This window comes from Cibotium barometz, chromosome 41 (genome assembly GCF_041138505.1).
Source record: "Cibotium barometz isolate CiBa-2024 chromosome 41, ASM4113850v1, whole genome shotgun sequence".
Classification (NCBI taxonomy): Eukaryota; Viridiplantae; Streptophyta; class Polypodiopsida; order Cyatheales; family Cibotiaceae; genus Cibotium; species Cibotium barometz.
In genome coordinates this window covers 26,999,908-27,288,265 of record NC_141086.1, presented here as the reverse complement: position 1 = coordinate 27,288,265, position 288,358 = coordinate 26,999,908, and the positions used below count along the sequence as shown (strand labels likewise).

Genomic DNA, 288,358 nt, shown 5'->3' with positions numbered 1-288,358 from the left:
ATTGGATTACTGCAGAGACAGTATGGCTTGGACATGTTGTCCAAGTATGGTATGACAGGCTGTAAGCCTATTTCTGTGCCATTGGATCAGAATGGCAAGTTGAGTGCAGATTCAGGAGAGATCTTGGAGGATCCTACTATGTACAGGAGCATAGTAGGAAGTTTGATCTACATGACGATCACCAGACCAGATTTGAGCTATGCTATTGGGTTGGTGAGTCAGTTTATGCAGGTTCCACGAAAACCGCATTTGGATGCAGTAAGACGCATACTGAGGTATGTGAAGTCTACTTTGCATTGTGGACTATTCTATGAGACTGGGACAGAGATATGTGTACATGGGTACACAGATGCTGATTGGGCTGGTAGTATCTCAGACAGAAGATCTACCAGTGGATTCATGTTTTCTTTGGGCAGTGCTGCTGTTACTTGGAGCAGCAAGAAGCAGCCTACGGTTGCTCTATCCAGTACAGAGGCCGAGTATAGAGGAGCTGCTATGGCAGCATGTGAGGTAGCTTGGTTGAGAAAGCTACTTGCAGATTTGGGTCTATCAGTGGATAGACAAGTTGTCATTTTCTGTGACAACATTAGCAGTATACAGTTGGCCAGGAACCCAGTTTTTCATGCTCGTACGAAGCACATAGAGGTCCACTACCACTTCGTCAGAGAGAAGGTCTTGGCAGGAGACCTTGACCTTGTTTATGTCAGCACAGAGGATCAGGTAGCTGACATCTTCACCAAAGCATTGGATACAGAGAAGCTCCGCAGATTCAGGGCTTCGCTTGGTGTACATGAGATGGAGTTGAGCTCGAGGGGGAGTGTTGAGATATCGAGCTCTAGTGAGGCGGTGGACACTGATGACCCGCCTGGGGGATAGGCCCCGCACTTACACCACTGGCATGGTTGGTGAGATCTTGGGTGATATGCGGCCAGTGGGATGACAGGCTGTGTGACAGCCACTCTAGAGACTGGCATAGTTATAGCGCCAGCTCATTTAGTCGGGTTCACACTATAGAGAACCCGTGTATGTATTTGGTTGAGTACCTTTCATATTGTGTGTACTCTTATTCTTGTATATGGTGTGTTGAGTGTTGATTAGAGAAGAAGAAGATTTCAGCCTCTCACCTTGTGTGTTCTCTATTAGGGTTTTGTGAGTGTGTGTGTGTGCTTGCAAGAGCTCAAGCTCTCTTCCCCCCTGCATCTTTTCAGCAAAATGCCACCGCTGGTTGAATACTCCGTTGAGGTTGCTCTTCACTACTAGCTACATTTGCCACCATCAGCAATGCGAAGTCTATTTTTTTCTACCTGCCCACCATCTCTAGCAACACCATGTCCAAGCTATAGATGTCACATTTCTTTCTCACATAAGTGCCATGCACCAGAACATCTCTAGTGCTATGTCGCCACCAGGAGTTCCCCTTAGGGCAATCACCATGTGAGAGGCATCCCTAGCCATGAGTGTTGCCAAGTCAAAATCTACTAGTTTGGGCTCAAAGTAGTCCTCATCTAGGAGGATGTTTTGGGGTTTGATGTGAGGTGCATGATGGTTTGTGAGTAACCTTCATGTAGATGGGCTAGGCCCTTTGTAAGAGAGAACTTGAGGGAAAGAGTTTGATTCTCAATGTCGAGAAGAGAGATTGTACTTTATCATCAGCCTTGCAACTCCAAAATTTCAAGCTCGTCACCAACATAACCCTTCACCTCTCCATCATCATCACCACTACTTTACCAACAGAAAGAACTCAGCACTTCATGCCTAGTAACTGGGCTTTCCAACTTCATAGACAGCCACATGCCTTCTCTAAGTACATAACTCTTGGTGCCACCGTGATAACCCGAAGGGTCCAACCGCTTCACCAACATGAACCGATCCACCTTCCACACTTTTCCCATCCTCCTGCAAAACATCATCATCGACGGCCTCACCAAGCTAACCAACCTCCATTGGCATACCAACACAACACCGCCGACCACACCACGCCACCCTTAGCTTCTCCAACAGCCACCTGGCACTTCCAATCAAGCAATTGGCAACCCAGCCACGTCATTGGTGTGCTTGCAAGGCACATGACCTCACCAAGAAATCCTACTAATGACTTTAAGGCACCAAGAGAGAGAGAGAGAGAGAGAGAGAGAGAGAGAGAGAGAGAGAGAGAGAGATGTATTTATTCGAGAGTGAGTACACCTCACTCTCAAATAAATGTAAGATGCGTGGTGAGCACACCTTACCATACATCTTCACCCTTTAATATTTAATCTAACTTAAAATTTGATTTATTGAAATTATATATGTATGTGTGCATATTTATATATGTGTTGTTGAGATATCGAGCTCAACTAGTGCTACAATGGACATTGATAACCCACCTGGGTGATAGCTTCCGCATATATCGGCTCCTCTTAGACAAGAGAATATTAGATAAGAGGATTCCAGCTGGCAAAGGCACCCGAGAATGGACAATCGGATAGCGTATCCTTTGACCACTGGTTTGGTTGTGACTACTTGTCTCCAAGAAGACGGATTCTCGAGCGCTGACTTTGCCTCTAGACCCAGATGGAGTTTCGATTCGATTGTGACTACCCTTCTCCACGAAGATGGGTTCTTGAGTGCTGACTTTTCCTGGGCCCAGATGGAGTTTTGCTAATCAACAAGGTTGCTAACACCTGTTTGGATTTCACCTTCCACTCCATCATGACAACTGTCTGTTGTTGGTTGTATTTCTATCATCGTTAGTCTGCTTTAATTAGCTCTTAGCAACGTAATTGATCTCACCAGGTGCGTTTGTCTCAAGACCCTTGTGGTCAACCCTACTAATGGTCGGCACACACGACGGCCCAGCTTGTGTGTTGGCTTCCACCAACACACTATGCATCTAGTACATTTTCCATTAAAAACAATGCTGCACCATCATACTAGAGAATAACACCATCAAATCTAATGGGAGATTGGAATCTTCACCAGTTTGCACATAGATCAGCATATGGGTAAGAGAGTCTAGAACTCTAAGATCGCGATCTCCAAATGTTGAAGGTAAAACTGCCATTAAAAAATTGAGAGACAGAGAGAGATTCATTCATTCCATTCATTAGTTGTACGTATCGAATACAGAGATAAATGGTGGTTATAAATCCTATGCACGTGAACTAGATGAAGGGATCAAGCCATGAGAATCCAAAAGGCACATAACCCTCCAACTACCCTACTACATACATACATTTACATATACATATACATGTACATATACATATATATATATATATATATATATATATATATATATATATATATATATATATATATATATATATATGTATACATATACATATATACATATATACATATACATAACTCTCGTGAGAGTACATCTTTGTGCCTTGTGAATTTCTCTTGTGTTTTGCTTAAGCAAAATTTGTATACTTATTATTTAGGAATAAATATATAACACTATTTATTTTTTAATAGACATCTAACTATACTCCACCCTTTAATTTGCACTCTTGAAAGTACGTCTTTGTGCTTCATAGATTTCTCTTGTGTTTCATCTTAAGCAATTTTATATACTTAGTTTTTGGATAATTATCACACTATGCTTCATTCTTTAATTTTCTCTCGTGAAAGTAAGTCTTTGTCTTATGGATTCTCTTCTATTTCACTTAAGCTAAAATTTAGTTATTTTTGGGATAATTATTTAACTACACTCAATCCTTTAGTTTACACTCTTGAAAGTACGTCTTTGTTCTTTATGGATTTCTCTTGTGTTCCACTTAAGAAAAATTTTGTATACTTATTTTTTTGGGCTCTATCAAACTATCTTACAACATAGGTCAATGACCCACCTTGCATGCATTACAACATGCCACCTTACCTCAGTATTATGGTCATCCCCAACAAGGACTAGATGCTCAACTACATCCCCAACAAGGACTAGATGCTCAACTACATCCCCACATGCTAAACCTAGGTATATTTGACATGATCAAGGATGGTCCCCAATTCATGCATACACAATCCGTGCCCTGGATTCTCTCAGCATGCTAGAAATATGCCCAACGATCTCCTACAGTCTCAATCTCTATGGATCCGAGATCGGATGATTCTCATTCCGCCTGTGGATCCGAGTGTTATGGGTGATCTCTGGATTCCCCACACCACCCTTGTCAGATCTGACCTGTGAGTGTGATAGTAGGAGTCGGAAGGTCGGATCCTTGAGTTCGAAGGTCTGATCTGGGATCTGACATTCGTGTGGCCTCTCTCCGAGGACCCTGTCCAGCATGTCTAATCCCCGGTGTTTCGTGTCGTGCACGAGGAAGGGGCCAAAGCAGCTGAAACTGCTCCGTGCCGAGCTAGGTTTTGCATCATGGTAATTCTCCTGCTCCAGCGATGCCATCCGGGTTCATTTGCTGTCCCTCAGATTGGGGAGGGAGGTCTTGCCCTTAATCTATCTGCAGCAACATCATGGCAGAGAAGAAAAAGAAGAAATGTGCAATATGTTTGCACAGAGATCATCGGATAGATGACTGTGCTGTCCTTATGTGTGTGAACCCTGCAGCAAAGGGGATAAATGCACAGTTTGGTGCATGGTAGATCTTACAACTGAACTCTCTCGGATCACCAAAGCGGATCCTCATCTAGGAAGCTAGAGAGGCCAAGAGAAAAACTTTCTAATTTTTCTCACACATTAGTGGAAGCATGTGATTGGCATGAGGAACATGAGAAGGGAAGACATAAGTCTTGCTCAAGCATCAGGTGGATAGACATCTTGCAGGAAGCTGTCGAGGGACTTGAGAGGAGAAATATCAACATGATTTAGAGTCAGACAGCGATTTTAGCCATGATGATGAGATGTATGTGGGTTCTCATGTTCGAGGGTTTTCGTTGGTTGCGGTTGAGCTTGCAAGGGAGACAGAGGAAGTCCAGGAGAGCCAAGTATTGCCCTCAGTTGCCTTTCAATGGATGTTCCCATGGGTGGTGGTATGGAGATTGATCAAAGTTCTAGTGGCTATAGAAAAGTTCTTCTCTCTATCCTTGCAGAGAGGAAGGCTCTATGTGATGTGTACTCAATAGAGTCATGGTCAATAGATGCTTCTCTCCCTGCCCACAAGGAAGAGCTAAGTGTTGTTGTTCTAGATATGCATGTGTACTGGTTCATACTGATGATGCATGGCTAGAAGAAGCAAAGGCACATGCGTATGTTGAGCAGCCTCCTACAGAAGATCTGTTTGTGCAAGATGTGGATAACAATTTAACCGTTATTACGCTTGATAAGGAGGAACCGATGCTACTAATTTACAAGGCTTCTATGCAAGTGTGGAAGCTAGGGTGGTAGATTATGATGAGCACAATATGGATGAGGTTTGGCCAGGATAGTTTATGCTACAGTTGATTTCCAGCAGCATGCAATGGATTGCAATGATGAATCAAAAATGTCAGGATCGAGAAGCCTTACATGTGTACCACTGAATGTAAGGATGCTGAAAGTGATGCCTAATGTAGCTGGGATGATACGGGTGGCAGAGAGGACCCCAAGCCGACCTCAGATATGCCTAGTAAAGGGGCAAGGAGCTCTGCTAGTCTTGAGAAGCTGCGGGTCCTTGTTCCATGCTTGGGGAGCATGAAAGATCATGATGCCAATATGGATGTACATGCAATGTTCAATGATGATGATATGGCTACTGTTGAGACCTTATGCCTGAAGAGCTATGCTGCTAAATATGTGTTTCATGTGGATGACGGCTATATGCAGTGTGCACAAGCGATGGGAAATGACAAATGTGGCAAATGTAGAGAATCTGTTAGATGACGATCTTGCGGCGGAAGAGGGGAGTCTGGCTGGACAACTAGGTGACTGGTGGTCTCCTTGTTTTGTAGCACAGGCTATGAATGAGGGCTTCAAGTGCCATTACTGTGGACATTCATGTGAAATACATGTGCTTGGTCTTCACACTAAGTGCACTACAATAATGACACTAACTGCACTACAAAGAGCTCTGCTAGTCTTGAGAAGCTGCGGGTGCTTGTTCCATGCTTGGGGAGCGATCCTGATGCCAGTACAACGGACGTACATGCAATGTTCAATGATGATGATATGGCTACTGCCGAGACCTTGTGCCTGAAGAGCTATGCTGCTGAATATGTGTTTCATGTGGATGACGGCTATATGCACAAGCAATGGGAAATGGCTGAAGTGGCAAATGCAGAGAATCTGTTTGATGACGATCTTGCGGCGGAAGAAGGGAGTTTGGCTGGACATCTAGGTGACTGGTGGTTTCCTTGTTTTGTAGCACAGCTATGAATGAGGCCTTGAAGTGCCATTACTGTGGACATCCATGTGAAATACATGTGCTTGGTCTCCACACTAACTGCACTACAATAATGGCACTTGAACGCCTCTCAGCCCCTCCTGTGCACCCTGAAGCATACATAGCCAGATCCGCTCCATTATCATGGAAACCATAAGCATTATTATCCGGATCAGCATCAAAGCTACTCTCTGAGTTGCTCTTTGAACTATTGTCCTTATCCCCCAGCTCCTCAATCTTGTGCTTCACATCGGATAAGAGTTGTCCAACTACAAATGCTGCCCAGCGAATGTCCTCCTGCAATAAATGCCCGCCTCATGGTCTTCACACTGATTGCACACATGATACACAAATCCTTTTTTCTCATGGTCGGCTAGTAGGCCACAGTGCTGGAAGTTCACAGAGTTGATCCGAGTGGTGCTTCGTACTGCTGGCACTGTCTCCGACCCATCATGCAAACCCTCCCGACATAGACGCGTAGAGTTGAACTCGGATCTCGGAATCGGCTCGGACTCCTGACTGTCAGCATAGAACGCAGATTCTCAACTGAAAAAAGGAACAGGCTCTGCTCAGCTCGGGCTTCAAGAACCTCGACGCGGACCTCAGAACAACAGACAATCGGATAGGGCAAAATTTATTTAGAAATAAATATATAACTATATATATATATATATAATTTAAAGATAGACATCTAACTATACTTATTATTTAGGAATAAATATATAACTATATATATGTATATATATATTTTTAAAGATAGACATGTTAGATTTCTCGTGTTTGACTTAAGCAATTTTATATACTTAGTTTTATATACACTGCGCTTCATTCTTTAATTTTCCCTCGTGAAAGTAAGTTATTTCTCTTCTCATAAATATGGATTTAATTCTTATATGGATTTCTCTTATATGGATTTCTCTTCTCTTTCATTTTCTTCTCGTGAAAGTAAGTTATTTTTTGGGATTAATTATTTAACTACACTCAATCCTTTAGTTTACACTTATGAAAGTATGTCTTTGTTCTTTATGGATTTCTCTTGTATTGCACTTTAGTTTACTCTTATGAAAGTATGTCTTTGTGCATTATGCATTTCTCTTGTATCTTACTTAATAAAATTTTGTTTACTCATTTTTTCGGATTATAAAAAAATGCTTTAAATCTCTCTCTCTCTCTCTCTCTCTCTCTCTCAAAGTTAGAATGCGTGTCTTTAGATATCTACATAATAGTACAATATTCTCTAGTGTATATAGAAATCATTATAGAATAATAACACTTCGTAAAATAAAAAACCAAATTTTTACTGTATTTATCTTAATAATCATTATTCTATAGTGGTTTTTTACACATTGATTTGTTATATAGCAATAATATACTATATATAGTAATATTTTACTATACACATTACTAATTTATTGATTATTAATTACTATATAGCAATATTTTACTATATAGATTGTTGTCTAGGAAAAGTTACCTAGATCAATTACTATATAATGAATGCTTTCATGACGTTTGATATATATAGCAACTTTTTACTACATAGTTTACTATATAGTGATTTATGGCTAGTTTATTTCGTATATAGTAAGTGTTTTCTTAGAATGAAGAATTCGGAAGTGTTCCACTTTTACTAGATCTGAAAAATGTCAATAAAACTACAGTTCCACCTATAGTACTTACGCTCTTCCATAAGTAAAGATCCAAAAGTGTACTCGAGAAGAGCCAAAAGCTTGACTCTCGAGTCCTCACAAAAGTCCCCACAAAACTACAGTTCCATCTATAGTTCTGTTGGATTGACTGAACCAAAAGCTTGACTCTCGAGTCTCCACAAAGTCCTCCAAGACTAAGAAAAAACCCACCTCCACAAGTGGGTTTTAGCAGCAAAGTCTTCCACCTACACTGGTGTACCTTTACATCAAAGAGGGAATATCTGTATTAAACCCCAATACTTACTCTAAAGCCATTTATTTCTTCTTTTTCTTAAAAAAGTTAAAAATTTATACTAAAAGGTAAAAATTTTACAAGGCATTTTTTTACCTTGAATTTAGTTATTTATTTCAAAGTATACGATGGGCAACCCAATTTAGCAACACCTTTGATCAATTTTTCTTTTTAGCTTTTCTTGTATTTCTTTTGGACAATATTACCTTTTCATTTTCCACCCATATAAATCAAAGCTTGAAACGGGTTGTGAGAGGAACATCTCTAACCCATTAGTAACCTGGGAAATGTCCATAAAACTACACTTTCCCATATAGTACTTACGTTCCATCACAAGTGTACGCTCATCATTAAAGATCCATAGTAAAAGCAATACCCACAAAATCAAGGATCTCATATTTATTTCAAAAAAACAAAGAAATAATTGGATTGATTGAACCAAAAGCTTGAGTCCTCACAAAGTCCTCCAAGACCAAGAAAAAACCCACCTACCCGCATAGTTGCACATTTACATTAAAGATGAAATATTGGCATTAGACTCCAAGTAAACAATACTTACTCTAAGGACATTGCTTAGTCGATGTTCTTCCTTTTCACACACTCCATAGATAGGCAGGGGATACGCCCTCTAGTAGTGCCTAGTCACATGGCAAAGTTTCATCAAAAAGTCGACCACCAGCATGTAAGTGCTATGAGCAGTTAATTCATGGATTTTTATATTCTATAATGAAGAGAATCCATGGCTCTAATACCAATGCAATGAAGAGAATCCTTAGCTCTGATACCAATGCAATGAAGAGAATCCATGCTTCTAATACTAATGCAATGAAGGGACCTAGGGGTTTGTACTTATTAGCATGGAGTACACATATCCCACTCAACTTAGGGAGTAGCACCTAGACATGAAAAGATTGCCATGAAAGATTGGGCATAAGCTCCAATAAGACAAAATATCCATCATATCAAATGATGGTAAAAGGCTACAATAGCCTAGGCCAAGGTCACTTATATAGTGTCTGGCCATTTCACATTGGTCAATCAATATGCCAATGCCCCAAATATATGCTCAAGGGACCCAAGGTCCATGCGCCTCGGTCCATACCCATACATGTGTATGTTCATATATAATTGCTTCATTACATATTTCCATGTTTTCCATTATTTATGAATCCTCTTATATGGGTTTAGATTGGGAAATCCGGGTGATCATAGCTTACTTTACATGTTATTTGTATTTTTAATCAATTAATTTATTAATTGATTGGTATAGTTGATATAAGTGTAGATCCTTGGATTGAATAATGGAGGCGAGGTCGTAGTGTGGTCAAGACTATTTTGAGACACTCGATTTTGGGTGTTGACAAATATTATTTAATTTTGTGACAGTGCACAACATCATTATCTCATTTTGGATATTAACCATATTTATTATCAATGTATATATTTATTGGAACGTATGAAACCTCCCATGTACATATTTGATTTTATAAGAGATAAACATATTTATAAAGTTCAAGATTTCCACCTATTTTAAGTAGATTAGCTTGCACGTCCAATAAAGCAAGCTATTTTTGAAGAAGACGACTTATTTGTAAAAGTGGACACTATTTTGAGCCCATAAGTTATTTCAAGCAATATAACTTAAATACACCAAGACTTAGATGTGAGCTCTGTGTGGAAGCAAATTGGACCTAATTTTGTGTTATGTGTAATTTTTATTTTATGCTTTGTGATTTATACTTTGCAATTATTCTAGTGAGTTCTTTTCACCCTCCAACATTAGTATCAGAGCCAAGATTGATAGCAAAGTTTGAAGGTGGTGAAGAACTAGAAGATAAAGAAGCTTTGAAATTTAAGAGAAGGTAGTTTTTCACTCATAAATTGCCAATGAAAGGCGAAGGTTCATTTAAGAAGTCTTGTTTTTGTCTATTGGATAACCAAAATCCATGTTTCTTTTATCCACAAGTCAAAGAAAGGTAGAAAAGCACTTTCTAAAACCATCAAAAATCTAAAAGTGGTTTATTTGTTTTCTTTCTATTTGACACCACAGTTTTGTTTACCTTCATCTACAATCTCCAAAAACATTGTTATTACAGTTTTTAGTCCAATATCATCTTCCAAAGGTGCATAGTGCAAATTGCATCCTAAAGCATTCTGTTGATTTCTCTGCACACAATTATCAATCAAATTTTTAATTATTTTTGAAGCCTTAGACTATTAAAGCTTTTAAGCTTTAATAGCTCAAAGCTTTAGAGCTTTTTTAAGAAACTTAAAACTTTACAAAACTTCTCTTAAAGCATTTGAAAAGCTTTCAAGCCTCTATTTTTTAAAATTTGTATTCCATAATCCAACCGTAGCCTTGCAAATTATTTTTTCTCTTTAATTTTTTAAATAAAATTAAAGAGCTTCATTTTGGCCTAAAAATCCCTACTTTACCTAAAACTGCTATTTTGAGCCTAAAAATTTGTTAATAATTACCAAAAAATTCTTCAAAAAGTTAGAAAGTTTTTCAGAGCTTTTGCAAGAAATTGGGTACATTTTCGACCACTTATACATGCCAATTTCAATGGAGCCATCAACTAGTAAATTATTTATTGTTTCTTTTTAAAACTAGAACACTTGAGATTTTTTATTTGCTGGAATATCTTGTATGCATTAGAATGACTCGCCCTTCACCTCACATTCCTTATTAACTATCCAAACTTCTTCGACGTCTGGTGGAATGTCTTTGACTCTTATATATTTGAACGTAATTCTAACTTATTTGATGCATTACTATGCATCTTCAATGACAAACCTGAAGATAAATGGTCAAAGTCCCGGACACACAATCATGAAGCATGTCATGTCATGATCCCTATTGGCAACACTCACATATTTCCTTCCAATATTCAGTTTTATCAACTCATGGAACAACATGATATTATTTGAGGATACAAAATTGATGATGATACCACCGTCACGTGAACACTATCTTACTCACTTACATTATCTTTAATCTCACTTATACCCTATAAAAATATTTGTCATGGTGTATATACATGTTATTAGAGGATTATAAAATAACAATTTTATTTTCTAGCACATAAACCACCCATTGAAGATGACAATCTTTTACTCCAATTTCTTATTCACATATCATTCCAACATAAAATCAATTCATAATAAATAAATACTCCTTTCTTGAATATATTCTTATACTATTAATCCTTTTTGCTAGGAATTGCAATAACCACAAGAAAATGTAATATTTATTACATATATTTAGTAAAGTATAAAGGAGTTAAAGCATGCATAGATGGTACCACTTTTCTCCTTTTTTTGAAAGGTGTAATCATTTAGGATGTAAAAAGGACATTTTTTAAATGTGAGAAGACTCATGTGTCTAACCACAGGAGGTGTGGGCTTTCTACATTTGTGCTCCTTTATCAACGCTGTTGGGAGCAACACAACCTATTTTAACAAAGGAAAGAATACATACGATTCTCATTATGAATGAAAGGGAAAACCAAAAAGAAATAAGGAATGTAGAACAAACGACAACTACACCTATGGGAACCTGAGGAGGTGCAGAAAATAAAAATAGCACTCTGTGTGTGTGTGTGTGTGTGTGTGTGTGTGTGTGTGTAACATGCCTATTTTCCTTAAATTATTTGTGTGGAATGAAAACTCCTCTGAGAAAGTGTGCTAATAAAAACCTTCCATATTCCTTTGATGATGTTGGAACAAGAAAGTCATCATCAAAAGCTCCTTCTCCCAAGGTAAGGTGTTTCTTTAATATTAGTTTAAATGGCTAATTCTTTTATGTTTTCATGATGATTCTCATTGAGGAAATCAATCTTGATTCTTTGTCATGTTCTATGGTTTTCTATGCAAGGAATTATGAGCAGTCCGCTAACTTCGAATACCCTTGCCTCACATGATTTTGATATACGGCCGACGAGTTGAACGCTGAGTATGGACTAAGCTTGATAGGCAAGCTCCCAATACATCTCACTGACAAGGATATTCTAGAACGTGGTATTGATGAATGATATTCACGTTAGAAGCATTCATCGATTTAAAATCTTATGGAAATGAGAGGGGAACGGTGAGCTAGAGACAGACGAGAGAGGGTTAAGGTGCTCCACAAAACACACAACCCCTTAACTAAAATTGCATGTATTTAAAAAAATCCAATATATACTTGCTCTTTCTAAAAAATTATAAAAGATGCCTTTATTATTATGGTGTAGAAATTTGAGAAAAGATTCCTTTATTATTAACATTAAAAAAGATAAAATTTATTATTTATTTTGTTTGTTGCAAAAGTAGAGTACACCTCTCCCACTACTATAAATATAGAGATAAGCTCCAAAGCACTTTAGTAATCGCCATTGCCTCCAAGCCTGGTTAGTAAAGTACACCACCCTCTAAACCCATCCGTCATATTGTCCCACCAGTCCTAGCTTCCTCCCCTCTTTGCACTTCTTGGTGGCCCAGCTTGCAAAATGCCACCACTGGTCAAATACTCCCATGAGGTTGCTCGTCACTACTAGCTACATTTTCCGCCATCAACAATGCCAAGTCTATGTTTTTTCACCTGCCCACCATCTCTAGCAACACCGTGCCCAAGCTATAGATGTCACATTTCTTTCTCACACAGGTTCCATGCACAAGAACATCTCTGGTGCTATGTAGCCAGGAGTTCCCCTTAGAGCAGTCACCATGTGAGAGGCATCCCTAGCCATGAGCACCGCCAAGCCAAAATCTACCATCTTTGGCTCAAAATCCTCATCTAGGAGGATGTTTTGGGGTTTGGGGTGAGGTACAGGATGGTCTGAGAGCAACCTTCATGTAGACCCTTTGGCTAGGAGAGACAACTTAAGGGCAAGAGAGATTAATTCTCAATGCCGAGAAGAGAGACCATACTTTATCATCAGCATCACAACTCCAAAATTTTGGCCTCTTCACCAACATAACCCTCGGCCTCTCTGTCATCATCACCACCACTTCACCAAAAGAAAGAACTCATCACTTCATGCCTAGCAACTAGCCTTCCAACTTCATAGTAGCCGGCCACACAAGCCACACCTTCTCCAACTACATAACTCTCGGTCTCACCGTGATAACCCCAAGGGTCCAACCGCTTTACTAACACGAACTAACCCACCTTCAATACTTTTCCCATCCTCCTACAAAACATTATCACCGGCCTCACCAAGCTAACCAAGCTCCATTGGCATACCAACACAACACCACCAACCACGCCATGCCACCCCTAGCTTCTCCAACAACCACCCGGCACTTCTAGTCAAGCAATTGGCAATTCAACCACGTCATTGGTGTGCTTGCAATGCACCTGACCACACCAAGACATCCCCCAATTACTTTAAGGCATCAACACACTTTAGAGTGAGAGAGAGAGAGAGAGAGAGAGAGAGAGAGAGAGAGAGATGTGTGTATGTGTGTGTGTGTGTGTGCATGCGTGTGTGCATGTGTGTGTGTGTGTGTGTGTGTGAGAGAGAGAGAGAGAGAGAGAGAGAGAGATTACATGTAAGATGCATTTTTTTGAGAGTGAGCACACCTCACTCTCAAAATAAATGTAAGATGTGTGGTGAGCACACCGCACCATGCATCCCCACCCTTTAATATTTAACCTAAATTAAAATTTGACTTATTGAAATTATATATGTATGTGTGCGTGTGTGTGTATATATATATATGTACGATGTATGTATGTATGTATGGATGGGTATATGTGTCTTAGAAATATAATAAAATCTATGATTTGTATCTACATGTATGTTTGTTTGTTTGTTTGTGTGTGTGTGTGTGTGTGTGTGTGTGTGTGTGTGAGAGAGAGAGAGAGAGAGAGAGAGAGAGAGAGAGAGAATAAAAGTACATTTTAACAAAATATAAATACAAATACAAATAAAATATGAACTTCATAAGGTAAAATATAAATATATAATAAATAAATACAAATCTATAAAATAAAAAAAGTAAATATATAATAATGATATATGAATCAATATACATATAGTAAATATATAATAATACTATTATATATAAACACATTCATACACACACACGTATACGTTGTGATGATGATTCTGAGAGATGGCCTCTATAACACCTCCAACAAATCTATTAGAAAAAGAACCAAGGAGCAATATTCACAATAACTTCAATCAAATCCTTTAAGAGAAGCTATAGATGGATGAATATAAGATAGAAGCAAGTATTATTGAGAGACTGGATACAAAGCTTCATAGGCAAGAATAATATATCACACAAGTGCAGATAGATGTCTATAAGAAATAAGATTATGAGAGAGGGTAGAAAAAAAGAGAGCTTAGATCAGCTTCAACCAACAATTGATTCTCCACAGACCAAAAAAACTCCAAAAATTACAACATCATTGCTGTGAAGAAAGCTCCACCTCTAGAAACTACATCAGAGGGTTCTCCACTCCTCAAGTTCCAACAACAATATTGTAATGGATCAAATCACCAAACAAAATCCTGATCCAAAGACTCTTTCCTTTTCCACAAATCCACTCAAACATGTTCTTTTGCAAACCAACATAATCTGGCCAAAGCTATCTTTGTAAATCTGCCATCTTCTATGTAGAAAGAGATTCGTGGTTGCTGTAGGAAAAAAAACTAGACCTGAACTCAAAAAATTGACTACACCATCGCGTCCAGAGCGTGCCAAAACCCTAAGATTGACTTTTGGTTCACCTGACACCGGATGAGAAATCTAAGAGCAAAACTGTGTTTTCCTGTGATTTCATGTAGTAGCGGCGCCCTCTCCTTCACTTCCACAACTTCTTCTCCCTTTCTTTGAGCTTTTTTCCTTTAATTTTAGCCCCACAAAGCTTTTTCTTTACTTGCTCTCTACTCTTTTACTATGCATGCTATAAAAACCACTCAAAATTGCCTTAAAAAACTGCTAAATACATAAAATAGTAACTACCTGCTTTCCAAATATGAAAACCATATTATTTCCATAACTAAAGACCTCTAAATACATCACCCTTGTCTATTATTCTTTCTAGAGCAAAACACAAACGACCACGGCAATTGCCATCACTGCAGTGTGTTATGCGTTCCTCTGACAACCAAAACTATTTTTCTTGCATGGGGTTTTGTCCAAAACCCCATCTCATGAGGCACAAAAAACTCCTCACATATTTTCCCCAACCCCATTGTGAAACACTTTCAAGTGTTTCACTCCATCTTATTTGATTTACATAATTCGGATGTGATATGGCCTCAACCTTAGGCCATTGACATAATTCGGATGTGATATGGCCTCAACCTTAGGCCATTGACTTTGCTTGGATGTGATATGGGCTCAACCTTAGGCCATTGACTTTGCTTGGATGCATCCTGCCATCAAGATCCTTCAACTGGTAGCTTCCATTAGAGAAAGCTTCATGAATAACATATGGACCTTCCCATCTTACCCTAAATTTTGTCTGAAAAGTGGTGTCAAGAGAACTATTGTACCTTAGCACAAGCATACCTTTCTTCAACTCCTTATTGCTCACCTTTTCATTAAATGCTTCAATCCTCTTGTTGCTCATCTTCTCATACCATTTGATGGCTTCATCCCTATCCAAAAGAAGAGAGTGAAGGCTAGCCCTTGTCTTCTTCTCTTGCGCTTCCTGTACCAAATCATGCTGCAAAATAAAATCAAGTGATGGAAGCATAATATTTATAGGTAGCACACATTCTTCACCATACACTGAATGATAGGGGGTGAATCCTGTAGCATTCTTCTCTGACACCCTGTATGCCCATAATACTCTATCCAAATACATGTCCCAATCTTTTAGATGCTCCTCTACAAGCTTGAATAGAAGTTTTTGCAACACACCATTAAAACTTTCAACGAGCCCATTGCATTGCGGATGGTAAGGAGTTGCAAACCTATGCTTTATGTTCAACATCTCTGTGAGGTTCTTCATCAAAAAATCAGCTCTAAACTCCTTCCCTTTATCAGAAACCAACTCCAAAGGAACCCCAAAACGACAACAAATTATTTCATATATGAACTTACATACCTGTTTTGCTGTAGCACTGCTTGTTGCTCTTGCTTCTGGCCATCTAGTCAAATAGTCTACTGCAGTGATAATATAATGTTTCTGATTTCTTACCTGGAAGAGGGCCTATCACATCCACACCCCACGTTTCAAAAGCTCCATAGCTTAAAATATGATGCATAGGTTCCGAAAGTAACACCTTCTTTTGAAAAGCTTGGCACTCATGACAGCTCCTGCACTAATGAATAATATCCCTATTCATGCTCGGCCACATATAAGCTCAGCTGCCAAAATTTTTCTCTTTGTAATTTCAACTCCATAATGACCTCCACATCCCTCCTCATGGAAAGCGTTCAAGCATTCCTAAATTTCATCATGACACAAAACTCTACGCAAAATGCCATCTATCCCCTTGTGATAAAGATAATCACCAATCAAGACATACCTCATTGCTCTTTTGACAAGAGCTTTTCTTTCCGAGACCTTTAAAGTCTTCCTTGCAAAACCTGTAAGAAGTGCATACTCCTCTTCATGAAGAGACTCTCTACCTTTAAAGTCTTCCTTGCAAAACCTGTAAGAAGTGCATACTCCTCTTCATGAAGAGACTCTCTACCTTGATACAAAGGCTCTTAAATCATCATAGCATGCACATCTTTGATGAATACTTGTTTTGCCAACTCATGTGCTCTCTTGTTTTCATCCCTCGATACATGCCATATTTGGAAAGCTTGAAAACTATTAAGAAGCCTCCTTACCTTAATGAAGAACCAGCCCTTCATCTCATCCTTGTTGACCTTCCAAGTGCCATGTACTTGCCTTATAATGAGCATAGCATCACCATTTACAATCAGCCTCCGAACTCCTCTTCTTTTACATTCTTCATCAAGACTCAACCATAGGCTGAAATATTCGGCCTCATTGTTGTTCTTCACCACTATCTCTTGGCATCCATACCAAAGCTCTTTTCCCTGCTTATCCATAAAAACAAAACCAGCTCCTCCTTTGCCAATACTCCTCTTGAAAGCTCCATCAAAAAACAAAATACCATCTATGTCCTGTAACTCTTCATGCATTGTAGAATTGGGAATAATCTGCTTCTCAACATCCTTTATGGGCTTGGATTTTATCTGTATCTCCTTATAGGTGAGCATATCAGCCATATGTGCCCTCACACTATCCTCCTTGATGAAGCTCATATCAAATTCTTGAAGAGACATAACCCATTTTTGCACCTTTGGATTGTCAACTGGAAATCTCAACACATGAGGCAACAAGCTACAAGAGGTAAGTACCACAAAAGGCCTATAAATCAAATATTATTTAAGCCTCTTAGTAGCATAAACAAGAGTTCAAATCAACAACTCAATCTCATGCCATGACCTCTCCACTTCACCCATCGTTTTGCTAATGTAGTAGACAGGCCTCATGTATGACTGTTTCCTCCCCTTCTGCATAAGCACCGCTCCTATTGCATGCTTCTCAACACTGAGACTCCACTTCATGACGGGGAATCGACTCTGGCTGCACATGGGGATGGTGCTCTCAACACCGGATAATATAAGGACGGCCTTGGTTCGGGTGACTTATCTTCTCACTAGCCTCTGTGTGTATTACGGGTTGTGTTGTGTGTAAATATGTCACTTTACTTCTTCGGGACCTCCTTCTACTCAGGTGCATGATTCATAAGAAGTAATTTACCTGTGGGTTATGAAATGATGTTCTTGGTAAATACCAAGGGTTGGATATCAACCAGTCTAATTGTTTTTGTTTGATATTTGTGATATAAGAATGTGATTGCGTCATATAATTGTTTTTAATAAATAAAGTAATGTAATGGTATGCCCATCGTATATGCATTATCTCACGAAATCGGAGACCTGTTTTATGTCAAAAGGTATCTTGTATAAATGGATTAATTTTCCTTTTTTCATAATCACTATAGGAGTTGGGGGCAATACTAAAAAAACTGTTATGGTTCAGCTGATGGGGATAGATATGCTAAATCTAAATATCATCCTTGAGATATTATCCTTGAGGCTTTCTATGTGCATAAATCATATGAAGTACTTTCGGTTGTCAATTTTGAAAAGCTGTTTCTGATCTTGGGTTGAATTTCAACCAGTATGACTGTTTTTGAAAAGCTGTTTTTGATCTTGGGTTGAATTTCAACCAGTATGACTATTTTTGTGTAACCTTTATGATATAAAAAGGTGACTGTCATTCTATAAATGATTCGGGTACTCTATGAAGGCAAGGGTATGCCCATCATGCATACATACTTTCATGAAATCTTAGATATGATGAATATTAGAAGATAATTTATATATCAGTGGGTTACTCTCCCATTACTCATAATAATCAATCAGTCTCCAACCCAATTGATTTCTTTTCGATTGGACGAATTATCCGAGGAAGAACGTTTAACGGTAACTAGAGCTTGAAAAATAGAACATTTCGAGGGGCACATCTAAGTTTATTTTGCTAAAACTTCATAATGCGTGCTTTCGGTAGGACATACCTTCGAAAAATAGAACGTTTCGGGGGCACATCGAAGTCAAAACCTGATACAATTTAGTTGAATGATAGATATGCTAAATGACTAAAGATAATCATCATTTGTGAAGTTTGCTAAAACTTCAGAATGCATACTTTTGGTAGGACATACCTTCTAGCTAGGTATGGCTCTGGTCTTGTTTTTAGAAGCTGTGGATTGTTCATACCTAGTCACTAGCTTGTATTGGTGGTATTCTATTGGGTTTTTGTCTTATGGTGTACCCTTTTATATATCTGGGCCACCATAAAGGGTGAAATATAATAGTTGGTGGCATAGCTAATAAAAAAACTATTACAGTTCAACTGTGGGTTCGATATGCTAACTCCTAAACCTAAACATCGTCTTTGAAGCTGGCTATGTGCATAAATCATAGGAAGTATTTTTGGTTGTCGATTTTGAAAAATGGTTCCTGGTCATGGGTTGGATTTCAACCAATCTGACTGTTTTTGTTTCACCTTCGGGATATAAAAAGCTGAATGTCATCATATAATTGATCTACATATAGCCAAGACATCAGCCAGGTATAGCCCCATTAGCATACTCAACCAAGGGATCCAAATCACATCACTTGGCCTGAGGTGTCATACATCATAGTATTTTTAATGATATAATGTATTGTATTGTAATATATAATATAGATTATGGGAAACCTATAGTTAATTGCAAGAAACAATGGAGGCGATGATAACCTTGCAAATTATGGCTAAGGCGACGATGACTAGCTGAGGAGACAATGATGGTCATTCCAGGACTGTGGCTGAGGCGATGATGGCTGGTTGAGGAGGCAATGATGGTCATTTAAGATGATGTGGCTAAGGCAATGAAAGCCCTTGCCCATGAGTCAAGCATCTTCATCTAGCACTAGAAGGTGGTGGGCTGAGGTAATGAGTGCCCTTACATCATCATACGATGTGGTTATCGATGACACTAGCTGCATAAGTGGTACAATGTGGTTATGGGCGATAATTCCGACACACTCTGATCATAAACCCATTAAACTGTGGACAAAATGAAATTAAGGAGCTTCTAAAATGAAAGAAAGGAGCTTCTAAAATGAAAGAAAGAAAGAAAGAAGAGAAAGCATTGCTTACTTGCCCCAATGATGCTTACTTCTGGAAGTTGTTGAAGTGCCTCTAGATATGTGCATGGGAGAAGATCTATTCTTATACTCAATGCTTGGCCAACCTACTCAAATCCAAGAATGCCTCTTTTTGATTGAAAATTGCAAGCAGGGAGCACATAATGTTCATGTTTGGTCCTTATTAGCTTAAAAAATTAATTGGTCAGGACAAACCTTGCAATCAAATCCACAATCAGAGAAGCCCTTAAGTCTCACTCATTCTCCTTAGCTTTGCCTAAAGAGAGGTCCATAAGAATGTTGAGCATACTATAAAGGAAACCCATCTTGGTAAGGTATGAATTTGATTGTCTGGTTGGAAAGATTACCTTCTAGAGTTGAGGCGTTGGACTGGACAAATTCTACAAAATGGTATGAACAAGGGCATGAGATGTCTCCTTCTTCCTCTGCCTTCACACTAGCCAAATACTCCACATAACAAAGCTTAGCTGCCCAAATCTTGCAGAGCCTTCTCATCCACCCACTGAAAAAGACCTTGCAAGGCATTGCCACTCTTTTGTGATGCAAAATTAGTAATGAATCGCTTAACACCGCAAAATTAGTAATGAATCGCTTAACACCGCAAAATTAGTGATGAATCCTACCTTGAATCGCCCTTGAGTAGCTGCAACATCTTTCATTTTCCCTCATCACTGGGATGATTTCAAGCAGCACCATTTTCCCTCCAAAACTCAGAGGTTATTTTATTTTTCTTTGTCTCTATCTCTAATTTGATGTATCCTTTCACCCTCCCATTACTTTCATCCTCCCATTATTTCTCAATCTCTCTCATCTTATGTCTTATAGAGTCTCATAGACGTATTCATGCACACACCCTCACATGCACGCTTCCCCACTCCCCTAAGGCTCTCTACCTCCATGTCTCATTTCTTCTATCCCTTTCCCTTAATCGTTTTTTTCTAGGATCATGCACGCTTCCCCACTCCCCTAAGGCTCTCTACCTCCATGTCTCATTTCTTCTATCCCTTTCCCTTCATCGTTTTTTTATAGGATCATGCATTGAATCTCATGTCCAATGTGTGTGCACACATGCACGCATGAGTGTGTGTGTGTGTGTGTGTGTGTGTGTGTGTGTGTGTGTGTGTGAGAGAGAGAGAGAGAGAGAGAGAGAGAGAGAGAGAGAGAGTATCTAAATATATATGTGGGTGTGTTTGTGTGTGAGTGAGATAAATAAATTAATAGAGTAAGCTAATAAAAGCAAATGTGTGTGTGTGTGTGTGTGTGTGTGTGTCTGATATATATATATATATATATATATATATATATATATATATATATATAGAGAGAGAGAGAGAGAGAGAGAGAGAGAGAAGCATTTTCAATATTATATATGGGATGACCCTCTTTGAGGATCGAGAGAGTTCACCAATTTATCATTAATTTGAAGAGATATCATACATTCATGCCCACGAATTATTATCTCAATTTTAAACTATTTACTTATGTAAGTGTTAGAACATGTCATTAGCCTTGGTTCACCAATTTATCATTAATTTGAAGAGATATCATACATTCATGCCCACGAATTATTATCTCAAATTTTAGCTATTTACTTACGTAAGTGCTAGAACATGTCATTAGCCTTGGTACCATCATACCTTTTTCAAGTTGAGGATTTTTAGTAATCCTCATTCTTAAAGTCTTTGAGATGGCTTAATTTCTTTGAGATGTCTCTCTCTCTCTCTCAACCCTCACTCTTTCCCTTCACACTCTCTCTATATTCTATACCTCCATATCTCTCAATCTCTCTGTTTATGTGTTCTCACACACACACACACCCTCTCTACTTCTCACTATCTTTCTATCCTCTGGAGAGAAAAATACTCTTTGACTTGTGGGTAAAAGAAACATGGATGTGATAAACCACTTTTGGGTTTTTGATGGTTTTGAAAAGTAGTTTTCTGCCTTTCTTTGACTTGTGGGTAAAAGAAACATGGATTTTGGTTAGCCAATGACAAAAACATATAAACCACTTTTGGGTTTCTGATGGTTTTGTAAAGTGGTTTTTTGCCTTTCTCTGACTTGTGGGTAAAAGAAACATGGATTTTGGTTATCCAATAATAGACAAAAATAGATAAACCACTTTTGGGTTTCTGATGTTTTTGGAAAGTGGTTTTCTACCTTTCTTTGACTTGTGGTTGGTAAAGAAACATGGATTTTGGTTATCCAATAGATAAAAACAGTCGTTCCTTTGAACCTTAGCCTTTCATTGCAATTTATGAGTGGAAAACTTCTCTTAAATTTCAAAGCTTCTTTGTCTTTTGGTTATTCATTGCCTTCAAACTTTGCTATCAATCTTAGCTCTAATACGAATGTTAGAGGGTGGAAAGAACCCACTAGAATAATTGCAAAGTATTAGTCACAAAGCATAAAATATAAATTGTACATAACACAAAATTGGGTCCAATTTGCTCCCACACAAAGCCCACACCTCCGCTTGAGGTATTTAAATTATATTGCTTGAAATAATTTGTGGGGCTCAAAATAGTGTCCACTTTTACAAATATATCAACTTCTTCAAAAATAGCTTGCTTTATTGGACGTGCAAGCCAATTTACTTCAAAATAGGTGGAAACCTTGAACCTTATAAATATGTACATCTCTTGTAAAATCAAATATGTACATGGGAGGTTTCACATGTCCCAATAAATATATACATTGATAATAAATACAGATAATATACAAAATGAAATAATGATATCTTGCATTGTCACAAAATCAAATAATATTGGTCAACACCCAAAATTGAGTGTCTCAAAATATTCCTGACCACACCACTAGCTCGCCTCCATTATTCAATCCAAGGATCTGCACTTACATTAACTATGCCAATCAATTAATAAATTAATTGATTAAAAATACAAATAACCATACAAAAATCATAATATTAAGATGATACAACTAATACTCCCATGCATGTATAGAGTCACCCGTGTACACGTAAAGTAAGCTATGATCATCCGGATTTAGAAAGGTGTCCCAATCTAAATCCATCTAGGAGAATTCATAAATAATGAAAAACATGGGAATATGTAATGAAGTAATTATATATGCCTAGGCACATGGAGCTTGGGTCCCATGAGCAGAGATTTGGGACATGGGCATATTGATTAGCCTATGTGAAATGACCGGGAATTATATAAGTGACCTTGGTCTAGGCTATTTTACCCTTTTGCCATCATTTGATATGATAGACATCTTATCTTCTTGAAGCTTATGCCCAAGCTTTCATGGTTGATTCATGCCAATCTGTAAGATTCCTCCCCAGCCTCTCAAAATGTCCAACATCTTCCCCCTGTAATCAATCCCCTCTTCAGAAATATAAAAGATCTTGTCTCTGCTTATTTTGACATAGAGAGAGAAAATATTCTAGAGAGAGAATATTCAAATTTTGAATATTTTTAGATAGAAAAATTTCTCATAATATTAAAATAAATTCCCCTGAAACAGAAATTCAAAAAAGAACTTTCCAATGTACAATTGGAATTAATTGGAAATGGGTATAAAGGACCTTAGCCTTAGGGTCTAGATTTTCAGAAATTTTTGGATTATGGTCCAATTAAGGTTCCTATGGGCCAATAAGATCAATCCATGTGTGGGGAGGAGATAAATCCAATTTATAAAAGAAATTATCCAAAAATGAGTAAATGCTCACATAAGATGAAGAGTTGACTATGTACAAGGTTTATTAGTAAGAAACTATGAGTAAATGCTCACATAAGATGAAGAGTTGACTATGTACAAGGTTTATTAGTAAGAAACTATGAGTAATATAAAAAATATGAGATATTTTGGGTATAATGATTCCATTTTGACACATATGTAAGGAAGGGGAGTCCCTTCAATGCTCACATAAGATGAAGAGTTGACTATGTACAAGGTTTATTAGTAAGAAACTATAAATAATATCAAAAATATGAGATATTTTGGGTATAATGATTCCATTTTTGACACCTATGTAAGGAAGGGGAGTTCCTTCAATGAGGCGCCTAATTCACATGCTTGAATGAGTTTTAAACTAAAAAATAATGTGATATTTTTATCTCTCCTCTCTCTTGAACCAAACCAAATCAAAATGGAACCAAACCGAATCAAAAAGGAACCAAACTAGGTCCAAATCTAGTCCAAATTCAACCAAACTGAAATTGAAAAATTCTAGAAATCAGTTAGCTTTGGTTAGAGCCTCCCTCTCCTATAAATAGAACATGATTCCTTTGAAAAAAAATAGGAGAATTTTACTATACTAGAATTATGCTGAAATAATGCTAATTTTTACTATTCTATAAAATTCTCTCCAAATTGAAGAAATTGGAGCTTCCCTCTTTCTTCAATCCCCATTGGTGGCTCCATCAACATACTTAACCAATTGATTGGTTGGGGGCCTCTATCGTGAACGCCTCATTGAAGGGACTCCCCTTCCTTACATAGGTGTCAAAAATGGAATCATTATATCCAAAATATCTCATATTTTTTATATTACTCATAGTACTCATAGTTTTATATATTTTTTATATTACTCATAGTTTCTTACTAATAAACCTTGTACATAGTCAACTCTTCATCTTATGTGAGCATTGAAGGGACTCCCCTTCCTTACATATGTGTCAAAATGGAATCATTATACCCAAAATATCTCATATTTTTGATATTACTCATAGTTTCTTACTAATAAACCTTATACATAGTCAACTCTTCATCTTATGTGAGCATTTACTCATTTTTGGATAATTTCTTTTACAAATTGGATTTATCTCCTCCCCACACATGGATTGATCTTATTGGCCCATAGGAACCTTAATTGGACCATAATCCAAAAATTTCTGAAAATCTAGACCCTAAGGCTAAGGTCCTTTATACCCATTTCCAATTAATTCCAATTGCACATTGAAAAGTTCTTTTTTGAATTTCTGTTTCAGGGAAATTCATTTTAATATTATGAGAAATTTTTCTATCTAAAAATATTCAAAATTTGAATATTCTCTCTCTAGAATATTTTCTCTCTCTATGTCAAAACAGGCAGAGACAAGATCTTTTATATTTCTGAAGAGGGGATTGATTAAAGGGAGAAGATGCTGGACATTTTGAGAGGCTGGGGAGGAATCTTACATTCTCTCCCACTTGAAAAACGCGAGATGCCCTCATCTCGCAATTTGGGGTTAATTCCGCAAGATGCACAAATATGAGACTAAGAGAAAATTTATTTAAGAGTAACCACCAAGAAAAGTCTCAAAGAGAGCAAGACTCAAGACAAGAACAAAGATTTCAACTTTATTCACTCTTGGAACATATACAGCAAGATAGAAGAACTTTTTATAATTCCATAAGCCCGTCCATCATATGGTCACAAAAGCAGCACTCACAAGCTGCACACGTATAAGGTAACTCATCTATGGGAATAATTCGGCCGGTTATTGCAGCACCTACCTCATTGGTATGAGGTGACCTAATAAAAGGACCTCTAAGAGGCAAGCCGAAAATGGGGTAAAGGCATATCTTCTGGTGAGGAAGAAAACACACAAGTAAGAAGACCCGCTCAAAAAATCCACCATGCCTTGATCTCATCACGCAATAGTATCGGGGACCCAAAACCAAAGCTTCAATAACCATAGCCAAGCGGACATTGTTATACGAAAGTGATGCGCCGACCTCACGGTGTTACCCTAGTTATGTCTCGATAGGTCTGCCATTTGGTCTGAGCTACAGAAGTTCCCAAGTGAGGGAAAAGTGAGCGCTCATACAGTTCTATAAAATCCTTCTTCACAGACTCGCTTGCGTCTTGAAGGTGAGAAATCATCATGGATAAAACCAAGTCCTGCTGCGCCAAGCCATAAAGGAGATTAAGAAGTAAGATATCTTGAAGGTGAGAAATCATCATGGATAAAACCAAGTCCTGCTGCCAAGCCATAAAGTAGATTAAGAAAGAAAGGAGATCGATGGAAGTAAGATTACTGCGAGTGACAAGTAAGAGTTATAACATATAAAAAGGAACTAGCGTAACCTAGAAGCCAACGGGGTATCTTGCCACTGAAGTTTTATCGTCTTTCCATGATTTGGGTTTGGCACATATTTCTATAGAAGGCTTACATGAAATACATTATGAACTTTGAGATGAGGAGGTAAAAGAAGCTCGTAGGCTAAGTCACCTACTTTCTTTGAATTCAGATATGGCCCACAATATCTGGGGGATAACTTCTTATACTTCTCAAGAGATAAAGAACTTCTTTTGGGCCGTACTCGAATGAAGACCAAAACCTTGGTATCCAAAACACCGGTTCTCATTTCTGAACTCATCGTTCTGAATCCTTAAAACAGGTGGGGCTCCTGAGAAGTATTCTGGGGAAAGGGTCTTCCTTTTTAAACAAAATTTTTCTTTTATTTTAGAGAGGGAATAATTATAAGATCAGAAAAGGGAGGTTCTTATTCTTGTATACCTCAAAGGCTGGGGGAAGAATCTTACATTCTATCCCACTTAAAAAAATGCGAGATGTCCTCATCTCACAAAGTAGAGGACAACTCTTTTTCTTAAGATCCAATTTATTCTGGGGTTCCTTATATTCTGGTCAACCCAACAGAATACTGGGATAAATATCCCTTATATAGAACTCATCATTAAATAACAATTCATTCAGATCATATCATTCACATCTTTAACACGATAATGGTCCATTGACCGAAAAATTTCTTTCTGAACATTCTTCCACGGGAATTTCAGTCAAGCAAGTTCTCAATTTGTCATCCCTTAACTTGATCTACCGTGTCAAGTGTTAACAGTAGCAATTTGACAACACAATCCACTAATCTCATAGTGATTTGCTGAAATCATTATCATCATTCTAGATATGAATATCATCACAGGGACTCGTCGCATTCATCCTCATTGTGGTTTCGCTCAGTTTATTACATTTCAACCTATTTTCAGGGATCATCATTTTTCAATTCAGAATCCAAATCAACTCAAAAACAGAATTAAAAATCATATCAACCACATTCGAAATCATCATCTGGATAGCATTAATGCTTATAATTTCAAGTCTTAGATTTACTCGTATATACTGCCGATAAAGAGCTATAGTTATACCCTCGGTATATACGGGTAGTCATGATACTTGTAACTATAAGGTAAATACCATCATGTCTAGGCCTCAAGCAAGTCAGGGTTCCATACAATTGCGGTACTTCCATCTGAAGACCCAATTACTAATTTACGAATTTTCAGTTTGAATATCAAATTGTATGAATTATATCACACAATTACAACCTTTTTGTGCTTCTTGATAAATTTTTGACATATTTGGCTTCTCAGTTGATCTTCATTAGCCAATTCGCTCTGATACCAACTGTGAGATCCCTGTCCCCACTGTGCATCGGATTCGGGGGTGCTAGCAGTGAAAGTAGCACTTCTTGTGCGGGGTAGGGTCCCACACTCGGGGCCTCGCCCACGGATATCCAGACTAGAGACTAATCCATCGATTTTTCCAAAACCGAACCCGGAAAACTTCCTTTGCCCGGAAAGCACAGGCGATTCCACCAGGATAACTTTTTCCTAACGTAGTCAAAAGCCTTAACTAACTGAACTGATCTGACCGAACTCGTAAGTTCCATAGTCAGATCAAGGGACAGATTGCACTTGGATCATAGAGACCAGTGCTTTTTTCCTCATCGTCGAGAGGCTTAGCTGCCGTTGATCCTTTTTCCATAGAACAATTTTTGTCCAAGATTTACTTCATCTATCGAACTAAACAGAAATTGAGTCTCGATTTAAGGATCCATCAGTCCAGCCTATCCAGTCCCATGGGTTAGCTAACCACCCAACCACTGTAGTGATGGGATCCAATTAGGAATTTGGTTAGGTTTTGTCCCAGGTACCAAGGAAAAGAGTTCTCAGGCCCCCTAGCCGGAAGTTCATGCAAACATAAAACTAGTCACACCACTTACACAACATACACACCCAATATGAAATTGCCTTTTTCTCAGCATCAACTAACTTTAAAACAATCCTTTAATGTTACCATTATGTCACTGATGACAATCCTCAAAATCTCTGGTTGAATCCATGTTTCCAATCGTACATTCATCGGTGCACTTATGGCATCATTGGCAACTAGAACGCTCACCACCTGTTCACTCAGGGGCCTTTTCAATAGTTCCTAGCTCATAGTAATCGGCAATATATTCACATAACAAAATAGAATCTCCGTGGAAGATCAGCAAGATCAACCAACAGATCTATATAAAAGAGCCATGGACTCGTCCGTTGAGGACGAGCAAGGTCAATCAACCAGATCCATGCTCGGTTTCAGAAAACAACTCTTACTCCTTATTCCAATATCTTCCACGACGCACGTGTGGGTATCTTCGACGACCCAGAGCCCGAGCATTGTATGGTCAAAAATTATCCAAAAATGAGTAAATGATCACATAAGATGAAGAATTGACTATGTACAAGGTTTATTAGTAAGAAACTATGAGTAATATCAAAAATATGAGATATTTTGGGTATAATGATTCCATTTTGACACATATGTAAGGAAGGGGAGTCCCTTCAATGCTCACATAAGATGAAGAGTTGACTATGTACAAGGTTTATTAGTAAGAAACTATGAGTAATATAAAAAATATGAGATATTTTGGGTATAATGATTCCATTTTTGACACCTATGTAAGGATGTAATAAAGTAGGAACTTTATTCAATAGGGTTAATAATGGGACAAGTCCATGTATAAAAGAGGGGACTTGGACCATGGTTGTAACTTTTGATGATCATTTTTAGAAATGGAAACTTATGTTTCTTGGAGCTCATGGCTTCTCTCTTGGCTTGTGGAAGGCTATTTCCATTCTCTTGGTGAGAGACTAAACACACTTAGGCATCATGTTTACATGGTGATTACTCATATTTTCATGCATTACATCCCTTCATTCCAATTGGTATCAGAGCTCTTGATTTTGATCATGGGCATGCATGGGTTGTTGGGAAAATTTGCTTGAAAATTTGAGTTTCTTTCATTTTTTTTCTCATTTTCTTGTAATCCTTGAGTGATTCTTGACAAATCTTCTCTAATCTTTCTTAATCTCATGGATATGGTGAGCATTTCATGGAAATTGCTTGAATTTTGAGTGATTTTGGCTAATTTTGCCATTTTTGGACCAAATTTTGGGCCTCTGGATCAAAAATTTGGGACAGTCGGGCCAAAACTTAGGGCAAGTGACTAATTGCAATTAACTTTTCTGCTAATCACATTTAGTAATCATCTTCTTCTTCCTCAAGCTTTCCATAGCCATGGGATGCTCTTCCTTTACCCGTTTTGATGCCAAACCTTAGGGTTTTTGTAGAGCTTCTTGAGATCTTTCATTTGAGCCTCTTTCTTGCAAATTTTTTCTCAAGATTTGGGAGCTTGTGAACCTTTCTCCATGGCTGAAAGTTGAGCTTTCATTGCCAAGTTCTACTCAACATAGATGGCTGCAAGCATCATATTATGGTGATTTCTTCTCTCAATGAGCATGGAGACTAGCAATGGGGCTGAATTTTCACTTCCACGTTGAATTTTGGGGCTGATTTTCGCTGATTTTCGTCGCCTCTTCCATGCCTCCTCCAAGCTATGAAGCTTAGCCACAAGCTTCATGAAGGATTGCTAAGTGTTTTAGCCCTTTTTGGTGAGATTTTGGGGAGCATTTCATGGCCAATGGAGAGGGAGAAATGGTGTTCTTTGGCTGCAAATCAGGGAGCAAAAAGAGGCTACGTTTTTCTTCAACAAGAGGCTTCTTCAACATTTTCTACCATTGAAGCTTTCCGGATGACATTGGTGAGTGGTTTGATCAATTTCTTGCAAGTTTGAAGCATTTGGTGGAGCTTGGGAATGGATTAGGGTTGGACACATTCAAACTCCCCTAATTTTCAAAAATTAACGATTAAAGCTTGACCATTCACATGCCAATATTGCTTCTCCATGCATTATTGATGGCAATGGTGAAAGGAATTGATTCCACATGAGCTTGGCCAATTCATAGATCACATTTTGGGGGATTTTCTTCATTATGTCTCATTTGGCATGCCATTGATGGAATAGCAAGCTTATGCAATGTTTTTGGAGTCCCTCATGCTCATCTTGATGCCATATGGACACTATGGATGCTATACATAGCCATGCCAATGCTATGTTTTACACATGGGCATAAGAGAGCATAAGTTTTGGAAGCATGCATTTGTCAATATGATGTGAAAGGGATTGTTGGAATGCAATTGCAAATGCCTTGATTGTGGTTAACAAATGCTTATGCAAATGCCATGGTGAGGGCATTGTGAATTGTTGGTTTGTGTTGGAGCTTTTGGATGATGGATTGAGGCATGAGTCCATGCTTTATTGGTGAGTTCTAAATTGTAAAAGGGGCATGAGTCATGCTCAATACTTGTAAGCCAACAAACTTGTTTTATCATTTGATATTATCCACATCATTTTGTACCTACACTCACCATTGCTACCACTTCAAGTTCTATAGAATCTAGCAATGTGTGAGGGTACCTTGGCATTGGTTGGAGAGGCCAAGGGGAGAATGGCTTGAACTCTTTGTGCCGTGATTGCCTTGGAAAAGCGGTACAAAGGGGGATTAGGTACACCGGTGTGAAGACATGGCCTCAACCTTCACCTTGGAGGAAAACTTGGTGAAGGGGTGAGAAGAGCTTGGCCGGGAGATCGGCAAGCTTCAACGCGCGTCCTCAACAATCCTCACCATCGACTTTGTGGATGCATTTGGGCAATGGGGCCCCTTTTTCCGTCATATTGTGTGGATATTGCAAATGCTTTGATGGACAAAGAGTGCATATGATCTTTCATGACATTGTGGGATACAAAGAGTATTGCATTGTGATTTGAGAAGTTGCATTTTCATTTGAGATTTGGTTCCAATTACAAAGGAGACTATGGCGGAATTTTTCCAACAAGGGAGCCAAACAAGCTTATTAATTGGAGATTTACCCCATGGATACACTTGAAGAGTTATTCACAACTACCAAGGGGAGAAACACCAATCATTTGTAGCCGGATTGAGCTTTGGGACCAAATTTTGGAAATTTCTGGGATTTTACAAAACCCTAATTCAATCCTAGGGTTTTTGGGATTAGGTCCGAGTGATTACACGACTCTATTCTACTCCTTGAGAGTTTTCAAATGAGCCATAGAACCCCTTAATTGGATATCACAATCTCGGTCAAAGTAGTCATGTTGACTTTCTGGTCAAAGTCAAACAGAATATACTTCCACTTTGACTGAATCAAAATGCTTTTAGGGGTAGGTTCTATCTTCCGTTAGCTTTCTATAGAGCCGTCAAAATCCTAATTCCGACATATATTTTGCATTTTAGAGCCAAATTACTACTTTCAGCTGTCCCGCACAAACCCTAAAACAGAGAGTACTTGCCCACACCTAATTCTTACTGTGTTCATTTGGGAGGATAGTAGACACCATTACCTACCCATAGAACCTTCTTTTGTCCAATTCCGACATCATTTGGGGATTCTACCAACATCTTGCATTTTCTTCACTATGCCGAAGGGAAGACCACGCAAGGGTGGGGATGTTGTGCAAGAAATGATCATTGGTGATGAGGACATGGAAGGTAATATGGATGCAAGGGATGCATTCATCAATGAAGACAATGGGGGCAATGTACATAATTAAATTCCTCAAGGGACACAAGCGGCGGTTAACCATGACACCCTCATGCAAATGCTTGTACAACGGTTGGAGACCTTAGACTCCAAGCTTGATTCTCATTTTGAAACATTATCCTCACGGATTGGTGTGATGGAGGACAAGTTTGGGAAGTCTCAAGCACAAGAAAAGCATGGGAATTATGGTGACTATGAGCAAAGAAAAGGCAAGGGCATCTTGAATGAGGATTCCATGAAGGCCGTACAAGAGGATCCATTGGGAGCATCCACTCGGGGATTCATGGCGGATGCACGGAGACCTCTTGTCGAGGAGATGTTTCCTCCTTCTTTTCATTCGGGTTTGTCTCACCTCAATGCATCAAAGGGTCCTACCTCTTCTAGGGCAATGCATTCAAGGGAAGAGGATGAGGTGTTTGTGAATGATGAGGAGATTGCACTCGATTGGAATCAAATGTCCTTTGCCCAAAGACAAAGGGATGCTCACGAGAAGTGGATGGAATTGTCGAATATCATCAAGAGGGATTACAAAGACTTTGCACAATTTATGGAGTCATACTCGAAGATGCAAAGATTCAAGCCCTCTACCCAACATGATAACCCATCCCACATATCTTCCAAGGATGTCAAAGACAAAATCTCACTATCAAAGTTCAAAGGTGACGGGTCATCTCCGCAAGAGTTGGAGGAGTGGGCTACCAAGCTTGACACCTATTTCCAACTTTACCCAAAAAGTGAGCGTGATATGGTACAATTTTCCTCCTTACATCTTGAAGATTATGCTCATCAATGGTGGAGGCACTTGGTCAAACAAGAGAACACGCCATCAACTTGGGAAGGATTGAAGCGGGAGATGAACTTGGCCTTCATTTCACCCTTAGTGCTTGACCGATACCATGAAGAATGGTATGAGCTTTCTCAAAAGGGGATGATGGTGAGAGGTTACATCAAGAGATTTTTGAAGCTTTCAATGTACGTGGAAGGCTTGAGTGAAGACATGAAGATGAAAAAGTTTGTGCATGGGCTTGAACACTTCATCAAGGCGGATGTGTCGGCTCAAAGGCCTAGCTCTCTCAAAGAAGCTATGAGGTTAGCCGAACTCTATGAGCCAAAGTACAAGAGGTCTCAGCCCATGACCTTCACCAAAGACACACTCAAACCAACCACTACTTCTTACAATTTTGGGAAAGGTCCTACCTCTACATTACCATCCTCTAATCCAAGAACTCCTACATCATGTGGGGGTGGACAGCCAAAGAATGGGATACATCAATTTGATGCCAAAAAGAGTAGTGACTTCATGAAGAAGAAGCCCTTTCAACCCTTCAAGAAGACTCAAAGAATGGATGATCCAAAGATTGAGGAGTTGAGAAGCAAAGGGCTATGTTTCAAGTGCAAAGAGAGGTGGTCACCCGGGCATGTGTGCAAATCAAAGAAGATTGTGGCCACTATGATCCTCATGGATGAGGAAGAGAACAAGGATGACTCTCATGACATTGAGGAATGGGAGGATTGCAATGAAGAAGCACATGAGGAGTCACTTGAAGACCATTCTTTCATCACGGAGGATGGTGAGTTTCCGTTTGATCCGGGAGGTGGAGTTAAGGAAAGCCTTGTGGACGGAGACATGCCTACCAATGCAGAAATTTCAGCTTGCATATGCTCTATCTCACAAGAGTTGTTGGCGGGTTGCAAGAACCCAAGCACACTAAGGTTGGTGGGGACCATCAATGGGAGGGTTGCACATATTCTGGTGGATTCCGGGAGCACTCATAGCTTCATCAAATCTAAATCCATCAACTCTCTCAAACTCAACACAAAGAAGTATACATGCTGTAATTTCTGGACAGCTTTGGGAAGGTCTACTATTGGGCCTATTTTTCTACTCCAACAAGCTTCATGGCGTATCCTAATGAAAGATTATGATGTGGGCTACATATGGCTGAGTGTACATATCATTTTCAGCCCAATATATGGAGTCTAAATGAAGGATTTTCAAGGGTCTTCATCGACTAGAAGGGCTGTCATAACAGTCCCACTCATACACTTTGGGCTTGAAGCTTTGTGGACTTGTATACATCCGGATTTTCATTGTATATGTGCTTTGGATGTACTTGAGAACTCTTAACCACTTCCCATTGATTACATTAGAGTCTCATACTTTGAGATTGTACATGTTATTGATTTTGAGGACAAAATCTTTGGGAAGGGATGGTTTGTAATAAAGTAGGAACTTTATTCAATAGGGTTAATAATGGGACAAGTCCATGTATAAAAGAGGGGACTTGGACCATGGTTGTAACTTTTGATGATCATTTTTAGAAATGGAAACTTATGTTTCTTGGAGCTCATGGCTTCTCTCTTGGCTTGTGGAAGGCTATTTCCATTCTCTTGGTGAGAGACTAAACACACTTAGGCATCATGTTTACATGGTGATTACTCATATTTTCATGCATTACATCCCTTCATTCCAAAGGAAGGGGAGTCCCTTCAATGAGGCACCTAATTCACATGCTTGAATGAGTTTTAAACTCTCTCCTCTCTCTTGAACCAAACCAAATCAAAATGGAACCAAACCGAATAAAAAAGGAACCAAACTAGGTCCAAATCTAGTCCAAATTTAACCAAACTGAAATTGGAAAATTCTAGAAATCAGTTAGCTTTGGTTAGAGCCTCCCTCTCCTATAAATAGAACATGAGTCCTTTGAAAAAAATAGGAGAATTTTACTATACTAGAATTATGCTGAAATAATGCTAATTTTTACTATTCTCTAAAATTCTCTCCAAATTGAAGAAATTGGAGCTTTCCTCTTTCTTCAATCCCCATTGGTGGCTCCACCAACATACTTAACCAATTGATTGGTTGGGGGCCTCTACTGTGAACAAAGAATCAAGCAATTTGTAAGATAAATGGTGAATTTTGGTCTTTTCTATAATTTCTCAACGTTTCTCTCTTCTCAACCCCTCTCAAGCTTGAGAAGCTTAATTGGAATGGTTTTATGAATGCTATTGAAGTTAATTGATGAATGATAGTAGAGAATTACATAAATTTTCATTTATGCTTAATTCTAATGGTTTTTATGTAATTTCTCTCTCTCACTCAAGAAATGGTCATACTCATGACCTATTCTCAATCCAAATGAAGCTTTTCATAAAGCTTTTCCTTAATCCAAGATTAATCTATGCTTGAGGCTAAATTAATGGTTTTTTTAATGCTTTATGTCTTCTCTAAAAATGTTATGCCTCATTACAAAAAGGCATTCCCCTCTCTTCTCTAGGAAAACCAACCATTCTCTATCCTAGGTGAATGGTTAATGATTAAATGTCAAGTTTTTATAATGTCATCTTAATTAAGTAGAAAAATGTTTACTTTAAGATAATTTCAATGCTTTTGGTGCACTTTTAATAAGCCTTAAAGACAAAATTTTAAAAAATGGTCAGCCATACAAAGGAGGTTATGGCGAAATTTTTAGAAATTAGTGAAATAAAATTCATCTTTTATTATTCTAAAAGAGTAATCCTTATGGTTTCTATATTCTAAAGTATCATTTTCATGCATAGAAGATGCATTTTGATTATGTGTATAAAAGATTAATTTTTTTATTATTATAAAAGTGATACTTTTATCATAATTGATTTTCATGCATAGAAGTATGCATAAAAGATAAATTTTTATTATAAAAGTGTTACTTTTATCATAATTGGATTTCATGCATAGAGGTATGCATAAAAGATTATTATTTTAATGTAAAAGTGTTACTTTTATCATAATTGGATTTCATGCATAGAGGTATGCATAAAAGATTATTATTTTAATGTAAAAGTGTTACTTTTATCATAATTGGATTTCATGCATAGAGGTATGCATAAAAGATTATTATTTTAATGTAAAAGTGTTACTTTTATCATATTTGGATTTCATGCATAGAGGTATGCATAAAAGATTATTATTTTAATGTAAAAGTGTTACTTTTATCATATTTGGATTTCATGCATAGAGGTATGCATAAAAGATTATTATTTTAATGTAAAAGTGTTACTTTTATCATATTTGGATTTCATGCATAGAGGTATGCATAAAAGATTATTATTTTAATGTAAAAATGTTACTTTCATCATATTTGGATTTCATGCATAGAGGTATGCATAAAAGATATTTTTTTATACTAAAAGTGTAATTCCTACTAAATTGAATTTATGCATAGGAAGATGCATAAAAGATTGATTTTTAATTCAAAAGTGTCATTCTCATCTAAATTGAATTTATGCATAGGAAGATGCATAAAAGATTGATTTTTAATTCAAAAGTGTCATTCTCATCTAAATTGAATTTATGCATAAGAAGATGCATAAAAGATTGATTTTTAATTCAAAAGTGTCATTCTCATCTAAATTGAATTTATGCATAAGAAGATGCATAAAAGATTGATTTTTAATTCAAAAGTGTCATTCTTATTTAAAATAAATTTATGCATAGGAAGATGCATAAAAGATTGATTTTTATTTCAAAAGTGTTATTCTCTTTAAAATAGAATTTATGCATAAATAGATGCATAAAGAAATCTTATATCAAATATAAGAATTCTTTTGTATTCTATAAATAGATATTAGGATGTGATAAGAGGTGTATGAGATGTGATAAGATGTGATAAGATGCGTATGGGAAGTGATAGGATGTGATAAGAGGTGTATGAGTGTGATAAGATGTGATAAGATGCGTATGGAAAGTGATAGGATGTGATAAGAGGTGTATGAGATGTGATAAGATGTGATATGATGCGTATGGAAAGTGATAGGATGTGATAAGAGATGTATGAATGTAGATATGGATGTGAATGTGAATGTGGATGTGTATGTATGGATATATGGATGTGGATGTGGATGTGGATGTATGTATGTATGTGGATGTGGATGTATGAATGAGGATGTGAAAATGGATGTATGCATGTACATGTGGATGTATGGATGTGAATGTGAATGTGGATGTGGATGTGGATGTATGGATGTAGATACGGAGGTGGATGTATGTATGTGAATGTGGATGTATGAATGAGGATGTGAAAATGGATGTATGCATGTAGATGTGGATGTATGGATGTGGATGTGGATGTATGGATGTGGATATGGATGTGTATGTATGAATGCGGATATGGGATTGGATGTATGATGTGGATGTACGAACATGGATATGTATGTAGAATAATGAATGTGAATGTGTATGTGAAATAATGTGTCGTCGCGATATGAGTGAATGGATGAGAATGAGTACACATATGAATGGAATGTGGAATAAGTAATGTGGACTGAGGAGTGTGGACTGAGGAGGGATAATGTGGAAAGACGAGAGTTCGATATAGAAACTGTATTTTGTGACTATTTGTAAATAACTGTTTTATGTCAAGAATGCTGGGGAAGCATTTTGACCATCTTATGGATTAAGGTCATGGAGACCTAACTGATAAAGTTGCAATTGCTGAGACGGAGAGTCAATGGAGGACGTCTCGCGTAGCAAGGTCGACCGAGGTCTTGACCAGCCTCGGCTCGATTTAAATGGTGAGCTTCCGGTACGGTGGATGAGGGACCAAGGAAGCAGCCTATGAGTGAAGTGCTAGGTCACCTGCGAAGGATCCTAGAGGGTGCTGACCATACGGTGCTCGGGCTCTGGGTCACCAAAGATACCCACACGTGCATCGTGGAAGATATTGGAATAAGGAGTAAGAGTTGTTTTCTGAAACCGGGCATGGATCTGGTTGATTGACCTTGCTGGTCCTCAACGGATGAGTCCATGGCTCTTTTATATGGATCTGTTGGTTGATCTTGCTGATCTTCCACAGAGATTCCATTTTGTTATGTGAATATATTGCCGGTTACTATGAGCTAGGAACTATTGAAAAGGCCCCTAAGTGAACAGGTGGTGAGCGTTCTGGTTGCCAATGATGCCATAAGTGCACCGATGAATGTATGATTGGAAATATGGATTCAACCAGAGATTTTGAGGATTGTCATCAGTGACATAATGGTTTCATTAAAGGATTGTTTTAAAGTTAGCTGATGCTGAGAAAAAGGCAATTTCATATTGGGGGTATAAGTGGTGTGACTAGTTTTATGTGACTAGTTTTATGTTTGCATGAACTTCCGGCTAGGGGGCCTGGGAACTCTTTTCCCTGGTACCTGGGACAAAACCTAACCAAATTCCTAATTGGATCCCATCACTACAGTGGTTGGCCCATGGGACTGGATGGGGTTAGGCTGGACTGATGGATCCTTAAATCGAGACTCAATTTCTGTTTAGTTCGATAGATGAAGTAAATCTCGGACAAAAATTATTCTATGGAGGAAAAAGGATCAACGGCTGTGCCTCTCGATGAGGAAAAAAGCGCTGGTCTCTATGATCCAAGTGCAATCTGTCCCTTGATCTGAATATGGAACTTACAAGTTTGGTCAGATCAGTTCAGTTAGTTAAGGCTTTTGACTACGTTAGGAAAAAGTTATCCTGGTGGAATCGCCTATGCTTTCTGGGCAAAAGAAGTTTTCCGGGTTCAGTTTTGGAAAAACCGATGGATTAGTCTCTAGTCCGAATATCCATGGGCGAGGCCCCGAGTGTGGGACCCTACCCCGCGCAAGAAGTGCTACTTCCGCTGCTAGCACCCCCGAATCCGATGCACGGTGGGGACAGGGATCTCACACAATCTTTCCATATCTAGGTGCTACTCCCTAGGATGAGTGGGACATGTGTGTACTCCATGTTAATGAGTGCAAACCCCTAGGCCCTTTCATTGCATTAGGATTAGAACCATGGATTCTCTTTATTGCATTCTTATCAGAGCCATGGATTCTCTTCATTGCATTGGTATTAGAGCCATGGATTCTCTTCATTGCAAAATATAAAATTCCATGAATTAACTCCTCATAACACTTACATGTTGGCCGACTTTTTGATGAAACTTCGCCATGTGACTAGACACTACTGGTGGGCCTATCCCCTGCCAATTTGTGGAGTGTGTGAAAAGGAAGAACATCCACCAACCAATGTCCTTAGAGTAAGTATTGTTTACTTGGAGTATAATGCCAATATTTCATCTTTAATGTAAATGTGCATCTATGGTGGTAGGTGGATTTTTTCTTGGTCTTGGAGGACTTTGTGGGGAGTGGAGCTTTTGGTTCAGTCTATCCAATGGGTTTTTTTTTTAAATAAATATGGGATCCTTGATTTTGTGGGTATTGCTTTTACTACTATGGATCTTTAATGATGAACGTGCACTTGTGGTGGGGCATAAGTATAATATGGGAAAGTGTAGCTTTGTTGACATTTTTCCCACACATTTCATTTCAAGCTTCAATTTATGTGGGTGGAAAATGAAAAGGTAATAAGACAAGAAAAGCTAAAAATAAAAGATTGAAGGTGCTACCAAATTTTTGTTACTCATTCTTTACTTTGAAATAAATGACTAAATTCGAGGTAAAAAAGCACCTAGTAAATTTTTTTCCTTTTAATATAAATTTCCCAACTTTTCCAAGAAAAAGAAAGAATAAATGGCTTCTGTGGTGACGTAACTGAGCTTTACCGTGACTAAACACTAGTGGTGGGCCTTTCCCCCTCTCCCATCCGTGGAGTGTGTGAAAAAGAAGAACACCGAGACTAACCAATGCCAAATGCCTTTACCAACACCATGACTAGAACGATTGGTACTGTACATGCCCTTGCCATCTCAATGGAGAGTTGTAAGCACATGTTCTTGTCTGCTTGCAATTGCAGTGCTGTAATCTTCAACCACAACCAATCCTTGTGCTTCCCTATTACAGATAATCGGCTGAGCCTTCTCAATGTCTCTAGAAGGACTAGTGACGACTTGTCCTACACGGATTTTTTAAAGGTTGCACATCTGACTTCTCACTCCCATTCATAACGTCAAAACCGGACTGGTGCGCTAGCTTCCTCCCATTCACATCATCAGAGCCCCGGACTATAATTGTACGCCTAGCTTACACCTCTTCAATTTCAGTTGCCTGTGCAGCAGCTCTAGCTTTGTATGGCTGCAGGAGATCCATTAGAAGAGGTATGGGCATCAAGTTCAATAGTAGTAACCTTGGTGGGGATGAAGAGTACTTAACGCTCATTTTTCCCACATTACCCACTAGGTTTTCTTTTAAACAACTGCACAAGGCAATGCACGAGTTCAACAGATTGTTGGGTGTGTAGGTGGTGGGATGGGTTTAGTGTATGTTGGTGCTCTTCTCGGTGGTAAGAAACTAGCAATGAAGAAGCTCGACATCACCCTCCAAGGTGACATGTCCAAGGGATTTTTGACAGAGGTTGCCACTATGGGTAGAACCAGCCACTTCAACATTGTGCAGCTTTTGAGCTTCTGTTTGGAGACATCCCATCAAATGCTGGTCTATGAGTACATAGACAGGGGCTCCCTTGATCGCTGGCTCTTCGAGGCTGATCAATTTCTCGATTGGTCTAGCCACTTCAAAGTGGTGCTAGGCATAGCCAAGGGCCTGGCCTATCTACACAAAGGCTGCTCACATACCATCTTGCACCTCGACATCAAACCCTAGAACATCCTCCTAGATGAGGACTTTGAGCCCAAGATGGCAGATTTTGGCTTGGCCAAGCTCATGGCTAGGGATGCCTCATGGTGACTGCCCTAAGGGGAACTCCTGGCTACATAGCTCTAGAGATGTTCTGGTGCATGGCACTTGTGAGCAAGAGATGTGACATATATAGCTTGGGAATGGTGTAGCTAGGATGGTGGGTGGGTGGAAAAACATAGAATTGGCATTGCTCATGGTAAAAAATGCAACTAGTACTGAAGACCAACCTTTGGGTGGTATTCAACCAGTGATGGAAGAAGACAAGGAACAATAGAATTTTGCGAGTTGGGCCTCCAAGAAGTACGAGGAGGGGAGGAAGCTAGATCTAGTGAATAAGCGGCTGCTGGGGGCCTTTTGCGCTGAACAAGCTGGCAGGATGATAGAGGTGGCATTGTGGTGCATCAAGGAGAAACCCAGCTTGAGGCCTTCAGCTAGAACAATGGTGCAATGGCTGGAGGGATCAAGCATCCCACTAGAGGACGCCCCCTTCTCCACCGTAGCCTACCCCCAGTCTCGTGTTTCAAATCTAGCATCTCCTAGTACCTTCAAGGCTCCCACACGTCCTCAACAAGTGTCACAATAATTAAGAAGCAGGTAGCCCCAGACTAGCTAAATTTCATATCACATATTTGTGTATATATATGTATATGTATATGTATATGTGTGTGTGTATATGTGTGTGTGTGTGTGTGTGTGTGTGTGTGTGTTTTGAAACATTTATATATAGTACTATAACTACTTTTACAGATATGTCATACTACTGCCTTACAAACTTTTAAGGGCACCCTCAATGTCTGCATCTCATCATCTGCTCTAAAGGATGATTGGTTCCATGTCCACTGATACCCAGTTTCATGCCAGAGTGCAAGAGGGTAAAGACAAGAGCCCCTTTTGAGGATTCACCAACCAACTCATCTCCTTTAGCCCACACTTTGATATCAGGTATTCCTCCAGTGGGGAACTCCACAATAACAAAAAAAGTTTTTCTTATTTGTTCTTATACTAGCTTAGAGTTTTAGGTCAAGCTTTACAAATCACCCCTTTGGAGCACACTTGCTCTTGACTAAAACCTGCTGAATTGGAGGTCCTCTAGGGAGGGCCTGAGTCTCATAGTAAGTCTCTGAAAAAAAGAAAACTTGGTACAATATGAGCATTGCCCAATTGTAATCCTTGTGAAATTTACATCACATATATTATTTTACATCACATCTCCTAATGCATGTGCCTCACAAATTGTATATTTTTTTTCCATAGCAAGAAAGATTATGTGAATAATGCGATGGATCTATCTGACTTTGTAAATTAGAATTGGTAGTGTAAGGCCTTGAGGTTGCACAAGGGTATGAAATTCAGCTTTTTTTGAGGGGTGTATATAAATGATATTTAGTATGACATTCATGGCTTGGTATAGATGGCATGCTTAATTTATCTGGCATGAGCTCAAAAAAAAGATAAAAGAAAAAATAACATGAAATGGTATGGAGTTCATTTGGGTAATGTGGCCACATTAGGTCATAAAAGTGCACCAATTTACAGCATGCAAAAATAGTGAGTACATCATTAAACATTTGAATTAGGTTACTTAGTGAAACCAAGATTTGCCACAATAAGGAGAGGGCTAGTTTGGCACTCTTCGACCAGGCTTGCAACTAATTAGCTTTGGCCATTTCATAGGTCGACTCCCTACATTGAATGTACGATAGTATCCAAGGTTGGAAAATCATTTACTTTCTCATAGATAGACTATTGTTTACCAAAATTCAACAACTTATATACCTCTCTTTTTTCCTTTGGTGAAAATCTATTCTACAAAAAATTTAAAAATATGCAAAACTGATTTTTATAATTGTCACCTTATATTTTTCATGATATGGAAATGTTTTAAGTTAATCGTGTACAAAGTGCCAAAAAAAAATCATAGTTTACAATGTGGAGGTCAATGTATTCATTTATATTCATGGTGTAGTGACATAAAGAAAAGGCAATGGTGTTTTACAATGTGGAGTTCAATATATTCAATTATATCCATTGTAAAGTGACATAAAGAAAAAACAATGATGGTATAAATGATGGTTTTAAATGTGGAGTTTAATGTATTCCATGGAGAGTTGGTGTATAGTGTGTCAACAATGATGAGCCCTTGGAGTCATTCAAATTGTTTGCATTCACTACAATGTGATCTTTGTGAAAAAGACAAAGTAGGTGACCCGCTCTTTGCTACGGCATGAAGCATTTGCTTACATATGTATGTGTGTATGCAAATGTGCAATTGCATATGTGTATCCATCTATGCATGTGTATTTGTGTGCAAGCATTTGTGAGCAAGTGACTATGGACATGTGTGTGTGGTTTTTTTTTGACATATCTACATAACTATACACATATGAACAAAGTTCATAAAATCCACACATCGACAAGTAAGGGGGCAAACTAGTTTCAATACATTGTAAAAAAAACTAGTTTGTACATGTAAGAGAATCTCTCTTTGAGTCAGTGTATCAATGAGTCATACAATGATCCTTGAAGATTACAATAATTTTTAAAAAACAGAGATAAAAACCACAAAATAAAATCCATTTTTGAGAAGGCGAGTCCTAGTAGTACCTACATCCATCCAAACAGACAAACAGACGTATTAGCCTGAATGTGTATTACAAGTATCAACAAACCCAACCACTTGTTATTGATGTCACCCACCAAAAAGAAATTTTAGCTTTGTTTCCATCCATTAATCGTATTGACCTTTTATCGAACTCAACAATTTTACAAACATTTCATCAAAACCATAAATGCAGGTCAAATTTCAACCCTGCTTCAAAGATCATTATCATGTTACGTGAGTTTAGAAAACATATTGGAACCACTATTTGAGAAGAGTATTTTGAATTTATCAAATCAGCCCTATTACTCCCCCAAGGTTGTATGAAAACGTAGTGTAAAAGACAGCCATGGAGGACCCATAGTTGCCATGAAAACTTCAAAATAACCTTTGAGAAAAAATTGGCCAAAAAATTGCTCGGGCTATGTGCCCAAAAATGTGACTTTTTTTCATGCAGGACATCAAGACAAACCTTTCAGTGGGGGCAGATATCAAAAATGGTTTCAAAAGACCATATCATCTAAGGTTGTACAAAAACATATTGTGAAAAACAACCATGGAAAGCATGTAGTTGCCTTACCAATCAACTATCTTACAACATAGGTCAAACCCACCTTGCATGCATGCCAGGCTACTACAATATGCCACCTTACCACGTATTATGGTCATCCCCAAGGACAAGATGGTCAACTACATCCCCACATGCTAAACCCATGTATATTTGACATGATCAAAGATGGTCCCCAATCCATGCATACACAATCACAGTGCCCCGGATTCTCTTAGCCACCTAGAAATACAGGTATATATGCCCAACTTTGGAGATATCCTATAGTCTCAATCTCTTTGCTTATACGCATATCCCCACGTGTTGGTCACTTAGCTAGGCCATCTCAGATGTGCCACCTCGTCATCTCTACTACATCCAGGTCATCTCATTCCATCATGCTATTTGCAGAAGTAGAAAAAAAAGAGCGGAAATTCTCTAGGACTGTAGCTCTCAAAAATCTATTCTATTAAATACATATACCTTGCTACATCTAAGGTGATTTCTAAGTAATTCAGTCCATTCTTTCTTTAGTGTAGATTTCGTGATCTTGTGGAGACTAATTACATCATCTGGGAGAGAGAGAGAGATTTGGTGTCATGTGAGCCATATATATATAGGCAAGTTTAACACAGTAAATGTTATGTATTAGTGGAGGTCCACTGCCATGGCTGTGAAACCTTTTAAGTTTATACCTATGCATACATACATGTCTAACACATCACTAGGTAGGATTGGATATGGTGGGCTCCAGAGCGGCTTCATCTCACAAATTGTCGTGGGTGACGAGATTAGATGCTTCTCATTTTGCCTGTGGACCTGAGTGTTATGGGTGATCTCTAGACTCCCTACACCACCCGTGTCATATCTGAGTTGTGAGTGTGATAGTAGGAGTGGGAAGGTCAGATCCTTGAGTTCAAAGGTCCAAATTGGGATCTTACATTCGTGTGGCCTCTCTCCAAGGACCCTATCCAGGATGTCTGAGCCTCGGTGTTTCGTGTTGTGCAAGGAAGGGGCCAAAGCAGTTGAAGCTGCATCATGGTAATTCTCCTACATCTAGTGATGCCCTTCGGGTTCATTTATTCTCCTACATCATGCTTCACATCGGATAAGAGCTGTCACACTGCAAATGCTACCCACCAAATGTCCTGTGAGCGCCCATGTTACATGCACTGAGGTTGATCGTGATAACACACAACAAGGCCTTCTTTATACCTTTATGTGGTGAGAATCTATAGCATTAACTTTAAAGAGTAGGGAGAGAGAAGAGAATGTAGAAGAGGACATAGTATTGGGTCCCAATACCCACTGAAGGGCCCCCCTACAAGCAGGAGTATTTGCTTATATTATTCTTTGGAGAAATGTTGTACAATGCTGAGTACAAATGATATGAATGCCCAACGCAAGGACGAGGAGGCCCATACATCGGAAGAGTATCTAGCTATCCGAGGCTCTGCTGAAGACTCTCCTTGGTCATTAATGCAAGTTGAGATGATTGAAGAATTGCACATATGCTGGCTGAGATGTAAGAGTATCTTCCTTGTTGCCTAGAGATGAGAAGGACTACTGAGTGCTGAATACTTGAATGTTCTTTATTGAATATTTGAATTGAGTTTACGTGGGCTGAGGAGAGGGTTTTTTCACCTCATTAGGTCAGCACACTCGGCTGGCTGAAGAGGATGTCAATTGATGCAAACATGTCCCACGACCTCATAAATGCTGGTCGGCTGAAGCAAAACCCTGTCATCACAGCTGCCCCAGAAGATCCTAGTTGGGTCGTAGCGCACCTGTCGGCTATTGGCCAACTGCTTTGGCAAAGCTCTTGGAAGCCTTTGCAAGGCTTAGCCCAAGTATGGGCTGCCTTTGGGGCTGGCCCCTCTTCTATGTAAATGCACTTACAGTGTATTACATGCATCTAATGCTAAGGTTGACACATACATGCTCCTGAATGATGCTTTCTCCAAGTCGGTTAAGAGGACTGACATAACTGATTGACCACTAAGCTCAGAGACTGACCTACATAACTCGTGCCTGGTTGTCCCTGGATTGAGGGCTCACAATGGGGTCAGGACGTACAATAAATAATCCTAAAAAGGTTTCTACTTCTGTACAGATGCTGCACTGATGATCATGCCCTGTGTACTCGAGTGTAAGGTGCACATGACATCCCGCCTTTTGAGTGCTTGAGATTCTAGTTCTCTACCTGCTCGACATGCTTGAGAAAATACTTCAGCTCTTACTTGCACTTCTATAGCCGGTCAACATCCCTAGCTTTCCCCACTATTGTAACCTTCTTTGGACATCATCAAAGTTTGCCTAGAATCGTCGTGGTGGACACATCCGAGAATGATTCCCTTGGTCTTCACACTGATTGCACACATGATACACAATCTTTTTTCTCATGGATGGGTAGGCCACAATGCTAGAAGATCACACAATCGCTGGCGCTTTGTACTGCCATAGTGTTGACACTATCTCCGACCCATGATGCAACATTGGACGGAAGCCCTCCCGCATCGTAGGAGTCAAAAATGTACCTACATGTTCCGAGTCCCGACATAAACGCATAGAGTTGGACTTGGATCTCAAAATTGGCATGGACTCCTGACTCTCAGCACAGAACGTAAATTCCCAACTCAAACAAGGAATAGGCTTTGCTCAGCTCGGACTTCAGGAGCCTCGACGACTCTGCCAACTTGGACCTGGCTATGTGGCTTGATCTCCGACTCAGAACTATGAAGGTCTCTGACTCGGATCTCAGAACTTAGACCCACGCTCGAACTTTGAATGTTAGACTGAGCTCAATTCGTTGCCTGGTGTTCCACATCACAGCTAGAAGACTTTTCCATATGTATCGATCAGTTTTCGAATGCCAGAAGAACCACCACCACTAGATTGCAATTGCCTTCGGATGTTTCTATGTCCATGGCCGGATCATCTGCCAGCCTGATTGCTTGATATCGTGCTATTGAAATATTAACTCCTTAGATAAGAGAATATTAGATAAGAGGATTCCACTTGGCAAAGGCACCCGAGAACGGACAATCGGATAGCGGATCCTTTGACCACTGGTTCGATTGTGACTACCTTTCTCCAAGAAGAGGGATTCTCGAGCGCGGACTTTGCCTGGGCACAGATGGAGTTTCGGTACGATTGTGACTACCCGTCTCCAAGAAGATGGGTTCTTGAATATTGACTTTGCCTGGTCCTAGACAGAGTTTCGCTGATCGATAGGGTTGCTAACACCGGTTTGGATTCCACCTCCCTCTCCATCACGACAAGTGTCTATTGGTTGTATTTCTATCATTGTTGATCTGCTTTGATTAGCTCTTGGCAACGTAACTGATCTTGTTAGATGTGTCCATCAAGATCCTTGTGGTCAACCCTGCTGATGGTTGGCACACATGGTGGCCCACCTTGCGTGTTGGCTTTCATCAAGCGGCCAACACACTATGCATCTAGTACATTTTCCATTAAGAACGATGATGCACCATCATACTAAAGAATAACGCCATCAAATGCGATAGAAGATTGGAACCTTCACCAGTTTGCATAGAGATCAGCATATGGGTAAGAGAGTTTAGAACTCTAAGATCGTGATTGCCAAATGTTTAAGGCAAAACTACCCATGTAAAAGTTCTGTGACTTTGATTGTGAGTGAATCCGATCAACTCTAAGACACGTGTGATGCATATGAGAATATGTGGGAGTGAATCCACTAAAATACTTAATGACATTGTGAGTGAATCCAATGTGAGAACGATTAATGTGTTTAATCACTTGTGTGTGCTGATAGTTACAATCGAGGACGGTTGTCTTCTCAAATGGGAGGACTATCACGAGAGTGAGATTTTTCAGAATATTTTATCATGGGAGTGAATCCAAATAATTATGTGTGATGCATGGTTCATGTGTGAAGCATGATAGTGAATGATTTCCATTTGTTAGAATTATTTTTATCAGTGATTCCAAAGTAATAGTGATCTAACATTGTGGACTATGTTGAGTATAGATCATGTGTTCGGGGAGACAGCCAAGATGGACATTGGACAAGATTATCTAACCAAGCACATGTGTGCTAAATATTTAATTTTGTATGGTTTGGCCCATTGTACATATTGTACATATGTTGGGCAAGGTTTATTTTTGATGAGATGCTTTAAAAGCATTGGACTAAGGTTCAATTTTATAAAAAGCCCAATTTTGAAGAAAGCTATGCTCTTTATGGCTCCAAGGGCTAAATTTATTAATATGATTTAAATACCGTGTGTGGGAGTGGAGCCACACACGTTGGGGGAGAGATTGCACCCAATCTTGTGTTCTTTGATTTTTATGTTTTTTTATATGCTATGATGATGATGGTTTATTTCTTCTATTATCAATTTGTGAAAGATTGTAACATGATCTTTAATGAGCGTGCACTTCTGATGGAACGTAAGTACTATATGAGAAAGTATAGTTTTGTTGACATTTTCCAGGTTACTAATGGGTTAGAGATGCCCCTCACATAACCCATATCAAGCTTCTATTTATATGGGTGGAAAATGAATAGGTAGTACTGTCCAAAGAAAAGACAAGAAAAGCTAAAAAGAAAAATTGATCGAAGGTGCCGCTAAATTTCGCTGCCCATCCTTTAGTTTGAAATAAATGACTAAATTTGAGGTAAAATGCTCATTGTAGATTTTTTTTACGTTTCAATATAACTTTTCCAATGTTTCAATGCTGACTTTCTCTTTAGCTTCTCTACCAAGCACCCTTCATTCAATGGCCTGATTTCATCTCCAAGCGCCCTTCATTCAACGAAACACAAGAGAAATTCAGAAGGTACAAAGATGTACTCTCATGAGAGTTATGTATATGTATGTATGTATATATGTATATAGGTATATGCATATGTATGTATATATGTATATGTATGTATGTAGTAGGGTAGTTGGAGGGTCATGTGCCTTTTGGGTTCTCATGGCTTGATCCCCTCATCTAGTTCACATGCATAGGAGTTATAACCACTATCTATCTTTTTATTCGATATGTACAACCAATGAATGGAATGAATGAATCTCTCTCTGTCTCTCAATCTGCTAGCAAGTGAAGAGAGTTAGAATATAATATCCGTCATAGATAGAATCTCTCTCAATACTACATTGTAAATATCACTTAGATTATCTGTACTACGAACATCAAAAGAGTATCTTTCACAAACACCAATATGAGTATCTTTCATAGACTCTAACACAAGTATCTCTCACAGACACCTGGTTAACCTTATTTGAAATAGAAAAGAGAATAATTTGAAGAAAGTGTATTAAGTTTAAAGGTTGAATGTGAAACAACAATAAGTTACATACATTCTTCGGTGTGATCAGTCGAAAAACATATGTGCATCATTGTTAGTTCACTCAAGTCATGATAGTGAATGGTCTAATATGTATTTTCTTTTGTGTATAGAAAGTACATATCAATCATTGAACTATCTTGACCAATATATTAAAATTGAACTATAGTTTTTTTTAATAAATTTTATATTGAAAAATACATAAGTATGAGTTTTAGGCTTACCTCTCTAGTGGTAGAAATCATCATTGGGAGTACCCTCTTGCTTAGGTTGGTCTTCTTTGTCTTTGTCTTTGTCTTTGTCTTCAATCACATTCACGACCACAACTTGATTCTTTTTCTTTTCTGGACACTCATATGCATAATGTCCTTCTTTGTCGCATCGGTAATATGTAATCACATGAGATTTTTGATCTCCATTGTTAGTTTTCTTTGTAGCTTCAATTTTCTTCTCATTCACTTGTGGACCATTGTGCTTCTCTACTTTATGTTTGTGCTAAAACTTCTCAAAATGTGTAGATCAAGAAAACTGAGGAATATGAGAATCTATCACTGTAGTATCCCTTGAAAATCCATTTTTTTTCTTGTAGTTTGTTGCTAGAGAGATTGCATTGCTAAGAGAACAAGGATGAAACATGTTCACTTCTGCTCTAATAACTGGCTTGAGACCTACTACGAACTTTATCCTTTTCTTTTTTTCACGCACTTTCTCTATAGCTTGAAGTTGCAATAAAGTTTGCCAAAATCTATCAACATATGCTGATATGTTCTCCTTTTTGAGCTGTCTAAAAATATCCCATTGCTATCTGGCTTTACTCTTATACGATGGAGATAAGAAATACTTTTTGATCAGCTTTTGGAATTCTTTCCATGACTTTGGTTTACATTTTCCTTATCTAATAACATTCCACCAAAGAGCTGCACTACCTCTACCAAATGATTAGTAGCACATTTAACCTTATCCTTCTCAGAAAATTTTTCTCTAGAAAAATAATCATCAAGCAGGCTCAACCATGCAAATATTACGTGTGCATCATTTTTGCCATCATAATCCTGAAAAGTAAAAGCCTTTCTTGTGTCCCTCTCAAGACTCTTGAGCTTTAAGAGTAGCTCACACAGTCTTTTGAATAGGGTCCTCCTCAGAATCCAAAGAATCTCATTCTGAATATGCACGCCTTTGCTTCTTAACGACGAGTAAATTTTTGCTCAAAATCTTCTCTTTGCCTCTTCTCGCTCAACAACTGAGCTTGAAGTGCATTTACTTGATCTTGGATAGTAGGTGGTTGTGGATAGATTGCCATTGCAAAAGAAACAAGTAAAATATTATGGAAATGTACAAATAAAATAGAAAAGGTAGCAAACTTATCTGACTCCCATGTATTTCGAAAGAAGGGTCATTGAAGTGCTCGTTATTATTGATGTTTCCCACGAAGAATAAAAATAATAATCCAATAATGTGTTGATGTCGGCAATAAACCCAAATAATAAGTCGTTGAAGAAATCTTTCAATGACTAGAAAATTTGTTGAAGAAGAGATTCCCTTGTCCACTTGCTTTTGCTTTTAAAAAACTTTCTTTCTTCTTTGATTTGTGAAGAGAAAAGGGATTTAGGATTGTATGAATATAAGATTCTTCTTTTTTTTGAATAAATAAATAAAAAGAAAAGCTTATGAAAGGTAAGTCATAGCTAAAAGATAAGCTTATGGAAGTTTTAAGCTATAAAGCTTACAAAAGATAAGGTTTAAAGAAATCTTCTCCAACGATTACCTAAAAGGGTGCAATATCCAGTTTCTTTTATATATATATATATAAAGCTTATGTTATATTAAGCTTATCTAAAATCTTGTTAAAGCTTTGAAAAAAAAAACTTTAAGCCATGAACGTGCCACGCGTATAAGAGAAACAAAAAGGGATCGTTGTTGTGTCAACGTCGTGGAGAGGAAGAGGAGAGAATTAAAAAGCACTCTCGCAGACCAAATCAGAGAAAGAGGGTGGAAAGGAAAAAAATTAATTGGAAAAAATATATATTATTTAAAAAAAAGAAAATTTCTTGGCTCTTTAAAAATTAACCCACCAGTGCACTGATATTTTTGGAGAAGAGAAGAAGAGAAAAATTTTAAAAGCCCTCCAGTATGCAAATTGACCATGAAGCAAGGTTAGCAATTTTGAGCTGAGACCCATAATCTCCTAAGAGAGCTGATTTCATCCATAAGGATAGATTATGGAGAGAATTTGAATTGAGGAAGGTGGTTTTGATCCATGGATGGTTTTCTTCAAAAGGGTGGCTTTCTTCCTAGCCCTTGATCTAAATGTTGATCTAATGGTCCACAAAATTCACATAATAATACCTTCTTTTGCCTAAAGGTCTTCCACACCTTCTCTTATTTATCTCTTGGATTTTTGAATGAATTATGTCCTTGTCCAAAGCCTTTGTACCCTTGTTGCAGATTCTACTCTTCCCGTGCAAGTATTTTGAATTTGTTAAAAAGTCTTCAAATTTGCTCCAAGCCAATAACCTTTGAGTAAAAATCAATTTCTTGATTTTTCTTCAACACTCCATGATCCAAATTCAATACTTGAACTTGCCGTGCTCTGATACCACTATTTTAGGACCATGGTACATCGAGATTAGAATCTTTCACAAATTGAATAATAGAAGAAATTAACCGTCATCATCATAGCATAAAACAAAAACATAAAAATTAAAGAACATAAGATTGGGTGCAATCTCCCCCCCCCGATGTGTGTGGCTCCACTCCCACACGCGGTATTTAAATCATATTAATAAATTTAGCCCTTAGAGCCATAAATAGCATAGCTTTTTCCAAAATTGGGCTTTTTACAAAATTGAACCTTAGTCTAATGCTTTTAAAGGATCTCATAAAAAATAAACCTTTCTCAACATATGTACAATGGGCCAAACCATACAAAATTAAATATTTAGCACACATATGCTTGGTTAGATAATCTCGTCCAATGTTCACCTTGGTTGTCTTGAACTCATGATCTATACTCAACATATTCCACAATGTTAGATCACAATTACTTTGGAATCACTCACAAAAATAATTCTAACAAATGGAAATCATTCACTACCATGCTTCACACATAATTATTTGGATTCACTCCCATGATAAAATATTCTAAAAAACATCACTCTCACGATAGTCCTCCAGTTTGAGAAGACAACCGTCCTCGGTTGTAACTATCAGCACACACGAGTGATCGAACATGTTAATCGTTCCCACATTGGATTCACTCACAATGTCATCATGTATTTAAGTGGATTCACTTCCACATATCCTCACATGCATCACAAGTGTCTTAGAGTTGATCTGATTCACTCACGATCAAATTCACAGAAGCTTCACACGTGTCTTAGAGTTGATTGTACTCACTCACAACAATCAAACTTCTACATTGGATTCACTCATAATGTTTTCATACGTGTCACACGTATTCACAGAGTACACCACATGTTTCACACGTGTCAGTTGGTTGGATTCACTCATAACCAACTAGGGTCACCCTCATTAAGAATTAATTCAAAAGAGTTGATTAGATTCACTCATAATCAAACTCACACATTTCTTACATGCATCACACATGTCACAATTGGTTGGATTCACTCACAGCCAAACTAATCGCACTTGGGTCACCCAAGATATTTTTTTACTTATTGGTTTACCCAATAATAAATTAATTACCATAATAGATCTTGGGTCACCCAAGATATTTTTTTACTTATTGGTTTACCCAATAATAAATTAATTACCATAATAGATCCATGGAAAAAGTAATACCAACAGAATCAAGGATCTCATATTTATTTCAAAAAAACAAAGAAACCATTGGATTGACTGAACCAAAAGCTTAATTCCTCACAAAGTCCTCCAAGACAAAGAAAAAACCCACCTACCAACATAGGTACACATTTACATTAAAGATGAAATATTGGCATTAGACTCCAAGTAAATAATACTTACTCTAAGGACATTGGTTAGTTGATGTTCTTCTTGTTACACACTCCACAGATGGGCAGGGATAGGCCCACCAGTAGTGCCTAGTCACATGGTGAAGTTTCATCAAAACAGTTGACCACCAGCATGTAAGTGCTATGAACAGTTAAATCTTGGAATTTTGTATTTTGTAATGGAGAAAATCCATGGCTTTGATACCAATGCAATGAAGAGAATCCACGGTTCAATAGTCTCATATGAATAATGGGCCCAAAGCCAATTGACCATGCCCATGGATAACACTTATGATAGTGTGAAAGGGGGGTCATGTATACAGGTCACATACACCATATTTTTGGAACCTTTTGATAATCAAGATTATATAAGTCTCTTACTTTCTCTTCTTGCTCTAAACCTAGGCTAATCATCTTAATCTAGGCTAGTCCAAGGCTAATTAGGCTAAATCTAGGTTAATCTAGTTGCCACTTTCTTTCATTGGTATCAGAGTCCATGTCTTTGATCCAATTTTTATATATTTTTATATTTTTTATATTTTCTTGGACTTTCTTGATTTCTTGATCAAGAAATGGGCATGGTGATTGTGGGATGATGAAAATATATTTGATTTTTGGTTTGTTCTAACCTTTTAGGGGCTATGGATCACAGTGGATCAAAATCTGGGATAGCTGCTCCAAATTTTGAAAAGTTTGGATCAAATTTGGGGAAACTTTTGTTAATCATGATTAACTTTCTTAATCTAAAATATTTTACCATGTTTTTCCCTTTGTGTGCTTGATTTGGATGGCTTTGGAGCTTTATTTGTGTGGGAAATCTTAGCCATCGTTTAGTTTGGAAGATTGGCCATGTTACAAGCTTTGATTTGAGCTCTTCCTTGCTACAAATCGTCACCATTTTCTGCTCGTGGGACTACTATGGCTGCATGCAAATCCGCCTTTTTCTTGGTGTTTTGAAGCTTGGAAGCCAAGCTTAAGCTAGCTTAAGCTTCACCGAAGCTTAGGCAAGCTTAAAAGCTAGACATTAGGCATCGTGGATCAATGGTGTTCTTTTGCTATGTTTTCTCGCACATGCGGGCGACCTGGCTACGTTGAATGATCACCACTGAAGCTTCTCCACATACTAATTGAAGCCTCCAATGCTACAACAAGAAGTGAGTAGTGTATTGCAATGATAGAATGATTTGTCTTAATCTCCAATTTTAGTACCTTGAAAGCTTCCATTGCCACCATTTGAAGCTTTCGTAGCTACATCAAGAGTATGAGGCATTGCAATGTTGGATAGCCCTTCAGGATCTTCTCTTTTCCCTCATTTCCATGGTGTTTTGATCCTGATGGTGAGTGCTTGGAATCCACGGGGATGATTTTCATGTATCTTTTCCATGCTTTTGCATCAAGAAAGCAAGATATTGGTTATCTCCTTCACCATTAGTTTGATATTTCATCACAAGGGCAAGGTTGAATACACTTTGGATTCTTATTGATCAAAGATTCACCTCATTGATGCTTCAATGGTGTTTCTTGATTGATTAAGGGCTTTGTTATAACCTTAGATGCCTTGCACATGCGTATGAAGTTTATGGATGATTACACTTGCATCTACATGATTTCATGAGACCATTCCATTGAATCTACTCAAGATTCATGCCATTTGATGGGATTATATGCTCCAATCAATGGAATGGAAGAGATTGAATGCATTAGGTGGTGTCCTTGAAGACTATGATGCAATGAGGACATAGCCTATGATGCAATGAGGATGATGCAATGAGGACATAGCCTATGATGCAATGAGGACATAGCCTATGGTTGTTTTCCTTGAATACTAACCACTTGGAGTGAAACCTTGTGAGCCTCTTTATTACCAGAATTAAACTCTTGTTGAGAATGGTTGAGGCATGCAACTATAAGTGCCAATTCTTAAGTGAATACATATACACTTTCAAGTTCATGCTATACAAATCACATACACTTATATTCACATTTCAATTCTTATTAAACAAGTGATGTGTGAGGGTACCTTGGCAAGGAGAGGCCGAGGGGAGTATGTCTTGAATCCACCTTACCGTGAGTTCCAGTTGGAAAAGCAATAAGGTGAAGGATTAGATACCGGTGGTGAATACATGGTCCCAACTTGCGCCTAGTTTTGACCTAGGTACAAGGGTGGTAAGAGCTTGGTTGGGAGATCAACAAGCTTCAACGCTCTACATCCACTTCCAAGTGCTTATAAAGGATGCATTTTGTTGGGCAAAGATTTTCAAGCAAGCATGGAATATAGTGTTGTAATTGATTTTCAATCGAGTTTACATTAAGATTTGGTTGCAAAAACAAACGAGGTGCTATCAAAATTTTTGCAAGAAGCACTTATACAAGACACTTGAGGTTACATTTGGATAACAAGTTACAAATTGATGAGGTTCATGCCTTTAAATGGGTTTGAGACATTACCAATGCAAAGGTGAAGTGCGGATAGAAATTGGAGAGAATCTTGATGATTTTCTGCTCTAAACCCTAATTTAGTCTGAGAGGGTTAGGACTGCTTTCAAGGTGTTTGCATAGTTTCATTCTAGTCTCCAAGGGCTACGTTTAGACTCCATTTACTTCTCCAATTGGTAAATTTATCCACAAGACAAAAGGGGTGCCTAATCAAAAACAGAGAATGAAGTGGGACATTTGAGCATGTTGGGACATTACACACACCATTAGCTCCCCAATAAACAAAGGGCTCTTGATTTTGGCACCGTTGACTTGGTCAAAACAATCATAGTTGACTAGTCAAAGAGGTCAAAGCAAAGGATAGTTGTAGGTCAAATGTGGTCAAGGCATTGACATGGATGCGCAAGACTTGTTGAGAGAATTCCATCAAGCTAAAGACTTCCAAAATTGGCCTCCATTTGATTGAGATTTGGTCACTTGGGTGTGATAAAGTTGAAACAGAGAGTACTGGTGCACTGACCTTAGTCAAAGTGATTATACACGGAGATTCTACACATCATTGCCTATCTATAAAGCTAAAGATCTTGTAAATCGGAGTTTGGGAACATATCCAACTTGAATTTGGTCGTTTTCCAATGGCATCTAAGTTAAAGACCAAGGCTACTTTAGTAGTTGAGAATGAGGGTGGTGTTTAGGAAACGAGGCAAGATGCTTAAAAGCATGTGCAAAGTAATGTTGACTTGCATCAAGGGTCACACATTCTACAAGGTTCCATTGAGAATCTAGGGATTGTGTAATTGATGGAGAAGATGTATCTTAATCAACAAAGTACTATGAGCAAATTGCTAAAGCTTATGGAGAGCTTAGATCAAAAATCTCAAGATGATGCAAGTGAGGAAAATTTCTTTAACCGCTTGGATCAAAGATTTGTAGCCATGAATCAACAATTCCAAAGAGTTTTAGTGACACTTTGCATGATGGGTTTGTTGAGATTAAGGAAGGGTTCACTAGCTTAAAGCAAGAATTGGGCAAGGGAAAAGAAGTTCTCAATGATCCAATGGTATTTCGAGCATTAGGAACCCGGCCTCTTGGATCTACTGTGGGCACTTCGAATTGCAAATCCTACACATCTACCTCAAGTTAGTCTTCATCAACTTGAATCAAGTCACGAGCCTCCTAAGATGTACCAAGGTGGAATAAGCACATTTGGAAAGCTGATGCAATAAGGTGGTTATGGGATGCCTATGCAATCAACTTGGAAAAAATGTTCCAAACATGCCTATGCATCAAGGGAATGCTACTATGGCAACTACATCGGTGCATGGGTTATTTCCAATGCAAGGGAGAAGTTTGAAAAGAGGAAAAGGTACTCCATTAGGTGAACCACCTCCATTTGGCAATTGGAATGCTTCTCCAAGTTTGCAAGATCGTCATTACAATGACTTGGGTGGCCGTTTCATCAATGATTCGGGAGAAGATCATGCTTATGATTCTCATGGATATTGGGATGGTGTGAATTTTGGTGGCAATGCATATGCCTATGATGACCATGTCTATGCCTATGATGACCGTGATGCCTATGACTATGATATTCACGGTAGTCATGATTCTTTTTATGAAGGCATGTATGACAATGAGGATTTGGCAAATGTATTTGGTATGCCAATGCATCAAGTTGATGCATATGTATTAAGTATGCCAATGTATGGTTCTTCTTCAATACATATGTGCAATCAAAGAGGCCCTTTACCCTTGTCTATCAATGAGCCACATTGTCAAACACTCTTCTCTTCAAAGGAGTGGTTGGAGAAAGGCAATGCACAATGTTTAATGGTGAAGCTACTAAAGTGAAGCCAAGATAAGAAGAATCAATGTATGTGAATTATTGGTGCCAACTCTTGGTTTCCCTATTGCTTTGAGAGTGGGGATAGAAGACCTCTTATACACTCAATGTTGCTAGATTTGGGCTTTGCCAAAAGCAATGGTGGATCTCCGATGACTTTTACATTTGACCAATGTATGGAGTGTGACTGTGGGCCTTTATGCACACTTTAAGGGTGTTGAATTGGAGGGGATGTTTGCTGTAATTTCTGGACAGCAAGAAGATGAAGATATTTTGTTGCTGAATCTTTCTCGACAAGTCACCAATGTATTCGTGGGATCAAAGAGGATATGCAAGTTGAAAATGGTTATGATTGGATGGCTTTCACAAGTGCTTTGATTAAGGAATTTTCAGCTCATTACATGATGCCACGAGATTGTGAGAACGTGGTCATTGATGACATTTTGGATGAGTTCTTGTTTGTTGGTGACAAATGGAATGATGACTCATTTTGTGGTGATACTTACAGGTGATGACCATGCTTTGGATAATGATGCATTGGGTGATGTGCTGAGTGTCTCATGGAAGGTTCATGAAAATGCATTGTATGATCCATTCTTGAGTCCGGTTTTGAAGACATATGATTGTCAATTATTTGACTATGAAGGCTTAGAGGATGTGGATCATGATGCAAATAAAGAAGAATCTTCTCATGATGAGATTGTTCACACATGTATTGATGATATTTTGGTGGTTGATGTTGATGATTATGGTAATACCATTTATCATGAGATGAGGATGTCTATAAAGATGCGGATGATGGTAGCCTTGACAATGAAGATATTCATTATGAGGATGTATGTTCTATGCTCTGTAGTGGAGATTTTCAAGGGGATTTTCATAATGACAATAAAGTTCATACACGGACATGGAGTTTGAGGTGTGCATTTTTAAATTTTGTGAATGCTAAAGTGATTCTATGGTTTATGGGATTGGGGCATTCACTTTCCGATGCATTCCTTGTCATATGAGATGTATGGTGCAAGACTATGTGGCACGCTATGGTTTTGGTGTATTGCCTTTGGACGCAGGAAATACTCTTGCACATGGTATATTATATTTATGTTTTGGATGGATGGATATACCGGTATGCTTTCCTTTTGACCCTGGTATATTTGGTAGCCAAGTTGTGTGGGTTGGAAAATATAGTAGTTATCCTTTTGATCTAGGTGGCTACTTGTGCTTGAGGAGGCTTGATCGTTGGTCTCTTGGTTTGCCTTTTGATCCGGGAGATCAAAGATTTTGATAGGTCATCCTTTGGCTACCTTTGAGGAATCAATTGGTATATAAAAACAGTGATTATGGCTTGTTGGAATTTCTGAAAATCACTGTTTGGACAGCTCTATACCTTTTGGTTTTGGGATGCAAAATGCATGGAAGCTTCATGAAGTGTATATGCCATTATGGAGTACATGATATGGCTTGTTTTGAGGGCTCATTGAGCAACCTATAGCCATGTACATGTGATTTTGATCTCCCATATATGGTGTGAGCATGAGTTTCAAGTTAACATGAGTCCATTAATATATACTCCATCCATGAGAATTGTAATTGTACATATCAATGGTTTTGAGGATGAAACCTTTTGGGTGGGGATGGTTTGTAACAAAGTGGAATGGTCTCATATGAATAATGGGCCCAAGGCGGCCAATTGACCATGCCCATGAACAACACTTATGATAGTGTGAAAGGGGGTCATGTATATAGGTCACATACACCATATTTTTGGAACCTTTTGATAATCAAGAATACACAAGTCTCTTGCTTTCTCTTCTTGCTCTAAACTTAGGTTAATTATCTTAATCTAGGTTAATCCAAGGCTAATTAGGGTAAATCTAGGTTAATCTAGTTGTTGCCACTTTCTTTCACTAATGGAATGAAGGACCTAGGGGTTTGCCCTCGTTAGCATGGAGTACACATATGTTCCACTCATCTTAGGAAGTAGCACCTAGACATGGAAAGACTGCCATGAATTAGCCATGAAAGCTTGGGCAAAAGCTCAAGGAAGACAAGATATCCATCATATCAAAGATGGTAAAAGGCTATAATAGCTTAGACCAAGCTTACTTATATAATGTCTGGCCATTTCACTTTGGTTAATCAATATGCCCATGCTCCAAATCTATGCTCAAGGGACCCAAGTTCGATGTGCCTAGGTCCATACCCATACATGTGTATGTGCATATATAATTGCTTCATTACATATTCCCATGTTTTCCATTATTTATGAATTCTCTTAGATGGGTTTAAATTGGGACACCTTTCTAAATCCGAGTGATCATAGCTTACTTTACGTGTACATGAGTGACTCTATACACGCATGGGAGTATTAGTTGCATCATCTTAAAATTATGATTCTTGTATGGTTATTTATATTTTTAATCAATTAAGTTATTAATTGATTGATATAGTTGATATAAGTGTAGATCCTTGGATTGAATAATGGAGGTGAGCTGGTAGTGTGGTCAAGAATATTTTGAGACACTCGATTTTAGATGTTAATGAATATTATTTGATTTGTGACAATCCAAAACATCATTATTTCATTTTGGATATTATCCATATTTATTATCAATGTATATATTTATTGAGACATGTGAAACCTCCCATGTACATATTTGATTTTACAAGAGATACACATATTTATAAAGTTCAAGGTTTCCACCTATTTTTAAGTAGATTAGCTTGCACGTCCAATAAAGCAAGCTATTTTTGAAGAAGTTGACCTATTTGTAAAAGTGGACACTATTTTGAGCCCCACAAGTTATTTCAAGCAATATAATTTAAATACACCAAGAGGAGACGAGAGCTCTGTATGGGAGCAAATTGGACCCAATTTTGTGTTATGCGTAATTTTTATTTTATGCTTTGTGATTAATACTTTGGAATTATTCTAGTGGGTTCTTTTCACTCTCCAACATTGGTATCAGAGCCAAGGTTGATAGCAAAGTTTGAAGATGGTGAAGAACCAGAAGATAAAGAAGCTTTAAAATGGGAGAGAAGGTAGTTCTTCACTCATAAATTACCAATGAAAGGCGAAGGTTCATTTAATAAGTCTTGTTTAAAATGGGAGAGAAGGTAGTTCTTCACTCATAAATTACCAATGAAAGGCGAAGGTTCATTTAATAAGTCTTGTTTTTGTTTATTGGATAACCAAAATGCATGTTTCTTTTATCCACAAGTCAAAGAAAGGTAGAAAACCACTTTCCAAAACCATCAAAAACCTAAAAGTGGTTTATCTGTTTTCTTTCTATCCGTCACCAAAAATTTGTTTGCTTTCATCTACAAGCTCCAAAACCATTGTTATTACAGTTTTTAGTCGAATTTCACCTTCCTCCATCTTCCAACATTGCACAATGCAAATTCCATCCTAAAGTATTTTATTGATTTCTCCGCACACAATCGCCAGTCTTTTTTTATTATTATTTTTCAAGCCTTGGACTATTAAAGCTTTTAAGCTTTAATAGCTCAAAGCTTTAGAGCTATTTAAAACATTTAGAGCTTTTTTAAAAAACTTAATTCAAAACTTCTCTTAAAGCTTTTAAACAAATTTCAAGCCTCTATTTTTTAAAATCTCTAGTCCATAATCCAACCGCAACCTTGCAAATTATTTTTTTGCTTTAATTTTTTTTCATAAAATTATAGAGCTTCATTTTGGCCTAAAAATCCCTACTTTACCTAAAATTGCTATTTTTTAGTCCAAAAATTTCTTAAAAATTACCAAAGATTTTTTGGATAAAGTTGAAAAGTCTTTCAGAGCTTTTGCAAGAAATTTGGTACATTTTTTACCACTTATACATGCCAATTTCAATGGAGCCACCAACTGGTAAATTATTTATTGTTTTCTTTTAAAACTAGCACACTTGAGATTTTCTTTTTGCCGAAATATCTTGTATGCATTAGAATGACTCACCCATCACCTCACAATCCTTATTAACTATCCAAACTTCTGGACTTTTGGTGGAATGTCTTTGACTCTTATATATTTGAACGTAATTCTAACTTATTTGATGTATTACTATGCATCTTCAATGACAAACCTGAAGATGAATGGTAAAAGACCCGGAAACACAATCATGAAGCAAGTCATGTCATGATCCCTATCGGCAACACTCACACATTATCTTTCAATATTCAATTTTATCAACTCATGGAATAACACGATATTATTCGAGGATACATAATTGATGATGATACCACCATCGCTCGTGAGCATTGTCTTACTCACTTACATCATCTTTAATCTCACTTTCACCCTATAAAGATATTTGTCATGGTGCATACACATGTTTTTAGAGGATTTTAAAATAACACTTTTATTTTGTAGCACGTAAATCACCCATCGAAGATGACAATCTTTTACTCCAATTTCTTATTCACATATCATTCCAACATAAAATCAATTCATAATAAATAGATATTCCTTTCTTGAATATATTCTTGCACTATTATTCCTTTTTGCTACGAATTTCAACAACCACAAGAAAGGTCAAAATCTACTAGCTTGGGCTCAAAGTAGTCCTCATCTAGGAGGATGTTTTGGGGTTTGATGGAGAGGTGAAGGATGGTCTATGAGAAACCTTCATGTCGATAGGCTAGGTCCTTGGCTAGGAGATACAAATTGAGGGCAAGAGAGATTGATTCTCAATGCCGAGAAGAGAGACTGTACTTTATTGTCAGCATCACAACTCCAAAATTTCGGCCTCTTCACCAAAATAACTCTCTATCATCATCACCACCACTTCACCAATAGAAAGAACTCAGCACTTCATGCCTAGCGAGTGGCCTTTCCAACTTCATAGCCGACCACACAAGCAACACGCCTTCTCCAACTACATAACTCTCTGTCCCACCGAGATAACCCCAAGGGTCCAACTACTTCACCAACAACACGAACCGGCCCACCTTCAACACTTTTCCCATTTTCCTGCAAAACAACATCATCACCGGCCTCACCAAGCTAACCAACCTCCATTGGCATACCAACACAACACCACCGACCACACCACGCCACCCCTAGCTTCTCCAATAGCCACCTGGCACTTCTAGTCAAGCAATTGGCAACCGACCACACCACGCCACCCCTAGCTTCTCCAATAGCCACCTGGCACTTCTAGTCAAGCAATTGGCAACCTAGCCAATGCACTGGTGTGCTTGCAAGGCACCTGACCACACCAAGCCAATATAATAATGATATATAGATCAATATACATATAGTAAATATATAATAATACTATTATATATAAACACATTCACACACACATACGTACATGTACACACAGTCACACACAGGTGAATGTGGAAGGGGTGGGGTGTGTGTGTGTGTGTGTGTGAGAGAGAGAGAGAGAGAGAGAGAGAGAGAGAGAGAGAGAGAGAGAGATTATATGTATGTGCGAGAGTGTATACGAGAAGAGTGTGAGAAGAGAGTGCATGTGCATGTGTATGTGTGTAAGAGAGGGTTATGTCTATGCATGTGACAGACATAGAGAGAATGCATGTGAGAGAAACACATGCATACATGCATCTATTTTAGTCATACATTTATACATCTATGTGAGAGAGTCACACATAGACAAGTGCACACACATGCACATATGCATACACACATGGGCAGTACACACACACACATACATAGTCACTCACTCACACATGCATACACACACACACATACATAGTCACTCACTCACACATGCTTACACACACATACACATGCATAGATGGATACACACACATGTAATCGCACACTTGCATACGCACATACATATGTAAGCAAAAAACTTCATGTCACAGCAAAGTGCAGGTCACCTGCCTTGTTTTTTTCACAAAGCTTAACTAAACACATCATATTGTAGGGAATGCAAACAATTTGAATGACTCCAAGAGCTCATCATTGTTGACACACTATATAGCAACTCTCCATGGAATACATTAAACTCCACATTTTAAACCATCATTGTCTTTTCTTTATGTTACTTTACAATGGATATGATTCAATTTATCGAACTCCACATTGTAAAACACCACTGCTTTTTCTTTATGTCACTACACCATGAATATAAATGAATTCATTGACCTCCACATTGTAAACCATGATTGTTTTTTTTAACACTTTGTACACGATCTATGAGAATAGTAAATAAGTTGTTGAATTTTGGTAAAGAATAGTATGTCCAATAAAAAGTAAATGATTTTCCAACCTTGGATGCTATCGTACATTCAATGTAGGGAGTTGACCTATCCAATGGCCAAAGCTAATTAGTTGCAAGCCTGGTCGAAGGGTGCCAAACTAGCCCTCTCCTTATTGTGGCAAATCTTGGTTTCACTAAGCAACCTAACTCAAATGTTTAATGTACTCACTATTTTTGCATGGTGTAAATTGGTGCACTTTTATGACCTAATGTGGCCACATTACCCAAATGAACTCCATACCATTTCATGTTGTTTTATCTTTTATGTTTTTGAGCTCACTAGTGTTGCGACCCATCTCCAATGGATAGGAAGCATTTTACATTTTCAAGGAAGCATTTTCCATGTAGTTACAGGCAAAAGAAATATGTGTAAAATCACCCTTCCTTTCCTTTTAGAAGACAAACACGCATAATGATGTATGTATGTATGTACATATGTGTACGTGTACGTGTAATCCATTGAAACCATACATGATACAATTGGAAGATATGTGTATGTGTGTGCGTCTATGAACGAATGTGTGCATGTCACATACGCACATGTAAATATGTATCTATGTAGGTGCACACACCCATAATATCCATAGATATTGTTCACACTCATACATATATGTATACATCGTCCTCAACTTGCCAACCTTCTATATAAACACATCATGATTGCCATATATATCCATATAGAAGCTTCTAAAGCACCAAACTTGGCATATAAATATACATCTAGCATTACAAATCGATAAAATGATGACAATCTTAACACACCTGAACACGACTTTAAAATAATCTTCGGGGACAACTGGATTATCTCTTTTTGGTAGCCTATACCTCGCGCCTCCATCTAGCAAAATGTATGCCACAAAAAACATTAGCATTGAAGTGTATTTCTCGTTGGAAAAAAGCAAGATAAGGATAAAAGCTTATAGAACTCATTTGGTGGATCAATATTTGAGGCAAACGGCATTTGAAAAGGTTTGTAAACAACAAATCAAAAAATTATGTATTGTCCAGTGCCAATGCATCGAAAATCTACCTTGTCAAGATTTTCATAATCCATAAACATTACACGTACATGAAGTTGATCTGCAACCTTCCGCAATCTTAGATTGTAAATTCCTATGAGCCCTAAACTCTCATGTAACTATCTCGACCATACAAACCCAATAATAATCTGGGTTCTAAACAGTAAAGATATTCCCTATTGCAAAAAGAATGTTTCAATAAATATATAAATTAATCAAACAAAACACAAAAGCTACATAAAAAGGAAGTTTCTATATATACCGTAAAACACTAGTGCTCTCTAATAGTTCAATAATTAGAGATGTTGTTGCTTGTCCTTCCCAAAATGGAGGGTCTACAATTCTATAAGATCCCTGTCCCCACCGCGCAACGGATTCGGGGTGCTAGTAGTGGAAGTAGCACATCTTGCGTGGGGCAGGGTCCCACACTCGGGGGCTCACCCACGGATATCCGAACACGTGACTAATTCCTCGATTCTTCCAAACCGAACTTGGAAAAACTTCTCTTGCCCGGAAAGCATGGGCGATTCCACCAGGATAGCTTTTCCCTAATGTAGTCAAAAGCCTTACTTAACTGAACTGATCCGAACTCATAAGTTCCATAGTCAGATTCAAGGGACAGATTGCACTTGGATCATAGAGACCAACGCTTTTTTCCTCACCGGAGAGGCACAGCCGTTGATCCTTTTTTCCATATCTACTTCCATATCCACATTCACACATCCACATTCACATTCACATAATCCACATTCACATTCACATTCTCATTCATACATCCATATCCACATTCCACATCTACATCATTTCTTTCACATACATATAACTACATCTATTCTTTCACATACATACATCTCCATCTATTCCTCGTTCATTTTCATCTAATTGATTCGTTTCACATCCTCATATCTATTTATAGAATACAAGAGAATTCTTAATTTTGATATAAGATTTCTTTACGCATTTATTTATGCATAAATTTCATTTTAAGGAGACTAACACTTTCGAAATAAAAATCAATCTTTTATGCATCTTTCTATGCATAAATTCATTTTAAATGAGAATGACAGTTTTGAATAGAAAATCAATTCTTTAATGCATCTTCCTATGCATAAAATCAAAATTGACAAAAATAACTCTTTTGAACTAAAAATAGATCTCTTTATGCATCTTTCTATGCATAAATCCAATTTAGTAGGAATTACACTTTTAGAATAAAAGAATTTTTCTTATGCATCCTATTTATGCATAAAATCATTTATGATGAAAATCACTCTTTTAATATAAAAAAATATCTTTTATACATCTAATTTATGCCTAAAATCATTTATGATGAAAATCACTCTTTTAATATAAAAGAATTTCTTTTATGCATAAAATCATTTATGATGAAAGTAACACTTTTATAAAAAAATAATCTTTATGCATACCTCTATGCATGAAATACAAATATGATAAAAGTAACACTTTTATAATAAAATAATAATCTTTCATGCATACCTTTATGCATGAAAATCAAATATGATAAAAGTAACACTTTTACAATAAAATAATAATCTTTTATGCATGCCTCTATGCATGAAAATCAATTATGATAAAAGTAACACTTTTACAATAAAATAATAATCTTTTATGCATGCCTCTATGCATGAAAATCAATTATGATAAAAGTAACACTTTTACAATAAAATAATAATCTTTTATGCATACCTCTATGCATGAAAATCAAATATGATAAAAGTAACATTTTTATAATAAAATAATAATCTTTTATGATAAGATAATAATCTTTTATGCATACCTCTATGCATGAAAATCAATTATGATAAACGTAACACTTTTATAATAAAATAATAATCTTTTATGCATACCTCTATGCATGAAGTTCAATTATGATAAAAGTAACACTTTTATAATAAAAACATAATTTTTTATGTCTAAAAATCCATTTTGATGAAAGTAACACTTTCATAATAAAAGAAAGTTATTCCTTTATGTATAAAGATCTATTTTGATGAAAGTAACACTTTCATAATAAAAAAAATTATTCCTTTATGCATAAAAATCCATTTTGATGAAAGTAACACTTTCATAATAAAAGAAAATTATTCCTTTATGCATAAAAATCCATTTTGATGAAAGTAACACTTTCATAATAAAAGAAAATTATTCCTTTATGCATAAAAATCTATTTTGATGAAAGTAACACTTTTATAATAAAAGAAAATTATTCCTTTATGCATAAAAATCTATTTTGATGAAAGTAACACTTTCATAATAAAAGAAAATTATTCCTTTATATGCATAAGAATAATAATAATCAATATGCATCTTCTATGCATGAAAATGACACTTTTAGAGTATAGAATTGATAGAAATTACTCTTTTAGCATAATAAAAGATAATTCTTATTTCCAAAAATTTTGCCATAACCTCCTTTGTATGGCTAACCATTTTTTAAATTTTCTTACTTAATTTTGTCTTAAAAATTAACTCTAATTGATTTAAAGTAATCTATACTAATCAAAATTCACTTATAAAAGAGAAAACATTATAAAAAGTTTAATTCCATCAATTTTCACTTAACTAGGATAAAGAAGGGTTGATTCTAAGAAGAGAGAGGGGAAAAGCCTTTCGATCAAGGCATAACATCCATTTATCACTTCAAACAATCATAAACATTAGAAAAACATAAAATCAATAAAGAAAAATACAAGAATCTCTACTTACGTAATTTCTTGGAGCTTTCCTTTGGCTTGATGGTTTGAGGGTTCAACTCTTGTTTGTAACAAGAGTGGCCACCAATCTTTGGAAGAGGGAAATGTCAAAAACTAGTGAATTATTAATAAATTCACAGTTCTTGGCTTGGGAGGAGCAGAGTAACAGTGCATAAAACACTATTAAGTTTTATTTATAGAGGAAAAAGTGAGCCTCTAACCAAGCCAGCTGATTCTAGAATTTTCCAGATCAGTTTGGTCAATTTTTGACCATTTTTGGGTCAGTTTTGGTCACTTTTTGGATCTAGTTGAAACAGGAGAGAGGAGAGATGAAAATATCTCATTATTTGGGAGTTTAAAACTCATTAAAGCATGTGAAATAGGCACCCTCTTCATGAGGGGAATTCCCCCATGCAAAGGTGTCAAAAATGCATCATTTCGCCTAAATATCTCTCTTTTTTAACTATTAACCTTGTCCTTAGTCAACTCTTCATCTTATGTGATTATTTACTCATTTTTGGGGGATTTTCCTTTTATTTCTTCATTTATCTCCTCCCTACATTTGGATGAATCTTATTGGTCCATAGGAACTTTAATTTAAAATTTTGAAAAAATCTTCACCCCTAGGATAATGCCTCTTGAACAGATTATACTTAATTTCTAATGCACCTTCTGAAAAATCATTTTTTTTAACTTCTGTTTCAGGGGAACTTATTTTAATAAGATGAGGTATTTTTCTATCCAAAAATATTTAAAATCTGAATATTATCTCTCTAGAATATTTTCTCTCTCTAGGCCAAAACAGGTAGAAACAAGATCTTTTATATTTCTGAAGAGGGGAATGAATTACAGAAGAAGATACTGGACATCATGAGGGCTGGGGGGAGGAATCTTACATTCTACCCCACTTAAAAAACGCGAGATGTCCTTATCTCGCAGGTGGAGTATGATCTTTTTCATCTTCTTCTTCTTCTTCAATCACTTCCAGCGTTACTGCTTTGGAAGTGGACGGCCGATTTGGGAACAACTCTCTTTCACTTCCCCTATTCTGAGGTGGAGGTCTTGCATTACTTTGGGTTGAAACTGCAGGTTGGATAGAGGGTCTACCTCTGGGACCCTGCCCCACGCAAGATGTGCTACTTCCGCTGCTAGCACCCCAAATCCGTTGCGCGGTGGGGACAGGGATCTTACAGTTGGTATCAGAGCCATTTGGCTAATGAGGATCAACCGAGAAGCCAAATAATATGTCAAAAATTTATCAAGAAGCACAAAAAGGTTGTAATTGTGTGATACAAAATTCATACAATTTGATATTCAAACTGAAATTTGTAATTTGGTAATTCGGTCTTCACGTTGTCGTGACATGGACAGTGTCGCTGGGAAAGTACGAGACTTCTAGCTGTGAGAGTAGGTACCAAATTTCACAAGGAAACTCACACAAAATTCTCCAAGAAGCATAGGACAAGTCCATCTTTAATGACATATACATGTGTCAATTCATCTCAATACATCCTTGAATTCGTGTACCAAGTGCTTGTCCCTTTCCAAGCATAGATTCACTGGCTCCTTTTTCCAAAACCTTCCAGCCAATCACATGTAGGCATAACATAACCTTTAAGTATTTCCAACATACATGTGACCTTTTTCATTCCATACATCCAGTGTCACCATTCCATCATCTCATAATGTTCTTTATCACCTGAAAATCTGCCTTAAAATTCCAACAACTCACAAACACAAGACAATATATTGCATAACTATAACATGTTCACATGATTTTAAGAAATTCCATGGCTTGCATTCCAGATCCACTAGGATAAAAACAAAATCAATTTTTACCAGAATCCTTGCTGCATTTTCTGATACTTTGATTCCACGTTTCTTGATGCAATAATATCACAACTCTTCATATCAAGTCCCTTTTTATTTACAAAACCTTTAAAGGTTTATAGATTCCACGATTTTTCAAACGTGGGTAGGTAGGATAGTAAAACAAAATTAAATCAAATTAACACTTATCTGAAAGTGGAAAAGCGAATTTCACATGATTTTTTTTTATATAAATTTTCAAACAACGCTTCGCTGCAGATGGCGCATAGCTGAATTCATGTTTATGATGAAAGCATATCACTGGGTAGCAATCACTTTGCTCTTCAATTCAAACCCCTACATGCCATGGACAGTCGCCGCTAGCCTGGAATTAAGCTCTCTGGTCGAAGGCGCTTCTGGTCCCTGGTTTTTTCTGCAGATGGCTCTCTGATATCCACCGCGCCCCTCACCTCTGGTTTTTTTCCTCCTTTTCCCGCAAGGAAAGCGGCGCCTCACCACCTTTTGCAGCCCAAGATTTGGGATTTTCCATTTTAAAAGGCTGCGCTTGCTTATATTTTGCATAATATCCAGAAATTTCCAATAAAAATATTCTTTACCACGCAGGCTGCCACCCGCCACCTTGCATAAACAATTCCAGCTGGCGCTTTCTTGTTTTCCATTCTCATTACCTCAACCTTGCACTGCATGGACCCGCATCTTGTTTATCATCAATACCGCTTCCTCTAGTTGGCCAGCACGGCCAAGGAGATCAATAATGCAAGCATGGTGCTCAAGAGTTGGGGTAATGCCATAATCTTCGCTCATGGACTCAAAGTATGCCTGGCCCTCATCCACTAAACCTGTGTGATTGCATGCATTAAGTACACTAATGAAGGTGACCAAATTTGGCTTTATATCTTCTCCTATCATTTTGTCAAAGGGATGGAAAACATTTTCACTTTCTCCAAGCTTAAAGTCTTCTGGCATCAAACCTTCCAGCATCATCAGTTGAAAAAAAAATCCAAAGTATTCCGATTATATCGATTCTGAGCAAGCACAGAAATCATGGCATTCCAAAACACGATATCTCAAAAGGGCATTCTTTCAAAATCAAACCTCACATCTTACATACCTTTGCATTTCTATACATGTTAAGAAGGGTGTTCCCTACTACAAGGTCCACCATATGCATAAAACTCCATAATTCACACCACACTCATGTACAGAGGCTTCGAGACCTGGCTCAGCCTCAGCTCATCTTATTGAACCTCATTTACAATATGAACATATGTACTCAGGCATCATATAATGACTCATCATGGCACTTAACCCCATGCATCTGGATTTGCATTTAATGGTCTCATATGCATGGTTTCACACCTTAGACGTGCCATGGCAGGACATCCACCCCCTCTAAACCTGCACATCCTCTGGTATGTGCCAAATCATCATCAAGATCCACATATAACTGGATGTCGTCTTTATCTTCTACATTACCAGGAAGATCATCCTCTTCCTCTTCAACCATATCCATACTACCACTATTAAGCCTCTCATCCTAAGTCTCCTGTGAATCAAAAGGATCACTATCATGCCTTCTTTTAAACATCTTGATTCTTTTGCCTGCCACAAGATTCTTTATCTCTGTTCCATCAAGCTCACACAGAGTATACGTGGCATTTCCATGCACATGCTTGACAATGTAAGGGCCAAACCATCTTTTTGCAAACTTCCTTTGAACAGTGAACTGGTTATCAAGACTACTATCATACATCAGGACCCAATCACCTTCTTCAATGGGTTTTGGCCGGAGTCTATGTCTTCTATCAAATCTTTCTTTATTTTTCAACCTTGCATCTTTCAGGCGAGCTTTAGCAAGCTCTACATCTTCAGGCCTCCTCTCCAACTGCCTTATTCGCAATGCAAGGAGGTCTTCCCTACTCAATCCTTCCATCCACGGCAATACATTCCAAGTTGGAACTACTTCTTCAACTGGCATTACTGGCTTTTGACCATACATTAATTCTGCATGCATGTATCCTGTCACTGAGCTATGAGTTGTACGGTCAGCCCACAAGGCATATGGTAGCAGCCTTGGCCACTCTCGCATTCTTTCTCTGCATGCCTTAGCCAAAGCTTTAATGATTGGAGGATGTCCTCGCTCACTTTTACCATTGCCCTCAGGATTGTAAGCACATGTTAGGGACAGTTTAATGCAGAGAAGAATTCTCTTGCTTCTTCAACATCTAGCTCACCCCTATCAGCTGTTATTTTCCCAACACAACCATACCGACAAATCACATCTTCCAAGAGAAATTTGCATACTGTTTCCGTACTCTTTGTTCTAAGAGCACGCCCTTCTACCTAATTTGTCAAATCTTCTCTTGCAAGTGCTATGTACCGCATCTGCCAAATTCCAAAAGGCATTGTAACTAGATCCACTACCCATTTGTAGTGCATGGCAGGTGGGTAGGTTGGTTGCAAGCCATCACGATGCCGCACATTTGAGTACATTTGACATACCATGCATGTTTCCACATATTGGGAAATATCCTTGTACATTCCTTTCCACCAATATTTTTCCTTTATTTTGGTAAAGGTGGCCCACACACTTCGATGTCCAGCCCAGAGACTCTCATGGAATTCTTTCACAAGCTTCCCTTGAGTCTCTTTATCACATACGACTCTCTGCGGCATAGCATTCCTCTGCTTAGGATGCTTCCAGAGGTACCCATCCTTTAGGAAATAACCATATGCTTTTCTGCGGATCCTCTTAAATTCTGAGTCAGACCAATTTCCCTGTCTTGTCAGAGTACTCAAGTATTGACCAATAAGCAACCAATCTCCTTTATACATTTCCTCAGTAAAAGACTCAAGTACATTTGATAGGCAAATATGATCCCCCTTTGCATATGCAGCAGTGTAGAACTTTGTACCCACATCATCAATGTCACTAATCATCTCTTTCTCATCTTCATACCTGGCTCTTGATAGTATCTGCAACAACTGGATTATCTTTTCCCGCACTATGCTCAAACTCAGGATTTAGTGACTTGATATAGGCGATCCACCTAAGCATAGCAATATCTGGAGTGGTACAACTTGCTGTCATCCCAAGAAGTGGCAAGCAATCAGTTTCCACAAGTACAGATGCCCCAATAAGATATTCTTTTTCACATTTTAGAGCAGTGACTATTCCCCATAACTCTCTCTTGATCTGTGGATATTTTCGTTGTCGAAAGCTTAATACTTTTGCTCCAAATCTGATTACATACCTGTGATCATCCTCATCATCTTGCCCTACTGCTCATCCTATCCCAGTAGGACTAGTATCAACTGTAACAATCACAGGCCTACCACACTCATAATCTGCCTTCCTTAGAGTAGGTGATGATTGAAGCAGATATTTCAGCTTCTGCATAGCTTTAGTATGAGCTACATTCCACAAAAATTTTTGATTTTTCCTCAAGAGTTGATAAAGAGGATCTGCTACATGCGCATAATGTGGGATCCAGATAACATAAAAGACACATGCTCCAAGAAATCTCCTCAGCTCTGTAACATTAATGCATGTCTCTTTCATTCTTTGTATTGCATCTATCTTGGCTGGACAAGGTCGGCGTCCACTAGTACTACAAAGATGTCCCACTATTAGCACTTCACCAACCCCAAATACTGATTTCAGCCCAGATAAAGTAAGATTCACTTCTTCAAGTCTGGATAGAATCATATCACAATCCTTTATATGATCTGCCAGAAACTTACGGCACCCCTTTGAATCCAAATCCTCATCTTTGTCTTTCTCATCACAGCCTTTTATTGGCACATCATCCAGAAATGGCATAGTTATTTGTGGTATGAAGTCTCGTAAGACTTTATTCATTCCATTCATCATATGTGCCACCAAGTTGGTGGCTCCCTGTGGTAAGGTACACATCCTTACTAATCCCAAAGGAGTTCTCATTGTGGTCAAGTCCCTGCTTTGTATATCCAGCTGGAACTGATCATATCCCGAATACAGATCACCCATAGAGTATATAGCTTTCCCTGCAAATGCTTCTGCAAACTCATCCACAATCGGACCTGCTCCCACATTCCTGATTGTGACTTTGTTTACAGGTTGCATGTCTTGAATAAAGCGCAATGTCCCATTTTTCTTTGGCACAGTAAACCATCTGTTGGAATATGGAGCACATGATGGCTCCAAAATTCCCATCCTGATCTTTTCTTTCAGTAATTCCATCAACTTTGGCAAGAGAGCCTTTGGCACTGGAATTGGCCGCAGGTTCCAAGGCACATATGGAACAGTAAAGATCACCATTGGTGCTGTTACACTTGGGTTAACACAGCCTATCTCATGCGGCTGAAAAGCAAAGGCTTTCCCATGTTTCACAAGCATTTCCTCAAAGCATTTCTTTTCAACTGGCAACAGAAAATCCTTCTCACCAATCTTCAGCTCTTTTAGAGTTTCCTGTGTAAACTTATGCCCAATTTTCTTCGGATCTCTAAGATTTGGTTGCATAGAAGCTTCATCTATTTTCTCCTTGCTTCCTGGTGGCAAAGGCAAGGCAACTGGTTTCACCTTCTTTGCAACTGTTTTGTACTTTGTATCAACATGAGCATCCATCTCGCAATTCATGTTTTTACATTCCACCCCCTCAAATTCCTGGATTATATCATACATCTCCATAGATGACACCTCTATCATCTCATTTCCACCCTGTAAGCATGCTCTTCCCATATCAAAAAGCACATCCATAGTATCTACAAATGACACCTCATCAAGCACCCCTGAAATAAACTCATTCTTCTCCAAAAGACCACACTGCTCAAGACTTTTTTGTTCATTTTGTAGATGTCTATGCATACCACGCTTCAAATCCTTGCTTTCTACAAAGACCAGTGACCCATAGCTAGAGAATCCCTGAAAATTTGCTGAAAAGTTATTTACATTGATTGAGTCCTGTGAGAACTAATTTTTCCTTCTACCATTGGAATCCCGCTTTACAATGGCACCTGGCCAAAATCCCTCATCTCCCTGTAATTCATGAATTCTCTATTTATCTTTGGGAGTGACTGTGCTCGAAGAGACTCACGATTCCTTTCATGGTTAATGCAAACTGTCAAGAACTGAACAGCTTTCTTGCCATCTTTACTCCTTATTCTTGCATATGCCGAGCCATCGTCCAAAACCTTTGTTTCCATCCTCACAGCTGTAATGTAGGGTTGCCCAAGGATGAGGGGATACGATGACATCTCCTGAACAAAAAAGTTCTGATCATCTTTCACATCCCCTATAGTTACCCTTACATTTGGACATGCTGCATAAAGCTCTCCAGATGAGTTATTAGCTGCTTTAATCATCCACCCATGATCTACATCCATTGGCCACTTACATTTATTATAGAGATTTTTAGCCATAAGATTTATTTTAGACCCATGATCAATTAGAGCGACATATGGCTCTTCCAAATCACCTATCTTGACAAGGGTTTCAGTAGTTGCTCTTGCCCAATGGCTCCTGGAGTAATGACTCTTTGTAAGAACTTCTTTTTCATCATTCTCTTCCACAAAGCGCACTTGTCGTGCCCCATCAGTAGAGTGATTACATTCCACCACATTTTCTCTCTCTTCCTTTTGCTGTACCTGTACTCCATGAGTCTTGGAAGTGCTTGCCTCCCCTTGTGATGGAATAGATTCAATTATGGACTGCCTTTTTCTTTGTATAATATCAATTATCTCATCATGAAATTCTTTCTTTGCAATCCCCAAGACTTCCCCTAGTGTAAATTTCACCCTGCTGTTTAGAATCCTCTCTTCAAGCACCTTTTTGAGATCTGTTGCAGCTTCAATATCAGATTGAAGCTTGTAGAGTGGACTTTTCCCTTTACCCTTCTCCTTCTCATGCTTCATTTTTGCTGGCACTTCTTCCATTAATACTTCCTGTGGAGGTCTGCTATGCAGTGGAGGCATATGTGATGGCCCAGGATCCTTCTTTTCACTTCCACGTGTAACTCTTTTTGATGGCCCTCCTTCCTCATTTTCCCTTTTACGCTTCTCCTCTACATGTGCCTCATTATTCTGGCATTTAGCAATGTAGGCATGAACAGATAAAGAATCCACAGGCTCCTCCCAGCCAGTCTCAAGACGTATACAGTCACCTGCCTCATGCAAAGCTTACTTAGACACCTTCTTTGATGCAATTAATTCCATTGTTGATGGCCAAAAGTCTTCATTCTCATAATCTTCATCAATCTCAAATCCCTGCTTTGATTGACCAGCCTTTAATCCATAGGTTGCTGCCTCAACCATAGAGATGGCATGACTAGCAGCCATATCCTCAACCAGCTTTTTCATCCCTCCTTTCCCAAAGTTTGTACTCAATAGAAGACCAGTCTCTGTAAGATGGATTTTCCCATCTTTGAAAAACACAAGTTTATTTTTAAGAGCTTCTTTATAGCTAGCACAATCTTTCTTTGCATGTTCTGGGTCATCACACCATATGCATCTGTATGTAAACCCTTCTTTGCTTTGAGGCCTTTGCATAGAAGCCTGCCCTAATGGTAGCCCCTTTTCTTCAATCCTGGACATCTTCAATTTTAGGTCACGCATACCCTTAATAAGCTCATCCATCGGCCCTTCTACCTTTGGGATTGTAGCAGCTGGTTTTGGTAGATTCTCAGGGGTAACAGCAGTTATAGGGGTTGCGAAGCTCATCACCATTTTATCCCTCCTTCGCTGCCGCTTTGCTAACATGGTGACCGCATCCTCAACATCATTCCAATCACTCTTTAATCCCTGCTCTGTATCCTTATCCTCAAGGAGGATTTCCAATTTCTCTTGGAGATCTTTCCCAGCTGCTTGTAAGAAGAGCTCTGTTTTTTCTCTGTCCAAAGTTGTGCGCTCTATCCTTGACAGCTGGGCATAGCACTTCTCAAACTCTCTTAGCAATTCTGTGGCAGAAATTCCCATTTTAGGTTTTGTGACCCATTCCAAGAAAGTTCGTTTGGTCACTCGCTCAGAATCCTCCATGAAATATTCGTCCTTTAAAGCAAGCTTGAACTCCTCCCAATTTCTGCCACCATGTGCTGTCTGCAATCCTCTTATGCGCTCTCTTATTTCAGGAACACATACCAGCTCAAAACTTCGAACCATATCCTCCTCAGTCACCCTGTTTAGCTCCATTTGTTTTATGTAATTGCGCAGGTACTTTGTGATATCCTTTCCATCAAATTGATCCACCTTTTTCACAATTGATTGTAGTGCTTTGGTCGTGGAAATTTGTCCCCTCTCAGCAGCTTGCTGCTGTTGCATGTACATAGTAAACATCTGAAACATCTGCATAACTCCGGGGTCAAAATGAACCCCCTGACCCTCAGAATTCTCAGCCATAGCTTCCCTGTATATTTCACCACACTCTCACCCCAGCAGTCTCACGTCGGGTTCACCAAAGAGCTGTCGTGACGTGGACGGTGTCGCTGGGAAAGTACGAGACTTCTAGCTGTGAGAGTAGGTACCAAATTTCACAAGGAAACTCACACACAAAATTCTCCAAGAAGCATAGGACAAGTCCATCTTTAATGACATATACATGTGTCAATTCATCTCAATACATCCTTGAATTCGTGTACCAAGTGCTTGTCCCTTTCCAAGCATAGATTCACTGGCTCCTTTTTCCAAAACCTTCCAGCCAATCACATGTAGGCATAACATAACCTTTAAGTATTTCCAACATACATGTGACCTTTTTCATTCCATACATCTAGTGTCACCATTCCATCATCTCATAATGTTCTTTATCACCTGAAAATCTGCCTTAAAATTCCAACAACTCACAAACACAAGACGATAAATGGCATAACTATAACATGTTCACATGATTTTAAGAAATTCCATGGCTTGCATTCCAGATCCACTAGGATAAAAACAAAATCAATTTTTACCAGAATCCTTGCTGCATTTTCTGATACTTTGATTCCACGTTTCTTGATGCAATAATATCACAACTCTTCATATCAAGTCCCTTTTTATTTACAAAACCTTTAAAGGTTTATAGATTCCACGATTTTTCAAACGTGGGTAGGTAGGATAGTAAAACAAAATTAAATCAAATTAACACTTATCTGAAAGTGGAAAAGCGAATTTCACATGATTTTTTTTATATAAATTTTCAAACGACGCTTCGCTGCAGACGGCGCATAGCTGAATTCATGTTTATGATGAAAGCATATCACTGGGTAGCAATCACTTTGCTCTTCAATTCAAACCCCTACATGCCATGGACAGTCGCCGCTAGCCTGGAATTAAGCTCTCTGGTCGAAGGCGCTTCTGGTCCCTGGTTTTTTCTGCAGATGGCCATCTGATATCCACCGCGCCCCTCACCTCTGGTTTTTTTCCTCCTTTTCCCGCAAGGAAAGCGGCGCCTCACCACCTTTTGCAGCCCAAGATTCGGGATTTTCCATTTTAAAAGGCTGCGCTTGCTTATATTTTGCATAATATCCAGAAATTTCCAATAAAAATATTCTTTACCACGCAGGCTGCCACCCGCCACCTTGCATAAACAATTCCAGCTGGCGCTTGCTTGTTTTCCATTCTCATTACCTCAACCTTGCACTGCATGGACCCGCATCTTGTTTATCATCAATACCGCTTCCTCTAGTTGGCCAGCACGGCCAAGGAGATCAATAATGCAAGCATGGTGCTCAAGAGTTGGGGTAATGCCATAATCTTCGCTCATGGACTCAAAGTATGCCTGGCCCTCATCCACTAAACCTGTGTGATTGCATGCATTAAGTACACTAATGAAGGTGACCAAATTTGGCTTTATATCTTCTCCTATCATTTTGTCATCAAAGGGATGGAAAACATTTTCACTTTCTCCAAGCTTAAAGTCTTCTGGCATCAAACCTCCTAGCATCATCAGTTGAAAAAAAAATCCAAAGTATTCCGATTATATCGATTCTGAGCAAGCACAGAAATCATGGCATTCCAAAACACGATATCTCAAAAGGGCATTCTTTCAAAATCAAACCTCACATCTTACATACCTTTGCATTTCCATACATGTTAAGAAGGGTGTTCCCTACTACAAGGTCCACCATATGCATAAAACTCCATAATTCACACCACACTCATGTACAGAGGCTTCGAGACCTGGCTCAGCCTCAGCTCATCTTATTGAACCTCATTTACAATATGAACATATGTACTCAGGCATCATATAATGACTCATCATGGCACTTAACCCCATGCATCTGGATTTGCATTTAATGGTCTCATATGCATGGTTTCACACCTTAGACGTGCCATGGCACGACAACGTGGAAGTACCGCAATTGTATAGAATCCCTAACTTGCTTGAGGCCTAGACATGATAGTATTTACCTTATAATTCCAAGGACCGTGACTACCGTATATACCAAGGGTATAACTGCAGCTCTTTACTAGCTGTATATACGAGTAAATCTAAGACTTGAAATTATAAGCATTAATGCTATCCAGTTGATGAATTTGAATGTGGTTGATATGATTTTTAAATTCCGGTTGAGAACTGATGAGTTGAATTGGATTCTGATTGAAAAATGATGATCTCCCTGAAAATTGGTTGAAATGTAATAAGCTGAGCGAAACCGCAATGAGGATGAATGGGACGAGTCCCTGTGATAATGTTCGTAGCTAGAATGAAGTTAATGACTTCAGCCAATCACTATCAGATTAGTGGATTGTACTGCCAGATTACTACTGTTAACTTTTGATCAGTGGATCAAGTTAAGGGATGATAAAAATCTGAAAAATTGAAATCCCCATGGAGGACTGTTCAGATGGAAAAATTTAGTCTAATGGACCATTACTGTGTTAAAGATATGAATGAGATATTCTGAATGAATTATTAACTGATAATGCGTTCTATATGAGTATCTTTATCCCTTGATTCTGTGGGGAGCCGACCTATTTAGAGAACCCCGGAATCAGTTGAATCAAAATTCGGATTGAATCATAAATAAAGAGACTTAACAAGAATTTTCGTATTGGTAGGAACATGGATCGAGGTCGTTGTTGTAGAAATGTTAACCCCCAACTCGATGAAGAAGAGCTCGACCTGGATGTTCGTAAAATTCTTCATAGTTCGTAGCCTGGACCTTTCAAAGGTGAAGGGGAAAACTTGGGCGAGACTGTGGAGAAGTGGATCGAATCAATGGAAGAATACTTCGATGTCATCGGGTACAATGAGAAGAGCAAAATGGCTCTTGCAAGGCTGAAGATAGTGGAGACAGCTAGAGTGGCATGGAGAAACCACTGTGAGACAAACCGTCTCGAACGAAATACCCAAACATGGACCGATCTCAAGGCTTACCTCAGAAAGAGGTTTTGTCCCCCAGGCTTTCTTGAAACTAAGATGAATGAGTTCTTGGAACTAAAGCAGGAAACCCAAAAAATTGAAGAGTACCATCAGGCATTTGCACTTCTCCTTAAATATTCCTCTCAATTGGATGAAGAGCAGCTGATGGCCAGGTTCATTCGGGGAATGAACGAGCCATTAGATACTTTAGTCAAGAATGCCAAACCTATTTCCATGGCTGAAGCAGTTCGGATGGCGAAGAATTTCGCCAAAGCCTTTGATGTCAAAGTCTCGCCAAAGCCAGCACCATCACCTTTCAAAAGGTTTTTATTCCCAGAAGGTGATTCCAACCTTCCTCCGCCTAAGAGATACAGGGTCAAACCCAGGATATGGGAAGTTCCAGAATGGAAGAAATGTCCTTTTTCCGAAACTCAATTCCCTGGATTTCAACTTCGGAAGTTCCACCCTTGAACAAGAGAATGAAATGCTATGACTATCAAGGATTTGGACATCGCAGTATGGATTTCCCAACTCCTTTTGGATCAAGGTTTTCAGGGCAGGGAAATCAGGGATCAAGATTCCAGACTCCAGCCCCTTCCGTCCAGAGTAATCACGGTTCTATCCGCCAAAATCAGGGGCCTCACCCACGGATATCTGAATAGGTGACTAATTCCTCGATTCTTCCAAACCGAACTTGGAAAAACTTATCTTGCCCGAAAAGCACGGGCGATTCCACCAGGATAGCTTTTCCCTAACGTAGTCAAAAGCCTTCCTTAACTGAACTGATCTGACCAAACTCGTAAGTTCCATAGTAAGAGTCAAGGGACACATTGCACTTGGATCATAGAGACCAACGCTTTTTTCCTCACCGAGAGGCACAGCCGTTGATCCTTTTTCCATAGAACAATTTTTGTCCGGGATTTACTTCATCTATCAAACTAAACAGAAATTGAGTCTCGATTTACGGATCCATCAATCTAGCCTAACCCCATCCAGTCCCATGGGTTAGCCAACCGCTCAACCACTGTAGTGATGGGATCCAATTTAGAATTTGGTTAGGTTTTGTCCCGGGTACCAGGGAAAAGAGTTCCCAGGCCCCCTAGCCGGAAGTTCATGCAAACATAAAACTAGTCACACCACTTACGCACCCAATATGAAATTGCCTTTTTCTCAGCATCAGCTAACTTTAAAACAATCCTTTAATGAAACCATTATGTCATTGATCACTATCCTCAAAATCTCTGGTTGAATCCATATTTCTAATCATTCATTCATCGGTGTACTTATGGCATCATTGGCAACCAGAACGCTCACCACCTGTTCACTCAGGGGCCTTTTCGATAGTTCCTAGCTCATAGTAACCGGCAATATTCACATAACAAAATGGAATCTCCGTGGAAGATCAGCAAGATCAACCAACACATCCATATAAAAGAGCCATGGACTCATCCGTTGAGGACCAGCAAGGTCAATCAACCAGATCCATGCCTGGTTTCAGAAAACAACTCTTACTCCTTATTCCAATATTTTCCACGACACACGTGTGGGTATCTTCAATGACCCAGAGCCCGAGCACCGTATGGTCAGCACCCTCTAGGATCCTTTGCAGGTCACCTAGCGCTTCACTCAACAGGCCGCTTCCTTGGTCCCTCATCCACCATACCGGAAGCTCACCATTTAAATCGAACCGAGGCTGGTCAAGACCTCGGCCGACCTTGCTATGCGAGACGTCCTCTGTTGACTCTCCATCAGCTGTTGCAACTTTATCAGGTAGGTCTCTACGACCACATACTCAAGACAGTCAAAATGCTTCCCGAGCATCTTTGACATAAAACAGTCATTTGCAAACAGTTTACAAATACAGTTTCTATATTGAACTCTCGTCATTCCACATTATTCCATATCAATCCATATTACTTAATCCAATTCTAAATCATATGTGTATCCATTCTTGACCAGATACATCATTTTCCATCCCATCACATCGGATTCATTCACTTCACATAACATCCATTCCTATCTTTCTTAATTTACATTACGTCTCATCACATCCATTTGTCATTATATCTCATTCGTTCAGATCTTATATTATTCATTTACATTCTGATGATTCACATGATATCTCATCTCATCCCTTCGCTTATATCGACTTCGTATCCATTCACATTCATATTTGCATTCATTATTCCACACATACATCCACATTCGTACATCCACATTCACATCTACATTTATATATCCATTTTCACATCCACATTCATACATCCACATCCAAATCCACATTCATACATCCACATCCACATCTACATTCATACATCCACATTCACATTCACATCCATACATCCATATCCACATTCCACATCCTCATTCACATTCACATACATCCACATCCACATTCCATATCCCCATTCACACATCCACATTCATATTCACATACATCCACATTCACATTCCATATCTACATCCATATCCCCATTCACACATCCACATTCACATTCACATACATCCACATTCACATCCAGACATCCATATCCACATTCCACATCCTTATTCACATTTACATACATCCACATCCACATTCCATATCTACTTCCATATCCACATTCACACATCCACATTCACATTCACATACATCCACATTCACATTCACATTCACATTCTCATTCATACATCCATATCCACATTCCACATCTACATCATTTCTTTCACATACATATAACTACATCTATTCTTTCACATACATACATCTCCATCTATTCCTCGTTCATTTTCATCTAATTGATTCGTTTCACATCCTCATATCTATTTATAGAATACAAGAGAATTCTTATTTTCGATATAAGATTTCTTTACGCATTTATTTATGCATAAATTCCATTTTAAGGAGACTAACACTTTCGAAATAAAAATCAATCTTTTATGCATCTTCCTATGCATAAATTCATTTTAAATGAGGATGACACTTTTGAATAGAAAATCAATTCTTTAATGCATCTTCCTATGCATAAAATCAAAATTGACAAAAATAACTCTTTTGAACTAAAAATAGATTTCTTTATGCATCTTTCTATGCATAAATCCAATTTAGTAGGAATTACACTTTTAGAATAAAAGAATTTTTCTTATGCATCCTATTTATGCATAAAATCATTTATGATGAAAATCGCTCTTTTAATATAAAAAAATATCTTTTATGCATCTAATTTATGCATAAAATCATTTATGACTAAAATATCTTTTATGCATCTAATTTATGCATAAAATCATTTATGATGAAAATCACTCTTTTAATATAAAAGAATTTCTTTTATGCATCTAATTTATGCATAAAATCATTTATGATGAAAATCACCCTTTTAATATAAAAGAATTTCTTTTATGCATCTAATTTATGCATAAAATCATTTATGATGAAAGTAACACTTTTATAAAAAAATAATCTTTATGCATACCTCTATGCATGAAAATCAAATATGATAAAAGTAACACTTTTATAATAAAATAATTATCTTTTATGCATACCTTTATGCATGAAAATCAAATATGATAAAAGTAACACTTTTACAATAAAATAATAATCTTTTATGCATGCCTCTATGCATGAAAATCAAATACGATAAAAGTAACACTTTTACAATAAAATAATAATCTTTTATGCATGCCTCTATGCATGAAAATCAATTATGATAAAAGTAACACTTTTACAATAAAAAAATAATCTTTTATTCATACCTCTTTCTATGCATGAAAATGACACTTTTAGAGTATAGAATTGATGGGAATTACTCTTTTAGCATAATAAAAGATAATTCTTATTTCCAAAAATTTTGCCATAACCTCCTTTGTATGGTTGATCATTTTTCAAATTTTCTTACTTAATTTTATCTTAAAAATTAACTCTAATTGATTTAAAGTAATCTATACTAATCAAAATTCACTTATAAAAGAGAAAACATTATAAAAAGTTTAATTCCATCAATTTTCACTTAACTAGGATAAAGAAGGGTTGATTCTAAGAAGAGAGAGGGGAAAAGCCTTTCGATCAAGGCATAACATCCATTTATCACTTCAAACAATCATAAACATTAGAAAAATATAAAATCAATAAAGAAAAATACAAGAATCTCTACTTACATAATTTCTTGGAGCTTTCCTTTGGCTTGATGGTTTGAGGGTTCAACTCTTGTTTGTAACAAGAGTGGCCACCAATCTTTGGAAGAGGGAAATGTCAAAAACTAGTGAATTATTAATAAATTCACAGTTCTTGGCTTGGGAGGCGCAGAGTAACAGTGCATAAAACACTATTAAGTTCTATTTATAGAGGAAAAAGTGAGCCTCTAACCAAGCCAACTGATTCTAGAATTTTCCAGATCAGTTTGGTCAATTTTTGACCATTTTTGGGTCAGTTTTGGTCACTTTTTGGATCTAGTTGAAACAGGAGAGAGAAGAGATGAAAATATCTCATTATTTGGGAGTTTAAAACTCATTCAAGCATGTGAAATAGGAACCCTCTTCATGAGGGGAATTCCCCCATGCAAAGGTGTCAAAAATGCATCATTTCGTCTAAATATCTCTCTTTTTTAACTATTAACCTTGTCCTTAGTCAACTCTTCATCTTATGTGAGTATTTACTCATTTTTGGGGGATTTTCCTTTTATTTCTTCATTTATCTCCTCCCTACATTTGGATGAATCTTATTGGTCCATAGGAACCTTAATTTAAAATTTTAAAAAAGCTTGAGCCAAGCAATGAATAATATAATAGGACTGTATATAAAAGCAATCCAAAAGTAAACAAAGACTACACTTGCACATCTTTGGAAACATTCTCCATTCAAATGCTTACTTCATTGTACAAAGATATGTATAAATGTAGTCTCTAACATTTGGAAGCTGCCATTTACATTTACATTCTTCGGCATGCCATTTGCAAAACCTCTTTGTAGACAACATTGGTTGTGAAGACTTCATTTGCATTTGAATCTCTTGTGCCGCTTTCATATTCCACAATATGCTTTACACACACTTTCACTGCATCGCATGATCTAACATGTGACATAGCAATGTATAGTTGTCCATGTGTGAATACTTGTGTGGCCAAATAAAGTCCCAATACACTCAATGTTTGTCCTTGGGACTTATTTATTGACATACCAAAAGCTAACCTAACAGGAAATTTCCTCCTTCTCATGTCAAAAGGCAATTGAAGCATAGTAGGCATAAATGTTATCCTGGGAATAAAGACTCTCTCTCTAATGTTTGTACCTGTAATTATTTCTGCTTCTATCACCTTTGAGTTAAATTGCTTACATACCAATCTAGTACCATTACGTCGAGGGTCCAAATTGCGGAGCAAAATGATAGGGGCATTAATCTTTAGAAGTAAGCAGTGAGGAGGGTAACCACCACCTAAGTTCAAACTGTTCAAATACTCAATTGGATACAGTATTGCATCATTCTTGCAAGAAACAACGGAATCTACACTGAGGCATTCTCTTTCAAGACTAGGCAACGAACTCAAGGCTAGTTCATTGATCTCATCAACCTCTAAGTTTCGTGGTGCAAGAATAGCGCACCGTCTTTGAAGAAGCATGCATAATCCTCAACTCTCTGAAGATCTTTGTATACCCATTCTACCAAACTCAAAACAGAGTTGCCATGGATCAACATTTGCGGTGCAATTACCACTCTGCCATCATTGTTTTCATGACCTATAGTGCCATCCCATATTTGTAATGTCCATTTGACAAATTCATGTTCTATACCATTATAAGCACTCTGTCTAACCCGCATGTTTTGGGTGAGCTTTAATACACTCACATATCTCCAAATATATGACCGGCATAACGTTGCATCAACAATGTCCTCGCACGATCCCTTTGGCATAATCGGTAAGATTTGCCTGAAGTCACCCCACCAAAGAGCATAACTTTTCCACCAACACTGTATCACTTTGCATAATCTCCTTCAATGTTCTCTCCAGTGCTTCATATGTGTACCTATGCATCATTGGAGCCTTGTCCCAAATAATTAACCTTGCAAGCTTCAACACCTCCGCTAATGGGCTATTAGCTTTAATTCCACATGTGCTAGAAGCATTGAGTACTAATGGGATTTTGAATCGTGAGTGAGCTGTATGACCATTTGAGAGTAACAATGTAGTTATTCCAAACGATGCATATGCCAGGGCAACGTGTTTCTCTCCATGCAATTGAGATAGCAAAGAGTTGAAACAGGAGAGAGGAAAGAAAAAATTGCCTGATCCACCTGGACCATCAAGGAAAAAAACACCACCCTGGTTCAAAGAAACAACTCTAAGAATAGTATCAAATGCTCTTGTGATTGACAACTATTAAGACTCCTTTTCATGGAAACAGACAAACCAGCCTGCTGAACAGAATCAAACATCATCTCTTCCATCAGCAAACCATTACTGATGATTGTGGTAACACTTGATCTATCTGGAATAGGCAACCCTTCAAAATCAGCTAACCGCTTTCCATACTAGTGTAAGAGATCTTGCATGTGCAACAAAACCTGATTTGTTATATAGAGTGACGAACACCAACATTAACACAACCTCTGTGCTACAATGAATGAAAAAAATCTTTTGAAAGTTTGACAGAGAATTTGTCCCAAAGCTGCCTAGGGTATATAGGCTCACAAAAAACCATTATAATGACAAACAATTGACGCAGTTGGAATCCTATATTCTGAATATTGCAGCCTCATATGGAGACACATGTATCACTCCTCATCACTCTCCAGCATTCTGAATATTGCAGCCTCATATGGAGACACATGTACCACTCCTCATCACTCTCCAGCATTCCTCTGGCTTCACATGCAGCCTTAAAACATGGATACAAATGTCCATTCACAGTTCGCAAATCCTCAAGAGATTTGCACCCTTTGCACACTGTGAGTAGCATCCGTAAAGTAATATTGCTCACCTACACTCGGACTAACATTATACATACGTCCAATCATATTTTCCCTTTTCCTTTTAGTCCATGAGCGAAGAGCCAAATTCCACACCCACTTGCAAGGAAAATCAACATATAGTAAGCTATTTGCATCCGAATACAATTCATTAGCTTTGAACCATTCAATGAGAGATGTTCTTTGGTTTATGTCATAACTAATCACTTTGGTACAATTGATGCATATATCTAGGCACCCCAGTATATGTAGATGGCAGTACCACCCTACGTCCAACGATGCCTGTAGAGACTCTATTAACCCCATCGCTTAAATTAACCATATTTGCAAGACCCTCATATACTTTAGCACTACTTTCTGATTATTGCGTATCTATACTAATCTAGATTCTTCCATGCTACTATATACATCAATAATGTACTGTTGCAAAAGACGACCACCCTGTAGAAGGCATGCATTTGTATCTTCCCTAATCTACAGTCTATAAGCATAATATTGTCGTTGAGTTACAGTCTTTGTATCCTCATGTGTGTGAGTATGTGAAAGAGAGAGAGAGAGAGAGAGAGAGAAAGAGACATACAATCAAACATACAAAAGGGGGGAGAGAGAGAGAGAGAGAGAGAGAGAGAGAGAGAGAGAGAAGACCAATCCATCAATAATCTTAAGTCTTATTACATTATCTTTACCAACTTTTTCAATGGAATGCATTTCAATATTTCCCTAAAAATCAAGCATTTTTCCTCGGAGCTCCTACATCTACTACCCACAATGTAAAAGCCATCTAATAATCCCAATGCCTCTTTAATTAAAAGGAGCTTGAGATTGTCATCTAGCCTATAAGGATCTAAGACTATATAAATATATCTAGGATTAATATCATCCCACCCATCAAAGCCAAGAACTTCTCATTTTGGGCTATAATGATATCCAAAATAGCCCAAGTGTGGCATCTCCTCAAAGAAGATCGTATCCAACAATTTGTTATTGTCATAGGTCAACTTGAAGATATTTAATGGCATGTCTCTGCATGAAACATAATCAAGCTATATATTAATAACAATCATGATCTTTTTTATACTTAGAGATAGTAAGAAAGAATAAAAAATACTTATACAATCTACCACCAATGGTTACTAAACAATTACACAACCATATTTATTTTCGAAGGAGCTTATGCTTTGGGACAGATTTGATAACCTCATCGAATACTTGTCGTGCTTAATCTCTATAACCATGGACATTATAGTCTATTTCATAACGATCAATCAAGCCCAGCCTTTCTTGAATAATCATGAGCGTAATTTTTTCATTTAATTTATCTAAATCTAATCGTATAGTAATTTGGAAAACATAATTCCAATTAACAGCATAAACTGGCCATGGCCCATACCAACTTGGAACATGGAAATAACGACACTCAAACTCGCCAACCAAATTCACCCTTTCCTCAAAGGAAAGAGTGCTTCTCATGTGCTCAAAAAAATGCAAGTCACCTCTTCCATCTGTCAATCATACATACAATTATATATAAGTATGTCGATGTGTGTCAAATATACTAATGCAAATACATTGTGTGTGTACATGGATGTTTGGACCTATACATTTGGGTGCTTAACCTTTGTGTGTGTACATGTGTGTTTGAGAGTTTCTCTAACCAGTCCACTCTCCCTAGGTGTAAGTGCACCTTGGATTCTTATAAACCTAGTATACAAAACATATGGCACAATGCACTCTACAAAGATAACACACAAAAATCCTCGCAACCAACAAAAAAACTTAAGACACTCATAAAAAATCCTACCTTTCTTTTACACACACACACACACAAACAAACTTACACTCTCTCTCTCTCTCTCTCTCTCTCTCTCTCTCACACACACACACACACACACACACACACACACATGCACTTTCAAAATTAAAAAAATCATTTTTTAATTTATTAAATACATAAAAATATATATGATTATTACACACACACATAAGATAACTATAAATACATGAAATATATATATATATATATTACACACACACACATATAAAAGATAAAAATAATTACATAAATATAACATATATATATATATGTGTGTAAATATACATATATATGTATATGTATGTATATATACATACATACAAATGTACATAAATACATATTGATATATACATAAATATATATCCACACATGAATGAATTATACACACACAAATTTTATATGTATACTGTATATGTATATATAAACACAAACATAAATAAATCACACACACGCGTCCACATACACCCACACACATTTTTTCTATTCAAAATTCTTTCACCTTTAAAAAAAGCACACATACATACACTATTCAAAATACTTTTAACATTTAGAAAAAAATTTCATCAACCTCACAAAAACTTAAGCCACGCCATAATAACTCTACCTCTCTCTCTCTCTCTCTCTCTCTCTCTCTCTCTCACACACACACACACACACACACATTGGCTATTCAAATAAATAAAACATTTTAAAAAACTCTCTCTCTCTCACACACACACACATATGCTATTTTTAAATTAATTAAAAATTTTAAAAACTTTTAACATTTAAAAAAACACTCTCTCAACCAACACACACCTGCACACACCCACACACCTACCCACACACACACACACACACACACGCATGCACCCACACACACACACACACACACACACACAAAATAACACACATATAAAATAACTGTAACTCTCTCTCTCTCTCTCTCTCTCTCTCTCTCTCTCTCTCTCTCTCTCTCTCTCTCTCACACACACACACACACACACACACACACATAAGATAACTGTAACTCTCTGAGAGAGAGAGAGAGATGAGAACTGTACACTAGATTGGGTCCCAAATTACCCACTGAAGGGCTCCCTATCCCGTTACCAAGATAATATTTGCTTTATTACTTTAGAGAGAATGACTGTGGACTGTAGATAAGCCAAACGCAAGATCTCGAAGGATTGGAAGCCTGGCAGAACTGTACACGGTTGTAGAAACACCAGAATGAATTGATCTCGAGCCTATGCACTCTTCCCAAGGGCATGAGGAAGGATTGCACACCTGAGGCTGAGAAGGGACTGTAGTCGACTGTTCTAAGCTATGAAAATATGCTGAAAATGCTTATGAATGCTGTGTTACCTTCACCAGATGGCTGGAGCATGTGTGGATGATGCATAGAAGGTCGTATATTGCTGTAGCACTGTTGTAGAACTAAAAACACAAGGCTGGTCTGCTGTAGAACTATAAACGTAGGGCTGTAGTGAATTGAACACAGGCCAGTTGTGATCTATGCAGAAAACGCAGAGGTGCTTGCTATTTTGGGCCTGTGGAGGTACTGTATGGCTGCGCCCATGGTCTGTAGGGACTGCTGAGCGGCTGAATGGTCTACTGAACTACTGCATTGGACTGCTAGGGCTGATGGAAGCAAAAATGCAGGTTCTCAAGGCTCGAGAAGCAAACGCAGAAGCTCCAAGGCTGGATGAGACTATGGCTGCAAGTGTGGATGCTCCTAGGGCTGAGGATGAGAGGTGCCTGGATTCTGAAGACTGAATGGACTTCTAAGCACTATGCAAGCCTATTTATACTAGTTAGGAGTTGGTCAAGTTGGCTGGTCATAAATTTAATAAACTTTATGTTTATAAATGCTAATAAAATACTATAAAATATTGAAAAAATACCAGATAAATCCTAGTGAATTTCCTAAGGCTTCTGTGATGTTCTAAATGATGCACAGGCATATGAATGCATGTTATGCAAAATGCAGAGTGCTTTCTGATGCAAACCCTAAGGCTTCTACTGACTCTACATGCATGAATGATTCTCTCCAAGTGGGTTAAGAGACTTGACTGACTGACTGACCTGCTAAGGCTGAGGAATGACCTACATAGCTCGTGCCTGACTTATCCTGGACTGAGGATGTACAATGGGGTCACGGCGTACGACAAATATCATCCTACTGGGTTCTAATAATGTACAGTGGTGGCAGATTGGTCTTGATAGGGGCCAGATATCTCTATTTTTTTTCTGAGTGCTGATTAGCTGTGGGAAGGAATTGCAATGTTGTATTGCAGGATATTGACACAAGCTCAGTTTACATTTCATACAGTGCAACTTACAACAATGAGTCTACTAGATCCATTGTGCTTAAGGAGCTTCAGCAATACATCATCAAAATTGATGCAGTTCAATGCAGCTTGCTAGTTATCCTTTGGGTTTCATTGCTTTAGGCTCAGCCCACACTTCTCAGCTCACTCAACAATCATCAGCATGAGCAGCTATTTCACGACATGAGCACAGTGTAAACATGAAATGATGCAACAACATCACATTTGCTTCACCTGTTGCAACAACATTTGAACAAGGTTTATTGCAAATAGCTACAATAGATCGTATGATAGCAGATCACAACTAGCTCAGATCGCAACTAGCTGACATCAGATCGCAACTACAAAGTAGATCGCATGACAGCGGATCGCAACTGCAACGTAGCCCACAAAGTAGATTGCAGCTGCACAGCCTACGACAAGGCAGATCGTAGAAAAAAATAGATCGCAGTCGCACTAAAACGTAGAAACCAGTGTTCTGTTTTCGTTCTCTACAGCCGCCGCTAGTGACTGGGCTTGCCAACAAAGGCGACCTCAGCAGCCAGTAGACGGCTCTTTGCAAGGGAGGCGTAGCTCAGCAGCACGTCGGTGACTCTAACGGGGCTCTTTGCAAGGGAGGCGTAGCTCAGCATCCGCCAGGGACTGGCCTTGCCAATAAAGGCACAGCTTAGTAGCCAACCATTAGTGCTAAACACTGGGGAGGAGGAGCCGACCACCATTAGTGCTAAACACTGGGGAGGAAGAGCAACGCTGGCAAGTGTTTTTTTTTTTCAACAAATTCAATTTTTTTTTCTCTCCGTTTCATAGTCACAAACACAATACATAGCACACAAAAGAAAAGGCATTAAAAAAAGAAGAAGAGAAGAGGGTAATTACACTAGCATCATAGAGCTTTGCAGCTCTCAGCCTTCTTCAGAAAATTGCAAGCACTTGTGAGTGTTGTGTGAGATGAAGAATAAGTGTGAGAGGGAGAAAGAAGAATGTGCAGTCACCTTTTGATTAAACCCTATTCTCACTTACATCTCCACCCTCCATCTACTTTACATCTTAACCCTTCATTCCTTTTTCACATTAGCCTATCTTGCCCAGACATTTCCCATTAGATCCCTTGGCCATTTACACTCCAACCCTTCCACACTCCCAACCTTTGGATTCTTTGGCCATTCCACATTTTGACCCTTGCCACACCTTGTTTGTGCTAGTGGTAGTTCCCACACGCATGTTAGTATACCATTGAGTTAGAGGTGTTCACATGCGGTGATGGAGTAATTCATCATGCCTTGAGTTTGTGGGGATAGTTCGTGTGTAGTGTGGGCATATTGGGTGATTGTTCACACGTGTGAGGTGTGTTACACACGTTGATACTTTTATTTAGGGTTGTTCACGTATCTTGAGCCTCGTGGAGGTGGTTAGTGTGCCGTATGATCGATTTGGTGTATTTTTGGGCGTTCGCGTGCACACTTTGGGCCATTTTGTTATATTTTTGGCGTTCACGTGCACACTTTGGGCCATTTTATTGTATTTTGGGCGTTCATGTGCACACTTTGGGCCATTTTGTTGTATTTTGGACATTCACGTGCACACTTTGGGTCATTTGGTGTATTTTGGGCATTCACATATGCATCTTAGCCCTTGTTCATGCACGGTTGGTTGTCTTGAGCACATTTAGTGGTATTTTCACACTTTCGAGCTTTGTCACTGTCTCCATCCCAGATCCTGATCGTGCGATATTTGCTCGTATTGGCTTCATAGCTGTTATCTTGATTTGCCACTTTAGGTGATGAGGAGATACGTATCATTTGTCGAGTTCATACATACATTCGGCACATCGCGGCTTCGACCACTGGATCTTTCTTCACCGACATCATGTTATGATGATACATCATATTCATGTCACATATGGACGTTTGAGCTTCAGATGTTATTACCTAACCACTGTAGACATTTATTTGATGAGGAGGATGCTTGTGCTAGATGGTCTAGACATTCTACACATGGTGATTTTGTTGAGGATCTATGTGGATATCTTTACATGGATGGTTCGGCATTGATTGCATGGGAGGATGTATATGGGGATTGATTGAGTGTCCTACATTTGTGAGCAGAGATGATTATATACCTGAGGATGGGTATCATTATAACATGCATTCAGTGAATGATGAGGTGGATGGTGATGTTGATCATCATGTTGATGATGATATTGATGTTGATACTTGTACACATGGTCATGGTCATACACATACATGTGATGACATTGATGTATCACATCCACATACTTATGATGATGTATCGTGCCCACATGATGATATTGATGTATCACATACATACACATGATGATAGTGATACACGTGCACATGATGCCACTGACACATATGTACATGATGATGATGTATGTGATAGTGATAGTGAAAGTAATGTGTGAGTCAAATTATGCGGGCATGCTCTTGATAGGAGAGATGGCAGCGAGCATATCGAGCATTACGAGCATCATAGAGCTACCTATCTCTATTTCTTGTGATCATAGGGATACATTAGATGACCATAGTGATACATTCCATGATCTTGATGGGCATTTGACTAGTCACATGATCATTCGGCTAATCATACATCTTTAGTCACACATGAGATTGACACTTCACTTGTCGTTGAGCACATCATAGACCATGAGGATCATAGATTCGAGGTTCTAGTATTAGATGTGTTGGGATACTCCTCTAGATTTGTTACATGTGGAGAGATTTCGGATGTGACCACTACTCCTAGTTTTCATAGCATTCCTGGCAGCATTCGAGTGGATTGAGTTGTGGTAATTGAGCAATCAAGGATAGTGCATGAGAGTAGTGATGAGTTCATAGAAGTGAGACATCGTAGGAGTATGCATATCAATCATATTTTTAGCATATCCTATGACATCGACTTTGAGAGTTTTACAATTGATCTAGGTATTTGTTGAAATATACAAGTGAATAGGGTGTGTGCGGGAACAAGCCCTTGGCTAGAGGCTGTAAAAGAGAATCTGTAAATGTGAGAGAACCTATGAGAAGGTGAAAAGAATCTACTAGGAGAGAATAAAGGGTAGCATGAGGAGATTTAGGAGGTGTGGATATATTCTGAGAAAAGTGAAGAGGTGGAGAGAATCAAGCAAAAGAGGTGGAGTGAATCAAGGAGAAATCAGTGGAATTAGATGCTTGGATGTAAACTCTATAAATTGAGGCATTGTCCTAATGAAAATTTGCTGGTTTTTTATTATCCATGCCTACATTAAGCTATTAGGTAATTGGTCACTAATCACATCTTAATTATCATCTAATCTCTTTGTTAATGATGTTGATTCTAGCATTTGATCCACCATAGCTCATCACATTGTTATAATTTTAACATGGTATCAGAGCCTGGCCTAGAATCCATCAATTTGTGAGCCCATTATCTCGCTAATCGCCTAGCTAATTAGGATTAGTAGAAAATTAATATTTTCACCTCTTTTTCAACTAACCTCTGCACCCCCAGCCAGTGGAGAGGCTGGATCTCCCTCCACGAGCAGCATTAGGGCAAGCCCTTCTAGGCAAGCCTAGCAAACTCATTGGTGCTCCAGCCAAGCGAATCAGCACAGCAAACCGTCGACCACAGCTCACGATTTTCGTTGATTTGCCGGCATCGTTTTTTGCTGAGGAAAAATTAGATCTTGTCTTGTCCAGTCGCAATGGGTCTAATTCCTCTAGCCCCAGGGGTTTTCAAGCATGCTCTATGTCAAGCAAAAATCTGTAAAGGTGTTTTGAGTCCGTGTACATATGGGATGCGTGGTATGCAATAAAACTTTGCCGTGAATGCCCTGGCAAATGTACAGACCGAGTGGTTTTACAGTGAGTTGGTATGCGTGTCGTTTTTTTTTGGAGCAGATGCTGATGATTCCGAGCTTGTGGGCAGCTCTGGTTTTGGAAGGTCGTAGAAAAATACAAGGAAAGGAAGAGCCCTCTTAGCGTTAGTGTGTGGCCATCATTGAGGCTTGGGAAAAAAAATAAAAAAAATATACATTAAATAGTATGGCCAGCTTGGGAATAGCCATGTGGAAGCCTTCGTTGGCTGCCAACGCACCATCTAGAAGGTGGTGCGAAGACGCAAAAGCAAAGAAGAGTGGCCGCTTGGACAGAGAGACTTGGGGAGAGAAAGCCAACGCAGAGGTGGCACTCTGATTTTTCTGCAGAAAGAGGTGTGAGGGGAATAGCTCAAGGGGATAGCTGAGAAGCGAGCGTGGAGGCGCAAGGGACAAGTAGATGCGTTGACTGTATGCAAGAGGAGAGGTGGCGACCAAAGTTTAAGGTGGCCTTGGTTTGCTTACAGGCTAGAGAAGCTGACGACTGGAGGTCGTGAGGAGTAGAGCCTGACGAGCAAAGAGCTGCAGCGAGTCGACTCGAGTTGCCGCCGGGTGAGAAGACCTCTCTTGTGAGCGTGCGGAGCTACACAAAGGAGAGCTGCAGCGGCTGCTGGTCGCAACACACACAAAAGCTGGGTTTCGCTAGAGCTGCTGGCGAGCACACGGTTGGTAAAGGGCCGCCGATGGTGTTTTCAAAGTGTGGCTAGTCCCCGGGAGGACTATGAGAAGAGAAAGAGGCTGACTGGGCAAAAGGAGCCACGTGGGTGAGAGCTTTGGGTGGCTCTGGCAGGTTCGCCACAAGAGAAAGGTGAGGTGAGCGACGGCAGCCGGTGAGAGAGCCGCCTCTCATGCACAGGTGATTTATATGAGTCGGCCAGAGCAGCTGCTGAAGAGAGGGTTGTAGTAGCCGTCGTGTGATGTATTAGGAGGCTTTTGGTTTGTGCGTGGCTGGAGTACAGCAGCAAGTGTGAAGGGAATATAGCCACCTTGTGAACAGAGAGAAAGGTCTCTTGGGTCGTTGAGCAGAGCAAAGGTGAAGAAAGAGAGAGAGAGCCTCAGGTTGGGAAGCAAGGAGAGCAGAGGCGAGGGCTGCTGAACATATAGGACAGCAAGCTGGCGGCGAAGTGGAGAGTTTGAAGGTTTTTCTTTTAGAAGCTTTGGATTGTGAAGGTGATGTAAAAGGAGAGCCATGGACAAATGAAAGGAGTGAAGGAAGCCGAGTGGAGCCAGCTGATTTGTGAAAGAGGGATATTCTTTTTTTGCATTATTTGTGGATAAGTGTGCGGGTTTTCATTATCTTGTGGAATACAGGGTTTTTGAGGTATCTCTGTGTGGTGTTTTGAGAGATTTTTGTTTCCAGCATCGTGCTGGTGGTGCCCCTTGTGTTTGTTGTGTCTTCCAAGGCTGCTAGGTAGGTAGCTATAGAGGCATTTCTCCTTTTCCCAACTTCTCGATAGTTTTTTGGTGCCCCCCACTGAGGAATAGCTCTGGTATTTTCTTCAGTCTACAAGGGTGTATGCCCTAGGAGTTAAGGGTTTCAGGGAAGGTGTTTTTCTTGGGATTCGAGGTGAAGTTTGGGGATTAAAATGATGTCTTATCCAGAGTTTTATGGTAGTCCTAATGAAGATGTGGCAGATTTCCTTGAAAGAATGGAGGTTGCGTGCATAAGCAACCACATCCATCAATGAGTCGGTACAGGTGTTGCGGCTACTGAGCATCTGCTTGAAAGGGGATGCAAGGACCTGGTACAGAGCTTATGAGGAGTCGTTGAGGGTTGCTGTTCCACGTATTGATATGACTGAGAATGGATTAAAGACATCACTTAGCAACAGGTTCAAGAAGGTAGAAGACCCCGACAAGGTTTGGCATGAGGTGCAAGCTCTGATACAGGGTGAGTTTGAATCAATTGATGATTATGCGAAGAAATTCTCTTTGCTGTGGGAGACTTTATGCAGGTCTTTAGGGGAAGACCAGGTACCTCTTGACATGATGAAGAAAAACAAGTTTGTAGCCGGGCTTAAGAGGAGTATTCGCTGGAAGGTGGAATTAAAGAAGCCCAGGTCTTATGAGGATGCGGTGGAAATTGCCAAATCAAAGGATTGGAAGTTGCAACGGATGAATCAGCCTGGGGATGATTCCAGTTGTAGCACAGCCGGAGATTCGTAGAGTGGGCCGTCGTTTCATCCCTACATGCTGGAACTGTGGTGAGCTTGGTCATCTGAGTACAGATTGTGATAAGCCTCAGCGAATGGGTGGTGATATGTACCCACTACCTTCACAGTTACCTGACAGGTCAAACGACTATGGTATTTATATCAGGGATCAAGCAGGCCCCAGTGGAATCACAGCTGAGGAGAAGGGGAAGGCAAAGGTCGTGAATGTTGTTACTCTGGAGAATGTTCAGGTGAGAGAAGAAGGGGATGTGATGCCCGTTGGCAAGCGCAACGGATGAAAGAGAAGGAAAGGGAGTAGCTGGACCCAGCCATAAGAAGGGGAAGCAGCAGGAAGGAGAAGATGTGACAGCCAAAAGGAAACGGAAGCCTCGTAGAAGGTTCCAGGTGTCAGACTTCCCACTGGGGGATGGGCAAACCAGCTATGACTTGAAATCTGATATGGTGAATAGGAAGGCCAACATCACCTTTGGGTAGTTGGTGGAGATGGTGCCGAAATTGAAAAGGCAATTGAAGGGACTTGTGAATCCAGTGGAAAAGGAGTCAGAGAAGAGGTCAGTCAAAGTACTATCTTTAGAAGAGCTTCCAGATATTTGCCCTATTGTGGAGGTGTGGAGTAAAGGTAGGAACCTTGGTCAGCCTATATAGATGGAGGAGCTCAAATCTGTGTGATTACCCAATCATGTGTGGAGCAGTCAGGCTTGAGGGTGTCTGGGGTTTCTGGTTTTCGAATCAGAATGGCTAATCATCAAAAGGTAAAATGTCTTGGTATGGTAAAGAAGTTGGAAATTGAAGCTTTTAATGTCAAAGCTACTGTAGATTTTCATGTGATGCCTGCGGGTCTTGGTGCTTTTCCAATTATTCTTGGACGACCCTGGTTGCGAGTGGTGGGTGCAGTACAAGACTGGAGGTATGGGACCATTTCTTTGCATAATAAGCGGGGTAATAAAAAATCTTTTGAGATGCACAGTAGGAGATCTTTAAATGATGTGCGGGAGAGGCCACAGGATTCGCGAGTGAAGAGGAAACTACCACCAGTACTTTTGAATCGGAGATGGATTCATCGACTACTGCTTCTAGTGAAGAAGAGGCAGATGTGGCTTTCCTAATATCAGAGCAACAAGGTGATGAAGATAAAGGAGTGCATGAAGTGGGTGCTGAGGGAGAAGATACCTTGGGGTCGTATGAAGTGATCGAGGAATTACTGCAACTAAAGATAGAAGTGAAGAAGAAGCAGGAGCTGATTGAAGGAATGCTGAGTCCGGATCTCTCGAGTGGAGAAAAGGTTAGGTATGTTAATATGCTGTCTCATTTTCCAGAATTGTTCATCACCTCTTATAAGGAGATTTGAGGATTTAAAGGGCCAGATTTGAGGATTGAATTGAAAGAAGGTGTAAGAACAGTTAGGCAGAAGCTTCGCAGGATGGGACGAGAACAAATGTACGCCCTGAGAGAGGAAGTTGATAAGTTGTTGAGTGCAGGTTTCATTACACCAGTGGACACAGCTGAGTGGGTAAGTCCTACAGTGGTGAGTCCAAAGAAGGATGGCAGGTGGCGTATATGTGTGGATTTCAAGCCTTTGAATGCTGCTACAAAGAAGGATTCTTACCCCCTACCTTTTTTGGATGAGATCTTGGATACTATAGCTAGATATGAAAGGTACAGTGTTTGTGATGGGTTTTCAGGTTATTTTCAGTTAAAGATTGCAGACGAAGATCAGTGCAAGACGACTTTCATTACACCTTGGGGGTGTTTCTGCTACAAAGTTCTTCCTTTTGGATTGATGAATGGACCAGCTTACTATCAGAAAAGGGCAAATTGGGTATTATCTCCTTTTTTGAACAAGTTTGTCAAGGATTTTATTGATGATTTTTGTATATACAGCTCCAGGCAAGAGCATTGTGATAGGCTGGCTACAGTTTTTCAGCGTTATGATGAGTGTGGTGGTCAATTAAATCCAAAAAAGTGTTTTTTGGCTTAACCGAGGGTGAAGCTCTTGGGCCATGTTGTTTCAGAGAATGGTATTGATCCGGATCCTAATAAAGTCAAGTCTCTTCTTCTTCTTCCTACACCAATGAATACAAGGCAACTGACTACTTTTGTGCAAAAGGTGAAGTATATGGCTCGATTTATCTCTCTATCTTCACAATTGTTATATCCTTTGCAGCAAGCAGCAAAGCATGATCCTTTACATTGGTCGGAGGAGTGTGAGGTAGTTTTCCAAAAAGTGAAAGAGGTGATGGGAGCTATTCCTACAATGCAGGCGCCTAATTGGGAACAGGTATTTTATGTCAACCCTTCAATAGGTGAAGATGCTATTGGAGCTATGTTGTTACAGAAAGGGAAAGAATCACATTATATGCAACCAGTCTACTGTGCTAGCAGGGTAAAACTTGCTAGAGAAAGGTTGTTATCAGAGGTGGAACTTGTTATGGTTAGTGTGATGTATGCATGTAGGCGGTTCCGCCATTACTTGTTGCCTCGCCCCTTTGTGTTTTTGACGAGCTACACTTTTTTGCCTCAGTTGATAAATGGCACAAATTTATCTAAGGCTATGATGAAGTGGGTGATTGAGTTGCAGGAGTTTACTTTCTCATTCTTGGTGGAAGAGAGTACCAGGGCTACCTTAGCTGATCTATTGACATATAAGGAGAGTCCTCTTCTTATTAAGGAGGAGACCATCAAGAAGCCAGTTGAGGATGCGACTGAGTTGGTGAATGCACACTTATTATATTTTGATGGTTCTTACAGGAAAAGCCATGATGCAGCTTCAGGAGGTTTGGTGCTTTATGATCCACAGGGTTGCCTTGTTTTTAAGAAGGGTGTTAAGGTGGATGCACATAGCAACAATGAAGCGGAGTATCTGACTTTGGAAGTTGGATTGCAAATGTGTTTGAAGCATGGTGTACACAGGATTCGCATTCCGAGGAGATGCATTGCTTGTGGTAAAACAGGTGTTGGGAGTTTGGAAGTCAAAGAATATGTCACTCAAAGAGATGTGTTTCAAGATTAAAGGTTTGTTGAAGGAATTTGAAGCTTGGAGTCTTAAGCATGTGGATCGAGAAGTAGCCCAAGGAATGATTGGTGAAGTTTTTGTTCTTAAAGCTCATGCATCATTTTATTGTGGCAGGGAGAAATTACAGGATGTTGAGGAGTTTTTGTTAACAGGGATGATTCCTAGTGGTATTGAAAAATCAAAAAAATATGGTTTCATCAGGAAAGCTGCAAGGTATGTGATGGTTGGTGATGCTTTGTATTTGAAGGGAATTGACTTGATAATGCGACGGGTACCTTGGAAGGAAGAAATCTACAAAATTCTTAAGGAAAACCATGAAGGAGCATGCGGTGGACATTTTGCCTCAAAGATTACTTTGCATAAAGTGTTGCAAGAAGGTTATGTATGGCCAAGTGTACATAAGGATGTTAATCACTCGTGCAGGTCATGCAAACAATGCCAAGCTCATAGTAGACGGATATTAAGGCTTGAAATGAGGAAGACAATTCTTACTTATTATGTTTTTGAAAAATGGGGAATTGATGCTGTGGGACCATTGCCTATTACTAGCCGAGGGAAGTGCTACATCTTGATTGCAGTTGATTACCTTTCTAGATGGGCGGAAGCAAAGGCAGTGAAACAAATTACTGCTAAGGAAGTAGCAAAGTTTGTATATCAGGATATTTGTTGTAAATTTGGTGTGCCATTGGAATTGCTTTATGATCAAGGTCCAGGTTTCAGAGCAGAGCTTATGGACTATTTGTGTACAAAGATGAAGATCAGTCGCAGTTTTACCACACCTTACTATCCACAGTGTAATGGCCTGAATGAGCGTTTCAATGGTGAATTGATCAAGATTTTATCTAAGGTAACAGAGCGACAAGGCAAGAATTGGGATCTGGAGTTGCCTGCTGCCTTGTGGGCATACAGGACAGCAATTAAGAGTGGTACTGGTTTCACTCCATTTCATCTTGTTTATGGGAAAGAAGCCTTATTGCCTATTGAGGTGGAGATACCAGCTATTAAAATGTTGGGAAAGCTTTTGGAAGAGCCTAAAGATGCCCTTAAAGAGCAGCTGTTATATTTACAAGAAGCACAGCTGAACAGGGATAATGCTTTGAAGCATTATGAAGATATGCAGGCAAGGACGTTGGAGAAGATCAACAAGAAGATTAAAGGCAAAGGAATTATGAAGGATGACTTGGTATTACGTTATAATAGCAGGCTGGATAATTCCTTTCATAAGAAGTTTCAAATTAAGTGGGAGGGACCTTTCTTGGTGATGCAAGGATTTGCAAATGGTACCTATCAATTGGCAGATTTAGATGGGACTTTGCATGCTTCCAGGGTAAATGGATATAGGCTGAAGAAATATTATGCACGTTTGATGGTGATTGTACAGGATGCGGTATTTGAAGATGAGATTTTAGATGAAGGGCAGTTTTTGGATATGGATTTAGGTCTTGAAATGCTTTTTACTGTTGATCATGAATGATTCAGCAGGCTGGGGGTTGGGCAAAGTATGTCAGGCAAAAATCTGTAAAGGTGTTTTGAGTCCGTGTACATATGGGATGCGTGGTATGCAATAAAACTTTGCCCTGAATGCCCTGGCAAATGTACAAACCGGGTGGTTTTGCAGTGAGTTGGTATGCGTGTCGTTTCTTTTTGGGAGCAGATGCTGATGATTCCGAGCTTGTGGGCAGCTCTGGTTTTGGAAGGTCGTAGACGCCATTTATTCAGGAAAAATACAAGGAAAGGAAGAGCCCTTTTAGCATTAGTGTGTGGCCATCATTGAGGCTTGAGGAAAAAAATTAAAAAAATATACATTAAATAGTATGGCCAGCTTGGGAATAGCCATGTGGAAGCCTTCGTTGGCTGCCAGCGCACCATCTTAAAAGGTGGTGGCGAAGACGCAAAAGCAAAGAAGAGTGGCCGCTTGGACAGAGAGACTTGGGGAGAGAAAGCCAACGCAAAGGTGGCACTCTGATTTTTCTGCAGAAAGAGGTGTAAGGGGAATAGCTCAAGGGGATAGCTGAGAAGCGAGCATGGAGGCGCAAGGGACAAGTAGATGCGTCGACTGTATGCAAGAGGAGAGGCGGCGACCAAAGTTTAAGGTGGCCTTGGTTTGCTTACAGGCGAGAGAAGCTGACGACTGGAGGTCGTGAGGAGTAGAGCCTGACGAGCGAAGAGCTGCAGCGAGTCGGTTGGAGTTGCCGCCGGGTGAGAAGACCTCTCTTGTGAGCGTGCGGAGCTACACAAAGGAGAGCTGCAGCGGCTACTGGTCGCAACACACACAAAAGCTGGGTTTCGTTAGAGCTGCTGGCGAGCACAGGGTTGGTAAAGGGCCACCGATGGTGTTTTCAAAGTGTGGCTAGTCCCCGGGAGGACTGTGAGAAGAGAAAGAGGCTGACTGGGCAAAAGGAGCCACGTGGGTGAGAGCTTTGGGTGGCTCTGGCAGGTTTGCCACAAGAGAAAGGTGAGGCGAGCGACGGCCGGTGAGAGAGCCGCCTCTCATGCACAGGTGATTTATATGAGTCGGCCAGAGCAGCTGCTGAAGAGAGGGTTGTAGTAGCCATCGTGTGATGTATCAGGAGGCTTTTGGTTTGTGCCTGGCTGGAGTACAGTAGCAAGTGTGAAGGGAATATAGCCGCCTTGTGAACAGAGAGAAAGGTCTCTTGGGTCGTTGATGAGCAGAGCAAAGGTGAAGAAAGAGAGAGAGAGCCTCAGGTTGGGAAGCAAGGAGAGCAGAGGCGAGGGCTGCTGAACATACAGGACAGCAAGCTGGCGGCGAAGTGGAGAGTTTGAAGGTTTTTTTCTTTTAGAAGCTTTGGATTGTGAAGGTGCTGTAAAAGGAGAGCCATGGGCAAATGAAAGGAGTGAAGGAAGCTGTGTGGAGCCAGCTAATTTGTGAAAGAGGGATCTTCTTTTTTTGCATTATTTGTGGATAAGTGTGTGGGTTTTCATTATCTTGTGGAATAGAGGGTTTTTGAGGTATCTCTGTGTGGTGTTTTGAGAGATTTTTGTTTCCAGCATCGTGCTGGGTGGTGCCCCTTGTGTTTGTTGTGTCTTCCAAGGCTGCTGGGTAGGTAGCTATAGAGGCATTTCTCCTTTTCCCAGCTTCCCGACACTCTACAAGCTGGTGAAGTTAGAATTTGATTTGATCAAGCCTACAGTGAGATCCAAGCTCTTCATCAAATCTGCACAGGTGACTTTGGTAAAACAGAGATTAAGTATTCAATGTTTGGTCAAATCTTGTGTTTCTTAGCTTAATCCTCTACTAGACTAATTGCTATTGATGGCCTTGAAAGGATTTGAGCTCATTTGAACTCTAAGGCCTCAGATCTGGGCTCCTTGCATACTTTGTCTTTTGCACACAAAACAGAGGATTAATTTGCTAATCAGTGATTAATCAATGTTAATCATTATATTTTGGTGCAATTGAGGGTTCAAATTAACCATTACGTATCTAATACAGATCCCTATAACTTCAGATTGCAATTCAGAGATGGTTTGATACTCCAACCATTCCATACAAATTGGTTACCCTTGATTTAATGTAATTTTTGGTAAAATTATGCTGATAAATTTGTGGTAATCATCTTTTTGCATTTAACCCTTGGTTAATGCCTGCAAATCACACTCAAATTCAAGATTATTCACAGCCAGAGTTGCATTTGGGAATGTGCATAAGAATGAATGCTATATGCATTATGTATTGGGCACAGTACATTAGTGTAAAAATGGGATCAGACACTGTCCTTGTCCGGAATAAGATAAGAGGTAAGACCTCCCACATAGATTTGGGTTTGCATTGCATAATGACACAAGATAAACATTAAAAGCCCAAAAGAACTGTCAACAAAACATTTAAACATGTTGCTCACATGGAGCAAGAACTGATGGACAAGCTCATGGTCCCAGCCATGAAAGAAGAAGAACATCTCTTTCCAAGAGGAAGATCCACACCAAGAAGAAAAGCTAAAGGAAGCATTGAAGGAAAACATGGACGCATGAAGAGAAGATGCCACAACAAGAAGACTGAAAGAAGAGGAAGACACGGACGCATAAAGAGAAGCTGCCACGACAAGAAGACTAAAGACAAGAGAAGATGTGAGGCTCCAAAGAGAGGAGCCATGTGAAAATCTCAGAGAGAGAGAGAGAGAGAGAGAGAGAGAGAGAGAGAGAGAGAGAGAGAGAGAAACCCCACAACCCAATGTAACTTGCCCCAACAAAGTAAAACCACCTTTGAGCCACCGATGATGTAGGCCATGTGGTAGATGTATGTGTGAGCACTTTAGTGAAGGTCACGTGCACTTGTAGTAGCCTTGGACACATAGAGAGAGAGAGTGTCAAGGACTATGAGTTTAGAGACTTGAGGCAGTGGTCGCGGACTATCAAGTAAGAGGGAAACTTGGTATAGGGTCCAGGTGTGCTAGGAGCATTCACTTGAGGGGAGGTGTTGAAATATACAAGTGAATAGGGTGTGTGCGGGAACAAGCCCTTGGCTAGAGGCTGTAAAAGAGAATCTATAAATGTGAGAGAACTTGTGAGAAGGTGAGAAGAATCTACTGGGAGAGAATAAAGGGTAGCATGAGGAGATTTAGGAGGTGTGGAGATATTCTGGGAAAAGTGAAGAGGTGGAGAGAATCAAGCAAAAGAGGTGGAGTGAATCAAGGAGAAATCAGTGGAATTAGATGCTTGGATGTAAACTCTATAAATCGAGGCATTGACCTAATGAAAATTTGCTGGTTTTTGATTATCCATGCCTACATTAAGCTATCAGCTAATTGCTCACTAATCACGTCTTCGTCTAATCTCTTTGTTAATGATGTTGATTCTAGCATTTGATCCACCATAGCTCATCACATTGCAACAATTTTAATAGTATTTTCTTAGATCTAGTTCTATTGGAGATTGATCTATCATGGGATTTAGGTCATATAGGGACACCATTGATGGAGTTGGTCTATACCTTTGAGGATGACCTTAGTAACCTTGGAGATTCCATTGATAGTGAGTTGACTGATATCACTTTTACCTCTTGTGTAGACACTTGGTCAGTGCTTAGTAATGACGATCTTTATGATGATCCAGCTTCTGTTTTAGAGGGTCACATACATATAGAGTGTCATACACATGGTGATATTGTGCATGGGTCGGATCATACTCATACATATATCGATATGGTGGATCATGCTTTTGACTTCTTGGGTGGTGCTACATATGACACGGAGGCATGAGTTCACATTTGACTCTACTTGAGGCATGAGTTCACATTTGACTCTACTTGAGGCTGACCTTGAGTTATGTTCATTTGGCTCCTTTGGATGTCAGCACGATCTTGTATTCTTTGGAGTAAGGACATTTTTCTTTGGATGCATTCTTTACAATTTGAGGAGCATAGTTTGTGGATTTGTGGCTTGACATTCAGGTGCATCTACGACATATTCTAGTCTTAGTAGACATGATGATTCTTTTGTGCCAGGTCCACTTGACATTCTGGCTAGGAGTTTTGAGGCTTTGGTGGATACCTTTCATGCCAGATTCACAGTGTAGTCATGACGATGAGCTCATGAGTTTTCCTTTTGACCCTGGGACTACTATCTCCTTGGAGTCGAGCTTTCCTTTTGATCTAGGAGCTACTACCATTCCAGATTCGACAGTTCGCGGTGTATACCATATATATCTCTTTGATCCTGGAGGATACTCGACTAGATTTGTCATCGACAGTGGTTCCTTATCTACTCCACTTGCATCAGATTATCATGGAGCTATTGCCTTGGATTTTGCATGCCTTGGATTTCCTTTCGATTCAAGAGGTTGCATATATAGCCTCATCATCGACAGGAGTCCTCTATCCTTTCCATTTGATCCAGGGGGTCATATGATTCAGGAGGTTGCATATATAGCCTCATCATCGACAGGAGTCCTCTATCCTTTCCATTTGATCCAGGGGGTCATATGATTCATGCACAAGGCTTTCACTACATTCAGTCATGGATGTGATTTTTCTTGGCTTTTGTACATATAGTCACTTGTAAATGTTTTGTGCACGACCACCCTTTGATTTCGAGGACGAAATCATTGTAGGAGGGGATGGTTTGTAACAAAGTGTATTAGTGGTGTACATGCACATGGGGATGGACCTAGGCACATGGGGTTAGGGTCCATTTACACATGTGGGGCATATAGGGCCCTAGGGGTATAAATAGGAGAGTACTATCATGTATTAGGACCTTTTGATCTTTTTACTCACTTTATGACCGTCCTAATACATGATAGTACTCTCCTATTTATACCCCTAGGATCCCATATACCCCACATGTGCAAAGTGACACTCCCTCATGTATGAGTGTGCTTGGTGAGCTACACCCATGTGTGGACTCCATGTGATGAGTCTAATCCATGTGTGGACTCCATGTCAATGAGTCTAATCCATCATTAATCTTTCTTAATCTCCCTCCCTTCTTGCAAGTTACCTAGATCAATTACTATATATAGTGAATGTTTTCATGACTTTTATTATATAGCAACTTTTTATTACATAGTTTATCATATAGTGATTTATTGTTAGTTTATTTTCTATATAGTAAGTATTTTTCTAGAATGAAAAACTGGGAAATGTTTCACTTTTACTAGCGTTGGACTTTTACTAGATATGTTCATTTTTTTCTAATAAACTGTCTAAGCAAAATGTTTTGTTTTCCTATATAGAAATGCATAGAACATTGAGCTAGTAACGTTTGTGGACCTTCCTAGACAAACACAAAGCTAGAAATCAAAGACGCTCTGATCGACGCGTTAATTGGTACACATCCAAAAAAAAACCCTTCGAGCCATTAGAAAACGAGCGAGAATGTGAATGGAAAAAATAGCCATTGTTGGGGGTTGATGCTCTATAATTGTTAATGAAAATGGAAACCAAGGAGAGGCTAAAGCTTGTAGCTAGTGGTTTTCGTTGTGCTGGGCGAAACAAGTCATAGTGAAGCACATATGTGCTTGTCTAGATAATCTCGTCCAATGTTCACCTTGGTTGTCCTGAACTCGTGATCTATACTTAACATAGTCCACAATGTTAGATCACAATTACTTTGGAATCACTCACAAAAATAATTCTAACAAATGGAAACCATTCACTACCATGCTTCACACATGAACCATGCATCACACATAATTATTTGGATTCACTCCCATGATAAAATATTCTAAAAAACCACACTCCCGTTAGTCGTCCCGTTTGAGAAGACAACTGTTCTCGGTTGTAACTATCAGCACACACGAGTGATTGAACACATTAATTGTTCCCACATTGGATTCACTCACAATGTCATTATGTATTTAAGTGGATTCATTCCCATATATCCTCACACGCATCACACGTGTCTTAGAGTTGATCAGATTCACTCACGATCCAATTCACAGAACCTTTACACGTGTCACGCGTGTCTTAGAGTTGATGGTACTCACTCACAATCAAACTCTTACATTGGATTCACTCACAATGTTTTCATACGCGTCACACGTATTCATAGAGTACACCACACATTTCACACGTGTCATGATTTGTTGGATTCACTCACAACCAACTAGGGTCACCCTCATTAAGAATTAATTCAAAAGAGTTAATTGGATTTACTCACAATCAAATTCACACATTTCTTACATGTGTAACACATGTCACAGTTGGTTGGATTCACTCACAACAACCAAATTAATCACACTTGGGTTATCCAAGATATTCTTTTTACTTATTGGTTTACCCAATAATAAATAAATTACCATAACATTGTCTCTTGTGTGGGTTGTAAGTCCTTTCCACTTCTTGGTAATGATGATGCTATTTCTCAAGTGAAGGCCAAAGTGGTGGGTTTAATTTGCGATATGGTGAGCCCATAGTTTTATTGATGAATCGTCTAAGCGTGTCTTGCTAGAGAAAGTGCAAAAGGGTACGAATACCGTTTGCTTACTTTGTGCCTTCACCTCGGAGGACAAGAGAGGCCCATAGTGGTAAAGATCATGGTTTTCACATTTCTGTATTTGGTAGTTATATGTGAATGAACTTGATTTTATTTTCAGTTTGAAGCAATAACCTCGATGTAGAGGATGTGATGTTGTCATGCTTTTTTGTTTTCACTCCCTCTGGCTCTCTATTGTCCTCTCCCTCTCAAATAATTATGTCATGAAACTCTCTAACTCTCTTCACTCCTCTCTCTCTCTCTTGATGAACGAGGGGAGGGTATCTTTTTGGAATCTGCTCGCCCGATTCCCAAAAAGTGCTTGCTAGAAAATACTCACAAAACAAAATCCCCCCAAGAAGAAGATGTGACGTGAAAGTTGGTTTGTATATTGTTAAACTATGAAGGCTAGAATGGTGCGTATGACAACAAGGGTTTTTGTTCCCATGGTATAGTTTTGTAGCTACTATTTAGTATATAGCAAGTTGTAAAAGAAAAATGATTCTGCAAGGCGGTAGCATGACATATCTGTAAAAAACATTATCGTAATATATTTAAATATTTCAAAAAATATATACATATATATGCATAAATATGTGATGGGAAATTTAGCTAGTATGGGACTACCTCCTTGTTACTTATTCTGACTTGTTCTTCAGGATGTGTGGGAAATTTAGCTAGTATGGGACTACCTCCTTGTTACTTATTCTGACTTGTTCTGACTTGTTCTTCAGGATTTGTTCTTCAGGATGTGTGGGAGCCCTGAAGATATTGGCAAATGCTAGATCTGACAACACAAGACTGGGAGTCAGCTACGGTGGAGAAGGGGGCGCTCTCTAGTGGGATGCTTGATCCCTCTAGCCACCATTGTACCATTAGGCCTCAAGTTGGGTTTCTCTTGGATGCACCACTATGCCATCTCTATCACCCTGCCAGCTTCTTCAGCGCAGAAGGCCCCCTGCAGAGCTGCTTGTCCACTAGCTCGAGATTTCTCCCCTCTTCGCACTTCTTCCTGGCCCAGCTCACAAAATGCCACCACTGGTTGAATACTCCCTTGAGGTTGCTCTTCATTACTAGCTACATTTGCCACCATTAGCAATGCCAAGTCTATGTTTTTCCTCTTGCCCACCATCTCTAGTAACACCATGCCCAAGCTATAGATGTCACATTTCTTTCACATAGGTGCCATGCACCAAAACATCTCTGGTGCTATGTAGCCAGGAGTTCCCCTTTGGGCAGTCACCACGTGAAAGGCATCCCTAGCCATGAGTGTGGCCAAGCCAAAATCTACCAGCTTGGGCTCAAAGTTGTCCTCATCTAGGAGGATGTTTTGGGGTTTAATGGTGAGGTTGAGGATGGTCTATCAGCAACCTTCATATAGATGGGCTAGGTCCTTGGCTAGGAGATACAACTTGAGGGCAAGAGAGATTGATTCTCAATGCTGCCGAGAAGAGAGACTGTACTTTCTCATCAGCATCGCAACTCCAAAATTTTGGCATCTTCACTAACATAACCCTTTGCCTCTCTATCATCATCACCACCACTTCACCAATAGAAAGAACTCGGCACTTCATGCCTAGCAAGGCCTTTCCAACTTCATAGCTGGCCACACAAGCCATACGCCTTCTCCAACTACATAACTCTCGGTCCCACCGTGATAACCCCAAGGGTCCAACTTCTTCACCAACATGAACCGGCCTACCTTCAACACTTTTCCCATTCTCCTGCAAAACAACATCATCATCGGCCTCACCGAGCTAACCAACCTCCATTGGAATACCAACACAACACCACCGACCATACCACGCCACCCCTAGCTTCTCCAACAACCACCCGGCACTTCTAGTCAAGCAATTGGCACCCTAGCCATGTCATTTGTGTGCTTGCAAGGAACCTGACCACACCAAGCCATCCTACCAACCAGTGACTTTAAGGCATCAACACACTTGAGAGAGAGAGAGAGAGAGAGAGAGAGAGAGAGAGAGAGAGAGGGTGCATGTGCATATGTGTGTGTGTGTGTGTGTGTGTGTGTGTGAGAGAGAGAGAGAGAGAGAGAGAGAGAGAGATTACACGCAAGATGCATTTATTTGAGAGTGAGCACACCTCAATCTGCATCCCCACCCTTTAATATTTAATCTAAATTAAAATTTGATTTATTAAAATTGTGTGTGTGTGTGTGCATATATACATACATACATACATACATATGTATGTATGTATGTATGTATGCACAGGTAATAAAATCTATAATTTTATATAATTCGTGTTTGCATGTATGCTTGGTTGTTTGTGTGTGTGTAGGTGTGCGAGCATGTAAGAGAGAGAGTTTTCATGTGTGGGAGTGAGTGTGTGAGAAGAGAGAGAAAGTGTGCGTGCGTGCGTGCGTGTGCGTGTGCGTGTGCGTGTGCGTGTGCGTGTGCGTGTGCGTGTGCGTGTGTGTGTGAGAGAGAGAGAGAGAGAGAGAATAAAAGTACATTTTAATAAAATACAAATAAAATATGAACTACAGAAGGTAAAATATGAATATATAATAAATAAATATAAATCTATAAAATAAAAAAGTAAATACATAATAATATAATATAATAATGATATGAGATCAATATACATATAGTAAATATATAATAATACTATTAGATATATACACATTCACACACACATACGTACACGTACACAAGGTCCCACACATGAATGTGGAAGGGGTGGGGTGTGTGTGTGTGTGTGTGTGTGTGTGTGTGTGTGAGAGAGAGAGAGAGAGAGAGAGAGTTTATATGTATGTGCAAGAGAGTGTATACGAGAAGAGTGTGAGAAGAGAGTGCATGTGCACGTGTGTAAGAGAGGGTTATGTCTATGCATGTGACAAAGACATAGAGAGAATGCATGTGAGAGAGACACACGCATACATGCATCTATGTGAAAACGGAATCGTTCTCTAGGATAGCTTGTGGAACACTTGAGAAATTCAACACATAAATTCAACCATGAAAACACATGCTTTGCAGGTTTCAACAAAATCACCTTGTATATTTTTGGGGACTACGGCCTATTTTTGGTTGAAAGCTAATAAAAATACTCTTGTGTGGGGGAAGGCCAGGCACAAGGGGGGGTGGGAAGATTGCACCTAGCATGTTTGTCTTGGAGCTAAGTATTATGTTTGCTATGCTTTTGTTCAATTTATTTGATTTTGTTGAAACCTGCAAAGCATGTGTTTTCACGGTTGAATTTATGTGTTGAATTTCTCAAGTGTTCTACAAGCTATCCTAGAGAACGATTCCGTTTTCTGTTTAATTGGGCTTATATTTTCAGGTGATGAAGATTACGAGGATTGATGAATAATGTCGAGGAGAATGTTTCTTATGCGCATCATATTTATTTTTACAAGCGTAGCTTGTAACCTTAGTAGTTGATTTTTCTATTTTGATACATTGGAAAAAATACATTTATAATGTTAAATTTATTAAAGCCTAAAGGCTTTACCCTAGCCCCAATTTTTGGGACACTCTATTTTTGTTGTGGAAGAGTGTCGTGCTCTCTAAAAGCACACTTTGTATATTTTTGGGAGCTATGGCCTATTTTTGGTTGAAAGCTAATAAAAATACTCTTGTGTGGGGGAAGGCCAGGCATAAGGGGGGGGAAGATTGTACCCAGCATGTTTGTCTTGGAGCTAAGTATTATGTTTGCTATGCTTTTGTTCAATTTATTTGATTTTGTTGAAACCTGCAAAGCATGTGTTTTCATGGTTGAATTAATGTGTTGAATTTCTCAAGTGTTCCACAAGCTATCCTAGAGAACGATTCCGTTTTCAGTGATATCAGAGCTTGGGCTAGGAGATTTGTGGAAAGGTGGGAAAGGTCTGCATCAACACAACTCTCAAGAAAGTTGCAGGCTTTTAACCGGTGGGCAGAAGAAGGGTTTGTGGTCTTTAACCAAAAATTCAAATTCTCAAACTAGCGCTACTTCTCAAACCCACTTACCTCTTTCCAAAACCATTCTTCTTCATCAAAAAGTGGTTTTGCTCAAAGCTTCATGAATTTCAAATCCAACCATACAGATGGATTCCCCATAGCCAAAAACCTCATATGATTTGCTCAGTTTTTGCAAAGGTTTAAGGATAAACCTATAATGGACGGGCTGCATGCTGTGTGAGTTTTAAGCCATGAAAAATAAGTAAAATCAAGCAAATTTGAGGTGCCGATTTGCAACCTCACGGGCGAAAAAACGTGAGCAGAAGACCACAAAAATCAATTAAGCTACTAATTACTTAATCTCAATTAAGCCAAATCCTCAACTTACTCCAATTCTACTTTTCCCAAGCCCAATGCATGTCACATCAACTTTTGGAGCTTTCACACTACCTATTTTCCTATTTCAAGAGAAACTCCAAAGAATTACAATTTTCAGATTTTTGGGTACAGAAAATTGATTTTTCAGGACTCAAAGAGGCTTAAAAAGGCCAAATAAATGCCAGAAAAATTTTAAAATAATTTCTGAAAATTTTTAAAAATTCTCAAAAATTATTACAGAGGTTTGACCAAGTTTTTAGAATTGTTTGAGCAGTGTTCAAGGTGTAGAAAATTATTTCTTCAGCATTTCGACTAGCCCAAGTCTCCTAAATCACTCGGAATTGCTCGGGACTTGTGCGAAACGAAGGGAATTCGACCCAACATTTGCTTTATTTACATACATCAAATAATATCAATTTTGCTTATTTACATTGTTTGCATGAGCACTATGGCAAATTTTCCTATTTTACCTTCAATTCAAGAGCAACTCCAATCTCTACAACAGCAAATTGTAGAAGAGAGAGAGATGCGAATTGAATTGGAGCGACAGCTCACGAGTCGAAGGCGTAAGCGTGACTCTGCCATCTTATGATGCGAAGATGACATCATCCAAAGAGCTGTCAATGCTACACTTCAAGCACAAAATTCACGGAAAGATTCTAAAATCAGTCGTAAAGCTTTTTCATTTCAGAATTATGATGGCAAGAAAGATGCTCGAGTCCTTTTGGCATGGCTTAGTCAATTGGATGACTACTTTTCGGGGGAGAAATTTTCTGAGAAGGACAAGATCAAATGTGTGGCTAATCACATGGTGGATAGCGCAGATTTATGGTGGAGCGTCATCAAGCAAGGACGTGACAAACCGGATTCATGGAAAAGGTTTCAAAGGCTAGTGAAAAAGCATTTCTTACCTTCACAATTTAAATCTAAAGCTAGGCATCAATGGGATACATTGCATCAACTTGAAAAAGAAAGCATGTTTCAATATGTAGAGAAGTTTTGGAATACATTACTACAGGTATAGGTTGTGGAGAAAGTCAATGAGGAGGACCAAAAGAGGAAATTCATTTCGGGCCTTAAGTCTACAATTAGGGCCGATGTGAATATGTTTACACCTCATTCACTTTCTATAGCTATATCTTTGGCAACAAATTCCGAACGCAAAAATGGTTTTCCTAGAGAGGCCAAGTCATTTGAGAGTAACCACTCTAAACCTTTTTCTAAACCTTTTCATGCTTCAAGAAATTTTCATAAGCCAGGGTTTGACAAAGGCAAGGAGATGGTCAAAGGCGAATCAAATTCAAAGAAAGTCAACGGTGGCAAGCCCAAAGGTCCTCCAATCAAATGTTTTTGATGTCATAAAGAAGGACATATAGCACCAAATTGCCTAGAACGTGCAAAGAATCCGACAATTGCGGCACGAGTCAATATGCTTGAAGGGGACGACTATGAAGATGAATCGCTCAAGCAAGAGGGTAACTCTGACCCCGACTATTCAAAAGCAGAAGGTAAGCCTCAAGCTCATTCGCTACTCAAAATAAAAGGAAAAATTAATGAGCATGAAGTTATTGTTTTGCATGACGATGGTAGCACTCATGACTTTATTTCTGAAAAGGCAATTAGAGCTTTAAACATTCAACCTTCACTTACACATTATAGAGTTAAAGCTGCATTTACTGGAACCAAGTATAATTGCATCCAAGAGGTGAAAGGTTTAACTTTAAGCATCAATTCCTTAACAGAAAAAAAGGGATTTCTTAGTTGCACCTTTATAAGGCGTAGATGTAATATTGGGTATGCCTTGGAGACATATGTACAACCCTATTATAGACTATGATACACATAGCATTTGTGTAAGGAAGGACAATGAAAATATTTTCCTCCAATGTCTAGTCAAAGGAGAGACGAGTCCTTTATACTCAAGCAAAGCAAGCTCTTAGGAAAAGGGAGAAGACTTATATGGTTTGGGTTAACCAGCTTAGCCCTGAGTTTAACACATCCAAAAGTCCAAAACTTGATCCTTATATCTCCAAATTCAGGGATTGTTTTATGGAAGATTTACCTCCAGGATTACCTAAGTCTAGGCCTGAAGACCATAGTATTGACTTATTACCAGGCAACTCTCCACCTTGTAAACCTCCTTATAGAGTCAACAATTTAGAGCAAAAAGAAATCCAAAAACAAATCGAGGATTTGTTAGAAAGAGGCCTTATTAGACCTAGTAGTTCACCCTTTGGAGCTCCAGTCCTTCTTGTGTTAAGAAGAAGAATGGAACTTTCCGAATGTGTGTTGACTACCGAGCATTGAACAAAATCACTGTCAAGAACAGATACCCTATCCCTAGGGTAGATGACTTACATGATAAGCTTAGAGATTCAAAGGTCTTTAGCAAGATTGACTTAAAGTCTGGTTATCTCATCAAGTACGCATGACTGAGTCAGACATATTCAAGACTGCATTTAGAACCCAGACTGGCCATTATGAGTTTTTGGTTATGCCATTTGGTTTGACCAATGCTCCAGCTACATTTAGTCGTATGATGAATCGCATTTTCCTAAAGTTTCAAAGCTTTGTTGTGGTGTTCTTTGATGATATTCTTGTTTTCAGCGAGAATCGTCAAGAGCATGAGTAACACTTGGAGCAAGTGTTTAACCTTTTGAGAGAAAATGAATTGTATGTCAATCCTGAAAAGAGTTCTTTCTTTCAAAAAGAGATTGAATACTTAGGCCATATATGAAGGAATCTGTGTGGATTCTAAGAAGATTGAGTGTATAGCCTCTTGGCCTACACCTCGAGACATTCATGACCTTAGATCTTTTCTAGGTCTATGTAGTTACTATAGGAAGTTTGTCAAGAATTTCGCTTATATTGCACATCCTTTGACGGAACTTCTCAAGAAAACTACATTTTTCCATTGGACCGAAAGTCAAGATAAATCTTTTCTAGTACTCAAGGATGCATTAACTCATGCACCAATTCTTACACTACCTGACTTTCAAAGACCATTCTTTGTGGTAGTAACTGATGCTAGTGGCAAAGGTTTTGGTGCTGTGCTTATGCAAGACAACCATCCTATTGCCTATGAAAATCGAAAGCTAAAACCAGCTGAAACAAATTATAGTATATATGATAAGGAATTAGCAGCAGTTGTGCATGCCTTGAAGATTTGGAAGCATTACCTAATGGGTTCAGAATTTCTTATCAAGACTGATCAACAAAGCATTAGGCATTTGCTTTCGCAACCCCTTATTTCAGATAGGCACATCAAATGGGCATCTTTCATACAAAGTTTCCAACCCATGATTCAATACCAACCTAGAAAGAAAAATGTTGTTGCCGATGCTTTAAGTAGAAAACCACATATCAACAACATTTCCGCTATTGAAAGTGAACCATTTGTACTTATGAAAGAAACTTATGAAGTAGATCCAGATTTTTCTGAGATATGGATCAAATTGCGTGAAAACAATTGGACGCCTCAAGGCAATTATTCTCATAATGATGGCTATCTTTTCTTTGAGAAAAGATTATGTGTTACTCAACCCTATAGACAACTTGTCTTGGAAGAGATGCACCAACCACCATTCATGGGACATAGAGGAGTTTTCACAACACTTCAAGTAGTTTCTCGAGAATTCTTTTGGCCTCATTTGAAAAATGATATAGCAAAATTTGTAGCTAAGTGTAACATTTGTCAAGCAATTAAAAGCTACAAAGGCAAAGCTTTGGGATTGCTTATGCCTTTACCCATTCCAGACCGACCATGGGAACAAGTGTCTATGGACTTCATTACAGGCTTTCCTACTACTTTCAGTCATCATGACATGATTTGGACAATAGTGGACAGGTTTAGTAAGCAAGCCTATTTCATTCCATGTAAAAAGACACTGACTTCTCAGCAGCAAGCTGCGACCATATTTGTCAAGCAAATCTTTGTTCATCATGGTCTACCCAAAGTGATAGTTTCTGATAGAGATTCCAAATTTTGTAGTCACTTTTGGATTGCTCTTTTCTCAAACTTAGGCACTAAGTTAGATTTTTCTACGGCTTTTCATCATCCTGAATCAAATGGACAGACCGAAGTCACGAATAGTACTATCTTGGATATGCTTAGAGCCTATGTTTCCCAGCAACCTAGTTCATGGGATAAGTACATATATCTACTCCAATTTGCTTATAATAATACTCCTCATTCTGCTACTGGGGTTGAGCACCATTTGAGATTATCTATGGTAGAGCTTTGCCTATTCCGGCTTCTAGACTCTCCCATAAGATTGAAGCTGCTGACCAATATACTCGAGACTTTGATCGCATTTTATCTGAAGTGCGTGATTGTATTGCAAGAGCTCAAGAGAAGTATACATTTCAAGCAAATAGAAAGCGTAAAGATTTTTCATTCCAAGAAGGTGATTATGTACTTTTGAGAATTGAGAAGAGACGATTGAAGAGTGTGGAAAAATTCCCTGCAGTTAAACTTGCACCTAGATACTATGGACCATTTAAAATTATTGAAAAGATTAACGATGTGGCCTATAGACTAGAGTTTCCATCTAATTGGAATATCCACAACTCTTTCCATATTCATCTCTTGAAACCCTTTCGAGGAACACTTCCTTCACACCCAATTTATGAGGAACCACCTCTTGTTGAAGGAGAGGAAGAAGTCTTAGTTCCTAATGCTATTATTGATCAAGAGATGACAACAACAAGAACTCGGAACCAATACATCAAATATCTTTTGACATTCAAAAACCATCCTCAAGAAGATGCAAAATGGATGCCCGAGAAATTTTTCCGAGCTTATCCTGAGATCCTTCGTTCTTTTCAAACCCAGCAAACCTGCAATTGAGGGCAATTGCAAACTCAAGCAAGAGGGATGTCATGAGAATATATTTTAAGTCCTCTTTAAGAATATTATTTCTCCCTCTTGAGTAATTTGGGGACGCCTAGGTTACTCTTGCGTCATGCCGGCTAGGTTAATATCGTGGGTGACACCACTATAAATATTAATACGTGCGGTATATGACATATGCTTGGGACCGTCTATGATTATTTCAGTTAGGTTTGTATGGCAGGGTGATTCCTGGGGTACTTACGCCTGGTAGTCATGAGTTGGTGATGGTTTGTGCCTGTTTAATATTTGTGGGATTAATTTAATTATTAATTGGGCTTATATTTTCAGGTGATGAAGATTACGAGAATTGATGAATAATGTCGAGGAGAATGTTTTTTAGAGAGAATGCATGTGAGAGAGACACGCATACATGCATCTATGTGAGTCATACATATATGCATCTATATGAGAGAGTCACACATAGACACATGCACACACATATACATACACTGTATGCATACACATGCGCACGAATACACGTGCACACAGACATGTGTACACATGCAAATATGCATACACACATGCACATATGCACACACACACACACACACACACACACGTGCATAGTCGCTCACTCACACATGCTTGCACACACATACACACGCATAGATGGATACACACATGTAATTGCACACTTGCATATGCCATACATTTGTAAGCAAAAACTTCATGCCGTAGCAAAGCGCGGGTCACCTACCTTGTCTTTTTCACAAAGCTTAACTTAACACATCATATTGTAGTGAATGCAAACAATTTAAATGACTCCAAGAGCTCATCATTGTTGACACACTATACAGCAACTCTCCATGGAATACATTAAACTCCACATTTTAAACCATCATTGTCATTTCTTTATGTGATTGAATATATTGAACTCCACATTGTAAAACACCAGTGCTTTTTCTTTATGTCACTACACCATGAATATAAATGAATTCATTGACCCCCACATTGTAAACCATGATTGTTTTTTTTAACACTTTGTACACAATCAACTTAAAACATTTTTACATCATGAAAAATATAAGGTGAAAATTGCAAAAAGAGGTCTTGCATATTTTTAAAATTTTTGTAGAATGGATTTTCACTAAAGGAAAAAAGAGAGGCAAATAAGTCGTTGAATTTTGGTAAAGAATAGTATATCTATGAGAAAGTAAATGATTTTCCAACCTTGGATGCTATCGTACATTCAATGTAGGGAGTCAACCTATCCAATGGCCAAACGTAATTAGTTGTAAGCTTGGTCGAAGGGTGCCAAACTAGCCCTCTCCTTATTGTGTGGCAAATCTTGTTTTCACTAAGCAAACTAATTCAAATGTTTAATGTACTCACTATTTTTGCATGGTGTAAATTGGTGCACTTTTATGACCTAATGTGGCCACATTACCCAAATGAACTCCATACCATTTCATGTTGTTTTATCTTTTATCATTTTTTGAGCTCATGCCTGGATAAAATTAAGCATGCCATCTATACTGAGCCATGAATTCCATACTAAATATACACCCCCAAAAAAAAAACTAAATTCCAAACCCTTGCTGACCTCAAGGCCTACCAGTTTTATGTTACAAAGTCCGATAGATCCATTGCATCATTCACATAGTCTTTCTTGCTATGGGAAAAAAATATACAATATGTGAGGCACATGCATTAGGAGATGTGATGTAAAACAATATATGTAATGTAAATTTCACAAGGATTACAATTGGGCAATGGAAATGCTCATACTTTACCATGTTTTCATTTTTTCAAAGACTTACTATGAGACTTAGGCCCTGGAGGACCTCCAATTCAACAGGATTTAGTCAAGAGCAAGTGTGCTCCAAAGGGGTGATTTGTAAAGCTTGACCTAAAACTCTCAGCTAGTATAAGAAGACCAAACAAGAAAAACACACGTTTTTTTGTTATTGTGGAGCGCCCCAATGGAGGAAGACCTGATATCAAAGTGTGGGCTAAAGGAGATGAGTTGGTTGGTGAATCTTCAAAAGGGGCTCCTATCTTTACCCTCTTGCACTCTGGCATGCAACTGGGTATCAGTGGAGATGGGACCAATCATCCTTGAGAGCAGAAGATGAGACATAGACGTTAAGGGTGCCCTTAAAAATCTGTAAGGCAGGAGTATGATGTTTCTATAAAAGCAGTTACAGTATTATATATAAATGTTTCCAAACACATACACACACACACACACACACACACACACACATACATATACATATATATACACAAATATGATAGTATTATATATAATTGTTTTAAAATATACATATATATACAAAAATATTTGATGTGAAATTTAGCTAGTCTGAGGCTACCTGCTTGTTAATTATTGTGACTTGTCGAGGACGTGTGGGAACCCTGTAGGTACTGGCAGATGCTGGATTTGACACGAGACTGGGAGTAGGCTACGGTGGAGAAGGGGGCGTCCTCTAGTGGGATGCTTGATCCCTCCAGCCATTGCATCACTGTTCCAGCTGAAGGCCTCAAGCTGGGTTTCTCCTGGATGCACCACAATGCCACCTCTATCACCCTGCCAGCTTCTTTAGCGCAGAAGGCCCCCTGCAGCCGCTTATCCACCAACTCCAACTTCCTCCCCTCCTCACACTTCTTGGCGGCCCAGCTCGCAAAATGCCATTGTTCCTCATCTTCTTCCACCACTGGTTGAATACTCCCTTGAGGTTGGTCTTCACTACTAGCAACATTTGCCGCCATCAGCAATGCCAAGTCTATGTTTTTCCGCCCGCCCACCATCTCTAGCAACACCATGCCCAAGCTATAGATGTCACATTTCTTGCTAACAGGTGCCACGCACCAAAACATCTCTGGAGCTATGTAGCCAGGAGTTCCCCTTAGGACAGTCACCACGTGAGATGCATCCCTAGCCATGAGCTTGGCCAAGCCAAAATCGGCCAGCTTGGGCTCGAAGTCCTCATCTAGGAGGATGTTCTGGGGTTTGATGTCGAGGTGCAGGATGGTCTGTGAGCAACCTTCATGTAGGTAGGCCAGGCCCTTGGCTATGCCTAGCGCCACTTTGAAGCGGCTGGCCCAATCGAGAAATTGCTCAGCCTCGAAGAGCCAGCGATCAAGAGAGCCCCTATCTATGTACTCGTAGACCAGCATCTGATGGGATGTCTCCCAACAGAAGCCCAGAAGCTGCACAATGTTGAAGTGGCTGGTTCTACCCATGGTGGCCACCTCTGTCAAAAATCCCTTGGACATGTCGCCTCGGAGGATGATGTCGAGCTTCTTCACTGCTATTTGCTTGCCATCGGGAAGAGCACCAGCATACACTGAACCCATCCCGCCTGCGCCCAACAATTTGTTGAACCCATGCGTTGCCTTGTGCAATTCTTTGAAAGAAAACCTAGTGGGTAATGTACTGGGCAAATTGAGCGTCTCATCCCCACCAAGGCTACTGCTGTTGAACTTGATGCCCGCACCTCTTCTAATGAATCTCTTGCAGCCATACAAAGCCAGAGCTGCTATACAGGCAATTGAAATGGCAGAGGCGGAAGCTAGGAGCACAATTACAGTCCGGCTCAGACGATGTGAATGGGAGTCAGAAATCAGATGTGCAACCTTCAAAAAAGCCGTGTAGGACAGGTCGTGACTCCTTCCAGTGACATTGAGAAGGCTCAGCCGATGATCTGTAATAGGGAAGCAAAAGGTATGGTTGTGGTTGAAGATTACACCGCTGCAATTGCAAGCAGACAAGCACATGTGCTTACAGCGCTCCACTGAGATGGCGGTGTTGTTGAAGATCTCGCCAGAAAACTGAAAGATAGTGGCGGTGTTGTTGATTTGGAGGAGGTCCGCGCTGCTGCATTGATCTGGGATCAAGGGGACGGAGGCTTTACAGCCTTGGGACACATCATACTCATCTATTAGTGTGAATCCAGCTGGGCATGTACAGTGCGTTGAGACCGAGTCGGGGGAGCACATGCCCAAGGGTCCACACACCATCGGGACGTCGCAGGCACCCCAGGTCGCCATTGGTTCTTGCAGATCTGATGTAGTTGGATTGTAAGAGCAAGTAAGGCTATCAAGTGTGCCGATGGGCTGTGAAACCGAAGCTTGGACAGCATAGAAGCGAAGTCGGCCATCGTCCTCCAGGCGCATCAGATCCGCCGACGAAGGCAAACCACAGTCCTCTAAGAAATATTGTTCATCTCCAAACAATGAGAATGAGAGGCCGGAAGTATCAAGGGAAAACTGCTGGATACTCTTGTCAGAAGTGTTGTTGGGCGAAGGGATTAACCAGAATGAGGAGTTAGCTGCCCCTGCAAGACCTAGGAGAGAGAAGACAAGGCCCCGTGTTTCCATGGCTAAAGAGTAGAGGGAATTGTTGCTGGTGAGACTCATGCCCAAACTCAAGTTCTGCGAGGGCACCAAGGTGTCGGTGGGATGTTGGAAGCTCTGCCAGAGGGTGCGGTTAGCGGAATCGAGGATTACTAGATTGCCGGAATCCTGCAGCTCCATGGCGGCCATATTGTCAGCGCCCACGCTCCACACGAGGGTGCCGTCTGCATCTCGCAGCTCCAGCTGCGCCTTGGCCTTGCTTACGGCGAGTGATGCCTCGACGGACGCAAGAGAGTGCCCTGGATTGGCTCTCCACACCGGCGCCATAACCATGTACCCTCTAATTATGGCGACCGCAGTGCCTGCTGCGTCGTTTCTTCCCTTGATAGATACAGAGGTAAAATATTCGAGAGTGCCTGTGGGAGGCGTCGTCCCTAGACAGACACAAAGGTAGATATCAGAGACGTTGTGATCGACGTCGTTCTGATTGGTGCACATCCCTAACCAAAAACCTTTGGAGCCGTTAAAAAACGATTGCGAGTCCAGGAATGGAAAAAATTTGCCATTGTTGCTGGGGGTTGGGAAGCCTGAAGTAGTATTGAAAATGGAAGCCACGGACAGGTGAAAGCCTGCAGCTAGTGGTATTCGCTGCTGTAGCTCGGCCAAACAAGTAGTTATGGTGAGATGCAAAGTCAGAAGAAGAAGAAGAAGAGTGGCAAGAAATGAAAGGAAGGGCGCTTGGGGATGAAATGAGGCCATTGCTGCTCAGCTTTGAAAAGCTGCGACTTTAGCCATTTATTTCCAAGTAAAGGATGAGCGAGGAGCGAAAATTCAGTTGTCACCAAGATCCATAATACAAGCAATAGCCACACAAAATCAATGATTTTTTTTGCTTTGAACGGTTTGGGATAAGGGGGGTCCCATGGGTACTAAGCCCACTTCTAACGCCAAACTTTTTACAAAAAATGATTTTTTTTTCTTTGAACGGTTGGATTGACTTAACGAAAAGCTTGACTTAACGAAAAGCTTGGATTGACTTAACGAAAAGCTTGACTCCCGAGTCCCCACAAAGTCCTCCCCAACACTAAGAAAAAAAATGTTGGATTGAGTGAACCAAAAGCTTGACTCCCGACTCTCCACAAAGTCCTCTAAAGGAGAAAGGATATTTTTTTAATTTTTATACATATTTTTTACACATGCCTAAATGAATTGGGGCTCACAATTAGTTGTCACCATCAAGTCATTTGCTCATTGAATGAGTATATATATATATATATATATATATATACCTATGTATATGTATATGTATGTGTGTATAGGAGAGTTTCATATTTTGAACTTTTTAAAAGGAACGGTTCTTTTCCACAAGGCTACATGCATTGGGGCTCACAATTAGTTGTCACCACCCATCAATCATTGAATGAGTTTCTTATATATATAAACACACACACACATATATTAAAGAGTTTCTCATTTGCTCATTTGTTTTCCCTAGCACACACACACAAAAAAAAATATTATATTATATGCACGTGTATGGAAGAGAGAACACACACACATACATATATATTTATTTATTTATAGGTATGTATATATGTATATATAAATAAATCTATATGTATGCCAACATAAACACATGCATGTGCATGCACACAACGCAACACACACACACACACACATACACAGATTTTCACTGTATTTGTCTTAATAATCATTATTGTATAGTGGTTTTTTACACATTGATTTGTTATATAGAAATAATGTACTATATATACTAATATTTTACTATATACATTACTATGCAATAATTTATTGATTAGTGATTACTATATAGCAATATTTTACTATATAGCTTGCTATTTAGGAAAAGTTACCTAAATCAATTACTATGCAGTGAATACTTGACTTTTATTATATAGAAACTTTTTAGTACATAGTTTTTACATATAGTGATTTATTGCTAGTTTATTTCCTACATGGCAAGTGTTTTCCTAGAATGAAGAATTAGAAAGTGTTCCATTTTTTCCAGATCCATAATTTTACTAGATATGTTCATTTTTTCTAGTGAACTATCTAGCAAAATGTTTTTTTTTTACTATATAGGAATGTGTAGAGCATCGAACTAGTAAAGTTTGTGGGCCTTCCTAGAGAAACACAAAGGTAGAAATCAAAGATGCTCTGATCGATGCGTCGATTGGTGCATATCCCCAAAAAAAAACCTTTTCAGCCATTAGAAAACGAGCGAGAATGTGAATGGGAAAAAATAGCCATTGTTGGGGGTTGAGAGACTCTAGAATTGTTAATGAAAATGGAAACCAAGGAGAGGTTAAATCTTGCAACTAGTGGTATTCGTTGTTGCTGGGCCAAACAAATCATAGTGAGATGCCAAGTTAGAAGAGTAGCAAGAAACAAAATGAGGGGTGCTTGGAGATGAAATGAGGCCATTGTTGCTCACTATCCCCTAGTAGAGAAGCTGGAGAGAAGCTTAGCATTGAAAAGTTATATTAAAATGTAATAAAATTACAAGGTGCATTTTACCTCAAATTTACCCATTTATTTTGAAGTAAAGGATGAGCAATGAAAATTTAGTGGAGAGGAGACCCCTTTGAAGTTTTCCACCCATATAAATCGAAGCTTGAAAGGGGTTGTGTGAGGAGCATCTCTAACCCATTAAAAACTTGAAAAATGTCAACAAAACTACACTTCCACCTATAGTACTTATGCCTCTCCATAAGTAAAGATCCAATAGCATACGTGAGAAGATCCAAAAGCTTGACTCTCGAGTCCTCACAAAAGCTGCAAATTTAGCCATTTATTTCGAAGTAAAGGATGAGCAAGCAGCAAAAATTCAATTGAGACACCATAAGTAAAGATCCATAATACAAGCAATATCCACAAAATCAATAATTTTATTTTATTTTTAACGGTTGGATTGACTAAACCCAAATCTTGACTCCCGAGTCTCCACAAAGTCCTCTAAGACTAAGAAAAAACTGTTGGATTGAGTGAACCAAAAGCTTGAATCCCAAGTCTCCACAAAGTCCTCTAAGACAAAGAAAAAACCTACCTCCACAGGTGTACCTTTACAAACTCCTCTAAGACTTAGAAAAAACCCACCTACCAGTTGTACCTTCTATATATATATATTACTTGTAACCTACCATGTGGCAAGCAAAGGAGACCTGTGACTTGGCAAGACAAGGAGAGATCTTTCACATAAAGGAGAAAGGAGATTTTTTTTAAATTTTATACATATTTTTTACACATGCCTAAATGAATTGGGGCTCACAAAATTAGTTGTCACCATCAAGTCATGTGCTCATTGAATGAGTATATATATATGTATGTATATGTATATGTATATGTATATGTATATGTATATGTGCATGTGTATGTGTATGTGTATGTGTATGTGTATGTGTATGTATATATATGTATGTGTGTATAGGAGAGTTTCACATTTTTGAACTTTTTAAAAGGAAGGTTCTTTTCCACAAGCCTAGATGCATTGGGACTCACAATTAGTTCACCATCAATCATTGAATGAGTTTCTTATATATATAAACACACACACACACATTAAAGAGTTTCTCATTTGCTCATTTATTTTCCCTAGCACACATAGATGCACACACACACACACACAAATAATATTATATTATGTGCACATGTGTGGGAGAGAGAACACACACACACACAGAGAGATACATATATTTATTTATTTAGGTATGTATATACGTATATATAAATAGATCTATATGTCTGCCAACATAAACACGTGCATGTGCGCATACACAACGCACCACACACACACACACACACATGCACACACAAAAAAACACATGCACACACACTCGCATGCATGTGCACATACAAAAATATGCACACTTACATCCACACACTTACTCAACCTCACACATACACATACATGCATATTAACTTACATATATAATGACTCCTCACAAAATCTTCCAAGACCAAGAAAAAAACCACCTACCTGCATAGTTGCACATTTACATTAAAGATGAAAGATTGGCAGTAGACTCCAAGTAAACAATACTTAGTCTAAGGACATTGGTTAGTCGATGTTCTTCCTTTTCACACACTCCACAGATAGGCAGGGGATACGCCCACCAGTAGTGCCTAGTCACATGGCGAAGTTTCATAAAAAAGTCGACCACCAACATGTAAGTGCTTTGAGGAGTTAATTCATGGATTTTTATATTTTGTAATGAAGAGAATCCATGGCTCTAATACCAATGCAATGAAGAGAATTCATAGCTCTGATACCAATGCAATGAAGAGAATCCATGCTTCTAATACTAATGCAATGAAGGGACGTAGGGGTTTGCACTCATTAGCATGGAGTACACACATGTCCCACTCAACTTAGGGAGTAGCACCTAGACATGGAAAGATTTCCATGAATCAGCCATGAAAGACTGGGCATAACCTCCAAGAAGACAAAATATCCATCATATCAAATGATGGTAAAAGGCTACAATAGCCTAGACCAAGGTCACTTATATAGTGCCTGGCCATTTCACATTGGTTAATAAATATGCCAATGCCCCAAATCTATGCTCAAGGGACCTAAGGTCCATGTGCCTAGCCCATACATGTGGATGTGCATATATAATTGCTTCATTACATATTTCCATGTTTTCCATTATTTATGAATTCTCTTAGATGGGTTTAGATTGGGACACCTTTCTAAATCCGGGTGATTATAGCTTGCTTTACGTGTATATGGGTTACTATACATGCGTGGGAGTATTAGTTACATCAACTTAATATTATGATTCTCGTATGGTTATTTGTATTTTTATCAATTTATTTATTACTTGATTGGTATAGTTGATATAAGTGTACATCCTTGGATTGAATAATGGAGGCGAGGTGGTAGTGTGGTCAAGAATATTTTGAGACACTAGATTTTGGGTGTCGACAAATATTATTTGATTTTGTGACAATGCACAACATCATTATTTCATTTTGGATATTAACCATATTTATTATCAATGTATATATTTATTGGGACATATGAAACCTCCCATGTACATATTTGATTTTACAAGAGATAAAAATATTTATAAAGTTCAAGGTTTCCACCTATTTTTAAGTAGATTGGCTTGCACATCCAATAAAGCAAGCTATTTTTTAAGAAGTCGACTTATTTGTAAAAGTGGACACTATTTTGAGCCCATAAGTTATTTCAAGCAATATAACTTAAATACACCAAGACTCAAATGTGGGCTTTGTGTGAAATCAAATTGGACCCAATTTTGTGTTATGTGTAATTTTTATTTTATGCTCTGTGATTTATACTTTGCAATTATTCTAGTGAGTTCTTTTCACCCTCCAACATTGGTATCAGAGCCAAGATTGATAGCAAAGTTTGAAGGTGGTGAAGAACTAGAAGATAAAGAAGCTTTGAAATTTACGAGAAGGTAGTTTTTCACTCATAAATTGCCAACCAAAGGTGAAGGTTCATTTAAGAAGTCTTGTTTTTATCTATTGGATAACCAAAATCCATGTTTCGTTTATCCACAAGTCAAAGAAAGGTAGAAAACCACTTTCCAAAACCATAAAAAATCTAAAAGTGGTTTATCTGTTTTCTTTCTATTCGACACCACAGATTTGTTTGCCTTTCATCTACAATCTCCAAAACCATTGTTATTATAGTTTTTAGTCCAATATCATCATCCTCCATCTTCCAATGATGCACAGTGCAAATTGCATCCTAAAGTATTTTGTTGATTTCTCTGCACACAATCGTCAGTCAATTTTTTAATTATTTTTGAAGCCTTAAGACTATTAAAGCTTTTAAGCTTTAATAGCTCAAAGCTTTAGAGCTTTTTAAAAAAACTTAAAACAATACAAAACTTCTCTTAAAGCATTTGAAAAGCTTTCAAGCCTCTATTTTTTTTAATCTCTATTCTATAATCCAATTGTAGCCTTGCAAATTATTTTTTCTCTTTAATTTTTTTTAAATAAAAATAAAGAGCTTCATTTTGGCCTAAAAATCCCTACTTTACCTAAAATTGCTATTTTTGAGCCAAAAAAATTTTTGCAGAGCTTTTGCAAGAAATTGGGTACATTTTTGACCACTTATATATGCCAATTTCAATGGAGCCACCAACAGGTAAATTATTTATTGTTTCTTTTTAAAACTAGCACACTTGAGAATTTTTTTTTTGCCGGAATATCTTGTATGCATTAGAATGACTCACCCATCACCTCACAATCCTTATTAACTATCCAAACTTCTTCGACTTCTGGTGGAATGTCTTTCACTCTTATATATTTGAACATAATTCTAACTTATTTGATGCATTACTATGCATCTTCAACGACAAACCTGAAGATGAATGGTCAAAGTCTCGGACACACAATCATGAAGCATGTCATGTCATGATCCCTATTGGCAACACTCACATATTTCATTCCAATAGTCAGTTTTATCAACTCATGGAACAACACGATTTTATTCGAGGATACAGAATTGATGATGATACCACCGTCACTCGTGAACACTTTACTCACATTATCTTTAATCTCACTTGTACCCTATAAAGATATTTGTCATGGTGTATATACATGTTATTAGAGGATTATAAAATAACACTTTTATTTTCTAGCGCATAAACCGCCCATTGAAGATGATAATCTTTTACTCCAATTTCTTATTCACATATCATTCCAACATAAAATCAATTCATAATAAATAAATACTCCTTTCTTGAATATATTCTTGTACTATTAATCCTTTTTGCTAGGAATTTCAATAACCACAAGAAAATGTAATATTTATTACATATATTTAGTAAAGTATAAAGGAGTTAAAGCATGCATAAAAGGTACCACTTTTCTCCTTTTTGAAAGGTGTAATTATTGAGGATGTAAAAGACACATTTTTAAATGTGGGAACGAATGTTTAGGAGTTCAAAAAACTTCATGATTTAAAAAACACTTCATGATGAAACATTACATGGTGGTTGTTTTACTACTACTAGCGGCGGTGGGATGTGTCATCTCTCTCTCTCTCTCTCTCTCTCTCTCTCTCTCTCTCTTTATGTGTGTGTGTGTGTATGTGTATGTGTGTGTGTGTGATGCAAATTCACTAGAGAACTAGTGGGGTCCTAGATCTAACCACAGGAGGTGTGAGCTTTCTACATTTGTACTCCTTTATCAATGTTGTTTTGGGAGAATCACAACCTATTTTAATGAAGGAAAGAATAAATATGATTCTCATGAATGAAAGGGAAAATAAAAAAGAAATAAGGAATGTAGAACAAACAACAGCTACACCTGTGGGAACTTGAGGAGGTGCAGAACATAAAAATAGCACTCTCTCTCTCTCTCTCTCTCTCTCTCTCTCTCTCTCTCTCTCTCTCTCTCTCTCTCGCTCTCTCTCTCTATGTAACATTAATTTAAATGGCTAATTCTTTTATGGTCTCATGATGGTTCTAATTGAGGCAATCAATCTTGATTCTTCGTCATGTTCTATGGTTTTCTATGCAAGGAATTGTTAGTAGTCTGCTAACTTTGAATATCCTTGTCTCACATGATTTTGATATACGGTCGACGAGTTGAACGCTGAGTATGGACTAAGCTTGATAGGAAAACTCCCAATACATCTCACTAACAAGGATATTCTAGAGCATGGTCATGTATTGATGAATGGTATTCACGTTAGAAGGATTCATCAGTTCGAAATCTTATGGAAATGAGAGGGGAACAGTGAGCTAGAGACAGAAGAGAGAGGGTTAAGGTGCTCCACAAAACACACAACCCCTTATCTAAAATTGCATGTATTTAAAAAAATCCAATATATACTCGCTCTTTGTTAAAAAAAGTATAAAAGATGCCTTTATTATTATGGTGTAGAAATTCGAGGAAAGATTCCTTTATTATTAACATTAATAAAGATCAAATTTATTATTTAATTTGTCTATTGCAAAAGTAGAGTACACCTCTCCCACTACTATAAATATAGAGATAACCTCCAAAGTACTTTGTTAATCACCATTGCCACCAAGCCTTGTTAGTAGAGTACACCACCCTAAACCCTACTTATCTCCACCAGTCCAGTTTCCTCCCCTCTTCGCACTTCTTTGTGGCCCAGCAGCTCGCAAAATGCCACCACTGGTTAAATACTCCCTTGAGGTTTCTCTTCCCTACTAGCTACATTTTTCGCCATCAACAATGCCAAGTCTATGGTTTTCCACCTGCCGACCATCTCAGCAACACCATGCCCAAGCTATAGATGTCACATTTCTTTCTCACACAGGTGCCATGCATAAGAACATCTATGATGCTATGTAGCCAGGAGTTCCCCTTAGGGCAGTCACCATGTGAGAGGCATCCCTAGCCATGAGCGTGGCCAAGCCAAAATCTACCATCTTTGGCTCAAAATCCTTATCTAGGAGGATGTTATGGGGTTTGATGGTGAGGTGCAAGATGGTCTGTGAGAAACCTTCATGTAGATGGCTAGCCCCTTGGCTAGGAGAGACAACTTGAGGGCAAGAGAGATTGATTCTCAATGCCGAGAAGAGAGACTATACTTTATCATCAGCATCACAACTCTAAAATTTTGGCCTCTTCACCAACATAACCCTCGGCCTCTCTATCATCATCACCACCACTTCACCAATAGAAAGAATTCGCCACTTCATGCCTAGAAACTGGCCTTCCAACTTCATAGCGAGCCACACAAGCCACACCTTCTTCAACTACATAACTCTCGGTCCCACCGTGATAGGGTTCAACCGCTTCACTAACACGAACCGGCCCACCTTCAATACTTTTCCCATCCTCCTGCAAAACATCATCACCAACCTCACCAAGCTAACCAACCTCCATTGGCATACCAACACAACACCACCAACCACAGCATGCCACCCCTAGCTTCTCCAACAGCCACTCGGCACTTCTAGTCAAGCAATTGGCAACGTAGCCACGTCACTGGTCTACTTGCAATGCACCTGACCACACTAAGCCATCCTCCCGATGACTTTAAGGCATCAACACACTTTAGAGAGAGAGAGAGAGAGGGTGCATGTGCATGTGCATGTGTGTGCACCTGACCACACTAAGCCATCCTCCCGATGACTTTAAGGCATCAACACACTTTAGAGAGAGAGAGAGAGAGAGGGTGCATGTGCATGTGTGTGTGGTGTGTGTGTGTGTGTGTGTGTGTGTGTGTGTGTGTGTGTGAGAGAGAGAGAGAGAGAGAGAGAGAGAGAGAGAGATTACATGTAAGATGCATTTATTTGAGAGTGAGAACACCTCACTCTCAAATAAATGTAAGATGCATCATGAGCACACCTCACCATGCATCCCCGCCCTTTAATATTTAATCTAAATTAAAATTTAACTTATTGAACTTATATATGTATGTGTGTGCGTGCGTGCGTGTGTGTGTGTACATGAGATGGAGTTGAGCTCGAGGGGGAGTGTTGAGATATCGAGCTCATCTATAGTGAGGCGGTGGACATTGATAACCCGCTTGGGGGGATAGGCCGCCCCACACTTACACCACTGGCATGGTTGGTGAGATCATGGGTGATATGCAGCCAGTGGGATGACAGGCTGTGTGACAGCCATTCTAAAGACTGGCATAGTTATAGCGCCATCATAGAGAACCCTAGTATGTATTTGGTTGAGTACCTTTTCATATGGTGTGTACTCTTATCTTTGTATATGGTTTGTTGAGTGTTGTGTGAAGAAGAAGAAGATTTTCAGCCTCTCACCTTGTGTGCTCTCTTTTAGGGTTTTGTGAGTGTGTGTGTGTGTGCTTGCAAGAGCTCAAGCTCTCTTTTCCCTTGCATCTTTTCATAGTCACATGGCGAAGTTTTATCAAAAAGTTAGCCAGTATGTCAGTGTTATGAGGAGTTAATTCATGCAATTTAATATTTTACGATAAAGAAAATCCATGGCTCTAATACCAATGCAATGAAGAGAATCCATGGCTCTGATATCAATGCAATAAAGAGAATCTATTGTCAATGTATTATTTTAGATATTAAAGTTTTAAAGAGGAGTGTGTGCGTATCTGTATTTGAAAGCAAAAGTTAAGAAAGGCATTCAATTATGGGTGGGTGAGTAATTGTTTGATTCTACTGATTCCAGTGGTTGGAACCCATGGGCTGGATGAGGTAGACTGGAATCAATGGAGTTTTAATAATTAAATTGAATAATAGGAATATGCTTAGAATTCGAGTAGTTAAATAACACCCTGAAGAATTTCTCAAATGAGTAGATCAACAGCTTTGCCTGATTTTGGTTAGGAAAAAAGCGTTGATTTCCTCAGATGATTAGATCAACGGATGTGCCTGATTTCGGTTAGAAAAAAGCGTTGATTTCTTCAAATTAAGTCAATAATAGTTTTCCTTCTATCTAGTTTAATCAGGTGAAGGATAGTTTAATCTCTTGAGGCTGTTAGAAAATTCATTAAGAAAATAAAAAATGTGGAATCGTCCCCGTTTTTCGGGCAAGGAAAATTTTCCCGGTTTCGATTTTGGAATGACCCCCAGATTAGTCTCGTGTCCGGACATTCGAGGGAAAGGCCCCGAGTGGAAAACCCTGCCCCGCACAAGAGGAAGCTACTTCCGCTGCTAGAGCAACCGGAAATCCACAGTGCGCGGAGGGGGCAGAGGGGTCTCATAACTGGTATCAGAGCGCTGTTGTAAACTTACGAAACAGCTGGTATCAGAGGACTGTTGTAAACCTACGAAACAGCAGTAGAAATTGCCTAAAATTTTAAAGTAAATCTGAGAAATAATGTTTCACTTGTTAAGATTATGTTTAAAATGAACTTCATACATTGAAAACTCATAAATTGAACTGGATTTTAAGCTGGATACCCCAAATCTATCTAGCAATCCTGAACTCTCCCAGAGTCAGGATATGATTTCCTTTGCCTTTGAAAATCTCATTAGCTCCACTACAACCCGAGAAAGCAGAGTGAGACTCGCTCGTCACTTTGAGGATCTATACTTTCCTGATCCAGTAGAGCAACGTCAGTATATGTGGTTCTTTGGAGGGCGAAGTATTCACGTCAATACCAATCAACGAGAGAGACTCAAACAGAATATCTCACTAGCCACCATGATCTTGTTAAGGCTAGGAGTTATTCATTATGTACAACTCTATAATCATTCACCCCAGAATTTTAGAATTTCTTACCGTATTTTTAGACTTCTTAGCCACTTTATTCCTAGGAGAAGAATTACAGCACCATTATGAGTGAGGATGAATCGTGTATATCATAGCATGTCTCCATCGTGGTATCACCTTTTTATGCATACATGATTGAGGCTGTGACTTTTGGAGCCGAGACGCTCTATGTATATATCAAAAACTTTTGATAATAAATGATGTTTTGCAAAAGATTCCAAATTGTCCTCGTGGTCGTAAATATTGGTTAACAAAATTATCAGAGTGAATCTTGTTTATAAGAATTATGATGGAATATTTATTTGTTTAAAGAATAAATCTCAAAAATTAAATAGTCATTAATTTGATGGCAAGGTTAAGTTGACAAAAATATCGTTTTGTCAGAATCATGAGGCGCGCAGCCCGTGCTAGGCAGTCGGATCCTCTTACCGATGATGAAGAGTTAGATTCGAACATTCGTAAAGCCCTGCACCGATCCCAACCTGGTCCCTTCAAGGGTGAAGGAGAACAGTTAGGACAAGTAGTGGAAAAATGGATCGAGGCAATGGAAGAGTATTTTGATGTAACCGGTTATGATGAGAGGAGCAAGATGGCTCTCGCCAAATTGAAAATTGTGGAAACGGCCAGGGTCGCATGGAGGAACCATTGCAAGACAAACCGTCTCGACCGAAATACCCAGACCTGTTCAGATCTTAAAGCTTACCTCAGGAAGAGGTTCTGTCCTCCGGGCTTCCAGGAAACTAAAATGAATGAGTTCTTGGAATTGAAGCAGGATAGCTGGACGATTGAAGAATACCATCAGGCATTTGCCTTCTCCTCAAATATTCTCCACTTTTGGATGAAGAGCAGTTGATGGTGGCCAGAGTCATTCGAGGGATGAACGATTGAGGATGTGGTTGTATATATATTTTTGTAACTGAAGCCATGGGCTACTTCGACATATGGACTACCTTGTATATATGTGTACACATAAAATTTTGATAGTAATATTGAATCGTGAATTGATAGTATTGCATTCATGTCTGTCTTGAATTGTGTATTGACAATGTATGCATTCATGTCGTTCTTGTCTTAAATCTTCCTCGTGGATGGTGCAATGCACCCAAAAAAAAAATCCAGAGAGTGCTATTGGGTGCTGGAATGCTAGAACAGCATTCAGGTACCAAATAGCACTCTCTGGATTTTTTTTTTTTACTCTCTGTTCGCGTGTATAAACGCATCAACTCTGGAAAAGTTACGTGTATATACGTGGATACTCTGTGAAATGCGCGTGTATAAGCGCAGCTAAACTGACAAAACACGTGTATACACCCTCGTATTAGCGCGTCTAAGCACAGCTAAACTGAAAAAACGCATGTATACGCCCGTGTATCAGTGCGTCTGACTGTTTCTATACACGCGCTTTTACACGCATGTCTCTAGCCGCGATGATACACGCGCTAATACACGGGCCCGTTACTTTTTTTCCACAAGTCATTTTTAGCAGCTAGGAGCGCGGGTATGAGCTCGATCCCTTGTGGTGATATACATGTATATATATATATATATATATATATATATATACACACACACACACATATACATATATATATATATATATATATATACACACATATATACATACATATATATATATATATATACACATATATACATACATATATATATATATATATATATATATACACACACATATATACATACATATATATATATATATATATATATATATATATATATATACACACACATATACATATATATATATATATATATATATGTATATATATAAAGCTTATGTTATATTAAGCTTATCTAAAAGCTTGTTAAAGCTTTGTAAAAAAAAAAAGCTTTAAGCCATGAACGTTGCCGCTTGCAATCCACCAGCGCTTGGTGCTGCTGCCACGCATACAAGAGAAAAAAAAAGGGGTCGTCGTTGTGTCATTGCCGTGGAGAAGGAGAGGAGAGAATTGAAAAGCGCTCTTACAAGCCCAATCCGAGAAACACACACACACACACACACACACACACACACACACATATATATAAAGCCTATGTTATATTAAGCTTATCTAAAAGCTTGTTAAAGCTTTGTATAAAAAAAAAGCTTTAAGCCATGAACGTTGCCACTTGCAATCCACCAGTGCTCACCGCTACTACCACGTGTATAAGAGAAAAAAAAGGGGTCGTCTCGTTGTGTCACCGCCGTGGAGAAGGAGAGGAGAGAATTGAAAAGCGCTCTCGTAGGCCGAATTGGAGAAAGAGGGTGGGAAGGAAAATTTTTCATTGGAAAAAATATATATAGTTAAAAAAATAAAATTTCTTGGCTCTTTAAAAATTAACCCACCAGCGCACTGATATTTTTGGAGAAGAGAAGAAGAGAAATATTTTAAGAGCCCTCCATTATGCAAATTGACCATGAAGCAAGGTTAGCAATTCTGAGATGAGACCCATAATCTCCTCAGAGAGCTGATTTCATCCATAACAATAGATTATGGAGAGAATTTGCATTGAGCAAGGTGGTCTTGGGTGAAGAAGGATGGTTTTGGGAATCCATGGATGGTTTTCTTCAAAAGGGTGGCTTTCTTCCTAGCCCTTGATCTAAATCTTGATCTCTAATGGTCCACAAAATTCACATAATCATATCTTCTTTTGCGCAAAGGTCTTCCACACCTTCTCTTCTTTATCTCTTAGATTTTTGAATGAATTATGTCCTTGTCCAAAGCCTTTGTACTCTTGCTCTGCAGATTCTACTCTTCCTGTGCAAGTATTTTGAATTTGTTGAAAAGTCTTCAAATTTGCTCCAAGCCAATAACCTTTGAGTAAAAATCAATTTCTTGATTTTTCTTCAACTCTCCATGACCCAAATTCAATACTTGAATTTGCTGTGCTCTGATACCAATGTTATACAGGACCATGGTACATGGAGATTAGAATCTTTCACAAATTGAATAATAGAAGAAATCAACCATCAACATCATAGCATAAAACAAAAACATAAAAATCAAAGAACACAAGATTAGGTGCAATCTCCCCCCAGATGTGTGTGGCTCCACTCCCACACGCGGTATTTAAGTCATATTAATAAATTTAGCCCTTGGAGTCATAAATAGTTTAGCTTTTTTCAAAATTGAGCTTTTTATAAAATTGAACCTTAGTCCAATGCTTTTAAAGGATCTCATAAAAAATAAACCTTTCCCAACATATGTACAATGGGCCAAACCATACAAAATTAAATATTTAGCACACATGTGCTTGGCTAGAGAATCTAGTCCAATGTTCACCTTGGTTGTCCCGAACTAATGATCTATACTTAATATAGTCCACAATGTTAGATCACAATTGCTTTGGCTCACAAAAATAATTCTAACAAATGGAAATCATTCACTACCATGCTTTACACATAACTATTTGGATTCACGTCCATGATAAAATATTCTAAAAAATCTCACTCCCGTGATAGTTCTCCGGTTTGAGAAGACAACCATCCTCGGTTGTAACTATCAGCACACACGAGCGATCGAACACATTAATCGTTTCCACATTGGATTCACTCATAATGTCATTATGTATTTAAGTGGATTCACTCCCACATATCCTCACACGCATCACACATGTCCTTAAGAGTTGATCGGATTCACTCATGATCAAATTCACAGAACTTTCACACACGTCACACGTGTCTTAGAGTTGATCGTACTCACTTACAATTAAACTTCTACATTGGATTCACTCACAATGTTTTCATATGTGTCACATGTATTCACAGGGTACACCACACGTTTCACACGTGTCACAGCTAGTTGGATTCACTCATAACCATCTAGAGTCACCCTCATTAAGAATTAATTCAAAAGAGTTGATTGGATTCACTCATAATCAAACTCACACATTTCTTACATGTGTCACACATGTCACAGTTGGTTGGATTCACTCACAATCAAACTAATGGCACTTGGGTCACCCAAGATATTCTTTTTACTTATTGGTTTACCCAATAATAAATTAATTACCGTAACACATCCATAGTAAAAGTAATACCCGCAAAATCAAGGATCTCATATTTATTTCCAAAAAACAAAGAAACCATTGGATTGACTAAACCAAAAGCTTGATTCCTCACAAAATCCTCCAAGACTAAGAAAAAACCAACCTACCAGCATAGGTGCACATTTACATTAAAAATGAAAGATTGGCATTAGACTCCAAGTAAACAATACTTACTCGAAGGACATTGGTTAGTCGATGTTCTTCCTTTTTACACACTCCACAGATGGGCACGGAATAGGCCCACCAGTAGTGCCTAGTCACATGGCGAAGTTTCGTCAAAAAGTTGACCACCAACATGTAAGTGCCATAAGCAGTTAATTTATGGAATTTTATATATTGTAAAGAGAATGCATGGCTTTGATACCAATGCAATGAAGAGAATCCATGGCTTTGATACCAATGCAATGAAGAGAATCCATGGTCCTAATACTAATTGTAACAAAGTGTAATGGTCTCATATGAATAATGGGCCCAAGGCCAATTGACCATGCCCATGGACAACACTTATGATAGTGTGAAAGGGGGGTCATGTATACAAGTCATATATACCATATTTTTGGAACCTTTTGATAATCAAGATTACATAAGTCTCTTACTTTCTTTTCTTGCTCTAAACTTAGGCTAATCATCTTAATCTAGGTTAATCCAAGGTTAATTAGGTTAAATCTAGGTTGATCTAGTTGCCACTTTCTTTCATTGGAATCAGAGTCCATGTCTTTGATCCAAAATTTTGAATTTTTTTGATTTTTTTTGCATTTTCTTGATTTTCTTGGACTTTCTTGATTTTCTTGATTTCTTGATCAAGAAATGGGCATTGGAGCTTGGAAGCCAAGCTTAAGCTAGCTTAAGCTTCACCTAAGCTTAGGCAATCTTAAAATCTAGACATTAGGCATCGTGGATCAGTGGTGTTCTTTTGCTGTGTTTTCTCGTACATACGGGCGGCCTGGCTACATTGAATAACCACCATTGAAGCTTCTCCACATACGAATTGAAGCCTCCAATGCTACAACAAGTGAGTAGTTTCTTGCAAGATAGAATGATTTGTCTTAATCTCCAATTACCAACGAAAGGCGAAGGTTCATTTAATAAGTCAAAATCCATGTTTCTTTTATCCACAAGTCAGAGAAATGTAGAAAACTACTTTCCAAAACCATCAAAAATCCAAAAGTGGTTTATATGTTTTCTTTCTATCTGACACCACAAATTTGTTTGCCTTCATTTACAAGCCACAAAACCATTGTTATTACAATTTTTAGTCGAATTTCACCTTCCTCCATCTTCCAATGTTGCACAATGCAAATTCCATCCTAAAGTATTTTATTGATTTCTTCGCACACAATCCCCAGCCAATTTTTTTTTTCAAGATTTAGACTATTAAAGCTTTAGAGATTTTAAAAAAAAACTCTAAGCTTGAGAGCCTTTTAAAAAAACTTAAAACTTTACAAAACTTCTCTTAAAGCTTTTAAAAAGCTTTCAAGCCTCTATTTTTTAAATCTCTAGTCCATAATCCAACCGCAGCCTTGCAAATTATTTTTTTACTTCAAAATTTTTCATAAAATTATAGAGCTTCATTTTGGCCTTAAAATCCCTACTTTACCTAAAATTCCTATTTTTGAGTCCAAAAATTTACCAAAGATTTTTTGGATAAAGTTGGAAAGTTTTTTAGAGCTTTTACAAGAAATTTGGTACATTTTCGACCACTTATACATGCCAATTTCAATGGATCCACCAATTGGTAAATTATTTATTGTTTTTAGCACACTTGAGATTTTCTTTTTGTCGAAATATCTTGTATGCACTAGAATGACTCACCCATCACCTCACAATGCTTATTAACCATCCAAACTTCTCGACTTCTCATGGAATGTCTTTGACTCTTATATATTCGAACGTAATTCTAACTTATTTGATGTATCACTATGCATCTTCAATGACAAACCTGAAGATGAATGGTCAAAGACCCGGAAACACAATCATGAAGCATGCCATGTCATGATCCCTATTGGCAACACTCACATATTATCTTCCAATATTCAATTTTATCAACTCATGGAATAACACGATATTATTCGAGGATACATAATTGATGATGATACCACTGTCGCTCGTGAACATTTTCTTACTCACTTACATTATCTTTAATCTCACTTACACCGTATAAAGATATTTGTCATGGTGCATACACATGTTTTTAGAGGATTTTAAAATAACACTTTTATTTCGTAGCACAAAAACTACCCATTGAAGATGACAATCTTTTACTCCAATTTCTTATTCACATATCATTCCAACATAAAATCAATTCATAATAAATAGATATTCCTTTCTTGAATATATTCTTGCACTATTAATCCTTTTTGCTAGGAATTGCAACAACAACCACAAGAAAATGCAATATTTATTACATATATTTAGTAAAGTATAAAGGAGTTAAAGCATGCATAGATGGTACCACTTCTCTCCTTTTTGAAAGGTGTAATTATTTAGTATATAAAAGAAATATTTTTATATGTGGGAATGAATGTTTAGGAGTTCAAAAAACTTCATGATTAAAAATAAACACTTTATGATGAAACGTTATATGGTGGTGTTTTACTGCTATTAGCAACGGTGGGATGTGTCATCTCTCTCTTTCTCTGTCTCTCTCATGCTCAGTTTAGACTATGGCTGTAGCTCTCTCTCTCTCTCTCTCTCTCTCTCTCTCTCTATGTGTGTGTGTGTGTGTGTGTGTGTGTGTGATGTGTGTGTGTGTGTGTGTGTGTGTGTCTCTAGAGAACTAGTGGGCTCCTGGGTCTAACCACGGGAGGTGTGGACTTTCTACATTTATACTCATTCATCAACGCTGTTGAGAGCAGCACATCCTATTTTAACGAAGGAAAGAATAGATATGATTCTCATCATGAATGAAAGGGAAAATCAAAAAGAAATAAGGAATGTAGAACAAACAACAACTATACGTGTGGAAACCTAAGGAGGTGCATAACATAAAATAGCTCTCCCTCTCTTTCTCTCCTCCAGGTGTACTTTCTGTAACATGCCTATTTTTCCTAAATTATTTGTGTAGAATGAAAACTCCTATGAGAGTGTGCTAATAAAAATCTTTCGTATTTTCTTGATGATGTTGGAACAAGAAAGTCATCATCCAAAGCTACTTCCCAAGGTAAGGTGTTTCTATTAATATTAGTTTGGCTAATTCTTTTATGGTTTCATCATGATTCTAATTGAGGTAATCAATCCTGATTCTTTGTCATGTGCTATGGTTTTCTATGCAGGGAGTTGTGAGTAGTCTGCTAACTTTGAATATCCTTGTCTCACATGATTTTGCTATACAATCGAGGAGTTGAACGTTGAGTATGAACTCAACTTGACAAGCAAGTTCCCAATACATCTCACTGACAAGGATACTTTAGAACGTCGTCATGTATTGATGAATGGTATTCACATTACGAGCATTCATCGGTTCGAAATCTTACAGAAATGAGAGGGAAACGATGAGCTAGAGGGAGAAGAGAGAGGGTCAAGGTGCTCTCCACAAAACACATAACCCCTTATCTAGAATTTCATGTATTAAAAAAAAATCCAATACATACTCGCTCTTCTTCAAAAAAGTATAAAAGATGCCTTTATTATTGTGGTGTAGAAATTCGAGGAAAGATGCCTTTATTATTGACATTAAAAAAGATAAAATTTATTTTTTATTTTATTTTATACAAAAGTAGAGTACACCTCTCCCACTGCTATAACTATAGAGAGAAGCTCCAAATCACTTTCGTAATCACCATTGCCACCAAGCCTTGTTAGTAGAGTACACCACTCTAAGCCCTCCTTCATCTTGTTTGTGATGGCCTCATCAAATATTAGCATTGTTGGCGCATATCCAGAGGTAGGCCACCGATGTGGCAGTCAAGCAGAAGGTCGTAGATAGTGCACAAGCATGGAAAGGTCTCACATCAGGTAGGCCACCGATGTGGCAGTCAAGCAGAAGGTCGTAGATAGTGCACAAGCATGGAAAGGTCTCACATCCTTTCCACTTCTTGGTAATGATGATGCTATTTCTCAAGTGAAGGCCAAAGTGGTGGGTTTAATTTGTGATATGGTGAGCCCATGGTTTTATTGATGAATCGTCTAAGCGTGTCTTGCTAGAGAAAGTGCAAAAGGGTATGAATACCGTTTGCTTACTTTGTGCCTTCACCTCGGAGGACAAGCGAGGCCCATAATGGTAAAGATCATGGTTTTCACATTTCTGTATTTGGTAGTTATATGTGAATGAACTTGATTTTATTTTCAGTTTGAAGCAATAACATCGATGTAGAGGATGTGATGTTGTCATGCTTTTTTGTTTTCACTCCCTCTGGCTCTCTATTGTCCTCTCCCTCTCAAATATAATTGTCATGAAACTCTCTAACTCTCTTCACTCCTCTCTCTCTCTCTCTCTCTCTCTTGATGAACGGGGGAAGGGTATCTTTTTGGAATCTGCTTGCCCGATTCCCAAAAAGTGCTTGCTAGAAAATACTCACAAAACAAAATCCCCCCAAGAAGAAGATGTGACGTGAAAGTTGGTTTGTATATTGTTAAACTATGAAGGCTAGAATGGTGTGTATGACAACAAGGGTTTTTGTTCCCATGGTATAGTTTTGACTATTTAGTATATAGCAAGTTGTAAAAGAAAAATGATTCTGCAAGGCGGTAGTATGACATATCTATAAAAAACATTATCGTAATATATTTAAATATTTCAAAAAATATATACATATATATATGCATAAATATGTGATGGGAAATTTAGCTAGTATGGGACTACCTCCTTGTTACTTATTCTGATGGTCTATCAGGGATGGATTTAGCCATCTAGGTGGAGGATGGTCTATCAGCAACCTTCGTATAGATGGGCTAGGTCCTTGGCTAGGAGATACAACTTGAGGGCAAGAGAGATTGATTCTCAATGCTGCCGAGAAGAGAGACTGTACTTTCTCATCAGCATCGCAACTCCAAAATTTTGGCATCTTCACCAACATAACCCTTTGTCTCTTTATCATCATCACCACCACTTCACCAATAGAAAGAACTCGGCACTTCATGCCTAGCAAGTGGCCTTTCCAACTTCATAGCTGGCCACACAAGCCACATGCCTTCTCCAACTACATAACTCTCGGTCCCACCGTGATAACCCCAAGGGTCCAACTTCTTCACCAACACGAACCAGCCTACCTTCAACACTTTTCCCATTCTCCTGCAAAACAACATCATCATCGGCCTCACCGAGCTAACCAACCTCCATTGGAATACCAACACAACACCACCGACCACACCACGCCACCCCTAGCTTCTCCAACAACCACCTGGCACTTCTAGTCAAGCAATTGGCACCCTAGCCATGTCATTGGTGTGCTTGCAAGGCACCTGACCACACCAAGCCATCCTACCCAGTGACTTTAAGGCATCAACACACTTGAGAGAGAGAGAGAGAGAGAGAGAGAGAGAGAGAGAGAGAGAGAGGGTGCATGTGCATGTGTGTGTGTGTGTGTGTGTGTGAGAGAGAGAGAGAGAGAGAGAGAGAGAGAGATTACACACAAGATGCATTTATTTGAGAGTGAGCACACCTCAATCTGCATCCCCACCCTTTAATATTTAATCTAAATTAAAATTTAATTTATTAAAATTATATGTGTGTGTGTGTGTGTGTGTGTTTGGATATATATATATATATACATACATACATACATACATACATATGTATGTATGTATGTATGTACACGTAATACATACATACATACATACATATGTATGTATGTATGTACACGTAATAAAATCTATAATTTTATATAATTCGTGTTTGCATGTATGCTTGGTTGTTTGTGTGTGTGTGTAGGTGTGCGAGCGTGTAAGAGAGAGAGTTTCCATGTGTGGGAGCGAGTGTGTGAGAAGAGAGAGAAAGTGTGCGTGTGTGCGTGTGTGCGTGTGTGAGAGAGAGAGACAGAGAGAGAGAGAGAGAGAGAGAGAGTAAAAGTACATTTTAATCAAATACAAATAAAATATGAACTACAGAAGGTAAAATATGAATATATAATAAATAAATACAAATCTATAAAATAAAAAAGTAAATACATAATAATATATTATAATAATGATATGAGATCAATATACATATAGTAAATATATAATAATACTATTAGATATATACACATTCACACACACATACGTACACGTACACAAGGTCCCACACATGAATGTGGAAGGGGTGGTGTGTGTGTGTGTGTGTGTGTGTGAGAGAGAGAGAGAGAGAGAGAGAGAGAGAGTTTATATGTATGTGTGCAAGAGAGTGTATACGAGAAGAGTGTGAGAAGAGAGTGCATGTGCATGTGTGTAAGAGAGGGTTATGTCTATGCATGTGACAAAGACATAGAGAGAATGCATGTGAGAGAGACACACACATACATGCATCTATGTGAGTCATACATATATGCATCTATGAGAGAGTCACACATAGACACACGCACACATTTATACATACACATAGACACATGCACACACGTATACATACACTGATGTAGACACATGCACATGTATGCATACACCTGCACACATAGACATATGCACACACATGCACATATGCATACACACATGTGCAGTACACACATGTGCAGTGCACACACACACACACACACACACACACACACACACATAGACATATGCACACATAGACACCTGCACACATAGACATCTGCACACACATGCACATATGCATACACACATGTGCAGTACACACACACACACACACACATGCATAGTCGCTCACTCACACATGCTTGCACACACATACACAAGCATAGATGGATACACACACATGTAAAAACTTACACATGCATAGATGGTCACCTACACACACACACACACACACACACGCGTGCATAGTCGCTCACTCACACATACACACACACACGCGTGCATAGTCGCTCACTCACACATGCTTGCACACACATACACACGCATAGATGGATACACATGTAATCACACACTTGCATACGCCATACATTTGTAAGCAAAAACTTCATGCCGTAGCAAAGCGCGGGTCACCTACCTTGTCTTTTTCACAAAGCTTAACTAAACACATCATATTGTAGTGAATGCAAACAATTTAAATGACTCCAAGAGCTCATCATTGTTGACACACTATACAGCAACTCTCCATGGAATTCATTAAACTCCACATTTTAAACCATCATTGTCATTTCTTTATGTGATTGAATATATTGAACTCCACATTGTAAAACACCACTGCTTTTTTTTTATGTCACTACACCATGAATATAAATGACCCCCACATTGTAAACCATGATTGTTTTTTTTAACACTTTGTACACGATCAACTTAAAACATTTTTACATCATGAAAAATATAAGGTGAAAATTGCAAAAAGAGGTCTTGCATATTTTCAAAATTTTTGTAGAATGGATTTTAACTAAAGGAAAAAAGAGAGGCAAATAAGTCGTTGAATTTTGGTAAAGAATAGTATATCTATGAGAAAGTAAATGATTTTCCAACCTTGGATGCTATCGTACATTCAATGTAGGGAGTCGACCTATCCAATGGCCAAAGCTAATTAGTTGTAAGCTTGGTCGAAGGGTGCCAAACTAGCTCTCTCCTTATTGTGTGGCAAATCTTGTTTTCACTAAGCAAACTAATTCAAATGTTTAATGTACTCACTATTTTTGCATGGTGTAAATTGGTGCACTTTTATGACCTAAGCACATTACCCAAATGAACTCCATACCATTTCATGTTGTTTTATCTTTTATCATTTTTTGAGCTCATGCCTGGATAAAATTAAGCATGCCATCTATACTGAGCCATGAATTCCATACTATATACACCCCCCAAAAAAAACTGAATTCCAAACCCTTGCTGACCTCAAGGCCTTCACTACCAGTTTTATGTTACAAAGTCCGATAGATCCATTGCATTATTCACATAGTCTTTCTTGCTATGGGAAAAAAATATACAATATGTGAGGCACATGCATCGGGAGATGTGATGTAAAACAATATATGTGATGTAAATTTCACAAGGATTACAATTGGGCAATGGCAATGCTCATACTTTACCATGTTTTCATTGGAGGACCTCCAATTCAACAGGATTTAGTCAAGAGCAAGTGTGCTCCAAAGGGGTGATTTGTAAAGCTTGACCTAAAACTCTCAGCTAGTATAAGAAGACCAAACAAGAAAAGCACACCTTTTTTTGTTATTGTGGAGCACCCCAATGGAGGAAGACCTGATATCAAAGTGTGGGCTAAAGGAGATGAGTTGGTTGGTGAATCTTCAAAAGGGGCTCCTATCTTTACCCTCTTGCACTCTGGCATGCAACTGGGTATCAGTGGAGATGGGACCAATCATCCTTGAGAGCAGAAGATGAGACACAGACGTTAAGGGTGCCCTTAAAAATCTGTAAGGCAGGAGTATGATGTTTCTATAAAAGCAGTTACAGTATTATATATAAATGTTTCCAAACACACACACACACACACACACACACACATACATATACATATATATACATAAATATGATAGTATTATATATAATTGTTTTAAAATATACATATATATACAAAAATATGTGATGTGAAATTTAGCTAGTGTGAGGCTACCTGCTTGTTAATTATTGTGACTTGTCGAGGACGTGTGGGAACCCTGTAGGTACTGGCAGATGCTGGATTTGACACGAGACTGGGAGTAGGCTACGGTGGAGAAGGGGGCGTCCTCTAGTGGGATGCTTGATCCCTCCAGCCATTGCATCACTGTTCCAGCTGAAGGCCTCAAGCTGGGTTTCTCCTGGATGCACCACAATGCCACCTCTATCACCCTGCCAGCTTCTTTAGCGCAGAAGGCCCCCTGCAGCCTCTTGTCCACCAACTCCAGCTTCCTCCCCTCCTCACACTTCTTGGCGGCCCAGCTCGCAAAATGCCATTGTTCCTCGTCTTCTTCCACCACTGGTTGAATACTCCCTTGAGGTTGGTCTTCACTACTAGCAACATTTGCCGCCATCAGCAATGCCAAGTCTATGTTTTTCCGCCCGCCCACCATCTCTAGCAACACCATGCCCAAGCTATAGATGTCACATTTCTTGCTAACAGGTGCCACGCACCAAAACATCTCTGGAGCTATGTAGCCAGGAGTTCCCCTTAGGACAGTCACCACGTGAGATGCATCCCTAGCCATGAGCTTGGCCAAGCCAAAATCGGCCAGCTTGGGCTCGAAGTCCTCATCTAGGAGGATGTTCTGGGGTTTGATGTCGAGGTGTAGGATGGTCTGTGAGCAACCTTCATGTAGGTAGGCCAGGCCCTTGGCTATGCCTAGCGCCACTTTGAAGCGGCTGGCCCAATCGAGAAATTGCTCAGCCTCGAAGAGCCAGCGATCAAGAGAGCCCCTATCTATGTACTCGTAGACCAGCATCTGATGGGATGTCTCCCAACAGAAGCCCAGAAGCTGCACAATGTTGAAGTGGCTGGTTCTACCCATGGTGGCCACCTCTGTCAAAAATCCCTTGGACATGTCGCCTCGGAGGATGATGTCGAGCTTCTTCACTGCTATTTGCTTGCCATCGGGAAGAGCACCAGCATACACTGAACCCATCCCGCCTGCGCCCAACAATTTGTTGAACCCGTGCGTTGCCTTGTGCAATTCTTTGAAAGAAAACCTAGTGGGTAATGTACTGGGCAAATTGAGCATCTCATCCCCACCAAGGCTACTGCTGTTGAACTTGATGCCCGCACCTCTTCTAATGAATCTCCTGCAGCCATACAAAGCCAGAGCTGCTACACAGGCAACTGAAATGGCAGAGGCGGAAGCTAGGAGCACAATTACAGTCCGGCTCAGACGATGTGCCATTGGTACTGGATCTAATGTATCTGGATTATAATAGCAACTAGTGCTATTAAGTGTGCCGATGGGCTCTGAAACCGAAGCTTGGACAGCATAGAAGCGAAGTCGGCCATCGTCCTCCAGGCGCATCAGATCCGCCGACGAAGGCAAACGACAGTCCACTAAGAGATGTTGTTCATCTCCAAACAATGAGAATGAGAGGCCGAAAGTATCAAGGACTGCATGCGCAGAATTTGTAATATGGCGGGAAAGCTGCTGGATACTCTTGTCAGAAGTGTTGTTGGGCGAAGGGATTAACCAGAATGAGGAGTTAGCTGCCCCTGCAAGACCTAGGAGAGAGAAGACAAGGCCCCGTGTTTCCATGGCTAAAGAGTAGAGGGAATTGTTGCTGGTGAGACTCATGCCCAAACTCAAGTTCTGCGAGAGCACCAAGGTGTCGGTGGGATGTTGGAAGCTCTGCCAGAGGGTGCGGTTAGCGGAGTCGAGGATTACTAGATTGCCGGAATCCTGCAGCTCCATGGCGGCCATATTGTCAGCGCCCACGCTCCACACGAGGGTGCCGTCTGCATCTCGCAGCTCCAGCTGCGCCTTGGCCTTGCCTACGGCGAGGGATGCCTCGACGGACGCAAGAGAGTGCCCTGGATTGGCTCTCCACACCGGCGCCATAACCATGTCCCCTCTAATTATGGCGACCGCAGTGCCTGCTGCGTCGTTTCTTCCCTTGATAGAGGTAAAATATTCGACAGTGCCTGTGGGAGGCGCCCCTAGACAGACACAAAGGTAGATATCAGAGACGTTGTGATCGACGTCGTTCTGATTGGTGCACATCCCTAACGAAAAACCTTTGGAGCCGCTAGAAAACGATTGCGAGTCCAGGAGTGGAAAAAAATAGCCATTGTTGCTGGGGGTTGGGACGCCTACAATACTACTGAAAATGGAAGCCACGGACAGGTGAAAGCCTGCAGCTAGTGCTATTCGCTGCTGCGGCCACAGTGGCTGTGGCTGTGGCTGGGCCAAACAAGTAGTTATGGTGAGATGCAAAGTCAGAAGAAGAAGAAGAAGAAGAGTGGCAAGAAATGAAAGGAAGGGCGCTTGGGGATGATGAAATGAGGCCATTGCTGCTCAGCTTTGAAAAGCTGCGACTTTAGCCATTTATTTCCAAGTAAAGGATGAGCGAGGAGCGAAAATTCAGTTGAGTCACCAAGATCCATAATACAAGCAATACCCACACAAAATCAATGATTTTTTTTTCTTTGAACGGTTGGATTGACTTAACGAAAAGCTTGGATTGACTTAACAAAAAGCTAGACTCCCGAGTCCCCACAAAGTCCTCCAACACTAAGAAAAAAAATGTTGGATTGAGTGAACTAAAAGCTTGACTCCCGAGTCTCTACAAAGTCCTCTAAAGCTTGACTCCCAAGTCTCCCGAGATCTTTCACATAAAGGAGAAAGGATATTTTTTTTTAATTTTTATACATATTTTTTACACATGCCTAAATGAATTGGGGCTCACAATTAGTTGTCACCATCAAGTCATTTGCTCATTGAATGAGTATATATATATATATATACCTATGTATATGTATATGTATGTGTGTATAGGAGAGTTTCATATTTTGAACTTTTTAAAAGTAACGGTTCTTTTCCACAAGGCTACATGCATTGGGGCTCACAATTAGTTGTCACCATCAATCATTGAATGAGTTTCTTATATATATAAACACACACACACATATATTAAAGAGTTTCTCATTTGCTCATTTGTTTTCCCTAGCACACACACACACACACACAAAAATATTATATTATGTGCATGTGTATGGAAGAGAGAACACACACACATACATATATATTTATTTATTTATAGGTATGTATATACGTATATATAAATAAATCTATATGTATGCCAACATAAACACATGCATGTGCATGCACACAACGCAACACACACACACACACACACACACACACACATACACAGATTTTCACTGTATTTGTCTTAATAATCATTATTGTATAGTGGTTTTTTACACATTGATTTGTTATATAGAAATAATGTACTATATATACTAATATTTTACTATATATATTACTATGCAATAATTTATTGATTAGTGATTACTATATAGCAATATTTTACTATATAGCTTGCCATTTAGGAAAAGTTACCTAAATCAATTACTATGCAGTGAATACTTTCATGACTTTTATTATATAGAAACTTTTTACTACATAGTTTTTACTATATAGTGATTTATTGTTGCTAGTTTATTTCCTACATGGCAAGTGTTTTCCTAGAATGAAGAATTGGAAAGTGTTTCACTTTTTTTAGATCCATAATTTTACTAGATACGTTCATTTTTTCTAGTGAACTATCTAGCAAAATGTTTTTTTTTACTATATAAGAATGTGTAGAACATCGAACTAGTAAAGTTTGTGGGCCTTCCTAGAGAAACACAAAGGTAGAAATCAAAGATGCTCTGATCGATGCGTCGATTGGTGCATATCCCCAACAAAAAACCTTTCCAGCCATTAGAAAACGAGCGAGAATGTGAATGGGAAAAAATAGCCATTGTTGGGGGTTGAGACTCTAGAATTGTTAATGAAGATGGAAACCAAGGAGAGGTTAAAGCTTGCAACTAGTGGTATTCGTTGCTGGGCCAAACAAATCATAGTGAGATGCAAAGTTAGAAGAGTAGCAAGAAACAAAATGAGGGGTGCTTGGAGATGAAATGAGGCCATTGTTGCTCACTATCCCCTAGTAGAGAAGCTGGAGAGAAGCTTAGCATTGAAAAGTTATATTAAAATGTAATAAAATTACAAGGTGCATTTTACCTCAAATTTACCCATTTATTTTGAAGTAAAGAATGAGCAATGAAAATTTAGTGGAGAGGAGACCCCTTTGAAGTTTTCCACCCATATAAATCAAAGCTTGAAAGGGGTTGTGTGAGGAGCATCTCTAACCCATTAAAAACTTGAAAAATGTCAACAAAACTACACTTCCACCTATAGTACTTATGCCTCTCCATAAGTAAAGATCCAATAGTATACGTGAGAAGATCCAAAAGCTTGACTCTCGAGTCCTCACAAAAGCCTCCACAAGACTACAGTTTCACCTACAATTCTATTGGATTGACTAAACCAAAAGCTTGACTCCCGAGTCTCCACAAAGTCCTCACCTCCACAAGTGGGTTTTGGCCAACAACGTCTTCCAAGACTATGAAAAAATCCACCTCCATTAGTGTACCTTTACATCAAAGAGGAAATATCGGTATTAAACTCCAATACTTACTCTAAGGGCAATTGGAATTGGTTGTTCGGTGTTTTTTTTTTCACACACTCCATTGATGGGCGGGGGATAAGCCCACCACACTGGTGTCTAGTCATGGTAAAGTTTAGTTGTGTCACCACTTAATCCATTTATTTCTTCTTTTTCTTAGAAAAGTTAGAAAATTCTATTAAAAGGTAAAAATTTTACAAGGTATTTTTACCTCAAATTTAGTCATTTATTTCAAAGTAAAGGATGGGCAACCAAATTTACCGGCACCTTCGATCAATTTTTCTTTTTAGCTTTTCTTGTCTTTGGACAATATTACCTTTTCATTTTCCACCCATATAAATCAAAGCTTGAAATGGGTTTTGTGAGGGGTATCTCTAACGCATTAGTAACCTGGAAATATCAACAAAACTACACTTTCTCATATAGTACTTATGCCCCATCACCCACAAGTGCATGCTCATCATCAAAGATCTATAGAGTATTATTGAAAAGGGAAGCGAAGGGGACGTGAAAGCCTGCAGAGCTAGTGGTATTTGCTACTATGCCTAGGTCAAACAAGTTCTGGTGAGATGCAAAGTCAGAAGAGTGGCAAAAAATAAAATGAGGGGCACTTGGGGATGAAATAAGGCCATTGCTGCTCGACTTTGAAAAGCTGCAAATTTAGCCATTTATTTCGAAGTAAAGGATGAGCGAGCAGCAAAAATTCAATTGAGACACCATAAGGAAAGATCCATAATACAAGCAATATCCACAAAATCAATAATTTTATTTTATTTTTAACGGTTGGATTGACTAAACCCAAATCTTGACTCCCGAGTCTCCACAAAGTCCTCTAAGACTAAGAAAAAATTGTTGGATTGAGTGAACCAAAAGCTTGAATCCCAAGTCTCCACAAAGTCCTCTAAGACAAAGAAAAAACCTACCTCCACGGTGTACCTTTACAAACTCCTCTAAGACTAAGAAAAAACCCACCTACCAGTTGTACCTTCTATATATATATATTACTTGTAACCTACCATGTGGCAAGCAAAGGAGACCTGTGACTTGGCAAGAGAAGGAGAGATCTTTCACATAAAGGAGAAAGGAGATTTTTTAAAAATTTTATACATATTTTTTACACATGACTAAATGAATTGGGGCTCACAAAATTAGTTGTCACCATCAAGTCATGTGCTCATTGAATGAGTATATATATATGTATGTATGTATGTATATGTATATGTATATGTATATGTGTATGTGTATGTATATGTATATGTATATGTATATATATGTATGTGTGTATAGGAGAGTTTCACATTTTTGAACTTTTTAAAAGGAAGGTTCTTTTCCACAAGCCTAGATGCATTGGGACTCACAATTAGTTGTCACCATCAATCATTGAATGAGTTTCTTATATATATAAACACACACACACACACATTAAAGAGTTTCTCATTTGCTCATTTGTTTTCCCTAGCACACATAGATGCACACACACACACACACACACACAAATAATATTATATTATGTGCACATGTGTGGGAGAGAGAACACACACACACACACACACACACACACACACACACACAGAGATACATATATTTATTTATTTAGGTATGTATATACGTATATATAAATAGATCTATATGTATGCCAACATAAACACGTGCATGTGCGCATACACAATGCACCACACACACACACACACACACACACATGCACACAAAAAAAACACATGCACACACACTCGCATGCATGTGCACATACAAAAATATGCACACTTACATCCACACACTTACTCAACCTCACACATACACATACATGCATATTAACTTATATATATAATGACTCCTCACAAAATCTTCCAAGACCAAGAAAAAAACCACCTACCTGCATAGTTGCACATTTACATTAAAGATGAAAGATTGGGAGTAGACTCCAAGTAAACAATACTTACTCTAAGGACATTGGTTAGTCGATGTTCTTCCTTTTCACACACTCCACAGATAGGCAGGGGATACGCCCACCAGTAGTGCCTAGTCACATGGCGAAGTTTCATAAAAAAGTCGACCACCAACATGTAAGTGCTTTGAGGAGTTAATTCGTGGATTTTTATATTTTGTAATGAAGAGAATCCATGGCTCTAATACCAATGCAATGAAGAGAATCCATAGCTCTGATACCAATGCAATGAAGAGAGTCCATGCTTCTAATACTAATGCAATGAAGGGACCTAGGGGTTTGCACTCATTAGCATGGAGTACACACATGTCCCACTCAACTTAGGGAGTAGCACCTAGACATGGAAAGATTTCCATGAATCAACCATGAAAGATTGGGCATAACCTCCAAGAAGACAAAATATCCATCATATCAAATGATGGTAAAAGGCTACAATAGCCTAGACCAAGGTCACTTATATAGTGCCTGGCCATTTCACATTGGTTAATAAATATGCCAATGCCCCAAATCTATGCTCAAGGGACCTGAGGTCCATGTGCCTAGCCCATACATGTGTATGTGCATATATAATTGCTTCATTACATATTTCCATGTTTTCCATTATTTATGAATTTTCTTAGATGGGTTTAGGTTGGGACACCTTTCTAAATCCGGGTGATTATAGCTTACTTTACGTGTATATGGGTTACTATACATGCGTGGGAGTATTAGTTACATCATCTTACTATTATGATTCTCGTATGGTTATTTGTATTTTTATTAATTTATTTATTAATTGATTGGTATAGTTGATATAAGTGTGCATCCTTGGATTGAATAATGGAGGCGAGGTGGTAGTGTGGTCAAGAATATTTTGAGACACTCGATTTTGGGTGTCGACAAATATTATTTGATTTTGTGACAATGCACAACATCATTATTTCATTTTGGATATTAACCATATTTATTCAATGTATATATTTATTGGGACATATGAAACCTCCCATGTACATATTTGATTTTACAAGAGATAAAAATATTTATAAAGTTCAAGGTTTCCACCTATTTTTAAGTAGATTGGCTTGCACATCCAATAAAGCAAGCTATTTTTTAAGAAGTCGACTTATTTGTAAAAGTGGACACTATTTTGAGCCCATAAGTTATTTTAAGCAATATAACTTAAATACACCAAGACTCAAATGTGGGCTTTGTGTGAAATCAAATTGGACCCAATTTTGTGTTATGTGTAATTTTTATTTTATGCTCTGTGATTTATACTTTGCAATTATTCTAGTGAGTTCTTTTCACCCTCCAACATTGGTATCAGAGCCAAGATTGATAGCAAAGTTTGAAGGTGGTGAAGAACTAGAAGATAAAGAAGCTTTGAAATTTACGAGAAGGTAGTTTTTCACTCATAAATTGCCAACCAAAGGTGAAGGTTCATTTAAGAAGTCTTGTTTTTATCTATTGGATAACCAAAATCCATGTTTCTTTTATCCATAAGTCAAAGAAAGGTAGAAAACCACTTTCCAAAACCATAAAAAATCTAAAAGTGGTTTATCTGTTTTCTTTCTATTCGACACCACAGATTTGTTTGCCTTTCATCTACAATCTCCAAAACCATTGTTATTATAGTTTTTAGTCCAATATCATCATCCTCCATCTTCCAACGATGCATAGTGCATCCTAAAGTATTTTGTTGATTTCTCTGCACACAATCGTCAGTCAATTTTTTTATTATTTTTGAAGCCTTAAGCCTATTAAAGCTTTTAAGCTTTAATAGCTCAAAGCTTTAGAGCTTTTTTTTAAAACTTAAAACGATACAAAACTTCTCTTAAAGCATTTGAAAAGCTTTCAAGCCTCTATTTTTTTTAATCTCTATTCTATAATCCAACTGTAGCCATGCAAATTTTTTTCCCTCTTTAAATTTTTTTAAATAAAAATAAAGAGCTTCATTTTGGCCTAAAAATCCCTACTTTACCTAAAATTGCTATTTTTGAGCCAAAAAAAAGTTTTGCATAGCTTTTGCAAGAAATTGGGTACATTTTTGACCACTTATACATGCCAATTTCAATGGAGCCACCAACATGTAAATTATTTATTGTTTCTTTTTAAAACTAGCACACTTGAGATTTGAATTTTTTTTTGCCGGAATATCTTGTATGCATTAGAATGACTCGCCCATCACCTCACAATCCTTATTAACTATCCAAACTTCTTCGACTTCTGGTGTGGAATGTCTTTCACTCTTATATATTTGAACATACTTCTAACTTATTTGATGCATTACTATGCATCTTCAACGACAAACCTGAAGATGAATGGTCAAAGTCTCGGATGCACAATCATGAAGCATGTCATGTCATGATCCCTATTCGCAACAACACTCACATATTTCATTCCAATAGTCAGTTTTATCAACTCATGGAACAACACGATTTTATTCGAGGATACAGAATTGATGATGATACCACCGTCACTCGTGAACACTTTACTCACTTACATTATCTTTAATCTCACTTGTACCCTATAAAGATATTTGTCATGGTGTATATACATGTTATTAGAGGATTATAAAATAACACTTTTATTTTCTAGCGCATAAATCACCCATTGAAGATGATAATCTTTTACTCCAATTTCTTATTCACATATCATTCCAACATAAAATCAATTCATAATAAATAAATACTCCTTTCTTGAATATATTCTTGTACTATTAATCCTTTTTGCTAGGAATTGCAATAACCACAAGAAAATGTAATATTTATTACATATATTTAGTAAAGTATAAAGTAGTTAAAGCATGCATAAATGGTACCACTTTTCTCCTTTTTGAAAGGTGTAATTATTGAGGATGTAAAAGACGCATTTTTAAATGTGGGAACGAATGTTTAGGAGTTCAAAAAACTTCATGATTTAAAAAACACTTCATGATGAAACATTACATGGTGGTTGTTTTACTGCTACTAGCGGCAGTGGGATGTGTCATCTCTCTCTCTCTCTCTCTCTCTCTCTCTCTCTCTCTCTCTCTCTCTCTCTCTCTCTCTCTCTCTCTCTCTCTCTTTATGTGTGTGTGTGTGTGATGCAAATTCACTAGAGAACTAGTGGGGTCCTAGATCTAACCATGGGAGGTGTGGGCTTTCTACATTTGTACTCCTTTATCAATATTGTTTTGGGAGAAGCACAACCTATTTTAATGAAGGAAAGAATACATATGATTCTCATGAATGAAAGGGAAAATAAAAAAGAAATAAGGAATGTAGAACAAACAACAGCTACACCTGTGGGAACTTGAGGAGGTGCAGAACATAAAAATAGCACTCTCTCTCTCTCTCTCTCTCTCTCTCTATATATATATATATATATATATATATATATATATATGTAACACGCCTATTTTACCTAAATTATTTATGTGGAATGAAAACTCCTATGAGAAAATGTGCTAATAAAAACCTTCCATATTCCTTTGATGATGTTGGAACAAGAAAGTCATCATCAAAAGCTCCTTCCCCCCAAGGTAAGGTGTTTCTATTAATATTAATTTAAATGGCTAATTCTTTTATGGTCTCATGATGGTTCTAATTGAGGCGATCAATCTTGATTCTTCGTCATGTTCTATGGTTTTCTATGCAAGGAATTGTGAGTAGTCTGCTAACTTTGAATATCCTTGTCTCACATGATTTTGATATACGGTCGACGAGTTGAACGTTGAGTATGGACTAAGCTTGATAGGAAAGCTCCCAATACATCTCACTAACAAGGATATTCTAGAGCATGGTCATGTATTGATGAATGGTAGTCACGTTAGAAGGATTCATCAGTTCGAAATCTTATGGAAATGAGAGGGGAACAGTGAGCTAGAGACAGAAGAGAGAGGGTTAAGGTGCTCCACAAAACACACAATCCCTTATCTAAAATTGCATGTATTTAAAAAAATCCAATATATACTCGCTCTTTGTTAAAAAAAGTATAAAAGATGCCTTTATTATTATGGTGTAGAAATTTGAGGAAAGATTCCTTTATTATTAACATTAAAAAAGATCAAATTTATTATTTATTTTGTCTGTTGCAAAAGTAGAGTACACCTCTCCCACTACTATAAATATAGAGATAACCTCCAAAGTACTTTGTTAATCACCATTGCCACCAAGCCTTGTTAGTAGAGTACACCACCCTAAACCCTACTTATCTCCACCAGTCCAGCTTCCTCCCCTCTTCGCACTTCTTTGTGGCCCAGCAGCTCGCAAAATGCCACCACTGGTTAAATACTCCCTTGAGGTTGCTCTTCCCTACTAGCTACATTTTTCGCCATCAACAATGCCAAGTCTATGTTTTTCCGCCTGCCCACCATCTCTAGCAACACCATGCCCAAGCTATAGATGTCACATTTCTTTCTCACACATGTGCCATCACACAAGTGCCATGCACACGAACATCTATGATGCTATGTAGCCAGGAGTTCCCCTTAGGGCAGTCACCATGTGAGAGGCATCCCTAGCCATGAGCGTGGCCAAGCCAAAATCTACCATCTTTGGCTCAAAATCCTTATCTAGGAGGATGTTATGGGGTTTGATGGTGAGGTGCAGGATGGTCTGTGAGAAACCTTCATGTAGATGGCTAGCCCCTTGGCTAGGAGAGACAAGAGATTGATTCTCAATGCCAAGAAGAGAGACTGTACTTTATCATCAGCATCACAACTCCAAAATTTTGGCCTCTTCACCAACATAACCCTCGGCCTCTCTATCATCATCACCACCAATAGAAAGAATTCGGCACTTCATGCCTAGCAACTGGCCTTCCAACTTCACAGCCAGCCACACAAGCCACACCTTCTCCAACTACATAACTCTCGGTCCCACCGTGTGATAGGGTCCAACCGTTTCACTAACACGAACTGCTGGCCCACCTTCAATACTTTTCCCATCCTCCTGCAAAACATCATCACCAACCTCACCAAGCTAACCAACCTCCATTGGAATACCAACACAACACCACCAACCACAGCATGCCACCCCTAGCTTCTCCAATAGCCACCCGGCACTTCTAGTCAAGCAATTGGCAACGTAGCCACGTCACTGGTCTACTTGCAATGCACCTGACCACACTAAGCCATCCCCCCGAGACTTTAAGGCATCAACACACTTTAGAGAGAGAGAGAGAGAGAGAGAGAGAGAGAGAGAGAGAGAGAGAGAGAGAGAGGGTGCATGCGCATGTGCATGTGTGGTGTGTGTGTGTGTGTGTGTGTGTGTGTGTGTGTGTGTGTGTGTGAGAGAGAGAGAGAGAGAGAGAGAGAGAGAGAGAGAGAGATTACATGTAAGATGCATTTATTTGAGAGTGAGCACACCTCACTCTCAAATACATGTAAGATGCATCATGAGCACACCTCACCATGCATCCCCACCCTTTAATATTTAATCTAAATTAAAATTTGGCTTATTGAAATTATATATGTATGTGTGCGTGTGTGTGTGTGTGTACATATATATATATATATATATATATATATATATATATATATATATATATATATGCATGCATGCATGCATGTATGTGTGTGTGTGTGTGTGTATGTATGTATGTATAGATATATGTGTCTTAGAAATATAATCAAATCTATAATTTGTATCTGCATGTATGTTTGTTTGTGTGTGTGTGTGTGTGTGTGTGTGTGCGTGCATGCATCTGCAAGCGTGTAAGAGAGAGAGAGTTTCCATGTGTGGGAGAGAGTGTGTGAGAAGAGAGAGAAAGCGCGCGCGCACGCGCGCGCGTGTGTGTGTGTGTGTGTGTGAGAGAGAGAGAGAGAGAGAGAGAGAGAGAGAATAAAAGTACATTTTAAAAAAATATAAATATAAATACAAATAAAATATGAACTTCATAAGGTAAAATATAAATATATAATAAATAAATACAAATATACAAAATAAAAAAACTAAATATATAATAATGATATATAAATCAATATGCATATAGTAAATATATAATAATACTATTATATATAAACACATTCACACACACATACGTACACGTACACACAGTCACACACATGAATGTGGAAGGGGTGGTGTGTGTGTGTGTGTGTGTGTGTGTGTGTGAGAGAGAGAGAGAGAGAGAGAGAGAGAGAGAGTTTCTATGTATGTGCGAGAGAGTGTATACGAGACGATCATGTATCTATGAGAGTCATAAATATATGCGTCTATGTGAGAGGCACACATATATGCGTCTATGTGAGAGTCATACATATATGCGTCTATGTGAGAGTCACACATAGACACATGAACACATGTATACATATACATAGACACATGCACACACGTATACATACACATGGACATATGCACATATACACACGTATACATACACATGCACACATGCACACGTATGCATTCACGTGCACACAGACAACTGCACACACATGCAAATATGCACATATGCATACACAAATGTGCAATACACACACACACACACACATGTCCATAGTCGCTTACTCACACATGCTTCCACACACATACACACGCATAGATGGATACACACACACATGCAATCGCACACTTGCATACACACATACATATGTAAGCAAATACTTCATGCCGTAGCAAAGCGTGGGTCACCTACTTTGTCTTTTTCACAAAGATCACATTGTAGTGAATGCAAACAATTTGAATGACTCCAAGAGCTCATCATTGTTGATGCACTATACACCAACTCTCCATGGAATACATTAAACTCCACATTTTAAACCATCATGTAAACCATCATTGTTTTTTCTTTATGTCACTTTACAATGGATATGATTGAATATATTGAACTCCACATTGTAAAACACTATTGCCTTTTCATTATGTCACTACACCATGAATATAAATGAATACATTGACTTCCACATTGTAAACCATGATTGTTTTTTTTTGCACTTTGTACACAATCAACTTAAAACATTTCTACATCATGAAAAATATAAGGTGAAAGCTGTAAAAATTGGTTTTGCATATTTTTAAATTTTTTGTAGAATGGATTTTCACTAAAGGAAAAAAGAGAGGCAGATAAGTTGTTGAATTTTGGTAAACAATAGTCTATCTATGAGAAAGTAAATGATAATCCAACCTTGGATGCTATCGTACATTCAATGTAGGGAGTCAACCTATGCAATGGCCAAAGTTAATTAGTTGCAAGCCTGGTCGAAGAGTGCCAAACTAGCCCTCTCCTTATTGTGGCAAATATTGGTTTCACTAAGCAACCTAATTCAAATGTTTAATGATGTACTCACTATTTTGCATGGTGTAAATTGGTGCACTTTTATGACCTAATGTGGCCACATTACCCAAATGAACTCCATACCATTTCATGTTGTTTTTCTTTTATCTTTTTTTTGAGAGCATGCCAGATAAAATTAAGCATGCCATCTATACCAAGCCATGAATGTCATGCTAAATATCATTAATATACAACCCCCAAAAAAAGCTGAATTCCATACCCTTGCAACCTCAAGGCCTTACACTACCAATTCTAATTTACAAATCCGATAGATCCATCGCATTATTCACATAGTCTTTCTTGCTATGGAAAAAAAATATACAATATGTGAGGCACATGCATTAGGAGATGTGATGTAAAATAATATATGTGATGTAAATTTCACAAGGATTACAATTGGGCAATGCTTATACTGTACCATGTTTTCTTTTTTTTTCAGAGACTTACTATGAGACTCAGGCCCTAGAGGACCTCTAATTCAGCAGGATTTAGTCAAGAGAAAGTGTGCTCCAAAGGGGTGATTTGTAAAGCTTGACCTAAAACTCTCAGCTAGTATAAGAAGACCAAACAAGAAAAACTTTTTTTGTTATTGTGGAGCGCCCCAATGGAGGAAGACTTGATATCAAAGTGTGGGCTAAAGGAGATGAGTTGGTTGGTGAATCTTCAAAAGGGGCTCTTGTCTTTACCCTTTTGCACTCTGGCATGCAACTGGGTATGAATGGAGATGGGACCAATCATCCTTTAGAGCAGAAGATGAGATGCAGACATTGAGGGTGCCCTTAAAAATCTGTAAGGCAGTAGTATGATGTATCTATAAAAGCAGTTATAGTACTATATATAAATGTTTCAACACACACACACACACACACACACACACACACAGACATATACATATACATATATATACACAAATATGTGATGTCAAATTTAGCTAGTCCGGGGCTACCTACTTGTTAATTATTGTGACTTGTTGAGGATGTGTGGGAGCCCTGAAGGTACTGGGAGATGTTGGATTTCACACGAGACTGGGAGTAGGCTACGGTGGAAAAGGGGGGGGGTCCTCTAGTGGGATGCTTAATCCCTCCAGCCATTGCACCACTGTTCGAGCTGAAGGCCTTAAGCTGGGTTTCTCCTGGGGATGCACCACAACGCCACCTCTATCATCCTGCCAGCTTCTTCAACGTAGAAGGCCCCCAGCAGCCGCTTGTTCACTAGCTTCAGCTTCCTCCCCTCCTCGCACTTCTCGGCGGTCCAGCTCGCAAAATGCTATTGTTCCTCGTCTTCTTCCACCACTGGTTGAATACTCCCCTGAGGTAGGTCTTCAGTACTAGCTGCATTTTCTGCCACCATCAGCAATGCCAAGTCTATGTTTTTCCACCCGCCCACCATCTCTAGCAACACTATGCCCAAGCTATAGATGTCACATTCCTTGCTCACAGGTGCCATGCACCAGAACATCTCTGGAGCTATGTAGCCAGGAGTTCCCCTTAGGGCAGTCACCACGTGAGAGGAGCCCCATTCAAGCAATATAATTTAAATACACCAAGCGGAGATGTGGGCTTTGTATGGGAGCAAATTGGAACCAATCTTATGTTATGTACAATTTATATTTTATGCTTTGTGATTAATACTTTGCAATTATTTTAGTGGGTTCTTTCCACCCTCCAACATTGGTATCAGAGCTAAGATTGATAGCCAAGTTTGAAGGCAATGAATAACCAAAAGACAAAGAAGCTTTAAAATTTAAGAGAAGTTTTCCACTCATAAATTGCAACGAAAGGCTAAGGTTCAAAGGAACGATTGTTTTTGTCTATTGGATAACCAAAATCCATGTTTCTTTACCCACAAGCCAAAGAAAGGTAGAAAACCACTTTCTAAAACCATCAGAAACCCAAAAGTGGTTTATTTGTTTTTATCATTTGGATAACCAGAATCCATGTTTCTTTTACCCACAAGTTGAAGAAAGGTAGAAAACCACTTAACAAAACCATCAGAAACCCAAAAGTGGTTTATCTATTTTTGTCATTGGATAACCAAAATCCATGTTTCTTTTACCCACAAGTTAAAGGAAGGTAGAAAACCACTTTCCAAAACCATCAAAAACCCAAAAGCGGTTTATCAAATCCATGTTTCTTTTACCCACAAGTCAAAGAGTATTTTTCTCTCCAGAGGATAAAAAGATAGTGAGAAGTAGAGAGGTGAAGGGAAAGAGTGAGGGTTGAGAGAGAGAGAGAGAGACATCTCAAAGACATTAAACCATCTCAAAGACTTTGAGAATGAGGATTACTAAAAATCCTCAACTTGAAAAATGTATGATGGTACCAAGGCTTATGACATGTTCTAGCACTTACGTAAGTAAATAGTTAAAATCTGAGATAATAATTCGTGGGCATGAATGTATGATATCTCTTCAAATTTGTGAACCAAGGCTAATGACATGTTCTAGCACTTACATAAGTAAATAGTTAAAATTTGAGATAGTAATTCGTGGGCATGAATGTATGAAATTAATGATAAATTGGTGAGCTTGTGGTGGATGGTGTATAGGTAGGAGGATGCTCATTTGATCATCACATGTAAGCAAGGTGGTCTAACAAATCATTTTTAAATTCCAAACTTTCTACATGTATGTGTATCTAATTATGCTTGTGTATAATTATATTAGATGTGCCTAATTGAATGTTGCTTTAATTTGAGACTCGCCTTAATTCTAAAAGAGGGTCATCCCACATATAGTTTTAAAGATGCCTCTCTCGATCCTAAAAGAGAGTCATCCCATAAATAATATTGAAAAATGCTTCTCTCTCTCTCTCTCTCTCTCTCTCTCTCTCTCTCTCTCTCAGAGACACACACACACATGCGCACACACACATTCACTTTTATTAGCTTACTTCATCAATTTATTTATCTCACTCACACACAAACACACCCACATATACATTTAGATACTCTCTCTCTCTCTCTCTCTCTCTCTCACACACACACACACACACACACACACTCACGCGCACATGTGTACACGCACATTAGACATAAAATTCAATGCATGACCCTAGAAAAAAAAGATTAAGGGAAAGGGATAGAAGAAATGAGACATGGAGGTAGAGAGATAGGGGGGATAGAGAGAGGGAAAGGGGGGAGGGGGGAGCGTGCATGTGAGGGTGTGTGCACGCATGTCTATGAGACGACATAAAATGAGAGAGATTGAGAAATAATGGGAGGATGAAAGGATACATCAAGGTAGAGATAGAGACAAGGGGAGATAGAGTTATAGAGAGAAAGAGAAAGGGGAAGAGTAAGGATATATATATATATATATAGAGAGAGAGAGAGAGAGAGAGAGAGAGAGAGAGAGAGAGAGAGAGAGAGAGAGAGAGAGAGAGAGAGAGAGAGAGAGGGGGACCAAGAGGATGCGTGTGTGTGAGAAAGAGTTAGAGGAAGATAAGGGGAGAGAAACACACACACACACACACACACACACACACACACACACATTGTACATGTGTGTGTGTGTGTATAAATATATATATATATATATATATATAGTTAGAGGAAGATAAGGGGAGAGAAACACACACACACATTGTACATGTGTGTGTGTATATATATATATATATATATATATATATATATATATATATATATATATATATAGAGAGAGAGAGAGAGAGAGAGAGAGGAGAGGGTATAGAGATAATGAGAAGAAGAGGGTGTGTGTGTGTGTGTGTGTGCATGTGTCTATTATAGTCTATGCGAAGAGGGAGATTGAGAAATAGAGGGAGGATGAAAGAGAGTCACAGAGAGGATATAGAGATAATGAGAAGAAGAGGGTATGTGTGTGCACATGTGTCTATTATAGTCTATGAGACATAAGAAGAAGAGGATGTGTGTGTGCACATGTGTCTATCATAGTCTGTGAGACATAAGAAGAGAGAGATTGATAAATAGAGGGAGGATGAAAGAGAGACAGCGAGAAGAGGAAAATGGTGAGAGAAGGAGAGACACAGAGGGGATGAAAGAGAGACATAAAGTTTGTTAAACCAAAGATGAACCCACTTTTTTACTAAGGGACTAATATGAAATTTGTAATAGCAAAGGATACAAGTAAAAATGGAGTTTACATCTTTAAACCCAAGTGTTCACTCCATATGGAGCTATATGGCCATGTTAAGTTGAGTGACTTCAAGTAAAAAGGAACAAATTAGCATCCAAGGCTAGTACCAAATCTACATCCATCCAATGAGACAAATTCAGTTAGAACTAAAAGAATTTGAATGGGTATGCATGCTTCAATAGCACCTTATACTTGCTATCATGAGACTGTTGGGCCATTCCATAAGCATGGATTGTTAATGCTACAAAAGACTGTGAATGAATAAAATAACATTGATATGTTTTATCACAAAGCCATTATATGCTATTTTTATTTGAGCTATCAATCCTAACAATGCGATTGAGAAAAAATATCTTCAAAGTAAGAGTTATCATGTCCTGGATCATTGCTTGTATGGAGATAACAAACTCATTTGAACACATAATGATTAATACTGAGACCTCGCTTATACTATAACTTCCCAAGATTGAAGAGCATCATGTAAAGAAAATTCCTTGAGATTATTCATAATTAAGAGATTTTAGAAGGTATAAAAAGCTAAGGGTCAAGTCCATGCATGTATATCATAATCAATGGGCACCTTATAATCTTGATAGCATGCCTTTGAAGGGATACTAGAAGGTAAGGGTCAAGTCCATGCATGTATATCATAATCAATGGGCACCTTATAATCTTGATAGCATGCCTTTGAAGGGATACTAGAAGGTAAAGCATGCCAAGAGTACTAACAAGACTTAAAAGAAATTTCAACAAAGTAGTTCCAAACACCAAACCCTTAACCCTAAACCTTAGACTCTGGACTTTAAACCCTAAACCCTAGAATCTAGACCCTAAATCCTAAATTCTAAAACTCCAAATCATAAACCCTAAACCCTAAGCCCTAAGCATAAATCATAAACCCTAAAACTCAAATCCGATAATCAAAATCCTAAACCGCATACCCTAGACTCTAGATTCTAAACATGAAACCCTAAACCCTAAATCCTAAAAATCAAAATCTTAAACTCAAAACACTATACTCCAAACCCGAGACCCGAGACCCGAGACCCCAAACCCTAGACCCCAGACCCCAAACCCTGAACCCTGAATGCTAGACCGTAGCTACCCCAAACATTATACCCTAAATCCTAGACCCTAAACCCTAAACCCTACGTCGTAGGCTCCTAACCCCAAACTCTATATCCTCGACCCCAAACCCTAAATCCTAAACACCAAACCCTAAACCCTTATACTTTAGACCCCAAACACCAAAGTAAACCCTAGACCCTAGATTAAGTAAACCCTAGACCCTAGATTCTAAACCTTATACCTTAACCCCAAACACCAAACCATAAACCCTAAACCCTATAGCCTAGATTCCAAACCATAAACCATAAATCTTAAACCCTAAAACCTAAACCCTACATCCTAGACCCCAAACCTTATGTTCGAAATCCCCAAACCCTATATTCGAAATCCTAAACTCTAAATCTTGGATTCCAAACCCTCAACCGTAGAGTATGGTGCACTCTCCATGGATTGAGAAGAAACACAATTGAGACTATATATGTGTTTTAGAATCACAATTTGTAAATTCAAATAGTTTATGTTCAAAATAAAAGCTATTATAAGATTCAACTAAAGTATACCTTGCTCTTTTTAAATGAACAAGGAACAAAGGGTTGATAGGTATATATATATTATACATATACATACATACATATATATATATATATGTGTGTGTGTATATATATATTTATATATATGCTTACATATACATATAAATACACACCTATATATATATATATATATATACATATATGTTTACACATACAGATAAACACACCTATATATACATATATAAATACATACACATGCATACAAATTCACACCCACACATATACACACACATATTTTTATATATGTGTGTAACAAAGAAAAATAAAATAAAATAACCTCTGAGTTTTGGAGGGAAAATGGTGCCGCCTGAAATCATCCCAGTGATGAGAGGGAAAATGGGGCTTTCAAACGACGGACATATGGAAGAGCTCAAGGGGAGGACGCCGACCTCTTTGACAATAATACGCTCTGCATCGGCAATATCATATCAGAAACATTCCCCATTCTAATTTTGGCCAGCTTTGTACCCAGGTAGGATTCATCACTAATTTTGCGGTGTTAATTGCGATTCATTACTAATTTTGCATCGGCGATGCCTTCTTGCAAGGTCTTTTTCAGTGGGTGGATGAGAAGGCTCCGCAAGATTTGGGCAGCTGGAGGTGAGGGCGAAGACCTAAGCTTTGTTGTGTGGAGTATTTGGCTAGTGTGAAGGCAGAGGAAGAAGGAGACATCTCATGCCCTTCTTCATACCATTTTACAGAATTTGTCCAGTCCAACGCCTCAGCTCTAGAAGGTAATCTTTCCAACCAGACAATCAAATTCATACCTTACCAAGATGGGTCTCCTTTATAGTCTGCTCAACATTCTGATGGACCTCTCTTTAGGCAAAGCTAAGGAGAATGAGTGAGAGTTTAAGGGCTTCTCTGCTTGTGGATTTGATTGCAAGGTTCGGCCTGACCATAGTCAAGGTAAAACCAATTAATTTTTTTAGCTAATAAGGGCCAAACGTGAACATTATGTGCATTTCTCCCTGCTTGAAAATTTCAATAAAAAAGAGGCATTCTTGGATTTGAGTAGGTTGGCCAAGCATTGAGCATAAGAGTAGATCTTCTCCCGTGCACATATCTAGAGGGACTTCAACAGCTTCAAGAGGGACTTCAACAGCTTCAAGAAGTAAGCATCATTGGGGCAAGTAAGCAATGCTTTCTCTTCTTTCTTTTTTTCTTTTTTCATTTTAGAAGCTCCTTAACTTCATTTTGTTTTTATGATTAGAGTACGTCGGAATTTTTTGACAAGATGCAATTGTAGGGTGTTCATTCCAGTGATGTGACCTTTGCATCTGCTATGAAAGCTTGGATTAGCATAGGGTCCGAAGGCAGAGTCCTAGAGATAGACACATGAATTATGTACACTGGATTTGAAAAAGGTATATGTCTTAGTAGCAGCAGCTTGGTTACAACATGTATGCCAAATGTGGATTTGAAAAAGGTACAATGGATTCGAAAAAGGTATATGTCTTAGTGGTATCTTGGTCGACATGTATGCCAAAGGCTGATGGTGAATTTCCTTTCGATCCACGTGCATCCATAAAAAGCAATTCATTTGATGATGGTTTGCCTATGTGTACTACAAGTGTATGCAAGAAGATGCTATTCTTTGCACGTTGTCACATGATGCTTATGCCGGTTGCAAGGGCACTAAGACATTGAGAATCAAGGCTATGATCAATGGTAGAGAAGCACATGTACTTGTGGACAGCGGTAGTACACATAGTTTTGTCAATTGAAATTCCTTGTGCAATCTCAAGTTGTCCCCGGATGCTTTGGATGCATTGCATGTTGTGCAAGAGTGGCAAATGGAGAAAGTATGGATTGCACAGACTTTCCGCTCTTTTTTTTCCAGCTTCTACACATAGCATGATGGAATGAGCTGACCTGGATGTAGTAAAGATGACGAGGTGGCACATCTGAGATGGCCTAGCTAAGTGACCAACACATGGGGGTATGCATATAAGCAAAGAGATTGAGACTATAGGAGATCTCGAAAGTTGGGCATATGTACCTGAATTTCTAGCATGCTGAGAGAATCCAGGGCACTGATTGTGTATGCATGGATTGGGGACCATCCTTGATCATGTCAAATATACCTGGGTTTAGCATGTGGGGATGTAGTTGACCATCTAGTCCTTGGGGATGACCATAATACTTGGTAAGGTGGCATGTTGTAGCAGCCTGGCATGCATGCAAGGTGGGTTTGACCTATGTTGTAAGATGGTTGATAGCCAACACATCAGCCAAGTGCAGCCCCATCAGCATACTCAGCCAAGGGATCCAAATCACATCACTTGGCCTGAGGTGTCATACATCATAGTATTTTTAATGTAATATAATGTATTATATTGTAATATATATAATATACATTATGGGAAACCTATAGTTAATTGCAAGAAACAATGGAGGTGATGATGACCTTGCAAACTGTGGCTAAGGCAATGATGACTGGTTGAGGAGGCAATGATGGTCATTTAAGACGGTGTGGCTAAGGCAATAAGAGCCCTTGCAGATGGAGGCCCATGAGTCCAGCATCTTCATCTAGCACTACATCAACTGGAATGATGGTCATTCAAGGTGGTGGCTGAGGTAATGAGTGCCCTTACATACAATGTGGTTATCGGCGGCAGTAGCTGCATAAGTGGTACGATGTGGTTAACGGCGACAATTGCATAGGTGATAGGGCCCCTCAAGGATCAACACTGAGATGCTCCATATATAAAGTGCAGCCTACATGACCGCTCAAGTCCATACTCAGCTTGCCCTGAGATTAGAAAAGTCCAGGATACACAATTTTGAGCTAACAGGCTATCAAAGACTTGTGCCTTTGCAAATGAGAGATCATCTTCTTCATCATATTTATCAATGCAATCCGCAAATTTTGCCTCTTCATTCTCGAGTTCATCATCATCCAACTCGGTCAAGATCATACTCAGGATAGCTTTCTAGCTTTGCACACTTTATAATGCTCCTTGGACCATTTCTCTCCACACTTATACCATAAACCTTTGCTATGAAACTCATTGATGCGGTCCTCCTTCATCACCATGCTCGTATGCACCATTAGTTGGATTTCCATCCATCTTACCATTCCCAACTTTTGAAGAAGTACCACTAAACCAGAAATTTGATTTGGTACCCTTGCCATACACCGTTGGAAACTTTGGAATGGCATTGCTTGAAGAAGCCTTTACATTGGAAGACGGGACTGCATCAACCTTGGAAACTTTGGATTGCCATTGTTGACTATACTTCTCCTCATAATTTCGGCTAACACCATAGCTTCCTTGAGAGTTGATGGCCGTTGAGCATTTACATCAGCTTCAATGTTTGACTTGAGTCCCTTGATGTATTTGATCTTCTTATATGTCTCACTCACATCATCAACATGCAAGGATAGCTTGAGAAATTGATGTATGTACTCCTTTACACTCTTTCCTCGCTGCTCAAGCTCATTCCATTCACATATTACTTTTTGTTGATGTAGCTCCGAGACAAATGCTTTGTTCATTTCATCTTTGAAGTCCTCCCAAGTGGTGATCTCGTATCCATGAGTAGACAAGTGCCTCCACCATGTATGGGCATAGCCTTCGAGATGAAGAGTGGCAAAGTACACCTTGGCTCGATCTTGAGCTGAAAGTACATCTCCGTTTTCTTCATACTCTTCATTGGTATTGCCCTCACCTTTGAACTTGGTGAGATTCACCTTGTCCTTCACACCTTTGAACTCATCAACATCTTGTGATGCATGATTCCTTTGATTACCACCAACTCTTACAGGAGTTTTGGAAGTCTTCCAAGATCCATCAAGTATTTGGGCATCAAAGTTGAACACCACTTGTTTGCCTTTCCCAACATCCCTTGAGGTTGAAGGCATAGCTCTATCCATGTCAACATTGTGCATCTTGGGTCCACCAATGTGTAATGATGCATTTGGAGGTCGATTCTCCTTGTCACCATTGTCCACATACTCATTCCCACCATTGCTTCTTGCATGAAGGCACCACCCATGAGATCTTTGCGGAGTACGGTACATGCTTCAATGAAGGCTTGTTGTTGATCCTTCATCATTGATTCCATGCGGTTATTGTGCCTTCGCTGCTCTTCTATGTTTGCCAACATATCTTGCATGAGTATCATCATATCATTAGTGCTGGATGGTCTAGCATTCCCCTCATGCATTTGTACCCTTTCATGCACATTTGCCTCAACATTGACTCCATGCTCATGTAGACTTTGCTCATCTTCATGAAGATCTTGCGCAATGGCTTCATTCTCAATCACATTGTCCCTAATATCATATCCACCAATCCCCAAATCATTGTTTGCATCCACACCCTTCCTTGGCTTGCTCCGCCCCATGCTGGAAATGGACTTTTAGGATTTGGATTGTCATGTGCATGATCAATGCCATGTACCTTCTCAGGGCTAGTCCAGAGGAAGGCAACCCGAAAAAGAGCATGAGAACCAGAGTTGGGGCACAAGGAGCAAAAGGTTAGACATGAAGCAAAGCTTGAAGAAGACCCAGAAGGAGTCACCGGCTGTAGGGAGGGCATCGTGAGCTGTACCAGATCAGGTCGGCTGCAACAGGCACCTCAATCCATGGAGAAGCGCAGCCCGACCAGCAATATGTGCACTTCAGGCCCAGTCGGCTGGTCCGACAGCAATAGGCCAGCTTCTATATTGCTCAATAACCCTATAAAAGGCAACGTGTGCCCATAGTTGAGATCATTCACTCCCTCTAGGGGTGTGAGTCATTAGGGGTCCCATAGGGGATAGATTTTGGTGTGTTACCACCTTTTATGTAAGGCAACCCATGGCTGCAGATTTAGGTACCTTTTTGTACCATAGAATATACTGAATTTCTAGCACCTCTCTCTCTCTCTCTCTACTCTCTCTCTACTCTCTCTCTATATCTGTGTTTTGCATCAGATGGTTTCCAAGAGTGTTTAGGGTTGAAAGAAGACCCCCAGAGCTTCCGCGTGTTACATTGGTATCAGAGCATCAAGCTCAGCGAAGCTAAACACTGATTCAGTCCCATATGATGGTGTACAGGTCCAAGGTACAGGAAAGTACATGGATTCAAAGCCCAAGGCAAGGAACACAGATCGGGAAGAACGCCCAGGAGGTTTGTTGGTGGTGTTCCAGAGTGCCAGATGAGGATGGCAGTTCCGTGAGCCAGATAGGTTCTCAGGCAATGGTCCCAAGGGAGGTTTATCCTCCAAGGGTGATGTGAGGGTGCCAGATTCAGTTCCCAGGAATGAAGACCAAGACGGTGTTCCAAGTTAGGGCAGGAATGGATTGTGGACTAGAGGAAAACCGATGCATAGATCTTCGCCAGAAGACAGAGTGGTTTGGAGAACAGGCCGTGTTTTCAGAGAAAACGGTTGCTAGGGATGGATGATGACAGAGGGACTTCGGGACACGATTGGGATGATGACAGTCATCCAAGAGCAGGTTGGAATCCCGCCATCAAGTTTAGCAGAGGGGGATTTCATGTGCATCATAGATGCCATGGACATTCTCAGGGCTAGATCTAGAAAAGGCAACCAGATAAAGAGTATGAGCCAGTAAAAGATAGGAAGAATCAGAATTTAGGAACCTCAGGTGTAGCATCTGTGGTTGACTTGGAGCAGGACAAACTGGGATCATGGAGGGGTGATGCAGTCGGCTGGCTGCCATGAAGTACTGTTGGCTGACATCAGCAGTGCCAGAAATGTGTTGGCTGCAGGACAGGTGGTGTCGGCGGTTGCCCATAGACGTGGTCGGCTGATTGAACCAGCAAATAGGAGCACCAGAGCAGGCGCATCAAGAACAAGGTGTAGATCCAGTTGGGCTGCATTAAAAAGATATTAATGAATTTATGACTGGCTGCAACAACAGGCACCTCAATCCATGGAGAAGCGCAGCCCGCCGACCAGCAATATGTGCGCTTCAGGCCCAGTCGGCTGGTCCGACAGCAATCGGCCAGCTTCTATATTGCTCAATAACCCTATAAAAGGCAACGTGTGCCCATAGTTGAGATCATTCACTCCCTCTAGGGGTGTGAGTCATTAGGGGTCCCATAGGGGACAGATTTTGGTGTGTTACCACCTTTTATGTAAGGCAGCCCATGGCTGCAGATTTAGGTACCTTTTTGTACCATAGAATATACTGAATTTCTAGCACCTCTCTCTCTCTCTACTCTCTCTCTACTCTCTCTCTATATCTGCGTTTTGCATCAGATGGTTTCCAAGAGTGTTTAGGGCTGAAAGAAGACCCCCAGAGCTTCCGCGTGTTACATGGATGGTGAAAAGTTGTCGGAATTGGTTGATCTAGGGTTCTATGGGAAGCTTTTGAGGATGCTACAAGATCCAAATGCCCGTTTGACTTCAGTCAATGTGCAATATGTCTATGTTTTGACTTTTTTAAAAAGTCAACAAAATTGGGTTGACCTAGCTAGGGTTATCCAATTGGAGTGGTTAATACCTCAAATGGTAGCTTAGAATGAGTATACTAAGGCTATGTAAACCACTTAAATTCAGTCCTTAACATTTTTGACTGAATCACCCTTTTCCGTGCGATCAAAGTTGGCCGGTTGACCCACCAAATGGACTCTAATTCGGGCACTTGACAGCTTGATAGAGAGCTCTTTCCATGTACTATCCAAGGGTGTAAACCACTTCACTTTAGTCCATAAACCCTCGGACTGAATCACACTTCAGTTTCAGCAGAGTACCTTGTTTTGGGGTCAAAGAGTACTCAATCCCTTGGCAAGTTCCAATAGACAATAGGCAATGGTAATCAACCTTATGGCACCCTTTTGCACTCATCAATGGCAACATACAAGCCTTAATGCTTCAAAAACCCCAAATCTTGGCTTAGGGTTTGGGCAATTGACTCATGTAGCCTCAAGATCCATGCATAGGGCTCATATTCCACTTCAGCACAATACCAATGTTGCCAATGATTCACTTCAACTTGAAAAGATCCCAGAAATCAGGGTTTTCTTGGAGAAACCCTAATTCTTGGACTTGGATGCCAAGAATCCACCAAAATCAATTAAGAATTGTTTGAGGGACTCACCAATGTTGATTAGAAGTCAAGATTGAATCAATTGTTGAAGAAAATAGCCTCTTGGAATTCCCCTGCTCCTCCTTGGCCTCTTGATGGAAATCTTCAATCCAATCAATGGAAGGCTCCCTTTGGGCAAGAAACAATCACCAACATGTATAGTATCCATGGCTAATCTCTCAAATGCATCACATTGAGTTGAATCACCACAAAGCAAAGCTAATAGACTGCTAGAATGGTGCGAATCTGCGCCAGCCTGCTGGGTTTTTTGTGCTTATCAAATCACTCCCTAATGATGCTTAAAAGCATATGACTAATGTGAAGTTTGATCTAATCATATTGGAGATAGTAAATCTTGCAACAAATGACCACAACTAGGGTTTCTTGGATGGATATGAAAGCTGCAAACAGGGCTTGGAAATGGATAAGAAAAATTGGAAAAAGATGCAAGAAATGGATCAAAGTGAAGGCTCTGATACATTGCAAGCAACTATTAGGGTTTAACACTCAGAATGGAGGGCACATGCATTTTCAAGTGAGAAGCCACCATGAAAGCTTGAGAGAGCTCAAAGCTGTAAATCTTGATTAGTATTGGTTAATTATGATTAACTATTACACATTGTCTTTTATACTTGGACCCTTGTTCACACTTATTAACTCATGGCCTCCACACTTGACCATGCCCATGGGCCCCTATTCAACTATTTACAATCGTTTGGCCTTCCACTTATAGCCCCAAAGGCTCATGGCCCTCTTTCTCATGCCCATGGCCCATTATTTACGGCTTTGTTACAATCTTTTCCATGCTTTTGCATCACGAAAGCAAGATATTGGTTATCCCCTTCACCATTAGTTTAATATTTCATCACAAGGACAAGGTTGGATACACTTTGGATTCCTATTGTTCAAAGATTCACCTCATTGATGCTTCAATGGTGTTTCTTGATTGATTAAGGGCTTTGTTATAGCCTTAGATGCCTTGCACATGCGTATGAAGTTTGTGGATGATTACACTTGCATCTACATGATTTCATGAGACCATTCCATTGAATCTACTCAAGATTCATGCCATTTGATGGGATTACATGCTCCAATCAATGGAATGGAAGAGGTTGAATGCATTAGGTGGTGTCCTTGAAGACTATGATGCAATGAGGACATAGCTTATGGTTGTTTTCCTTGAATACTAACCACTTGGAGTGAAACCTTGTGAGCCTCTTCATCGGAATTAAACTCTTGTTATTACGAATGACTACGGCATGCAACTATAAGTGCCAATTGTTAAGTGAATTCATATACACTTTCAAGTTCATGCTATACAACTCACACACACTTGTATTCACATTTTAATTCTTAGTAAACAAGTGATGTGTGAGGGTATCTTGGCATTTGGAGGAGAGACTGGGGGGAGTATGTCTTGAATCCACCTTGCCATTGTGAGTGCGTTGGAAAAGCGGTAAGATGGAGGATTAGGTACCGTGATAGAATGCATAGCAGAAGAAGGGAAAGTGGAAACATAGGAGAGAGTGAGAGAGAAAGATTGAGAGGAAACACAGGTATATAGACCTGCTCTTAATATCATCAACCAAGAATACATGGAATAGATGTCCCGAGCAAGAGGGGAGAAGGCGTCGTATGTGAGGGATTGAAAATGCTAAGAAATGAATAAGGAGTGAGGGTATGCCATCTATATATATGTCTAAAAGTAGGCAGCCGACCAGCTCACTAGGAAAAAAACCTCCACAAGTAGGATAAAAAGTGTCCAAGACTCCATAAATTGGGGAATAAATATGGGAAAAATATGTGAGGGGTGATCAACCCCTCTAGCTAACATGGTTAGCCCTAAGGGCTAAAATAGGATACCAAATAAGAAGCCAGCAGCAAGGAGATGATGTCTAACACCCCCTCTCAGCACTGGATGTTGAGTGAACTCCAAGAAGCCAGAGACGCTGTCCTCGATCAAAGATGAAAGACTGTAGAATCAAGTACCAAGAAAGCTCCACAAGCAATCTCCTCAGTAACTCAACTACAAAAGTAGTAGAACAAGCTGCCAGGTGTACCGCTCCTTTGGAAGAAAACAACCATGTAGGTTGCGACGTGCTGCTCCAAATAATGGTCCAAACCTAAGTGTAAGAACACTTTCGGAAGTCATATGTCGTGTTTCTAGCTTAGAGAAGGTATGAAAAACCTCAAAACCAACGAAGATTAGATCTTGTAGATAATCAATCTTGGGAGAAGCAAACTGCTCCTCACTGGAACCCTAAAAAGAAATACAATCAATCTGCTTCAACTCTGTACCAAGAGTAGTCAAATGTTGTACAAAAGCATCCTCTGAAAAGGTCGGCATGGCAAGATGTAAAGACTATGTAGAAAAGATGGGGTCCATCTGCTCAAACTCCATACCATGAGTTGCCTGATGCTGTACATAAGCACACTCCACTGACGTGGGCATCGCCAGATGAAAGGACTCCACATCGCCCTTTGAAAAAATATGTCGTCGGACTGGTACAAGCCCAATTTGATTATGATCCAAATCCAAAAAACTCTAGAAGTATCACTGTGCCCCAAGCACGGTTAGCAACCAAAGATCCAAAGCATCCCACCGGGTCTAAAAGTCAATCCTCCAAAACATCAAACGTGCACATTGCATCAAACCTAATCCAGATCTGGCAGGGGAAGGGGCATCCTCAGAAGCATCACAAAGAGAGGGAGAGGTAAACTCCTCACAATGAGGAATGGAAAAAGGAATATAAATTGCAGTGGTAACAAGGTCCTCAGAAACATCACTGATAGCAGAAGACTCTTCCATAAGTAGAATCAGATCCCAAAAATTAGCAAACAAACAAGTGATCCATGTGAAAGGATCACACCTCACAGGTAAAACACCCTCCTTTCTCTGTAAACATTGCAAAGAACACAAGTTTGGACAAAATAAACTTTGCTCAGGATCTCTGAAAAGATCACTACTCTCCTCCAAAATCTGTAAACTTCTTTCACAGAAGAAAGTGTCCACCACAGATACAAAATAGCTCCTGAAACTGATCCTCAAGTGAAGTAGTTGGAGATGGGCCCCCTCTGAGTGTAGAAAACTCCTTTAGGAAGCAAAACATAACCAAAACATTGCTGTCCAGCAAAAAACAGCACTGCACCGCCAACAAAAGGCAAGGAACATGAAGAAACTGGGTAACTGTGAAAGGGCCAGGAAAAAAACAGGTATAGATGCTCCAAAATCAACAAAACACTGACTGAAATCAGAAATTCAGTATCCTTCTCACGTACCAAATTACCTCCAAAGCCACAATCCAAACAAAAAACCCCCTCTACAAGTGATCTATGTCCATTGGAGAAGAAAATGCAGCCAAACAAGAGGCTACAAACCTGAAAATTCAAGCCAACTAGTGTCCACACCTCCTATGAGGAAAAACGTTGAAGAGAAGGTACCTTCGGGTCCAAGGGGAGGAGCCCATGTGAAGGTAGAGCTACCACAAGATGTGTTCAGAAAAAACGCAACAACCGTGGTTGCAAATCTGAAAACGTAGAGTTATTCGAGGCAGATTCTGGAAACACATAAGAGATAGGTACCACCAAGCTTCAAACAACATTAGAAAACCTGTAGGAGAAAAAAATGCAGAGGTATTCGGGGCACTCATTATCAAGGTAGCCCTGGATATGGATGCGCAACTTCCCTATCACAGGGGTAACCTGCACCTCTTTACCAATAAATGCAGCTTCGCCTTCAATCTGAGGTCCCATGTTCTCAACCTCAATACCCAATGCAGCTGCCGTTTGCATAGAGATGAAGTTGTCAGTTGCACAGTCATCAAACATGAATAGTGCGGGCTGATCCTTGACTTGCCCCCAAGCCTTGCAAACCATTCGCTCTTTTGCATCATGACCTGTATTTCCTTGCACATCAGGAACTGCATGTACATTAGCTTTGGTGTGCTTGTCCTCGTGCTTTGATTTGCGATCTGGGCATTGTCGAAACATGTGGTCTTTGCTACCACAAGAAAAGCATTTTCCATCCTTGGCATATTGCTCTCTTTGCTTCGGGGTTAAGCGGAATTTGTTCTTCCTTGGGCCCTGTTCTTTAGATGTGTTATTTTCAGCTTTGCCACCCTTGTAGGGCTCCCGGAAGTTCTTTTTAGGTGGCTATCCACCCTTTTGCTGATTTGGGATAGCCTTGTCTTTCCCCTTTGAACCTCCTTGGTCCTGCTTAATCTTAAGCACCAATTGCTCCGTAGCTAGAGCAGAAGCTGTGAGTTGTTGCAAAGTATGTTTCGGGTGTAATTCAATACCCGATCTATATGCTGGTTGCAGTCCAGAACGAAACTTCCTCTTTCTTTCATCCTCAGTGATTTGCATAAAGGGAGTCACTTCCAGCAACACTTTCCAGAACTTGTTAACATACTGTTGCACGCTTTCATTATCTCTTTGCTCCAACCTGTCCCACTTTTGAGTGAGAGTTTGCTCTGCATTTGGTGGCAAAAACTGAGCATAAAATCTGTCTTTAAACTCCTTCCAAGTGGAGATGGGATCCTTGGTGATCTTTTCAGTGATCCACCACCAATGAGCAGCAGTCCCTTTCAAAAACATGCTAGCATGGCGCACCTTTGACTTTTCTGTGAAATCCTCATCGCTAAAAGCAATGTCGAACTGTGCCACAAATGCTAACACCTTAGAGGCATCATGTTCACCATGAAAGACATCAAATTTAACAGATTTGTCACCTGCTTTGAATTCCTTGAGCTTTCTGGCATGAGGCTCATGGTCTTCTCTTTTTCCAATGGGGTAGCCCTATCTGCATGGGCTCCATGGGACGTCATAGAAGTTTCATGAGGCACGGTGGCATGTGCTCCACGAACTCGAAACTTAGATGCATGTGACTTACCTGCATATGGCATTGTCTCTCCATGAGACAACTCAGAAGGCAAATTTTTTCTAGAAGTAGACCTGTCACCATGAGATACATGTCTTGCATGCATGTGACTTTCATGCCCTCCATGAGAACTGGCATACATATATCTGTCAGGCTTTGTACCTTGTGGAGAAGATGCATGTCGACGAGAGGTGACTGTCACCTCTTCCTTTTGCATAAAAGATTTCAGCCTTTGAGATGCGAGATATCCATGCTTCAAACGAGGTGGATTTCTGAATTTCAGCTCTCTGTCATCTCCCTCTTTGATATCACCTTTACGGAGAAGGTAGGCAAGTGCCGATTCCCTTGGCTTCTTGCCCACTTCCCGTGCCATTGATTCAAAAGTTACATCTACCATAGCATCAGCCTTCCTAGCTTCAATAGCACTTTGCAGATGGGGATCTTCACGCAAAAACTTTAACTCTTGCTCTTGAGCCTGCAGAAGTTTTCTCATATGTTCCATTTCAGCCCTCATAGCATCAGGCTCTTGTTCAAGCATAACTGTCTTTCCTGGAGACAGTTGACCCTTTGATTCACTATCAATAACCCTTTCAAGGGGCTTGTGTCTTCCTCGCAGGGCATCAGACCCACGAGAGGCACTAGCTGGACCCCTCGAATTTGGCACTTCCAAAGAGTTGCCTTGGCTGTCCATTGTGTTTTAAGTTTGCTAAAAGCGGGATGTCCAGTACACAGGTTCGTTTCCCCACTAGGAAGAGGGAAACAACCGTGCTCTGATACCAATGGAACCGATCCCGTCAAGTGGGAAAGACTCCGTTGTTGGACACCCACACGCTTAATAGCACAACTTTAAGACTCCGTTGTTGGACACCCACACGCTTAATAGCACAACTTTAAAACCACAAATTTGAAATGGACAACTGAATACAACTTGAAATTGAATTGAAATGAAATGGAAAGATGGACACGAGCACTCGACCCCCCCTCAATATATGATATATTCATTGGGAGTATTTAATGAATACAATGCTCCATGGGTTCCAAGAACCAGATGATGTCCATGTACATATGAAAACAGTACCAAACAAATAGGCTCGAAGTCGAATTTCGATGTAGAAGCTCGACACAGAACGACCACTAGCATGGTCGAATCTCTACGGTCCTGTGCTTTCACTGGACTCCGCGGAGAGTGCCTCACTGGTGTTCCGAGACCATGCACAAACAGGCGCTCTCGTACTAATGCTTGGCTCTCCCGATCTCAGCACCTTTGGACCGAGGTTCTCCAATAGAGCTTGGACAACCCGACACCGAACGGGTGTGGCCGTAGAGGGAGTCGGGAATCCCTTATCAGATTTAAACACAAAATACTTTACTTAAATCTGAAATTCACTTACTTGTGGATGGCTGATAGAAAACCAATACTCGTGGTGTTTGTGTAGAAGATGAAGCCACCCAGGGGATGTGAAGTCTTCTTGTAGTCGTCGGTGGAGAAGATGAGCAACCTCTTTCAAAGTAGGAAAAAGACACCTTGTTGAAGAAATAGTCACCTCGTGGTGAACCACCAAGACAAGTACCATCACAAGAGACCACCGCCGCCTGCTATGAAAGGAGGAGTACCCACTTGCAAGGAGAAGATACCTGGCTGCTGTGTGGAGGAGAAGATGGCTTGGATGAGCAGCCTGTTTTGAAGGAAGTGGACAACACAGTTGCCTGCAAGAGTAAAGGGCAGCCACCTATGAGGATGGTGGGCAGCCCCGTCGGTAAAAAAGGCGCAGCCTATAGAGGGTGTAGTTGCCTGCCTGTATGGGAGTAGAAGCAGCCGCCTGCAAGAGAGGAGGTAGCGCAGCAGTGCAGCCTTTTGGAGGTGACAGCCGCCTACTGAAGGGGCTGAGGTGCACACAGCCGCCTGTGAGAAAAACGACGCCTGGCTGCTGTACACAGGTGCCTGAGGCTGCAGCCTGATGAGGTATGCACAGCCTGTCCTGTAGGGAGAGATGGTGTAGGCGCAGCCACCTGCAACAATAATTAGCCGCCTATAGAGAGGCAGGCATAGCCAGTAGCCAGTAGAGGGTACAGAAGCAGTCGCCTGAATGAAAGCTTGCGCCAGAAAGAGAGTCGCCGGTTGTCTCACATAAGGTGGAAGCGAATCATGCCCACGCTTGAAAGGGAAGGTTTTCTTTTATAAAAATTAGAGTGGAGTTTTCTCTACGCTTGCATGTGGGTGAGGAGTGTGGGTAGGTGACCATGCCCACCCCCACACTCACTTAAGTGGGGCTCCCCACCTTGGCCCCTAAGTGGGTGCCCAAAGGGGGTGCCCACATTTAAGTGAATGTGAACACTTAACCTTATAAAACTAAACGTTAGAAATAAAATAATAAAAACAACATGTACCATATACTTACCACCTGTTCACATGCACTAAAACTCGTCAGAATATAGAGCAGACTTCACGACTCATTGGCAGGCATCCCCGCTCAGTAAGTAACACGTCAAGCAGGCAAACACAAAAATACAATTCATGCAAAAAGAGTTTCAAACATGCAAATCATGTGTGCATGTGCAAATAGTAACATGGACATATCTCCCGTTCATGGAACAAGTACAAAATATCTGTCGTCACAAAACTGGCACGACATAAAAACATAAAAACTTGGTCTTCCTATGGAGTGATAGTCCCATAAGTAAGACACAGTCCCAGGCACGAGTCTCCCTATGGTGTGACAGTCCCATAGGCAAAACACGGCACGAATACTGGCTCTTCCATGGCGTGACAATCCCGTGGGTCGAACACAGTCCAGGTCATACACGGGTGGCACTAGTTTGGCTCCCGTCCATACGACACCATCCTGCTAACACATGGGTGGCACTAGTCTGGCTCCCGTCCATGTCAGCAAAATACTGGCCTCTTCACATGAGACACCGGCCTGGCCTCAACAAGTGAACGAGACACAAAATCTGGAGATGGACCAAATGGTCGGCCAATTGGTGACAACCAGTCCCTCTAGTTAGCATGGTCAGCCCCCCTAAGGGCTAAAATAGGACACTCAACAGGAAGCCAACAACAAGGAGATGATGATGTCTAACATAGTGGTGATGAAGACGTGGTCGCAACTTGTGCCTAGTTTCGACCTAGGTACGAGGGTGGAAAGGGCTTGGCTGGGAGATTGGCAAGCTTCAATGCTCTACATCGACTTCCAAGTGCTTATAAAGCATGCATTTTGTTGGGCAAAGATTTGGCAAGCATGGGATATAGTGTTGCAATTGATTTTCAATCGAGTTTATATTGAGATTTGGTTGCAAAAACAAAGGAGGTGTTATCAAAATTTTTGCAAGAAGCACTTATGCAAGACACTTGAGGTTACATTTGGATGCCAAGTTACGAATTGAGAAGTTCATGCCTTTAAATGGGTCTGAGACATTAACAATGCAAAGAGGAAGTGCAAATAGCAATTGGAGAAAATCTTGACGATTTTTCACTCTAAATCCTAATTCAGTCCGAGAGGATTAGGGTTGCTTTCAAGGTGTTTGCATAGTTTCATTCTAGTCTCCACGTTTAGAGCCCTCAAATGTTTGATTCGGACTCTGTTTACTTCTCCAATTGGCTAGTCTACCCATAAGACAAAAGGGGTGCCCAGTTAAAAATAGAGAATTAAGTGGGAGATTTGAGCATGTTGGGACATTGCACACACCATTAGCTTCTCGCCTAACAAAGGGCTCTTGATTTTGGCACCGTTGACTTGGTCAAACGGCTATAGGTGACCAATTAAAGAGGTTAAAACAAAGGATAGTTGCAGATCAAACGTGGTCAAGGCATTGACATGGATGCGTAGGACTTGTTGAGAGAATTCCATCAAGCTAAAGGCTTCCAAAATCGGTCTCTGCTTGATTGAGATTTGGTCACTTGTGTGATAAAGTTGACTTTTTCAAGAGAAGTCAAAACAGAGAGTACTGGTGCATTGACCTTGGTCAAAGTGATCATACATGGGGGTTCTACACGTCATTGCCTATCTATAAAGCTAAAGAGCTTGTAAATCGGAGTTTGGGAACATATCCAACCTAAATTTGGTCGTTTTCTAATGGCATCTAAGTCAAAGACCAAGGCTACTTTCAAGGAAGTAGTTGAGCATGAGGGTGGTGTTCCGAAAGCGAGGCAAGATGCAAGACAAGATGCTCAAGAGTATGTGCAAAGTAATGTTGACTTGCATCAAGGGTCACACATACCACAAGCTTCCATTGAGATTCTCGGGATTGTGCAATTGATGGAGAAGATGTATCTTGATCAACAAAGTACTATGAGCAAATTGCTAAAGATTATGGAGAGCTTAGGCCAAAAATCTCAAGATGATGCAAGTGAGGAAAAATTCTTTAATCGCTTAGATCAAAGATTTGTAGCCATGAATCAACAATTCCAAAGAGTTAGTGACACTTTGCATGATGGGTTTGTTGAGATTGAGGAAGGGTTCACTAGCTTAAAGCAAGAATTGGGCAATGGAAAAGAAGTTCTCAATGACCAACCTCTTGGATCTACCGTGGGCACTTCAAATGCAAATTCTACACATCTACCTCAAGTTAGTTCTCATCAACTTGAATCAAGTCACGATTCTCCTAAGATGTACCAAGGTGGAACAAGTACATTTGGAATGCCGACACAACAAGGTGGTTATGGGATGCAACAAGGTGGTTATGGGGTGCCTATGTAATCAAGTGGAAATAATGTTCCAAACATGCCTTTGCATCAAGGGAATGCTAATATGTGGCAAGTATATCGTTGCTTGGGTTATTTCCAATGCAAGGGAGAAGTTTGGAAAGAGGAAAAGGTACTCCATTAGGTGAACCACGTCCATTTGGCAATTGGAATGCTTCTCCAAGTTTGTAAGATCGTCATTCCAATGACTTGGGTGGCCGTTTCATCAATGATTCGGAGGCACGTCATGCTTATGATTCTCATGGATATTGGGATGGTGTGAATTTTCGTGGCAATGCATATGCCTATGATGACCATGCCTATGCTTATGATTATCATGCCTATGATGATCAGGTTTTAGCAGCAGAGTCTTCCACCTACCACTGGTGTACCTTTACATCAAAGAGGGAATATCGGTATTAAACCCCAATACTTACTCTAAGGGAATTTGGAATTGCTTGCTTGGTGTTCTTTTTCACACTCCACGGATGGGCAGGGTAGGCCCACCCCACTGGTGTCTAGTTACAATAAAGTTTAACTACTGCGTCACCACACTGAAGCCATTTATTTCTTCTTTTTCTTAAAAATGTTGAAAATTTATATTAAAAGGTAAAAATTTTACAAGGCACTTTTTACCTTGAATTTAGTTATTTATTTCAAAGTATACGATGGTGGGCAACCCAATTTAGCAACACCTTTGATCAATTTTTCTTTTTAGCTTTTCTTGTATTTCTTTTGGACAATATTACCTTTTCATTTTCCACCCATATAAATCAAAGCTTGAAACAAGTTGTGAGAGGGGCATCTCTAACCCATTAGTAACCTGGAAAATGTCCACAAAACTACACTTTCCCATATAGTACTTACGTTCCATCACAAGTGTACGCTCATCATTAAAGATCCATAGTAAAAGCAATACCCACAAAATCAAGGATCTCATATTTATTTCAAAAAAACAAAGAAATAATTAGATTGACTAAACCAAAAGCTTGACTACTCACACAAAGTTCTCCAAGACCAAGAAAAAACCCACCTACCCGCATAGTTGCACATTTATATTAAAGATGAAATATTGGCATTAGACTCCAAGTAAACAATACTTACTCTAAGGACATTGCTTAGTCTTCTTTGTTACACGCATATATAAAAATATTATGAAGAAATATATATATATATATATATATATATATATATATACATATATATATATATATATATATATACACATGTATATACATGTATATATATGTATGTATGTATATATATATATATATATATATATATATGTATGTATATATATATGTATATGTGTGTGTGTATATATATATATATATGTATATATATATACACACACACATATATATATATACATATATACATGTATATATATATATACATATGTGTGAGATTGTGTGCATGTACATGTGCAAGTGTGTGTGTGCATGTGCATCTATGCATGCATGTGTGCCTATCGATGTCTGTGCACGTGTATTTGTGTATTTCAGTGTATATATATGTAAGTTAATATGCATGTATATGTATGTGTGAGGTTGAGTAAGTGTGTGCGTGTAAGTGTGCATATTTGTGTATGTGCACATGCATGCGAGTGTGTGTGCATGTGTTTTTTGTTGTGTACATGTGTGTGTGTGTGTGTGGTGCCATACATATAGATCTATTTATATATACATATATACACACCTATAAATAAATACATATATGTATGTGTGTGTGTGTGTTGTGCAATTATGTGTGCTAGGGAAAACAAATGAGGAAATGAGAAACTCTTTAATATGTGTGTGTGTGTGTGTGTGTGTGTGTGTGTGTGTGTGAGAAACTCATTCAATGATTGATGGTGACAACTAATTGTGAGCCCCAATGCATCTAGGCTTATGGAAAAGAACCGTTCCTTTTAAAAAATTTAAAAATGTGAAACTCTCCTATACACACATACATATACATATAAATACATACATATATATATATACTCGTTCAATGAGCAAATGACTTGATGGTGACAACTAATTGTGAGCCCCGATTCATTTAGGCATGTGTAAAAAATATGTATAAAAATTTAAGAAAAATCTCTTTTCTCCTTTATGTGAAAGATCTCTCCTCCTCTTGCCAAGTGGAGGTCTCTTTTGCTTGCCACATGATGATAGGTCACAAGTAATTTATATATAGAAGGTAGAGTTGGTAGGTGGGTTTTTTCTTAGTCTTAGAGGACTTTGTGGAGACTTGGGAGGAGTCAAGCTTTTGGTTCACTCAATCCAATAGTTTTATCTTGGTTTTGGAGGACTTTGTGGGGACTCGGGAGTTAAGATTTTCATTAAGTCAATCCAATCGTTAAAAGAAAACAAGATTATTCATTTTGTGGGTATTGCTTGTATTATGGATCTTTACTTATGGTGTATCAACTAAATTTTTGCTGCTCGCTCATCCTTTACTCTGAAATAAATGGCTAAATTCATAGCTTTTCAAAGCTGAGTAGCAATGGCCTTATTTCATCCCCAAGCACCCCTCTTTGTCATTTTTTGCCACTCTTCTGACTTTGCATCTCACCATAACTTATTTGACCCAGGCGCAGCAGCGAATACCACTAGCCTACAGGCTTTCACGTTCCCTTCCCTTTTCAATAATACTCTATGGATCTTTAATGATGAGCATGCACTTGTGATGGGAGGCATACGTATTATATGAGAAAGTGTAGTTTTGTTGATATTTCCAAGTTACTAATGGGTTAGAGATGCCCCTCACAAAACCCGTTTCAAGCTTCAATTTATATGGGTGGAAAATGAAAAGGTAATATTGTCCAAAGAAAAGACAAGAAAAGCTAAAAAGAAAAATTGATTGAAGGTGCCGCTAAATTTCATTGCCCATCCTTTACTTTGAAATAAATGACTAAATTTGAGGTAAAAATTCCTTGTAAAATTTTTACCTTAATATAATTTTCCAACTTTTCAAAGAAAAAGAAGAAATAAATGGCTTAAGTGGTGACATAGCTGAACTTTACCGTGACTAGACACCAGTGGGTGGTGGGCCTATCCCACGCCCATCAATGGAGTGTGAAAAAAAAAACACCGAACAACCAATTTCAATTGCCCTTAGAGTAAGTATTGGAGTTTAATACCGATATTTCCTCTTTGACGTAAAGGTACACTAATGGAGGTGGATTTTTTCTTAGTCTTGGAAGACTTTGTTGCCAAAACCCACTTGTGGAGATGGGTGTTTTCTTAGTCTTGGAGGACTTTGTGGAGACTCGGGAGTCAAGCTTTTTGTTTAGTCAATCCAACAAAACTGTAGGTGAAACTGTAGTTTTGTGGAGGCTTTTGTGAGGACTCGAGAGTCAAGCTTTTGGATCTTCTCACGTATGCTATTGGATCTTTACTTATGGAGAGGCATAAGTACTATAGGTGGAAGTGTAGTTTTGTTGACATTTTTCAAGTTTCTAATGGGTTAGAGATGCTCCTCACACAACCCCTTTCAAGCTTCGATTTATATGGGTGGAAAACTTCAAAGGGGTCTCCTCTCCACTAAATTTTCGGTGCTCATCCTTTACTTCAAAATAAATGGGTAAATTTGAGGTAAAATGCACCTTGTAATTTTTTTACATTTTAATATAACTTTTCAATGCTAAGCTTCTCTCCAGCTTCTCTACTAGGGGATAGTGAGCAACAATGGCCTCATTTGATCGCCAAGCACCCCTCATTTTGTTTCTTGCTACTCTTCTAACTTTGCATCTCACTCTGACTTATTTGGCCCACCAACGAATACCACTAGTTGCAAGTTTTAACCTCTCCTTGGTTTCCATTTTCATTAACAATTCTAGAGTCTCAACCCCCAACAATAGCTATTTTTTCCCATTCACGTTCTTGCTCATTTTCTAATGGCTGGAAAGGTTGTTTGTTGGGGATATGCACCAATCGACACATCGATCAGAGTGTCTTTGATTTCTACCTTTGTGTTTGTCTAGGAAGGCCCACAAACTTTACTAGTTCGATGTTTTACACATTCCTATATAGCCAAAAAAACATTTTGCTAGATAGTTTACTAGAAAAAATAAACATTTCTAGTAAAATAACGGATCTAGTAAAAGTGGAACACTTTCCGATTCTTCATTCTAGGAAAACACTTGCTATGTAGAAAATAAACTAGCAATAAATCACTATATAGTAAACTATGTAGTAAAAGTTTCTATATAATAAAAGTCATGAAAGTATTCACTATATAGTAATTGATTTAGGTAACTTTTCCTAAACAGCAATCTATATAGTAAAATATTGCTATATAGTAATCACTAATGAATAAATTATTGCATAGTAATGTATATAGTAAAATATTAGTATATATAGTATATTATTTCTATATAACAAATCAATGTGTAAAAAAACACTAGACAATAATGATTATTAAGACAAATACAATGAAAATCTAGTTTTTTTATTTTACTAAGTGTTATTATTCTAATTATTTTTATACATACTAGAGAATATTTTACTATTATGTAGATATCTAAAGACATGCATGTTAACTTTGAGAGACAGAGATAGAGATTTAAAGTATTTCTTAGTAATCCAAAAAAATGAGTAAACAATTTTTTTTAAAGTGAAACACAAGAGAAATCCATAATGCACAAAGACGTACTTTCGTGAGTGCAAATAAAAGGATCTTGTATAGTTGGACAATTATCCCAAAAAAATAAGTATACAAAATTTTTCTTAAGTGGAACACAAGAGAAATCCATAAAGAACAAAGACGTACTTTCAAGAGTGTAAACTAAAGGATTGAGTGTAGTTAAATAATTATCCCAAAAATAACTAAATTTTAGCTTAAGTGAAATAGAAGAGAATCCATAAGACAAAGACTTACTTTCACGAGAGAAAATTAAAGAATGAAGCATATTGTGATAATTATCCAAAAACTAAGTATATAAAATTGCTTAAGATGAAACACAAGAGAAATCTATGAAGCACAAAGACGTACTTTCATGAGTGCAAATTAAAGGGTGGAGTATAGTTAGATGTCGATCTATTAAATAATAAATAGTGTTATATATTTATTCCTAAATAATAAGTATACAAATTTTGCTTAAGTAAAACACAAGAGAAATTCACAAGGCACAAAGATGTACTCTCACGAGAGTTATGTATATGTATATATGTATATATGTATATATATATATGCATATATATATATATGTATATATGTATATGTATATGTATGTATGTAGTAGGGTAGTTGGAGGGTCATGTGCCTTTTGGATTCTCATGGCTTGATCCCTTCATCTAGTTCACGTGCATAGGATTTATAACCACCATTTATCTCTGTATTCGATACGTACAACTAACGAATGGAATGAATGAATCTCTCTCTGTCTCTCAATTAGTTAATGGCAGTTTTACCTTCAACATTTGGAGATCGCGATCTTAGAGTTCTAGACTCTCTAACCCATATGCTAATCTATGTGCAAACTGGTGAAGATTCCAATCTCCCATTAGATTTGATGGTGTTATTCTCTAGTATGATGGTGCAGCATTGTTTTTAATGGAAAATGTACTAGATGCATAGTGTGTTGGTGGAAGCCAACACGCAAGCTGGGCCGTCGTGTGTGCCGACCATTAGTAGGGTTGACCACAAGGGTCTTGAGACAAACGCACCTGACGAGATCAATTACGTTGCTAAGAGCTAATTAAAGCAGACTAACGATGATAGAAATACAACCAACAACAGACACTTGTCATGATGGAGTGGAAGGTGAAATCCAAACGGGTGTTAGCAACCTTGTTGATCAGCAAAACTCCACCTGGGCGCCCAGGAAAAGTCAGCACTCGAGAACCCATCTTCCTGGTGGAGAAGGGTAGTCACAATCGAATCGAAACTCCATCTGGGCCTAGAGGCAAAGTCAGCGCTCGAGAATCCATCTTCTTGGAGACAAGTAGTCACAACCAAACCAGTGGTCAAAGGATACGCTATCCGATTGTCCATTCTCGGGTGCCTTTGCCAGCTGGAATCCTCTTATCTAATATTCTTATGTCTAAGAGGAGCCGATATATGCGGAAGCTATCACCCAGGTGGGTTATCAATGTCCGTTGTAGCACTAGTTGAGCTCAATATCTCAACAACACATATATAAATATACACACATACATATATAATTTCAATAAATTAAATTTTAATTTAGATTAAATATTAAAGGGTGAAGATGTATGGTAAGGTGTGCTCACCACGCATCTTACATTTATTTGAGAGTGAGGTGTACTCACTCCATCTCTCTCTCTCTCTCTCTCTCTCTCTCTCTCTCTCTCTCTCTCTCTCTCTCTCTCTCTCTCTCTCTCTCTCTCTCTCTCGCGCGCGCGCAAGTGTGTTGATGCCTTAAAGTAAGTCATTAGTAGGATTTCTTGGTGAGGTCATGTGCCTTGCAAGCACACCAATGACGTGGTTGGGTTGCCAATTGCTTGATTGGAAGTGCCAGGTGGCTGTTGGAGAAGCTAAGGGTGGCATGGTGTGGTCGGTGGTGTTGTGTTGGTATGCCAATGGAGGTTGGTTAGCTTGGTGAGGCCGATGATGATGTTTTGCACGAGGATGGGAAAAGTGTGGAAGGTGGATCGGTTCATGTTGGTGAAGCGGTTGGACCTTTTGGGTTATCACGGTGGCACCGAGAGTTATGTACTTGGAGAAGGCGTGTGGCTGTCTATGAAGTTGGAAAGCCCAGTTACTAGGCATGAAGTGCCGAGTTCTTTCTGTTGGTAAAGTAGTGGTGATGATGATGGAGAGGTGAAGGGTTATGTTGGTGACAAGCCTGAAATTTTGGAGTTGCGAGGCTGATGATAAAGTACAATCTCTCTTCTTGACATTGAGAATCAAGCTCTTTTCCTCAAGTTGTCTCTCCTACAAAGGGCCTAGCCCATCTACATGAAGGTTACTCACAAACCATCATGCACAAAACATCCTCCTAGATGAGGACTACTTTGAGCCCAAACTGGTAGATTTTGACTTGGCCATGCTCATGGCTAGGGATGCCTCTCACATGGTGATTGCCCTAAGGGGAACTCCTGGCGACATAGCACTAGAGATGTTCTGGTGCATGGCACCTATGTGAGAAAGAAATGTGACATCTATAGCTTGGACATGGTGTTGCTAGAGATGGTGGGCAGGTAGAAAAAAATAGACTTGGCATTGCTGATGGTGGCAAATGTAGCTAGTAGTGAAGAGCAACCTCAACGGAGTATTCAACCAGCGGTGGCATTTTGCGAGCTGGGCCACCAAGAAGTGCGAAGAGCAGAGGAAGCTGGAGCTGGTGGACAAGCGGCTATAAGGGGCCTTCTGCACTGAAGAAGCTGGCAAGGTGATAGAGATGGCGTAGTGGTGCATCCCCAAGAGAAACCCAACTGGAGGCCTGCAGCTAGAACAGTGGTGTAATGGTGGCTAGAGAGATCAAGCATCCACTAGAGAGCGCCCCCTTCTCCAGTTAACAGACTCAGTCTTGTGTCAGATCCAGCATCTGCCAATACCTTCAAGTTTCCCACACGTCCTCAACAAGTTTGAATAATTAACAAGAAGGTAGTCTCCAACTATATAAATTTCACATCACATATTTATGCATATATATGTAGATATATTACGATAACGTCTTTTACAGATATGTCATACTACCGCCTTGCAGAATCATTTTTTTAAAATTTGCTACATAGCAAATAGTAGCTACAAAACTATACCATGCAAATAAAAACCCTTGTTGTCATACACACCATTCTAGCCTTCATAGTTTAACAATATACAAACCAACTTCCACGTCTCATATACTTCTTTGGGAAAAAAATTTGTGAGAATTTTATAGTGATTACTTTTTGGGAATCGGACGAGCAGATTCCAAAATGATACCCTTCCCCCCTTCATCAAGAGAGACAGAGGAGTGAAGAGAGTTAGAGAGTTTTATAACATAATTATTTGAGAGGGAGAGGGCTATAGAGAGCCAGAGCAAGTGAAAACAAAAAAACATGACAACATCACATTCTACATCGAGGTTATTGCTTCAAACTGAAAATAAAACCAAGTTCATTCACTTACAACTACCAAATACAAAAATGTGAAAACCATCATCTTTACTATTATGGACCTCGCTTGTTCTCCGAGATGAAGACACAACATAAGCGAACAATATTCGTACCCTTTCGCACTTTCTCTAGCAAGACACGCTCAAACGATTCATCAATAAAACCATAGGCTTGCCGTATCACAATTACGCCCACCACTTTGGCCTTCACTTGAGAAGTAGCATCATCATTACCAGGAAGCGGAAAGGATGTGATACCTTTCCATGCTTATGCACCATCTATGGTCTGCTGCTTGACCTCCACATTGATGACCTCCCTCTGGATATACACCAACAACTTCAATGCTAATATTTGATGAGGCCATCACAAACAATATGAAGGAGAGTTTAGAGTGGTGTATTATACTAACAAGGCTTTGTGGCAATGATGATTAAGAAAGTGATTTGGAGCTTCTCTCTATATTTATAACAGTAGGAGAGGTGCACTCTACTTTTGAAAAAAATAAAATAAAAAATAAATTATCTTTTTTAACGTTAGTAATAAAGACATGTTTCCTCAAATTTCTACACCACAATAATAAAGGCATCTTTTATACTTTTTTGAGGAAGAGCGAGTTTGTATTGGATTTTTTTTTAATACATGAAATTTCAGATAAGGGGTTGTGTGTTTTGTGGAGCACCTTGACCCTCTCTCTTTAGCTCATCGTTCCCCTCTCATTTCTCTAAGATTTCGAACTGATGAATGCTCATAACGTGAATACCAATCATCAATACATGACCTTGTGGAGGTGGGTTTTTTCTTAGTCTTGGAGGACTTTGTGGAGACTCGAGAGTCAAGCTTTTGGTTCAGTCAATCCAACAGAACTATAGATGGAACTGTAGTTTTGTGGGGACTTTTGTGAGAGGACTCGAGAGTCAAGCTTTTGGCTCTTCTTGAGTACACTTTTGGATCTTTACTTATGGAAGAGCGTAAGTACTATAGGTGGAACTGTAGTTTTATTGACATTTTTCAGATCTAGTAAAAGTGGAACACTTTCGAATTCTTCATTCTACGAAAACACTTACTATATACGAAATAAACTAGCCATAAATCACTATATAGTAAACTATGTAGTAAAAAGTTGCTATATATCAAAAGTCATGAAAGCATTTACTATATAGTAATTGATCTAGGTAACTTTTCCTAAACAACAATCTATATAGTAAAATATTGCTATAATCAATAAATTATTGTATAGTAATGTTTATAGTAAAATATTACTATATATAGTATATTATTGCTATATAACAAATCAATGTGTAAAAAACTACTATACAATAATAATTATTAAGATAAATACAATAAAAATTTAGTTTTTTATTTTACGAAGTGTTATTATTCTAATGATTTCTATCTACACCAGAGAATATTGTACTATTATGTAGATATCTAAAGACACGCATTCTAACTTTGAGAGAGAGAGAGAGAGAGAGAGAGAGAGAGAGAGAGAGAGATTTAAAGTATTTTTTTATAATCCAAAAAAATGTGTAAACAAAATTTTATTAAGTAAAATACAAGAGAAATGCATAATGCACAAAGACGTACTTTCGTGAGTGCAAATTAAAGGATTGTGTATAGTTTGATAATTATCCCAAAAAATATGTATACAAAATTTTGCTTAAGTGCAATACAAGAGAAATCCATAAAGAACAAAGACGTACTTTCATAAGTGTAAACTAAAGGATTGAGTGTAGTTAAATAATTAATCCCAAAAAATAACTAAATTTTGGGTTAAGTGAAAGAGAGGAGAAATCCATAAGACACTAAGACTTACTTTCATGAGAGAAAATCAAAGAATGAAGCATAGTGAAACAGGAGAAATCTGAGAGGCAGAAAGACAAATTAAAGGGTTGGGTATAGTTAGATGTCTATCTTTAAAATATATATATATAGTTATATATATAGTTATATATATAACTATATATATAGTTATATATTTAAGGTAGGGTTCTCCGTTCTAATTTTGGCCAGCAACAAGTGAGATGCCTTGCAAGGTCTTTTTCAGTGGGTGGATGAGAAGGCTCAGTAAGCTTTGGGCAGCAACAAGTGGGATGCCTTGCAAGGTCTTTTTCAGTGGGTGGATGAGAAGGCTCAGCAAGCTTTGGGCAGGTAGAGGTATATGTCTTATAGAGCAACAAGGGTGGATTTGAAAAAGGTACAATGTATACGTCTTCGTAGTATCTAGACACCTCAGGCCAAGTGATGTGATTTGGATCCCTTGGCTGAATATGTTGATGGGGCTGACATGTGTTGGCTCTATCAAACTATCTTACAACATAGGTCAAACCCACCTTGCATGCATTACAACATGCCACCTTACCGCAGTATTATGGTCATCCCCAACAAGGACTAGGACTAGATGCTCAACTACATCCCCACATGCTAAACCCAGGTATATTTGACATGATCAAGGATGGTCCCCAATCCATGCATACACAATCCGTGCCCCCTGGATTCTCTTAGCATGCTAGAAATATGCCCAACGATCTCCGACAGTCTCAATCTCTGTGGATCCGAGTGGTGACGAGATCGGATGATTCTCATTCTGCCTATGGATCCGAGTGTTATGGGTGATCTCTGGATTCCCCACACCACCCTTGTCAGATCTAACCTGTGAGTGTGATAGTAGGAGTCGGAAGGTCGGATCCTTGAGTTCGAAGGTCTGATATGGGATCTGACATTCGTATGGCCTCTCTCCGAGAACCCTGTCCAGCATGTCTAATCCTCGGTGTTTCGTGTCGTGCATGAGGAAGGGGCCAAAGCAGCTGAAACTGCTCCGTGTTTCGAGCTAGGTTTTGCATCATGGTAATTCTCCAGCTCCAGCGATTCCATCCGAGTTCATTTGCTGTCCCTCAGATTGGGGAGGGAGGTCTTGCCCTTAATCTATCTGCAGCAACATCATGGCAGAGAAGAAAAAGAAGAAATGTGCAATATGTTTGCACAGAGATCATGGGATAGATGACTGTCCTTATGTGTGTGAACCCTACAGCAAAGGGGATAAATGCACAGTTTGGTGCATGGTAGATCTTACAACTGAACTCTCTCGGATCACCAAAGCGGATCCTCGTCTAGGAAGCTAGAGAGGCCAAGGGAAAAACTTTCTAATTTTTCTCACACATTAGTGGAAGCATGTGATTGGCATGAGGAACATGAGAAGGGAAGACATAAGTCTTGCTCAAGCATCAGGTGGATAGACATCTTGCAGGAAGCTGTCGAGGGACTTGAGAGGAGAAATATCAATATGATTTAGAGTCACACAGCGATTTTAGCCATGATGATGAGATGTATGTGGGTTCTCATGTTCAAGGGTTTTCGTTGGTTGCGATTGAGCTTGGAAGTTGCGGGTCATTGTTCCATGCTTGGGGAGCATGAAAGATCATGATGCCAATATGGATGTACATGCAATGTTCAATGACGATGATATGGCTCCTGTTGAGACCTTATGCATGAAGAGCTATGCTGCTAAATATGTGTTTCATGTGGATGACGGCTATATGCAGTGTGCAGAAGCAATGGGAAATGGCAAATGTGGCAAATGTAGAGAATCTGTTAGATGACGATCTTGCGGCGGAAGAGGGGAGTGTGGCTGGACAACTAGGTGACTGGTGGCCTCCTTGTTTTGTAGCACAGGCTATGAATGAGGGCTTCAAGTGCCATTACTGTGGACATTCATGTGAAATACATGTGCTTGGTCTTCACACTAAGTGCACTACAATAATGACACTAACTGCACTACAAAGAGCTCTGCTAGTCTTGCTGCGGGTGCTTGTTCCATGCTTGGGGAGCGATCCTGATGCCAGTACGGACGTACATGCAATGTTCAATGATGATGATATGGCTACTACCGAGACCTTGTGCCTGAAGAGCTATGTGTTGAATATGTGTTTCATGTGGATGACGGCTATATGCACAAGCAATGGGAAATGGCTGAAGTGGCAAATGCAGAGAATCTGTTTGATGACGATCTTGCGGCAGAAGAAGGGAGTTTGGCTGGACATCTAGGTGACTGGTGGTTTCCTTGTTTTGTAGCACAGCTATGAATGAGGCCTTGAAGTGCCGTTACTGTGGACATTCATGTGAAATACATGTGCTTGGTCTCCACACTAACTGCACTACAATAATGGCACTTGAACGCCTCTCAGCCCCTCCTGTGCACCCTGAAGCATACGTAGCCAGATCCACTCCATTATCATGGAAACCATAAGCATTATTATCCGGATCAGCATCAAAGGCTTCACTCTCTCTGAGTTGCTCTCTGAACTATTGTCCTTATGCCCCAGCTCCTCAATCTTGTGCTTCACATCGGATTGCCGCAGTGCTGGCACTGTCTCCGACCCATCCCAGAGGAGTCCGAAATGTACCTGAATGAATGTTCCGACATAGACGCGTAGAGTTGAACTCGGATCTCGGAATCGGCTCAGACTCCTGACTGTCGGTTCTTACTCCTGACTCGGAACAAGCTCTGCTCAGCTCGGACTTCAAGAACCTCGACACGGACTCGTGACTCGGAACAAGCTCTGCTCAGCTCTGATCAGACAATCGGATATAGGGCAAAATTTGTATACTTATTATTTAGGAATAAATATATAACTATATATAACTATATATATATATATATTAAAGATAGATGTCTAACTATACCCAACCGTTTCAAATTTCTCCTGTTTCACTATGCTTCATTCTTTAATTTTCTCTCATGAAAGTAAGTCTTTGTGTCTTATGGATTTCTCTTGTGTTTGACTTAACCCAAAATTTAGTTATTTTTTTGGGATTAATTATTTAACTACACTCAATCCTTTAGTTTACACTTATGAAAGTACGTCTTTGTTCTTTATGGATTTCTCTTGTATTGCACTTAAGCAAAATTTTGTATACATATTTTTTTGGGATAATTATCAAACTATACACAATCCTTTAATTTGCACTCCGTCTTTGTGCATTATGCATTTCTCTTGCATTTTGCTTAATAAAATTTTGTTTACTCATTTTTTTTGGATTATAAAAAAGTACTTTAAATCTCTCTCTCTCTCTCTCTCTCTCTCTCTCTCTCTCTCTCTCAAAGTTAGAATGTGTGTCTTTAGATATCTACATAATAGTACAATATTCTCTAGTGTATATAGAAATCATTAGAATAACAACACTTCGTAAAATAAAAAATTAGATTTTTATTGTATTTATCTTAATTATAATTATTATTGTATAGTGGTTTTTTACACATTGATTTGTTATATAGCAATAATATACTATATATAGTAATATTTTACTATATACATTACTATATAATAATTTATTGATTACTAATTACTATGTAGCAATATTTTACTATATAGATTGTTGTCTAGAAAAAGTTACCTAGATCAATTACTATATAGTGAATGCTTTCATGACTTTTGATATATAGCAACTTTTTACTATATAGTTTACTATTTAGTGATTTATGGCTAGTTTATTTCGTATATAGTAAGTGTTTTCTTAGAATGAAGAATTCGGAAGTGTTCCACTTTTACTAGATCTGAAAAACGTCGATAAAACTACAGTTCCACCTATAGTACTTACGCTCTTCCATAAGTAAAGATCCAAAAGTGTACTCGAGAAGAGCCAAAAGCTTGACTCTCGAGTCCTCACAAAAGTCCCCACAAAACTACAGTTCCATCTATAGTTCTGTTGGATTGACTAAACCAAAAGCTTGACTCTCAAGTCTCCACAAAGTCCTCCAAGACTAAGAAAAAACCCACCTCCACAAGTGGGTTTTAGTAGCAAAGTCTTCCACCTACCACTGTTGTACCTTTACATCAAAGAGGGAATATCGGTATTAAACCCCAATACTTACTCTAAGGGAATTTGGAATTGCTTGCTTGGTGTTCTTTTTCACACTCCACGGATGGGCAGGGGATAGGCCCACCAACTGGTGTCTAGTTACAGTAAAGTTCAACTACTGTGTCACCACTGAAAAAAGTTAAAAATTTATATTAAAACGTAAAAATTTTACAAGGCATTTTTTACCTTGAATTTAGTTATTTATTTCAAAGTATACGATGGGCAACCCAATTTAGCAACACCTTTGATCAATTTTTCTTTTTAGCTTTTCTTGTATTTCTTTTGGACAATATTACCTTTTCATTTTCCACCCATATAAATCAAAGCTTGAAATGGGTTGTGAGAGGGGCATCTCTAACCCATTAGTAACCTGGAAAATGTCCACAAAACTACACTTTCCTATATAGTACTTACGTTCCATCACAAGTGTACGCTCATCATTAAAGATCCATAGTAAAAGCAATACGCACAAAATCAAGGATCTCATATTTATTTCAAAAAAACAAAGAAATAATTGGATTGACTGAACCAAAAGCTTGACTCCTCAGAAAGTCCTCCAAGACCAAGAAAAAACCCACCTACCCGCATAGTTGAACATTTACATTACATTAGACTCCAAGTAAACAATACTTACCCTAAGGACATTGCTTAGTCGATGTTCTTCCTTTTCACACACTCCATAGATAGGCAGGGGATATGCCCTCTAGTAGTGCCTAGTCACATGGCAAAGTTTCATCAAAAAGTCGACCACCAGCATGTAAGTGCTATGAGCAATTAATTCATGGATTTTTATATTTTGTAATGAAGAGAATCCATGGCTCTAATACCAATGTAATGAAGAGAATCCATAGCTCTGATACCAATGCAATGAAGAGAATCAATGCTTCTAATACTAATGCAATGAAGGGACCCAGGGGTTTGCACTCATTAGCATGGAGTACACGCATATCCCACTCAACTTAGGGAGTAGCACCTAGACATGGAAAGATTGCCATGAAAGATTGGGCATAAGATCCAATAAGACAAAATATCCATCATATCAAATGATGGTAAAAGGCTATAATAGCCTAGACCAAGGTCACTTATATAGTGCCTGGCCATTTCACATTGGTCAATCAATATGCCAATGCCCCAAATCTATGCTCAAGGGACCCAAGGTCCATGCGCCTCAGTCCATACCCATACATGTGTATGTTCATATATAATTGCTTCATTACATATTTCCATGTTTTCCATTATTTATGAATCCTCTTATATGGGTTTAGATTGTTGGGACACCTTTCTAAATCCGGGTGATTATAGCTTACTTTACGTGTATACGGGTTACTCTATACATGTGTGGGAGTATTAGTTACATCATCTTAATATTATGATTCTCGTATGGTTATTTGTATTTTAATCAATTAATTTATTAATTGATTGGTATATAGTTGATATAAGTGTAGATCCTTGGATTGAATAATGGAGGTGAGGTCGTAGTGTGGTCAAGACTATTTTGAGACACTCGATTTTGGGTGTCGACAAATATTATTTAATTTTGTGACAATGCACGACATCGTTATCTCATTTTGGATATTAACCATATTTGTTATCAATGTATATATTTATTGGAACATATGAAACCTCCCATGTACATATTTGATTTTATAAGAGATAAACATATTTATAAAGTTCAAGATTTCCACCTATTTTTAAGTAGATTAGCTTGCACGTCCAATAAAGCAAGCTATTTTTGAAGAAGACGACTTATTTGTAAAAGTGGACACTATTTTGAGCCCATAAGTTATTTCAAGCAATATAACTTAAATACACCAAGACTTAGATGTGAGCTCTGTGTGGAAGCAAATTGGACCCAATTTTGTGTTATGTATAATTTTTATTTTATGCTTTGTGATTTATACTTTGCAATTATTCTAGTGAGTTCTTTTCACCCTCCAACATTGGTATCAGAGCCAAGATTGATAGCAAAGTTTGAAGGTGGTGAAGAACTAGAAGATAAAGAAGCTTTGAAATTTAAGAGAAGGTAGTTTTTCACTCATAAATTGCCAACGAAAGGCGAAGGTTCATTTAAGAAGTCTTGTTTTTGTCTATTGGATAACCAAAATCCATGTTTCTTCATCACAAGTCAAAGAAAGGTAGAAAAGCACTTTCCAAAACCATCAAAAATCTAAAAGTGGTTTATCTGTTTTCTTTCTATTTGACACCACAGTTTTGTTTGCCTTTATCTACGATCTCCAAAACCATTGTTATTACAGTTTTTAGTCCAATATCATCTTCCAAAGGTGCACAATGCAAATTGCATCCTAAAGTATTCTGTTGATTTCTCTGCACACAATTGTCAATCAAAATTTTTATTATTTTTGAAGCCTTTGACTATTAAAGCTTTTAAGCTTTAATAGCTCAAAGCTTTAGAGCTTTTTTTAAAAAACTTAAAACTTTACAAAACTTCTCTTAAAGCATTTGAAAAGCTTTCAAGCCTCTATTTTTTAAAATCTGTATTTCATAATCCAACCGTAGCCTTGCAAATTATTTTTTCTCTTTAATTTTTTTAAATAAAATTAAAGAGCTTCATTTTGGCCTAAAAATCCCTACTTTACCTAAAATTGCTATTTTGAGCCTAAAAAATTGTTAATAATTACCAAAAAAAATTCTTCAAAAAGTTAGAAAGTTTTTCAGAGCTTTTGCAAGAAATTGGGTACATTTTCGACCACTTATACATGCCAATTTCAATGGAGCCACCAACTGGTAAATTATTTATTGTTTCTTTTTAAAACTAGCACACTTGAGATTTTTTATTTGCTGGAATATCTTGTATGCATTAGAATGACTTGCCCATCAACTCACAATCCTTATTAGCTATCCAAACTTCTTCGACGTCTGGTGGAATGTCTTTGACTCTTATATATTTGAATGTAATTCTAACTTATTTGATGCATTACTATGCATCTTCAACGAGATAAACCTGAAGATAAATGGTCAAAGTCCCGGACACACAATCATGAAGCATGTCATGTCATGATCCCTATTGGCAACACTCACATATTTCCTTCCAATATTCAGTTTTATCAACTCATGGAACAACATGATATTATTCGAGGATACAAAATTGATGATGATACCAACGTCATTCGTGAACACTATCTTACTCATTTACATTATCTTTAATCTCACTTATACCCTATACAGATATTTGTCACGGTGTATATACATGTTATTAGAGGATTATAAAATAACAATTTTATTTTCTAGCACATAAACCACCCATTGAAGATGACAATCTTTTACTCCAATTTCTTATTCACATATCATTCCAACATAAAATCAATTCATAATAAATAAATACTCCTTTCTTGAATATATTCTTATACTATTAATCCTTTTTGCTAGGAATTGCAATAACCACAAGAAAATGTAATATTTATTACAAATATTTAGTAAAGTATAAAGGAGTTAAAGCATGCATAGATGGTACCACTTTTCTCTTTTTTGAAAGGTGTAATCATTTAGGATGTAAAAAGGACATTTTTTAAATGTGAGAACGAATGTTTAGGAGTTCAAAAAACTTCATGAAAAAAACACTTCATGATGAAACATTATGTGGTGGTGGTTTTACTGTTACTACTAGCAGCAATGGGATGTGTCATCTCTCTCTCTCTCTCTCTCTCTCTCTCTCTCTCTCTCTCTCTCTCTCTCTCTCTCTCTCTATGTGTGTGTGTGTGTGTGTGTGTGTGATGCAAATTCACTAGAGAACTAGTGGGCTCATGTGTCTAACCCCACGAGAGGTGTGGGCTTTCTACATTTGTACTCCTTTATCAATGCTATTGGGAGCAACACAACCTAATTTAACGAAGGAAAGAATACATATGATTCTCATCATGAATGAAAGGGAAAACCAAAAAGAAATAAGGAATGTAGAACAAACGACAACTACACCTGTGGGAACCTGAGGAGGTGTAGAACATAAAAATAGCACTCTGTGTGTCTGTGTGTAACATGCCTATTTTCCCTAAATTATTTGTGTGGAATGAAAACTCCTCTAAGAAAATGTGCTAATAAAAACCTTCCATATTCCTTTGATGATGTTGGAACAAGAAAGTCATCATCAAAAGCTCCTTCCCAAGGTAAGGTGTTTCTTTAATATTAGTTTAAATGGCTAATTCTTTTATGTTTTCATGATGATCCTCATTGAGGAAATCAATCTTGATTCTTCGTCATGTTCTATGGTTTTCTATGCAAGGAATTATGAGCAGTCCGCTAACTTCGAATACCCTTGCCTCACATGATTTTGATATACGGCCGACGAGTTGAACGCTGAGTATGGACTAAGCTTGATCTCCCAATACATCTCATTGACAAGGATATTCTAGAACATGGTCATGTATTGATGAATGGTATTCACGTTAGAAGTGATCATCGGTTCAAAATCTTATGGAAATGAGAGGGGAACGGTGAGCTAGAGACAGACGAGAGAGGGTTAAGGTGCTCCACAAAACACACAACCCCTTATCTGAAATCCAATATATACTTGCTCTTTCTAAAAAAGTATAAAAGATGCCTTTATTATTATGGTGTAGAAATTTGAGAAAAGATTCCTTTATTATTAACATTAAAAAAGATACAATCTATTATTTATTTTATTTGCAAAAGTAGAGTACACCTCTCCCACTGCTATAAATATAGAGATAAGCTCCAAAAAGCACTTTAGTAATCACCATTGCCTCCAAGCCTTGTTAGTAAAGGACACCACCCTATACCCATCCGTCATATTGTCCACTAGTCCCAGCTTCCTCCCCTCTTCGCACTTCTTGGTGGCCTAGCTTGCAAAATGCCACCACTCGTTAAATACTCCCCTGAGGTTGCTCGTCACTACTAGCTACATTTTCTGCAATCAACAATGCCAAGTCTATGTTTTTTCACCTGCCCACCATCTCTAGCAACACCGTGCCTAAGCTATAGATGTCACATTTCTTTCTCACACAGGTTCCATGCTACAAGAACATCTCTGGTGCTATGTAGCCAGGAGTTCCCCTTAGAGCAGTCACCATGTGAGAGGCATCCCTAGCCATGAGCACGGCCAAGCTAAAATCTACCATCTTTGGCTCAAAATCCTCATCTAGGAGGATGTTTTGGGGTTTGATGGTGAGGTGCAGGATGGTCTGAGAGCAAGCTTCATGTAGATGGGCCAACCCTTTGGCTAGGAGAGACAACTTAAGGGCAAGAGAGATTGATTCTCAATGCCGAGAAGAGAGACCGTACTTTATCATCAGCGTCACAACTCCAAAATTTTGGCCTCTTCACCAACATAACCCTCGGCCTCTCCATCATCATCACCACCACTTCACCAAAAGAAAGAACTCGTCACTTCATGCCTAGCAACTGGCCTTCCAACTTCATAGCCGGCCACACAAGCCACACCTTCTCCAACTACATAACTCTCGGTCTCACCGTGATAACCCCAAGGGTCCAGCCGCTTCACTAACATGAACTAACCCACCTTCAATACTTTTCCCATCCTCCTGCAAAACATTATCACCGGCCTCACCAAGCTAACCAAGCTCCATTGGCATACCAACACAACACCACCAACCACGCCATGCCACCCCTAGCTTCTCCAATAGCCACCCGGCACTTCTAGTCAAGCAATTGGCAATGCAACCACGTCATTGGTGTGCTTGCAATGCACCTGACCACACCAAGACATCCCCCCAATTACTTTAAGGCATCAACACACTTTAGAGAGAGAGAGAGAGAGAGAGAGAGAGAGAGAGAGAGAGAGAGAGAGAGTGTGTGTGTGTGTGTGCGTGCGTGTGTGTGTGTGTGTGTGTGAGAGAGAGAGAGAGAGAGAGAGAGAGAGAGAGAGAGAGATTACATGTAAGATGCATTTATTTGAGAGTGAGCACACCTCTCTCAAATAAATGTAAGATGTGTGTGTGTGTGTGTGTGTGAGAGAGAGAGAGAGAGAGAGAGAGAGATTACATGTAAGATGCATTTATTTGAGAGTGAGCACACCTCACTCTCAAATAAATGTAAGATGTGTCGTGAGCACACCTCACCATGCATCCCCATCCTTTAATATTTAACCTAAATTAAAAGTTGACTTTTTGAAATTATATATGTATGTGTGCATGTGTGTGTGTGTGTGTGTATATATATATATATATGTATGTATGGATGGATGGGTATATGTGTCTTAGAAATATAATAAAATCTATAATTTTATATAATTTATATCTACATGTATGTATGTATGTTTGTGTGTGTGTGTGTGTGTGTGTGTGTGTGTGTGTGCATGTATGAGTGTGTGAGTAAGAGAGAGAGAGTTTCCATGTGTGGGAGAGAGAGAAGAGGGGGTGTGTGTGTGTGTGTGTGTGTGTGAGAGAGAGAGAGAGAGAGAGAGAGAATAAAAGTACATTTTAACAAAATATAAATACAAATACAAATAAAATATGAAATACAAATAAAATATGAAATTCATAAGGTAAAATATAAATATATAATAAATAAATACAAATCTATAAAATAAAAAAAGTAAATATATAATAATGATATATAAATCAATATACATATAGTAAATTTATAATAATACTATTATATATAAACACATTCATACTATTATATATAAACACATTCATACTACACACATACGTATACGTTGTGAGACGATTCTGAGAGATGGCCTCTATATAACACCTCCCACAACTTTACTAGAAAAAGAACCAAGGAGTAATATTCACAATAACTTCAATCAAGTCCTTTAAGAGAAGCTATAGATGGATGAATATAAGATAGAAGCTATAGATGGATGAATATAAGATAGAAGCAAGTATTATTGAGAGACTGGATACGAAGCTTCATAGGCAAGAATAATACATCACACAACTGCAGATAGATGTCTATAAGAAATAGAAAGAAAGAGAGCTTAGATCAGCTTCAACCAACAATTGATTCTCCACAGACCAAAAAAACTCTAGAAATTACATCATTGCTCTGAAGAAAGCTCCACCTCTGGAAACTACATCAGAGGGTTCTCCACTCCTCAAGTTTCAACAACAATACTGTAATGGATCAAATCACCAAACAAAGTCCTGATGCAAAGACTCTTTCCTTTTCCACAAATCCACTCAAACATGTTCTTTTGCAAACCAACATAATCTGGCCAAAGCTATCTTTAACACCATATTAGTGAATTTGGGAATTTCCCAATTCCCATTTTTGAATACTTAAAAAAGGGGACATGGATAACATGTTTGTAAGTTTCTCAAAACCCTATCATATGACCTATCGTTGGAAAGCGCTTGAAAAATAGAATCTAAAGAGCTATAAAGCGCTCATTTTGGATTAGTGGTGTTCAAGTTATGGTTAATCCAAACTTTTGACCACGTGTCCCAAACTTGTGGAAAATTCCCATATTCCCCAATATGGTGTTCTTTGTAAATCTGTCATCTTCTATGTAGAAAGAGATTCGTGGTTGTTGCAGGAAAAAAACAGACCTGAACTCAAAAAATTGACTACACCATTGCATTTGGAGCGTGCCAAAACCCTAAGATTGACTTTTGGTTCACCTAATTCTGACACCGGATGAGAAATCTAAGAGCAAAACTGTGTTTTCCTGTTATTTCATGTAGTAGCGGCGCCCTCTCTTTCACTTCCACAACTTCTTCTCCCTTTCTTTGAGCTTTTTTCCTTTAATTTTAGCCCCACAAAGTTTTTGCTTTACTTGCTCTCCACTCTTTTACTCTGCATGCTATAAAAACCACTCAAAATTACCTAAAAAACCTGCTAAATACATAAAATAGTAACTACCTGCTTTCCAAATATGAAAACCATATTATTTCCATAACTAAAGACCTCTAAATACATCACCCTTGATGTCTATTATTCTTTCTAGAACAAAACGCAAATGACCACGACAATTGCCATCACTGCGGTGTGTTATCCGTTCCTCTGACAACCAAAACTGTTTTTCTTGCATGGGGTTTTGTCCAAAACCCCATCTCATGAGGCACAAAAAACTCCTCACATATTTGCCCCAACCTCATTGTGAAACACTTTCAAGTGTTTCACTCCATCTTCTTTGATTTACATAATTCGGATGTGATATGGCCTCAACCTTAGGCCATTGACTTTGCTTGGATGCATCCTGCCATCAAGATCCTTCAACTGGTAGCTTCCATTAGAGAAAGCTTCATGAATAACATATGGACCTTCCCATATTACCCTAAATTTTTTCTGAAAAGTGGTGTCAAGAGCACTATTGTACCTTAGCACAAGCATACCTTTCTTCAACTCCTTATTGCTCACCTTTTCATTAAATGCTTCAATCCTCTTGTTGCTCATCTTCTCATACCATTTGATGGCTTCATCCCTATCCAAAATAAGAGAGTGAAGGCTAGTCCATCTCTTCTTCTCTTGCTCTTCTTGTACCAAATCATGCTACAAAATAAAATCAAGTGATGGAAGCATAATATTTATAGGCAGCACACATTCTTCACCATACACTAAATGAAAGGGGGTGAATCCTGTAGCATTCTTCTCTGACACCCTATATGCCCATAATGCTCTATCCAAATACATGTCCCAATCTTTTAGATGCTCCTCTACAAGCTTGAATAGAAGTTTTTGCAACACACCATTAAAACTTTCAACGAGCCCATTGCATTGAGGGTGGTAGGGAGTTGTAAACCTATGCTTTATGTTCAACATCTCTGTGAGGTTCTTCATCAAATCAACTCTAAACTCCTTCCCATTATCAAAAACCAGCTCCAAAGGAACCCCAAAATGGCAACAAATTATTTCATATATGAACTTACATCCCTGTTTTGCTGTAGCACTGCTTGTTGCTCTTGCTTCTGGCCATCTAGTCAAATAGTCTACTGCAGTGATAATATAATGTTTTTGATTTCTTGTACCTGGAAGAGGGCCTATCACATCCCACACCCCACTTTTCAAAAGCTCCATAGCTTAAAATATGATGCATAGGTTCCGAAAGTAACACCTTCTTTTGAAAAGCTTGGCACTCGTGTGACAGCTCCTGCACCAATGAATAATATCCCTATTCATGCTTAGCCACATATAAGCTTAGCCGCTAAAATTTTTCTCTTTGTAATTTCAACTCCATAATGACCTCCACATCCCTCCTCATGGAAAGCGTTCAAGCATTCCTAAATTTCATCATGACACAAAACTCTACGCAAAATGCCATCAATCCCCTTGTGATAAAGACAATCACCAATCAAGACATACCTCATTGCTCTTTTGACAATAGCTTTTCTTTCCGAGACCTTTAAAGTCTTCCTTGCAAAACCTGTAAGAAATACATACTCCCTCTACCTTGATACAAAGGCTCTTGAATCGTCATAGCATGCACATCTTTGATGAATACTTGTTTTGCCAACTCATGTGCTCTCTTGTTTTCATCCCTCGCGATACATGCCATATTTGGAAAGCTTGAAAACTATTAAGAAGCCTCCTTACCTTGAAGAACTAGCCCTTCATCTCATCCTTGTTGACCTTCCAAGTGCCATGTACTTGCCTTATAAACGAGCATAGCATCACCCTTTACAATCAGCCTCCGAAGTCCTCTTCTTTTACATTCTTCAAGACTTAACCATAGGAGGCTGAAATATTCGGCCTCATTGTTGCTCTTTGTGAGGAGATGACCAAGCTCACCACAGTTCCAGCATGTAGGGATGAAACGACGGCCCCTACCACGACCATGTCCATACCCTGCTTGTCCATCTCCCCCCTCATGATTGTTGCTATACGGCCTCTACCACGTCCACCACCTATACTTCCCATTAAATTTAAGCTCAAATTCTTCATAAGATCAACCATCTGTTTCATATCCTGCCGCAATCCCTCATCAGAACCTGCAGGAACCATAGGTACTCCCTGACTAGCTTGTGGCACCATCTGCATAGCTTGGGCTTTAGTGGGCTTCATCCTCTCAATCACTGCATTCATGGGTGTAGCCTCCACTCTACGAATCTCCGGTTGTGCTACAACTGGAATCATCCCCAGCTGATTCATCCGCTGCAGCTTCCAGTCTTTTGATTTAGTAATTTCTACCGCATCCTCATAAGACCTGGGCTTCTTCAATTCCACTTTCCAGCGAATACTCCTCTTAAGCCCGGCTACAAACTTGTTTTTCTTCATCATGTCAGGCGGTACCTGATCTTCTCCCAAAGCCCTGCATAGAGTCTCCCATAGCAAAGAAAATTTCTTCATATAATCATCTATTGATTCAAACTCACCTTGTGTCAGAGCTTGCACCTCATGCCAAACCTTGTCGGGGTCTTCTACCTTCTTGAACCTATTGCTAAGTGCTGTCTTTAATCCATCCTCAGTCATCTCCATGCGTGGAGCAGCATCCCTTAACGACTCCTCATAAGCTCTGTATACCACGTCCTTGCATCCCCTTTCAAACAAATGCTCAGCAGTCGCAATACCTGTACCGACTCATTAATATGGTTGCTTATACATGCAACCTCCATCCTTTCCAAGAAATCTGCCACATCCTCATTCGGACCACCATAAAACTCTGGGTAAGACATCATTTTAACCCCCAAACTTTACCTCAGATCCCGAAAGCACCTTCTCTGAAACTCTCAACCCTAGGGCACACACCCTAATAACTGAAAAAAATAACATAGCAATCCTCAGTCAAACTATACCAGAAAGAGCCACTCCTCATCAGTGGGGGCACCAGAAAGATGTGAGGCAGCTCAAGAACACAAAAAGGCCACTATAGCTCGCCAACTCACCACCTTCAGAACACTCACAAGCATAAGGGGCACCACCAGCTTCTCTAGCTGGAACACAAATCCGCTTAGAGCAACACCACACACTGCTACACTACTCAAAAGAAGGAAACAGATAGGGCACATCAACTATTGCTTGCATTCCAATGAGCAGATACAGAGAAACAACCCTCACACGGGGAGGAATCCAAGAGTACACCGTGGCACACATGTACAGAACTCACACACACACTCTCTTTCTCTCTCTCTGGAGCAGATGATGATACTTCCTCGCAGAACACTCTCAACACATCATTTCTGGATTATCCCCTATGATCCATCCATCCCCTTCTATCTATCTCTCTCTCCCTCTCTTTAGAGGCGGCTACCTGTACAGCCAACTCCTCTTGCTTTTGCTACCAGAGGCGGCTCCCTCACCTCCCACCAGTGTGCTAGCTAGCCCAGGCTGACCAGTGCAACACCAAAAGCCATACTGCACTGCAGTCGGTCCAGCCTCCGTAGCAGTCCCGCCAGCCCACTGTCAAAAACCCATTAACCCTCTATTTGTGTCGCCAGCTCTTCCAGTCGCCTTTACTTCAGTAGCTGCGCTCCACGCCTCTACTCTCCACGCTCACACAACTGCGCTCCTGACCCACCGTCGCTAGCCTTCCAGCCGTCAGCTGCACACACCCGAGGACCCTCTGGTCGACCCAAACCGGCTCCCTCCTGCGCGCCTGGCTACGAGGCGGCTTCCTCTCTGTGAATGCCCCCAGAAGACATCTCTTCCGTGTATACCTGCAGCTGCGCTGCTCTTCAGAGTCGCCTTCCCTTAGGCCCTCCCTTTTTTTTCCTCGTGCCCTCTGCGCCAGTCAGCTGCTTGGCCTCTCCTCCTCTTGTGGCTGCTTCCATCGTCTATACGCCCAACTGAGAACTCCCCCGCTCTCCACACGATTATCTCACTCCTCTTCTTTGTTCAGCTGCGCCGACTCTCTTCGATTCGCCAGCTTCCAGAATTGTGCGCTGGCAGCAGCTCCAATCCCCACGTAGCTGGCCACATTTTCATCATTTTATTATTTATTAAAGCCACCAATTATCCCTTTTTACACCAAATGCCCAAGGCAACCTTGGCCATCACCAAATTTTATCTTGTCGAAGAAGCCCCTCACAAGATACATCATCATCACTTGAGCTTGTGATGTTCACCCATATATTGTATAATGCTATAAATATACAAAATGCTAAGATGCATTTCTAGGCACATCTCCCTTTACTTTGATGACCAAACATGGTGTACACCTACCCTGTGGCTAGCCATGGCATGGAGTCGATAGGTGTATGTGACTGTCTGAAAGAGTGCACCTACCACCACAGATAACCAAACCTTGCTAAAATGATAGGACATGGCACCAATGGTTTGCTCTCGATCATACATGAGGCCAGCATGACCTTGTTTTCCCTTGATATACGGCGCCCATAACCTTTCCTAAACAAGAGCTATCCATAGTCTTCATCAGCATCATAATTACCAAATACGACATTTGCCCATCAATTTCCCAGTCGGTGCTCTGCTTAGTAACCATCTGCACACCGCATGTTACAATAAACCTCCAGATCTCAGCGTCTGCTCTCCGGAAAACAAAACACGTGCATAAACCAGCTTACAACCAAACCACTCGGCCTGTACACTTGCCAGGGCATTCAGGGCAAATTTTATTCACAGACCACACGCACCATATATACACTGACCAAAAACCCCTTTCAGATTTTAGCCTGACATACTTTGCCCAACCCCTAGCCTGCTGAATCATTTATGATCAGCAGAAAGCATATGACCACGTTTCCCTCCATCAATCCTCTAAGCATCATACAGTGTAACTAACACATCTCTGTTCCAGGTGATCCAAGAAACTCTGTCATCCTCCCAAGGCATGTCTTGCCATCCCGCATCCCACAACATAACACCAAAACCTCTGGAGACAAAGCTCCTGATATACACACCATCCCGTCTCATCTCAAACCCAAAATCCTTGATACGATCAGCACTGGTCAATATCGGAGAACCAATGCAACAACTCCTGTTGAGGGTAAAAATTGATGAAAGTTTCATAAAAAAAAACCGGTTGTACCATAACATTTTCCTGTCCATCCACATAAGAAGCCTCACCATCAAAACCGGCCACCACAGGCAAAACAAACTCCTCTTCAATCGACACTATTCCCCAAGCATCCACCTCAGTTCCTGTATGCTCATCTTCATCAAAACCACCAAGAAATTCATTCATTACAGCATCCATAGTCTCATCTATAGCAGCAGCATCATTCAAAGCCTTCTGGTGTTTCTCTTCCTTCATAGCCTCAATTCTAGTCATGGCTTTTTTAACATTAATACACATCTGGTTATCCAGCTCCAACTCGGGCTCATCATCCTGTAGACTGTCTATTTCCCACTCATCCCACAGGTTCATCATCCAAGGACTTAAAAGCAAGCTCTTTCACATCACATGCATACCTTTGCTCAGGATTCATTTGTACCTCCTCGCATTCCTCATGTATGGCTTCTTTTTGTTCAGCAACCTCATCACCAAGCACTTCCTCATCAATAACCACGGCATCCATCTCTGCATCCTCCTCACTGGATGAAGTATCCTCTGTTCCCTCACTAGTAGTGGTGCTACTAGTCGTGTCATCACTCGAATCAGCTTCACTTTCCTCTTCATCACAAACCGGTTTTTGGTTATCCATGTTAAACTGCTTCTTATCCCCTCTCCTATCATACAGAGTAATAACCCCTTTCCTCCAATCTTGCATAGCCTTCACCGCTCTCAGCCAAAATAATGGGGAATGCACCCATTCCTGCAGGCATAACATGACAATCCACAAGCACCTTCACATCAAAAGCTTCCAATTCTAATTCCTTAATCATACCCAAACATTTGACCTTCTGATGATTGGCCAACCGAATACGGAATGCTTCAGTAAAATTAAGACCAAGCCTCTCCACAGCTGCTAATGTGATCACACAAATCTGTGCTCCATCATCTATGTATGCCTCTCCCAGATTCTTCCCTTTATACCACACATTCACCACAAGACATATATCAGGCAACTCCTGGACAGATAGAACAGTCACTATCCCTTTGGCAGGCTCCTTCTCTTTCGGGTTCACAAGTCTCTTCCACTGACGCTTCAAATTGGGAACTAATTCTATCAATTGCCCAAAAGTAATATTAGCCTTCCTTTCGGCCATGTCCTCCTGCAAACTATAGCTATTCTGCCCACCCCCTAGTGGAAAATCAGTTACCTGAAACTTCCTACGAGACTTCCGCTTCTGCTTGACCTTCACATCCCCTCCTTCTTTCACTTTACCTTTCTTCTTGATGGGCCCTGCAGCATCCTTGCCTTCTCTTTCCTGTGGCATCCGTTTCCCCAAAGGCATCACATCAGCTTTTGCCTCCTTCATCTTCTCAAGGGTGACCACATCTATCACCTTAGTTTTTCCCTTCTCTTCAGCTGTGATTCCACAAGGGCCTGCTTGATCCCTGATATCAATACCATAATCATTTGACCTATCAGGTAACTGTGAAGGTAGTGGGTACATATCACCGCCCATACGTTGAGGCTTATCACAATCTGTACTCAGATGACCAAGCTCACCACAGTTCTAGCATGTAGGGATGAAACGACGGCCCCTACCATGACCATGTCCATACCCTGCTTGTCCATCTCCCCCCTCATGATTGTTGCCACGGCCTCTACCACGTCCACCACCTGTACTTCCCATTAAATTTAAGCTCAAATTCTTCATAAGATCAACCATCTGTTTCATATCCTGCCGCAATCCCTCACCAGAACCTGCAGGAACCATAGGTACTCCCTGACTAGCTTGTGGCACCATCTGCATAGCTTGGGCTTCAGTGGGCTTCATCCTCTCAATCACTGCATTCATGGGTGTAGCCTCCACTCTACGAATCTCCGGTTGTGCTACAACTGGAATCATCCCCAGCTGATTCATCCGCTCTGCAGCTTCCAGTCTTTTGATTTAGCAATTTCTACCGCATCCTCATAAGACCTGGGCTTCTTCAATTTCTACCGCATCCTCATAAGACCTGGGCTTCTTCAATTTCTACCGCATCCTCATAAGACCTGGGCTTCTTCAATTCCACTTTCCAGCGAATACTCCTCTTAAGCCCGGCTACAAACTTGTTTTTCTTCATCATGTCAGGCGGTACCTGATCTTCTCCCAAAGCCCTGCATAGAGTCTCCCATAGCAAAGAAAATTTCTTCATATAATCATCTATTGATTCAAACTCACCTTGTGTCAGAGCTTGCACCTCATGCCAAACCTTGTCGGGGTCTTCTACCTTTCTTGAACCTGTTGCTAAGTGCTGTCTTTAATCCATCCTCAGTCATCTCCATGCGTGGAACAGCATCCCTTAACGACTCCTCATAAGCTCTGTACCAGGTCCTTGCATCCCCTTTCAAACAAATGCTCAGCAGTCGCAATACCTATACCGACTCATTAATATGGTTGCTTATACATGCAACCTCCATCCTTTCCAAGAAATCTGCCACATCCTCATTCGGACCACCATAAAACTCTGGGTAAGACATCATTTTAACCCCCAAACTTTACCTCAGATCCCAAGAAAGCACCTTCTCTGAAACTCTCAACCCTAGGGCACACGCCCTAATAACTGAAGGAAATAACAGAGCAATCCTCAGTCAAACTATAACAGAAAGAGCCACTCCTCAGTGGGGGCACCAGAAAGATGTGAGGCAGCTCAAGAACACAAAAAGGCCACTATAGCTCGCCGACTCACCACCTTCAGAACACTCACAAGCATAAGGGGCACCACCAGCTTCTCCAACTGGAACACAAATCCGCTTAGAGCAACACCACACACTGCTACACTACTCAAAAGAAGGAAACAGATAGGGCACATCAACTATTGCTTGCATTCCAATGAGCAGATACAGAGAAACAACCCTCACACGGGGAGGAATCCAAGAGTACACCGTGGCACACATGTACAGAACTCACACACACACTCTCTTTCTCTCTCTCTGGAGGAGCAGATGATGATACTTCCTCCTAGAACACTCTCAACACATCATTTCTGGATTATCCCCTATGATCCATCCATCCCCTTCTATCTATCTCTCTCTCCCTCTCTTTAGAGGCGGCTACCTGTACAGCCAACTCCTCTTGCTTTTGCTACTAGAGGCGGCTCCCTCACCTCGTTGCCCACCACCAGTGTGCTAGCTAGCCCAGGCTGACCAGTGCAACACCAAAAGCCATACTGCACTGCAGTCGGTCCAGCCTCCGTAGCAGTCCCGCCAGCCCACTGTCAAAAACCCAGTAACCCTCTATTTGTGTCGCCAGCTCTTCCAGTTGCCTTTACTTCAGTAGCTGCGCTCCACGCCTCTACTCTCCATGCTCACACAACTGCGCTCCTGACCCACCATCGCTAGCCTTCCAGCCGTCAGCTGCACACACCCGAGGACCCTCTGGTCGACCCAAACCAGCTCCCTCCTGCACGCCTGGCTACGAGGCGGCTTCCTCTCTGTGAATGCCCCCAGAAGACATCTCTTCCATGTATACTTGCAGCTGCGCTGCTCTTCAGAGTCGCCTTCCCTTAGGCCCTCCCTTTTGTTCCTCGTGCCCTCTGCGCCAGTCAGCTGCTTGGCCTCTCCTCCTCTTGTGGCTGCTTCCACCGTCTCTCTACTCAGCGGATACGCCCAACTGAGAACTCCCCCGCTCTCCACACGATTATCTCACTCCTCTTCTTTGTTCAGTTGTGCCGACTCTCTTCAATTCGCCAGCTTCCAGAATTGTGCGCTGGCAGCAGCTCCAATCCCCACGTAACTGGCCACATTTTCATCATTTTATTATTTATTAAAGCCACCAATTATCCCTTTTTACACCAAATGCCCAAGGCAACCTTGGCCATCACCAAATTTTATCTTGTCGAAGAAGCCCCTCACAAGATACATCATCATCACTTGAGCTTGTGATGTTCACCCATATATTGTATAATGCTATAAACATACAAAATGCTAAGATGCATTTCCAGGTACATCTCCCTTTACTTTGATGACCAAACATGGTGTACACCTACCCTGTGGCTAGCCATGGCATGGAGTCGATAGGCGTATGTGACTGTCTGAAAGAGTGCACCTTCCACCACAGATACCCAAACCTTGCTAAAATGATAGGACATGGCACCAATGGTTTGCTCTCGATCATACATGAGGCCAGCATGACCTTGTTTTCCCTTGATATACGGCGCCCATAACCTTTCCTAAACAAGAGCTATCCACAGTCTTCATCAGCATCATAATTACCAAATACGACATTTGCCCATCAATTTCCCAGTCGGTGCTTTGCTTAGTAACCATCTGCACACCGCATGTTACAATAAACCTCCAGATCTCAGCGTTTGCTCTCCGGAAAACAAAACACGTGCATAAACCAGCTTACAACCAAACCACTCGGCCTGTACACTTGACAGGGCATTCAGGGCAAATTTTATTCACACACCACATGTACCATATATACATTGACCAAAAACCCCTTTCAGATTTTAGCCTGACACTCTTCACCACCAGTATCTCTTGGCATCCATACCAAAGCTCTTTTCCCTGCTTATCCATAAAAACAAAACCAACTCCTGCTTTGCCAATACTCCTCGTGAAAGCTCCATCAAAAAACAAAATACCATCTATGTCCTGTAACTCTTCATGCATTGTAGAATTGGGAATAATCTACTTCTCAACATCCTTTATAGGCTTGGATTTTATCTGTATCTCCTTATAGGTGAGCATATCAGCCATATGTGCCCTCACACTATCCTCCTTGATGAAGCTCATATCAAATTCTTGAGGAGACATAACCCATTTTTGCACCTTTGGATTGTCACCTGGAAATCTTAACACATGAGGCAACAAGTTACAAGAGGTAAGTACCACAACAGGCCTTTAAATCAAATATGATTTAAGCCTCTTAGTAGCATAAAGAAGAGTCCAAATCAACAACTCAATCTCTTGCCATGACCTCTCCACTTCACCCATCGTTTTGCTAATGTAGTAGATAGGCCTCATGTATGATTGTTTCCTCCCCTTGTGCATAAGCACCGCTCCTATTGCATGCTTCTCAACATTGAGACTTAAGTAGAATACTTGGTTCCAATCTAAGGGCATCATGATAGGAAGAGTGGAAAGCATATTCTTGATGTTCTTAAAAGCATCCTCTTCCACTTGACTCCACATGAATGGATCCTGTTGACTAGCTTTTTGTAAAGGATAAACATGCCATGCTAGCATACAAAAAGATCTTGATAAATACCTGAGCTTTTGAACCAAACTCACGAGCTCCTTTGTTGATTTTGGGCTATCCATCAGCAATAAACTCTCCACCTTTACAGGATCTGGAGTACAGGATCTGGAGCTATGCCATTCTCACTAATCTCATGTCCCAAGAGTATTACCCTGGCTCTTGCTAGTTTGCATTTGGCTGGATTAAGTTGAGCTCCATCATCATCAAGCTTCTTGAAGACCATGTCCAACCTTTCTATATGTATCCACCTATGACTATAAACACAAAAATCATCCATGAATATTCTAACAAAAGACCCAAGATAAGGGCCAAGAACCTTGTCAACCCAGCTTTGAAAACTAGCATATGCATTAAGAAGCCCAAAAGGCATAACCTTGTAACAAAACACCCCCCAAGGAGTGATAAAGCTGGTCTTTTTCTGATCCTTTCGGGCTATTTTGATATGAAAATAACCACTAAAACCATCACATACCGAATACCTCTCATGTCCTGCAACTTGGTCTAGTATGTCATCCTGAAAAGGGAGAGGATAGTGATGTCTTTTTGTAGCTGCATTAAGAGGTTTGTAATCCACACAAACCCTCCACTTATTACCCTTCTTAGGCACAATTACCATTGGAGAAACCCACTCTGTATCATCAACATGATTTATAAAACCAGCTTGTAATAACTTAGTGATTTCTACCTCCAAAACTTGTCTCTGAATAGTTCCTAGTCTTCGTAGTTTTTGAGCCACCGGTTTTGGCCCTTCCTTCAAGTTTATCTCATGAACCACGCTTGATGTTCCTCTCATTTGAGTGTAATCTTTAGCAAAAAGCTTTGGGTACCTACTGTGAAACAAAGCTCCATATTGTTCTTCCTCCTCACTACTGAGATCACTAGCTAGCATCTACATCAACTCAGCTTTCAGTACATTTGGCTCCACACCACCATGAAAATGAGAATTTTCAGCCACATCACCATCTTTAACTCCACTTATTTGCACTGCACACATGTCCACATCAAGCTCCAATAAGCTTTGGTCAAATTCCATGAAGATGCTTGACTCATGGGCCTCCATCTGCAAGGGCTTTCATTGCCTTAGCCACATCATCTTAAATGACCATCATTGCCTCCTCAACCAGCCATCATCGCCTCAGCCACAGTCCTGGAAGAATGACCATCGTTGCCTCCTCAGCTAGTCATCATCGCCTTAGCCACAATTTGCAAGGTTATCATCGCCTCCATTGTTTCTTGCAATTAACTATAGGTTTCCCATAATCTATATTATATATTACAATACAATACATTATATCATTAAAAATACTATGATGTATGACACCTCAGGCCAAGTGATGTGATTTGGATCCCTTGGTTGAGTATGCTAATGGGGCTATACCTGGCTGATGTCTTGGCTATCAACTATCTTACAACATAGGTCAAATCCACCTTGCATTCATGCCAGGCTGCTACAATATGCCACCTTACCACGTATTATGGTCATCCCCAAGGACAAGATGGTCAACTACATCCCCACATGCTAAACCCATGTATATTTGACATGATCAAAGATGGTCCCCAATCCATGCATACACAATCACAGTGCCCCGGATTCTCTTAGCCACCTAGAAATACAGTTACATATGCCCAACTTTGGAGATCTCCTATAGTCTCAATCTCTTTGCTTATACGCATATCCCCACGGGGCGAAAGCAAGGGATGGTGGTACAAAATTGGTTGTCCTTGACACCACCTAGGCTTGGTAGAACGAGAGTAAAGAAAAAGAGGGCAAAAAGGAAATAAAGGAGAAATATTAAGCTGTGAAAATTCCCTGAGGTGTTATACTTTAGTCTTTTTTTTGAAACGTCCCATAACAGATAGACGTGGGTGGAGACGTGGGTGCAGACGCAAGGAAGCAGATTTCTCTCTCTCCCTCTCTCTCTCTCTCAGACCTCCCCTCTCTGTCTGTCTGTCTGTCTGTCTCTCTCTCTCTCTCTCAGACCTCTCTCTGCACATCCTCTATCCCCTGCGGAACACCATAGCCCTCTCTCTCTCTGTATAAACATGGCAGCTCAGGCCGTCAGCATATTTACAGAGACGATGCTGGAGGTTGAGTGTGATTCCTTCACTAACCTTGAGTCAGGGATACCTGCATTTACAGAGGATACTATCAATGAAACCCAAGCTGCTCACGAACCTGTCGGCAACCAAGAATTTCTCCGAGGCTATTGGGCGCAAAAGAAGCGTGAGCAACGATGCAAGGAGCGCACCCTGCTAGGGAAGGTAGCCTTTCAAGAACCAGGTCAAGGAACAATATATGCAAAGCCATGGCTAGATGTTGGCGTCGAGACAGACCCAAGGACTAACAACAGTAGAACAACAGGAAATTCTAGAGCAGCTCATGCATCATCAGCCGTTTTCCAAGTTGAGGAGTTCGGATGTGCAATCGAGTCTTCTTTCCAACGTTCGCAACACATTGACTCAATTGAAAGTACCTCACTCTGCAAGTGAGCTGTTTGTAAAGAGAGCCTCTTTGATGATGATACTGAACAATGGTGAGATCAGAGAACAATGTCAGTGAACCAGTCCAAAATTGCTGCTGTCTTGGGTGTTCATCGACGGAATATAGCGGCAGCAAGCAGTCGACTGGAAACGAAAGATGAGAATGAAGTGTTGCCACTTAGTGCTTGTCATCACAGACAATTGCCTTTGTATACAAGTATCACAAGTGAAACTAGAGATTTGGTGACCGCTTTTTGGAAATCTGAGATGAGAGTTTCACCAAACAAAAAGGATATTTGTAAGCAGAGGATCGAGGCAAAATGTGTCATCAAACATCCAATTCATCTTCTAGATGACTCTCAGGTAATATGTTTTTGCTACAATGCAATCCATGGTGGCCTTGATTTCTGTTGGAATAGTTCAAAATTTGTAGTCTTTGGGCAGCACTGAAAGCTTGGCTGTTCAGTACCAAACTGGTAGTTTTTTACCAGCAATCACTCTAGGCCATAAGTACCAATTTGGTACTGCAATCATTGTAGGTACTAATTCCCATATCCAAGTACTTACCATTGTTTGAATTCCCAGCTCCATAATAGTATCATTGTAGGTACCAATTCCACCTCCATAGGATTAAATTTGGCACGTCTCTGAATTTTGCATTGTACCCAACAGGATTCACGGTACAACTTTTGGTTGCAATGTCCAAGAGTAAGGAAGCACAGTCTCAATTTGGCACTTTTGAGAAGCACTCACACTTGGTAGTGTAATACCAAATTAGGTTTTGGAGACAGATTTGGTGCTTTCAATGTATCTTGCAAAGTACCAAATGGATGCATAGTACCAATTTTGGAGCGTTTTATATCCAGAAAAGTATCCAATTTTGTACTAAGCATCCAATTATGGTACTGTAAAGTATACAGAGAAATAGCCAATTTGGTACTGTGGATCAAGTTTGGTACTATGCAGGGTGCTTTAAGTGTGCTTGGTTAGTACCTAAGGTGTTCCACAGCTCCAATTTGGTTTTTTTGGGCACCACTTACACTTGGTAGTATAATACCAAAATGGGTTTTGGAAACAGATTTGGTGCTTTTAGAGGATACTGAAAAGTACCAAACTAGATGCATAGTACCAATTATGGCGCTCTTTGTATCCAAAAAAGTATCCAATTTTGTACTAAGCTTCCAATTATGGTACTGTGAAGTATACAGAGAAATAGCCAATTTGGTACTATGGATCAATTTTGGTACTATGCAGGGTGCTTTAAGTGTGCCTGCATAGTACCTAAGGGGTTCCACAAATCCAATTTGGTGTTTTTGGGCACCACTCACACTTGGTAGTATTATACCAAATTGTGTTTTGGAAACAGATTGGGTGCTTTTAGTGAAAACAAAAAAGTACCAAACTGGATGCATAGTACCAATTTTAAAGCTTTTCTGTATCCAAAAAAGTACCCAAATTGCCACTATGGATCCATTTTGGTAATATGCAGTATGTAAAACAGTACCAAATTGGGTACTATGGTTCCAGCTTGGTACATAGAACCAAATTTGGTGCTTTTTTGTATTCACAAAAGCACCCAATTTGTTACTATGATCCAATTTGGTACCATGCTTAATGTAGAAAAGTATCCAATTGGGTACTATGGACCGCCTGGTAATAAATAGAGCCTAATATGGTGCTTTTCTGCATCAAATTTTGCACTATAGTCTGTTATCTGGCACTACAGTTCCAAATTTGGTACTTTAGAATGAGTTGGTGGTTTACAGTACCAAATTTTGTACTGTAAATAGCTTTGGTGCTTTACTCTTGTTTGATAGTATTCTGAGCTCTAACGTGGTTCATTTTTCGTTTAAAGGTGGAGCTCTACAAAAGATTCAAGAGCACGTATCCTGCGGTGAAGTTGTCACTTAGGTCCTTTGAGACACTCAAGCCTTTTTTTGTCCGAAGATTGAAAGAGCGCTATACTTGCTGCTGTATTTACCATATCCAGATGGTATACTTCAAGGATGCTTTCAATCAATGCGCCAGAACAAGTTTGGGCATCACGGCAAAGAACATCCATGTACATGCTCCGTTTGTGGTACACGTAGTGAGGCAGGCCAATGTTCTGCAAACCAGGCTGTTTTTCAACACATAAGTAACTTGCTGGATTTTATATTGTGCCCTCGCCCTAAGGAGGGTGAATATCATGCAAAGAGATGCTTGCTTGGAGAGTGCCCCAAATGTGGTGTACGAAAGTTGTCATTCTGCCCAACCGAGATTGCAAAACAGATAGCAAGGAGGTGACTGTTAAGATATTCCAGGATGTGCGCACTGGACAGGTTAATGGTGATGGAAAAGAGAAGAAGCGAAAGGACTTGGTCGTGGAAAGGATGAAAAGTGCAACTTTCATTCATCTCTTTTCAGATCATCTGAAAAGCTTCGTTAAGCACAACTTTATGTTTAGGTGGCAGGCCCAACAATTCAAAGACTGCTTGCTTAAGTTTCCCAGAGATGTTGTGGTATCTGTTGTTGATTTTGCAGAGAATTATAGCTTTAAAGTGCAAAATGAGATCCAGTCCATGCATTGGTGGTCAACACAGGTAACAATACTGGTACACATCTCTTATATCAGAAATTCAGTAGGAGCTATTGAGAAGACTGTGCATTTTTACATATCAGATGATAAGCTCCACGACACGCTCTTTGTTCAGCATTGTTTTATGCTGCATGACAACTGGATGAAACAGCAAGGACATTGTTTGCGTTATCATTGGGTATGGTCAGATGGTGCCGCTTCACAGTTCAAGGTACGAAGACCACACTATTTCGTAGCCAGGTATTATCAGTTGACAGGATTGCTTATGATGCATAACTTCTTTGCTTCAGGGCATGGAAAAGGAGAGCATGATGGTGCAGGTGCTATTATCAAGAGAACCTTGACGCACGAAGAGCTAAAACCTGATGGCTGGCCCATGAAGTGTGCGGCTGATGTGGTCAATTTTTTGAACGCGAGGTTTCAACCGACAACGGAAGGTGGAAGCGCCAGCACAAGGAGGGTGTTCTGGTTGGTTTCACCGAATGATGTGCTGCGTTTTCCGTTATGGGACTGTAAACCAATTGCAAGCTCTCGCTCATTCCATTGTGTTGACGGCTACTCAACGCACAATCCAAGTGATGTGCGTTTTCGTACGCTGTCATGCTTCTGTGATCCATGTGTGAATGGGCAGTGGAGGAGATGCAATAATAAACAGCACATTGAAGAATGGAAATATGTCTCCATCGAGCCATTGACAGAGTCAGTACAACCTACAAATACTGATGAGGACGACGATGATGAGGAGAACTACAATGATTTGTTTTCCTCCCATGTGAGTTAGGATTTAAGCATGCCTATGTATGAAGGAGACCCCGAGGTGTTGAGCCAATTATTGTCCATTGGGGATAACTTTGCAGTGAACGCAGCCGAGGAGAAGGAGGACTTCTACCTTCTTAAGTGCACAAAATCCGTTTATGTAGCACCAAGAGTACTGAAGGACCTTTGGCATAACAAGATCGTAAGAGGTGGATTGCTAGTTGAGGGCTTGTACTATGCCCAGGTTGAGGGCAAAGTTGATACCTATACCCTATTAGATCAGACACCACCGGTGATGATCTACTCGCATCTTGTTAGAGCCATACGGTTCCCCATGGAGGCTATCCCTGGCCTCCATCACCACTTTAAACTATCCTTAGAGATATATGAAAATATCTACAACAGTATGCCATATGAAGACGGAAGTGACCAGGACGGGAGCTATACAGTGTTTACCCCAACTACAATTCTAACCACTGGCAACAGTTGTAATTCTCTTGAATAGAATCTTGCTTGTGATCAGTACTGTCTAATTCTCTTGATTAGAATCTTACTTGTGATCAGTACTGTCTAATGCTATTGCTGTGTTATCAATTTGGTACTGTGCTTTATTGTTTTTAGCTCTGCTGTGTTTTTGTAGTACCAAATTTTGGTACTGTTCCTTTTTGTTTTCACCAAGTAGTAACAGAAAAGTACAAAAGCAGTAGCCAAGAAAAGTACATGTACAAAAAGATAATTATCATTAAATGCCAAAGGCAATGTACAAGCATACAGAATCTTTTACACATCAGGGGGGTCAAAGCGGTACGAATACCCCTCCATAGATACAAAGTAGTTGACAACGAACGAGGAAATGTCATCCTCAACATCAAACAAGGGATTCTGGTGGCTGTAAGCAGTGGGGAACTTATCAGCTAGCCACCCGGAGATCCACGGGAAAATGACATCCATAAGATACTTCGGCTTGTGGGGGTCATAATACTTAGGCTCATATGACCGGATGCACCAGCACGAGTCGTAATCATTCTTCAAGGACTTGTATCTCGTGTCGTCCACCACAAGGAGGGTGTTCGTTTCATTGAATTGCGGATACTTGCGCCACACTGTTCTTAGGAGCTTCAGAAAAATAGGCTTGTTACCGAACTCCTTCGCAAGGACTGGCACATCTCTGAGTTTGGTAGCCCACCTCTCACAATGAGACTGGTCAAAAATATCTGTAAAACAGGTAAACCAAGCAATTAGAATAGCAGCACAAATAAGAGTACCAAAGCTAACAAACAGTACATAACAGTGAAAAGGTACCAAACTTGGTACAACACAGTACCAAAGTACCAAACATTATAAAATGGTGTACACAAATGTTACCAAGCACAGAACCAAGTACCATAGTATCAAAGCACCAAACAGTACCAAATTGTGTACAAAATAAAAAACACAATTTCAAACTACCATAGCATCAGAGTACCAAAGTACCAAAGATAACCAAAGAGTACCAAATTATGTACAAAACAGTGCCAAATTGTGTACACATGAACAAACATAGTCCAAAGCAGCATAGCACCAGAGTACCAAAGTTCCAAAAAGTACCAAATTGTGTTAGCAGTGCCAAAAGTACCAAACTACCAAATAGTACCAGATTGTGTACAGAACAGTAGCAAAGCTAGCCAAACAATATCAAAATCAATAAAACCAATTGTGAAAGTTTAGGGATAAATACCTAAAAAGAGGCCTTTCATCTTCATCAACCGAGGGAAGCAAGCATTCATTATGGCCATCAGGTTCTTCCTTTGGCTACATGACCAGAGCATCACGTCGCATCGCTTCCTCAAGTTGATGATGAAGTCCTCCGCATCAGGTCTGACGACACAATATTTGTATTGAGACACTTGCACACCTCGGGGCCTAACTCCATCTGGGAACGGGAGCTGCCACAAATCCTTGGGTGCTTCAACATAATCCTTCAGTAGCACTCCATTGACATCCAAAACAACAAGGCGCCTATTGCTTGCCATTACATGTATCGGCAGTGATGTATCCGGTGGTTGTTCATGTAGCCACCAATGGTCCCCTGTTGTAGTACCACTAAACTATATGAGTAGAAGAACACAGCTTTTTCGCAAAAGCAAAGTTAGACATTGGGCACCAATAAAAGGTTACAAAACAGTGACAGTAGGACATGACAGTTTACAAACACATTGACACCTTTCAAGAGTAGAGCGGCATGACACAAAACGCATCGACAAAAGCAAAATGGGCTGGTATTTCAAATTAGTCCAGAAGCAAGTACAAAATGCTATAACATCAGCTAATTTTTGCAGCCTTGCGGCTTGAGACCACCACCAACGGGGCGCTTTCTACATTTCATAGCGAAGAGCTCAAAGAGGGTGGCTGAATCATTGCTATCACCTATTTCTAAGGGTGTTGCATCAGGTGTCTCCTCCGTAGCTCTGTCCTTCCCCACACCTTTTGTATCCTCCGTGCCTTTAGGCAACTCTACACCTTCACCCTCCTCTGCACCTTTAACCTGCTCTGCACTTTCAGTAGCTTCCCCCGCCTCTTTGGCCTCCTTCGCGCTTTTAGCCTCCTCTACACCTTCAGCCCCCTCTGCACCTTTAGCCTCTTTGGCCTCCTTCGTGCTTTTAGCCTCCTCTACACCTTCAGCCCCCTCTGCACCTTTAGCCTCCTCAGCACTTTCAGTAGCTTCCCCCGCCGCTCTGGCCTCCTCATTGCTTTTAGCCTCCTCAGTGTCTTTGGGCTCCTCTGCACCTGTAGCCTCCTGTGCACTTTGAGTAGCTTCCGCTGCCCTATTTCCGTTCTTCCTCCTCTTTCTACCTGCCTTGTCCTTTGCAGATGTTGATGCCGTAGCCAAAACCTCTGCCTTTGAGAGAACTTCAACTGTCACCTCCTCAACAGCCGGCATCTCTTCATTGTTCTTCTCGCCTTGGTCAGTCTCTTGCTCAGCAACCTCCTCAATCAGATCACTTCCCCCCTGTTCTTTCTCCTCCGGTCCCTTTTCGTCTTTGTCTCTCCCCTGCACTTCCGCTTTTAGTCGATCTTCCCCCATGCTTGAGTCTACAGCCCCTTTCCCTTCCCTTGTGTTGGCATCAAGGTCTTGCAGTATTTTCTGCACTGACTTGTCAGGATATTCTTTAAACATGTAAGTGGCATCTGACTTACTGTGACCAGGAAGATCCTTCCTATCCTTTGGGGTGGTGTCATGGGTGTCCGCACCGAAAGATTCTCTACCTACATATGCACAAAGATGAAAGACAAGATTAGATCATCAGTTCAAACAATATAAACATACAATGTCCAACACAAACACCCCACTTACTCTTCAATAATGACCTCCCTGACACCCAGGCCTTTGCCTCCGAAGGGATTGCGGTGTTGCAACGTGCCTTCACGCACATATCTCTTGTTCTCAACACAGCTGCAAAACACAATGGATGGTACTGATGCCTGCAGGGAAGCATGAAGGTACCAACCACGTAAGAAGCCTCCAAAGCCTCCCCACAGGCAACACAAGTACCAAACACATGAATTGTGTTGGCAGGGTCCACAACATGAGGCCTTGGAGTCAATGTATATTTCATCCCCCTCTTCACATCAGCACACAACTTATGTACAAATTCTTGATGGTCTTGGGTCTCCAAGCATTCATTGTGGAGCTTCACATACTCCATCTGCAAAACAGACATACTCTATCTACTTATCCACCAAAACAAACAATTAGCAAGGAAGTACACAAGCAGTACAAAAACTGAACCAAAATAGGTACCAAAACAGGTAAATTGTACCATAACAGTTCTAAACAGCACTAAATGGGTACAATGAAGTTTCAACAACTCCCAAGCCAAACCCAAGCAGAATAAAAACAGTACTAAAAAGGGTCGGATTGTACCAAAATAGTTTTAAACAACACTAAATTGGTACATGAAGTACCAAAAACTACCAGAACAGTACTAAAAAAGGTTGGATTGTACCAAAATAGTTTTAAACAACACAAAATTGGTACATGAAGTACCAAAAACTACCAAAACAATACCAAAAATGTAGCAAAGCAGTACCAAAATAATATCAAATAGTAGCAGAATAGTACCAAATACTACTAAAATAGTACCAAATAGGTTACAGACAGTGCTAAAAAGGTAGCAAATCAGTACCAAAATAGTAGCAAACAGTAGCAAAATAGCACCAAATAGGAAACAAAACAGTACCAAAACAAAACCAAAAAGTAGCAAAATAGTACCAAAATACGTAACAAAATAGTACCAATACAAACCAATGACAAACTAAAACAGTACCAAAAGGTTAACAAATCAGTCTCAAAAAAGTACCAAAAGGTAACTAAACAGTACCAAAACATGTAAATTATGCCAAAACAGTTGTAAACAGCAATAATTTGGTACAATTAAGTACCAAAAACACACAAGACTCCCAAAATACCCAAAAGACCCAAAAACTTGTCACAGTGAAATTCCAAACTAGTACCAAAATAGCACAAAAAGTACCAAACGAATCAAAGAAAACAAAAAATACCAAAGATAATACCTAGATAGCACCCAAGACATATTTAGCACTACCATATAAGACCAAATAAAAGCTCAACTTCAGTACCAAAACACTTCAAAAGATTACCACATGAAGCAAAGAAGCACAAAAAGTACCAAAGTTAGTGCCAACATTGAACCCAAGATGTAACTGCAATACCTTAAAGACTCTAAAACTTGTAGCTACAAAGTCCCATAGCAGTATCATAATAGGTCAGAAGAGTTTCAAATGAACAGCAAAGCACCAAAAGTACCAGTCATGGGTGTAACCAATTATCCAAGACAACCAAAGGTGCCCTATTAGACTAAACTCAGTAACCTGAAAGTACCAAAACCGCACAAAAATAGTTCAATAGAGTACCAAATGAAATAAAGAAGCACCATTAAGTACCAAGAAAGGCAGTAGCACAACACCAAGTGTTATAAAAAATACCAAAACAAGTAAAGAAAGTACCAAAACAGTTCAAGAAGTTCCAAAACCACCAAAAATGTCAGCAGATAAACCAATCAAGAAGTGAAACATGCCAAATTGCCAAACCATGTGCAAATTAAACACTATCAACAGTCAAACACAATGCAATAGGCCAGAAATACAATACCTCCTGCTGTTCAACCTCCGCTTGGAGCTTTTGGATATTTTCGAAAACCCCGTGTCGTCGCAACAAGCGCCGACTTGCTCCCAGCTCAGCCTCCACCTCTCTGATCTCTTCATCCGGGAACAGGGATTTGTTGCTGAAGCTGAACAATGCGTGCTTCCAGGGTATCGATGTCTTCCATCAAACTCTTCGCCACGTCCTTTCTACCTTCATATACCAGTATAGTTGGTCCTTGTTTGCTTGAATAGAGGCCTTCAGGCTTCTGAGGTTTGACCATCCTGGATGTGACACTGGGTCTGCCAGTCTTTGCAGCAATGCCTCTAAATCAGGTAGGTAGTCAGCAATTACCCCTCTGCAAGCATTATCTGGTTCTGTGCAGATATTACTACCACTTTGAGTCATCCGGGCCTTCTTATCTGAATGCAGGACACTGCCAGGAGAGGAAGCATTTTGCCTCCTCCATGCCTCAATTTTACGCTCAAGCCCGCCACTCCTAGATGATATCATCTGCAACACTCCTTCCCCAAACCGGGCCCATGCTACTTTATGCCCTGCTGGGTCTTTTTTCGCTGCATGGCATTTCTCAAAAGCGTAGCACGTAGCAAATTTGTTGGTCAATTCACCACATGAAGGGGGCCCCTGATAAACTTTGGAGAATAGAAGTCTGCAGTCTTCCACCAGTTGTGGTTGCAAATGGTTTAAATAGATCTTGCTGTTCTTTTGGTACTTGAACTTGAATACAGTTAACCATTGGTCGGGTGGCATGTCCTCATCAGTCAAGTCCTTGAAGAGTTTTCCCTCAAGACTGAGACCGTACTCTTCATGCAGGTCCCGTGCTGTGTAACAGAACCTGGTTTGTTGAGGGTACTCCTCCATTTTGTTCTTACCTAAAATGTGTTCAAAACAAATCAGAGAATTGCTGACTCCTATAGATTAAATGTGGTGCCCGACATTATGTCTAATGTGAGGTGATGCCCTACAGAACCATTTGTGGTACTCAAAGAGTACCAAATTTGCTACTGCAAAGTACCAAATATAGTACTGTTCATTTAACTTCAAATGTCAGTGCAGGGAGTGAACATGCACCATTTACTTAGCACATGCATATGCCAATGAATAGCGTACCACGTCTTGACTTTCTGGTAGATTTTGATTCGTCGTCGTCGAAGAGGAGTGAGGTCCGTTCGGAGTCGACCTTGCACTGTTTTGCACTTGCCCTTGTGTTGGGACTGGCTATGTGCTCCGGCTTTGTTTGTTGGGGGGGTGTGGTGGAAGCACCCTTCTTGTTGCTGCTGCCAGGAGGCACCATGCCCTCCTTTGCCTTCGCTTTCGGTTTGCATGTTGTAGGTGACGCTCCCAAATATAGTACTGTTCATTTAACTTCAAACGTCAGTGCAGGGATTAAACATGCACCATTTACTTAGCACATGCATATGCCAATGAATAGCGTACCACGTCTTGACTTGCTGGTAGATTTTGATTCATCGTTGTCGAAGAGGAGTGAGGTCCGTTCGGAGTCGACCTTGCACTGTTTTGCACTTGCCCTTGTGTTGGGACTGGCTATGTGCTCCGGCTTTGTTTGTTGGGGGGGTGTGGTGGAAGCACCCTTCTTGTTGCTGCCTGCTGCCAGGAGGCACCATGCCCTCCTTTGCCTTCGCTTTCGGTTTGCATGTTGAAGGTGACGCTCTGCTGGCAGCAGCTCCCTTGGCCTTTGGGGTCCTCATGGCTAGACGACTGCTCTAGAGCAGAGCAGCTCTGCTACAATCGAATGCGGGGGAGAGAGAGAGAGAGAGAGAGAGAGAGAGAGAGAGAGAGAGAGAGAGAGAGAGAGAGAGAGAGAGAGAGAGAGAGAGAGAGAGATGGTGCGACCAGACGACGCCTGCTTAGTTCAAACAGAAATGAGCAAAAACAATAAAAAATTGAAACCATAAAAAATTGAAACCACTACCACCACTAATGACACCACTACTCTCACGGGGTGGTACTGCACAAAAGATTCTCAAAGATCTTAAAAATAGTTCCTAAATACAAACCTTTTACCCTCAAATTCCCCCCCCCCAAAGTACCAAAAAGGTGGAAAAAAAATTGGCCCTTTTCTTGTACCACCAACCCTTCCATGCTTTCTTTAGTGTAGATTTGGTGATCTTGTGGAGACTAATAACATCATCTGGGAGAGAGAGAAAGAGATTTGGTGTCATGTGAGCCATATATATATAGGCAAGTTTAACACAGTAAATGTTATGTATTAGTGAAGGTCCACCGCCATGGCTGTGAAACCTTTTTAAGTTTATACCTATGCATACATACATGTCTAACACATCGCTAGGCAAAATTGGATATGGTGGGCTCCAGAGCGGCTTCATCACAAATTGTCGTGGTGAGACAAGATCGGATGCTTCTCATTTTGCCTGTGGATCTGAGTGTTATGGGTGATCTCTGGACTCCCTACACCACCCATGTCAGATCTGAGTTGTGAGTGTGATAGGAGGAGTGGGAAGGTCGGATCCTTGAGTTCAAAGGTCCAAATCGGGATCTTACATTCGTGTGGCCTCTTTCCAGGGACCCTATCCAGGATGTCTGAGCCCCAGTGTTTCGTGTTGTGCGAGGAAGGGGCCAAAGCAGTTGAAGTTGCATCATGGTAATTCTCCTACATCTAGTGATGCCCTCCGGGTTCATTTATTCTCCTACATCATGCTTCACATCAGATAAGAGCTGTCACACTGCAAATGCTGCCCACCAAATGTCCTGCAATAAATGCCCATGTTACATGCACTGAGGTTGATCGTGATAACACACAACAAGGCCTTCTTTATACCTTTATGTGGTGAGAATCTATAGCATTAACTTTAAAGAGCAGGGAGAGAGAAGAGAATGTAGAAGAGGACACAGTATTGGGTCCAAATACCCACTGAGTACAAATGATATGAATGCCCAACGCAAGGATGAGGAGGCCCAGACATCGGCAAAGTATCTAGCTATCCGAGGCTCTGTCGAAGACTCTCCTTGGTCATTAATGCAAGTCAAGATGACTGAAGAACTGCACATATGCTGGCTGAGATGTAAGAGTATCTTCCTTGTTGCCTAGAGATGAGGAGGATTGCTGAGCACTGAATACCTGAATGTTCTTTACTGAATATTTGAATTGAGTTTACGTGGGCTGAGGAGAGGGTTTTTTTACCTCATCAGGTCAGCAGAGTCGACTGGCTGAAGAGATGTCGACTCATGTAAACATGTCCCCCGACCTCATAAATGCTAGTCGGCTGAAGCAAAACCCTGTCACAACTGCCCCAGAAGATCCTAGTTGGCGGGTTGTAGCACACCTGTCGGCTATTGGCCAACTGCTTGGCAAAGCTCTTGGAAGCCTTTGCAAGGCTTAGCCCAAGTATGGGCTGCCTTTGGGGCTGGCCCCCCTTCTATGTGAATGCACTTACAGTGCTTTACATGCATCTAATGCTAAGGTTGACACATACATGCTCCTGAATGATGCTTTCTCCAAGTGGGCTAAGAGGACTGACATAACTGATTGACCACTAAGCTCAGAGACTGACCTACGTAACTCGTGCTTGGTTGTCCCTGGATTGAGGGCTCACAATGGGGTCAGGACGTATGATAAATAATCCTAAAAAGATTTCTACTTCTGTACAGATGCTGCACTGATGATCATGTCCTGTGTACCCGAGTGCAAGGTGCACATGACATCCCGCCTTGTGAGTGCTTGAGATTCTAGTTCTCTACCTGCTCGACATGCTTGACAAAATACTTCAGCTCTTACTTGCACTTCTATAGCCGATCAACACCCCTAGCTTTCCCCACTATTGTAACCTTCTTTGGACATCATCAAAGTTTGCCTAGAATCGTCGTGGTGGACACATCCGAGAATGATTCCCTTGGTCTTCACACTGAGATTGCACACATGATACACAATATTTTTTCGCATGGATGGGTAGGCCACAATGCTGGAAGATCACACAATCGCTGGCGCTTCGTACTGCCATAGTGTTGGCACTATCTTCGACCCATCATGCAACATTGGACGGAAGCCCTCCCGTGTCGTAGGAGTCAAAAATGTACCTACATGTTTCGAGTCCCGACATAAACGCATAGAGTTGGACTTGGATCTCAGAATTGGCATGGACTCCTGACTCTCCGCACCACATAACGCAAATTCCTGACTCAAACAAGGAATAGGCTTTGCTCAGCTCGGACTTCAAGAGCCTCGACGACTTCGCCAACTTGGACCTAGCTATGTGGCTTGATCTCCGACTCAGAACTATGGAGGTCTCTGACTCGGATCTCAGAACTTAGACCCACGCTCGGACTTTGAATGTTGGACTACGCTCAGTTCGTTGCTTGGTGTTTGACATCACAACTAGAAGACTTTTCCATATGTATCGATCAGTTTTCGGATGCCAGAAGAACCACCACCACTAGATTGCAATTGCCTTCGGATGTTTCTATGTCCATGGCCGGATCATCTGCCAGCCTGATTGCTTGATATCATGCTATTGAAATATTAACTCCTTAGATAAGAGAATATTAGATAAGAGGATTCCACTTGGCAGAGGCACCCGAGAATGGACAATTAGATAGCGGATCCTTTGACCACTGGTTTGGTTGTGACTACCTTTCTCCAAGAAGAGGGATTCTCGAGCGCGGACTTTGCCTAGGCGCAGATGGAGTTTCGGTACGATTGTGACTACCCATCTCCAAGAAGATGGGTTCTTGAATATTGACTTTGCCTGGTCCTAGACAGAGTTTCAGTGATCCACAGGGTTGCTAACACCCGTTTGGATTCCACCTCCCTCTCCATCATGACAAGTGTCTATTGGTTGTATTTCTATCATTGTTGGTCCGCTTTGATTAGCTCTTGGCAACATAACTGATCTTGTTGGATGTGTCCATCAAGACCCTTGTGGTCAACCCTGCTGATGGTTGGCACACATGGTGGCCCACCTTGCGTGTTGGCTTTCATCAAGTGGCCAACACACTATGCATCTAGTACATTTTCCATTAAGAACAATGATGCACCATCATACTAAAGAATAACGCCATCAAATGTGATAGAAGATTGGAACCTTCACCAGTTTGCATAGAGATCAGCATATGGGTAAGAGAGTTTAGAACTCTAAGATCATGATTGCCAAATGTTTAAGGCAAAACTGCCATTAGCAGATTGAGAGACAGAGAGAGATTCATTCATTCCATTCATTGGTTGTACATATCGAATAAAAAGATAGATAGTGGTTATAACTCCTATGCATGTGAACTAGATGAGGGGATCGAGCCCTGAGAACCCAAAAGGCACATGACCCTCCAACTACCCTACTACATACATACATATACATATATACATACATATGCATATACCTATATACATATATACATACATACATATACATAACTCTCATGAGAGTACATCTTTGTGCCTTCTGAATTTCTCTTGTGTTTCATTGAATGAAGGGCGCTTGGAGATGAAAATAGGCCATTGAATGAAGGGTGCTTGGTAGAGAAGCTAGAGAGAAGGTCAGCATTGAAACATTGGAAAAGTTATATTAAAATGTAAAAAAAATCTACAATGAGCATTTTACCTCAAATTTAGTCAATTATTTCAAACTAAAGGATGGGCAGCAAAATTTAGCGGCACCTTCGATCAATTTTTCTTTTTAGCTTTTCTTGTCTTTTCTTTGGACAATACTACCTTTTCATTTTCCACCCATATAAATAGAAGCTTGAAATGGGTTATGTGAGGGGAATCTCTAACCCATTAGTAACCTGGAAAATGTCAACAAAACTATACTTTCTCATATAGTACTTACGTTCCATCAGAAGTGCACACTCATCATTAAAGATCCTGTTACAAGACCATCGTACATGGAGATTAGAATCTTTCACAAATTGATAATAGAAGAAATAAACCATCATCATCATAGCATATAAAAAAACATAAAAATCAAAGAACGCAAGATTGGGTGCAATCTCTCCCCCGACGTGCGTGGCTCCACTCCCACACGGTATTTAAATCATATTAATAAATTTAGCCCTTGGAGCCATAAAGAGCATAGCTTTCTTCAAAATTGGGCTTTTTATAAAATTGAACCTTAGTTCAATGCTTTTAAAGAATCTCATAAAAAATAAACCTTGCCCAACATATGTACAATGGGCCAAACTATACAAAATTAAATATTTAGCACACATGTGCTTGGTTAGATAATCTTGTCCAATGTCCATCTTGGCTGTCTCCCCGAACTCACTATACTCAACATAGTCCACAATGTTAGATCACTATCACTTTGGAATCACTCATAAAAATAATTCTAACAAATGGAAATCATTCACTACCATGCTTCACACATGAACCATGCATTACACATAATTATTTGGATTCACTCCCATGATAAAATATTCTGAAAAATCTCACTCCCGTGATAGTCCTCCCATTTGAGAAGACAACCGTCCTCGATTGTAACTATCAACACACACAAGTGATCGAACACATTAATCGTTCTCACATTGGATTCACTCACAATGTCATTAAGTATTTTAGTGGATTCACTCCCACATATTCTCATATGCATCACACGTGTCTTAGAGTTGATCGGATTCACTCACAATCAAATTCACAGAACCTTTACACGAATCACACATGTCTTAGAGTTGATCATACTCACTCATAATCAAACTCCTACATTGGATTCACTCACAATGTTTCCATACGCGTCACACGTATTCACAAAGTACACCACACGTCTTACACATGTCACGACGACTAGTTGGATTCACTCACAACTACTAGGGTCACCCTTATTAAGAATTAATTCAAAAGAGTTGATTGGATTCACTCACAATCAAACTCACATTTCTTACATGCATAACACATGTCATCGTTGGTTAGATTCACCTCACAACCAAATTAATCACACTTGGGTCACCCAATAAATTCTTTTTACTTATTGGTTCACCCAATAATAAATTAATTACTGTAACATTGTCTCTTGTTTGGGTTGCAACAATTGACCTCAGTTGCATATTTAATTAGCAAGTGAACATAATTATTTGGATTCACTCCCATGATAAAATATTCTGAAAATCTCACTCCCATGATAGTCCTTCTGTTTGAGAAGACAACCGTCCTCGATTGTAACTATCAGCACACACGAGTGATCGAACACATTATCATTCCCACATTGGTGGATTCACTCACAATGTCATTATGTAGAGTTGGTTGTACTTACTCACAATCAAACTCCTACATTGGATTTACTCACAATGTTTTTATATGCGTCACATGTATTCACAGAGTACACCACACGTGTGTCACGACCAGTTAGATTCACTCACAACCAACTAGGGTTATCCTCTCATTAAGAATTAATTTAAAAGAGTTGATTGGATTCACTCATAATCAAACTTACACATTTCTTACATGCATAACACATTTCTTACATGCATAACACATGTCACAGTTGGTTAGATTCACTCATAACCAAATTAATCACACATGGATCACCCAAGATATTCTTTTTACTTATTGGTTTACCTAATAATAAATTAATTACCGTAACATTATCTCTTATTTGGGTTACAACTAACCTCAGTTGTATATTTAATTAGCAAGTGAAGAGAGTTAGAATATAATATCTGTCATAGATAGAATCTCTCTCAATACTAGATCGTGACACAGATAAATATCACTTAGATTATCTGTACTACAAACATCAAAAGACTATCTTTCACAAACACCAATACGAGTATCTTTCATAGACTCTAACACAAGTATCTCTCTCGCAGACACCTAGTTAACCTTATTTGAAATAGAAAAGAGAATAATTTGAAGAAAGTGTATTAAGTTTAAAGGTTGAATGTGAAATAACAATAAGTTACATACATTCTTCGGTGATCAGTCTCACGAAAAACATATGTGCATCATTGTTAGTTCACTCAAGTCCTGGTAGTGAATGGTCTAATATGTAGCTTCAATTTTCTTCTCATTCACTTGTGGACCATTGTGCTTCTCTACTTTATCTTTGTGCTAAAACTTCTCAAAATGTGTAGATCAAGAAAACTGAGGAATATGAGAATCTATCACTGTAGTATCCCTCGAAAATCCATTTTTTTTCATGTAGTTTGTTGCTAGAGAGATTGCATTGCTAAGAGAACAAGGATGAAACATGTTCACTTCTGCTCTAATAACTGGCTTGAGACCTACCATGAACTTTCTCCTTTGCTCTTTTTCACGCACTTTCTCTTTAGCTTGAAGTTGCAATAAAGTTTGCCAAAATCTATCAACATACGCTGATATGTTCTTCTTTTTGAGCTATCTAAAAATATCCCATTGTTGTCTGGCTTTACCCTTATACAACGGAGATAAGAAATACTTTTTGATCAGCTTTTGGAATTCTTTCCATGACTTTGGTTTACGTTTTCCTTGTCTAATAACATTCCACCAAAGAGTTGCACTACCTCTACCAAATGATTAGTAGCACATTTAACCTTATCCTTCTCAGAAAATTTTTCTCTAGAAAAATAATCACATCAAGCTGGCTCAACCATGTGAGTATGACGTGTGCATCATTTTTGCCATCATAATCCTAAAAAGTAAAAGCCTTTTTGCTGATCTTGTGTCCCTCTCGAGACTCTTGAGCTTTAAGAGTAGCTCACACAGTCTTTTGAATAGGGTCCTCCTCAGAATCCAAAGAATCTGATTCTGAATATGCACGCCTTCGCTTCTTAACGACGAGTAAATTTTTGCTTGAAATCTTCTCTTTGCCTCTTCTCGCTCAACAACTGAGCTTGAAGTGCATTTACTTGATCTTGGATAGTAGGTGGTTGTGGATAGATTGCCATTGCAAAAGAAACAAGTAAAATATTATGGAAATGTAGAAATAAAATAGAAAAGGTAGCAAACTTATCTGACTCCCATGTATTTCGAAAGAAGGGTTGTTGAAGTGCTTGTTATCGATGTTGCCCACGAAGAATAAAAATAATAATCCAATAACGCGTTGATGTCGGCAATAAACCCAAATAATAAGTCGTTGAAGAAATCTTTCAACTAGAAAATTTGTTGAAGAAGAGATTCCCTTGTCCACTTGCTTTTGCTTTTAAAAAACTACCTTTCTTTCTTCTTTGATTTGTGAAGGAAAAAGGGATTTAGGATTGTATGAATATAAGATTCTTCTTTTTTTTGAATAAATAAATGAATAAATAAATAAAAAGAAAAGCTTATGAAAGGTAAGTCATAGCTAAAAGATAAGCTTATGGAAGTTTTAAGCTATAAAGCTTACAAAAGATAAGGTTTAAAGAAATCTTCTCCACTAAAAGGGTGCAATATCCAGTTTCTTATATATATATATATACATATATATATATATATATATATATATATATATATATATATATATACATATACATATATATACATATACATATATATACATATACATATATATACATATACATATATATACATATACATATATATACATATACATATATATACATATATATATATATATATACATATACATATATATACATATATAGACATATATATACATATATATATATATATATATATATAAAGCTTATGTTATATTAAGCTTATCTAAAATCTTGTTAAAGCTTTGAAAAAAAAAACTTTAAGCCATGAACGATGTCGCTTGCAATCCGCCAGCGCGCTCAGCGTTATAGCCACGCGTATAAGAGAAACAAAAAGGGATCGTCGTTGTGTCACCGTCGTGGAGAGGAAGAGGAGAGAATTAAAAAGCGCTCTCGCAGACCGAATTGGAGAAAGAGGGTGGGAAGGAAAAAAATTAATTGGAAAAAATATATATTTAAAAAAATTTCTTGGCTCTTTAAAAATTAACCCACCAGTGCACTGATATTTTTGAAGAAGAGAACAAGAGAAAAAATTTAAAAGCCCTCCTGACCATGAAGCAAATTTAAATTTAAAAAATTTAAATGCAAATTGACCATGAAGCAAGGTTAGCAATTTTGAGCTAAGACCCATAATCTCCTCAGAGAGCTGATTTCATCCATAAGGATAGATTATGGAGAGAATTTGAATTGAGGAAGGTGGTTTTGGGAATCCATGGATGGTTTTCTTCAAAAGGGTGGCTTTCTTCCTAGCCCTTGATCTAAATGTTGATCTAATGGTCCACAAAATTCACATAATAATACCTTCTTTTGCCTAAAGGTCTTCCACACCTTCTCGTCTTTATCTCTTGGATTTTTGAATGAATTATGTCCTTGTCCAAAGCCTTTGTACCCTTGTTGCAGATTCTACTCTTCTCGTGCAAGTATTTTGAATTTGTTGAAAAGTCTTCAAATTTGCTCCAAGCCAATAACCTTTGAGTAAAAATCAATTTCTTGATTTTTCTTCAACACTCCATGATCCAAATTCAATACTTGAACTTGCCGTGCTCTGATACCACTGTTCAGGACCATGGTAAATGGAGATTAGAATCTTTCACAAATTGAATAATAGAAGAAATTAACCATCATCATCATAGCATAAAACAAAAACATAAAAATTAAAGAACATAAGATTGGGTGCAATCTCCCCCCCGATGTGTGTGTCTCCACTCCCACACGCGGTATGTAAATCATATTAATAAATTTAGTCCTTAGAGCCATAAATAGCATAGCTTTTTCCAAAATTGGGCTTTTTACAAAATTGAACCTTAGTCCAATGCTTTTAAAGGATCTCATCAAAAATAAACCTTGCTTAACATATGTACAATGGGCCAAACCATACAAAATTAAATATTTAGCACACATGTGCTTGGTTAGATAATCTCGTCCAATGTTCACCTTGGTTGTCTTGAACTCATGATCTATACTCAACATATTCCACAATGTTAGATCACAATTACTTTGGAATCACTCACAAAAATAATTCTAACAAATGGAAATCATTCACTACCATGCTTCACACATAATTATTTGGATTCACTCCCATGATAAAATATTGTAAAAAACCTCACTCTCATGATAGTCCTCTAGTTTGAGAAGACAACCGTCCTCGGTTGTAACTATCAGCACACACGAGTGATCGAACATGTTAATTATTCCCACATTGGATTCACTCACAATGTCATTATGTATTTAAGTGGATTCCCTCCCACATATCCTCACATGCATCACAAGTGTCTTAGAGTTGATCTGATTCACTCACAATCAAATTCACACGTGTCTTAGAGTTTATTGTACTCACTCACAATCAATCTTCTACATTGGATTCACTCATAATGTTTTCATACGCGTTACACGTATTCACAGAGTACACCACATGTTTCACACGTGTCAATTGGTTGGATTCACTCATAACCAACTAGGGTCACCCTCATTAAGAATTAATTCAAAAGAGTTGATTAGATTCACTCATAATCAAACTCACACATTTCTTACATGCATCACACATGTCACAATTGGTTGGATTCACTCACAGCCAAACTAATCGCACTTGGGTCACCCAAGATATTTTTTTTACTTATTGGTTTACCCAATAATAAATTAATTATCGTAACAGATCCATGGGAAAAGTAATACCAACAGAATCAAGGATCTCATATTTATTTCAAAAAAAACAAAGAAACCATTGGATTGACTAAACCAAAAGCTTGATTCCTCACAAAGTCCTCTAAGACCAAGAAAAACCCAGCTACCAATATAGGTACACATTTACATTAAAGATGAAATATTAGCATTAGACTCCAAGTAAATAATACTTACTCTAAGGACATTGGTTAGTCGATGTTCTTCCTTGTTACACACTCCACAGATGGGCAGGGATAGGCCCACCAGTAGTGCCTAGTCACATGGTGAAGTTTCATCAAAAAGTTGACCACTAGCATGTAAGTGCTATGAGCAGTTAATTCTTGGAATTTTGTATTTTGTAATGGAGAAAATCCATGGCGTTGATACCAATACAATGAAGAGAATCCATAGCTTTGATACCAATGCAATGAAGAGAATCCATGGTTCTAATACTAATTGTAATAGAGTGTAATAGTCTCATATGAATAATGGGCCCAAGGCCAATTGACCATGCCCATGGACAACACTTATGATAGTGTGAAAGGGGGGTCATGTATACAGGTCACATACACCATATTTTTGGAACCTTTTAATAATCAAGATTATATAAGTCTCTTACTTTCTCTTCTTGCTCTAAACCTAGGCTAATCATCTTAATCTAGGCTAGTCCAAGGCTAATTAGGCTAAATCTAGGTTAATCTAGTTGCCACTTTCTTTCATTGGTATCAGAGTCCATGTCTTTGATCTATTTTTTTTATTTTTTTACATTTTTATATTTTCTTGATTTTCTTGGACTTTCTTGATTTCTTGATCAAGAAATGGGCATGATGATTGTGGGATGATGAAAATATATTTGATTTTTGGTTTGTTCTAACCTTTTAGGGGATATGGATCATAGTGGATCAAAATCTGGGGTAGGTGCTCCAAATTTTGAAAAGTTTGGATCAAATTTGGGGAAACTTTTGTTAATCATGATTAACTTTCTTAATCTAAAATATTTTACCATGTTTTTCCCTTTGTGTGCTTGATTTGGATGGCTTTGGAGCTTTATTTGTGTGGGAAATCTCAGCCATCGTTTAGTTTGGAAGATTGGCCATGTTACAAGCTTTGATTTGAGCTCTTCCTTGCTACAAATCGTCACCCTTTTCTGCTCGTGGGACTACTATGGCTGCATGCAAATCCACCTTTTTCTTGGTGTTTTGAAGCTTGGAAGCCAAGCTTAAGCTAGCTTAAGCTTCACCTAAGCTTAGGCAAGCTTAAAAGCTAGACATTAGGCATCGTGGATCAATGGCGTTCTTTTGCTGTGTTTTCTCGCACATACAGGCAACCTGGCTACGTTGAAGCTTCTCCACATCCTAATTGAAGCCTCCAATGCTACAACAAGAAGTGAGTAATGTGAATGACCACCATTGAAGCTTCTCCACATACTAATTGAAGCCTCCAATGCTACAACAAGAAGTGAGTAATGTCTTGCAATGATAGAACGATTTGTCTTAATCTCCAACCTTGAAAGCTTCCATTGCCACCATTTGAAGCTTTCGTAGCTACATCAAGAGTATGAGGCATTGCAATGTTGGATAGCCCTTCAAGATATTCACTTTTCCCTCATTTCCATGGTGTTTTGATCCTAATGGTGAGTGCTTGGAATCCATGGGGATGATTTTCATGTATCTTTTCCATGCTTTTGCATCAAGAAAGCAAGATATTGGTTATCTCCTTCACCATTAGTTTGATATTTCATCACAAGGGCAAGGTTGAATACACTTTGGAGATTCACCTCATTGATGCTTCAATGGTGTTTCTTGATTGATTAAGGGCTTTGTTATAACCTTAGGTGCCTTGCACATGCATATGAAGTTTATGGATGATTACACTTGCATCTACATGATTTCATGAGACCATTCCATTGAATCTACTCAAGATTCATGCCATTTGATGGGATTATATGCTCCAATCAATGGAATGGAAGAGATTGAATGCATTAGGTGGTGTCCTTGAAGACTATTATGTAATGAGGACATAGCCTATGGTTGTTTTCCTTGAATACTAACCACTTGGAGTGAAACCTTGTGAGCCTCTTTACTAGAATTAAACTCTTGTTACGAATGGTTGAGGCATGCAACTATAAGTGCCAATTCTTAAGTGAATTCATATACACTTTCAAGTTCATGCTATACAAATCACATACACTTATATTCACATTTCAATTCTTATTAAACAAGTGGTGTGAGGGCACCTCGACAAGGAGAGGCCGAGGGGAGTATGTCTTGAATCCACCTTGCCGTGAGTGTGTTGGAAAAGCGGAAGGATTAGATACCGGTGGTGAACACATGGTCCCAACTTGCGCCTAGTTTTGACCTAGGTACAAGGGTGGTAAGAGCTTGGTTGTTGGATCGACAAGCTTCAACGCTCTACATCCACTTCCAAGTGCTTATAAAGGATGCATTTTGTTGGGCAAAGATTTCCAAGCAAGAATGTAATATAGTGTTGTAATTGATTTTCAATCGAGTTTACATTAAGATTTGGTTGCAAAAACAAATGAGGTGCTATCAAAATTTTTGCAAGAAGCACTTATACAAGACACTTGAGGTTACATTTGGATAACAAGTTACAAATTGATGAGGTTCATTCCTTTAAATGGGTTCGAGACATTACCAATGCAAAGGTGAAGTGCGGATAGCAATTGGAGAGAATCTTAATGATTTTTGCTCTAAACCCTAATTTAGTCTGAGAGGGTTAGGACTGCTTTCAAGGTGTTTGCATAGTTTCATTCTAGTCTCCAAGGGCTACGTTTAGACTCCATTTACTTCTCTAATTGGTAAGTTTATCCATAAGACAAAAGGGGTGCCCAATCAAAAACAGAGAATGAAGTGGGAGATTTGAGCATGTTGGGACATTGCACACACCATTAGCTCCCCAATAAACAAAGGGCTCTTGATTTTTGCACCGTTGACTTGGTCAAACAATCATAGTGCCTATCTATAAAGCTAAAGATCTTGTAAATCAGAGTTTGGGAACATATCCAACTTGAATTTGGTCATTTTTCAATGGCATCTAAGTCAAAGACCAAGGCTACGTTCAAGGACGTAGTTGAGCATGAGGGTGGTGTTCTAGAAACAAGGCAAGATGCTTAAAAGCATGTGCAAAGTAATGTTGACTTGCATCAAAGGGGTCACACATTCTACAAGGTTCCATTGAGAATCTAGGGATTGTGTAATTGATGGAGAAGATGTATCTTAATCAACAAAGTACTATGAGCAAATTGCTAAAGCTTATGGAGAGCTTAGGCCAAAAATCTCAAGATGATGCAAGTGAGGAAAAGTTCTTTAACTATTTGGATCAAAGATTTGTAGCCATGAATCAACAATTCCAAAGAGTTAGTGACACTTTGCATGATGGGTTTGTTGAGATTAAGGAAGGGTTCACTAGCTTAAAGCAAGAATTGGGCAAGGGAAAAGAAGTTCTCAATGATCCAATGGTATTTCGAGCATTAGGAACCCAGCCTCTTGGATCTATTGTGGACACTTCGAATTGCAAATCCTACACGTCTACCTCAAGATAGTGGTAGCCTATACCTCGCGCCTCCATCTAGCAAAATGTATGCCAGAAAAAACATTAGCATTGAAGTGTATTTCTCGTTGGAAAAAAGCAAGATAAGGATAAAAGCTTATAGAACTCATTTGGTGGATCAATATTTGAGGCAAACGGCATTTGAAAAGGTTTGTAAACAACAAATCAAAAAATTATGTATTGTCCAGTGCCAATGCATCGAAAATCTAACTTGTCAGGCTTTTCATAATCCATAAACATTACACGTACATGAAGTTGATTTGCAACCTTTTGCAATCTTAGATTGTAAATTCCTATTAGCCCTAAGCTCTCATCGTAACTATCTCGACCATACAAACCCAACAATAATCTGGGTTTTAAACAGTAAAGATATTCCCTATTGCAAAAAGAATGTTTCAATAAATATATAAATTAATTAAACAAAACACAAAAGCTACATAAAAAGGAAGTTTCTATATATACCGTAAAACACTAGTGCTCTCTAATAGTTTGATAATTAGCTTGTCCTTCCCAAAATGGAGGGTCTACAATTCAGCCAATAGATCTCAGAGAACAATAATACCTATATTATAGCAAACATCTAGAACATTTACCTCAAATATCTTGTCCATCACCATAAACGAACGAAAATGATCTCCTTGCCACATCCATCCTAAGCAATATACCCCTGATATCAAATATAACTCTCTCTCTCTCTCTCTCTCTCTCTCTCTCTATATATATATATATATATATATATATATATATATATATATATATATATATATATACACACACACACACACACACATACATATATATATATGTATAGCTATGTGTATGTGTGTGTGTGTGCTCAGTAGCTTGAGCCAAGCAACGAATAATATAAAAGCACTATATATAAAAGCAATCCAAAAGCAAACAAAGACTGCACTTGCACATCTTTGGAAACATTCTCCATTCAAATGCTTACTTCATTGTACAAAGATATGTATAAATGTAGTCTCTAACATTTGGAAGCTGCCATTTACATTTACATTCTTCGGCATGCCATTTGCAAAACCTCTTTGTAGACAACATTGGTTGTGAAGACTTCATTTGCATTTGAATCTCTTGTGCCGCTTTCATATTCCACAATATGCTTTACACTCACTGCATCGCATGATCTAACACGTGACATAGCAATGTATAGTTGTCCATGTGTGAATACTTGTGTGGCCAAATAAAGTCCCAATACACTCAATGTTTGTCCTTGGGACTTATTTATTGACATACCAAAAGCTAACCTGACAGGAAATTGCCTCCTTCTCATGTCAAAAGGCAATTGAAGCATAGTAGGCATAAATGTTATCTTGGGAATAAAGACTCTCTCTCCAATGTTTGTACCTATAATGATTTCTGCTTCTATCACCTTTGAGTTAAATTGCTTGCATACCAATCTAGTACCATTACAAAGTCCCCGTCGAGGGTCCAAATTGTGGAGAAAAATGATAGGGGCATTAATCTTTAAGAAGTAAGCGGTGAGGAGGGTAACCACCACCTAAGTTCAAACTATTCAAATACTCAATTGGATACAGTATTACGTCATTCTTGTAAGAAACAATGGAATCTGCACTGAGGCATTCTCTTTCAAGACTAGGCAACGAACTCAAGGCTAGTTCATTGATCTCATCAACCTCTAAGTTTCGTGGTGCAAAAATAGCGCACCGTCTTTGAAGACGCATGCATAATCCTCAACTCTCTGAAGATCTTTGTATACCCATTCTACCAAACTCAAAAGAGAGTTTCCATGGATCAACATTTGCGGTGGAATTACCACTCTGCCATCATTGTTTTCATGACCTATAGTGCCATCCCATATTTATAATGTCCATTTGACAAATTCATGTTCTGTACCATTATAAGCACTCTGTCTAACCCGCATGTTTTGGGTGAGCTTTAATACACTCACATATCTCCTAATATGTGACCGGCATAACGTTGCATCAACAATGTCCTCGCAGGATCCCTTTGGCACAACCAATAAGATTTACCTGAAGTCACCACCAAAGAGCATAACTTTTCCACCAAACACTGTATCACTTTGCATAATCTCCTTCAATGTCCTCTTTAGTGCTTCATATGTGTACCTATGCAACATTTGAGCCTTGCAAGCTTCAACACCTCCGCTAATGGGCTATTAGCTTTAATTCCACATGTGCTAGAAGCATTGAGTACTAATGGGATTCTGAATCGTGAGTGAGTTGTACGACCCTGATTGTGGTAACACTTGATCTATCTGGAATAGGCAACACTTCAAAATCAGCTAACCACTTTCCATACTAGTGTAAGAGATCTTGCATGTGCAACAAAGCCTGATTTGTTATATAGAGTGACAAACACCAACATCAACACAACCTCTGGTGCTACAATGAATGGAAAAAATCTTTTGAAAGTTTGACAGAGAATTTGTCCCAAAGCTGCCTAGGGTATATAGGCTCACAAAAAACCATTATAATGACAAACAATTGATGCAGTTGGAATCCTGTATTCTGAATATTGCAGCCTCATATGGAGACACATGTACCACTCCTCATCACTCTCCAGCATTCTGAATATTGCAACCTCATATGGAGACACATGTACCACTCCTCATCACTCTCCAGCATTCCTTTGGCTTCACATGTAGCCTTAAAACATGGATACAAATGTCCATTCACTGTTCGCAAATCCTCAAAAGATTTGCACCCTTTGCACACTGTGAGTAGCATCCGTAAGTAATATTGCTCACCTGCACTCGGACTAACATTATACATATGTCCAATCATATTTTCCCTTTTCCTTTTAGTCCATGAGCGAAGAGCCAAATTCCACACCCACTTGCAAGGAAAATTAACATACAGTAAGCTACTTGCATCCGAATACAATTGATTGGCTTTGAACCATTCAATGAGAGATGTTCTTTGGTTTATGTCACAACTAATCGCTTCACGCAAGTCGTCCTGATCATTGAAAATCACATTATTGTGCATTGGAAGATGAACATGTAACCTTTGTATATCGGGCTTTTCATCATGCAAATCATATTGATATATGCGCCAGCATGCCTTTGAAGCAAAAACGTACCGTGCATCCAAATATTGACTAACCTCAATAACTCCATTTTTGTCTTGCAACTCTATAGTAGCTCTATCATGTCCTTTGTATACATACTTATACAAATATTTTACAACTGTAATGGTAGAGCATACTTCTATGTTAATATGGGCTTTGTACCTCAGAGAGAGAAAAGGGTTATATGGAACAACCCATCAACTATCTACTCTATGATTTTTTACCTTGATGAAACTACCATCATCTCGTCGCATATGTAAGTTGGATACCCATTGTCATCAACGCTAGTAGTCTCGCAAAAATTTCAAGGATACCGATGTTTGCAACTCCCATTAACCATGCAAGGAGAGCGCATATTCAGTTCACCACATGGTCCATGGACATTGCAATGACTAATTATGTTGTGCAACTCTGGAAACCTAACCTTGTCAGGAAGTTCAGCACATACCAACATATCATAGTAAGGGATCTCGATCGGTAAGGGATCTCGATCGGTTTACATCCACTTTCCAATATCAATATTATATGTGCATGTGGCAAGCCTCTTTTCTGAAATTCAATAACAGAAACAAATCCCAATACCGTTTCAATATTGATTTTTTCACCAATAAGTGCATCATGTCCTTATGCTTCTCATCATAAAAGACCCGTGCAGTCAAGTCGGGTCGATCTTGGGCATCTAGACCCGGCAATAAAGCATTGGTTATTTCATCCCACTTGGGATTGCAAAAGTAAAGGTGATAAACAGGTCAAGTTTACCCATCTTTCTAACAATAGCCATTGAATCTTGGTACAGATGCATATATCTAGGCACCCCAATATATGTAGATGGCAGTACCACCCTACGTCCAACGATGCCTGCAGAGACTCTATTAACCCCGTCACTTAAATTAACCATATTTGCAAGACCCTCGTATACTTCAGCACACAATACTTTCTAATTATTGCGTATCTATACTAATCTAGATTCTTCCATGCTACTATATACATCAATAATGTACTGTTGCAAAAGACGGCCACCCTGTGATGGCATGCATTTGTATCTTCTCTAATCTACAGTAGTCTATAAGCATAATATTATCGTTGAGGTACAGTCTTTGTATCCTCATTTGAGCCTTCTCTATTCCTACCATTGACTGGAATTCCAACATGCCAACCATCCTCTCCTTGAGGAAATAGAAGAACATACAATAGAGGCATATATGAGCGATGCAAATTAGATATTTTTTTTACAACACCTATGCGCGACATTATTTGAATGTCTCTATGCCACACATGAATATCATCTCCTTGACCTGGCATGATAGGTGCTACCTCACTTCTTGTAGGGGACCAAGTATTGCCATGAGGTTGATCGAGCTTCAGTGAGATGACCATTCTCAAATCTGCATGTGGACTTGTCAGTAACATTTCTCTCATTGAACAAAGTGCATGGGCATATGGATTATGTACATACATCATTTCTTGCAACCTTTCAACAATGTTATGATTTAAAGAGGGCATCGCATGAAGTCTATTCTCTTATTCATGTTTTGTAGTATCATACACATGAAACTGAGCAAATCGAGGAGCCGTATCTTGGGTTTCATCAGGCATGACAGAACCAACATGATGATAGGTGGTACCATGGATTCAAAAATTGAATACTCCTCCTCCCCTAGTGAACTAACTATCCAAGTGAGCACCCATTGAAACAAATGCCAAGGCATTATTATAAGAGCGTATATTCTTTCTGTATTCCTTACTTGCATTATCATTACCACATAACAACTCCACCAATGCAGGAGGTGGATTTTCCAATGGTAGTAAAGAGACCTTCCCACTTCCATAACAATGTTTGCCCACATATTCTCCAAGCTTTCTTGACGCCTCACACTTCCAAATTATTGCACCACAAAAATATACCACCATAGTTGCTGGGTGCTTGACATTCCAATGCAAAGAAAACACCCGCCTTATAGAGTGATTCAGATTCAATATCTTTCACATCACCAACGATAAAAGTTATAAAATGAAAATATTTATCCATAGGTAGCTCATTTAAATCAAAGGAGAAAGGGTCTCGCACGAAATCTCTATGTGTCTGAGCATTGTGATGTTCATTGATAGGTTCTTGAAGAATCGTAGCATTGAGAGTTGTTCTGTTTCTTGAATCCAAGTGGATTCCGCCATGGGGTTCACTATGCTCCTCATTTCCAACCCTTCCAAATGTTTCAATTCCAGCTATGTTACAGTAATCCGTAAAATTAGCAACAATTTGTTTCCGAATACAAGTCCTTGCTCGTGATTGTTTACGGCAAGCATGCGTGTTGCATCCAAAATTCAAAGCCGACGAACTTGGTTCAAACTCAAGTATGTACAGTTCCTAGCCATCTTCAATCTCTTTCCAAACATAAAATAATGAATACTATTTTTCTTAACTTCAAACAAACATAATACTTGAGATAGACAAAGAGAGAGATAATGACATAGAGAGAGAGAGAGAAAGAGAGAGAGAGAGAGAGAGAGAGAGAGAGAGAGAGAGAGATAAAGAAAGCAAAGTTAAAACATATTGAGAGATGGAAAATAAGAGCTAGAGACAAAATACAAGAGAGAAGTATTGAATTTGACAAAATAGAAATTTCATATACATCGCCAAAATGAAGAGCCAAATCTCTAAGTTGGAACACAATTTAGCCCTTGATAAAAAAACATCATCCCTCTCACAAAATCTCTAAGCAACTATCCAGGCTTCTAAAACACGACACATCTTTTTCATAATTGCATTGAGTCGATTAACAGATATCTTTACACTCAATACCTCAACGCCTAATGTACACACTTGATCTTTTAGAGAATCTACGTGTTCTTTACATTGTCCATTACATCCACGTAGACATTCTCCAATTTCAACATGCATGTTCTCCATGAAAGAAAGCATGTCTAGTTGGTTTGCCTCCATGCGACCACTACTGTCATGGACACGATGGAGATGATGAGTAAACTCATCTCTTAATGTATCTCCCCTTTGGCTGCCACTTCCACGAATCTCATCCCAAAGGGCATCCAAGTACTCCATGCAAGCAAACAAATTTTTCTCAGTGCAGTCGCATGTATCCGCAATAGTTTGTAGACATTTAGAGCTTGTTTTTCTAGATGGAGACCTTGACCGAGCAAGGTGTTTTGCAGCTCGAACATTCATAAGATCGGGCTGCATAGACAAAGCTACTTCTTCATTGGAAGAATCATCCACAACCACTACATCTTTGGAGCGGTTGTTATCATTTTGAAGCTCTATTTGCTGAAATCCAAAATAAATATCTTAAAGCTCTACAATTATCTCTATGTTTCTATGCCAACATATACCTAACCCTAGTAACCTACATGTATACCACAACAAAAAAGAAGAACACAGTGATACATATAATTGTCTATGAGAGGTTTTTTTGCATTTTTAAGAACGTGTACCAATTAAGAATATATTCTCCAAGACTACTACAATTTGTATATTCTATATATTATGAACAATCTCAAAGGTAGAAGTCCAAAAAATGAAAGGTTTCTAACATATCAATATTACACTAATATTTGCAATCAGATAATCAACAACAAAATAATATAGAAAGAGATATAAAAAGTATCTTGATGTACACAGTCCTCTCTCTCTCTCTCTCTCTCTCTCTCTCTCTCTCTCTCTCTCTCTCCCCCTTTTTAACACAAAAATTGAGAGAGATAGTGATGGCATCAAAAGAACTAACCTCAAGTTGAAGAGAGAATGATACTCGAAAGCACCAACTTTGATTCAATCGTCCTTGTGCTTGCTTCTACACATTCATATACAAACACACATAAAATAACAAACATATGATCTCTCTATTTTTTCACCCTCTCCTAACTATATTTCACACCAAATAAAGCACAATAATAACTATTGGTATATTTCATGTGTGTGAGTATGTGAAAGAGAGAGAGAGAAAGAGACAGACAATCAAACATACAAAAGGGGAGAGAGAAAGAGACAGACAATCAAACATACAAAAGGGGAGAGAGAGAGAGAGAGAGAGAGAGAGAGAGAGAGAGAGAGAGAGAGAGAGAGAGAGGACCAATCCATCAATAATCTTAAGTCTTATTACATTATCTTTACCAACTTTTTCAATGGAATGCATTTCAATATTTCCCTAAAAATCAAGCGCTTTTCCTCGGAGCTCCTACATCTACTACCCACAATGTAAAAGCCATCTAATAATCCCAATGCCTCTTTGATTAAAAGGAGCTTGAGATTGTCATCTAGCCTATAAGGATCTAAGACTATATAAATATATCCAGGATTAATATCATCCCACTCATCAAAGCCAAGAACTTCTCATTTTGGGCTATAATGATATCCAAAAAAGCCCAAGTGTGGCATCTCCTCAAAGAAGATCGTATCCAACAATTTGTTATTGTCATAGGTCAACTTGAAGATATTTAATGGCATGTCTCTGCATGAAACATAATCAAGCTATATATTAATAACAATCATGATCTTTTTTATACTTAGAGATAGTAAGAAAGAATAAAAAATACTTATACAATCTACCACCAATGGTTACTAAACAATTACACAACCATATTTATTTTCAAAGGAGCTTATGCTTTGGGACAGATTTGATAACCTCATCGAATACTTGTCGTACTTAATCTCTATCACCATGGACATTATAGTCTATTTCATAAACGATCAATCAAGCCTAGCCTTTCTTGAATAATCATGAGCGCAATATTTTCATTTAATTTATCTAAATCTAATCGTATAGTAATTTGGAAAACATCATTCCAATTAACAACATAAACTGGCCATGGCCCATACCAACTTGGAACATGGAAATAATGACGCTCAAACTCGCCAACCAAATTCACCGTTTCCTCAAAGGAAAGAGTGCTTCTCATGTGCTAAAAAAAAATGCATGTCACCTCTTCCATCTATCAATCATACATACAATTATATATAAGTATGTCGATGTGTGTCAAATATACTAATGCGAATACATTGTGTGTGTACATGGATGTTTGGACCTATACATTTGGGTGCTTAACCTTTGTGTGTGTACATGTGTGTGTACATGTGTGTGTACATGTGTGTTTGAGAGTTTCTCTAACCAGTCCACTCTCCCTAGGTGTAAGTGCACCTTGGATTCTTATAAACCTAGTATACAAAACATATGGCACAATGCAAAGATAACACACAAAAATCCTCGCAACCAACAAAAAAACTTAAGACACGCATAAAAAATCCTACCTTTCTTTTACACACACGCACTCTCTCTCTCTCTCTCTCTCTCTCACACACACACACACACATGCAGTTTCAAAATTTTAAAAAAACATTTTTTAATTTATAAAATACATAAAAATATATATGATTATTACACACACAAATATATATAAGATATTTATATAAACACACACATATAAGATAAATATAAATACATGAAATATATATATATATATATATATATATATATATATATATATATAATTATTACACACACACACACACACACATATAAAAGATAAAAATAATTACATAAATATAACATACATATATATGTGTGTAAATATACATATATATGTATATGTATGTATATATACATACATACAAATGTACATAAATACATATTGATATATACATAAATATATATATCAACACATGAATGAATTATACACACACATAAATTTTATATGTATACTGTATATGTATATATAAACACAAACATAAATAAATCACACACACGCGTGCCACTTACACCCACACACATTTTTTCTATTCAAAATTCTTTCACCTTTAAAAAAAAGCATACATACATACACTATTCAAAATACTTTCAACATTTAGAAAAAAAATTCATCAACCTCACAAAAACTTAAGCCACACCATAATAAGTCTACCTCTCTCTCTCTCTCTCTCTCTCTCTCTCTCTCTCTCTCTCTCTCTCTCTCTCTCTCTCTCGCTCTCTCTCTCTCTCTCTCTCTCACACACACACACACACACACACATTGGCTATTCAAATAAATAAAACATTTTAAAAAACTCTCTCTCACACACACACACACACACACACATATGCTATTTTTAAATTAATTAAAAAAATTAAAAACTTTTAACATTTGGAGTTTTGCTGATCAACAAGGTTACTAACACCCGTTTGGATTCCACCTCCCACGTTATCACGACAAGTCTGTCGGTTGTATTTCTATCATCGTTAGTCTGCTTTGATTAGCTCTGGGCAATGTGATTGATCTCGTTAGATGCATCCATCAAGACCCTTGTGGTCAACCCTATTGATGGTCAACACACACGGTGGCCCAGCTTGCATGTTGGCTTCCATTAGGCAGCCAACACACTATGCATCTAGTACATTTTCCATTAAGAACGATGCTGCACCATCATACTAGAGAATAACACCATCAAATCTAATAGGAGATTGGAATCTCACCAGTTTGCACAGAGATCAACATATGGGTATAAAGTCTAGAACTCTAAGATTGGAATCTCCAAATGTTTAAGGTAAAACAACCATTAACAGATTGAGATTCATTCATTCCATTCATTGGTTGTACGTATCAAATACAAAGATAAATGGTGGTTATAAATCTTATGCACATGAACTACATGAAGGGATTAAGCCATGAGAAACCAAAAGGCACATGACCCTCCAACTACCCTACTACATACATACATATACATATACATATACATATACATATATACATATACATAACTCTCGTGTGAGTACATCTTTGTGCCTTACGAATTTCTCTTGTGTTTTGGTTAAGCAAAATTTGTATACTTATTATTTAGGAATAAATATATAACTATATTTGTTTTTTAATAAATAGATATCTATCTATACTCCACCCTTTAATTTGCACTCATGAAAGTACGTCTTTGTGCTTCATAGATTTCTCTTGTGTTTCACTTAAGCAATTTTCTATACTTAGTTTTTGGATAATTATCACACTATGCTTTATTCTTTAATTTTCTCTCGTGAAGGTAAGTCTTTATGGATTCTCTTCTATTTCACTTAAGCCAAAATTTAGTTCTTTTTTGGGATAATTATTTAACTACACACAATCCTTTAGTTTACACTCTTGAAAGTACGTCTTTGTTCTTTATGGATTTCTCTTGTGTTCCACTTAAGAAAAATTTTGTGTACTTGTTTTTTTGGGATAATTATCCAACTATACACGATCCTTTAATTTGCACTCACGAAAGTACATCTTTGTACATTATGGATTTTTCTTGTGTTTCACTTTAAAAAAATTTATTTACTCATTTTTTTAATTACTAAAAAATACTTTAAATCTCTCTCTCTCTCTCTCTCTCTCTCTCTCTCTCTCTCTCTCTCTCTCTCTCTCTCTCTCTCTCTCTCTCTCTCAAAGTTAACATGCATGTATTTAGATATCTACATAATAGTACAATATTCTCTAGTATATATAGAAATCATTAGAATAATAACACTTAGTAAAATAAAAAAACTAGATTTTCATTGTATTTGTCTTAATAATCATTATTGTATAGTGGTTTTTTACACATTGATTTGTTATATAGAAATAATGTGCTATATGTACTAATATTTTACTATATACATTACTATGCAATAATTTATTGGTTACTATATAGCAATATTTTACTATATAGATTGCTATTTAGTTTTTGGTTCACTCAATCCAATAATTTTTTTCTTAGTGTTGGAGAACTTTGTGGAGACTCGGGAGTCAAGCTTTTCATTAAGTTAATCCAACCGTTAAAAGAAAAAAAAACATTGATTTTGTGGGTATTGCTTGTATTATGGCTCTTTACTTATGGTGTCTCAACTGAATTTTCACTGCTCGTCATCCTTTACTTTGAAATAAATGGCTAAATTTGCACTTTTCAAAGCTGAGCAGCAATGGCCTCATTTCATCCCCAAGCGCCCCTCATTTCATTTCTTTGCCACTCTTCTTCTTCCTCTAGTAAAGCAAATAACCTATGAGTTTTGGAGGGAAAACTTGGTCATTGATGCAAGTCTAGATGACTGAAGGACTGCACATATGCTGGCTGAGATGTAAGAGTATCTTCCTTGTTGCCTGGAGATGAGTAGGATTGCTGAGCGCTTAATACCTGAATGTTCTTTGCTGAATATTTGAATTGAGGAGAGGCTTTTTATACCTCATCGGGATTGCTGAGCGCTTAATACCTGAATGTTCTTTGCTGAATATTTGAATATTTATGTGGGATGAGGAGAGGCTTTTTATACCTCATCGGGCCAGCAGCAGTAGAGTCGGCTGGCTCAAGAGGCTGTTGGCTAATGCAAACATGTCCCACGACCTGATAAATGTTGGTCGGCTGAAGAAAAACCTTGTCGGCTGCCCCAAAAGATCCTGGTCGGGCTATAGCACACCTATCGGCTGCTGGCTAACTGCTTGGCAAAGCTCTTGGAAGCCTTTGCAAGGCTTAGCCCAAGTATGGACTGCCTTGGGGCTGGTCCCCCTTCTATGTGAATGCACTTACAGAGCTTTACATGCATCTAATGCTAAGGTTGACACATACATGCTCCTAATTGATGCTTTCTCCAAGTGAGTTAAGAGGACTGACAAAACTGATTGACCATTAAAGCTCAAAGACTGACCTATGTAACTCGTGCCTGACTATCCCGGCTCACAATGGGGTCACGACGTACGACAAATAATTCTAAAAAGGTTTCTACTTCTATACAAATGCTGCACTGAGGATCATGCCAATGTGTCATTGTGTACCTGAGTGCAGGGTGCACATGACACCCCGCCTTGTGGGTGCTTGAGATGCCAATTCTCTACCTTCTCGACATGCTTGAGAAAATACTTCAGCTCTTGCTTGCTCTTCTATAGGCGGTCAACATCCTTAGCTTTCCCCACTGTTGTAACCTTCTTTGGACATCATCAAAGTTTGCCTAGAATCGTCATGGTGGACACATCCGAGAATGATTCCCTTGGTCTTCACACTGATTGCACACATGATACACAATATTTTTTCTCATGGTTGGGTAGGCCACAGTGCTGGAAGATCACACAATTGCTGGCGCTTCGTACTACCAGAGTGTTGGCACCATCTCCGACCCATCATGCAACATTGGACGGAAGCCCTCGCGTCGTAGGAGTTAAAAATGTACCTACATGTTCCGAGTCCCGACATAAACGCGTAGAGTTGAACTTGGATCTCGGAATCGGCTTGGACTCCTAACTCTCAGCACATAACACAAACTCTCGACTCAAGCAAGGAATAGGCTTTGCTCAGCTCAGACTTCAAGAGCCTCGACGACTCTGCCAACTCAAACCTGGTTATGTGGCTTGATCTCCGACTCAGAACTATGGAGGTCTCTGACTCGGATCTCAGAACTTAGACCCATGCTTGGACTTTGAATGTTAGACTGCACTCAGTTCATTGCCTGGTGTTTGACATCACAACTAGAAGACTTTTACAGATGTATCGACGAGTTTGGATGTCGGAAGAGCCACCACCACTAGATTGCAATTGCCTTCGGATGTTTCTATGTCCATTGGCCGGATCATTTCCCAGCCGGATTGCTTGATATCGTGCTATTGATAAGAGAATATTAGATAAGAGGATTCAAATTAGCAGAGGCACCCGAGAATGGACAATCGGATAGCAGATCCTTTGACCACTGGATCGGTTATGACTACCTTTCTCCAAGAAGAGGGATTCTCGAGCGTGGACTTTGCCTGGGTACAGAAGGAGTTTCGGTTCGATTGTGACTACTTGTCTCCAAGAAGATGGGTCCTCGAGTATTGACTTTGCCTGGGCCTAGACAGAGTTTCGCTGATCGACAGGGTTGATAACACCCGTTTGGATTTCACCTTCCTCTCCATCATGACAAGTGTCTGTTGGTTGTATTTCTATCATCATTGGTCCGCTTTGATTAGCTCTCAGCAACGTAACTGATCTTGTTAGGTGCGTCCGTCAAGACCCTTGTGATCAACCCTGTTGATGGTCGGCACACATGGTGGCCCACCTTGCATGTTGGCTTCCACCAGGTGGCCAACACACTATGCATCTAGTACATTTTCCATTAAGAACGATGCTGCACCATCATACTAAAGAATAACGCCATCAAATGTGATAGGAGATTGGAACCTTCACTAGTTTGCATAGAGATCAACATATGGATAAGAGAGATTGGAACCTTCACTAGTTTGCATAGAGATCAGCACATGGATAAGAGAGTTTAGAACTTTAAGATCGCGATCGCCAAATGTTTAAGGCAAAACTGCCATTAACAGATTAAGAGACTGTTACCATATTATAGTAGTGATGTGTGTGAACACACTTAGGACCGCCGGGGCACTTTTTCCCTCACTAGGAGGTTTTTTCCCCCGTGCATTGTATATACGCCCATTATCTTCTAGGGCTTGTTATCTTTCATTTTTGGCACTCATAATACACTACTGTGTTGTGCTCAAGCTTCCTCATCTTCTTGAAGTTGTGTGTGCATTCCTGCAACCCTAATTCCAACAATTGGTATCAGAGCAGGCTTCCTCCTCCCGGGCAGCATCACCGGCACGTGCCGCTTCATCTCCTCCGATTGCGACGAGGTTTCACGAGCATCTGCAGGTTAGTATATGCCGTGGGAAAGCCCATAGGGCTGGGTCGTTTCAGAATTTTGATCTGAAGTCATTTCGCCCTCCGTTTTTGCATTCCAAGTACTGCGCAGGCAAAATCGTCCTACTGTGCAGATTTTCTGTCAAGATTAAAATCTGCAGACAGGTGCCCATTCGTCTGTTTTGGGCTGTGCTACATAGCACAGGTCGATTTTATACAGGTTTACCTCTTACAGACAGCATTTACATCTAGTAGTACAGTCATTGGCCATGGCTGACAACAATGATGTATTCCGCATGTTGGCTGCTGAGGATAAGTTGGATGGCACCAACTATCCATTGTGGGCATATATGATGCGACATGTATTGGTAGCAAAGGGGTTATGGAACATTGTGCAGGGTATTGATGCACGTCCTATTATGGCTGGGAATGCTGCAAACACATCAGAAACAGGTACTGTTGATGATGGTGCAGGCACAAGTGCTGTAGCAGCTGTTCGAGAACCACCACTTTCAGCAGAGCAGATTCGTTGGGATGGTAGAGATGCGCAGGCTCATGCCTTGATTGCGCTGTCTGTCAAACGTACCATTATCCCACATATTCGCTCCTGCAGGACTTCTAAGGATGCTTGGGATGTACTTGCCACATTGTATCAGGCAAGAAATGAGGCTCGTGTTGCTTATCTCCGAAAACAGTTGGAGAGTGAGCATATGAACGAAGGTGATTCTATGGATAGCTTTTTGACAAAGATCAAGGATTTCAAAGAGCAGCTCATTTCTGCAGATGAAATCCTGTCAGACAGTTCACTTGTGCAGACTGTTTTGAATGGTCTACCAGATTCTTATCAGGGTTTTGCTTCCACTCTTCGCTTGATGATGAAAGGCAATCCCAATGCCTTATCATTTGAGGAGTTAGTTTCTGTTTTGCTGCAAGAAGACCAATCAAGGCAAAACAGGAATATTATGCGTGTCGCAGATCAAGCTTTCGTTGCTAGTCAGAGAAGCGGGAAAGGTAAAGCTGGCTTTTCTTCTAGTAAGCAGAAATCTGCAAATGCTGCGCAACCAAAGAAGGAAGACAAAGATGAGAAGAAGGGTGACAAACAGAAGACATTTTGCAAGTACTGTAAGGGAAATGATCATGTCATCAAAGCGTGTCCTAAGCTGGCTGCGAAAGAGGCTAAGAAGAAAGAGGCTGGTATGGCTGTTGCAGATGCCTCACCTTCTAACAATGAATCTGCTAATGTTGTGCAAGATACAGAATGGGCATTCAATGCGCAGTGCAGTTATGACCCATCTTTGCATGACACATGTATGTCTGCAGTAGATTCAGATGTATGGTACTTTGACAGTGGTGCCACTAAGCATATCACCTCGCAGCGCAGTTTATTCACTTTCCTTGAGTCTGCTCCCACAGGGAATACTGTCACTTGTGCCAATAACTCCTCTTATCCCGTTAAAGGAGTTGGACAGATTGTGCTGAATGTTGCAAATTGCAACACCTTTACACTTTTTGATGCATTGTATGTGCCAGGGATCAAAAAGAATCTGCTGTCAGTCTCCGCATTTGCCAAAACAGGTTTGGTTGTAAAATTTGTGGATGACAGATGTACTGTTCATGATCTCTCTTGTGGTGACATCATTGTAGCATCTGGTTCACTATGTCGAGGGCTGTATAAGCTCAATATGGATGGCAAATGTGTAGAGGATTCAGCATGTGCTATTATGGATACGCAGGCTATTTCAGATGCAAAACTGTGGCATGCACGTTTTGGTCATCTGAATTTTGCAAGTTTGCTGCGCTTGCAGAAATCTGAAATGGTGTCTTCTTTGCCTAAGCTTGAGGCACCTGTCAAGCATGTTTGTGAGGGCTGCATATTGGGTAAAATGCAGCGTGCTTCCTTTCCCAAAGATGGATCAGTGAGAGCTGAACGCAGATTGCAGCTTGTTCACAGTGATGTTTGTGGTCCCATGCAAACTCCATCATTTGGAAACTACCTTTACTTCGTGACTTTCATTGATGATCTTACCAGGCATGCATGGGTATATCCTTTGAAGGCAAAGTCCGAAGTGTTTTTGTGCTTCAAACAGTTTTTGGTTATGGCTGAAAATGTGTCAGAAAGTAAGATGGGCACCCTCCGTTCAGATCGAGGGGGGGAGTATATGTCTTCAAAATTTAATGCATTTCTGGCTGAGCGTGGGATAAAACACCAATGTACAGTGCCGTATACACCACAGCAAAATGGTGTGGCTGAGAGAAAAAACAGGTCTCTCATGGAAATGGCAAGATGTATGGTTAAGAGTCAAAGTCTACCACATGGTTTTTGGCTTGAGGCTGTCATGTGTGCCACTTATGTACTAAACAGGTGTCCCACCAAAGCATTACAGGTTGTCACTCCATATGAGGCTTGGCATAGCCGCAAGCCATCTGTTGGCCATTTACGTGTTTTTGGTTGCCTGGCATATGCATTAGTGCCTGTGCAACATCGCAGAAAATTGGATGACAAAGCTGTCAAATGTATTTTTGTTGGATATAGTGCTGAGAGCAAAGGCTATCGTTTGTATCATCCACAGACAAAGCGCATTTTGGTTAGCCGTGATGTTGTATTTGTGGAAGATGCAGTTCAGCCCTTGGTTTCATGTACTAAGGAGACAAATATCAGCTCACGTGATGTCTATGATACATTGTTGCCTCTTTTCAGTGGTGCACAGTCAAGTGCAATACCTCATGAGGCAGTTTTTCAGCCTATGCAGGTTTTAAATGATGGCACAGATCAGCCTATATCTGATGCAGATGTGCATGATGCACTTGAGGATGAGAGACAAGAGATTGAGGGCTCTAGGAATATGCCTAGATGGCTGGTGCAGACTTTGCGTGACAGCAAGTTGGATGCCCCTTTGTCTAGTCGCACTCGTTCTGGCTCTCATGGTGCCTCTTATGCGTCAGATTGTTATGCATTGGCTGTTTCTAGTATGTGCGATGAAAGTGAGCCTGTTTCATTTGATGAGGCACAAAGTTCAGAAAATTGGATGGCTGCTATGCAAGCAGAATACGATGCTATTATGAAGAATGGTACATGGTCTTTATGTGACTTGCCCCCTGGCAAGAAGGCCATTGGAACTAAGTGGGTATACAAATTGAAGCGTAAGCCTGATGGCACAGTGGATCGCCATAAGGCTAGGCTTGTTGCAAAAGGTTATGCTCAAGAGAAGGGCATTGATTTTGATGAGACTTTTGCTCCCACATGTCGTATGACCACTGTTCGTAGCATCTGTGCATTAGCAGCTCATAATGGTTGGAATGTACATCAGCTGGACATAAAGACTGCGTTCTTAAATGGAGATTTGCATGAGGAGGTGTATGTATCGCAGCCTCGTGGTTTTGTTCAAAGAGGGCAGGAAAACAAAGTGTGCAGGTTAAAAAAGGCTTTATATGGTTTAAAGCAAGCTCCACGAGCTTGGTATGAAAAAATACATGCATATTTGACTGCACATGGGTTTCAGAATAGTCCAACAGAAAGCACTTTGTATGTTAAACGTGTGGATGGTGTACATCTAATCATTGCTCTCTATGTCGATGACATGCTGCTCACAGGACCAAATGAGAGTCATATTGCTGATTTTAAGGCTGATTTGAATGCCTCTTTTGAGATGTCAGATTTGGGGCATTTGCATCATTATTTGGGGATACAATTTAAGCAGTGTGATGGAGGTATTGCTTTGTGTCAGACAAAGTATATTGAAACATTGTTGCGGAGATTTGGCCTTGAAGACTGCAAGCCTATTGCTACTCCAATGGAGACAGGTTTGAAGTTGAGTCTTCATGATGCTGGAGATCACTTTGATGTCACACTCTATCAGACAGCTGTTGGTTGCCTCATTTATGTATGCATTACGAGGCCTGACATTCAGTTTGCAGTCTCTCAGATGAGCAGATTTATGCATAGCCCAGGCATTAAGCATTGGCAGGCAGTGAAGCGTATCTTTCGCTAGTTGAGTGGTACTCGGCATCTTGGGTTGTTTTATCCCAAGGGGGGATCATTGCCGCCAGATTTACATGCTTTTTCAGATTCTGACTGGGCTGGTTGTTATGACACACGCGTGTCCACGAGTGGTTTTTGCTTCATGCTTGGAAGCTCATGCATATCATGGTTGAGCAAGAAGCAGCCTACTGTGGCCACTTCTAGTTGTGAAGCTGAGTACAGGGCAGCTTTCACAGCTACGGTTGAGTGTGTGTGGCTCAGACGCCTTATGGCTGATTTGGGTGTTGGGCAGCCATCTGCCACCACCATCTTCACTGACAGTCAGAGCGCATTGGCACTTGCGCGGAACCCAGTGTTCCATGCTCGTACGAAGCACATTGAGGTGCACTACCATTATGTCAGGGAGAGACTCTCTGCAGGAGAGATCAGTTTGGCTTATGTGCCAACACAGGATAACCTTGCAGACCTTTTCACAAAGGCTCTGCCTCGTGAGAAGTTCGAAGCTTTTCGCAAAGCTTTGGGCTTACTCCCTTTTGTGGATTCGTCCACATAGCTAGACACTTCCCTATACATGAGTGCTAGCTCTTGTTCACCGCATCACTCCAGGGGGGATTTGTTACCATATTATAGTAGTGATGTGTGTGAACACACTTAGGACCGCCGGGGCACTTTTTCCCTCACTAGGAGGTTTTTTCCCCCGTGCATTGTATATACGCCCATTATCTTCTAGGGCTTGTTATCTTTCATTTTTGGCACTCATAATACACTACTGTGTTGTGCTCAAGCTTCCTCATCTTCTTGAAGTTGTGTGTGCATTCCTGCAACCCTAATTCCAACAGAGACAGAAAGAGATTTATTCATTCCATTCTTTGGTTGTACGTATCGAATACAAAGATAGATAGTGGTTATAACTCCTATGCACATGAACTAGATGAGGGGATCAAGCCATGAGAACCCAAAAGGCACATGACCCTCCAACTACATACATACATATACATATATACATACATATACATATACATATATACATACATATACATATACATATACATGTATATATACATACATACATAAACATAACTCTCGTGAGAGTACATCTTTGTGCCTTCTGATTTCCTCTTGTGTTTCGCTTAAGCAAAAATTGTATACTTATTATTTAGGAATAAATATATAACTATATTTGTTTTTTTTATAGATACCCTCCAACTACCCTCCGACTACATACATACATATACATATATACATACATATACATATACATATACATGTATATATACATACATACATAAACATAACTCTCGTGAGAGTACATCTTTGTGTCTTCTGATTTCCTCTTGTGTTTCGCTTAAGCAAAAATTGTATACTTATTATTTAGGAATAAATATATAACTATGTTTGTTTTTTTTATAGATAAACATCTAACTATACTCCACCCTTTAATTTTCCCTCATAAAAGTAGGTCTTTGTGCCTCATAGATTTCTCTTGTGTTTCATTTGAGCAATTTTATATACTAAGTTTTTGGACAATTATCACACTATGCTTCATTATTTAATTTTCTCTCGTGAAAGTAAGTCTATGTCTTATTGTAATATGCAGCCAAAGTCTTCGTATTGGAGGATCCTGTCACACAAATGCTCACACCGTCTTCTGTAACCTGAGTTTCGCGAGTTTAGCAATCCACTTTAATACTTCAAACTTTAAAGAGATATGAGAGAAAGAGAGATGAGAACTGTACACTAGATTGGGTCCCAATTTACCCACTGAAGGGCCCCCTATCCTGTTACCAAGATAATATTTGCTTTATTACTTTAGAGAGAATGACTGTGGACTGTAGATAAGCCAAACGCAAGATCTCGGAGGATTGGAAGCCTGGCTGAACTGTACACGGTTGTAGAAACACCAGAATGAATTGATCTCAAGCCTATGCACTCTTCCCAAGGGCATGAGGAAGGATTGCACACCTGAGGCTGAGAAGGGACTGTAGTGGACTGTTCTAAGCTATGAAAATATGCTGAAAATGCTTATGAATGCTATGTTACCTTCACCACATGGCTGGAGCATGTGTGGATGATGCATAGAAGGTGGTATACTACTGTAGCACTGTTGTAGAACTGAAAACACAAGGCTGGTCTATAGGACTGTAAACGAAGGGCTGTAGTAAACTGAACACAGGCCAGCTGTGATCTATGCAGAAAACGCAAAGGTGCTTGCTGTTTTGGGCCTGTGGAGGTACTGTATGGATGCGCCCCATGGTCTGTAGGGACTGCTGAGCTGCTGCATGGTCTACTGAACTACTGCGTTGGACTGCTAGGGCTGATGGAAGCAAAAACGCAGGTTCTCAAGGCTCGAGAAGCAAACGCGAAAGCTCCAAGGCTGGATGAGACTATGGCTGCATGTGTGGATGCTCCTAGGACTGAGGATGAGAGGTGCCTGAATTCTAAAGACTGAATGGACTTCTAAGCACTATGCAAGCCTATTTATACTAGTTAGGAGTTGGTCAAGTCGACTGATCATAAATTTAATAAACTTTATATTTACAAATGCTAATAAAATACTATAAAATATTTAAAAAATACCAGATAAATCCTAGTGAATTTCCTAAGGCTTTTGTGATGTTCTAAATGATGCACAGGCATATGAATGCATGTTATGCAAAATGCAGAGTGCTTTCTGATGCAAACCCTAAGGCTTCTACTGACTCTACATGCATGAATGATTCTCTCCAAGTGGGTTAAGGGACTTGACTGACTAACTGACCCGCTAAGGCTGAGGAATGACCTACATAGCTCATGCCTGTGGACTGAGGATGTACAATGGGGTCACGACGTACGACAAATTTATATCATTCTACTGGGCTCTAATAATGTACACTGGTGGTGGCAGATTGGTCTTGATAGGGGCCAAATATCTCTATTTTTTTTTCTGAGTGCTGATAAGCTGTGGGAAGGAACTGCAATGCTGTATTGCAAGATATTGACACAAGCTCAGTTTACATTTCATACAATGCAACTTACAACAATGAGTCTACTAGATCCATTGTGCTTAAGGAGCTTCATCATTGGAATACATCATCGAAATTGATGCAGGTCAATGCAACTTGCTAGTTATCCTTTGGGTTTCATTGCTTTAAGCTCAGCCCATACTTCTCAACTCACTCAGCAATCATCAGCATGAGCAGCTATTTCACGGCATGAACACAGTGTAAACATGAAATGATGCAACAACATCACATTTGCTTCACCTGTTGCAACAACATTTGAACAAGGTTTATTGTTGCAAATAGCTACAACAGATCGTATGATAGCAGATCACAACTAGCTCAGATCGCAGCTAGCTGACATCAGATCGCAACTACAAAGTAGATCGCATGACAGCGGATCGCAACTGCAACGTAGCCCACAAAGTAGATTGCAGCCGCACAGCCTGCTTACTACAAGGCAGATCGTAGAAAAAAATAGATCGCAGTCGCACTAAAACGTAGAAACCAGTGTTCTGTTTTCGTTCTCTACAGCCGCTAGAGATTGGGCTTGCCAACAAAGGCGACCTCAGCAGCCAGTAGACGGCTCTTTGCAAGGGAGGCGTAGCTCAGCAGCACGTCGGTGACTCTAACGGGGCTCAGCAGCCGCCAGGGACTGGCCTTGCCAATAAAGGCACAGCTTAGTAGCCAACCAGTGGGCACCTCAGTGGGCTGGAAAGCGCTAAACACCTCATGGGGAGGAAGAGCAACGAGTTAGACACTGGCAAGTGTTTTTTTTTTTTTTTCAACAAATTCAATTTTTTTTCTCTCCGTTTCATCACAAAGCAGTCACAAACACACAAAAGAAAAGGCATTTAAAAAAAAAAAGAAGAGAAGAGGGTAATTACCTTAGGGGGGCTGACCATGCTAGCTAGAGGGACTGGTCACCCTCACATATTTTTCTCATATTTATTTTCCACTTTATGGAGTCTTGGGCACTTTTAATCTTGCTCATGGAGGTTTTTTCCCTAGTCTCGTGAGGTGGTCGGCTACCTACTTCTGGGCATATATATAGCCGGCATACCCTCACTCCTTATTCATTGCTTAGCATTGTTTGCTAAAAGCAATCACTCACATACAAGGCCTTCTCCCCTCTTGCTCAGGACATGTATTCTTGGTTGATGATATTGAGAGAAGGTCGATACCTATGTTTTCTCTTCATCTTTCTCTCTCACTCCCTCCTATGTTTCCACTTTCCCTTCTTCCGTTGTGCATTCTATCTCATGGTATCAGAGCGCCGGTGAAAAACAGTGTTGGATGCTCCCTCCTCTCCCTCCTACGTTTTTTTTCTCAGAATTGCTGTTGGTCGCATGCTTCTTCCAAGCGTTGTCTCCATTGTAGCTCTTGGTCATCCTTTATAGGTTTTGATCCTTGCCGAGATTCACCTTTCACACTTGTCAGCTGCTCTGTTTTCAGGGCAGCAACACCTTAGAGTGCTGTGTTTTTTTCTACAGGTGGTTTCACAGCAAGTCTTCAGTATTCAACAGCGTCTACCTCCCTTATAGTGCTGGTGCCCTATTCTATGTAGGACAGTAACAGCATATGTGCTGCGTTTTTTTCTCCTACATGTTTTCTAATGCTGTTTGAGGCTTGGCGGTACCTATCTCTTCTATGTTTCCAGAATCTACCCTATCTACTGCCCCGAATACCTCTGCGTTTTTTTCTCCTACAGGTTTTCTAATGTTGTTTGAAGCTTGGTGGTACCTATCTCTTCTGTGTTTCCAGAATCTGCCCTATCTACTACCCCAAATACCTCTGCGTTTTCAGATTTGCAACCATGGTTGTTGCGTTTTTTCTGAACAGATCTTGTGGTAGCTCTACCTTCACATGGGCTCCTCCCGCTTGGACCCGAAGGTACCTTCTCTTCAACGCTTTTCCTCATAGGAGGTGTGGATACTAGCTGGCTTGAATTTTCAGGTTTGTAGCCTCTTGTTTGGCTGCATTTTCTTCTCCAATGGACATGGATCACTTGTAGAGGGGGTTTTTTGTTTGGATTGTGGCTTTGGAGGTAGTTTGGTACGTGCGAAGGATACTGAATTTCTGATTTCAGTCAGTGTTTTGTTGATTTTGGAGCATCTATACCTGTGTTTTTTTCATGGCCCTTTCACAGTTACCCAGTTTCTTCATGTTCCTTGCCTTCTGTTGTTGGCGGTGCAATGCTGTTTTTTGCTGGACAGCAGTGTTTTGGCTATGTTTTGCTTCCTAAAGGAGTTTTCTACACTCAAAGGGGACCCATCTCCAACTACTTCACTTGAGGAGATCAGTTTCAGGAGCTATTTTGTATCTGTGGTGGAGACTTTCTTCTGTGAAAGGAGTTTACAGATTTTGGAGGAGAGTAGTGATCTTTTCAGAGATCCTGAGCAAAGTTTATTTTGTCCAAGCTTGTGTTCTTTGCAATGTTTGCAGAGAAAGGAGGGTGTTTTACCTGTGAGGTGTGATCCTTTCACATGGATCACTTGTTTGTTGTTGCTGATTCTTGGGATCTGATTCTACTTATGGAAGAGTCTTCTGCTCTATCAGTGATGTTTCTGAGGACCTTGTTACCACTACAGTTTATATTCCTGCTTCCCTTCCTCATTGTGAGGAGTTTACCTCTCCCTCTCTCTGTGATGCTTCTGAGGATGCCCCTCCCCCTGCCAGTTCTGGATTGGGTTTGATGCAATGTGCAGGTTTGATGTTTTGGAGGATTGACTTTTAGACCCGGTGGGATGCTTTGGATCTCTGGTTGCTAACCGTGCTTGGGGCACAGTGATACTTCTAGAGTTTTTTGGATTTGGATCATAATCAAATTGGGCTTATACCAGTCCGACAACATATTTTTTCAAAGGGGGATGTGGAGTCCTTTCATCTGGTGATGCCCACGTCAGTGGAGTGTGCTTATGTACAGCATTAGGCAACTCATGGTATGGAGTTTGAGCAGATGGACCCCATCTTTTCTACAGAGTCTTTACATCTTGCGATGCCGACCTTTTCAGAGGATGCTTGAGGTGCTTATTGTTTTGGGCCTGTGGAGGTACTGTATGGCTGCGCCCATGGTCTGTAGGGACTGTTGAGCTGCTGAATGGTCTACTGAACTACTGCGTTGGACTGCTAGGGCTGATGGAAGCAAAAACGCAGGTTCTCAAGGCTCGAGAAGCAAACGCAGAAGCTCCAAGGCTAGGTGAGACTATGGCTCTACAGATGTGGATGCTCCTAGGGCTGAGGATGAGAGGTGCCTGGATTCTGAAGACTTAATGGACTTCTAAGAACTATGCAAGCCTATTTATACTAGTTAGGAGTTGGTTAAGTTGGCTAGTCATAAATTTAATAAACTTTATGTTTATAAATGCTAATAAAATACTATAAAATATTGAAAAAATACCAGATAAATAGTGAATTTCCCAAGGCTTCTGTGATGTCCTAAATGATGCACAGGCATATGAATGCATGTTATGCAAAATGCAGAGTGCTTTCTGATGCAAACCCTAAGGCTTCTACTAACTCTACATGCATGAATGATTCTCTCCAAGTGGGTTAAGGGACTTGACTGACTGACCCGCTAAGGCTAAGGAATGACCTACATAGCTCGTGCCTGACTTATCCTGGACTGAGGATGTACAATGGGGTCATGACGTACGACAAATATCATCCTACTGGGTTCTAATAATGTACAGTGGTGGCAAATTGGTCTTAATAGGGGCCAGATATCTCTATTTTTTTTTTCTAAGTGTTGATTAGCTGTGGGAAGGAACTGCAGTGCTGTATTGCAGGATATTGACACAAGCTCAGTTTACATTTCATACAGTGCAACTTACAACAATGAGTCTACTAGATCCATTGTGCTTAAGGAGCTTCAGCACTGGAATACATCATCAAAATTGATGCAGTTCAATGCAGCTTGCTAGTTCTCCTTTGGGTTTCATTGCTTTAGGCTCAGCCCACACTTCTCAGCTCACTCAGCAATCATCAGCATGAGCAACTATTTCACGGCATGAGCACAGTGTAAACATGAAATGATGCAACAACATCACATTTGCTTCACCTGTTGCAACAACATTTGAACAAGGTTTATTGCAAATAGCTACAATAGATCGTATGATAGCAGATCACAACTAGCTCAGATCGCAACTAGCTGACATCAGATCGCAACTACAAAGTAGATCGCATCACAGCGGATCGCAACTGCAACGTAGCCCACAAAGTAGATTGCAGCTGCACAGCCTACTACAAGGCAGATCGTAGAAAAAAATAGATCGCAGTCGCACTAAAACGTAGAAACCAGTGTTCTGTTTTCCCGCTAGTGACTGGGCTTGCCAACAAAGGCGACCTCAGCAGCCAGTAGACGGCTCTTTGCAAGGGAGGCGTAGCTCAGCAGCACGTCGGTGACTCTAACGGGGCTCTGCGCAGCTCAGCAGCCGCCAGGCTTGCCAACAAAGGCACAGCTTAGTAGCCAACCACTGGGGAGGAGGAGCAACGAGTTAAACACTGGCAAGTGTGTTTTTTTTTTTTTTGAACAAATTCAATTTTTTCTCTCTCACAAACACAATACATAGCACACAAAAGAAAAGGCATTAAAAAAAAGAAGAGAAGAGGGTAATTACACTAGCATCATAGAGCTTTGCAGCTCTCAGCCTTCTTCAGAAAATTGCAGCTTTCAACAAGCACTTGTGAGTGTTGTGTGAGATGAAGAATAAGTGTGAGAGGGAGAAAGAAGAATGTGTAGTCACCTTTTGATTAAACCCTATTCTCACTTACATCTCCACCCTCCATCTCCTTTACATCTTAACCCTTCATTCCTTTTTCACATTAGCCTATCTTGCCCATACATTTCCCATTAGATCCCTTGGCCATTTACACTCCAACCCTTGATCTTTTGACCATTCCACACTCCCAACCTTTGGATTCTTTGGCCATTCTACATTTTGACCCTTGCCACACCTTGTTTGTGCTAGTGGTAGTTCCCACATGCATGTTAGTATACCATTGAGTTAGAGGTGTTCACATGCGGTGATGGAGTTCATCATCATGCCTTGAGTTTGTGGGGATAGTTCGTGTGTAGTGTGGGCATATTGGATGATTGTCCACACGTGTGAGGTGTGTTACACACGTTGATACTTTTATTTGGGGTTGTTCACATATCTTGAGCCTTGTGGAGGTGGTTAGTGTGCCGTATGATCGATTTGGTGTATTTTTGGGCGTTCGCGTGCACACTTTGGGCCATTTTGTTATATTTTTGGCGTTCACGTTGTCGTGCCATGGCACGTCTATGGTGTGAAACCATGCATGTGACGCCATCAAATACAAATCCAGATGCATGGGGGTTAAGTGCCATGATGAGTCATTATATGATGCCTGAGTACATATGTTCATATTGTAAATGAGGTTCAATGAGATGAGCTGAGGCTGAGCTAGGTCTCGAAGCCTCTGACAGTGTGGTGTGAATTGTGGAGTTTTTTATGCTTATGGAGAATTTTGGAGATAGCAGACACCTTGTGCCTTGATAGGACTGGATTATGCTTGTGGGTTTGACTGCTTTATTGATTCCATGAGATGGTGAATTGCTCATAAGCTGTGCCTATCATGGCTGAGTTGATATTAACACTGAGACAGAAAACTTTTATGGTACATAATGGTCGTGGTCGTGATCATATGCTTCGGATGGCAAGGTCATATGTGTAATAAGGATGCCAAATGATGCTTTCTTTGATGTGGTGTGGGAAACCTTAGTAAGGTTATGGTGTGAAGAAGGTTAGTTTTTTTTTTATTAAATGGCTATCACTTGAAAATTATATGCGTGGAATGGTAGGCGCAGTGAGAAAAGGGAAAATGGAAAAAACGTATTTCTAGCTGCAAAAGGTGGTGTGGGCGCCGACTTCCTCGCGGGAAAGAGGAGAAAAACCAGAGAGTTGCAAGCGGCGCTTATCTGAGAGGAATCTGCAGAAAAAAAACCAGGGACAGAAGCTTGTTCGACCAGAGAGCTTGATTTCATGCAATCAGCGACTGTCAATGGCATGTAGGGTCTTGAATTAGAGAGCAGAGTTAATACTTCCCATTGATATGCCTTCTTCAAAATCACAAAATCAGCTACGCGCCAGCTGTGCGCCGTCTGCAGCGAAGTATGGAACATAATTTTTCAAAAGAAAATCGTATGAAATCCGCTTCCCCCGCCTTCAGATAAGTAAAAATTTAATTATATTTCATTTTACTTTCCTACCTACCACGTTTGAAAATTCGTGGTGTCAATAAACCTTCAAAGGTTTTGTAAAAAAAAGGGTGGTTTGATATGAAGAGATGTGAGGATATTGCATCAAGGGACATGGAATCAAAGAATCAGAAATACAGCAAGGACTCTAGTAAAAATTGACTTTGATTCTATCTTAGTGGATCTAGAATGCAGGCCATGGATTTCTTTTAAAATCATGTGAATATGTTAAAGTTATGCCATATATCATCTTGTGTTTGTGAGTTGTTGGAATTTTAAGCCAGATTTTCAGGTGATAAAGTACATTATGAGATGTTGGGAATGGTGACAGTGGATGTATGGAATGAAAGGGGTCACATGTATGTTGGAAATACTTAAAGGTTATGTTATGCCTACATGTGATTAGCTGGAAAGTTTTGGAAAAAGAAGCCAGTGAATCTAAGCTTGAAAAGGGACAAGCATTTGGTACACGAATTCAAGGATGTATTGAGATGAATTGACACATGTATATGTCATAAAAAAATGGACTTGTCCTATGCTTCTTGGGAAATTTTGAATGTGAATTTCCTTGTTAGGTTTGGTACCAACTCTCACAGCTAGAAGTCTCGTACTTTCCTGGCTATACCGCACACGTCACGACAACGTGCACACTTTGGGCCATTTTATTGTATTTTGGGCGTTCATGTGCACACTTTGGGCCATTTTGTTGTATTTTGGACGTTCACGTGCACACTTTGGGTCATTTGGTGTATTTTGGGCATTCACATATGCATCTTAGCCCTTGTTCATGCACGGTTGGTCGTCTTGAGCACATTTAGTGGTATTTTCACACTTTCGAGCTTTGGCAGGACAACATGAGTTTCCATTACTACTTCTACCTCGCCTATGATCGCCATGCTACCCACCATCTTCGTCATCGTCGACATCACTGTCTCCATCCCAGATGCTGATCGTGCGATATCTGCTCGTATTGGCTTCATAGCCGTTATCTTGATTTGCCACTTCAGGTGATGAGGAGATACATATAATTTGTCAAGTTCATACATACATTCGGCACATCGCGGCTTCGACCACTGGATCTTTCTTCACCGACATCATGTTATGATGATACATCATATTCATGTCACATATGGACGTTTGAGCTTCAGATGTTATTACCTAACCACTGTAGACATTTATTTGATGAGGAGGATGCTTGTGCTAGATGGTCTAGACATTCTACACATGGTGATTTTGTTGAGGATCTATGTGGATATCTTTACATGGATGGTTCGGCATTGATTGCATGGGAGGATGTATATGGGGATTGATTGAGTGCCCTACATTTGTGAGCAGAGATGATTATATACCTGAGGATGGGTATCATTATAACATGCATTCAGTGAATGATGAGGTGGATGGTGATGATGATCATCATGTTGATGATGATATTGATGTTGATACTTGTACACATGGTCATGGTCATACACATACATGTGATGACATTGATGTATCACAGCCACATACATATGATGATGTATCGTGCCCACATGATGATATTGATGTATCACATACATACACATGATGATAGTGATACACGTGCACATGATGCCACTGACACATATGTACATGATGATGATGTATGTGATAGTGATAGTGAAAGTAATGTGTGTGAGTCAAATTATGCGGGCATGCTCTTGATGGGAGAGATGGCAGCGAGCATATCGAGCATTACGAGCATCATAGAGCTACCTATCTCTATTTCTAGTGATCATAGGGATACATTAGATGACCATAGTGATACATTCCATGATCTTGATGGGCATTTGACTAGTCACATGATCATTCGGCTAATCATACATCTTTATTCACACATGAGATTGACACTTCACTTGTCGTTGAGCACATCATAGACCATGAGGAGCATAGATCCGAGGTTCTAGTATTAGATGTGTTGGGATACTCCTCTAGATTTGTTACATGTGGAGAGATTTCGGATGTGACCACTACTCCTAGTTTTCATAGCATTCCTGGCAGCATTCGAGTGGATCGAGTTGTGGTAATTGAGCAATCAAGGATAGTGCATGAGAGGAGTGATGAGTTCATAGAAGTGAGACATCGTAGGAGTATGCATATCGATCATATTTTTAGCATATCCTATGACATTGACTTTGAGAGTTTTACAATTGATCTAGGTATTTGTTGAAATATACAAGTGAATAGGGTGTGTGCGAGAACAAGCCCTTGGCTAGAGGCTGTAAAAGAGAATCTGTAAATGTGAGAGAACCTGTGAGAAGGCGAAAAGAATCTACTGGGAGAGAATAAAGGGTAGCATGAGGAGATTTAGGAGGTGTGGAGATATTCTGAGAAAAGTGAAGAGGTGGAGAGAATCAAGCAAAAGAGGTAGAGTGAGTCAAGGAGAAATCAGTGGAATTAGATGCTTGGATGTAAACTCTATAAATTGAGGCATTGTCCTAAGAAAATTTGCTGGTTTTTTATTATCCATGCCTACATTAAGCTATTAGGTAATTGCTCACTAATCACATCTTAATTATCATCTAATCTCTTTATTAATGATGTTGATTCTAGCATTTGATCCACCATAGCTCATCACATTGTTGTAATTTTAACATGGTATCAGAGCCTAGCCTAGAATCCATCAATTTGTGAGCCCATTATCTTGCTAATCACCTAGCTAATTAGGATTAGTAGAAAATTAATATTTTCACCTCTTTTTCAACTAACCTCTGCACCCCCAGCCAGTGGAGAGGCTTGATCTCCCTCCACGAGCAGCATTAGGACAAGCCCTTCTAGGCAAGCCTAGCAAACTCATTGGTGCTCCAGCCAAGCGAATCAGCGCAGCAAACCGTTGACCACTGCTCACGATTTTCGTTGATTTGCAGGCATCGTTTTTTCTGAGGAAAAATTAGATCTTGTCTTGTCCAGTCGCAATGGGTCTAATTCCTCTTAGCCCCAGGGGTTTTCAAGCATGCTCTACAAGCTGGTGAAGTCAGAATTTGATTTGATCAAGCCTACAGTGAGATCCAAGCTCTTCATCAAATCTGCACACGTGACTTTGGTAAAACAGAGATTAAGTATTCAATGTTTGGTCAAATCTTCTGTTTCTTAGCTTAATCCTCTACTAGACTAATTGCTATTGATGGCCTTGAAAGGATTTGAGCTCATTTGAACTCTAAGGCCTCAGATCTGGGCTCCTTGCATACTCTGTTTTTTGCACACAAAATAGAGGAATAATTTGCTAATCAATAATTAATCAGTGTTAATCATTATATTTTGGTACAATTGAGGGTTCAAATTAACCATTAGGTATCTAATATAGATCCCTATAACTTCAGATTGCAATTCAGAGATGGTTTGATACTCCAACCATTCCATACAAATTGGTTACCCTTGATTTAATGTAATTTTTGGTAAAATTATGCTGATAAATTTGTGGTAATCATCTTTTTGCATTTACCCGTGCTTGTCTAGATAATCTCGTCCAATGTTCACCTTGGTTGTCCTGAATTCGTGATCTATACTCAACATAGTCCACAATGTTAGATCACAATTACTTTGGAATCACTCACAAAAATAATTCTAACAAATGGAAACCATTCACTACCATGCTTCACACATGAACCATGCATCACACATAATTATTTGGATTCACTCCCATGATAAAATATTCTAAAAAATCACACTCCCGTTAGTCGTCCCGTTTGAGAAGACAACTGTTCTCGGTTGTAACTATCAGCACACACGAGTGATTGAACACATTAATTGTTCCCACATTGGATTCACTCACAATGTCATTATGTATTTAAGTGGATTCATTCCCATATGTCCTCACACGCATCACACGTGTCTTAGAGTTGATCAGATCCACTCACGATCCAATTCACAGAACCTTTACACGTGTCACGCGTGTCTTAGAGTGGATGGTACTCACTCACAATCAAACTCTTACATTGGATTCACTCACAATGTTTTCATACGCATCACATGTATTCATAGAGTACACCACACATTTCACACGTGTCATGATTGGTTGGATTCACTCACAACCAACTAGGGTCACCCTCATTAAGAATTAATTCAAAAGAGTTAATTGGATTTACTCACAATCAAATTCACACATTTCTTACATGTGTAACACATGTCACAGTTGGTCGGATTCACTCACAACAACCAAATTAATCACACTTGGGTTATCCAAGATATTCTTTTTACTTATTGGTTTACCCAATAATAAATAAATTACCATAACATTGTCTCTTATGTGGGTTGTAAGTCCTTTCCACTTCTTGGTAATGATGATGCTATTTCTCAAGTTAAGGCCAAAGTGGTGGGTTTAATTTGCGATATGGTGAGCCCATGGTTTTATTGATGAATCGTCTAAGCGTGTCTTGCTAGAGAAAGTGCAAAAGGGTACGAATACCGTTTGCTTACTTTGTGCCTTCACCTCGGAGGATAAGCGAGGCCCATAATGGTAAAGATCATGGTTTTCACATTTCTGTATTTGGTAGTTATATGTGAATGAACTTGATTTTATTTTCAGTTTGAAGCAATAACCTCGATGTAGAGGATGTGATGTTGTCATGCTTTTTTGTTTTCACTCCCTCTGGCTCTCTATTGTCCTCTCCCTCTCAAATAATTATGTCATGAAACTCTCTAACTCTCTTCACTCCTCTCTCTCTCTCTTGATGAACGAGGGGAGGGTATCTTTTTGGAATCTGCTCGCCCGATTCCCAAAAAGTGCTTGCTAGAAAGTACTCACAAAACAAAATCCCCCCAAGAAGAAGATGTGACGTGAAAGTTGTTTTGTATATTGTTAAACTATGAAGGCTAGAATGGTGCGTATGACAACAAGGGTTTTTGTTCCCATGGTATAGTTTTGTAGCTACTATTTAGTATATACCAAGTTGTAAAAGAAAAATGATTCTGCAAGGCAGTAGCATGACATATCTGTAAAAAACATTATCGTAATATATTTAAATATTTCAAAAAATATATACATATATATGCATAAATATGTGAAGGGAAATTTAGCTAGTATGGGACTACCTCCTTGTTACTTGTTATGACTTGTTCTGACTTGTTCTTCAGGATTTGTTCTTCAGGATGTGTGGGAGCCCTGAAGATATTGGCAAATGCTGGATCTGACACAAGACTGGGAGTCGGCTACGGTGGAGAAGGGGGCGCTCTCTAGTGGGATGCTTGATCCCTCCAGCCACCATTGTACCATTGTTCCAGCTGAAGGCCTCAAGTTGGGTTTCTCTTGGATGCACCACTATGCCATCTCTATCACCCTGCCAGCTTCTTCAGCGCAGAAGGCCCCCTGCAGAGCTGCTTGTCCACTAGCTCGAGATTTCTCCCCTCTTCGCACTTCTTCGTGGCCCAGCTCACAAAATGCCACCACTGGTTGAATACTCCCTTGAGGTTGCTCTTCATTACTAGCTACATTTGCCACCATTAGCAATGCCAAGTCTATGTTTTTCCTCTTGCCCACCATCTCTAGTAACACCATGCCCAAGCTATAGATGTCACATTTCTTTCACATAGGTGCCATGCACCAAAACATCTCTAGTGCTATGTAGCCAAGAGTTCCCCTTTGGGCAGTCACCATGTGAAAGGCGTCCCTAGCCATGAGTGTGGCCAAGCCAAAATCTACCAGCTTGGGCTCAAAGTTGTCCTCATTTAGGAGGATGTTTTGGGGTTTAATGGTGAGGTGGAGGATGGTCTATCATATAGATGGGCTAGGTCCTTGGCTAGGAGATACAACTTGAGGGCAAGAGAGATTAATTCTCAATGCTACCGAGAAGAGAGACTGTACTTTCTCATCAGCATCGCAACTCCAAAATTTTGGCATCTTCACCAACATAACCCTTTGCCTCTCTATCATCATCACCACCACTTCACCAATAGAAAGAACTCGGCACTTCATGCCTAGCAAGTGGCCTTTCCAACTTCATAGCTGGCCACACAAGCCATACGCCTTCTCCAACTACATAACTCTCGGTCCCACCGTGATAACCCCAAGGGTCCAACTTCTTCACCAACACGAACAGGCCTACCTTCAACACTTTTCCCATTCTCCTGCAAAACAACATCATCATCGGCCTCACCGAGCTAACCAACCTCCATTGGAATACCAACACAACACCACCGACCACACCACGCCACCCCTAGCTTCTCCAACAACCACTCGGCACTTCTAGTCAAGCAATTGGCACCCTAGCCATGTCATTGGTGTGCTTGCAAGGAACCTGACCACACCAAGCCATCCTACCAACCAGTGACTAAGGCATCAACACACTTGAGAGAGAGAGAGAGAGAGAGAGAGAGAGAGAGGGTGCATGTGTGTGTGTGTGTGTGTGTGTGTGTGTGTGTGTGTGAGAGAGAGAGAGAGAGAGAGAGAGAGAGATTACACGCAAGATGCATTTATTTGAGAGTGAGCACACCTCAATCTGCATCCCCACCCTTTAATATTTAATCTAAATTAAAATTTGATTTATTAAAATTGTGTGTGTGTGTGTGTGTGTGTGTGTGTGTGTGTGTGTGTGTATATACATACATACATATGTATGTATGTATGTATGTATGTATGTACAGGTAATAAAATCTATAATTTTATATAATTCGTGTTTGCATGTATGCTTGGTTGTTTGTGTGTGTGTAGGTGTACGAGCATGTAAGAGAGAGAGTTTTCATGTGTGGGAGCGAGTGTGTGAGAAGAGAGAGAAAGTGTGCGTGCGTGTGTGTGTGTGTGTGTGTGTGTGTGTGTGAGAGAGAGAGAGAGAGAGAGAGAGAGAGAGAATAAAAGTACATTTCAATAAAATACAAATAAAATATGAACTACAGAAGGTAAAATATGAATATATAATAAATAAATACAAATCTATAAAATAAAAAAGTAAATACATAATAATATAATATAATAATGATATGAGATCAATATACATATAGTAAATATATAATAATACTATTAGATATATACACATTCACACACACATACGTACACATACACAAGGTCCCACACATGAATGTGGAAGGGGTGGTGTGTGTGTGTGTGTGTGTGTGTGTGTGTGTGTGTGAGAGAGAGAGAGAGAGAGAGAGAGAGAGTTTATATGTATGTGCAAGAGAGTGTATACGAGAAGAGTGTGAGAAGAGAGTGCATGTGCACGTGTGTAAGAGAGGGTTATGACTATGCATGTGACAAAGACATAGAGAGAATGCATGTGAGAGAGACACACGCATACATGCATCTATGTGAAAACGGAATCGTTCTCTAGGATAGCTTGTGGAACACTTGAGAAATTCAACACATAAATTCAACCATGAAAACACATGCTTTGCAGGTTTCAACAAAATCACCTGTGGGGCTATGGCCTATTTTTGGTTGAAAGCTAATAAAAATACTCTTGTGTGGGGGAAGGCCAGGCACAAGGGGGGGGAAGATTTCACCCAGCATGTTTGTCTTGGAGCTAAGTATTATGTTTGCTATGCTTTTATTCAATTTATTTGATTTTGTTGAAACCTGCAAAGCATGTGTTTTCATAGTTGAATTTATGTGTTGAATTTCTCAAGTGTTCCACAAGCTATCCTAGAGAACAATTCCGTTTTCAGTTGGGCTTATATTTTCAGGTGATGAAGATTACGAGGATTGATGAATAATGTCGAGGAGAATGTTTCTAATGCGCATCATATTTATTTTTACAAGCATAGCTTGTAACCTTAGTAGTTGATTTTTCCATTTTGATACATTGGGAAAAATACATTTATAATGTTGAATTTATTAAAGCCTAAAGGCTTTACCCTTGCCCCAATTTTTGGGACACTCTATTTTTGTTGTGGAAGAGTGTCGTGCTCTCTAAAAGCACACTTTGTATATTTTTGGGGGCTATGGCCTATTTTTGGTTGAAAGCTAATAAAAATACTCTTGTGTGGGGGAAGGCCAGGCACAAGGGGGGGGGAAGATTGCACCCAGCATGTTTGTCTTGGAGCTAAGTATTATGTTTGCTATGCTTTTGTTCAATTTATTTGATTTTGTTGAAACCTGCAAAGCATGTGTTTTCATGGTTGAATTTATGTGTTGAATTTCTCAAGTGTTCCACAAGCTATCCTAGAGAACGATTCTGTTTTCAGTGATATCAGAGCTTGGACTAGGAGATTTGTGGAAAGGTGGGAAAGGTCTTCATCAACACAACTCTCAAGAAAGTTGCAGGATTTTGACCGGTGGGGCAAAAGAAGGGTTTGTGGTCTTTAACCAAAAATTCAAATTCTCAAACTAGCGCTACTTCTCAAACCCACTTACCTCTTTCCAAAACCATTCTTCTTCATCAAAAAGTGGTTTTGCTCAAAGCTTCATGAATTTCAAATCCAACCATATAGATGGATTCCCCATAGGCAAAAACCTCATATGATTTGCTCAGTTTTTGCAAAGGTTTAAGGTAGAAGCAACCTATAATGGACGGACTGCATGATGTGTGAGTTTTAAGCCATGAAAAATAAGTAAAATCAAGCAAATTTGAGGTGCCGATTTGCAGCCTCACGAGCGAAAAAACGTGAGAAGAAGACCACAAAAATCAATTAAGCTACTAATTACTTAATCTCAATTAAGCCAAATCCTCAACTTAACCCAATTCTACATTTCCCAAGCCCAATGCATGTCACATCAACTTTTGGAGCTTTCACACTACCTATTTTCCTATTTCAAGAGAAATTCCAAAGAATTACAATTTTCAGATTTTTGGGTGCAGAAAATTGATTTTTCAGGACTCAAAGAGGCTTAAAAAGGTCAAATAAATGCCAGAAAATTTTAAAATAATTTCTGAAAATTTTTAAAAATTCTCAAAAATTATTACAGAGGTTTGGCCAAGTTTTCAGAATTGTTTGAGTAGTGTTCAAGGTGCAGAAAATTATTTCTTCAGCATTTCGACTAGCCCAAATCTCCTAAATCACTCAAAATTGCTCGGGACGTGCAAAACGAAGGGAATTTGACCCAACATTTGCTTTATTTACATACATCAAATAATATCAATTTTACTTATTTACATTGTTTGCATGAGCACTATGGCAAATTTTCCTATTTTACTTTCAATTCAAGAGCAACTCCAATCTCTACAACAACAAATTGTAGAAGAGAGAGAGATGCGAATTGAATTGGAGCGACAGCTCATGAGTCGAAGGTGTAAGCGTGACTCTTTGCCATCTTATGATGACGAAGATGACATCACCCAAAGATCTGTCAATGCTACACTTCAAGCACAAAATTCACGGAAAGATTCTAAAATCAGTCGTAAAGCTTTTTCATTTCAGAATTATGATGGCAAGAAAGATGCTCGAGTCCTTTTGGCATGGCTTAGTCAATTGGATGACTACTTTTCGGGGGAGAAATTTTCCGAGAAGGACAAGATCAAATGTGCGGCTAATCACATGGTGGATAGCGCAGCTTTATGATGGTGGAGCGTCATCAAGCAAGGACGTGACAAACCGGATTCATGGAAAAGGTTTCAAAGGCTAGTGAAAAAGCATTTCTTACCTTCACAATTTAAATTTAAAGCTAGGCATCAATGGGATACATTGCATCAACTTGAAAAAGAAAGCATGTTTCAGTATGTGGAGAAGTTTTGGAATACATTACTACAGGTATAGGTTGTGGAGAAAGTCAATGAGGAGGACCAAAAGAGGAAATTCATTTCGGGCCTTAAGTCTACAATTAGGGCCGATGTGAATATGTTTAGACCTCATTCACTTTCTATAGCTATATCTTTGGCAACAAATTCCGAACGCAAAAATGGTTTTCCTAGAGAGGCCAAGTCATTTGAGAGTAACCACTCTAAACCTTTTTCTAAACCTTTTCATGCTTCAAGAAATTTTTATAGGCCAGGGTTTGACAAAGGCAAGGAGATGGTCAAAGGCGAATCAAATTCAAAGAAAGTCAATGGTGGCAAGCCCAAAGGTCCTCCAATCAAATGTTTTCGATGTCATAAAGAAGGACATATAGCACCAAATTGCCCAGAACATGCAAAGAATCCGACACTTGCGGCACGAGTCAATATGCTTGAAGGGGACGACAATGAAGATGAATCGCTCAAGCAAGAGGGTAACTCTGACCCCGACTATTCAGAAGTAGAAGGTAAGCCTCAAGCTCATTCGCTACTCAAAATAAAAGGAAAAATTAATGAGCATGAAGTTATTGTTTTGCATGACGATGGTAGCACTCATGACTTTATTTCTGAAAAGGCAATTAGAGCTTTAAACATCCAACCTTCACTTACACATTATAGAGTTAAAGCTGCATTTACTGGAACCAAGTATAATTGCATGCAAGAGGTGAAAGGTTTAACTTTAAGCATCAATTCCTTAACAGAAAAAAAGGGATTTCTTAGTTGCTCTTTTACAAGGCGTAGATGTAATATTAGGTATGCCTTGGAGACATATGTACAACCCTATTATAGACTATGATACACATAGCATTTGTGTAAGGAAGGACAATGAAAATATTTTCCTCCAATGTCTAGTTAAAGGAGAGACGAGTCCTTTATTGAGTCATACTCAAGCAAAGCGAGCTCTTAGGAAAAGGGAGAAGACTTATATGGTTTGGGTTAACCAGCTTAGCCTTGAGTTTAACACATCCAAAAGTCCAAAACTTGATCCTTATATCTCCAAATTCAGGGATTGTTTTATGGAAGATTTACCTCCAGGATTACCTAAGTCTAGGCCTGAAGACCATAGTATTGACTTATTACCAGGCAACTCTCCACCTTGTAAAGCTCCATATAGAGTCAACAATTTAGAGCAAAAAGAAATCCAAAAACAAATCGAGGATTTGTTAGAAAGAGGCCTTATTAGACCTAGTAGTTCACCCTTTGGAGCTCCAGTCCTTCTTGTGTTAAGAAGAAGAATGGAACTTTCCGAATGTGTGTTGACTACCGAGCATTGAACAAAATCACTGTCAAGAACAAATACCCTATCCCTAGGGTAGATGACTTACTTGATAAGCTTAGAGGTTCAAAGGTCTTTAGCAAGATTGACTTAAAGTCTGGTTATCTCATCAAGTACGCATGACTGAGTCAGACATATTCAAGACTGCATTTAGAACCCAGACTGGCCATTATGAGTTTTTGGTTATGCCATTTGGTTTGACCAATGCTCCAGCTACATTCAGTCGTATGATGAATCGCATTTTCCTAAAGTTTCAAAGCTTTGTTGTGGTGTTCTTTGATGATATTCTTGTTTTCAATGAGAATCGTCGAGAGCATGAGCAACACTTGGAGCAAGTGTTTAACCTTTTGAGAGAAAATGAATTGTATGTCAATCCTGAAAAGAGTTCTTTCTTTCAAAAAGAGATTGAATACTTAGGCCATATAGTGTCAGCTAAAGGAATCTGTGTGGATTCTAAGAAGATTGAGTGTATAGCCTCTTGGCCTACACCTCGAGACATTCATGACCTTACATCTTTTCTAGGTCTATGTAGTTACTATAGGAAGTTTGTCAAGAATTTCGCTTATATTGCACATCCTTTGACGGAACTTCTCAAGAAAACTACATTTTTCCATTGGACTGAAAGTCAAGATAAATCTTTTCTAGTACTCAAGGATGCATTAACTCATGCACCAGTTCTTACACTACCTGACTTTCAAAGACCATTCTTTGTGGTAGTAACTGATGCTAGTGGCAAAGGTTTTGGTGCTGTGCTTATGCAAGACAACCATCCTATTGCCTATGAAAGTCGAAAGCTAAAACCAGCTGAAACAAATTATAGTACATATGATAAGGAATTAGCAACAGTTGTGCATGCCTTGAAGATTTGGAAGCATTACCTAATGGGTTCAGAATTTCTTATCAAGACTGATCAACAAAGCATTAGGCATTTGCTTTCACAACCCCTTATTTCAGATAGGCACATCAAATGGGCATCTTTCATACAAAGTTTCCAACCCATGATTCAATACCAACCTAGAAAGGAAAATGTTGTTGCCGTTAAGTAGAAGACCACATATCAACAACATTTCTGCTATTGAAAGTGAACCATTTGTACTTATGAAGTAGATCCAGATTTTTCTGTGATATGGATCAAATTGCGTGAAAACAATTGGACACCTCAAGGCAATTATTCTCATAATGATGGCTATCTTTTCTTTGAGAAAAGATTATGTGTTACTTAACCCTATAGACAACTTGTCTTGGAAGAGATGCACCAACCACCATTCATGGGACATAGAGGAGTTTTCGCAACACTTCAAGTAGTTTCTCAAGAATTCTTTTGGCCTCATTTGAAAAATGATGTAGCAAAATTTGTAGCTAAGTGTAACATTTTTAAAAGCTACAAAGGCAAAGCTTTGGGATTGCTTATGCCTTTACCCATTCCAGACCGACCATGGGAACAAGTGTCTATGGACTTCATTACAGGCTTTCCTACTACTTCCAGTCATCATGACATGATTTGGACAATAGTGGACAGGTTTAGTAAGCAAGCCTATTTCATTCCATGTAAAAAGACACTGACTTCTCAGCAGCAAGCTGCGACCATATTCGTCAAGCAAATCTTTGTTCATCATGGTCTACCCAAAGTGATAGTTTCTGATAGAGATTCCAAATTTTGTAGTCACTTTTGGATTGCTCTTTTCTCAAACTTAGGCACTAAGTTAGATTTTTCTACGGCTTTTCATCATCCTGAATCAAAGGGACAGACTGAAGTCACGAATAGCACTATCTTAGATATGCTTAGAGCCTATGTTTTCCAGCAACCTAGTTCATGGGATAAGTACATACATCTACTTCAATTTGCTTATAATAATACTCCTCATTCTGCTACTGGTCGAGCACCATTTGAGATTATCTATGGTAGAGCTTTGCCTATTCCGGCTACTAGACTCTCCCATAAGATTGAAGCTGCTGACCAATATACTCGAGACTTTGATCGCATTTTATCTGAAGTGTGTGATTGTATTGCAAGAGCTCAAGAGAAGTATACATTTCAAGCAAATAGGAAGCGTAAAGATTTTTCATTCCAAGAAGGTGATTATGTACTTTTGAGAATTGAGAAGAGACGATTAAAGAGTGTGGAAAAATTCCCTGCAGTTAAACTTGCACCTAGATACTATGGACCATTTAAAATTATTGAAAAGATTACCGATGTGGCCTATAGACTAGAGTTACCATCTAATTGGAATATCCACAACTCTTTCCATATTCATCTCTTGAAACCCTTTCGAGGAACACTTCCTTCACACCCAATTTATGAGGAACCACCTCTTGTTGAAGGAGAGGAAGAAGTCTTAGTTCCTGATGCTATTATTGATCAAGAGACGACAACAAGAACTGGGAACCAATACATCAAATATCTTTTGACATTCAAAAACCATCCTCAAGAAGATGCAAAATGGATGCCCGAGAAATTTTTTCGAGCTTATCCTGAGATCCTTCGTTCTTTTCAAACCCAACAAACCTGCAATTGAGGGCAATTGCAAACTCAAGCAAGAGGGATGTCATGAAAATATATTTTAAGTCCTCTTTAAGAATATTATTTTTCCCTCTTGAGTAATTTAGGGATGCCTAGGTTACTCTTGCGTCATGCCGGCTAGGTTAATATCGTGGGTGATACCACTATAAATATTAATACGTGCGGTATATGACATATGCTTGGGGCCGTCTATGATTATTTCAGTTAGGTTTGTATGGCAGGGTGATTCCTGGGGTACTTACGCCTGGTAGCTCATGAGTTGGTGATGGTTTGTGCCTGTTTAATATTTGTGGGATTAATTTAATTATTAATTGGGCTTATATTTTCAGGTGATGAAGATTATGAGGATTGATGAATAATGTCGAGGAGAATGTTTTTTAGAGAGAATGCATGTGAGAGAGACACGCATACATGCATCTATGTGAGTCATACATATATGCATCTATATGAGAGAGTCACACATAGACACATGCACACACATATACATACACTGTATGCATACACATGCGCACGAATACACGTGCACACAGACATGTGCACACATGCAAATATGCATACACACATGCACATATGCACACACACACACACACACACACGTGCATAGTCGCTCACTCACACATGCTTGCACACACATACACACGCATAGATGGATACACACATGTAATTGCACACTTGCATACGCCATACATTTGTAAGTAAAAACTTCATGCCGTAGCAAAGCGCGGGTCACCTGTCTTTTTCATAAAGCTTAACTTAACACATCATATTGTAGTGAATGCAAACAATTTAAATGACTCCAAGAGCTCATCATTGTTGACACACTATACAGCAACTCTCCATGGAATACATTAAACTCCACATTTTAAACCATCATTGTCATTTCTTTATGTGATTGAATATATTGAACTCCACATTGTAAAACACCACTGCTTTTTCTTTATGTCACTACACCATGAATATAAATGAATTCATTGACCCCCACATTGTAAACCATGATTGTTTTTTTTAACACTTTGCACACGATCAACTTAAAACATTTTTACATCATGAAAAATATAAGGTGAAAATTGCAAAAAGAGGTCTTGCATATTTTTAAAATTTTTGTAGAATGGATTTTCACTAAAGGAAAAAAGAGAGGCAAATACGTCGTTGAATTTTGGTAAAGAATAGTATATCTATGAGAAAGTAAATGATTTTCCAACCTTGGATGCTATCGTACATTCAATGTAGGGAGTCGACCTATCCAATGGCCAAACCTAATTAGTTGTAAGCTTGGTCGAAGGGTGCCAAACTAGCCCTCTCATTATTGTGTGGCAAATCTTGTTTTCACTAAGCAAACTAATTCAAATGTTATTTTTGAATGGTGTAAATTGGTGCACTTTTATGACCTAATGTGGCCACATTACCCAAATGAACTCCATACCATTTCATGTTGTTTTATCTTTTATCATTTTTTGAGCTCATGCCTGGATAAAATTAAGCATGCCATCTATATTGAGCCATGAATTCCATACTAAATATACACCCCCCAAAAAAAACTGAATTCCAAACCCTTGCTGACCTCAAGGCCTTCACTACCAGTTTTATGTTACAAAGTCCGATAGATCCATTGCATCATTCACATAGTCATTCTTGCTATGGGAAAAAAATATACAATATGTGAGGCACATGCATTAGGAGATGTGATGTAAAACAATATATGTGATGTAAATTTCACAAGGATTACAATTGGGCAATGGAAATGCTCATACTTTACCATGTTTTCATTTTTTCAAAGACTTACTATGAGACTTAGGCCCTGGAGGACCTCCAATTCAACAGGATTTAGTCAAGAGCAAGTGTGCTCCAAAGGGGTGATTTGTAAAGCTTGACCTAAAACTCTCAGCTAGTATAAGAAGACCAAACAAGAAAAACACACCTTTTTTTGTTATTGTGGAGCGCCCTAATGGAGGAAGACCTGATATCAAAGTGTGGGCTAAAGGAGATGAGTTGGTTGGTGAATCTTCAAAAGGGGCTCCTATCTTTACCCTCTTGCACTCTGGCATGCAACTGGGTATCAGTGGAGATGGGACCAATCATCCTTGAGAGCAGAAGATGAGACACAGACGTTAAGGGTGCCCTTAAAAATCTGTAAGGCAGGAGTATGATGTTTCTATAAAAGCAGTTACAGTATTATATATAAATGTTTCCAAACAAACACACACACACACATACATATACATATATATACACAAATATGATAGTATTATATATAATTGTTTTAAAATATACATATATATACAAAAATATGTGATGTGAAATTTAGATAGTCTGAGGCTACCTGCTTGTTAATTATTGTGACTTGTCGAGGACGTGTGGGAACCCTGTAGGTACTGGCAGATGCTGGATTTGACACGAGACTGGGAGTAGGCTACGGTGGAGAAGGGGGCGTCCTCTAGTGGGATGCTTGATCCCTCCAGCCATTGCATCACTGTTCCAGCTGAAGGCCTCAAGCTGGGTTTCTCCTGGATGCACCACAATGCCACGTCTATCACCCTGCCAGCTTCTTTAGCGCAGAAGGCCCCCTGTAGCCGCTTGTCCACCAACTCCAGCTTCCTCCCCTCCTCACACTTCTTGGCGGCCCAGCTCGCAAAATGCCATTGTTCCTCGTCTTCTTCCACCACTGGTTGAATACTCCCTTGAGGTTGGTCTTCACTACTAGCAACATTTGCCGCCATCAGCAATGCCAAGTCTATGTTTTTCCGCCCGCCCACCATCTCTAGCAACACCATGCCCAAGCTATAGATGTCACATTTCTTGCTAACAGGTGCCACGCACCAAAACATCTCTGGAGCTATGTAGCCAGGAGTTCCCCTTAGGACAGTCACCACGTGAGATGCATCCCTAGCCATGAGCTTGGCCAAGCCAAAATCGGCTAACTTGGGCTCGAAGTCCTCATCTAGGAGGATGTTCTGGGGTTTGATGTCGAGGTGCAGGATGGTCTGTGAGCAACCTTCATGTAGGTAGGCCAGGCCCTTGGCTATGCCTAGCGCCACTTTGAAGCGGCTGGCCCAATCGAGAAATTGCTCAGCCTCGAAGAGCCAGCGATCAAGAGAGCCCCTATCTATGTACTCGTAGACCAGCATCTGATGGGATGTCTCCCAACAGAAGCCCAGAAGCTGCACAATGTTGAAGTGGCTGGTTCTACCCATGGTGGCCACCTCTGTCAAAAATCCCTTGGACATGTCGCCTCGGAGGATGATGTCGAGCTTCTTCACTGCTATTTGCTTGCCATTGAGAAGAGCACCAGCATACACTGAACCCATCCCGCCTGCACCCAACAATTTGTTGAACCCGTGCGTTGCCTTGTGCAATTCTTTGAAAGAAAACCTAGTGGGTAATGTACTGGGCAAATTGAGCGTCTCATCCCCACCAAGGCTACTGCTGTTGAGCTTGATGCCCGCACCTCTTCTAATGAATCTCCTGCAGCCATACAAAGCCAGAGCTGCTACACAGGCAACTGAAATGGCAGAGGCGGAAGCTAGGAGCACAATTACAGTCCGGCTCAGACGATGTGAATGGGAGTCAGAAATCAGATGTGCAACCTTCAAAAAAGCCGTGTAGGACAGGTTGTCACTCCTTCCAGTGACATTGAGAAGGCTCAGCCGATGATCTGTAATAGGGAAGCAAAAGGTATGGTTGTGGTTGAAGATTACACCGCTGCAATTGCAAGCAGACAAGCACATGTGCTTACAGCGCTCCACTGAGATGGCGGTGTTGTTGAAGATCTCACCAGAAAACTGAAAGATAGTGGCGGTGTTGTTGATTTGGAGGAGGTCCGCGCTGCCGCATTGATCTGGGGTCAAGGGGACGGAGGCTTTACAGCCTTGGGACGCATCATGCTCATCTATTAGTGTGAATCCAGCTGGGCATGTACAGTACCGGTCAGCCAGATCCGGCGTTGAGACCGAGTCGGGGGAGCACATGCCCAAGGCTCCACACACCATCGGGACGTCGCAGCCACCCCAGGTCGTCTGTGGAGTCGCCATTGGTACTGGATCTGATGTATATGGATTGTAAGAGCAAGTAGTAAGGCTATCAAGTGTGCCGATGGGCTCTGAAAGCGAAGCTTGGACAGCATAGAAGCGAAGTCGGCCATCGTCCTCCAGGCGCATCAGATCCGCCGACGAAGGCAAAACACAGTACACTAAGAGAGATTGTTCATCTCGAAACAATGAGAAAATGCCGAAAGTATCAAGGACTGCATGCGCAGATTTTGCAATGTGGCCGGAAAGCTGCTGGATACTCTTGTCAGAAGTGTTGTTGGGCGAAGGGATTAACCAGAATGAGGAGTTAGCTGCCCCTGCAAGACCTATAAGGAGAGAGAAGACAAGGCCCCGTGTTTCCATGGCTAAAGAGTAGAGGGAATTGTTGCTGGTGAGACTCATGCCCAAACTCAAGTTCTGCGAGAGCACCAAGGTGTCGGTGGGATGTTGGAAGCTCTGCCAGAGGGTGCGGTTAGCGGAGTCGAGGATTACTAGATTGCCGGAATCCTGCAGCTCCATGGCGGCCATATTGTCAGCGCCCACGCTCCACACGAGGGTGCCGTCTGCATCTCGCAGCTCCAGCTGCGCCTTGGCCTTGCCTACGGCGAGTGATGCCTCGACGGACGCAAGAGAGTGCCCTGGATTGGCTCTCCACACCGGCGCCATAACCATGTACCCTCTAATGAAGACCGCAGTGACTGCTGCGTCGTTTCTTCCCTTGATAGATACAGAGGCATATTCGACCGTACCGCCTGTGGGAGGCGCCCCTAGACAGACACAAAGGTAGATATCAGAGACGTTGTGATCGACGTTCTGATTGGTGCCGTTAAAAAACGATTGCGAGGCCAGGAATGGAAAAGAATAGCCATTGCTGGCGGTTGGGAAGCCTACACTACTATGGAAAATGGAAGCCACGGACAGGTGAAAGCCTGTAGCTAGTGCTATTCGCTGGGCCAAACAAGTAGTTATGGTGAGATGCAAAGTCAGAAGAAGAAGAAGAAGAAGAGTGGCAAGAAATGAAAGGAAGGGCGCTTGGGGATGAAATGAGGCCATTGCTGCTCAGCTTTGAAAAGCTGCGACTTTAGCCATTTATTTCCAAGTAAAGGATGAGCGAGGAGCGAAAATTTAGCTGTCGCCAAGATCCATAATACAAGCACTACCACAAAATCAATGATTTTTTTTTCTTTGAACGGTTTGTGGGATAAGGGGGTCCCATGGGTACTAAGCCCACTTCTAATGCCAAACTTTTTACAAAAAATGATTTTTTTTCAATGATTTTTTTTTCTTTGAACGGTTGGATTGACTTAACGAAAAGCTTGACTTAACGAAAAGCTTGGATTGACTTAACGAAAAGCTCGACTCCCCAGTCCCCACAAAGTCCTCCCCAACACTAAGAACAAAAATGTTGGATTGAGTGAACCAAAAGCTTGACTCCCGAGTCTCCACAAAGTCCTCTAAAGCTTGACTCCCGAGTCTCCACAAAGTCCTCTAAAGCCTGCTTTGTGGGATAAGGGGGGTCCCATGGGTACTAAGCCCACTTCTAACGCCAAACTTTTTACAAAAAATGATTTTTTTTTTCAATGATTTTTTTTTCTTTGAACGGTTGGATTGACTTAACGAAAAGCTTGACTTAACGAAAAGCTTGGATTGACTTAACGAAAAGCTCGACTCCCCAGTCCCCACAAAGTCCTCCCCAACACTAAGAAAAAAAATGTTGGATTGAGTGAACCAAAAGCTTGACTCCCGAGTCTCCACAAAGTCCTCTAAAGCTTGACTCCCGAGTCTCCCGAGATCTTTCACATAAAGGAGAAAGGATGTTTTTTTAATTTTTATACATATTTTTTACACATGCCTAAATGAATTGGGGCTCATAATTAGTTGTCTTCACCATCAAGTCATTTGCTCATTGAATGAGTATATATATATATATATATATATATATATATATATATATATATATATATATATATATATATATACCTATGTATATGTATATGTATATGTATGTGTGTATAGGAGAGTTTCATATTTTGAACTTTTTAAAAGGAACGGTTCTTTTCACAAGACTACATGCATTGGGGCTCACAATTAGTTGTCACCATCAATCATTGAATGAGTTTCTTATATATATAAACACACACACACATATATTAAAGAGTTTCTCATTTGCTCATTTGTTTTCCCTAGCACACACACACAAAAAAAAATATTATATTATGTGCACGTGTATGGAAGAGAAAACACACACACATACATATATATTAATTTATTTATAGGTATGTATATACGTATATATAAATAAATCTATATGTATGCCAACATAAACACATGCATGTGCATGCACACAACGCAACACACACACACACACACATACACAGATTTTCACTGTATTTGTCTTAATAATCATTATTGTATAGTGGTTTTTTACACATTGATTTGTTATATAGAAATAATGTACTATATATACTAATATTTTACTATATACATTACTATGCAATAATTTATTGATTACTGATTATTATATAGCAATATTTTACTATATAGCTTGCTATTTAGAAAAAGTTACCTAAATCAATTACTATGCAGTGAATACTTTCATGACTTTTATTATATAGAAACTTTTTAGTACATAGTTTTTACTATATAGTGATTTATTGCTAGTTTATTTCCTACATGGCAAGTGTTTTCCTAGAATGAAGAATTGGAAAGTGTTCCACTTTTTCCAGATCCATAATTTTACTAAATACGTTCATTTTTTCTAGTGAACTATCTAGCAAAATGTTTTTTTTTACTATATAGGAATGTATAGAACATCGAACTAGTAAAGTTTGTGGGCCTTCCTAGAGAAACACAAAGGTAGAAATCAAAGATGCTCTGATCGATGCGTCGATTGGTGCATATCCCCAACAAAAAAACCTTTCCAGCCATTAGAAAACGAGCGAGAATGTGAATGGGAAAAAATAGCCATTGTTGGGGGTTGAGACTCTAGAATTGTTAATGAAAATGGAAACCAAGGAGAGGTTAAAGCTTGCAACTAGTGGTATTCGTTTTGCTGGGCCAAACAAATCGTAGTGAGATGCAAAGTTAGAAGAGTAGCAAGAAACAAAATGAGGGGTGCTTGGAGATGAAATGAGGCCATTGTTGCTCACTATCCCCTAGTAGAGAAGCTGGAGAGAAGCTTAGCATTGAAAAGTTATATTAAAATGTAATAAAATTACAAGGTGCATTTTACCTCAAATTTACCCATTTATTTTGAAGTAAAGGATGAGCAATGAAAATTTAGTGGAGAGGAGACCCCTTTGAAGTTTTCCACCCATATAAATCGAAGCTTGAAAGGGGTTGTGTGAGGAGCATCTCTAACCCATTAAAAACTTGAAAAATGTCAACAAAACTACACTTCCACCTATAGTACTTATGCCTCTCCATAAGTAAAGATCTAATAGCATATGTGAGAAGATCCAAAAGCTTGACTCTCGAGTCCTCACAAAAGCCTCCACAAAACTACAGTTTCACCTACAATTCTGTTGGATTGACTAAACCAAAAGCTTGACTCCAGAGTCTCCACAAAGTCCTCACCTCCACAAGTGGGTTTTGGCCAACAAAGTCTTCCAAGACTATGAAAAAATCCACCTCCATTAGTGTACCTTTACATCAAAGAGGAAATATCGGTATTAAACTCCAATACTTACTCTAAGGGCAATTGGAATTGGTTGTTCGGTGTTTTTTCTTTCACACACTCCATTGATGGGCGGGGGATAGGCCCACCACTTGTGTCTAGTCATGGTAAAGTTTAGTTGTGTCACCACTTAAGCCATTTATTTCTTCTTTTTCTTAGAAAAGTTGGAAAATTCTATTAAAAGGTAAAAATTTTACAAGGCATTTTTACCTCAAATTTAGTCATTTATTTCAAAGTAAAGGATGGGCAACCAAATTTCGCGGCACCTTCGATCAATTTTTCTTTTTAGCTTTTCTTGTCTTTGGACAATATTACCTTTTCATTTTCCACCCATATAAATCAAAGCTTTTCTTGTCTTTGGACAATATTACCTTTTCATTTTCCACCCATATAAATCAAAGCTTGAAATGGGTTTTGTGAGGGGTATCTCTAACGCATTATTAACTTGGAAATATCAACAAAACTACACTTTCTCATATAGTACTTATGCCCCATCACCCACAAGTGCATGCTCATCATCAAAGATCTATAGAGTGTTATTGAAAAGGGAAGCCAAGGGGACGTGAAAGCCTGCAGCTAGTGGTATTCGCTACTATGCCTGGGTCAAACAAGTTCTGGTGAGATGCAAAGTCAGAAGAGTGGCAAAAAATAAAATGAGGGGCACTTGGGGATGAAATGAGGCCATTGCTGCTCGACTTTGAAAAGCTGCAAATTTAGCCATTTATTTCGAAGTAAAGGATGAGCGAGCAGCAAAAATTCAATTGAGACACCATAAGTAAAGATCCATAATACAAGCAATATCCACAAAATCAATAATTTTATTTTATTTTAAACGGTTGGATTGACTAAACCCAAATCTTGACTCCCGAGTCTCCACAAAGTCCTCTAAGACTAAGAAAAAAATGTTGGATTGAGTGAACCAAAAGCTTGAATCCCAAGTCTCCACAAAGTCCTCTAAGACAAAGAAAAAACCTACCTCCACAGGTGTACCTTTACAAACTCCTCTAAGACTAAGAAAAAACCCACCTACCAGTTGTACCTTCTATATATATATATTGCTCGTAACCTACCATGTGGCAAGGAAAGGAGACCTGTGACTTGGCAAGAGAAGGAGAGATCTTTCACATAAAGGAGAAAGGAGATTTTTTTTTAAATTTTATACATATTTTTTACACATGCCTAAATGAATTGGGGCTCACAAAATTAGTTGTCACCATCAAGTCATGTGCTCATTGAATGAGTATATATATATGTATATGTATATGTATATGTGTATGTGTATGTGTATGTGTATGTGTATGTATATGTATATGTATGTATGTGTGTATAGGAGAGTTTCACATTTTTGAACTTTTTAAAAGGAAGGTTCTTTTCCACAAGCCTAGATGCATTGGGACTCACAATTAGTTGTCACCATCAATCATTGAATGAGTTTCTTATATATATAAACACACACACACACATTAAAGAGTTTCTCATTTGCTCATTTGTTTTCCCTAGCACACATAGATGCACACACACACACACACACACAGATACATATATTTATTTATTTAGGTATGTATATACGTATATATAAATAGATCTATATGTATGCCAACATAAACACGTGCATGTGCGCATACACAACGCACCACACCAGGGATTTCACTGACGTGAACGAAAACACGTGAACATGTTATTAACATGTGTTAATAACATAAAAATTCTTGTGATCACAATGTATATTCACGGGCATTTTTTATGACCTGCAAAAACCTTCTCTG

At 39.4% G+C, this 288,358-nt stretch overlaps 3 protein-coding genes, 1 long non-coding RNA gene and 1 pseudogene across 4 annotated transcripts; 1 reads left to right on the top strand and 4 right to left on the bottom strand.

Moving 5' to 3' along the window:
• The first annotated feature begins 39,835 nt into the window (after nt 1-39,835).
• LOC147614823 (G-type lectin S-receptor-like serine/threonine-protein kinase SD2-5 pseudogene) lies at nt 39,836-40,189 on the top strand (annotated as a pseudogene).
• Nucleotides 40,190-86,659: 46,470 nt separating this feature from the next.
• On the bottom strand, nt 86,660-263,928 carry LOC147614820 (uncharacterized). Its single transcript, XR_015262991.1, has 3 exons — nt 263,841-263,928; nt 87,396-87,507; nt 86,660-87,028 (listed from the first exon to the last, which is right to left on the bottom strand). It is a non-coding gene; the product is annotated as an uncharacterized LOC147614820 (long non-coding RNA).
• LOC147614822 (G-type lectin S-receptor-like serine/threonine-protein kinase SD2-5) lies at nt 118,525-121,385 on the bottom strand. Its single transcript, XM_086780167.1, has one exon. It carries the CDS (start codon nt 121,355-121,357, stop codon nt 118,622-118,624), a length of 2,736 nt encoding a protein of 911 aa, XP_086636293.1. The 5' UTR covers nt 121,358-121,385; the 3' UTR covers nt 118,525-118,621.
• On the bottom strand, nt 143,771-146,823 carry LOC147614821 (G-type lectin S-receptor-like serine/threonine-protein kinase SD2-5). The gene has a single exon (XM_086779742.1). The coding sequence runs from the start codon at nt 146,821-146,823 to the stop codon at nt 144,481-144,483; it is 2,343 nt and encodes a 780-aa protein (XP_086635868.1). The 3' UTR covers nt 143,771-144,480.
• A 16,631-nt stretch (nt 263,929-280,559) lies between the features above and the next one.
• Nucleotides 280,560-283,997, bottom strand: LOC147614819 (G-type lectin S-receptor-like serine/threonine-protein kinase SD2-5). Its single transcript, XM_086780166.1, has one exon. The coding sequence runs from the start codon at nt 283,967-283,969 to the stop codon at nt 281,219-281,221; it is 2,751 nt and encodes a 916-aa protein (XP_086636292.1). The 5' UTR covers nt 283,970-283,997; the 3' UTR covers nt 280,560-281,218.
• Between the last annotated feature and the right edge of the window lie 4,361 nt (nt 283,998-288,358).

Bases quoted from the DNA above. Each gene is read 5' to 3' on its own strand.
- LOC147614819 (XM_086780166.1), bottom strand. From the start codon at position 283,969: ATGGCCTCATTTCATCCCCAAGCGCCCTTCCTTTCATTTCTTGCCACT.
- LOC147614821 (XM_086779742.1), bottom strand. From the start codon at position 146,823: ATGGCCTCATTTCATCATCCCCAAGCGCCCTTCCTTTCATTTCTTGCC.
- LOC147614822 (XM_086780167.1), bottom strand. From the start codon at position 121,357: ATGGCCTCATTTCATCCCCAAGCGCCCTTCCTTTCATTTCTTGCCACT.